Here is a 288,358-nt window from a genome sequence, read left to right as displayed (position 1 = left end):
GGATTATATATGTGCAGATTTTTTTCCTCTTTTTTAAAATTATTTTTATTGAAGCAACTAAGAAAGTAAAACCATAAAAGAAAGCAACAAGAATAAAGAAAAGTAGTGAATAGTGAAAAAGGCAAAAATAAATAGAAAAGGAAAGAAAAATGAAAAAGAAAAGTGTTCTAATCTTCTCAACAGCTTTTATAAATACATCTATGTTTTCCCCTCTCTCTAAAGATACATCATTCTAAAGGAACTTGAGAATAAACCTACTTTATAATATATAAAGGACATAAAATATATACATGTTTATATAATCATGGAAAGAAAACTGTTTCATATTTACATGGGTATTTTGGCTGCCTCCTGTTCTGCGAAGAGTGAAAATAGCAATAGCAATAGCACTTAGACTTATATACCACTTCACGGTGCTTTTACAGCCCTCGCTAAGCAGTTTACAGAATCAGCCTATTGGCCCCAACGATCTGGGTCCTCATTTTGCTGACCTCGGAAGGATGGAAGCCTGAGTCAAACCTTGAGCCAGAGAAGGTCAAACCTGTGGCAGTGGGCAGAATTAGCCTGCCACGCTGCATTCTAACCACTGCACCACCACAGGTCTATGTTAATATAAAGAACAACTGAGTGTGTGCAGTCAGTTTATTACAGCCTTAGATTAGTACAAGAAATGTGTCCAGGAATGATCTGAAGCACTTATAAATCTATCAAAGAAATTAATAAATAAAATATGAGACATTAAAATACAATGAAATGGTATAGGGCTTCCTGTCTGAGCAGGGGGTTGGACTAGAAGACCTCCAAGGTCCCTTCCATCTCTGTTTTTCTGTTACATCTATGAAACGACCTACTTGGACCTAAAGTCCAAAAGAAGCAATCCATGTGCAGGTTATACGTGAGGTTGTATCTAAAAATCTCATAAAAATGTGATGATATCTAAAATTTAATATTAAATTAATATTTAACATTTGGAGAGTTGCCACAACAATTTGCTGTTCCCCCTGCTCCCCAATGTGTGAGAACACCCAGAATTCCTAGCTACTATGATCGGGCAACTTCTGAATAACATCATCTTGGGAGAGTTAACTCAAAAGGGTTAACGATTCCGGCTTTGGTTGCTCTGAATAAACCCACTCAATTTTATTATCTCACTATTTCATGTCTTCAGAAGATGAGGCTGTGACCTGCCAGGAGGTTTTATTATTGCATATGAATTGAATGAGTTTTTGCACTTCCCCGGCATGTGTTTTTGCCAAAAATCACTTACTCTGACTAAAGCATTCTGCTGACCTAATCGTTTGTACTTGGTTGTTGCCATTTTTTCAGTTCCTGCTATTTTTAATTTATAAATCTGTTCCACGTTAATGTATCATGAGGAACAATTCAAATCCCTGGAAGCCAATATCCAAATTCTCGTCGATCCTAATGACAGGATTAGAGACATCCATCATTTTCCAATAAAAGTAATATAGAATTTTGGCCAAACACCAGCAGTCTGATGCCAGAGTTACTAACTCCAAACAACTCACTTTGCCCTCTTTAGAGTCTTTCCAAATCTATAGTAATATTCTTTTATGTAAATAGTCACATAACAGGATATTGGCACCAACAAATTAATTAATTAGTGATTAATGTTTGCTTCTCATCCTCCCAGAACCCTAGCTGTTTCAAAGGTGCAGTGCTCTAGGTAAAGGTAAAGGTTCCCCCGCACACGCGTGCTAGTCGTTTCCAACTCTAGGGGCCGGTGCTCATCTCCGTTTCAAAGCCGAAGAGCCAGCGCTTGTCCGAGGACGTCTCCGTGGTCATGTGGCTGGCATGACTAGACGCCAAAGGCGCACGGAACGCTGTTACCTTCCCACCATAGTGGTCCCTATTTTTCTACTTGCATTTTTACGTGCTTTCAAACTGCTAGGTTAGCAAAAGCTGGGACGAGTAACAGGCGCTCACTCTGTTACGCGGCACTCGGGATTCGACCCGCCAAACCGCCGACCTTCTGATCGACAAGCTCAGCGTCCTAACCCACTGAGCCACCGCGTCCCTTATCCAGTATTGGTAGCCCAGAGCTAAATTGAATTCAACAGCATTTGTAACAATGACATCAAAATGATGAGGGCCTCATGATAGGCCATGTATGGATGTATTGATATCAAAAGAATAGAAAAGAATACATGTACCGTAGCTGAACTGTGGAGTTCTTGGTGCTCCCTGCAGGCGCTTCATTACCTAACTAAATAAATGATCAATGCTAGTGGGTGTGGCTTTACTCTATGTTTATATACAATAGTTTGCCCTGCTAATTTTGGTAAGAATGTTTCCTTCTTGGTAGTTCCTTGATTAGAGTATTGTTTTCTGTTTCTCTATTGTTGGGGTTATTATTATTTCTATGTAGCTATCGATGACTGATTGTCTGAAAGCCAAGCTTCCAGGAATTCCCTAGCCTTTTTGGATTTAGCTTGGTCTGGGATGCTCACAGTGTCTCAGTTGAAATTATGGTTGAGCCTGGCCATGTGTTGTGAGATTAAGAGGTTTTCATCATGTCTTCTGACTGCTAGTTGGTGTTCATGGATGCTTTCTATTATTCTTCTGCCTGACTGTCCTACATAGTGCTTATTACAGTCCATATACTATTCTATGTTGCAAATAATTCTGTTTTTCCTTCCTGGGTTGCTGAGTCTTTTAGTTTTGGAGGTCTTCAGTAAGTTTGTGGGCTACAGTGTTGTCATGTGGTTATAATAGTCTGTTGATTGTTTCTGAAATATTGTTGATGTATGACAGTGTTATCCTTTTCATAGCTTATCTTGGTTATGATGTAGTGGTATGATAGTGGTGTTATCAAAAATGCAGTGTTTATATCAATCATTCAAACCCAATACAGCACAACCAACACTATTCCAATTAATTGCCAAACACCCAGAGAATAGATTCATTACAATAGATCTACTTTATCTTTATCCTGCAGCAAATGCCTATCAAATCAAATAATATTTCATATATTCATATCTCTAAAAATATCAACTCTACACTTTTAACAAAATTTTTAAAAGCATACATTATATTCAGCTTCAGTATGGTAGCCCCTGAAAGCCATGTGATAAAATTTCAAAGATCTGTATAATTAGCCTCTTCCTATGTACCACAGCTTTCATTATGATTTTCAAATTTAAATCAGAAAATTGTATAACTGAGGAAATTATGTACCGTAAATGAATTAAAGGAAAAACATTTGTTCCCCATTTTCTTCCAGAGGGAAGAAGACTTTCATCAACTGGTTTTCTTCAGAGTTTGAACAGCAGCAAAGAATTGAAACTGAAATCAGGAGAATTTAATTTTAAGGACATAAAGAGCTATTTTTCTGTTAGGTCACAATTTTATTATTATTGATGTAAATTGGATTAGGCTGTTCTGTTTACACGGTTTAATAGTGCTTATAAAACCTTTGAGTTGATTATTTTTTCAATGGTAAATTGTAATGTGGTCTCTATATTGGAATTAAAATATACTACACTGTAGTTACAGAATCTCCATAAATATTTTCCACCACTTCAGAACCAGCTGCATTTATTGTAAAATGTTGATTATTTGCATTGGTTTATTTGGAGCTACTTTCAATCCCTACAGCTGCACAAGCCTATGGGAAATAGTAAAAATGCTTCCTATGGCACTATAACCAAATGATTTGCTTTGTATTCTCTTACGGATCAGCTAGACCAGAGGTCCCTGATCTTTTTCGGTTGGTGGACTGGGGGGAAAGGGAGGGGGAAGCATTTTATGCATGTGTGTGCAAACGGGATGGTGCTAGCGCCCACATGATACAAACAGGGCGGCACTAGCACCTGCGTAATGTTCGCTAGTCTTGCCCTGGTTTTGCCGTGCAGTGCCTATTTTCGCCATAGTGCTAGAACGTTTGGGGGTGAGTGGGCGCACATAAGTAAATGCACTGGCCAGCCTATCCCACGGCCCAGTGGCCAGAAGGCCATGGCCCGGTAATGGGCCATGGCTCATAGGTTGGGGACCCATGAGCTAGAGTCTCCTTTCCTATTTGAATTTGACACAAGTGATGATAAGCACAAGTGGGCTTCAAATGGTTTCTTAGAAACTGGGAAGTAGAAATGGTACCCTAAGAGTTGCAGCCAATCACACCAACCTATAGATTGTCCTCTCTGATGCAAATGGATTGCATAGCAGGAGACTAATTATTATTTCAGTGCCCCTGACATTTAAACTTTTCTTCAAAATTTGTAATGGACATATATGGATTCTAGCCATCACCAACCAGTCATGCTCAAATGCATTATAAATCAGTATAATTCTCCCATACATTATCTTTAGTTTCTGAATAGAAGGTTAAATTCTTTATATGGATACTATATGCAGACTTTTACCTTAAACATTTGTCTTTATACTAGATTACTTTTTATAAAACCAGATGGATTACATGAAGATTGGCTTCCTCTCTTCTTACTTTTTGCTTATATACATACATGACATAGTAGCTCTCCTGAAGTCTTTTGTTACATCTTTTTAAAAAAACTTCAGGTAAAATTCTAGATAATTTCTCCTAAATGTATCATTTTCCATTTAGAGATCTTTTAGTCTTTGCTTTCCAAAGTCAAAGTGGAATAGATAGGAACCTTGCTTCATCTCATTCCCTTTTGGGTTGACAAACAGACACTATCCAGACCCAAAACACTCAATGGCCAATTGAGTAACATGAGTCTCCTGGTTCTGATCCAGCACTTGAACAACTGCACTAAACTGGCTCTCATGCTGATTGATTGATTGCTCCTGACAATTTTGGTTTTCATGTGGCAGGAGACCTGTTGGTGCTGAAAACTATTTTACAACTTTATTTCACAGTGAGCAATACATGTCCATTAACACCAAAGCTTACATGCTAATATAAAGAAAAATTTATTAATCTTTTATTCAATATTTATTAATGAGCCAAAGTGAACAATATTTTACTGCTCTAAGATCATGAAAATATGTACTGAATTCCTTTATATTAGGAGGGATACGTGACATAAAAGCTAGGCGTTAGATTAACTTATTGAGTATAGAAAATATGAATGTAGTAAACAAGAACAACTGCATTAATTTAATATCTGGATTCAACTATTGCTGTAAGCTATAATGTGATTAATTTGATTTTGTCTTAGCTTGGTTGATGTGGGAACCCATTCAGTTATGGCTTATTCAACAAAGATAATTAAATAAAATTCCATAAGTTATGAAACATACACTGTATCCAAAAATGAGACAAAGTCTTTAAAATTTTGGCTGATTTGTTAAAGTCAATATAAACTCTCTCCTCCTGCAGTTCTCTTCTTTCAGCTAGAAGAGATTAATCTGTAGAACAAAGATTGAAATAGCAAGGGTTAAAGATTCAATTTCTTTTGTAATTTCCAGTTAAAAAGTTAATATCACAATCAAAAAAGTTCTCAGCCTGAGGTTTCAGATGGGTGATTTTGGGTGGGTGAATATAGCACTAGTTAGAAGTAAAACTTTAAACATTTGCTATCTTTTATTTTTTTCCCTCTCAATGAGAAAAGAGAAGACGAAAAAAATGATAGTAAATGCTTAAAGTTTTACTTCTAATTAGTACTATATTCTTTGTACTTTCCAGATTTTAGGCTTCATAAACTGAGAAAGTCCTCAGTTTGAGACTGTATGGGAAAGAAAAATTGAGAGAAAAAGGATATACACTTTTAATAGAATAATAGAGTTGGAAGGGGACTTCCGGGTGGCAAGGCTCCGTCGATGGTGGTCATTTTTGACCGTCAGCCCCGTTGTTCCGTTCAAATCGCGAAAAGAGCGACAATCAGCTGTCTCGCAGTTTGGGATCCCTCCCTTTGGGAGAAGAGGAGGGGTGAGCATTCAGGTAGAGGTAGAGCTCCCCTAGATCCCCAGAATGATTAGTCTGGGGAGCGAAGGGAGAGAGCTCCCTCAGAGCCTGAATTCAGCTCCGGACTCGGGGACTCCTCTGTTTTAAGGTTTTAAAACAGAGCAGGACGCTGCAACCATCCCTGCATTCAATATTGAACTTTGGATTACTCGGACGCAGGCAGAGCTGAGCAGGAGAATTCTGAAATTGCAAGTACAAGATCTTTAACTCTGGGGAGTTTTTTTTTCTCTTCTCCAAAGCTTAATTTAAAAGAAAGGGGAGGAAGATGGTGCCGGAATGAACTTTTAAAAGCTGTAAAAGACTCTTTTAAAAACATTTGAAGCTGGTACAAAAGAGATTTACAAGATTCGGAGATTTAAAAGGAAAGCAACAAAGTTGCAATCTGGGCTTCTAAGTTGAACTGTGATTTTTTTAAGGACAGGGTGAAAAAGTGAAAGTGAGAAACGCAAGTTAATGAGTGTTAAAATGGCTTCTAAACCAGCTAGAGCTCCTGTTTCCAGAAGTGTGGGGGCATCACCAGCTCAACAACAATCTGTATTTCAGACCTTGATACCATCCCCCGCACCACCCTCATCAACATTAACATTAAAAGACTTACAAGAGGCATTAAAACTTCAATCTGAGCAAATTGCGGAGCTCATTAGTGAGAAAAATAAGGAATTAAGAAAGGATATTTTACTGGCATGCCAGGGGTTGGCAGTTTGTATTGAGCGTTTGGATGAACGTGTGGAAGAAATTAACCAAAATAATTTAATATTGGAAGCTAAAATATGTGAAGTTGAGAATAAAATGGCTAAGATTGATGATGAGGTGGTAATGATACAATATAGAGACATGGAGTTTGCTTTGAGGATAAGAGGTCTGAAAGAAAATCCACAAGAAAATTTGGAAGAGACATTCGCAAAGGCCCTGGCACCTATATTGGGATGGCGAGCTGAAGATTTTATAAGGGAAATAGATAGAATATTTCGTGTCAACTCTTGGATTGCCAGGCAAAGAAAACTACCAAGGGATGTGGTTGTTTATTTTACAAAGAGAACGCTTAGAAATTTATTTATTTTATGCGATTATTCAAGCTTTTTATAATAACAGATTTAAAGTGGTTGATCAAGAGGTCCTAATTTTGAAAGAAATTCCATCAAGAATTTTAAGAAAAAGGAAAGAGTTTGGTTTCTTGGTAGATGAATTAAAAAAACGACAGATCCAGTTCAGATGGGAGATACCAACTGGGATGGTGGTGAACTATGCAGGTACAAGATATCGTCTTAATACATTTCTGAAGGCAAGAGATTTTTATTGTAATGTACTGAAAGTAGATTCACTGCCACTCCCAGAATTCAAAAGATAAAAGGAAGAAGGAGCGCGACAGCTTCAAATGGAAGGAATACAGTATGGTGAAGAAATAACCTCGCTGATTGTAAAAGAAGCACAGCAAACTTTGGAAACTGCGCAGCCCCTGGTATTATTGGAAGAGCCAAAGGATCAAATAATGACACGGGCTGCAACCAGACGAAAGGAATGACAACAGGAACAACAGAAACAGTATTCTAAAATCATAGCTCAAGAATCTACTAATACCGAACCAGTGGGAGGAGTGAGACCAAAGAGGCAGGTGTTTATGGATCTGCCAGATATGTTCCAAAAGCTTCAAGCTGCAAAAGATGGTGACAAAGCTTAATAGAAGGGAAGAATATACTTTTAATTGGAATATATGTACCTATAAGAGCAAAGGGATTTTTGGATTAAAATTTGGTGGATTACGTAGAAGATATTTAAGAAAAAGATAAGGTTTTCTTTGCAGTTATTTTTGTTGGACATTATTACAGATTGTATTGTTATAGAAATTAAATTTATGTTGAATTTAATAGTGGCAGCAAGACTTTGGGTATCGTAATATTGGAAGAAGGAGGATCTGCCTATTATAGAAGAGTGGACTTTAAAAGTTTCGAACTTAGTAGAAATGGTAAAAATTTCAGTATATTTGAAAGGTTAATTGCAGCAAAGATACATTTCGGAATGGAGAAGATGGATTGATTACATTCTGAATAAATATGGGACTAAAAAGTTTTATTTAGCATATGAATGAGTATTAGAATTTAATAAGATGTATTATTGTTTAAGTTATGCTTAACGGGAGTTAAAGTGCGAAAGGATTTAAAGTGTATTTATAGATAGTTAGCATATTCTAGCTCAAACTTGTTAGATGCAATACGCTGTATTCAGCTCTGGGAAGTTGGGGGGGAGAGGGAGGGAAGGGTGGGTTTTACGGGGAGGCGGGGGAAATTTATGTTTAAAATCTACTGTAAAACTTTTCAATAAAAAAATATAGAGTTGGAAGGGACCCTGGAAGTCTTCTAGTCCAAACCCCTGCTCAGGCAGGAGACTCTATACAATTTCAGAGAAATGATTATCCAATCTCTCCTTTAAAAACCTCCAGTGCTGGAGCACAGACAACTGATTAATTAATTATTCTGTCATGAAACAGTCAGGAAATTCCTGCTTGGTTCTAGTTTGGTTGATTAGTTTCCATTCATTGCTTCTTGTCCTGCCTTCAGGTGGTTTGGAGAATAGCTTGATTTCCTCTTTTTGGCAGCTGCAAGACACTTTTACTTGCAGCTTATGCTCAATTTTTCAAGCTTTACAGATTCGCAAGGATCATGAGCTATAATCAAGGGAAAAATACTTCTAATAATCTGGCATACTATTTTTGAAAGGAAAATCCTGCCTGCTTCATTTTCTTTATTACGCTAAAAAGGAATCATCTAGATGAAGTCATTTTGCTTTTCTGAGAGGCGTTAAAGGGACAAAAGGCACATTATAATCAATATTCATCAGTGAGCTACTTTAAAATTTCAAATCTGTGTGATTTCCATATTGGTAATCCGCCATCTTCTAATAACATTAGAGCAGAATCTTCAGTTTTATATTATCTAATTCAGGGTTCAACTTGCTACCAAGAACTTGAGCGCTGGGACTTGGATCATGTGCATATTTATATAGTCATGCAGTCAGCCTAATAAAATTAGGAGCCATAGAGATGTGGCAGCCTCCACTAATAACAATCAGTTGGCACACATCTCCATGGAAATCAATAGCACTTGGTGGTATGAACATAAATCCCACCTTACACACTGCATATTCATTTTAGGAGAAAGCATGCACAGGGCAAGTTCTTTGTAAATTGTGCCATCTGTCTCCAAATATTGAAACAAGTAACAGGAAAGGCTGCATTAAACATCTTTGAGTGTTTGCTTGCTTACCTGCTTATTTATTGGATTTGTAGGCTGCTCCAATTGCTGATGACTACATATGCCATCAAAATATATGTATTTTTTATTTATTTAAAAATTACCATCTGTCATGCACTGCATCTCTGAGTAGAGTGTACAAGGACTAGGGGTGACATGATAGCAGTGTTCTAATATCTCAGGGGTTGCCACAAGGAAGAGAGAATCAAGCTATTCTCCAAAGGACCTGAAGGCAGGACAAGAAGCAATGGATGGAAACTAATCAAGGAGAGAAGCAATGTAGAACTAAGAAGAAATTTCCTGACAGTTGGAACAATTAATCAGTGGAGCAACTTGCCTCCAAAATTGGAAGTTTTTAAGAAGAGATTGGACAACCATTTGTTTGAAATGGAATAAGGTTGGATTAGAAGACCTCCAAGGTCCCTTCCAACTCTGATATTCTATTCTGCAAAAAGGCATAAAATCGTGTCAATCACGTGACGATCCACTTCACGATTGAATTAGCGTGAGGCAAGACAGGAGACAGCAGGCACGGTTCTCAGAGGTTTATTAGGGGAAGCACCAGCTTAAAAACATCGCCGGGATTCCCTGCTATTTATACAACTCTTGTACAAGTAACAACCAATAACAGTGTGGTGTTCTTCTGCCACGTGGCGGTGGCCAATCAGGCGCGGCTAGCTTTTGACAGCCTAGATTTACAGCTTTCGTTAGAAGATCATATAGTAACTGTGACTAGGGGGGCCTTCGCCCAGGTTCACCTGGTGCGCCAGTTGCGACCCTATCTAGACCGGGATGCCTTGCGTACAGTCACTCATGCGCTCGTGACCTCTCGGTTAGACTACTGCAACGCTCTCTACATGGGGCTGCCCTTGAGGACCACTCGGAGGCTCCAACTGGTGCAGAATGCAGCTGCGCGAGTTGTGTTGGGGGTCTCCCGATACTCCCATGTTACACCTCTGCTCCGTGAGCTGCATTGGCTTCCAGTTGCCTTCCGGGTGAGATTCAAGGTGCTGGTAATGACCTATAAAGCCCTACATGGCATGGGTCCGGAGTACCTTAGGGAGCACCTGCGGCCGGCGTCAACTTCCCTCCGCCCAGTGTGCTCCCACAGAGAGGGCCTCCGGAATGCCGACTGATGGCCCCCAGGGGGAGGGCGTTCTCTGTGGGTGCGCCTGACCTTTGGAACCGTTTACCGGTTGAGCTCCGGATGGCTCCCGACCTTCACTCCTTCCGACGTGATCTAAAAACCTATTTGTTTGAACAAGCCAGCCTGGTCTGATGGGTTTGGGGTTTTAATTATTGTTTTTAAGTAATTTATTTATTGTATTTGGGCACTATGGTTTAATCTGTTTTTAATTTTTTGTATTTTTGTATTTTTGGTATTTATTGCCCTGTTCACCGCCCTGAGTCCTTCGGGAGAAGGGCGGTATACAAATTAAATTAAATAAATAAAATAAATAAATATATGCTGCCCTATCTCCCGAAGGACTCAGGGTGGCTAACAACAATAAAAACAACAATACAAAAGTTAAGAGAAATTAAATAAACAGCCCCAAAATAAATTAACTAAACAATTAAAAATTAAAACATTTTAAAAACCCGTCGTCAGTCCAGGTCAGCCTGATGAAAAAGGAAAGTTTTGAGGTCACAGTGAAAGGACCGGAGATCCGGGGATATCCGGAGCTCAAGGGGGAGTTGGTTCCACATGGCTGGCGCTCCCACAAAGAAGGCCCTCCCCCTGGGGGTCGCCAGCCGACATTGTTCTGACCGCCTTGGCATGAAGTGCCGGTTGAGGCGGTCGACCAGCTCGGCGTAAGGCACTGTTGCAACTGGGTCCGGGCTGCAGAGCCCAACAGCCACGTCGTAGACCGCCGGCCCGCTGAGGCATAGAAGTGCAGCGGCCTTGGGACGATCTTCAAAAATTTTGTTGACAAGGAGGTATCCTTTGACCTGCCCAAGGTGCGATTCCCAGCCTTCTGGTTGTGATATATCGAATTCCCTAATGTGCCCGAGAGTGGCCATGCTATCCAGGTCCCCGGGTCTGCTTATGAGGCAAGTTGGTGGAGGGCTCTCCCTTTCCAGCTAGTGACTTCAGCGGTTGTCAGCTGGTGGGACGGCTTCCCCCCTTCAGGTCGTGACTTCAACTCTGTGACTTCAGTTCTGTTAAGCAGACCCAGATCCCACCTTCGTCGCCAGGTGAATTAGCGTGAGGCAAGACCAGGAGACAGCAGGCACGGTTCTCAGAGGTTTATTAGGGGAAGCACCATCTTAAAAACATCACCGGGATTCCCTGCTATTTATACAACTCTTGTACAAGTAACAACCAATAACAGTGTGGCGTTCTTCCGCCACGTGGCGGTGGCCAATCAGGCGCGGCTAGCTTTTGACAGCCACGAGCTGTCAACGTGCCGCGCCTATGACCAGCTGGCAACTTTTGACAGCTTGGTCACTACTGCGCATGCGCAGCCTCTGGCGACCTGACAGCTGTCATTGAGCTGCACCTGCGCGGCCGCTTTGACAGCTTTCATCGTCAGCCGGTCACCGCGCCTGCGCGTTAGCGAGCAGCAGCCCGTTTGACAGCTGTCAGCGGGCTGCCGCGTTTTCTCCTCACCAACTGTGAGAGATGGGAACTTGTTCAATACACAACAGGAACTGTTTAATACACAACAATGATTGTCACGACCTATGACTGTAATTGGCAGACTAAAGGATTACCTGTAATGGTGGACATTGTTAGTTACGGTCATGCAAGGCTCTTGAGCCAAATCCATATATCAGTACCTTTTCACATCTTTGCTGAATATGTGGATGGGCTGACATTTGGTATGGAAAGTAGGTGCATTAGTAGTTGGCCTATGTATCTCTGTTGCCTGCTCATATGTTTTGTGGGAATACAGGCTAATATTTGAATACCTCTCATACCTGCTCATCCACTTTCCTTTTAATGCAATAGGTTATGCAGCAATGGTTCTGTGACAATCATAGTAAGTGGGCAACTCCTTATTCAATGTCTCTTATCCTGATTACCTGCCATCATAGAAATATTTTATTTACCAAATGAAATTAAGGGAAAACTGACTCAGACTTAAAATCTGCTGAAGGATTTGACTGGCATTGGCACTTAATGAAAGTGGAGTGGAAAATTAATTCAGATTGGCTGGGATCCAAAGGCTGTCACACGGCTTGTAACTTGATTGAGTTACTGATTCATAATGTCAGGCTAAGGATAACATGAATCTCTAACAAAGGTTAGCAGCACAAATGTTTGGCTTACATTTTGTTTTATATTTTTGTAGGAAAAAAAACACTATATTGTCTTTTTTCTCCTACAGAAAAGTAAAACAAAAGGTTTTATAACTGTTTGAGATATGTAAAGGATACTAATCTCTGTAGAAACAGAAAAGAGAACAAGAAAACCTTGAAAATTAAACAAAAGAATGAGAAAAAAATGCTAATTAATTTTGATTTTATTTTACTTGTCAAAAATATTTCTAGCCTAGCACTCTCCCAAGTGTTTTGGGGTTGCATGTCACAGAATTCCTAGCCACTGTGACCACCAGAATTTCTAACCTGGTTGGAAATCCTGGTAATTACAGTCCCAACATATCTGCAGGAAGCCAGATTTGTCTAGGTTGTTCTATTGCTGCAATAAACATGGGTTCACACATCACATTAGACCATAGTTTGCTTAACTATGATTCATTAAATGATTCATAATAGGCCAGGTTTACACAACAAATGTTTGTGTTTTATAAATCTAATGGTTAAAGTCATACCTGAAAGCAAATAAACCATGGTTTATGTGCTAGCATGTTACATGAAACAGATCTGTGAGACACCACTGCAGTCCTTCCTGATTTTGGATCCCTTTAAACACACTGAAGTTCAAAAAAAATCTCAGAGGGCTTGATTCCCCAGGATGCTAATATCATCTTAACAATTCTTCAGGAAAATTGCAGGAAGGGAAAGATAAAACTGTACTGTGATCAAAGTTGTATGAGAGGAATTAGGAATTCCCACTATGCAGAATGAAGAGCCAGCAAATAGACCAGCTCTACAATTTCTCTTGGACATGGAGAGGATTTGAGATCACCCACAAGTGTTCCAGGCAGCTTCTCCTCATGAAGAGACTGCAAGATAGTGGTCTCTGGCAGGATTAGAGCTCTAAGAGATGAGAGAATAGCCATGTTGCTGAAATTGCAGTCTGCCCGTTCAGAAAGGACACTACATTTGCATACTTTTTTTTCTAAGTATTTTCAGAAATTGCTTGTTTAACTGCTTTTCAACTATTAGGAACTTTGGATTAACAAGTTTGATAGCACTGGGTGGGTTTCCTGCAATCCTTTATGAAAGAATTTTAAAATATTAGTTTAAGCATTTAAAAAAATATTTTGTGGCAAAAACACTTTCAATTTTAGAAAGCTACAAATGGACTAGAAGATCCAAATAAATCTGAAATAAGATTTTGGAATTAATTATAAAGAATCCTTCCCATGGAGAAATGTGTTTGTTTTAAAAAAATTTTTAAAAAAGATAATAAGACAAGATTTTAAATTAGACACTAGAGGGAACTAGAGGGAATGAAAGGCTACAATTAAAGAGAACACTTAAACACTTACCCTAACCCTAACACTCATAACTATAGAATGGAGCAAATTATTTTAACTTTGGATCTACTAAAGAATATATTTGAACAAAGGACCCATAAGTTAATTTTACTAGTTTCTCTTTTGATAGGTAAACTATTAAAAGATGTAATGGAAGAGGAAGGTGTTCTACCTGAGAAGATTGGGACTGGTATGGGAAAAGATGTTTCCCGACTTTACCATACAAAGAACATACAAAAGAAACTGGCTGATACCTTAATAATTAAAAGGGATATACAAACAACAAGCCAAGAGAGTGACCAGGATAATTTTCTCATGTTGGATTCAGCTTGTACTGGTCTATGACTGTAGTAAACTGAAACTGAATTGAATTGAATATTGGATTTACAAAATAAATTTGTTAAAAGTTTTGAAGATTGTTGTGAGGTGCAAAGAAAAAAATGAAAAAAAATCAAATTCCATAACATTATTTGTATTACAGATTAAGATTGCTAGAACTAAACAGAAGGAATATAAAGTTGATTTATTTGATCAAGGTTAAAATAGATATATTGTTATCTCTGGTAACTCTTAATGCTGACATCAAGACTGAAATGATAAGAGATGGGATATGGGAAGTAAAGACCATTTGTTGTATTTTAAGAGAAGGTGATAAATTACTAAAGTGGTTTATATTTCTTGTGATGAAGATGGGAAGTCACTATTTATATGTTTTTTTATTTTTCTGTACTGTATTCTTATTTTATATTTCATTTGTATATTTATATTTCCCCCTTTGTTTCTCTCCTGCACCTCCTACTTTCTTTTTTATTCTGTTTTTCAGTTAGATATTCGTTTTTTAATTGTTATAATTATCAAATTTAACAAAATTTAACAAAATTACTAAAAGAGAGAGGGGAGGATTAGATCTAATCCTGAGTCAGGATTAAATTTATTTCTTATTTGGATATATTAACATATTGGTTTAATGTGCAGTAATTTTCTTCTTTTAGGGCAGGCATGTTAAACTCATGACGTCATGTGATGTCACACGACGTATCGTGACTTTTTCCCCATTGCAGGCAATGGGGTGGGTGTGGTTTCGTCGTGACGCATCCAGCCTGCGGGCCAGCAGTTTGACATGTCTGTTTTAGGGGAATCTTTAAATTGCTAGAGGCAATTTACATCTTCCATCAATGCAGCAAATTGGTGGGAATTGTAATTTCCAACACATAAGGAAAAGATCAGGTTTCAGGAAGTGTTATTTAGGGTCACTTTTTGGAGACATTTGAATAGTCGTTGTTGGGTTTTGTTTTACAACATAGTTTTTATCACCACCACTTCTTCTATTACTACTACCTCTCTGTCCTCCTCATTTGTTAATAGAATCAGTCCAGTCCTACTCTGCATATTTCAGAAATCAGCCAATCAATCCTAATTACATCTGAACGTGTTGTTTAGACAGTTCAACTACCCCTGTTGATTGTGTGTCTTGCTGAGAAATGCTAATGAGAGTTAAATGCATCTGAGCTTCACTGCATGGAGGTTGTATGTCCACCTACACACGTGTATTTTTATTTGACAGAAAAAGGAGAGAAACATGACTGTGTACCCTAAAGAAATTAACTAGGTGACCAACTGTTGGCCCAAGGAATCCCCTTGATCATCTCCAAGGTCAGGAGGCCAGTTCAGACACAGAAGCCGCTTTCTGCCCAGCAAGGTGTGAAATAGTGTTCACAGCGTGGCTTTATAAATGTTGATTCAGAAGTGACTCTGACCACTGACTTCACAAATAGTTTCTTCTTTCCAGCAAGCTGGAAGCGTAAGTAAAGCCAGGCAAGGCTCATCACCATCTGAAGGGACAGATGGATGGATTGACTCAACTCTTTAAAGAAAAGGTAAGGAAAGATATTAGTTACCTGTCAGCCTACCTGAAGGATGCACATACACCTGCAGAGGCGAGCCCTATGGAATTCAGGGAGTCAAGCTCTAGCACACGTCATTTGTGAAGTGCAACCAATAACCAAGGTCAAAGGGAAGAGAGACAAAGCCAGCAGTCACAATAAACACTTAGGAGTACGCCTCCCTGAATATGGGCTTTACTTCTGAGTAAAATATTGAGGACTGCACATGTAGCTTCTTATCCCGTCTTCCAATTTAAAAAAAAAGAAAAGATGTTTTGGCCAAAGGACAGTATATACAAAGAGAACCAAAGGCAATGTCCTGGGATTGTTTGGCTTTCAAGTAAATAATTATTTCATTTTCTCTTTTTCTAAAACAAGTGAGGAGGATCTGCATACATCTTTATAGCTTGTTCTGGTGGCTGAATGGAAGAAATGGATGAACAATTAGCTAAGTGAGAATTAGTGAGATGGATTTTTACACAGTGATTTACAAGCAGCATGATTTCAGCTGTATCTACATGCTAGTAATAATACTTCATTACCTGTGGCATTATTATTATTATTATTATTATTATTATTATTATTATTATTATTATTATTATTATTATTATTATTATTATTATTATTATTTCTATTTCAAATGCAAATAATTTATTTTAAAGAAACACGCTAAGATTGCCTAATGTAATAAATGCCAGATCAAATGTAAAGATAATCGCAAAAGGAATTATAGAAACATTGTTTATTGGAAATCACAATATTTTTCAGCCAAGTAAAGCTTTTGCAAAATTATGTGTCTGGAATGCTGGAATGTGTGTCTTGCTTTGCCCTCTGCTCTGTTTGCCATATGTTCTCTGTAACCTACTTTGTGTATCACAAACAGAAGGGTATTTTTTTGTGTTAGTGCCCTTTTCTTTTTTTCTAACAGCCTTGAATTCGTGTTAAGAAATACATTAATTTCATGGAGGCTGCCTAGAGGGTCTCGCTCTAGAGAAATAATATTTGTCATAATCTGATCTCCCTTCTTTGGAGTACAACCTTCACAGGTCATTGTGCAGTAATATACTCTTCTGTGTGATCTCCACTTTCAACTAGCTGGGAAATACATAACTTCTGAGGCAGAGAGGCCAGTTTATTGTGCTCTGCTGGAATGTGGACAAATCTTTTTGCACCCATAACTTAAAATGCATTTCCAATTTCCCAATTTTGTATGAACTTTTTGTAGCTTGAATTTGCCATCCTCGCTATTAAGATCCAGATTTGGGTTATGTTATCATTGCTGGCGATCTGTCCCTACAATTATTCAATAACATTGCATTTAGGACTTGATTCCATTCATTTTTTAATTAACAAGTATCTCACCATTACACTCTCACACATTATGTGAAATTACATAAAACTGCTTCAAGGGAATTAGGATCTCCCCGTGTAACTCTTACAACCTTGTTGGCACAGTACTGGCCTGGAATACTCAATCTGTACTGTACAGGTTTTGGGGAGGCTAATCCCCCTCACGGTGATTGATTCTCTCTCTCTCTCTCTCTCTCTCTCTCTCTCTCTCTCTCTCTCTCTCTCTCTCTCTCTCTCTCTCTCTCTCTCTCTCTCTCTCTCTCTCTCTCTCTCTCCTTTTCTTCTTTCCAATAATGACTAGGAAATATTTTTGCTAAATGAGCATCTCAGAAAACACCTTTTTGCTTTCACTTTTGCTAAATTGAAAGATATGTTTATATTATAAACAGCCCAATCAAAGAATCTCTAAGACCACTCCCACCAACACTGACAGGTAAGCCACTAAAATATAGTAAACTGACAGCAAACAGCACTCCTTACTAGCACTGATGATGGTATCTAGTTTGGGTAATGAAACTTCTGCAAGAAAACAAGCTCAGAAAGCCCCAAGGACCCCTCATGCTATTGAGAAATAATAATAATAATAATAATAATAATAATAATAATAATAATAATAATAATAATAATAATAATAATAATAATAATAATAATAATAATAATAATAATAATAATAATAATAATAATAATGTTGGAAGGGACCTTGGAGGTCATCTAGTCCAACCCCCTGCTCAGGCAGGAAACCCTATACCATTTCAGGCAAATGGCTGTCCAGTCTCTTCTTAAAAACTTCCAGTGTTGGAGCATTCACCACTTCTGGAGGCAGGTTGTTCCACTGATTAATTGTTCTAACTGTCAGGAAGTTTCTCCTTAGTTCTAGGTTGCTTCTCTCCTTGACTAGTTTCCATCCGTTGCTTCTTGTCCTGCTTTCAGGTGCTTTGGAGAATAGTATGATGGACATAAGTAGCTGGTCAGTAAATATAATAATTTAATGTTTTTGCCTAGTAAATTTTTTTTAGGATAGCAAGGCTAATCATGCTTAGGGTTTTATTTGCTCTCTCATCTCTTTACGTGATAAACTAAAAGTCTTAAATTTGATCTCTCTTATGTTAATACAGTATTGTCTTTCTATATTGAACCTGACAAAACAACCTGGAGTTCAAACCAGACTGAACATTCTTGGGTTAAACTTTACTTTTAAAATGGAACCTCTTTAGGTCCCTTGACAAAGAATGAATTAATATCAAATAGTGGCCTAAATGTTTATCTTCCTTAAAAATTATGAGAGTGGCAAGGCTATTACCCTCTGTTCTATGCCACTCTTATTTGGACCATGCCTATCTTTGTGTATTCTATTTCACTGCACTTGCCTGCTAATTAACTAATGTAAAGTATTACTTGCAAGTGTTCCCAGTATTGATGGAATCAACCCAGCAGTTGCCAAGCTTCCTACCAGCTAGACCAACTCTTATGGTACCCCAGAAAACCCACTGATCAGGGGAAGTTACAAGGGCAAATAACTTTTTATTTTTTTATGTAATACAACAAATGACACCTGAGAAAAGCACGTGGTTCTTCTGGATTTTTCAAGTGATTCTGAATCAGAATAGAGCTGGAAGGGATCTTTGAGGTCTTCTAGTCCAGGGCTTTTCAACCAGTGGTACGTGTACCACATGTGGTACATTAGCACGTGGCAGGTGGTACATGGCCCTGCCCAGCCAAGTGTAGTGGGGGAGGAAATGAGCCAAAGCAGCACAGACTTGTCTTAAGAGAGTCTTCTGGAGGCGCAGAGTGGCTGGGGCAAGGCAAAGACCCCAGGATCGGCACTTCCGGCTCACCTGGGAGGAGGAGGAGGAGGGGCAGAGACAGGAGAGGCTATAAAAGGAGGCAGTTTGGGCAGGAGAGGAAGAGAGAGAAAAAGATGCCTTGGGAGAAGGCACAGTCCCAGCTGTACCTGCACTGAAGGGAAAGAAGGAAGAGGGTGGGAAGAGAGGAGAGATCAAGCAGGCTGGCCATGAGCCAATCTGCAACCTCTGTGGCAGCCATCTCTGCTGGCAGCAATAAACAGGCAAGAAACGCAGCAGGGGAGGGGTCGCCCTCCACGAGGAATGAAGAAAGGCAGCATTAGCTGGAGGTGAGGCACGGAGGGAGGGAGGGAATGAGGGAGATGACAATGAGAAAGAGGAAAGTAGGAGCAGAAGGGAGGGAGGAGGTGTTTAATGGCAGAAGCGAAGTGCCGTTTCAGCTGAACAACAAGCTTTTGTTACTTTGAAGTTCTGGGATTTATGCAATGTGGGCTTTGTGTTCTTAAGGAGTGTTTGACAATTTCTATTTGGCTGATGGCTGATGTCTCGTGTTAGATCTTGCATGTTAAACTCGCGACATCACATGACGTTGCGCTACGTATCGGGACTTTTTCCCCATTGCCGGCAGTGGGGTGGATGTGGTTTTGGCATGACGCATCTGGCCTGCGGGCCTGCAGTTTTACATGCCTGTGTTAGATTCTATTGCTCTGCTATTGTTAGCTGTAAGTTTTGCTGCAAGGGATTTTGATGTATTTTTCTCTTGAATGGATTTTGCCTGTAGCATTCCTTTACTTATGAATGTAGCCATTTGGGGAGGCTGCCTTAGCCGGCAGCTAGGACTTACTACATTTTTTTTCTTCCTTAAGTGCTGACTCCTTAACTTTCCTTTCTAGCCAGTAGCTAATTCTTAAAGGGGAATGCGCCTTTTAAAGCTAGTTCACTCAGCGGCTTGTCTTTTCTGTCTCTGGAGGCTTTTCCTTGTTTGATAAATATATGGAAGAGGGAAAATATGGGGGAAGGTTCAAATTCTTCCTTCAGAAGGATATGGGAATGAGAAAGAGGGAGGCAGGGAAGGAGGTAGGGAGGGAGGGAAGGAAGTCCCACCTTAGCACTTGGCCACCAACAGCCCTGCCATTGACTTTGCTTGTCAAAAGGTTGCAGAAGGGCATCACTGGGACACTGTGACCATCATAAATATGAATTAGTTGCTAAGCATCCAAATATAAATCACATGACCCTGGGCATGCTGCAATGGACATAAGTGTGAAGTCATTTCAGTGCAATTGCAACTTTGAACAGTTTTTTTTTTGGTCATCAGGTTTTTGACACCTTGCTAGGTGGTACTCGAATATTACCATATCCTAAAAGTGGTACAATCGGTGAAAAGGTTGAAAAGCCCTGTTCTAGTCCAACCCCCTGCCCAAGCAGGAGACTCTGTACTATTTCAGACAAGTGACTGTCCAGCCTCTTCTTAATTTTCCTCAGTTCTGACCTCTAGTTTTGTCCTTTGGAAGTGATTTCTGGCTTGATCTCCCAGTTTGATTTTTCAGTTGTAACCCTTTGGCATCCTTCCTGTCTCAGGTTTCCAATTCCTGCCTCTGTTTGGTCAATTGACAGGGGTCCTACTCTGATTCTTCAACATTCCTTGCTGCACTGCCTCAGCTTATGATGTTTTCCAATATCCATCAATATCATCACCATCAGTCAACTGCACAATGCTTGTGTACCAGCTTGAAGGAGCCAGTGCCATATTATATCCAACTTTCATTTCCTGAGTGTCCTCTTTAGTTGTCCTTGACGTATTCTCCTGCAATATTGCAAATTCACTTAATTAGCAGAATCTTCAGATGGCCAGAACAGTTAATTGGACAATAATCCAAGTACTGCAGTAACATTTGCTAATATCAATGAGCTTTTCATAGAGCAATATATTTTTTGCATCCTGACCATCTGTACTAAAATCAAATTAGGATGTTCTCTACTACTTGTATAGTAGACAATACTTACAATAGGACAGACATGATTCACCTCCCTTGATACCTTGATGAGATAACAATAAACATCAAAAGGAAGAGGGGAACTGGCAGAAAACAGAGCCCAGTATTTGTTTTATCATTTAAATATGTGTTGCTGTCATTCTGAATATATAGCTTTCCATTTTTAATTTGCAATTATTTTAAGGCAACCTTTTTTTTTTGAACATATCAATATAATTCTAAAGTAAGTGATGTGTGTAGACTTTTCCCTGTGGCTGTTTTGGACTGATGTCCAGAATCCCCACTTACTAGCTAATGTGTTGGCTGGGATTCGTAGACTTAGGGTTACCCACATATGGTAGACATCAGGCTGGGAAAGGGCAGATTTGAGAATCTTACTGTTATTATTTTTAATTTGCATGGCCACCTATCTCATCTAAGCGACTCTAGGCAGCTTACAACAGGTTAAAAACAACAATCCAATAAAAACAAGTTTAAAAATCAGTATGCAAACCATCAATGATCACTTTAAAACAAAAATAAGCATGATCAGTGGCAGAATATAATCATATTCATACAATCAAATGGATCCTCTGCAATTATGGCCATTGATGGGAGTCATGTTACTGCAGCTCACCCAGAAATGATGGTGAGATGCTGAAAAACAGCATTGGCAACTTTAAAATGTGTGGACTTCAACTCTCTGGATTCACCAGCCAGCATGTATCATAAGTGATTGTCTCTAACTTTGGGTTTTTAATCTTTGTTCAAAGTCATTGTTGTGAAATGGATGATCACATAAATTATTTAAATAAATAGATAAAATAAGCATACATATCTCCTTATACTAGCCCAATCCTGGTCAAAATACAGTAGAAGTACATATGGAAATTGAAGTCCATGTATATATAGGAGATATACATTATAACCTCACTAATATCATAAACATTCACAGAGATAGGGTTCACACATTCATGCTAAGTCATATTTATTTAACAATAAAGTATGGTTGCCTTCATAAAACATCCTTCACTCTAAGATAGATCATCACTACAAAGTAGTCACATAATACTCTAATAACCTGTAACACCTAAAGTAAAAAATACAATCCAGTCTTAAAATAATATCAACCACAGAGCTTGCTTAACATCCTGGTTTGAATGCCAGACAAAACCTGTTAGATTCAGCTTATGTGGTTTGTAGTTGCTTCACCAGATTGGGGGATCTCAATGCTGGAACCCCAGTGCTGGACCATATAATGAATTTCAGGAGGAATAGGTCACACAGTAATACTGAGGTACATACTGAGTATATACTAAGTTCTAAGTCACGAAGTTATGCAGATCTTTCAAGAGAAAAAGAGACCCCAGACTGCTGGTGAAAGCTGCAAGTCTGTAGGACCTTAAGGTTTGCTCAGAGTTCCTGCTGGGCTGACATTTTACCTGTCAGTCTAATGAGAACATCAATCGATTCCCCCTACTTCCAAAGTCATTAATTAAAATGTTAGTGACCTCTTTCCTAATAAACAAGCACCAAAGAATATCCTTCTGGCAATGAATGCTTTGAATCATGGGTCATGCTTCAGCCTCCATCACGTGAACTCATGAAAACAAAGCAACAATCTCAAATCCCTTTCTATTTTTCCACCAATAGTTTTTTTCGATTGTCTTTCAAAACATACCAACTTTTTCTGTTTCATGGAATATATTCAAAGTAAATGCATTTTATGAATTTACTTCCATTCCTTGTGCCTTCAAACACTATCGAAGGACAGTCAGAGGCTGTTCCAGACTCCATTCCTCTCCTTTATTCTTGCTGCTTTGGCACTAAGTCTGGCTTATATTAAACATAGTTGGCACAATTTCAAATCCTAAGTTGTTATCTAGCACTAAGACAGATAGATTTTTCTGATTGGGCTTGATCTTTCAGCCATGTCCTACTCTCGGCCACTCTATGGGTCAGTACTCTCCATATCCCTGTCTCACACTGCCTCCTTCAGATCATCCCGGTGTCATCATTTACAATGTCCAGCTAGTAGGCACTAGGGTGGCCCCTTCTCCTTTTTCCTTTGATCACTTCCAGCATGATTGACTAACTGATTGGACTAATAAATTCAAAAGAAAGATCTAAAGTACTTGGGCTCATTTGTCTCTTCCCAAACCCTTTTTAACTTCTATAAGAAAGAAATTAAGTGGTACACATCTATAAAATAGTACACATTTCACCTGGTACACCTTGGAATCAGCAATTATTAGTAGTAATCCCAAAGGTGCTTTTTTCAGGAGGCAACTGGACTTTCATATATTTCTTTTGAAGATGTTTCACTTCTCATCCAAGAAGCTTCTTCAGCTCTGACTAGATAGTGGGGAGTGGTTAGAGCTGAAGAAGATTCTTGGATGAGAAGTGAAACGTCTTCAAAAGAAACATAAGAAAGTCCAGTTGTCTCCTGAAAAAAGCACCTTTGGGACAACCATACCTGGATGGCTGAGAAACTCCAAAGACTATTAGTAATAATGTTTGCATTTTTCTTAATGTATCCGTAGCTAATAGAAAATGTGTCCAGAAAGATAGGTCAATATTGTCTGCTCAATCACAACTTCTTTTTTTAAAAAACAAAACAAAACAAGTTTTATTAGTTTTTCAAATTGCAACCTATATATTTAGAAAGCATCATGATACCTGGGTAGTCATCAATTGAGTAACGGAGTTTTCAATACATAGTTCGGGTTACATTATCATAGCATCCTTCTCTATTTCTCTCAACATTCAATACAACATATTTAAACTAACAAATTTCTAGGAATAGCATAGTCTACTGAAGAAGATTTTGTCAATCCAATTTTGATAAGATATATCTATATCCTGTTATTAAATTTTATCTAATGTTGGTGTTAATTATAGTATCCAAGTTTAACCTTTAACATCTCAAATAGTATTCACAACCCAAAGTTCCCTTATCTTATTACACCAAAAATTGTATCATCTAACATACACCCAATATTTAAATAGCTAGCTTCTACCTAATAAAAATGTTTATTTCATATCCTAATACATCACAAGTTACCAATTGGGGAGTCTACATTTATCAATCTACTTCTACTTATACATAACCAAAATTTTAACATAAAACATAGGATCCATAAGTCAAATTTCCACTATATCAATATATAAATTTATAATATTTAAAATAAGCTTAGTAAATACTTAAACACATTTTAATTCTATCTCATGAATATTTTCTATTTCAGATCCTAATAAGTCACTAATTGCTAACAAAATGACCTAGGATAATTCTCTAGGAATTCATATTTTAAATCTAACTCTAGGTTTCTTTTTTTGCCAGTTAGGTTTCCAGACCCAGGGCTTTAAATTGCCAAGTAGGTCTTCATTTGCTTGCCTGGGCCAGATTATCCAGTTTTATAATTAGTAATTGACTGTCCAAGCTTTCCAAAGGTTGTCTTTGTTGGTCTTCAGCTTCCTCTATACTGGCATCACTATGCTCCATGTGCAGGGTGGTTGCAGGGAAGAAGAGCAACAACTTTTTAGAACCTCTGGTATAAGAACACGGGCAATGACTAGAGCTATGGCTACAACACATGGAACTACCAGCAATTCACTTTTGACAACAGACACCCAGAGACAACTACATCCCCCAAAAACGGATGCGCGACAACTCAAAGAAATACGGCCGACCTCAACAAAAAGACCAGTGATGCGCTCCATGAGCAGAGTGCAGACACCAACAGTATAAATGCGATCTCCCCACCCCAGCGTTTCCATCCTGACGATGTTGGCAGTTAGCCAACGAAAGATTGATCTTTTAGCAATGAAAACTGTTTTAGTTTTTCTTATTTCATCCCAGTGTTCGCTTAGTTTGTTAATTTTAACGTGCCTGGGATTTAGAGAAATGAAATGAACTCAGAAATTATTCTAAAGATTTTCTGCTCTTATAAAAATGGTTGTAAAAGGAGAGGAACAGATTTTACTTGAGAAAAGAGAGACTGAGACGGATTTGAATTTGGATCTGAAAGTGGATTAAAAAATGTAACACTACAGGAATGATACGGAATGCTACCCTGGATTTTCAAATGAAGGTGGCTGATTTCTTAATAATTAAAGAGAAAGGCAAAAAATAAATCAGAAGAGCAACTTGGATAATTTACTCATCTTGGACTTAGAAAGAGATGTGTTAAACTTATGAAAGACTTTCTGAGAAGAGACAAAGAGAAAATGATAAGAAATCAATCTTTTGGGATACTATTTAAAGGGATTAGATCAAGATTCTTAAAAGTAAACCAAAGAAGTAAAGCTGATTTATTTAATTAAGATTAATATATATGTGTGTGTTGTTGTTTCTGATAGCTCTTAATTGACTTATTTTGACAAGAACCAAATTACAAGGCTATAAAGACTGGTTTTATAGTTAAGAGGTATATGGGAAGATTTTTCCCCTGTATTTTTAAGGAAAGTGATGTTATTTAAAAGTAAATGAATATAAAATTGCTTTATTTGATTAACATTAAAAAAAGAAAAATCATTTATATATATATATATATATATATATATATATATATATATATATATATATATATATATATATATATATATATATATATATATATATATATATATATATATATATATATATATATATATATATGCATATGCATATGCATATGTATATGTATATATATATATGTCTTGGTGTATTCGGGTCTTTTCCCATGTAAGATTGAGAGTGACTTGGCGACGTTTCGACGAGGTCCCACTCGTCATCTTCAGGCTGGTGGGACCTCATTGAAATGTCGCCAAAACACTCTCAATCTTACACGGGAAAAGACCTGAATACGCTAAGACCTACACACCTGTACCCGTGAAAATCTACGAAAACATATATATATGTTTTTGTAGATTTTCACGGGTACAGGTGTGTAGGTCTTGGCGTATTCGGGTCTTTTCCCGTGTAAGATATATATATATATATATATATATATATATATATATATATATATATATATATATATGTTTTCGTAGATTCTCGCGGGTGTCTGTATGTGTAGATCTAGAGTCTCGGGTTTCTTCCCGCGTTCCTTTCATCTTCAGAAAGTTGTGGCGACGTTTCGACGAAATCCCATCCGTCATCATCAGGCCGGAGTGTTCCTCCTGCTGCTTCCAGGAGCAATGCGTGGTCTGGCTGTTCCTTTCCTTCCAACTGCCGGTGGGGCTGTGTTCTGATTGGGTGGAGGCGTGGCTGCTTTCTGATTGGGTGGGGGTGTCCTCCGACTGGGTGGAGGCGTGGTTGTCTTCTGATTGAGTGGAGGCGTGGCTGTCTTCTGATTGGGTGGATGCGTGGTTGTCTTCTGATTGGTTGGAGGCGTGGCTGTCTTCTGATTGGGAGGGGTGTGTTCTGAATGGGTGGGGTTTTTTGTTGTGTTGTAATATCCTGAGTGTTGTGATTTGGTGTCCTGAGGAGTGGGCTGTGTAGTGGCCTCCAGAGCTTTGGTTTGGCTCCGAGTTCGAGGACCTGCTATGTATCTCTGGTATGGGTCAGTCAGGTTCGTGTGAGCGTTCTTCTGCTTGGGTGATGGCACTTTTGCTTGACAACCTAACAAAAGAAGAACAAGTAGCATTGCAAAACCTAAGAAAAGACAACAGCATAATCATACTACCAGCAGATAAAGGCAATGCTACAGTGGTAATGGACACATCAGACTATGAAGAGAAACTGTCCAACTTACTCAAAGAAACTACATACAAACCTATATATACAGATCCCACAACCTATCTAGAAAAGACCACCAAGAAAAAGATAAAATCAACTTCTATAAGCCAAGAAATCCAACAAACAATCATTCCTAGGGAGAAGTCATCCAGATGCCCAAAACTATATGGCCTCCCCAAAATACACAAAGATGGAATCCCACTAAGACCCATAGTAAGTTCTATAGGCTCACCACTACAAAACCTAGCTAAATACCTAGCAAAACAATTACAACCTCAAGCAGAAATGGCAGCTTCATATGTCCAAAACTCATACCACTTTATAGAATTAGTGAAAAATCTACAGATAGACCAAAAAGACTTGCTAGTCAGCTTCGATGTGGTATCACTATTCACCCAGGTGCCAGTCCAAGAAGCTCTATCAACAATAAGAAGCAAATACCAACCACCAAACCATATTATAGAACTAGCAGAACACTGCTTATCAAACACATACTTCATACACAGAGGCCAGAGATACAAACAAATAGAAGGCGCACCAATGGGATCCCCTCTATCACCAGTTATCGCCAACCTTTTCATGGAAGAATTTGAAACTAACGCTCTGGAAAAGACTACAAACAAACCAAAACTGTGGCTCAGATATGTGGATGACACCTTCGTGATCTGGCCCCACGGAAGAAAGGAGCTAGAAAACTTCCTAACACACCTGAACAGCCTACATCCCAAAATAAAATTCACCATGGAGATTGAAACAAACAACCAGTTACCTTTCCTGGATGTACTTATATACAAAAAACAAAACGGCACCCTAGGACACACAGTCTACCGAAAGAAAACACACACCAACCGTTACCTCAATGCGCAATCACATCATCACCCAGCACAAATAAATTCAGTAGCCAAAACACTAATAACAAGAACCAGACGCCTTGCAGATGAAACACATATACAAACAGAACTACACACCCTGACAGACATATTGACAGCAAACAAGTTCCAAAAAAACAAAATCACCAATATGATTCAGCAGGGGACTCCGAAACAGAAAAACATCCAAGAAGAAGAACAGAACAACGGACGAGCCATCTTGCCCTACATAAAAGGAACAACCGACAAAATCAGTAAAGTACTACGCAAACATAACATCAAAACCGCATTTAACACTGACAGAAAGATATCAACCATCCTGAGAAATCCCAAAGACAAAATAGAACTGGAAAACCAGGGCATATACCAAATCCCATGCGCCTCCTGTCCAGCAACATACATCGGACAGACTAACAGAAGAATAGAGGTACGTGTAGAAGAACATAAGAACTCAGTACAGAAGAAAGATCCCACATCTTCACTAGTACAACACATAAACACTACGGGACACAACATCAATTTTGAAGGTACAAAAACAATCGCCAAAATAGAACATCTCAATAGCAGAATAATCAGAGAAGCCATTGAAATAGAAAAACACCCAGACAGTATGAACAAGCGAGACGACACCTCCCGCTTACATGCCATTTGGAAACCAGCATTGATAGAGAAACGAATTTCAGCAAACAAGGATTTAAAAAACCAACAAACAACCCCAAATGCCACCAGCCCCAGCAAGACTCATCCACACCCAGAACAAAAACTCTCCCACACAGAAGACAGAACAAGTCAAGCAAAAGTGCCATCACCCAAGCAGAAGAACGCTCACACGAACCTGACTGACCCATACCAGAGATACATAGCAGGTCCTCGAACTCGGAGCCAAACCAAAGCTCTGGAGGCCACTACACAGCCCACTCCTCAGGACACCAAATCACAACACTCAGGATATTACAACACAACAAAAAACCCCACCCATTCAGAACACACCCCTCCCAATCAGAAGACAGCCACGCCTCCAACCAATCAGAAGACAACCACGCATCCACCCAATCAGAAGACAGCCACGCCTCCACTCAATCAGAAGACAACCACGCCTCCACCCAGTCGGAGGACACCCCCACCCAATCAGAAAGCAGCCACGCCTCCACCCAATCAGAACACAGCCCCACCGGCAGTTGGAAGGAAAGGAACAGCCAGACCACGCATTGCTCCTGGAAGCAGCAGGAGGAACACTCCGGCCTGATGATGACGGATGGGATTTCGTCGAAACGTCGCCACAACTTTCTGAAGATGAAAGGAACGCGGGAAGAAACCCGAGACTCTAGATCTACATATATATATATATATATATATATATATATATATATATATATATATATATATATATATATATATATATATATATATATATATATATATATATATATATATATATATATATATATATATATATATATATATATATATATATATATTCTCTTTTTTCTCTGTACTATTCATTTTTTATTTTTACTTTTTATATTTTTTAGTTTGTATTTTTTATCTTTGTATTTGTAAACTTCAATAAAAATATTATTAAAAAGGGTTTGCATCTGTAACTGCTTGCACGTAAGTAATGTATTATTTTACTGAGGTCTTACATATGGCACGGTACTATATTTTAAGTTTTATTTTCTTAATATATTTTTTAGCTTCCTTTCAAGATCAGGGGACTTCAAAGGCAGTTTAACACAGTGGATGATTGTTAAAAAAATCAAAATATTGTGAATCTAAAAATAAGCAATCCAAATAATAAAAATAATGCATAGTTTCTGTTTGTTTCTTTAAAAACTTTTTCTTAATTTATTTAATGTCTCCACTGTACTGAGACTGCATTAGAATTCTAATGCAGACTTCAATCTATTCATGAATCTAGCATTTTATTTCTGAAGATTCTCTTTCAAATGTAGCTAAAAAACTAGCAAATAATAAAGTGCAGGATGTTCATTTCAAATTTTATGCATAAAGTTATGTAGATGGATCAAATACTGATTCAGCCAAAGCAATTTTATATCCCCGCCTAAAAGTTCTCTACTTGCTTGTGCAATGGGATTATTTAAAAAAGTAGAAATTGGAATAATTTAAAAGATAAACTATCCTGGTAGGTTATACACAGGGCTTTTTTTCTCATAGAACACTCAGAACGGAGTTCCGGCACCTTTTTTGGATGGAACCTTGTAGGGTAGGCAAGGCGGGTTGCATGACATGTGTGAGTTCTGGCACCTTTTTCTTTTACAAAAAAGCACAGGTTATACATAATATGCTCCCCTTTCTTCTATTGTATCATATAAATTGAGCAGGAAGAAATTGCCTTGATCTTGAGTAGCCTGACAAGAAATTCATGTGACATTCTCATTCCATCTAGATAACTACTGAATCTTGATAAGATTGAATTAATTCTAACTCCTATAAGTTTAAATGAACAGTAACTGAGACGACATCTGCTCACAATAAAACCTAATAATCTTCACTGCTGGCCCTTTTATATAACTTTTGAAATCACACACATGCTTGAAGGTTCTTGAGGCGATGAGAAATGTGGCTATGCTTGCTTGCAAGGAAGCAAGGCCAGTCTTCAAAGTCAAACCAAGAAAGACTTGGACCAAACCATTTACAGTCCCTTTTCTTGCAACTTTTATTGATAAGTGAGAGAACATGGGGTAAAGCATTAAATAACCCTTTTTCCCCCTAGACAAGGGCTGCAAGATTTGGGATGCAGAATTCCACACAACCAGTAGGTGACAACAAAGAATTGGATATTTAGAAATCTACAGTATTTACTGATATGTAGTGCTCATTCAAAATGTTGCATCCCTGATCTGGTAGCCCTCACCTAGATGTACCAATATTGACCGATTGGCCTAGTAAAGAGCAAGATGACATGGATGAAGAAGGCAAAGCTACCTAAGCTGACCCAGTGAACATTCTGGTTGCAGCTATTGTTTTCCTGCTCTTATTTAAAGACTTTATAGACTTTATAGTGTTCTGACTTGCTATCTTTTAGAATAATCTCATAGAATATCTATCTATATCTATATCTATATCTATATCTATATCTATATCTATATCTATATCTATATCTATATCTATATCTATATCTATATCTATATCTATATCTATATCTATATCTATATCATCTATATCTATATCTCTATATCTATATCTATCTATCTATCTGTGTGTGTGTGTATCATATGTATATGTATATATATATATGTGTGTGTATCATGTATGTATGTATGTATGTATGTATGTATGTATGTATCTGTATCTATATCTATATCTATCTCTATCTATCTATCTATCTATCTATCTATCTATCTATCTATCTATCTATCTATCTATCTATCTATCTATCATATATTGACTAATAGTCAAGAGAGAAGTAGAAGAAAATATAGAACAGAGAAAGAAATGACAGATAAAGGTCCAATGAAATAAAAAATACACAGAGAAAAAAAGATACATGCAAAAAACCGACTTCCAACTTCTTTTACAAAAGAGATAGATAAAACTTAATTTCAACTCTTGCTCAACATTTACAATGTAACATCAATTTTTAAAAAATCTATATGTATTACTAATCCTCAAATCCATATGTCATGATTTCATTTTTTTTCCTGTTTCTTGCAGAAAGTCCAAAAGGGGCTTCCAATTGGTATTAAATTTGGCCAAGGTCTTTTCTCTAATCATAGCAATCAGTTTCACCATCCCAATCAGCTCCATTGGCCTTAACAACCAGTCTTTCATTGTAGGTATTGTTGAATCATTCCAATATTGGATGCATAGAAGTCTTGCTGCCATTATCATATACAAGAAGAAAATACCATGCAATTTTATCCATCAGCCCTAACAAAAGTGTCTCTGATCTGAATTGTACATTGAGCTTTAATTTTTTAAATTAACATATGTATTTCTGTTCAATAATGTTTAGCCTTTTACAAGTCTGCCAAAGCTAGTCAAAAGTCCCTTCTTGGTGTTTACATTGCCAACATATATTTGAAATCCCTTTAATAATCTTTCCGCTGATAAATAGCATCTACAGTATATATTGCTTTATAGACGTTCTCCCTAAGATTGTAATGTAGTGCAAATTTTCCCATACGTTTTCCCATTGCTGCATTTTATATTCTGCAAATCCTCATACTTCTGGTTGATTCATTTGTTACTTCTGTAAATCAATTCAGTTTAAGGATTCAGTGCATGTCACAAAACCTAGTATTTGTTTTCTTCTGTGTGGCAAATATTATTGGGGTTTTTAAAAATATTTTCCTGCTGTTTTGTCTCTTTGTAGTTCAATTAACTTTCATAACTTCCACTGCAATTTCCTTTCACTTGGCATCTTTAGCTTCCTTCCTTATTACTGTCTCAACAATACACAGTCTTCCTTGCTGAAAATATTTGTGTAAATATTTCCTTATTTGTGTAGCTAGAAATGTAAAGCCAAATGGCCTTACTGGTACTATTTTTAGTAGTAAAAACTTCACATTGTGTTCAACCCTGATAATTTTATCTGCATGTGTAGGAACACTTAGATTTTTCATGGCATCAATGTAAAGATGGTTTCTTCCAAGATTTCTTCTTGTTTCCTTTCCAGGTTAAACTTCTGCCATTTCCTGATCATCCAGACGAGATGGTACATTGCTTTGTTCAAGAACTGCAAAGTTTAGTTAGATGCAGCCACTTCCAGGTGCAAAATGTAATCGACAATGCCTTTGATTAAAGTAATGCTGGCTAGACCAAGAGAGAGAAGCACAAGCCATTTGTTCCCCAAGTCAGAGTTGATACTAACCTCACAGAGAGGTAAATTGCAACATCCACCGCTATTTTTTGGGGGAGCTCAATGATTCTCAGACAAGCTTCCTATGTACTGAACAGTTGTTGAAGGAAAAATCTTCCTCAGGGTGCAGTCCAAGCTGGGAATAAACAACATGGCGACTGCTTTAGAAAGAAGGTTGTAGTTTATTGAAGAGAAGAGCCAGACAGAAAGATGGCTCTGGAGAAAAAGAGAGACCACATGTAGCAGGGAATGGGTTTTTATACCTTCTGGGCTCTTGAGGTTGTTTCCTGTTCCTGTTTGAGACTTTGTATTTCCTGTGTCATATACTTTGACCTGAGTCTGAGGGTGCCTTTCTGGTATTATGATGGTGGTGGGTTAATCCTATTATGTTTTCTGTCCTTAGAATTTGGGTGGGATATGTAGATTTTAAGGGTCTTTGTCTTCCTAATTTCTTCAGCTTCTAGCTGGAAGGCTCCAGCCTTCCTGAATGGATTATTACATCTGCATTTCTCAAAGCTGGTTTTTGCTGAGTTGTCTGGCTGGGGTGTGTGTGGAGAAGTTTCTGCCTTTTAAAAGATCTCCACTATTCTTTTGGGGAAACATATTCTGCCTTTTTAATATTCCCCAAAATATTTCTTTGTCTGAATTCTTCCCACATAGCTTTTCTCAAATCTCCAATAAACCCTAAAGAGCTGATTGTGATCCAGCTCACATATCAGCATAAGGCATAGTTTTGATTGGTGTGTTTGGGATTAGTCTATTGGGTGAAGCCAACCAGTTTATAAACTTTAATTTTACCTTAGTGTAATATGTGAACCCAACCATTGTGACTTAGCATGGTGGGTGAAAGTGGACATAGATAGTGGCCTGTTTCCCAAAGCAGCTATGTATGTATGTATGTGTGCATGAGTTTCTGAGAAAAGATAGCATATAAATCTGCTATATAAATAAACTAGCATTAAGACTTGTTTCAAATTTCAAACGTAAGCTGCAAAACAGATGAAATGGTCAAGGTCTTTGAACCATGTGGCAGCTAGCATTGTAGTCAACCACTGTGATTCTGAAGGGAATGCAATTGCTTTGTCTCTTGTCTTACAACAGTATTCAAACAATATACAATAGTATGTACTGAGAGTGTATGCACCGGAAATTCCTTGTGTGTCCAATCACACTTTGCCAATAAATAATTCTATTCTATTCTATTCTATTCTATTCTATTCTATTCTATTCTATTCTATTCTGTTCTGTTCTGTTCTGTTCTGTTCTGTTCTGTTCTGTTCTGTTCTATTCTATTCTATTCTATTCTATTCTATTCTATTCTATTCTATTCTATTCTATTCTATTCTATTCTATTCTATTATTCTAGTCTAGTCTAGTCTAGTCTAGTCTAGTCCAGTCCAGTCCAGTCCAGTCCAGTCCAAAACTTTATACTGTATTTTCTCAGCACTGGGCTTTCTGACCTGCGTAAGTGAAAGAAATTCAAGGTCAGAGAATAGGGAGATATATCTAGCCATCTGTTGAAACTAGGGCTGTGTGTGATTTGAAAAGGATTCAGAAGAATTGCTTTGGAACTTGCATGAACAAAATAATTTTAAGCTGATTTCAAAAAATGGCTGGCCCAATTTTATGCGGATTAGTTATGATGGCAATGTGGATACTACTGAATAGGCTCTATTCTCCTGAGATTTTAAAATATTTTGGAACTAGTTTTCTGTCTTGAACTTAAATTCTCAAAATACTTATCTCAATATTTTTCCTTCAGAAAAAATGGGTGTTTGGGAAGTAGGACATTCTTTTCCCTGTTTGCCATTTTATCAGAGTGCCCATGAGTTATTTGGATGAAATATTGCTATAGATCTAAAAATTCTGCAATCATCTAGTTTAGTTGTAAATGGCAGAGCTATTGCAACATTCATAATATTCATTGTTTTGCTTTTATTTCATTATTTTTACCATGCTACAAAAGTATTTTTAAAAGTTGCTACATCTGTGACAAAGAAGAACAGATGGAAAATTCAAGATTAACCGAAATAACAAAACAAAAAAAGCCACTCAAAATTTTAATCTATATTTAGCTTATTTATATCCTGTGTTACACTGAGAACCAGATTTTTTTTAAAAAAACCCTACAAAATTAAAAATGTAACAGCTAAACAGAAAATTTCTAACTTTATGACAATATATTAAAAACAAACATTATTGTTCAATACAATAAACAATAATGCTTGAACTCTGCTATTGTCAAAGTATCTTAAAATCAATTCAGTCTCAGAATGACTATAGGAGTATATTCTAACTTTACAAAAAAAAAAGTTACTTGTTCCAAAACCTACCTGTGTTTCTGAGGCTGCTTACTCCAGACTGAATCTATCCTTCCAGAAAGATTAGTTGAAGAAGCATCTTCAAGGGAGCTCCATCTATGGAAACACAGCAACAGTTTCTCAGTGGTGCTTCCCTTTCTTTTATGAAATAGCTCACCTTAATATATCATAAAATCATAGAGTTGAACAGGATCTTGGAAGTCTTCTAGTCGAGGGGTCCCCAACACCTGGCTGCAGCCCCTTCAGAACCTGATTGTACAAGTGGCGGGCGCTTGTGTTTCTATGGGAAGCTCCATTTGCACGAGTGTCGACCACTCACATGGGAGGTTCCATTTGCATGAGTGGAAGGCGCTCATGATTGCATGGGAAGTTCATAAATGGAGCTGCAAGCCTGGGAGCCCCCTGCTTGTGTAGAACCATCCCCCCCACACCAATCTGCAAAGCCAGAAAGGTTGGAGAGTCCTGTTTTAGTCCAACACTCTGTCCAAGGCAGGAGTCCTTATACCCTCTTAGACAAATGGTTGTCCAATCATTTCTTGAAAACCTCCAGCAATGGAGCACATGCAAGCTATTTCATTGATTAATCATTCTTACCGTCAGGAAATTCCTCCTTATTTCCTCTCTGATTTAGCTTCCACTCATTGCTTCTTGTCCTATCCTCAGATGATATGGAGAATAAATGGATAATCTTCAACGACCACCTCTTCCTTGATGGACTTCTTTAAAGAAAAAAAAAACATACCACTGGGAGTGAGGATTCAGCATGTTAGTGACTTTTCTTGGTCAGTGCTATTATAATGCACACTGTTGAGAGTCATTATTTTTAATTTTGCTTTTTTCTGTATATACTGCTTTGAATCACTGGAAGCATGGTGGAATAAAAATGTTGAAAATAAAACAACCTGATGGGATAAAGGTGCTTTTAGTAGTTTATTCAATACCTTTAATTTATATCCATCAGATTTGTTCAATACATTAATGGAAGGAAGCTTTGTCCTATCTGTTACCTCATTCAAAAAGGACATAATTTATCCTCTCTGGGTCACATACTCTGACTTTGAAAATAACATTTTCAGCTACGTGTGGGTTGACTTACTAAGAGAACCCTCTGAGAAAAAGAATAACTGACTGCTTTTTCCACTTAACTTTATTTAGTTGACTCACTGCTGTAATCTCTTCCTTTATTGCCCCATCAAGTTAAAAAAAGGCATTAAGGTCATCAGTCCTGCTGCAGAAAAACTAAGCAGACGTAGCACACATGGCTTTTTGGACTTTTCTACCTTTTGATGTTATTACCATGATATCATTCATTGTTTCCGAGACCAGCCCCGCAAATTGTTTAAATAGTAATGTCATAATTTATATGGTTCTGTTTTATATCTCAGCTTATCAGAAGGTGAGGAAAAGGACTCTGGCCTTGGTCCAGATATGTTTCAGGCATGTATTACTGAATTCCAGGTTTGCTTTTGATTCTTAAATCTACATAATCAACTTTTTTTACTGTAGGATGTCATTCAATGATCTTTCCTTTCCTTCTCTGGTTCCTAATATGGATTTCAGTGCTGACTTCAGTCCTCACACTGAACTTCTTCAGTCCTACCTATCTGAAGAAGTTACTTATCCTAGACATGAGAAGGATACTGGGAAAGGTGTGGGGAAAAAACAGCCCAAATGATCTGGAGGAGGAAATAATATTTGATAATCTGAAAAAGTGCTACCAGACTCCTCCCTCGTTTTTTTTAAAAAAAGGTTAGTTTAAGACAAAAGCATAGGGAACACAATATAGCTTTATTAAATTATGCATGGTGTGGAAAAAAGTAGATATAAACTTTTCTCCTTCATAATTCTAGAAGCTGTGAGGGACATTAAGAGCACTTACAGGCAGGGAAAAGGCAATGATAAATTTGTTTTAAATTCCAGACTAATATAGGTCTCCCTTCTTTTACTTTGCTACATCTTCCTCCCTACTGCATTTTGATATGGGTTTCTATAAATCTTTTATAGAGAGTTAAGATTTAACTCACTTGACAAACAAAAAGGTGAAATCATAGAAATAATGAGGATAGAAGAGTCCTAATGACCTTCAGTGGTTAGGAGGTTGAGCTATTAACAATGATTAAGAACAGGGCTAGACCCAATGATTTATAGTACTTAATGAAATATAAACACTTAACAAGAGGAGGCATTTCTTTTTAAAGTGTAGTAGCCAAATGTAATAAAATGTATTTGGCATTTTATGGTATAACAGAAATGTAAAATTTCCATACCAAGCCCAAACTCACTGAATAAGACTGGAAATTTGGGACAAACAAAAAGAAATAACATTTAAAGTGGATTTTTTTATTCTGTCTTTGCAATTCAGAAAACTTAAAAATGGATGAAGTGGCTCTCAACTTTGTGGTGCCATGATTTCCTAAGATAATACGATAAATGAATATCTATATGTTCCTACCATGAATAAAACTAATAAGCTTTCTTCATAAGGATGTCCACAGGGTATGAGTCTAAAAAAGTCCAGATGGCAATCATGATTGTGCAACTGAAGTCTTGCCCCCCCCTTTTTTATGCAAGTTATATAATGCATTTAAAACAACGGGTATGGTTTCAGTCATGTGGTCATGTCCATCATCTTGACTTTTTTTGATACAGATACCCCTGAGGATTGGTATCCTTGGAGGGGGACTAGCGATGAAACTTGTGTTGCAATGCCACTCCCTACATCCTGGCTTATGGTGCTGTGGTGCAAATACAAAAAGGTGGAGTCCGTGTACAGATGTTTCAATTCAAGTTTCATTTTGTGTTCTTGTGGCCTGTTTGGCTAACCCTTAGGGCAAACCATGCTGTTTCGACGCTTGATATTACATTAAGTGTATCTAGATGCAAATAGGAAAATGAGATCTATTTTGATGACAACTTGGATGATGGGATTGTAGGCAACAGTCTTCCCAAGAAAAAGGTAGAAATAAATGTTTTGAAGTGTACTAACAATAGCAAAAAGTAATATTTTTAAGGTATTGCTGTGGGAAAGCTTATTGTATCTATACTGTATGCAGCTGGATGTTTACTTGTCTTACTTTTTTTCTCCTTTGTTCCATTTTCTGCAGTAGTGGACAAGTGTGGAATGTGGAAAGAAAGCTTTCGATAATATAATTACATATTTTTGACCCAGCATTTGTCTGACTAAAGCCATTTTCCCCCTGTTCCTTTGTGGCTGTTGGCAATTTAGTTTACTTTAAGCTGTAGGAAGATATCTCTTCCAGAGTCTCATCCTTGAACTTTTCCTAAACAAAGCAAAAGAAAACAAAGCAAAATATCAAAATGAATATACTCTAGAAATCTGATTTAATGTAACTATTTTGGTATTTTAAGCAGACCTCCTGAGACTATATGTATTCAGATACCTTCAAAGAAAGAGGAAAAATATAGGGCACTTTTGGCGATCCAACCCATCCCATCCATGCCAGGAAAGTAGGAGGATAAAGAAGTATTATATATGTTTGCCACCTTGAGTAATTTTTAAAATAATAAAGGTGGGATGAAAATCAAATAAATAAATAAATAAATAAATAAATAAATAAATAAATAAATAAATAAATAAATAAATAAATAGCTATAATATTTATATTCCCTCTCTAGTTCCAGTTATGCTGGAAGTGATGGAATTCTCTTAATATCCAGAGGCAGCACCTTAGATCTCAGTGGATATTAATATGGCATTCTAAGTTATGGAAAAAACAAAACAAATGAAATCACTTCTTTTAGCAGCTGTATCTGTGCTGCCTGATAATTACAGCATGTGGCTTTTATTGGCCTGGTTTAGGAAAAAAGAACTGTGTTCATTTTTACCGCTAATTACTGAATTTGGCTATGCTCCCAGTGTCCCAGCAGGGGGCACTATCTGCTTCTTGCTCCCTCATCATTAGCCAATGTGAGGTTAGAATTAACATTCTCCCTTGCAGTTTTGATCTTTTTCTATTTTTCCTCCTGACACAGCATAAAAACAGCTGAAATTCCACTTGGCCTCTGGCTGGAACACAAAACATTCCTGTCCCAGCTTAAAAACCTCATATGCCAAGTCCCCTTCCTGTTCGGCATACACCAAGCATTAAACACCTGCAGTTCAGAATAAAAACAGGGCAAATTACTCCTCTTGTTCTATGTGCAAAATGCTTAAGTTCCAATGATTCCAAAAGTATTCACAAGAGTCCTGTTTCTTCCTTCTCAGTTACTCACATGCTGCCTGGGCATGCATAGCAGGGAAAATTCTATTTCTTCAGGCACCTCCATAACTTTCAAATTACTAATCTCTGGAGGACAGGGCAATTTTGACAGAATTGCATTATGGGCTTCGGTGGTGACTATAGCCATCTGGCAGAGCTATCTTCTTAGCTGGCTCAGGTCTTTTGTAATATAATTGCTGTTTGTGGAACTATATTTCTCTGAACTTTTATTGAGATCTGTGTCTCTGACTTGGAGAAAGGAATTGAGAACAAGCTTGAGGAAACCCCAAATCCAGAAGGCGTGGGAAGACTGCAGCCTGTGATTAGGCCTGTGAGTATTGGTGAAGCATCACTTGTAAAGGATCCTCATTTGCAAATTGGAAACCAAAGCATCTCTAGAAGTATTGTTGCTTCGTAAAAACGTCCCTTCTGGAAAAGTTACATTAAAAAAGCCAGAACCCAAGCAGGCAATCTCAGAAGCCTCAGAGTTTATTCCTTATAGCTTCAGTTGATAAGATTTAGTGTAACATAGCTAAGAAACATATTCATTGTATGTGTGATAAAAGAAAAAGGGCAAGGCAAGACATTCCACTCATTATACCTCTCTTAAGCTAATATATCTGGGTTTCACTGGGTTAAAACAATTCTCCCATTAAAGAACAATTCTCCATAGTCACAACCCTTCTGCTAATAATACCATCTGAGTAACAAAAGACTCATTTTACCTCAGTGTCATTTGACCTTTATACGCCTTGTTGTCTGGCATATAAAAGCATACATTGCTGAAAGCTAATAGTACTGGGGGGGGGAACCCTATGGTGAAGTGATTTAAGGGTCAAATCTACCCTTAGTTAGGGGAACTTGCTGGATGACTTTAGTCCAGTCACTCTATCATCCCAAATTATTTCACAGGTTTGCTATTGTAGGGATAAAATAAGAGAGATCCTCATATACATCACTTGGAGCTTTTGAAGAAAAGGCAGAAGATAAATCTAACAAGTAATGTAATACTAAACAGTTTACAATTCTTAGTATAATGTATTGTGTACAGCAAGCACATATGGTAAAAATTGTGAGCTGAAAAGATATACGGCTAATTTTTCAAGTTGAGATCTGTAAAAATTAATTGAACCATGGTCGGCAGAAATATAGAAATGCTTGATTGTAAATGGAACCAGCTGACTTACTAAGAAAGACAGAGTGAATCCTTCATATGTCATTTAATAATTTAGCTTTCTTTTATCTGAAAGTTGCTGTCCTATCTTAATACTAAGTGATCTATGTTACCCTGCTTACTCAAAGCTGCTTGTAACAAGGAACAGGGATTTATGATAAAATGTATCCTTTTTATTGGTCAGCAAAAGACACCTGACTCAGGATTAGGTTTTGGTTTTTTTTGCTGCTTGCTTGAATGAATGTACTTGGAAAAATTAAGTCCAGTGAATCTGCAAGAATTACAACTTATATGTAGCCCAAGTAATCAAATAAAAATATAAAAGTGCAGGCATGCTTAATCAACCAATAATGGCAATCTTAACTACACCTGTGGTTTCCAAACTGTGCACCGTGGTAACCCCAGGACACTGCAGAGAACTCACAATGGCGCCATAGGTGCTGTAGGCTTGCAAACTACTAGCTTGAGTTCACAGTTTTGGCCTAGGGATGCTGTGAACAAAAATACTGAGATACTAAGGGCTCTGTGAACCAAGAATCCTCCACACTATGCTGTTCCCTGTCAAGATAGCAGAGGGGAATGAAGCACAGAGGTTCTTAAAGTTTCTATTTACAAATCTAGGCACTGTGGTGGCTTCATTGTATTGATGTGTTGTTATGTCAAAGCATGACAGGGTTCTTTTTTAAACTGAAAGTGTATTGCTTTTGCAGAGAGGGAAATTGAACAGAAAACAAGACATTGGAGGCTTTTCATGTTTTTTTATTATTATATACATATAGTAACTATAAATAGTGATATCATTTACAACACAGTGTTCACCTGGCATCAGATTTCCTCCTAAGTCTCCCACTCAGAGACCATCTGCTCTTTATGTCTTGCTTCCTCCTTTCTCTCCGTCTTGCTACTCCATTTCTAGGCTTGACAAGAAAGAGAATGAAAAGAAAGCAATCGGATGTGTGACTTGACTTTCTCCTGGACAGCTCAGCCAAACACCTACTGTTTCTCTGCTGGGGGAAAAACCTGTCCCAGAGTCTTCTGCCCAGTCCTTCAAGACACAAGTTCTCCACCACAGCTTGTCTGCTACAGCTATTCGCCTCCTTTCCCTCTGGGATCTTGAGTGAAGCCACTCTCTGAGTCAGCCGGATCTCTCTTTCCCATTCTTGGGCCTTGGGTAGAACTCTTGTCCCTTTGGGTCTTTACTTCCCTTTTTCTAAAGAAGCCCAGTTGCTTTTTCATGAGGCAACTGGACTTCCTTTTTTCTCTCTGAAGATGTTTCGCTTCTTATCCAAGAAGCTTTGTCAGCTCTGACTGGATGGTGGGGTATCCAGTCAAAGCTGAAGAAGCTTCTTGGATGAGAAGTGAAATGTCTTCTATTGTGTAGTGGGTCCGACGCAAGAGAGACGCCAGCCGGTGTGTGAGTTCAGCTCTTTATTGGAAGGGGAAGTGAACTGAGGAATGAGGGCTAGCTGGCCTCCTTATATACCTGGCCAGGTAAGCTAACAGCCAATGGGGTTGGCCCTAGGTTTCCCGCTGAAACTGTCCAGGCCAATGCCCCCTGATGGCTGTTGCTATGCAGATGCCTGCATACATAACACCCCTCCCCCCTTAGAGAAGACCCACATAACAACAACAACATGCAACTACTATAACTATGAGTATATATATAAAAAAACAGTGGTGTCCTTGTGTGAGGGTCACTTGCACACATAGTCCGACAGGTAGGCTGGTGTCCTGTGTGGATGGGTGGATCGTCTGGGTGTGCTTGGCCCCTGGGCTTGGACCGTGGGTTCCTGAGGCCTTTGTGCAGGGCTGCAAGGAGCCGGCATCAGGAAGTCCTCCTCCTCTGGTCCCTGCCCTGTGACGTCCTCAGCTGGGTTGACCCCTCCTGGAGTGTGGTCCTCCTGTTGATCGTGTGCGTTGAGTTCAGGGACGTGTGTGACGCGCTCAGGGGCGTGTGTGACGTGCTCAGGGACTCTTCCTCTGAGCTGATCGATGTGTCGCCTTATGCGTCTGTCCCCCTCCACCCCTACAATGTACGAAAGGGGTCCTGTTTTCCTGACCACTGTCCCCGGAACCCAAGGATGTCCAGCCCCATAGTTCCTTGCCCAGACCAGGTCCCCCAGGTTGAGGACCCTGTGTGTGGGTGATGATGGCAATGGTGATGGTAGTGATGCTGGTGGTGATGATGATGATGGTGATGATGGTGATGTTGCCCTACCGGTTTCGGCTGCTACCCGGTCTGGGTGTAGGCGGTCCAGCTTGGTGATGAGGCGCTGTCCCCATCGCAGTTCTGCTGGGCTCTTGCCGGTAGCCACGCATGGTGTTGTGTGTTGGGCTAGTAAAAATTTGGCCAGTCTGTGGTGCCAGTCCCCGCTGATGATGCGCCGGAGTGCGTCTTTGGTCGTCCTTACCATCCGTTCGGCCTGCCCGTTGGTAGATGGATGGAAAGGCGCGGAGGTGGCGTGCCTAATCCAATTCGCCTTCAAGAACGCCTGGAAATCAGCAGCAGTAAACTGAGGCCCATTATCAGACACAATTACGTCGGGGAGGCCGTGTGTGGCAAAGAGAGCTCTGAGCACCTGGATTGTCCTCCCCGAGGTCATGTTGGGGACAGGGACTACCTCTAACCACTTCGAGTGACTGTCCACCACTACTAAAAATAGTTGACCCTGGAATGGCCCCGCATAGTCAATGTGAATGCGGGACCATGGCGTGTGTGTGGCCTCCCACCGGTGTACTGGTGCATGTGGCACTTCTGGCCTGGATCTCTGGCACGTATAACAGGCCTTGACCCGATCCTCAACCTCCTTGTCCAACCCGGGCCACCAGAGGTAGCTCCTAGCCAGTGCCTTCATCCTGACCACCCCCGGGTGCCCTTCGTGTAAGGAGTCCAATACCCTGGCGTGTAGTGCGGGTGGAATGATGACCCTGCTACCCCAAAGGAGGCATCCTTTGTGTGTGGAGATTTCATCGCGTCTAATGAAATAGGCCTGAAACTCTGGTCCCGGGGATTTGTCCTGCCACCCTGTGCAAACCCATGAGTGCACCCTGCCCATGATGTTGTCTGTGGCTGTGTGGCTGGCAATGTCCTTGGCAAGAACTGGGCACTCGGGTAGTTCCTGCAGGGCTAGGATCTGTGTGGCTGGTGCTGGGTCTGGGTCGTGTGTGTCTAGGGGGAGCCTACTTAGACCGTCTGCGTGGCCCATCTCCTTTCCTGGCTTGTGTACCAGCTTGCAATTGTATGCTGCAAGGAAGATGGACCACCGGAGCATCCTGGGGGACAGAATCTGGGGGGTTTGCCTATCTGTGGTGAACAGGCCCAGGAGTGGTTTGTGGTCCGTGAAGACAGTGAACTCCCTGCCATATAAGTAATCGTGGAATTTCTTGATTCCTGCCACGATTGCCAGGGCTTCTTTGTCTATTTGGGCGTAGTTTCTTTCTGCTCCAGACAGTGTCCTAGAATAGTATGCTATGGGGACTTGTGCCCCGTTGGGCTCAAGGTGGCTTAGGACAGCGCCCACACCATAAGCGGATGCATCGCAGGCGATACAAATGGGCTTGGACTCGATGAAATGGGTTACTGTGGACTTGTCCGACAGCAATGCCTTCAGGGCCTTGAAGCTCTGATCATGGGTGGCCGTCCAGGCCCACGTTGCCTGTTTGTCTAGCAGCCTGTGGAGCGGTTCAGCGATGGCTGCCTTGTGTGGGAGGAATGTATGGTAGAAATTCAGCAGACCCAGGAATGCCTGAAGCTCTGCTTTGTTCTTGGGTGTGGGTGCTAGTTTGATGGCCCTCACCTTGGATTCTGTGGGGTGGATTCCCCTGGCGTCTACTCTGAACCCCAAAAATTCTGTGGAAGGAACGCCTATGCTGCATTTTTCCTTTTTGAGTTTGAGGCCAGCTGTGCGCAGCCTTGCCAGCACTTCCCTAAGCCTCCCTGCCAGTTCCTCTGCTGATGCTCCTGCGATCAGGATGTCATCAAAATAGGGGCAGAATCCTGGAATGCCCTTGAGTGTCTTTTCCATAACCTCCTGGAAAATGCCGGGAGCAACGCTGACTCCAAACTGCAGCCTGTTCACCCGGAACGCCCCCCTATGGGTTACTATGGTTTGGATGTCAGCTGTTTCCCTAGTGACCGTGAGTTGCTGGTACGCCTGTGCAAGATCGAGCCTTGCAAAAATGGCGCCGCCTTGGAGGGAAGCGAGAACGTGGCTGACCGCAGGAACCGGGTAAGCGTGCGGGTTTAGGGTGCGGTTCACCGAGCACTTATAGTCGGCGCAGATCCTTATTTCCCCATTGGATTTGAGGGGGGTCACGATGGGGGTTTCCCACTCCCCTCCATCTACAGGCTCTAAGATTCCCTGGGCCACCAACTTGTCTAGTTCGCGCTCGATTTTGTGTTTGAGCGCAAACGGGACTCGCCGCGACCGGACCCTAACGGGGGAGACGTTCGAGTTAAGCTTGAACGATATGGGGCCCCCGGTGTACTTGCCTAATGACCCGTCGAAGACGTCGGCGAACTCCCGGCAAACGGCCTCAACGGAGTCCCCCTGGATCCGATGGATCCCGGATACTGAGATTCCCAGGGCCTCAAACCAGTCCAGCCCGACCAGGCTGGCTCTGCGGCCCTCTACCACTACAACGTCCAGGTGCCCTTCGCGACCCTTAAACCCCACTGAAATGGTGGCCTCCCCCTTCACCTTGACCGGCAAATTCTGAAAATCGGTCAGGGTTAATTTAGTAGGCCGTAATTTAATCCGTTGCTTGCTCCGGCTAATTATGTGGTTAAGGGTCTCGTCTGAAATAATCGAGACCGCTGATTATTTGATTGCAAATGGATTGTTAATCTAATTTTGGGTTTGAGCAGCTGGCGGCTACCCGTGTGGTTAATGGCCAGCCGGCTCTCGACATAGCCAATTTTTGTTTTGGTGGGGGCCCCAGTACCTTCGAACGGCGGTTCCTCCGGATGCAGCTCATGGATCTCCTCTCGGGGGCGGCGGCTATGGCAGACGGCGGCTATGTGGCCTGTTTTCTTGCAGGCCCGGCACGTGGCGGACCGGAACTTGCAGAGGCTGCGCATGTGGTTCCCACCACACCCTGCGCACCTCTGGGGAACGGCAGTGTTGCTGGGAGGCCTGGGCCTGTCTGGGCGTCTGGCTCGCTGGTCGGGGGTCGACTTCCGCTGGAGGAGGTCGATGCTCAGGTCGTCCTCCTCTGTGGCCCCTTGCCGGTGGACGCTGGTTTCCTGGTTGCCGGGCTGGGTTCCCTGGCAGGCTTGGATGGCCCCGCAGGCCGCTTCGTGGGCTAGGATGGCGTCCTCGGCTTCCTGGAGAGAGACCTCCTCTCTTTCGAACAGGCGCTCCTGCAACCGCCTGTCGCGTAGGCCGCAAATCAGCCGATCCCGTAGTCGCTCCTCCAAATTTGTGAACCTGCAAGCGACGGCAGCTTCCCGTAGTGCGGCGAGGAAGTCGGCGCCGGTCTCGTCGGGGCGCTGGTCCCTTTTCTCGAATTGTGACTGTGCGGCCACCTTGGAGCGCCGGGGCCTGAAATGTGCGTTGAGCCTGGCCACGAGGTCTCGGTACGCGACGGTGTTGATGGCCTCCTGGGGGAACAGGTTTGAGGCGACTTCCAGCAGCGCTGGTCCCCCAAGGCAGAGCAGGGCGGCCGCCTTTGCACCGTCCTCCGATATCTGATTGAACCGCATGTACAGTTCAACGTGAGCCAGGTAACGGGTCCAGGTTTCGGGGCGGCGGGTCTCGAATTCGCGGGGTTGTCCAGCTCTAGCCATGGCGGCAGTTGGTCGTGGATGTGGCGCTTGGCGTTGCCGGTTCGGCTGGCGGTCCTGGGGGGAAGAAGGAAAAATGCCTTTCCCTTCAGCTCGCGGAGCGTTTCCCCAGTGACTTCAGCTCTTGGTCGGCAGCAATCCCACCTTCGTCGCCACTATTGTGTAGTGGGTCCGACGCAAGAGAGACGCCAGCCAGTGTGTGAGTTCAGCTCTTTATTGGAAGGGGAAGTGAACTGAGGAATGAGGGCTAGCTGGCCTCCTTATATACCTGGCCAGGTAAGCTAACAGCCAATGGGGTTGGCCCTAGGTTTCCCGCCGAAACTATCCAGGCCAACGCCCCCTGATGGCTGTTGCTATGCAGATGCCTGCATACATAACATCTTCAAAGAGAAAAAAGAAAGCACAATTGCTTCATGAAAAAGCACCTCTTACACAACCATGACATGAATGACTGAGAATCTCCATAGACTCCTGGACCTTTCTTCTCTCTTCCCAACCAGAAACTAACAAATGCTCTGCACGCTTACCTTTTCTTTTCAATCTTTCTTTCCAGGCCCTCTGTTCTCTCCAGCCACAGACTTTTTTCCTTCTCTCCTTTCCTTCTCCTTCTCTCTGTTTCCAAATTTTAGATTAGACTAGCAGCATATTTCTCCAACAACTGAGGAGATGCGTGCCCCACCCCCTACTCCCCAGTACCTATATACCAGGCTCCACCAATGGGACTGCTGTCTCCAAATCTCACCACACCAGCCCTGGTTAGCTATCATGGCTAGAAATGCTCTGCTTTTTCTCCTTTTACCCTTTACCCACGCATGCAAGCAGAACACCAGCTATACTACATGCAAGCAGAACACCAGCTATACTACAAAACCCACATGCCACATGCCACCACAAACAGGAGCACTCAGAATGTCTGACAATGCTGGTAATTATGAAGCAATCACTGGTTGGCTGTTGGCTTCAGGGAAAGGTGCTAATGGTGGTAACTCTGGAACTACAACCGATTCTTCAAGCATGTCAGCTGCAGATTCTTCACCTTTTACTTGTGTTACCTTCAGCAGGTCAGTTCATCATTTCTAAATGTTATTAAGATTAGTCTCTACAATACAGTATAAGAAAGAGGTCTAGTTCTTTCATTGTCTACTTATATCCCTTTCTATAGTCTCTTGTCAGTATAGCTTGTCCAGTGAAGAAGAATTGGGTTTCAGCATGAGATTGTTCAGCTTATTTCAGCTCTGTCCCAAAATGTCTTCTCACATTAGGTTTGAGAAGGTTGTGAACATAAGGTATGACCTAACATCAACACTGCTGAATTTGATATGTTGTTGCCTGCATTACTTTGAATATACAAATAGAAATGTCAAGCTTTCAGTTCAGTGTGATGTTTTTCTAATGCATTGCTCACAAAGCATTTTTGACACTGAACAAATCCTTCAGCCAGTACATTCGTAGCTGGGTGACATACTGTTGATGTTACGTGTCTGATTCTATTCTTTTGCAGGATGGAATAGCCAAAACTGTTAAGCTATAAATTCTGATCAATTGTCACCCACTAATCGTTCTGGAACACCTGTTCTCACAAACAGTTCTCACAATACATCTATGGTATATACAACTTTATTGAAATCACTGGAAACATATCTGGTCACCTGAACATCCATTCACCACAATTAAAAAGGCTGTACCCATAAATAAATCAATAGTCTATATGAATATTTGCCATTACTAGAAGCCATTTCCAAGTGTAAATGGTGCTGTTTATGTCATCTTTTGAACAACCTAAGCACCTCATTGCACAATATTAGCCTATTCCCAGCCACACAAAAAAACTCTGAGATAATCCCTTTGCCCTTAATTCTCTGAGATGCCCAACATGTAGGCTTTCCAACTTTTGAATTCTCAATATGGATGCTCTGTGATTGTTAGTACTTACATAATACACTATCATAGAATGGATAAAACTATAAATTGATATTTGCTGCAGCCTTGAGAAATTCAAGATTGTTGTCTAAACTGAGGCAGTGTTGGACCTTTCCTAATTTCTGTGTCAGCAGTGATGGGAAGACTCTCAAGCTTTGTGAAAGAAAATCCCCATCTCATGTGGATTTTTCATCCTGTATAAGAAAATAAGACCTGTCGGTAATTTGCATGATTGTGTATTATTTTGTATCAGTACCTCCCCAGACCTCCACCAGCCCCAAGGAACAAAGTCCAATGTGACATTTAAGCAAATGTATGCAGCTGAGTCAGCTTTTGTGCATTAAAAATTAACAGTTGTGGCTGATGACCAGTGATAAGAGTAAACAACCTTCCTTTGCAAAATGCTGCCTAAAATATTTTACTGTTAAAACCAAGTTCTGTGTTTCCTTGCCTGTCGTGATTTTTCTCTGCAGCTATGAGTGAATACAGGTCAAAAACTATTGCGTACACCTTGCCATCTGCCGTGATGTGTGACATAATTCCACCAATGCCATATTTTGAAGCATCACAAACCAGTTTCACTAATGTGAGTTATAATGTATTGAACATTGTATATATGCTGCCTCCATATTCTTTGCTTTTGTGAAAGTTTGTTCATACTCTTTGGTCAATCGATCAATACTTTCCCCATACTGTATATATAATAAAGTATTAAAAGCACAGAGCTTGATGGTTAGATTTGGAAGGAAATTATCGGTGATATGTTCTATAGCAGGGGTGTCAAACTGGCACCCCATGGGCTGCATGCATCAGGCACAGGCCGCTCCCACCCCGGCTCTGCAAAGGCAAAAAAAAAAACCATTGTGATACGTCACGATACATCATGTGACATGATCAAGTTTGACACCCATGTTCTATAGCTTTGAGGCATTCACCACTGCTTAAATTTCCTCTACTTACTTGTGATCTTTATTTATTTGTTTGTTTATCAGATTTATATGGCTGTCCATCTCACACAAGATGACTCTGGGCAGAGTACAATAAAACAATGAAAATATATCATAAAGCCATTTAAAACACTTAAAATAACTAAACCGAAAACCATCTAGGCCTATGATATGTAATACTAGTTTTAAGGAACTCACATTTCTCGTATTGTGCTTAAAGGCTGAAACCTGTAGCATTTTTGCAGGAGATTTTGCAAGATGTAAGGTTTTTATTGATTCCCCCCCCCCATACGTTCAATAGTGTTTATTCAACAAACGTGCTGTAAGAGTTTACATTTGCTAATACATATTTAGTTCCTAATCCTTTATGCTTTGCTCTAGCCATCGATAAAATAAGTCCCAAATTTGATAATATTCCGTTTCTTCTTTTTCTTTCAGTCTCAGTCAATCTATCCATCTCCACACATTCTAATATTTTTTAAATTATTTCTTCATCTGATGGTATTCCTTCATTTTTCCAATATTGCGCAAATATAATTCTTGCCGCTGTTGTAACATGCAAAGTCAAATATATGCTTTATTTACCAGTCTTTTCTGGCATTATACCTAATAAAAAAAGTTCAGGTTTAAAATCTACGTGTTCTCCCAACATCTTTTCTAGCCAAGCATGTATCTTTTTCCAATAACTCTTTGCTTTAGCACATCTCCACCAAACATGGTAATAAGTGCCTGACTTATGTTTGCATTTCCAACATCTATCTGACATGTTTTTAAACATTTTTGCTAGTCTTGCTGTTGGCAAGTGCCATCTATAAAACATTTTATATAAATTTTCTTTGTAGGAAGTTGAAATTGTCAGTTTATATTTATTTCCCATAAATTTTGCCATTTTTCTAATTCTATATTATATCCAAAAAAATTTGCCCATCTTATCATTGTTTCTTTAACTTGTTCGCTTTCCATTTTCAAAGTTAATAAAAAATTATAAATTTTCTTAATTAGTTTCTCATCAGAAGTTAACAATATCTTATCAAACAAATTTTGTTCCTTATAAAAACCATACAGCTTAACATCTTTATCATATCTAGTTTGCATTTGTAAATGTGCCCACCATGATAAATTGATACCCTGATTTTCCATTTCTTTAGATTTTAAATTCCCTTCAAAATTTAGAATATCTCTATATGTCCAGATTTTTTTCAAAGTCAACTAAATTTGGGTGTACAAATCCTTCCATTGTTGACAACCACCCTGGAATTTTCAGATATATTTTACATTTTATTTTTTCCCATGTTGTTAATAATGCATTTCTTATATAGTGATTTTGGAAGTATTTATGAATTTTATTTTTCCCGTACCATAAGAAAGTGTGCCACCCCAATTGTAAATCATGACCCTCCAGATATAACGACCTTTTGTTTCTAAGAATTATCCATTCTTTTACCCATGTTAATACAGATGCTTGGTAATATGAAACCCACTCTGGTAAACCAAAACCTCCATTTTCCTTGGCATCTTGTAACATTTTCATCTTAATTCTAGCATTCTTTCCTTGCCAAATAAATTTCAAAATTAATGAATTTAAATCTTCAAAGAATTTTTCTCAAGTTTTATAGGTATTGGTTGGAATAAAAATAAGATTTTTGGTAATATATTCATTTTCACTGTAGCAATTCTTCCTAATATTGACAATTGCAAGTTTTTCCATTTTTCCAAATATTTGATTCAATAGTTTTGTATAGTTATCTTCTTTTATCATTGAACATCTTGTTAAGTATATTCCCAGGTATTTGACCTTTTTAACTATTTGTAATTCTATTTTTTCTGACATTTGTTTTTTTCTTGTTTATCTGAAAGATTTTTGACTTATTACTTTAGTTTTTTCTCTGTTTATTTTCAGTCCTACTATTTCTCCATAGTGTTTTATCTTTCCCAGTAGTTTAGGAATCATGTCCAAAGGTTATTCTAAAATAAATACCAAATCACCAGCAAATGCCTGTAATTGTATGTTTCACCTTTTATTTCTAGTGCTTTAATTTCCTGTATCTTGTCTAATATTTCTATTTAAAACTTCCAAGGTCAGAATAAATAACTATGGAGATAATAGATATCCTTGCCTTTTACCTTTTCTTATCTCAAAGTTCTCTGTATAATCTCTGTTCACAATCACTTTCACTGTTTGTTTATTGTATATTGTTTTAATCATATTTATAAAGTTTTCTCCAAAGTCCATTACTTTTAGTTGCTAAATCATAAATTGCCAGGAAACATTATCAAATGTCTTTTGGGCATCTAAAAATATTAGTGCCAATTGTTTCCTTGGATGTAATTCATAATATTCCAATACATCCATTATCACTCTTAAATTATTTTTAATTTTTCTCTTTGGTAAAAAACCATTTTGATCTGAATGTATAAATTCAGTTAAGAATCTTTTCAGTCTCTTTGCTATTATTGAAGTAAAAATTTTATAATACACATTTAATAACGATATCGGTCTGTAATTTTTTATCTGTGTCAAGTCTGAATCTTCTTTTGGTATTAAGGTAATATTTGCTTCTATCCATGTGTTTGGGAGCTTAGCCTCCAACAAAAGTTCATTGCAAATGGAACTTTCTCAGTGAATATAAATGGACTGAATTCCCCATTGCTTTGGCTATATCCCGTACATTTTGTAATCTTGTATCTTCTTTTTTGTTTTCTTTGAAGAAAAACTCCATTTCTTTTTTTTGCTAGTTCTATAAATTCTCTTTCTTTTAATATAGGTTGATTCAAAGTCCATCTTAATTTTTTTGGTATTCCTCTCCATGTCACTTTTAAGGGGTTGTGATCTGTCCATGTACCTGGTTCTATCTCAATCTCCTGCATACTTGTCCTCAATTCAGATATCATCCAAATCATGTCAATTCTGGGCCAGGATTTATGACTGTTTGAATAAAATGTATATTGTAATTTTCCTGGATTGATTTCCCTCCAAACATCTTGTACTCCAATTTCTTCTATCATGTTAAAAAAAAGTCTTAGGTAATCTTTTTCTTCCACTTTTTCCTGTTTTGCTACTTTTGTAGTCTAATGTCACATCCATTATTGCATTGAAGTCTCCTAGTAAGCAAATATTTTGATACTCTATTTCTGTTATTTTTCTATGGAGATTTTGATAAAATTCTTCCTGTTTATTATTTGGTTTGTTTTTGATGTAAAAAGTTTCTTTCTCCATTTCAATTATTTATATTTAGGTCTTGTCGATCTCGTAGTCCTCTGTTCTCTGGCAATTCCTTCACTCTCTTGGTCAAGTTTCTCTTTCTGTTCTACTGTTTTTTTATTTATAAATAATCTTCTGTTGGGTCTATTTTGCTGCAATATTTTTCTCTGGAGTGTCCTTAATTCTAGAGAAGGGGTATTGCCTAACAACTTAAAAATCACTGTAAATCATGGCAGCTCTATTTTTTAATATTTAATGGAATCATAGATATAACCCTTGAGCTCCTATCAAATTCCTTCAGCTTTGCCCCGCCCCAGTGCACTGAAACTTTTACCCTTTTTCCATATAGCATATGGAATTAGATGTGCTTTGTGAAACTTGTGGCATTTTCCTGCAACATTATTTAACCTTGATGTGTGAGTATGGTAATGCCATCTTTGACGACAAGCACAGCATCATCTAAACTTTTTCAGCTTACTTGTGATTTTTTTGTTATAGGAACTGTTGTGTACAGGCTGCTGATGGATTTCCACTCAGCTAATTGCAACATGAGAATACAGGCCTATTTGTTTTAAAAACATGTAAGTTGAATATAACTTGGTGGATACTTGTATTTTATGGTTATAGTTAAGACTCTATGGGATTTTTTTTCCTCCAATATAAATTGTGAAGTGCATTTCTGATAGCTTTAGTTCAGGGGTCGGCAACCTGAAAAAGCAAAAGAGCCACTGGGAACCAGTTCCATCACACTTAAAAAAAGTGGGAGCCATGCGCGTGCATCCACGCACGCGCACGCGCATAAAACAAAATGGTTTGCGCATGCGCAAAATGTTTTGGTTTTTGCGCATGCGCGCGCATGGATACACGCACGCGGTTCCACTTTTTTTTATGTGGACGCACCTGCACGCCAGTGGCGACGGGTCTTCCTGGTGACGGGCGCTGGGTTGCGGCGCCGCCTTCAGCCCGGGCGCCGCCGGAGCCACCCCCGGGACCTCCAAACTGCCGCCCAAACACCCATTTGGAGACCTGCTGGTGCCGGTTTAGAAAGTTGAAGCCCACGAGTCATAAAAGAGCCAAGGTTGCCTACCCCTGGTCTAGTGGTTAAAGCACCAGGCTAGAAACTGGGAGACTGTGAGTTCAAGTCCAGCTGTAGTCATGAAAGCTGGGTGATCTTGGACCAGTCATTCTCTCTCAACCCACCTCTCCTCGCAGAATTTGTTGTTGCTTTGGGGAAAATAAGAGGCAGAAGGAGCATTAAATATGTTTGCCGCCTTGAGTTGCTCATAAAAATAATAAAGGTGGGATATTAAACAAACAAAGGAAATATTAAACAAGCAAATGCTTTCGTACATTACAGCAGATTTTTATTTCCTTATTGATATGTACTGTATAAAGTGTAAAGACAACATAAAAACTACCAGATACTGATACACAGTAAAGAGGACAAAGAGCAAAAGAAGGAAAACAGAAAGCATGTTTTGTTTTTGTTTTTTGATGTGCTATGTGACTGCAATCACGTAGTGATTGTATAACTGTTGTCACAAGTCTGAAGTCAAAATAAAGATGTTTTCTAATTCTGATTGCACAAGAAGCCTTGCTTCTAGAATACTAGCTTTTTAGTAATGGGCATTGACACTGAGAATCTCCAGATAGCTTCATTGTATAGAGTTGCCCTTTATATTCCTGACAAGTATTCTGAAACCTGCTGCTCTCTAGATTTATTGGGCCCTAACTCCAGGATTTCCAGGCTGTGACAGCCAAATATTTTGAAAACTCTTAATCCTTCTTTCCCCTCTGGAAGCAAAATAAAGTACAACGTACGATTGCCACACTAAAACTCAAAAATATGGCTAAATACTAGATGACAGCAGGGAATTCTATTTTTCTGAATTTCTGCTTCCATCTGATTTTGGTGGCACAATTATGGCAATTCTAAGTGTAATGTAGTGGGTCCGACACAAGGAAGAGACGCCATCTGGAGTACGTGTTCAGCTCTTTATTGGGGGGGTAGCGTACTGGGGAACAAGGGTTACCTGGCCTCCTTAAATACCTAGCCAGGTAGGCGTCCAGCCAATGGGGTTGGCCCTAGGTTTCCCGCCGAAACTGGGGTTCCCGCCAAAACCGTCCAGGCCAACGCCCCCTAGTGGCTGTTGCCATGCAGATACCTGCACTGGATACATAACACCCCTCCCCCCTTAGAGAAGAACCACATGACAACTGTAGAACCAACATTACAACTATATACATAACTATGTACAATGTGTGCTAATACATATGCAGCTGTTGGGTGGTCACTTGCACACATAGTCCGCTAAGTATGCCGGTGCCCTGTGGGACCTGGTGGACCGTCTGGGTGTGGCTTGGCCCTGGACTTGGACAGCGGGCTCGTGATGCCTTTGTTCTGGGTTGAGCAGGGTTGGCTGCAGGAGGCCATCCTCCTGTAGCTCTGGTTCCGAGTCGTTTTCAGTTGGACTGACCTCCCCTGGGGTGTGGCTGTCCTGTTGGCCGTGGGTGGTGTACTCAGGGACCCTTCCTCTGAGCTGGTCAATATGTCGCCTTATGTGTCGATCCCCCTCCACCGCCACGATGTAAGAGAGGGGCCCCATTTTTTCAACCATGGTCCCCGGAATCCATGGATGCCCTGCCCCGTAGTTGCTTGCCCAAACCAGGTCCCCCACATTGAGAACCCTGTGTGATGCTGATGAGGGCCTATCCATCTCCGCTGCCACTCGGTCGGGGTGCAAACGGTCAAGCTTGGTGATGAGGCGCCGTCCCCATCGTAGTTCTGCTGGGCTCTTTCTGGTGGCAACGCATGGTGTAGTGTGTTGGGCAAGCAGAAATTTTGCCAGTCTGTGATGCCACTCCCCGCTGATGATGCGCCGGAGTGCGTCCTTGGTCGTTCTTACCATCCGTTCAGCTTGCCCGTTAGTTGATGGGTGGAAGGGCGCGGAGGTGGCATGTCTAATCCAATTCGCCTTCAAGAACGCCTGGAAATCATTAGCGGTAAACTGAGGCCCGTTGTCTGATACAATTACGTCGGGGAGGCCGTATGTGGCAAAGAGGGCTCTGAGCACCTGGATTGTCCTTGCTGAGGTCATGTTGGGGATAGGGACTACCTCCAGCTACTTAGAGTGACTGTCCACTACCACTAAGAACAGTTGGCCCTGGAACGGCCCCTCATAGTTGATGTGAATGCAGGACCAAGGTGTGTGAGTGGCTTCCCATCTGTGCACTGGGGCGTGAGGCATTTCTGGCCTAGATCTCTGGCATGTGTAACAGGCCTTGACCCGTTCCTCAATGTCCTTGTCCAGCCCTGGCCACCAGCTTATCCAGTTCGCACTCGATCTTGTGCTTGAGCGCGAAGGGAACTCGCCGTGGCCTGACCCTAATGGGGGGAACATTTGGGTTTAGCTTGAATGAGATGGGGGGCCTGTGTACCTGCCCAGTGTCCCATCGAAGATGTATGCGAACTCTTTGCAGACGGCCTCAATGGATTCTCCCTGGATCCAGTGGATCCCGGAGACGGTGATTCCCAGGGCCTCAAACCAGTCTAGGCCTACTAGGCTGGCTCTCTGGCCTTCTACCACTACAACCTCCAGGTGCTCTTCGCGACTCTTAAACCCCACGGAAACGGTGGCCTCCCCCTTTACCTTGACCGGCGAGTTTTGGAAGTCGGTCAGGGCTAAATTTGAAGGCTGTAATTTAATCCGCTGCTTGCTCCGGCTGTTGATATAGTTAAGGGTCTCGTCCAAAATGACGGAGACCGCTGATCCGGAGTCAAGCTCCATGCTGCAAGGAATGCCTTGCAAGCGGATTGTTAGTTTAATTTTTAGTTTGAGCAGCCGGTGGCTACCCGTGTGGTGGATGGCCAGCCGGCTCTCAACATAGCCAATTCTTAATTTGGTCGGGGCCCCAGTACCTTCAAACGGCGATTCCTCTGGGTGCAGCTTGTGGATTTCTTCTCGGGGGTGGTGGCTACGGCAGACCGCAGCTATGTGGCCTGTTTTCTTGCAGGCCCGACACGTGGCCGACCGGAACTTGCAGAGGCTACGCACGTGGTTTCCACCACAGCCTGCGCACTTCTGCATGTTGTTGTTGTTGCTAGTTGGCCGGGGCTTGTCCGGGCATCCACCTCGATGGTTGGGGGTCGACTTCCACTGGAGGTCGATGCTCTGTCTGTCCTCCTCGTCCTCGGCTGAGGTGACCTGCTGGTGGATGCTGGCCGCCTGGCTGCTGGTTTTGGACTCCTGGACCGCCTGGATGACCCTGCAGGCCGCCTCATGGGCCAGGATGGCATCCTGGGCTTCCTGGAGCGAAACCTCCTCCTTTTTGAACAGGCGCTCCTGCAGCCTTGTGTCCCGTAGGCCGCAAACCAGCCTGTCTCATAGCCGCTCCTCTAAGTTTGAAAACTTACAAGCGATGGCGGCTTCTCGCAAGGCGGCGATGAATTCGGCCCCGGACTCGTCGGGACGCTGGTCCCTCTTCTCGAACTGGGATCTCGCAGCCAGTTTGGAGCTGCGGGGCCGGAAATTGGCGTTCAGCTTTGCGACGAGGTCCCGGTACGAGACAGTATCAATGGCCTCCGGGGTGAACAGGTTAGCGGCGACCTCGAGGAGTGCGGGTCCGCCTATGCAGAGCAGAGCTGCCGCTTTTGAGCCGTCTTCCGAGATTTGGTTAAATCTCATGTACAGCTTGGCGTGCGACAGGTACTGGGTCCATTTCTCCGGGTGGCGGATGTCGAACTCGTGGGGTTGCCCGGCTCGTGCCATCATCCCGTTGGTCGTTGTGGTGTGTGGTTCCGTTGCTTGCGCGGCGGCCTGAGCTGGTGTCTCGCGGTGGCCGGTTGCGGTGGCTGGCGGTCGCGTTGGGGGAAAGGAAAAGATTCCTCTTTTCCTTCAGCATGCGGTGCGTTCCCCTAGTGACTTCAGCTCTTCTGTTGGCAGAATCCCACCTTCGTCGCCACTGTAATGTAGTGGGTCCGACGCAAGGAAGAGACGCCAGCTGGAGTACGTGTTCAGCTCTTTATTGGGGGGGTAGCGTACTGGGGAACAAGGGTTACCTGGTTTCTTTAAATACCTAGCCAGGTAGGCATCCAGCCAATGGGGTTGGCCCTAGGTTTCCCGCCGAAACTGGGGTTTCCGCCAAAACCGTCCAGGCCAATGCCCCCTAGTGGCTGTTGCCATGCAGATACCTGCACTGGATACATAACATTAAGATTGCGTATAGGTGTGTATGTGTTTCCAATATACAACTTATTCAGGATTAAATGACCATGGTTTACTCAGTCCAGTTTTATTTGCAAGAACTGAGTATTCAAACCCAAGCAACATGGGTGACATAGTTTGCATTCTCAAAATTCATTTATTTATTTAAAACACTTTATATGTTATCTTTCAGGACAAAGACCTTTCTCAGCCAGCTTCCAAGAAAGAATTAAAATCATAAGACAGCTTTTGAAATTTAAATAATCTAATTGCAAAAACTAAAAACAGCAACAATGTGAACGATCAAACACATAGCACTTCTAACAGAAGCCAAACTGAAACAAATAAGATCTTGTTTGAAAGGGTGAATGGATGATCTGTCCTTGTGGACCACTAAAGATCATGATTTAGACAGGGTTAAATAGAAAAGAGAAGATCCGGTCCCTAATCTGAAGCTGCTAGAGCCACTTGTTACTTGACTTTACACAGAGAGACAGATCCTGTGCAGTTACCTTTCTGCTTAACCTGGTTTTGCTTAGGGAGCAGTGGCTCAGATTTTGGAAGGTGGCTTGTAGAAGGGCTGGGACCTCCTGACTATTCAGATGATCTGAAGCACAAAGCATATCCAAGATTTAAATTGGGGATAGCATTGACTTTTCATTGTAAGAGTGTTCTTTTTTATGTGGATTTTTGCTATATATACTATGTATATATAGTAATATATGCTGTTATCAAGTCATGGTTCCTCTTATAAAATCATAGAATCAATAGGGATTTCATAGAACATCTAGTCTAATCCTCTGCTCAGCGTGGGATTTGCTGCAATATTTCAGGCAGATAGCTATCCAAACTCTCTCTGAAGACCTCTAGTGAAGGAAACATATCATTTCATGTGAAGTCTACTTCACATGACAGTTGACAGTTCTTAATGTGAGATGGGGAGCAGGAAAGTGATGGAAATGGGAGCACCACATATTTTTTTAATCAGTCTTTTTAGTTGTAGGTCACGGCATAAAAAGAGAGACAGAATCCTTGAACTCAACCATTTGTTAGATAGAGAAAATTTTGGGTTGGACTGCATTATGATTATAAAGGATTCCTAGCATGAGATGGGCTATTATATCACAGTATATCACACAAAGCCTGAAATGGACTTGCTTGGTAAATGCCTTGCCTTCAACAGCATATTAAACTAAAGGAAAAGAGAGTGAGGGTGACAAAAGCTCATAACTGAATCAAGGCCTAGGGTCAAAATGTCAGAGATGAAGGGACAGCATGAAGCCAAAGTGGGTGGTGGGACCGACAGATAGGCAGAAACAACAACTGCAAAACCATTGTCAGTGGTGGGTTGCTAAACATCAAATGTACAAGAAACAATCAGAAAATGTGAAATCATAAGACAAGAAAACAAAGATGTTGTTATAAGCATCAGTGCAACTTAGTGGGTAATAGCCATGGTTGAAATACAGGGTTGGAAGGCTAAGTCATTAAAATAGCTTCAATAGAAACGGTATGTTTGTCTTGTGATGTATATAGAGAGGGCATTTATCTGTACAAAAATTGTGACGTAGAGTATGACTATTGAGTATATTTAGATAAGAATAAAAGGAGAGAGATACAAAAGTAATTATTGTGGGAGTTGTAGAGATTATTTGGACAGGCTGAAAATATGGATGAGGCTTTTTATTTGATACCAGTTGACCAAACTTTTAAAGAGGACTGCAACAGTATCAGTGTGAGAGAAATGAATTCTGCTGGAAATCTACCAAGCGTTAGCATCCAATAAATCACTGTTTTCTCTTATCAATAACTTTATGTGACACCAGGTAGAAGAAACAAGTGGAACTGCTGTCTTTACCAGTAAAATAGGATTGAATGAAGAAGTAAAGATGCCTGGAACTTTGGCAGAAAATAACCACGTTATATTATGATCAAAATCATAATACCAAGAAGAAGAAGAACAGAGAAAAGTCAGACTTGTATCTTTCTCAGAAAAGCAGATCTTGATGAACAGAATGATGATGTAAATTCATTGGCATGAAAATCTGAAGGAAAAGGAAGAGAGGAAATTCTGAGAAGCAATTGCAAACGATTGCTGCTAGAAGGGAAGATAGAAGGTATCTAAAGAAACCAATGTGATGATCTACAGAGTTTCCTAAAATGCTAACAATGAAAAGCGACACTCTAGGAAATGGAAAGAGAGGTGTATCCTCAAACTAAAATACAGAGTAAATGCAGGAATTGTGGGAATTGTGTCAGAAAGGCTAGAGTGCAGAATGAGCTGGGCTTTGTGAGAGATGTCCAAAATCAAGGAACACAAAACTATAGGTCTGTGTGAAGAGAAAGGTGTGAATTGATAACAGAGGATAGTGGAAGCACTATCTCAACTTGTATTTTACATTTATCTTTTCTAAGAAGGGAAGTATAACCATGAACCACTAATGAGCTATTGGTGAAAGAAAGGAAACTACAACTCAAAACAGAGAAAAAGGATAGCCGGAGAAATTGCAGACCTGTTAAACTGGCAGCTGTTCTACTATAGTCTTCAAGCAGATGATCAAACATCATGTATGTCAGCACTTGGATAGGAATGCAACAATTAACCAGAGGCAGCGCAAGTTTGCCATAAACAGTTCATATCCACAAAATCTTATCCCCCACCTTCCCTTTTTAATGAAGTTATTAGCGTCATACATCAGAGGAGTGCTGTGGACTTTGTATATTCTGTACTTACAACAAGTTCTAGCCTCAGTAAATGAAGTTAGATCAGTGCTCCAGCCCTTGCCAAAGCAGAGGTCTACAGAAATTGATGGAATACCCATACTGATATGTCAAGCAATGAAGGAAGAGTCACTAAAGTTTCTACCTAAGTTTTGCAGGCAAATCTGAAGAACAACACGGTGGTTAACAGATTGGAAGAGGTCAGTCTACATTCCAATACCAAAAAAGATGACTTACCAGAGTGAGCAAACTATCATACAATGGTAGCAAAATAATACTTAGGATCATCCAACACAGATTAGAGTCCTATATGGAAAAAAGTAATCCTGGGTGTTCAAGCTGGCTTTAGAAAAAACCAAGGAACTTGAGATATTATTGCTGGATAATTGAGAAAGCCAAATAATGTCAAGAAGAAGCTAGCATGTATTGAATTGATTATAGAAAGGCTTTTGATTGTTTTGATCATGTTGAGAGGTAGGATTTACTTAGAAACATGGGAATCCTAGGGCATATCGTTGTTCTCATGCTAAGCCTATATACAGGTCAGGTAGACATAGTTCAGACAGAACATGGTGAAACAAACTGGTTCCAGGTGAGCAAGGGAGTGAGACAAGCCTGTATACTCTCCTTTTATTTATTCAACATACATGCTAAATATATATTAAGGGAAGCAGGACTTCAGGAAGATGAGTGGACTTTTAAAACTGGAGGAAGAAACATCAATAACCTGCGTTTTGCTAATAACACTGCTAGGATAGCTGAAAATACAAATGATCTGCAAACTGTAATAATGAAAGTCAAGGAGCATAGAATGAAAAAATAGGACTGTGATTAAATATAAGGAAGATAATAGGTATAGCGGCCAGTCTTAGACATGACAATTAATATTGAATATACCAAAAAGCGGGATAGCTTCTGCCTTTTAGAATAAACTACACTAAAGGAAACCTCACTCATGAAATATGATAAAGGTTCCCCCGCACATGCGTGCTAGTCGTTTCCAACTCTAGGGGCTGGTGCTCATCTCCGTTTCAAAGCTGAAGAGCCAGCGCTTGTCCAAGGATGTCTCCGTGGTCATGTGGCCGGCATGACTAGACGCCAAAGGCGCACGGAACACTGTTACCTTCCCACCGTAGTGGTCCCTATTTTTCTACTTGCATTTTTACATGCTTTTGAACTGCTAGGTTGGCAGAAGCTGGGACGAGTAACAGGCGCTCACTCTGTTACGCAGCACTTGGGATTCGACCCGCCAAACTGCCGACCTTCTGATCGACAAGCTCAGTGTCCTAACCCACTGAGCCACCGCGTCCCTTAGAAATATGATACAGGGTAGCAATGAAGACCTTGAAAAATATATTTAGATGCTATGTCTATACTGTCATGGCAACTGAGTATGACCTATCTCGAGTCTATAACATTCAAAAACATGTACACAATGGTTTTCCATCCCATATTTATTTATTTAGTAAACTTATATACCACCCATCTCATTTAGAGGCAACCCTAGGCAGCTTACAATAATAAAAACAAGTTATATTCTACAGTAGTTAAAGCTGAATTTTGAAGAGGCTAAAGAAGGGATAAAGGAGGCTAAAGAAGAGGATAAAAAGAATGTTGACACTTTGAACTCTGGTGTTGGAGAAGACTCTTAAGAATGCTGTGGATAGCCAAGAAAACAACCCAATAGATCAGTGATGGTGAACCTTTTAGACACCAAGTGCCCCAAAACTGCACCGCCCCACTCTCTGCCTGCCTGCAGGGTCACCCACCACCTCCATGACTTGTAGCAGATCACCCAGGTGGCCCTGCAGCACCATGGCAGCAATGCCTTCCGGCCATACCCCTCAGCATCATCTGTGCACGACGGGATGCAAGGGTGGAGTCTTGTCCCTGCTGCGTGGCTGCCATGTCCTTGGCTGCACTGCTCCATGCGGGCTGTGCCCGGGGGTGACTCTCCTCTGGGGGGGCTGCTGGGGAGGAGGGGGCTGTGGGAAGAGGTGGGGCTGGGGTGACAGCACGCGTGTCCACATAGGTCCGCCACCACTGCAATAGATTATCAAATGAGTTTAGATCAGGGGTGTCAAACTACCAGTCTGCAGGCCAGATGCGTCATGCTGAAACCGCATCCACCCCAGTTTTGGCAATGGGGAAAAAGTCACGATACATCATGACACATCATGTGATGTTGTGAGTTTGACAACCCTGGCTAGATTTTTACTCAAGGCACAGATGACCCTCTTATTATGTGAAGATTTAGTTCTCTGGAAAAGGTTCAGATGCTGGAAAGGTGGAAAGAAAGAGAAGAAGAGGATTACTAGAAAAAGGTGGATAGACTCAGTTACTGTGGAAGTTGGCATACTGTTTGAAGAAAGACCTGAAGGATCGTGTTAGGGACAAAGCATTATGGAAAAAAATCTATGTGGTCACTCAAAGTCAACCATAATTTCATAACAGGTAATTGTCAATCAATATAACTTTTAGATAGATTCATACCTGACTGGATGACTAAAGTCAAGAATACTTATATTATTTAAACACAGTATCACAGGGGTCTGCCAAAGCCCTGTTCTGCTCAGTATTTTTTTCTATTAATGACTTGGATACAAAGAGATTGGGGAAGTTATCAAATTTGCAAATGTCCAAAACTCAAGAAAAGGAAGAGAAGATTTACTTTTGAAAATGCACAGGTTGTAACAGCGGGCTGAAATAAATGGAACAGAATTTAATAGAAATGTAGAATCCTGATCTGGGAGAAATGAAAGATGTAGTGGAGGGGGGAGAGGGTTGCCTTGGCAATAAATATGAGAAGGACCTAGGTGTCTGTGTTGACCCTGAATGAAACATGAGCCAGAGGTGTTTGCTAAAAAACACAGTATCTTAGCTTTATTAACAGTCCAGATAATGAGAAATAATTATTCCACTCTATTCTGACTGGGTCAGACCCCATTTAGAGTACTGTCTCCATTTCTAGGCAGTAATGTTCAAAAAGGACAGTGATGAATTGAAGCAAGTTCAAAAGACAGTGCAAGACCTGAAAGCCACATCCTATGAGGAGCAGTTAAAATGAGTATGTTTAGGAGAGAAGCTCTAATAGCAATCTTCAAATATTTGAAGGGGAATAGACTTATTCTTTGTGCTTCAAAGGGCAGAACCAGAACCAATAGATTAAAAGTATAAGGATGGTTAGACATCAAAAAGAACTTCCTGACTGTAGGAATGTCAGCTAGTACAAAAAGCTAACAAATGAAACAGTGAATTTTCACATGGGGGAGATCTTTAAAGAGAGACCAGATAAACTTTTTTTTTAGCAGTTATGGTCCTGGCCTGAGCAGAGATTGTACTACATAACCTTTGAGGCAGTTTTTAACTCTGTGGTTCTATGAGAACAAATATACTCTCCTCTATTCAGAAATCCCTTATCCACTATGCGTTAGTTTTTGAAGTATACATTGGGGAAATAAGTATAAAGGGACATAAGTATAAAGGGACAGTGGTGTCACAAGCATAGATATGTTGGAGGACAGTCCCTAGCATGAGTTTCAGTGGTAGCTAGCAATCTTATTTGACAAATTAGGGAAGCTGGGTACTGTACAGGGATTTTGTTTGGGTTTATAACTTTTCCCCCTTGTGTATTCCTTTTCGGAGATAACAACTTAATGTCAGATTTTTTCTCTCTCTCCCTAGCTAGTGTAGTGTTTCTTTTTTAATTTGTTGGCTCTGCCAAGAGCACATTACACCCGTGTTGCGATTTCTGCATGGGTTGCCAATAGATTCTAAGTTCAATTTAAAATGTGAGTTTTACTCTATACAGCATAAAGTCTTATATGGCTTCAATAGGTATTTGCAAAGCCATCTTCACCTATTTATTTATTTATTTATTTATTTATTTATTTATTTATTTATTTATTTATTTATTTATTTATTTATTTATTTATTTATTTATTTATTTATTTATTTATTTATTTTTGGGACTTATATGCTGCCCTATCTCCTGAAGGACTCAGGGTGGCTAACAACAATAAAAAAACAACAATACAAAAGTTAAAAGAAATTAAATAAACAGCCCCAATAAATAAGTTAAACTAAACAATTAAAAATAAAAAAACATTTTAAAAAACCCTGTCATCAGTCCAGGTCAGCCTGATGAAAAAGGAATGTTTTAAGGCCGCGGTGAAAAGACTGGAGATCCGGGGCCATCTGGAGCTCAAGTGGGAGTTGGTTCCACAGGGCTGGCGCTCCCACAGAGAAGGCCCTTCCCCTGGGGGTCGCCAGGCGACATTGTCCAGCCGACGGCACCCTGAGCAGGCCCTCTCTGTGTGAGCGCACTGGGCGATTGGAAGTCGTTCCCGGCAGCAGACGGTCCTGCAAATATCCCGGGCCTAGGCCATGTAGGACTTTAAATGTAAGTACCAGCACCTTAAATCTCACCCGGAAGACAACCAGTAACCAATGCAGCTCACGCGGGAGGGGTGTAATATGGGAGTATCGGGATGCTCCCATCACTACCCACGTGGCCGCATTCTGCACCAGCTGGAGCCTCCGGGTGGTCTTCAAGGGCAGCCCCATGTAGAGAGCATTGCAGTAATCTATATGGGAGGTAACGAGTGCATGAGTGACCGTACATAGGGCATCTTGGTCCAGATAGGGGCGCAACTGGCGCACCAGGCAAACCTGGGCAAATGCCCCCCTGGCCACGACTCCAATATGATCTTCAAAACTGAGTTGTGAGTCCAGGAGGACACCTAAATTGCGTGCCCTATCAACGGAAGGTAACACCTCTCCTCCCATAACCAAAGATGGAACCTCTTGGACAAGTCGAGATGCTGGTACGTAAAGCCACTCAGTCTTGGCCAGGTTGAGCTGGAGCCTGTTCTTCCCCATCCAAATCCATACCGCTTCCAGGCAACGGGACATCACATCGAGGGCATCGCTGGGTTGGTTCGGGGTGGAGATGAAAAGCTGGGTATCATCAGCATATTGATGATACCTCACCCCGAAACCATGGATGATCTCACCCATTTTAATCAACCCATTTCATCTCCCTAAGAGAAGTTTCTGGTTAAGCTCTGCTTCTGTAGTATAGGAGGAAAGGAAGCCAGGGGGATGCTCTTTCTCAGTCACTGATCCAGCCTTTTGGAAAAATATTGCCTTGGAAGAAAGGCAATAAGTTTGTTAAGATGGACTCCTTAGATGGAAGAGCTGGGATGGGATCTGGCTAACTGTCACAGTCTCTTAATTTCTATTTAACTGTTGAGCTTCATTTTTGTCTTGTATTTTTTGTGTTATTGTTCCTGTTAATATCTACTGTTTATGTTTTTAAATTGGCTATATATTTGATTGGATTGTTGTCAACATCCATCCTTTTGACTTGGTGGTATGCAAATTGGAAGAACAATGAACAAGCAAACAAACAAACAAATGAAGCTGCTTTCTATTATTCTGAGAAATAGATATAATTGAAAACTGTCCCCTTAGTTCTCCCCTATATACATGGGAACATTTTCAGCCATCACCTAAGATCTCACTCATTCCTAAGTGATAATGAGTTGCCATGACCAGTTTTTTTCTGATCTTGATAAATTGATCAAGGAACAAACACTGCCTGCCTGCTAAACAAGGCATGCTTTTCACTGAGCAGGAACAGGACAAGAGTAAAGAGTAAATTTACTAGGAAAGATCATTGAGGAGAACAACACACCTACAGTATTACCAAAGTTAATTACCTACTGTGTTGAAATGGGAGTTATTTCAAGTTAATAGATAAAAAGCTTTTTTGTACTTGTTCAGGAAAGACTGTTTAGTGCCGGAGACATAAGAAGAAGTTGTTTGTTCATACTACAAAAAAGTTCTACCCACCCCAGCTGCTGGAAAATACTTTTAATACAAAATAATCTCAATAACTTCTGGTTAAATATGCATGTGAGCTACAGAGCTCTCAACAATATACGTTTACTGTTTATACCAGAGTTAGTCTAGCATTTTTATTAGACTGAAAATGGTTGAGCTTTAATTGTAATTTGGTCAGTAATCCATGCTGGTTGGTTCACTATGTAAACCTCAAGGCATGGTATATAAAGCTTAGTATATAAAGGACTCAAAACTTGGGCTAAGCCCTAAGATAGGCACATTACACTTAAAAAGCAAAGAGCCATCACCTAATACTGCCCACCCACCATATCTGTGATACAATGCACCATCCATTTTGCATCTTTCAGCTACCTAAAATGTTTTAATTGGATTCCTTTGCAATGTCAGCCTTACTAGGTGGACCAGACAGGAAACACAACCTGATGAGCTAATTCTACTTTAATAGAAAGCTACATTAACAGAGTCTTGCAAGTCTGAATGTACAGTTCTCCCACCATCTTGTTTACACCGTTGTCCAAATATCCGGGTGTGAGTCTCTCCTCCTGAGATGTGGCCCTAGGGCTCAGTTGGGCTTGCTGCTGGTGTACCTTTCACCTAGTCGCGTAGCAGCAGCCCTGCCTGAGCTTCTCGACATCCTCTCAGGTTTGGTGATTGAGTTCCCCAAATTTATGATTTTGGGTGACTTCAATCTACCATCCCTGGGGGGATCATCTGAGTTAGCTCGGGAGTTCATGGCTTCCATGACGGCCATGGACCTGACGCAAGTAATTCAGGGCCCAACTCATGGGGGGGGTCACACATTTGATTTGGTTTTCCTATCTGGACTCTGGTTAGATGATCTGGGTGGGGGTTCCCCAATTGTTATGCCCCTGTCATGGACCGATCATCATCTCCTGCGGCTGGTCTTCTGTTTTGCCACTCCCCGCCGTGGGGTCGTTGAATCAACAAGATGGTTCCGCCCTAGGCGCTTAATGTACCCTGAGCGGTTCCAGGCAGCGCTTGGGTCCCCACCTGCCGCCCTCGCTCACAGCTCGGCCGAGGCCCTAGTGGAAGCCTGGGAAAAGGCAGCCACGGAGGCACTCGACCGAGTTGTACCCATGCGGCCCCTGACCCGGTACAGATCCCAGTGGGCTCCATGGTTCTCTGCGGAGCTCTGGGAGATGAAGAGTCGGAGACGGGGCCTAGAGAGCTGTTGGAGATCCAGCCAGTCTGAATCCGACCAATTGCGACTAAGATCCTCTATGAGGTCTTATCTCGCGGCGATGAGGATGGCAAGGTCTAATTACTTTGCTACCCTTATCGCGTCTGCAGATAATCGCCTGGCCGCCCTGTTTAGCATGACCCGCTCCCTCCTTAATCAGGAGGTGAGGGAGGAGCCCTTGCAGGGTCGTGCCGAGGAGTTTAGCCAACATCTGTCAGACAAAATCGCTCGGATCCGGACTGGTTTGGACTCCGACTGGGCAGAGTCTGACGGTGAGGACATGGGCGGTCTTGGTGATGTTATCTGGGAGGAGTTCGATCCTGTGACTCTGGAAGATGTGGACAGGATCATGGGGAAGCTGAGTTCCACCACGTGTTTATTGGACCCATGTCCCTCCTGGCTGGTCTATGCGGCTCGGGAGGGGACACGAGGCTGGCTCCAGGCAGTGATAACTGCTTCTTTGAGTGAGGGTATTTTTCCCACCGCCTTGAAGGAGGCGATGGTGAGACCCCTCCTCAAGAAGCCTGCCCTGGACCCAGCTGTTTTAAACAACTATCGTCTGGTCTCCAACCTTCACTTTCTTGCGAAGGTTGTTGAGAGCGTAGTGGTGCATCAGCTCCCTTTGTTCTTGGAGGAAGCTGATTATCTGGACCCGTACCAATTGGGCTTCAGGCCCGGGTACAGCACGGAGACGGCATTGGTCACGCTGGTGAATGATCTCTGGTGGGCTCGGGACAGGGGTTGTTCCTCTGTCCTAGTCCTGTTAGACCTCTCAGCGGCTTTTGATACCATTGACCATGGTATCTTACTGCAGCGTCTCAGGGGGCTGGGAGTGGGAGGCACTGTTTTGCAGTGGTTCTCCTCCTACCTCCTGGGACGTTCACAATTGGTGTTGGCAGGAGGGCAGAGGTCGGCCTCAAGGCCTCTCGTTTGTGGAGTTCCTCAGGGGTCGGTCCTCTCGCCTCTCCTGTTCAATATCTATATGAAGCCACTGGGTGAGATCATTCGTGGTTTTGGGGTTGGGTATCATCAGTATGCTGACGATACCCAGCTCTTCATGTCCACCCCAAACCACCCCAGTGATGCCCTCGATGTGATGTCCCGTTGCCTGGAGGCGGTTAGGGTCTGGATGGGGAGGAACAGGCTTCGGCTCAATCCCAACAAGACTGAGTGGTTGTGCATGTCGGCATCTCGGGAAATTCAGATTATTCCACCTCTAACTATGGGGGGTGAGCTATTACCCCCCGTAGATAGGGCTCGCAACTTGGGTGTCCTCCTAGATTCACAGCTTTCCTTGGAAGATCATATAGGAGCTGCGACTAGGGGGGCCTTTGCCCAGGTTCACCTGGTGCGCCAGTTGCAGCCCTATCTGGACCGGGATGCCTTGTGTACAGTCACTCATGCGCTCGTGACCTCTCGTTTAGACTACTGCAATGCTCTCTACATGGGGCTGCCCTTGAGGACCACGCGGAGGCTTCAGCTGGTGCAGAATGCAGCCGCACGAGTGTTGGGGGTCTCCCGATACTCCCATGTAGCACCTCTACTCCACGAGCTGCATTGGCTTCCGGTTGCCCTCCGGGTGAGATTCAAGGTGCTGGTGATGACCTATAAAGTCCTAAATGGCATGGATCCGGTTTACTTAGGGGAGCACCTGCTGCCGGCATCAACTTCCCTTCGTCCAGTGCACTCCCACAGAGAGGGCCTCCTCAGGGTGCCGTCGGTCAGAGAGTGTCGACTGATGACCCCCCAGGGGGAGGGCGTTCTCTGTGGGCGTGCCAGACCTTTGGAACCGTTTACCGGTTGAGCTCCGGACGGCTCCTGACCTTCGCTCCTTCCGCCGCGATCTAAAAACTTATTTATTTGAATCAGCCGGCCTGGTCTGATGGGTTTGGGAATTTTAATATTAATTTTAATTAATTTTATTGTAATTGGGCTTAATATTTAATTCTATCTTAACTTTTGTACACTGTATTTTTTATTATATTTATTGCCCTGTACACCGCCTTGAGTCCTTCGGGAGAAGGGCGGTATAGAAATTAAACTATTATTATTATTATTATTATTATTATTATTATTATTATTATTATTATTATTATTATTATTATTATTATTATTATTATTATTATTATTATTATTATTATTCCGTGAAATACTAGGGTGGGTCTTTTCTGAGCTTCTTGCCCCACTACTATACAGTTGCAGACTATGCTGTGTCTTATTACCTTGGCAAAGTCTCTTGGCTCTGTCTCCCAAGGTCTTTCCCACATACCATTTCAGGGAATCAGTGACAAAGGTTGCTCACACCTGGGCTGAGCTGCAATAAAACTCATGAACCAGGCCAAAGGATCTTCGAATTCTCAAAGATCTAGTCCCTTATCTGCTCTTCGGTTTGCCAAACTGGAGATAATCAGGCTCAGTTAAGTACTGGTTCTTTTTCTTTATGGGCAGGCTGGAAAGCCATTTTTCCACATTTTCCAAAGTTTACATGAATCTTAAAAAGGTTAGTTAAGAAACTTCTTTTTGAATATTGAAGAAGTATCTACTGCTGTAGGATGTACACTTTCAAATCTGTTTTGAATAGGAACAGCCAGAATTCAGAGGCTTTTCAATCATTTTATATATTTTTTATTGATCAGGAGCCAGTTTCAGCTACGTTTCTTTAGGTGACCTTTCAGAAGTGCAAGATTTTAAGCAGAAACTTTGAATCCTGAAAAACATTTCATAAGAAATCTAAATAAAAAAATGTGTCCATTAAAATCATTACAAAGCATAAGTAGCAACTAACTGTTCTTTTAATGTTGGCAAGAGGCAGTTTTTGAAATCAGAAGGATAGGTAGATAATACTGAAAAAAAGTCCTTCAGGCTAGCTCATGATTTCCTTGAAAGAACACAAAGAGATATTATGTTTTCTTTCCATTATTTTTAAAGCTAATTCTATTCCCACAAGAGCGCCTTTTGCCATGGGAATTGTTTGCAGATTTGTTGTAAGAGTCAGCATTTTGGGGATGAAAGCAGATTCTATAAAACAGCTAAACATTACTAATGCTGCATGTACTGACTTTCCTGAAAAACTTTTGAGCAATGTTAGATTTCCCTGAAAAGAATGCAGAAGTTAACTGGATATAACAACCCCAAATTTAGGAGAGTTCAGATAAGGAGTGTCTAGCCTGAATATTAATTTGCCACTGTGCTGCCACCACGTGGCTGTTCTTGGGAAATTATAATATGCTAATTGGGTCTGCCAGTACCTTCCCCCTTTGTGATGTATTTCCTATCCTGCTCATGATGCTGTACTAGGATCCACCCCTTCTGGGTTGGACTTCCTCCTTCTCCTCGCTCCCTTGTGTTCCATCCTCCATTGTAACATCTGAACACAAGCCATGCGGACAGTAATCCTGTTACTGTCTTTCAACCTTAAAGCTCCGTCCAGATTCACCTGACCACACCTTCTCTGCTGTAACCACCTTCTACATGCAAAATAAAGGTATTTCAGATGAACCAGGTGCTTTATGAGTTCACTGTCTGGAAAGGGCCGTTAAATGTGACTAAATTCGCTTAAACAGACCAATAAGTGTCTTAACAAGGAATTAAATTCACAATACAACTGCCTGTAACAGAACAGCCACATCTGTGTAGAAATGAATGTGTCAGAATTAATTGTGCATTTGTTCCAAACTTCACATTTTGTAAGTGCTTAGTGGAAGTAGACCCAGGCCCCATCTAATTTCTGTCTCACAAATTAGTTTTCCATAAGAACATCTCAGAGCAAATGTTACATTCTTAGCAAATATTCTTTTAGAAATTAACCCTTTTGGCCCTGATTCAGCTCGGTGAAGAGATTTCACTCCTTTTTCTTCTCCTTTCTATATTGCTTACATATTTCTGGGGTTCTCAGTGGAGATACTGTTCTAATTTTCCTCACACATTTGCTTTGTTTCCCTGCACATCCATATGACTAGGCTTTAAAGCTACTTCAGCTAATAAAAGCTATCATTCTGCAGGTTTGAAACATATCACTCAGGACTCATCCATGCATCTCCCTTTCCGTGTCTTAATGACGCCTTGCTAACCGTGCTTTCAGAACCTGTCCTCATGATGCAGCCTACATCTCATCTCCAGCCAAAGCTGAAGCCACCAAATTGCATATTCCCTTTTTGCAATTCTGATTTTTAAGAAAACAAAAACAGTACAGATTTTGAAAAACAAGAATAAAGTTCATGTTTTTCTGAAAACATTAAAGTGTGTTTTCCATCTCCTCACAACATAAGCCTTGCTGTATGCATGATTTTTGGTGATTTGGCAGTGATGGTGGTGATAATAAGTAGGCCTGGGATCTGCCAGTTCCCATTGGTCGTTTTAAGATGTAGCATATACACCCACATTTTTTTTTCACCCTTGTGACTGAAGAATTTAATTGTTTGAAGGGAACGAATACTCCCTCTGTAAATTACCACTTCTCATTTTTGTTTGATAGACGAACCTACTAAAAGCCACTGCCGTTTGGAGCATGAAGTGATGCAAAGCCCAAGCATGTGAGGGAAAAACCTGTAGATTACATGTGAAATGGGTAAGGGCTACAGTTGCTGTTCTGGGGAGTGAATCCAGCTTCTTGGCAGATAGGTTCTTAAAACATTACTCCTTTTGTGTCTAGCCATCTGATAAAACCTAGTCCCTGATCCTTCCCATGTTGGAAGAAACAATTGGTGCATGTTTTTCCCCCCGTGGGTCACTTTTCTTAATTTGTCCCATGTTAACGATCTCAAGGTAACACAACTCACTGACTTCATTGCCTAAGGGACAATAGAGATCATCTGTCAGATAAAGCAAATTATGCTGACATGCATACATGCAGCCTCAGAAGAAACTAGAGAAAAGCACATCAAAATGGCATTGGGGTATCCCCTCAGTTGTTGAGGAAAACCACCATCCCTCAAAAGCTTGTCATTAAAGGAGGTAAGGCTATGGGAAATTATTGTTAAGAGGTTAGCTTGGAGAATACACCATATATTTTGTGAATTAGCCCAATGCCAGAATAAAATGTTTCTGCAAACTAGTATACTGTGTGTATGTGAAATTTGCAAACAATATGAAACACCTCTCACTTCGGTGTTTAATGTACAGTACTTTCACACTGATTTCCAGTCAAATAAATCATGTTGACTTATCGGATTTTCCCCTTGCTTCCAGAATTTTTAAATTCTTTTTATATTTATATTCTTAAAAAATAGATCTAAAAGTGAAGGTGTAACTTACCCCTAACTTATTCTATGTGCCCCAATATGCATATTGTTACATTGCTCCTGTGACTTTGTAATTTGGTTATACCTGTGTCAGTTAATATTTGGAAAAAAGGGAAAATATATTAATTTTATATTAACTCAAATACTGTAACATTCCAATACATTATTGTTGTTTAGGTACCTAATAAATATGAATTGTGGATGAAACAAGTTGAAGATTTAGCTTTTTTAGCTTTTTAATTTCCCTCTTTTGATACCTTTCTTTTTCTCTTGGCCAGGGGTCTTCAAACGTGGCCCTTTTATGACTTGTGGACTTCAATTCCCAGGCACACTGGCTGAGGAATTCTGGGAGTTGAAGTCCACAAGTCATAAAAGGGCCACGTTTGAAGACCCCTGCTCTTGGCTGATCCTCACACACAGGTGGGATATCACTGTTTGTCTGCCCAAATGCACAATTCTGGATTTATTGTCTGGAATCTGGTTCACAAAGACATTCAAGACAATGTGCTTCCAGCAGAGCAAGAGAAAAATGAGTAGTTATAATTGTACATGGCTAAAATTAGCCTAGCATGGCTTTTGACAGGAATAAATATTCACATGATGGCAAATAACTGTCATGACCAAAATACATGAGGGAGGAGGAAGGGTCAGTATCAGTGAACAATAGAGGGCAGTGTGCATTTAGGAGTCTTGGCCCATCAGGCCTAGGCTCTCTACTCAAGATCTTACAAGAAATTCACATAATCAAATAATTATAATTTGAATTTTGGCTCCAGCAGCAAGAAAACACATGGTTTCATTCTATCTAAAGAAGCTATTTTGCATTTGATTCACTATGTTGTACAACTTATTTTATTTCTTCCACGGATCTGGTGACAAGTCATCTGGTCCAAACTCTTGATTCAGTTCAGGGGTTCTGGAATTAAAACATCAAAACAAACTTCGGTTTGAAGTTTACCATGGAGAGACCATCTCTCTTTACAGTATTGTTTCTGTTATGTACTGGGTTCGATGCTTCAATGACGAGACGAGGCGAGTGAGTTCAGCACAGATCATTGTTTATTGCTTGGGGAATCTGAACTGAGGAACAGGACTGTGAATGCAGCAATTTATACTCTGGCCTCTAGGCGGCGGCCAATAGATTTAAAACAACCTATTGCCGCCGTAGAAGCAACCAATAGCAGTGCTGGAGATGGGTTGTCTGAGGAGCTGGGAGCCATTAGCCAGCTTCCCAGCTTAAGCAACCTTCCAGCAATTAACCCACGTGGTGTTCCCTTAACAAGACAAAGCCCAATACATTACACCCCTCCCCCTAGAATGTACAAACATTATAACAACAAAAGGAAAATAATTACAGCAATACAAGTTTACAAGGGTACAACAATAGTGTGTGTCTACACATTTCCATCCTAGCTAATACAGATGATTCCTAGATAGCAGCACAATAAAGATACAGACAACATTATAGCTTCATTATTTTAGAACAAAATTTTGTAGATATGCAGAAGGTTTCCGAGTCCTTGTGGAACACCTGGGGGACCCAGGCACTTCTTGGCCTACCAGCTTGCCTGCCGGGCTGGGTAGTCCAGTGTCTCTAAGTTCAAGTGAGTCTGGTTGACTCAGAATTCTCTGGCTGGCCCTTCCAGGTTGGCCCACCCCAGAGTCAGTTTGCTCCACAGAGTTAGCACAGCGGCTGTAGTTTTCAGGTTGGCTTTCTCTGTCAGGGGACCCATGTTGCACTCCTGGGCTTTCCTCCTCTCCAGCTATCTCCCCATTGCTCTGGCTGCTTGGGCACTCAGAGCCTATGAATTGTTTTTCTTGGCTGCCGGTTTGCGGTCCATGAAAAGGACTTGTGACGAAGTCCTCGTTTTGTGGCCGTTCAAGAAAACACTTCCTAACCTGATCGATATGGCGACGGACAACTTGCCTGCCCTCTAGGCCCACTTCGTATGAGAGAGGGCCTGATGTTTTGGTGATTTTCCCTGGCACCCACAAGTTCCCATGCCCGTAGTTCCTGGCCCACACCCCATCGCCCACTTGTAGCCCCCTCAGGGGTTTTGGGCAAGAGACCTCTGCTGCCACCCGGTCTGGGTGCAACCTGTCCAGTTTCGTGATTAGGCACCTCCCCCAGCGCAGCTTTGCTGGGCTTTTCCCTGTAGCTGTGCATGGCATGGAATGTTGGCAAAGCAAAAGGTCGGCCAGTCTGTGGTGTCAGTCCCCAGTCACTATACGCCTCAATGACTCTTTTGTGGTGCGAACCATACGTTCGGCTTGACCATTAGTAGATGAGTGAAATGGGGCCAATGTCTCATGCCTAATGAGGTTTACTCTAAGGAACGCCTGAAATTCTGCTGCAGTAAATTGGGCCCCGTTATCTGACACTACGACATCCGGCAGCCCGTGCGTGGCAAAGAGTTTCCTAAGCACCTGGATGGTCCTAGCAGTAGTCATGTTTGCGATTGGTATAACTTCTAGCCATTTAGAGTGGCTGTCGAGCACTATAAGGAACAGCTGTCCCTGAAAGGGCCCAGCGAAGTCTATATGAATCCTAGACCAGGGAGTGTGAGTCTCCTCCCACCTGTGAACTGGAGCATGCGGCACTTCAGGCCTTGATTGCTAGCATATATAACACCCATGCACCTGGGCCTCAATGGCTTTATCTAATCCTGGCCACAATAAATAGTGTCTAGCCAAAGCTTTCATGCAAACAATACCCAGATGGCCTTCATGCAGTGATTGCAAAACCCTGTCTCTTAGTGAGGTAGGGACTATGACCCTGTTCCCCCAAAGAATACAACCCTTGTGAGCTGATAGCTTATGTCTCCTTGTAAAATAGCTCTGAAACTCAGGACCTGGGCTTTTTATCCAACCACCCAGGGTGTACCCAAGATAGAACTCTACTTACTGTCTTGTCTGCTGCTGTTTCTGCAGCAATGTCCCCCACGTGGAGGGGAAACTCCAGCAAGTCCTGAATGGACAAAACGGGAGCTGCTGGGGCCGGAACTGATTCAATTTGAGGCAGTGGAAGCCTGCTCAGGCCATCTACATGGCCCATATCCTTGCCGGGTTTGTGAATTAGCTTAAAAGTATAAGCAGATAAAAAATGGACCATCTAAGCATTCTAGGGGATAAAATGTGGGGTGTCTGTCTGTCTGTAGTGAATAACCCCAATAGCAGTTTATGGTCTGTGAAGACCATGAAGTCCCTGCCGTATAAGTAATTGTGGAATTTTTTAACTCCAGCAACTATGGCCAGTGCCTCTTTGTCAATTTGAGCGTAATTATGCTCAGTGGAGGACAGTGTCCTTGAATAAAAAGCAATTGGAACTTGAGTTCCATCTTTCTCTAAGTGACTTAAGACTGCACCCACCCCGTATGGGTGACTTTGACTCTTTGAAATGAGTGATAGTGGAACTGATGGACAGAAGCGCCTTCAATTCCTGGAAACTCTTTTCATGAACACTAGTCCACTTCCATGTAGCATTTTTATCCAAGAGCCAGTGTAGCGGCTCTGCCATTGCAGCTTGTTAGGAAGGAATGCGTGGTAAAAATTTAGGAGGCCTAGGAATGCCTGTAGCTCTCCTTTTGTTTTAGGGCTGGGTGCCATCTGAATGGCACCCAGCCCCTTACTTTAGACTCAGCAGGGTGGATGCCGTCAGCATCAATGTGGAACCCTAAGAACTCAGTTGAGGGAACTCCAATACTGCACTTATTCTTTTTAAGCTTGAGGCCTGCTTCGCACAGCCTTTGCAGGATGGCTCTGAGCCTCCTTTCTAGTACCTCAGTGGAATCACTGGCGATGAGCACATCATCAAAATAGGAGCAAACCCCCAGAATGCCCTTGAGAGTACATTCCATGATGCCCTGAAAAATGCCCAGGGCTACACTGACCCCAAATTGCAGGCGCTTTACTTTAAATGCCCCCCTGTGGGTTACAATTGTCTGTGCTGTGACTGTGGCCTCATCAACAGGAAGCTGCTGGTAGGCCTGAGCCAAATCTAATTTTGCAAAAATGGTGCCACCCTGCAAGGATGCCAGGATGTGGCTTACTACTGGTACTGGGTATGCATGCTGTTTGAGCGCACAGTTAATTGTGCATTTATAATCTGCACAGATTCTGACCTCCCTGTTGGCTTTTAGTGGCGTTACGATTGGGATCTCCCACTCACACCCATCTACTGGCTGCAGAACGCCCTGTTCAACAAGTTTATCTAATTCAGCATCTATCTTGTGTTTAAGGGTAAATGGAACCCTACGAGGTTTAATGCTGACTGGCACTACATTTGGATCTAGTTTAAATGCTATTGGCGGGCCCATGTATGTCCCCAGAGCTGAATCAAACACATCTGCGAATTCCTTGCATACTGTCACTTGTGTCCGGTTGATCCCGGTTACTTGGATGCCTAGTGCATCAAACCAATCAAGCCCAATCAGGCTCGTTCGCTGACCCCCTACTACGACAACATCCAGGTACTCGGAAAACCCCTTACATTTAACAGCTAGTGTGGCCTCACCCTTGACTGCGACTCTGGCATTCTGAAAATCAGTTAGTACAATATCAGAAGGCCTCAGCTTAGCCCATTTCTTACTGCGACTGCAAACGAAACTAAATGTTTCAAGGGAAATAATAGAAACGGCGGAGCCTGTGTCCAGCTCCATCTTGCAGGGGACCCCTTGCAGCTCCACCTGAAGTCTGTATTTTGGCTTAATCAGGTGGCAAGCCCCAGTATGGCAAATGCTCCTGTGGCTGGAGCAAAATCCCACGCTATACTTTCCCGTGGCCCCGGTACCTCTCCTGGTCGGATCTTCTAATTGGCGATTCGATGGCCACTCCCTCTGGCGACCTTTGCAGACAGAAGCTATGTGGCCCGTCTTCCCGCAGGCCTGGCACGTGGCTGTCCGGAAGCTACAGTCCAAGTGTTGGTGGCGGCTGCCACAACCTGGACATCTAAGGAAGGGATCTGCCTTGTAAGTGGGCCCATGTTGCTTGTCGCTGCGACGCTGTTGGTCATTGTGTCTGTGCAGCTTGTCGACTTCTGTGTCGTCTTTGAGGTCTTCTGTGTGCTTGATGTCCTTGTGGTGGATGGCTTCTTCTCGTTGAGTAATTTTGGCAGGCCGCATGGCTTGTACGGTCCCACTGGCGGCTTCGTCCGCCATGACTTCCTTCAGTGCATCTGGGAACAACAGAGTCTCTTTGGCGAAAAGCTTTTGCTATAGCTCTCGGTTGCAGAGACTGCAGACAAGCCGGTCTCGTAGCCTCTCCTCGATGTTGGAGAACTGGCACAGGTGTGCAGCCTTCCTCAAGGCCACGATGAACTCGGACGCGGTTTCACCTGGTTGCTGGACTCTCTGCTTGAATGCATAGCACCAAGCGATTACCGACAGCTTGGGCTGAAAGTGGTCTCCAAGCTTCTTCTTCAAGTCCATGAATGATACGGACTCCAAAGGCGTTGGTGTGAACAGGTTCTCTGCTATGTCGAACGTTGCTGGGCCGCACACACAGAGGACCGTGGCAGCCTTCAGTCCATCCTTGCTGACCTGGTTCACTCAAAGATAGTTCTCGACCCTGGACAGGTATGAGGACCACTCTTCTGGCTGCTTTATGTTGAATTCTTCCAGCTTTCTGACCTTGGCCATCTTGCTGGTCTTTGCAGCTGGTGCTCGGTGTCTTCTTGTCCTGCTCCTCTGTTGCCCAGGGACTGGTCCTCTAGGCACGTGGTCACTAGCGTGGCTTTGCTAGCCAACCGTAGGGGGGGGAATTGCTTTTCCCGCCAGGCATGCTCGGCCCTTCCTCTAGTGACTCTTCAGCTCAGTTGGAGGAGCAGGACCCACCTTTGTCGCCAGTGTTATGTACTGGGTTTGATGCTTCAATGACAAGACGAGGCGAGTGAATTCAGCACAGATCATTGTTTATTGCTTGCAGAATCTGAACTGAGGAACAGGGCTGTGAATGCAGCAATTTATAACCTGGCCTCTAGGTGGCAGCCAATAGGTTTAAAGCAACCTATTGCTGCCCTAGAGGCAACCAATAGCGGCACTGGAGATGGGTTGTCTGAGGAGCTGGGAGCCGTTAGCCAGCTTCCCAGCTTAAGCAACCTTCCAGTAATTAACCCATGTGGTGTTCCCATGACAAAGCCCAATACATTACAGTTTCCATTATTTAATTGCTCCTGTGTTTAAGCAGCATCTCCTAATCTTCAACTCAAACTACCTTGCTGTATCTTCAGACCATTTGATCCAGCGCAGAGCAATAGAGCAGCAGAGAACAATCATTTCTACTTTTCTGTCTGGTAACCCTTCATGTATCTTCTGTCTTCTCTTCCCCTTTTTACTATTTCACCAATGGGAGGAAAATGTAAAAAAGCCAGACAGTCACTGGGAGCAGTAAGTGGGGGAGAGGAAGCAGGGAGGCCACAAGTGGGATGAAAAGAGTTGCAGAGAACAAAGAAATAGATGAGAGAAGTCTACCTGTACTTGGGATTCCTCCAATTTGGATCACTAGATATTTCAGCTGATTTATGACCATTTTGAATTTCAGGTTGTCATACAGTATATGGTTGCAAAAATTCAGCTGACTAGCTGAGTTGGAGATTTCATTCTCTCTATGCTGTCATCTGTTAATTTGCTGGTGTGAATTTGCAGCTCAGATACTGCAACTCTTAGAAATTAGTTTTGTCAAATGTTGGGGAATTGGAGAACACTAAGTCTCCTTATGTTTATTGCTATTTTTAAATTTTAAGCCAATGCACTTTCCTACTAAAGTAGTCAGATTTGGTAGGAGGGCTAATCAATGGATTTTGAATTAATCAGAACAGGAATATTTTCACGTAAAACCTCAATGTAATTTAAAAAATTCTGTTATATCAGATGTATCTTCACTGAAGATCCTGAGCTCAAATCCATGCTAACATTAATAGTAAGTTAAGGACAATGTCACCTGAATAATATCAGTATGCTTCAGCATCTTTGTTCAAGTTAGTGAAAGACACAGGTATAAGTTCAATTGTAGAGAAAAAGCCAAAATTGATCATTCTCACTGGCAATGTTTCATAAAAAGACATATGTTGATCTTCCAATAAATGGGTTCTAGATCAGTTTCTCTTTGCCTATAAGAACATAAGGAAATGATTTAAAGCTTTGTACAATCAAAAATTATTGACCCAATACTGCTGGATCAGGTGAATATAACAGGAGTAGACAATATTTTTTGAAACATAATTTGTTTTATCTTTGCATTCATCCTGTACCTTATGTCTGGTGCCACTCATATTGCCTCAGTGTTTATGAATTTTTATATTCCTGTGAAAAGAATTTCTTAAAAGCCTACAGTGGTGTCTTTTTTGTGTCCTAGTGTCCAAGGATTAAAAAAAACAAGAATAGAAAATATACCCTATAGTACAAGTGGACTTCAACATATCTGGCTGGGGAATTCTGGGAGTTGAAGTCCATGTGTTTTAAAGTTGCCAAGGTTCAGAAACACTGACATTATGTATTCATATCAGTCCCCCATTCCTGGATGTTTCAGGCTGATCAATGGGCAGTCCTGATTATAAATTTGATCCATGGTTTGAGGTCAGAACACTATACAACACCTAATAAACTGGTCTGACATGTTAGACCTTGACACTCAAGCAAAAGTTCTTGGATGAATACAAATAAGTGGAAGATCTATAGGGAAAAAAAATCCAAGTACCTCAAAGTATTTTTATTTACACTTATTTAAGAGTGATCCTTATTGAGAAATAACCTCACTTTAAAAATAGTGATCTTACTTAAAAATGATCTATACATACAAGAATACTTGGATGGAATGGTCTTCTCCAATTACAATATAGATATGGAGAGCCTGAAACTTTTTCGTTGCCCCAAAGGAAGATCAGTTTCTTCCCCTGATTAAAATGCTGTTATATATACTCTAATCAGATAACAAGATTTTAAAATTATTGAACAGCTCTTATCTATTAACTGAATTTAATTTGGAGGACAATTGTATCATTATAGAGATTGCAGTGTGAATATCAGTTGGTCCTAAAAGATATTTATCTAGCATCCCTATGAATTGCATGATGCATACCAAACTTAATTTTATTAAGTAGTTCTAGGTCTGCAATTTGCAATGCAAAACATTATACAAACTGTAACCTGAATGAGCTGAATGAAAGAGAAACAGTCTATTGAGCCTACAAAATTATTGGTTCCCCTAACATGCACTGATTGGCAAGATCAGTGATGCAGCACCAGCCCCCATACACTACAGTATGTAAGAAATCAGAGCCAAGCTCCTAGAGGTGAAATGTATTGTCAAGCTCAAATGCACATTATTCTTCTGTTCCCAACTCTTTTGTTCTTAAAATGGTGTAAGCTTTTCCTTCATACAGAGCAGTTGGTTAGATACAAATGCCCTCCGTCCCACACAAGCACTTATACACACAAAATGGAGCTGCTCACCTGCAGTTCATTGCACCAGGATACTACCAATGCAGCTGGCCAGGAAAGATGCACAAGATAGCAATTCCCATAACTAACATACCTCTGTACTCCAGGAGTGCACAATGAGTTGGTTATCCAGCCACTAATTTTAGTTCTCCCAGGGGATCTATGGCAATTCTTCACAGTCAACTTGCCATGGCCAACTCACCACAGCCAACTCACCACGGCCAACCCATCACAGCCAACTTGCCATGGCCAACTCACCATAGCCAACTTGCCATGGCCACCTCACCACAGCCAATTTGCCATGGGACAATTCGCTGTGGGACAAGAGTTACACTAATATTAAAGAAATGGTGGAATAGAATCATTAAAGAAAGGGTGCAAAAGGAGGGACAGCATGAAATGTGAATGACAAAAATTAAAATATTTTTTATTTATTTTAAATAATTCAATTGAATTGTTAAATTGTCCTGTGGTGAGTTGTCCTGCAGCAAGTTCACCGTGGTGAGTATCCGTGGCAAATGTGCCACAGCGGTTGAAGCAAGTTGTGCCATTCTGTCTCCTAGGTGTCACAAATGAGGCTGACAGTTTTTTATTGGAGACATAACAAGATAAGCAACTATTTTATTTTATTTTTTATTTTATTATTTTATTTTATTTTATTTTATTATTTTATTTTATTTTATTTTATTATTTTATTTATTTTATTTTATTTATTTATTTATTTTATTTTATTTTATTTTATTATTTTATTATTATTTTATTTTATTTTATTTTATTTTATTTTATTTTATTATTTTATTTTATTATTTTATTATTTTATTTTATTTTATTTTATTTTATTTTATTTTATTATTTTATTTTATTTTATTTTATTTTATTTTATTTTATTATTTTATTTTATTTATTTTATTTTATTATTTTATTTTATTTTTATTTTATTTTATTTTATTTTATTTTATTTTATTTTATTTTATTTTATTTTATTTTATTTTATTTTATTTTATTTTATTATTTTATTTTGCTTGCCAAAAACTTTTTTAAAAATCTGCAGTGGTATGATCAAAGACAGTGCCACTACCAATGGATTAAACCATCCTTACCCATTTCCATCCAAATGGATAAAATCCCATTTTCACTGCCCGTGTTGAGCTCCATGTCTTGATCAGATGTTGAGGGAAGTTAAACCTCCCTCAGGATCTGATCAAGACAAAGATGATCAGATAGGATCTTCAGATAGGAGGATCACATAACATAGGTGTACTTAAGCTGACTGGGAAGGAATTGGTTTAGCCCCAGACAGATTCAATGGGTTGGCTAGGTTAATTAATTGAAGTCTGAAGTATGCATAACACATTAATCTACTATTCATGACTCATATTAGCATGCCATTGACATGCAGGATTTGTAACTGAAACAAGAGGCCAGGTGGCATTTACATTTATAAGAGAATGCAATATGTGAAGCTCAGGATTGAACTGTGGAATTATTGGTGCTCTCTGACCTTGGTTGTTTGCTTGCAGACATTTCATTATCTAACTAGGTAACATCATCAGTTGCTTTATATTACAAAAGGGCCAAGAGAAAATTGCCTCTTGACTGAGAAGCCGGTCAAGTGCCTGGTTTTACCGTCCCTGTTCTGCAATTTTCAGCAGCAGTTAGCCCTTTCCTTCTTTGACTTGGATTTAGTTCTACCCAAAGAACAGTAATCCAGATAGAGTCTCTCCTGCAAGTCAAGCTTAACTGTAATGACTTTCTGCAGTTTTCTTGGGCCATTGGTTCATAGAACTCAATACTGAGCACAACAGCATTTTTCAATCTGCTGTCCTTCAACTCTACTGAACTAGAAGCCATGTTATCCTCAATCATCTGCTTATAGTTCGTAGCAGCAACTTCCCAGGTTTTAAGTCAGGGAGACTTCCTAACCTACCTGCAGATATTAGTTTTTGAATCTTGGACCCTTTTGTAAACAAAATAGATGTTTTAGCAGGCAGGTCTTTTTTGATTTGCTAGAGCAAGGAGGATTATCGCTTTGACCAGATTAGAACAAAGATGTGAGTAATTTAGAGGCCACCGATGATACAAGTTATTATGGTTATAATACATTGTGCGTTTTCTAGAATTGTGCTGTCTAATACAATCTTAGAGTATAACAGATATATTACCCACCAATTTCTTCCAAAGGAACTCTTCCCCAAATACTTGCATTTTCTTTTTCCTCTTCCACCTGGGAACTTTGGTAAGACTATGGTTAAATTTCCTTCTATACAGCCAATTCCATCTGAGTCAAGGGGGTCTACATTGTAAAAGGATTATTGGTGTTTCCAGAGGCTAAATCCCAATGCAGATACACCTATAAGTACTGACCTATAAGCACTGAAAAATAAAGATATGAAATAGCCTTTTCTGGAAGGAGACATAAATTTAAACCTTCCTTGGTTTTCCAAAGGTAACAATCAAATGTACAGTATGTAACATATGAAATTGTCGAAACCCTCCATATGTTTTTGTTTTACAGCAATAGCACCAAATGCAACGTATGTATTCAGATACATCACTTTATATCAGGCAAACTTTAAGTTGTAAAAATGTGCATTGGCAGAAAATGTAGGTATTAAAACCTTCATCTGTACAGGTATTGCAAAAACAGCTAATTTCCTTTAGGATATTTATACCGTTATGGGGGAATGAAATAAGTTGAATATATTTCAGTTTGCACCTTACTATAATCAACTTGAGACATTTATCTAGGCAGTTAACAAATGGAAGGGGATGCAAAATTATCAAAATGAGCCAATCCAGGCGAATTCTACTCCTTACATTATGTATATTTAAATGGGGTGGGACAGGGGTGGGGGTGGAACAGTAATTTTCAATACTCTTCTTCTTCACTTGCTGAAGGAAACGAACGTGTAGTAGGGGAATGAAACCATGAGGGCTTTAGGACCCACGAGAGTCTGCCAAAGCAGGAGGTGGAATTCTATAAGCCAGCAAGAGTCCAAGTGTTAACATCAGAGCTCTTGTAGAACCTTAAAGAGAAGGGCTGATGCAGAGGCGAAGCAGAGAGCGAAATCATGGGTTTCTCCCTACATCTGATTTTCTATTTTCAGCTGGTGCTCTCTGTCACTATGCTAGGTAAGACAATTGGCTGTGCAGAGACACATTTCTCTTTCCTGGTGCCGAGTTTCTGCCTGGTGACTTTATTTCATCTTTCCTTTTGAAATTTGAAAAAAAGAAGAAGAAAAGGAAAAGAAAAAGAAAAAAAAGGAAAGAGAGGGTATTGAGGCAGTAGAGATACTGACCGAGAGGTTGGCTGGTAAATATTGCAATGAGATGTAAAATGTTTCAGAAGGGGGGGGGGAAGATACGCTGAGCCTTGCTTGGGTTATCAAGAGAGAAAGCAACTCTTAACTTGTACCTGGCAATTCTGGATGTGGTGGTGGTGGGGGGAAGGATCGTCATTGCATAGGTAAACCTTGAGGGTGTGTGCATGTGTGGGTTTTTAGCAATTTCTGAGGGGGAATAAGAGATTGCAGGGAAGAATTCACTGAAATAATCTGATCTGAATGATTGCTGGGGGATAGAGAAAGTTGGCGGGGGTTCTTCTGGCATGACGGTCTGAATAGAATAACAACAACAAAAAAGAGAGCAAAACTTTGGTAAAATGACTTGGGTGCAGGAAAGGTTGTTGTGATATCAGCAGAAGGATAGTGGCATCTGGTGGATGAGGAGAAAAGCTTTGTTAAGGATGGGGAGGGAAAGAGGGTGACAGCCACCCAGGGGAAGGTATACAAGAGGCAGTATCAAATAGAAACTCTCCTCAGCTTTGTTTACTATTGTCGGCTTTATTCTGATTCTCACCAAGAGAATTTAAATATGATGGGTTGGATAACTACAGAGAGAGCAAAGGGTTGGAAGAGTGGAAATAAAATAAAACATTGCAATTTGAAAGATGACTGTGGGGTGTAAAAAAATGCATTTTTTAATTATTATACTTTTCTCCAGTTTTTAGGTAAGGAGCCTCCCAGAACAGTTTATAACTTTAAAAACCATCCAACCTAAACCCTTAATATTGTATGTGCAGGCTTTAAAACATAAGAATTGTTACAATATTGTGCGTTGTACAATAGTCATCAGCCACACTACAGCAACCAAAGTTGATTATTCAAATACTGGAGCTTCAGCAGTTTGCATTGTAAGATTGTAAATGCCTTTGGGTAGAGACTTGCTGATCAATTTTTTTTCTCATTTGAGCTGTTTTTTATTGCTATTTTATTTGTTGCTGAAGCTGTTTTTATAAAATGAGGAGAGAACAGTGTAAATATTTAAAGGAACAATTTATTTTGTGGGCATTCTCATGATTTATTTCTGTTGAGCAAAATTGTTATGTGTATGTGACACTATAATATTAACATTTTTATTGTGAGAAAAAAAAGATAAAAAGAGATTGCTCCCCCAAATGCTTTTAACTGGAGAATAAGAGTCATTAACTTTGCTTCCCAACAAACATACATAGGACTCAACTGCACATTATTTGTTAATTTGGCATCTGAGAATCCTGATCTCTGTAATAATTAAAACTCAGCTGATCTCCTGAACTGTACAATTTTAAGCAAACTGTCATTTCAATAGAAGAGAATATATGTAGCGCAAGGTTGAACTGTGGAGTTCTTGGTGCTCTCTGAGCTTGTTTCTTTGTTGGTTGTAAACTTTCTCCCCCTTTCTCTTAATGCCATTTCATTCTTTCAGTGATCACAGAAGTTTACCTGTGAAATCTCTGCCTTTCTAAACTGTATGTGGCTGCCTAGTTAATGTAAATACATCCAACACTGGTCAGAAATGCTGAATGTTCAATTTCTTTGCAATTTTCCCAGGCTTCATTCTGTCTTTTTAAAACATTAATATGTTAAATGTGGAAAACAGGAAGGAGCACCCAGTAAAGGAAATAATTATCTTTTTAAAAGTAATTTTAGACTTGGCAGGAATGAAAACTGCTACATAGAAATTACAGACTGTACTCTTGGGTGCAAACTTTCATTTAGAAAACCAAGTATTAAAGCCAGTTTCAAGTTCATATGATGAAAAAAATTAGGCTTGGATCGTCTTCTGAAACAAAATCAGAAGGAAATGAAGGAATAATTAGAATATGAAAAAAATCAGAGGAAGACTTTAGTACTGTTTTTCTCTCCCTATTTGAAAAATCCATCAAACAAAATTTGAAAACTTGCATATGCACACTAATTCATTATCTTCAGCACTTTTATAGTACAAAATGGAAGACTTCTGGGAAAGCAATAGCAATAACACTTATATACCATTCCACAGTGCTTTACAGCCCTCTCTTAACAGTTTACAGAGTCAGCATATTGCCCCCAATAATCTGGGTCCTCATTTTACTGACTCTGGAAGGATGGAAGGCTGAGTCAACCTTGAGCTGGTGAGAACTGAACTGCCAAACTGTAGGCAGTAGCTTGCAGAAGTAGCTTGCAATACTCTATTCTAACAACTGCGCCACCACAGCTCAAGAATGGCAGCTTGAAGATAGCTCCATGTAAAATGGAGCAATTGTGGCTAAGAATATGGAACTGGCTCCTTCAACCCTCTCTGGACAAATAGAGGATGTGAGATTCCCAGTGTTGTGCTCCAAACAATTACTTTGGAGACTGCAATTGCCTTGCAGTCTCCAAACAAGGAGACTGCAAGGCAGCAGTCTTTAGAGGATGGGAGAACTGTAAGATGAGGGAAATTGCCATACTTGCTCCAGCTACAATCAGAGTCTTCCACAAGACAACTAAGTTCACCCATTAATTGCTTTAAAGAAAATGACAAGGATGGAAACACTGGGTGCTTCCTTCAATTCTTAATGTAAGAAAATGAAATTGACAAATATAAATCACCGGGATCTGACAGATTGCATCCCAGAGTTCTGAAAGAGCTGGCAGATGTTATCTCAGAACCATTGCACCACATCTTTCATAAATCCTGGAGCACCAGGGAAGTACCTGAGGATTGGAAAAGGGCTGATGTGGTTCCCATCTTCAAGAAAGGGAAAAAAACAGACCCAGGAAACTACAGACCAATCAGTTTAACATAAATACCTGGGAAGATCCTAGAAAAGATCATCAAAAAACAGATCTGCAAACAACTAGAAGCAAACAAAGTCATGATCAAACAAAAACAGATCATGCCAAACCAATCTTATTTCATTGATAAAGTGACTAAACTAGTAAACCAGCAAAATGCTATGGACATAGTATACTTAGATTTCAGTAAGGCAGCTGATAAAGTAGACCACAACCTAGTCCTTGGTAAACTAGAAAAAGGTGGAATAGACAACATCACCACCAGATGGATCTGTAGCTGGCTGACAAACCATACACATCGAGTAGTCCTCAATGGCACTACATCCACACGGAGAGAAGTAAGCAGTGGGGTACCACAAGGTTCCGTCTTAGGCCCAGTACTCTTCAATATCTTCATAAATTACTGAGATGAGGGAATTGAAGGGGAACTCATCAAATTTGCAGATGACACCAACTGACAGGAGTAGCCCACACCCCAGAAGACAAACTCAGGATCCAAAAAGATCTAGACAAACTTGAACAATGGACCCTATCCAACAAAATGAGTTTCAGTGTGGAGAAAAGCAAAGTTTTACATTTAGGTAGGAAAAATCAAAGGTACAAGTACAGATTGGGCGAGACCTGGCTTAAAAACAGTAACTGTGAGAGGGACCTTGGAGTCCTAGTGGGTGATCACTTGACCATGAGCCAGCAGTGTGCAGCAGCAGCCAAAAAAGCTAATACAATCCTGGGTTGTATAAACAGAGGCATAGGATGAAAATCATGCAAAGTATTAGTGCAGCTTTATAAAACCCTAGTAAGACCACACCTGGAATACTGCAGCCAATTTTGGTCACCATTTCACAAAAAGATGTTGAGAGTTTGGAAAAAATTCAGAGAAGAGCAGCTAAGATGATCAAAGGCCTGGAGATTAAAGCATATGAAGAACGGCTGTGGGATTTGGGTTTGGCTAGTCTAAAGAAAAGAAGAAATAGGGGAGACATGATAGCAGTATTTCAGGATCTGAGGGGCTGCTAAGAGGGTCACTTTGTTCACCAAAGCATCAGAGGGAAGGGCGAGAAACAATGGTTGGAAACTGATCAAAGAGAGAAACAACCTGGAATTAAGGAGACACTTCCTGACAGTGAGGACAATCAACCAGTAGAACAGCTTGCCTCCAGAAATTATAGGTGCTCCATCACTGGAGAATTTTAAGAAGAGACTAGAGAATCACCTGTATGAGATGGTATATAGGTTCTCCTGCTTGAGCAGGGGGCTGGACTAGAAGACCTTCAAGGTCCTTTCCAGCTCTATTCTACTCTAAATTCTAAATGGCATCTTTAGGAGTTTATAATAAACAAGAAAAAGCAAGACAAGGGTTTGGCCGTAGAACATTTTAAATGGGCTCAGAGCTCAGAAAGTGTTGGACTATTTTATTTTGACTATGAAGACTTTGAAAATAATTTTAAAGTATAAATGGATTTTCATGGGAAATAAATTATTTAAATATTGAAGACATAACAAAGATGAACAACTTCTAATGATTTTCAGAGGCATTCTTGAGAAATGAATCAATATTGTCAGCTGTGTTGCATTTTCTTAGGAACAGCCTGTTCTCAGAAAAACAAGATATGTATGCAACAAAGGTCTATCTGACAACAATGTGAACAAGAATTTGTCATTAGATTAAAAAATAATCTGATGGGGCTTTAAAAATTAAGGGGAAAAAATGACAATCTTAGAGAGCAATTAGAATAATTTCTTCTTGTGTATTGGAATTGCTTACAGTTAACATGGCATTTAAGACTTTTTATGTATGTATGTATGTATTTTATGTATGTATATTAATTGGACAACATTTAAACTCTCCTTAAGGCAGGGGTTCCCAACCAGGGATGCTTGTATCCCCTGGGGGTGTGAGATGATATTCTAGAGGGTGCAAAAACTTGCATTTTCAAAATTAGAGTGTATATGCATAATTCGTTGCCTTATTTTGAACTTTTGTAAGGAGTGCGAGAATATATCAGAAGAGTTCTAGGGGTGCGAGATATAGAATTTGCCCCTCTTTGTTATGTTAAATTTCATCCTTTATTCATACTAAGATCTTAGGACCATTTTTGCATTTTAAATGTAGATTTGCTTACAGATAAGAGTTGAGATATGGGATGATGACTTGTTTGTTAGTATTTTTTTAGGACTCTGGACTTTTTGCTGTCATCTAGATGGGGGAAGACATTATGTATTAGGTTTGCTTATAATTAAGTGTTGAGTTGTGGAGGTGAAGAGTTTTATATCTGCCAAGTAAAAAGTGTGAGATGATGTGTCAGTCCTCCCAGGTAAACCAGACAGAAGATAGAACTAGACGAGCTAAATCCATATCTGTAGATTTTTAATCTACACATGTTTCCCACTATTACCATCTGATTAATTGGGGAGGGTCTTTCCTAAGCTGCTTTCTCTGACTGTTAAGCCATTGGGAGTTTCCTCCTTGCTTGACTGATTATTTCCTAGGCAGCATTTCTTTTACATAGTGAAATTGTTTATATTTGTGATGAGGGTGGGAAGTCATTTTTTTAGGTGTTTTTCTGGGGTTTTTTTCTTGCACTTTTTTATTTTTTCTTTTTTAGTTTGAATTTTCCTTTACTATTGTTAATTAAAAGTTTGAATAATATTGGGTTTTTTTAAAAAAAAATGTGGAAAGGAGAGAATGTTTGTAACTATTATACTTCTTTTAAAATGTTGAATCTCCCTATCATGTTACAAATGCCAGAACAAACCCTCTCTTCTTTCCTTCCTTCCATCCATCCATTTATGAATGCCAGCAGGGTATTCATGCTAGAGGTTAAAAATATATCAGAAAAAAAATGTCTTAATACATAAACCTGTAGATAACATCCAGTGCAGTAAATCAAATGTGTCTGAGCATTCACATGGTGATTTAACCCAGAGAACATGTGAAAGGGTGCGTGTGGAATTTTGAGGAACAAAACAGGTAGTAAAGTCAATGAAACAAAAATTAAACAGGGTTTCCCACAAAGAACATGGACAGAAAAAGGGCAAAGACAGGGTTAAAAAACCTAAATTCCTGTAAATATTTAAGCACCATAAGAAGGTATGTAGCTGCATTAATTTACCTTAATTACAGAATTCAACTTTCTTTCATACATGCAGCAGGTGGCAGCAGCATTTGGCTGGTGTTGTATGAACATAGAAAGTTTATAAACAGGGTTGTGTCTGGCTAGGACTTGAATGTCGCCAAGAATTCCAGGCCATAGGCTAGACTGGGCAATTGAAAAAAACATTACAGAAAATGGCATAGAGAAAACCACTTCTATTGCCAAGAAACATCAAATGTTTTTTTTATATACTTTTATACTGATGCTATTATGCTTGGGCAGAAATCAGCCTGAATCTGGTGGCTGCTTTGTCCTTCCTGTTGTTATAAACTTATATTAAATGACTAATGGAATCTAGAGCATGGGTCCATGGACCAGCACCGGGCTGCCACATGCCAGACACCAGGCCACACAAACAAGTGAAGCCCCATCCTCAGGATGCAGGCAGCACACGGAACCATGCACCCTCCAATCTGCGGAAAAACCTTCCTTTATGAACTCGTCCCTGGCGCCTAAAAGGTTGAGGGCTGCTGATTCAGAGCTTTGGCGGGGAAAAGGAAATCAAATCTGCCTGCATAAAACAAAATATCACAAAAGAAAAAGAAGGGAATGATGTCAAATTAAATTTAAAAAAACACCACAGGAAGTCCTTATAAATAGCATATGACACGTAACGTAAGGACCCTGTGATCCAGCTCCAAAGCACAAAAGAAAGTATAAAAATAGAATCCTAGAAAAAATCCAAGATGAATACTGTTGCTGTTTAGAAATGTGATTCCTCTGTTTTTCATTGGTAGCTTTGCCTTTGTAACATAAGCAGTTATCCCTTAACATTCACAAAATAATATTTTACAAAGGTGGCTGTTGTATCAGTGTATCTCAACCTTGGCCACTGGAAGATGTGTGGACTTCAGCTCCCAGACTTCCACAGCCAGCTGTGGAATTCTGGGAGTTGAAGTCCACACATCTTCCAGTGGCCAAGGCTGAGAAATACTGGTATAGGCCATTCTTCAGACCTTAAATGCTTACCAGGGTGAACCCATTACCAGGTATTTCCCATGCCAGAGGAACCAACCTGTATTACCCCATAGTATAGACATTTGAGAGCTGGGGGAAGGATTATTATACTGTAGATCAATCAGATCTACAGCTAATGCTAATACTGGGAAAGCCTAATGCTTTCCTAATGCTGGAAAAGGTTGAGGGCAAGAGAAGAAGGGGACGACAGAGAATGAGGTGGCTGGATGGAGTCACTAAAGCAATAGGTGTGAGCTTAAATGGACGCCAGAAGATGGTAGAGGACAGGAAAGTCTGGTGGAATATTGACCATGGGATCGCGGTGGGTTGGACATGACTTTGCAACTAACAATAACAACAAGATCAATCAGAATGTCTGTGGATTTATGTTTAAAAGAAGAGATATCTAATTCAGTTACTTGCATTTATCTACTTACTAAATATAGTGAAAATGTGGGTTTTAAAAAATGATTAACACACACACCTTTAGTCTTAACATAACTGTGAAAGTGTAAAACTTTCTGTGCTTCTATATTTATCAAATTACCACAAGTTATAGTTGCCATTGAAAAGTAAATACAGTATATTAATGGTTGTCATAAGCACTGGTTTCTATTTATTACTGCACTGAATACAGAACAGGAGCAGCTCCATAAATTACACGGCTCTGTATATGTGTATATAGCAGAACCATTTTATGTGGATGGGTGAAAAAAATAGGCATCATTATTACAGAGTATATCTTTCTAAATAAGATAATTTACAGACAAGAAAAATGCATGAGAGTCCAGATTCTGATTATTATTATTTTGAAACCAAAGTTGAGAAGATTAGATAGGATTTCCAGCAGTGAAAGAGCAACTTCAAAACCTTGCATAGTTCTTTCTCCTGAGATGAAACATGCAGAGGAAAAACAAATAATCAGAACAAACAAGTCTGTGCATATTTTCAAGATTTGTTTAGATTGCAGAATATAGCTTTTGTTACTCAGGAATTTGGGTTACATTGGCACAGAATTTTATTTACACAGCATATGTAAGTTTATGGTGCACTCATTATATATATATAATTGAAATCCTCTCTAACCATGATATCAGGATAAAGATTTTGTATATCATATGGATATATGCATGTCATTCTTGCAGATACCAAAAATGTATTATACAGGTTTTTTATATATGTTTTTGTTTAAACTGAGATTATGTTCAGTGTGTGTTTGTGTGTGGGAAGTCAGAAATGAGGCCTCCAGGAATGATCCATGCCAGGCAGTCTTTGTCTAAACAAAAGTTGCATGAACCAGGTACGTGCTGGCAAGTTCCATGACTTGATGGCTATGACCAGGGCTTTTTTTCTCATAGAACGCTCAGAACGGAGTTCCGGCACCTTTTTTGGATGGAACCTTGTAGGATAGGCAAGCCGGGTTGTATGAGATGTGTGAGTTCCGGCACCTTTTTCTTTTACAAAAAAAGCACTGGCTATGACTATGTGTGCCTAGTTTTCCCATAATGTTTGTCTCCTTGAAAACTAAAATGACTCTCTGCTCTGATGTGGATAATAGCCTAGCTAAGCATTAGAAAACTGAAGTGCTTGCCATGTGAGTGCACTGATTAAGCTTGACATTGCTCAAATGACAAATGACTCCCGCAAGCAGTCACATCTTCAGGCTGAACATCTGCAGGACTGTCTTCATATATGCATGAAGGTTTTGTGTGAATGAGCTCTCGAATATCTATGAAAAGGAATGAATAGTATAGGAAGAAAAAATCATGGCTTGGTAGACTTTTAGGTAATTTTCCATTGGCCACATTTCAAGATACTTTCTCTAGGTTGCAGTTGTGACATAGCCACAATTTCTGTATGAAATATCTGTTAAATAGGAAAAGAGTCCAATTTATTTTTGTTTCCATTAATTATATTTTATCTTAATGTACATATCCTATATGCACAACTGGAGCTCCCAAATCTTAAAAGTCTACCTTCCAACTGAATCTGTCTTTCCTACAGAGAGGATATAATTTGTTTTCCCTGTGTTTAGTCCACTTCAGATATCTTTGTAATGATAAAGATCATTTTGGACAGCACCTACAAATGACATCTTTCCCATAGTTAAATTCTCTGCATCAGCCTATTCAAACCTCATGTCCTCCAGAAATTGTCACTGGTTAGCTGGGAGTCCAAACTCATTTGGAAAGCAACACGAAATGTAGGAAAATTGTTCTACTAAAAGAACCAAAGGGAACAAAGAGAACAAAGTTAATGGAAAAGGGATGCTAGCATCACATTGTATTAACAGCTTCATTTATGGTTGAACTAAGTTTTGAGAAGCATTTTCTTACTCTAGAAAAACAAATCAAAACAGGATGGGGATGGGGGCTTCATGCTATCTCTTAAAGTAATTATTTAGGGGGAAAATCAATTCATTTGAAAACGAAAAGCAAAGAAAATAATACGGAGTAAAGTTTCTTGCATAGGCAATTGATTCTGCTATGTACTTAATTCTTAGGATATTAAATGCAAAACAGTCAGATTTTTTTTTCCAGAAAGGGAGATATAAAGACTGTTAAAAATGGAATAGATTCAAACATGCAAAAGAAAAAAAAGTAATAATTAGCATGAGCATTGGTATCAAGAGCCAAGAGGCTGTAAATTCAAACTGCATTTGCTGATGGTTGATTCCTCTTACATTCATTCTGTACTTTGGGGAGAGACGGGAAAAGAGAAGAGAGAGTTCTAAAACTAAAAAAGAAATATATGCCCTCAAAGTTTTGCATTTGCTTGATTTGTTTCCTTGTGGCTGTTCTACTCTCCCATGTAATCCCGGAACCTCAAGAACCGTACATTCATTTTCTGCCCAGGGCGCTGGAAAGAAGAAAAATGTGATTTTGCAGTTATGACTGCAAGAGCAGTGTATGGTATTGAATATTGCATTTTGTATTGAACAGTTCCTGCTTTCCAGATGGCATTGTGAGAAAATTGGGGGAATGAACAAAATTTGATGTAGGCTTTCCCATACATGAAGGATCTTTGTATTTCACAGTATTTTATGGCGACTATATTACTATGCATCTTGTAAAAGTACCTTTATGATATGAGAGGCTGTATCTCTAGCTAGCACCTGCCGCTCCCGTTAATTGCTCCTGAAACATTATCACTTCTCTCCTAAGCATGTTTGAGTAAGGTCAGGGTCAGCTTGCAGTGCCAATATGAGGTAAGGGAGTAAGCTTTCCTAGGGATAAGACAGTTATTTTACATCTATTAACAAGGCCACCTCCCCTTTGCAGTTTTAAGAGAACTCCTAGATGGCACTGAACCTAAGAAGCAAATTTTCATTGGTCCAATTTTTCATGAACCAATTTTCATTGCTACAATTTTAGTGAAAAAAATAATCATTAAGAGAAAGATAAGGCAAAGCCGTGTTGCGTGTAGTTTTGTGGAACTACCTTTGCTTCTGCTTGTAGATCCACCTGTTTTCATGTAGCACCTCAATCGTTCTGAGATCAAAGAGAGGTTTCATTGACAAATCCTGGTTGGGTAAAGGTCTCTTCAAAGCCAAAGGCCCAATGTTTCTAATTTATTTTATTTATTTATTTATTTATTCGATTTATATACCGCCCTTCTCCCGTAGGACTCAGAGATAATGTTGCCTCAAAATAAAGCTGTTTCTGACTTTTATCTGGAAGAAATGACATTAAACTTACAAGTGAAAAATATGGAAGGTTGAAATATGGGGGTGAAATTGCTGATATTTCATAGACACAAATCTCCACTTGCCCAAAGGCTTCTGGTCAATGCCAGCTGACTCCCTTCCAAGACTTTCCTTGTACTTACTCAAGTTAACATAGGTCAAAATGCTCTTAATTTACATTTTCTGTACTTCTGCTACATTATGGCCTTTTAACCAGTTTCTCTCTTTAATTATCATATCAAAGTGCTATCCAATACTCCTGAAGCTGGCATAATATACTATATGCAGGATATGTGATACTATCCCCATTGCAAGTATTTGTTCTGTCACAGCCAAGCCAATGAAGAGTGCTAGTTTAACTAACTTTCATGCAGGATAAGTTAAGGAAAGTGATCGGCGGATTCCATAGTTCTGCCCCCATTCCTCAGTATCATCTGTCATCCCCCAGTTATTGCCCTTAACATGGCTAGAGCTGGATTGGTCAACTATAGATGGATGCTTAAAATTGTGGGTTTAGCAACCTTTCAAATTGTTCAGCTTACAAGTGGCAAATTGAAACATGAGAAAACTATTGATATGCTCCTGTAACTCAGGTGGTCTAGTGTCAATATTTTGGAATACAGGTCTAGTGCCCTGCTTTGACTCATGCACCAATTAAGTTTATGCCTAGAACAAGAGGCACATCTATTTATTCCTTCTGACTTCTTATTTGGTCTACTATAACTCATACTAAACCAAATAGCCCCTGAAGGTTATTCAGAAGCATTAGCTTGTACAACATGCAATTGCCTGTGTCCTAAAGAGAACACCCCAATATTGTTATATCACGTCAAAATTATTGGAACTGCAGTGGATGACAATAAGTTCTGGGTACAATTTCATTTTTTTTCTTTCCTACCATTTCCCCACAATTGCAGGATCCATTTTTTTTCAACCTTGCAGGATCCACTTTTTTTCAACCTACCAAGGGGACGCGGTGGCTCAGTGGGTTAGGACGCTGAGCTTGTCGATCAGAAGGTCGGCAGTTTGGCGGGTCGAATCCCGAGTGTCGCGTAACAGAGTGAGCACCTGTTACTCGTCCCAGCTTCTGCCAACCTAGCAGTTCGAAAGCACATAAAAATGCAAGTAGAAAAATAGGGACCACTACGGTGGGAAGGGAACAGCGTTCTGTGTGCCTTTGGCATCTAGTCATGCTGGCCACATGACCACAGAGACGTCCTCGGACAAGCGCTGGCTCTTCGGCTTTGAAATGGAGATGAGCACCGGCCCCTAGAGTCGGAAACGACTAGCACGCATGTGCGGGGGAACCTTACCAAGTGTTGATTGTGACAGTTGTGACAGGAATGGACTGACTACCTTGTTGCCCAAGCCTGGGCTGAGAGACAGTGACTGGCCTGAGGTCAGCCAGCCAGCTTTCATGCCTAAGGCAGGGCTAAAACTCACAGTTTCCTGGTTTCTAGCCTAGCTTAACCACTAGATCAAACTGGTTCTCTCTGTGTACGGTTGAATATGATTGTAATAACTGATAAAGTTGCATATGACTCATAGCTTGAGTATCTGTGACATGATTTGCTCCAAGTAGAATTTGACCACCCAAAGAATACTGGTAGAGAGACAATGTACGATGGGAGGTGGTTTGAAGAGAACCTTCCCTATATAGCTTCCCTAGTATGGAATTAGATCTACTCCTAGAATCAGAATAGCCTCCTCACAGTTAATGTTCAGAAAGCTTACTACGCCTTTACTATTTAAATGGGCACTTGAGGAATGAGGAGGGAATAAGTATGTATTTAGATTAGGTATGGATGTTGCTTATTGAATGTATTGTTATTTATGGTAATGGGATTTGTTTATGATCAGTATATGTATTTTTCTTTGTTTGAAGTGTTATTGTTATATTGCTTTTGCTCACTGCTTAGATTCACTTCAGTGACATGGCAGAAAAGTATTTAAAATAATAGTAAACCATGAGGATCACAATCATGTTGAAACCAGATCTAGAGGCAAGTAAGGAAGACTCTTTCCTCTGTTGTTTTGACATTTTTTTTCTTAAAGTAATTGATTCATTAATGAAATTTTATTTTTAGCAGAGTTTTATCATATGTTGCCTGAGAGTTGCTCTTATGGGGTAGCTAACAGACTTTAGAAGTAAATAACATGAGCCACTTTCAGAGCTTTCAAATAATGACATTACATTATTGCTGAAAGCGTAACATAACAAATATACTCAAGAGAATTGTCCAAGTGCCTTTGATTTGTTTGATTCAGATAACTATGCTTCCCTGATTTTGATAAACTAATTCAAAAAAGAGCAGTGCTGAACATCTACAGATCAAGAAAATGATTCCAGGTCAAAACCTCTGAGGGACAAATAAGGAAACATACCGTAAGAAAGAAATGAACTGTGAAAAGGGTGGGTGGGCAGGGAAGGTCATCACATTGCCTGAGGGACCCCTATTGACAGGCGGCATCTATGTCTGCTCTGTGTCTGCGTCTTTTGTATTCACACATTCATTTCTTCTGTCAAAGTCTCATGTTATTTTCTATAAAGAAATCTGCACTTGTTTTTTGTGCACATTTTCCCCCTAACATAAACATTTTTATGCTCTGTTTTTGAGCTAAGAAATTATTTGAGATAGTATAAAGTTCCATTATTTTCTTCACTTGACCTAAGCCTCTCAGGATGTTTTTAGGCAGTTTTTTTTTGACCTGTCAGAATTTTATGTAGACATTTTTAAGGGCAAGGTTTCTGCTTGTTTTCAGACAACACTAACACTCTTTCATCCACACCCTCCAAAAAAACAATTGTGCCTCAGCATTCTGATCAGCTTTTTGGCATATTTTTCTTTTTTTTCTCCCATGTTGATAAATAAATGTCGGGGATAGGTTGTGGTAGTTTTTCCCCTTAACTCAACCATTGATTTAAATACATAACTATGACTTATTACAACATGTGATTCCAACTAATAGAAATAAACATAAAATATATATAGTGGGACTGTAACAAGCAGCTCTTTTGCTTAAAGGCATAGTGGGAATTTGGAGGAAAAATGATTGCCACAGAGATGGTCATCCTCCAAAACAGGCCATGAAATATAGAGGATCAGAAGAAAAAACATTTGATTTTTTACCCATTAAAATAATTTCCTTCCTCTCTGAAGGACACTGATCCATCACCACTGTGAGTGAAAAAAACTTTGTTGTCAACTCTGGAAGTATATTGTACTGGAAGCTACTGTATTCAGTTTCATATTTGGTTTAATATAATTGAAGGTTTTAAAAACAAACTTTGTATATAGGTGATCAAAATGTGTTGTGTTTCCCCCAAAATAAGACCCAGTTTTATTTTATTTTTTGCCTCCAAAAGAGGCACCAGGTCTTATTTTTGGGGAGTGTCTTTTCCACGGTCTCACCTCATGGCAGCGGCATCAACAGCCCTGCCCAGCCAGCCCACTTCTTTTGCAGCTGAAGGAAATGCTTCTGCAGCTGAGAATGGAGCTGCGGCCTGCATTTCGCCATCAGAGGCCTTCTGATGGCAAAAGGTAGGCCAGACCCTCCATTCTCAGCTGTAGAGGCATTTCACCATCAGAGGCCTTCCAGAAAGGCCTCTGCAGCCAAGAACCAAGCTATGGATTTTGTAGCTTGGTTCTCGGTTGTAGAGGCCTTTCTGGAAGGCCTCTGATGGCGAAATGTAAGCTGGACCCTCCATTCTCAGCTGCAGAGACATTTCCTTTGGCTGCAGAAGACGTGGGTCATTGAGGCGAGGCAAGTATCGATTCATGGGAGGCCTGGCTGTAACAGTAAATGGGTGGAGGGCCCGTGGGGCAGCTCCACCCTCCCACCCCTGCCCTAGCTTGATTTTTAGGTGTACACCTCGCCCCAAAATTAGAGCTTATTTTTTGGGTAGGGCTTATATTAGGCCCACTCCCCAAAAAACAAGATGTTGTGGAGAGGTTTAATAGATTTGTGTGCTATGGTGATGTCAAGCGGTTGTAATAGTCTGTTGTTTCTGAGATGTAGTTGATGTATGGTCCCTTCCAACTTTATTATTATTAACAATAATCTCCAGTGTGTGTGAGAGAGACAGGGGGGAGGAAAGATGGTTGTATTGCATGAGTTATTAATATGCATCTTGATCATAGCCCCCTCATGGTACTATGAGTAACAGTCTTGTTGTCAGAATGTTAAATGGCTTGCTAAACAAGTTTAGGAATAAAATCTCTGGCAATGTTCACGATAACCATGCCATATTAAAAGGTTAATATTGGTGTGATGGTTTGCCAATCACACATGGTTTCTGCAACAGAAGATTCTGAAGGTGACTTCTTGCTGATCTCAAGGAAACCAAACAATTTCTTTCTTCAACTGTCTGAATTTCTTGAGATCAGCCAGCAACTTCCAAGATCCCTTCCAAATCATCATCATCATTATCATCATCGTCGTCGTCATCATCATCATCACTGTCGTCATCATCGTCGTAATCGTTATTGTTGTAGTGTTATTTTTTCATAGCTTGTGTTGGTTGTTTTGTAGTGGGCTGAGTAGTCAGGCAGCTTTTGGTAAACTTTTGTTGAAGATATTGTATAGGTGGTCTGTTTCTTTTTCTGATGTTCTGGGTTGCTGCAATGTATTTGTACTTAGTGGAATAATGTTCTTACACAGCTCCTCTTCTAGGAGGTTGGGTTGTTACTTTGCTCATGGAGCAGTTAGTTGGTGTGGGTTGTTTTTCGAGAGATTTGGTGTTATGTGTTGAATGTTATACTATGTTAAAGTTATAATACTATGTTAAGTTGTAAGGATTGTGAGGTAAAACCACTGACAGAACACATGCGGCAGCTTTTGACAGCTGACAGCTGTCAAAAGCTGCCGAGAGCGAATACGCACACGCGGCAGCTTGACAGCTCTCAGCTGTCAAAGCGGCTGCCAGTATTACACAGGCGTGGCAACACGTTGACAGCTCCAAGCTGTCAAACCGGGCGTTGCTGATTGGACCAAGCTTCCGCAGCGGGAAAAATGCGCTATGCGGATTGGACAAGGGTCCGCCAGCTAGTGTATAAAAGAGCGACACCGCCACTCTGTCTTTTGTCCTGTTCCTCACTAAATAAAGGTTGTTACTGCAAGCCAGCTGTCTCTTGGGTCATAATTGCTGAAGCCACTTCACTTGGGTTTCTAATTTTGCTGTCATTTTCTCTGCTCATTAAGAAATCTAGGAGGGTAGTGTGTTGTTTTATCTTCCTTTGCTTGTGAATTTTATTCATTTGAAGATGTTGATCATTTCATTTGCCTTCTATTGTTTTTATGTGTTTTCTCTTTTTTATACTCTAGTTATTCCTTTTTTATTATGATGAAGTTTATAATAAAGATCACATGGTCAATAAAAGCTCAATAAAAACTTCTTAGGTCAACAAAGGTCAATAAAAATGATGATGTCTAACAGTTGATTCATTAAGATAAGTTGCATTATTTGATGATCTGATGACACAGGTGTTGTCATTTTTCTATTATTGTGCTGATACTTATTACAGACATATTGGACTTCATCATTTTTTCATCATCACAGTTTATATCAAACTCCTATAGCTACATTAAATTTAGCATTTTGTGAAACTAGAAATTTGTGTATAATGGGGATTATGCAATATTCCAAATTTAAATAAGTTTCTATGTTTGGCAATTTCTTTTTGGGGGAGAAGACTGAAAAACATTTACAGATATGTGCAATTCCTGACTGATTTATAGCACAACATAAGCATTCAGCTTGTATTCATTTATTTTCCTTTTTGCTACTTTCTCTTGAATAAAAATAATGTGCCAATTAAAAATCTTTTACATTAGTTGAGCTAAAATCCAGGTATTAGGTAAATAGTAAACAACTCAAAAAATATAAGGAGATCATTAAAGTGACAATTTATTGGAAATACTTGAGAAAATTTGAAAATAAAACACAAGAACAGTCTCCCCACAATGAAAAATGAGGAGTACTTTCCCCAAAGTTTCCCCAAGATGCTTTGAACTACTTGTCCCTTGTTATGTTATAGTCTGCTTTGATTAAGTAGAATCATATTTCAGAAGAGTGGATGATAACTTCAGATAGAAACTGACCCTACTCCAGTGAAAATAGATACCAACATTTTTATGGCCAATATCAGCCAGAAGTGAGCTTCAACAGCAAATGGTGGCCTGAACCCATCCAAGCATCCTGTTCAAATTCTTGAGGAGCACAATAGAAAGTTGATTAAATAAAAGAAGTGAAGCAGACTCAGGGCCTTCATTCAACTCACTTCTCTAATGTAGTGTTCTGTACCAGCCTGCTACCGGCCCTGCAGATAAGGCAGGGACAACCCCTTTTACAAGAAGGCAAGAGGCTGGAATTAAGCCTGCCAAATGTATTAACATAAAAACATAAACAGAGCAAAGAGAGCAAACACGAACCATGAAACAGGAACTATTCAAACGGTTGCCTTCAGCAAACCAGCCCTCCCACGCATTCCCCTTTTATACAGTTCAGGGCGTGGCTTCTCTCTGCCTCCTTCGGAGGTGCCCCATTGCCTTCCTCTGTTTACTCCTGATTGACTGCCTCCTGCGTCGGGCGTCCTTGAACAGGGCCAGCTGTGGGTCATCTTCATCCACGCTGTCAGGCTCACACAGCTGGGTCTGCGTCATGACCAGGTGGGAGGGGCCTGGCTGAGGGCTCTCATCAGCAAGCTCTCCAACCCCCTCAGCAACCTCTCCAACACCCCCCTCCTCCTCCTCTGAATCATCCGACCCAAATGCCGAACCCACAGGCTGACCCTGAATCACAACATGTAGCATCTATTTGCCAGTGGATATGAAAAATCCCATAGATTCCTACTAAAGACTGGAGAGGCCCAGCACCACTCCAAAAATCTCCCTCAGTCAAATTTCTGCAGGCCCTGTGGCTAAACCATAGCTTAGCACACAACAGAATTGGATTTAGCATGTTGTGAAAATGTAGCCAACTGTATTTTATCCAGTAAGTGAAGTATAAAGAAACTGCTCTGCAAGATGTTTTAAGAGCAACTATATTTGTCAATACCAGTTGCTGCCAAACCATCATCCTATTGAACAGTTCCTACAGGCAAATATTAGCCACTGTGCAGGATTATCTAGGTATCTAGCCAGAACCAATAACAACCAATACGTAAGAGACAGAAGCAGCAGGTAATTAAATGTTCTCTTCTGTTTGTGTAGGAATGACTCCTTCATATGGAACACTGGAAATACTAATCAAATAATAGCAATTATTTTGTTTTTTAGTATCTGAAAGCCAAGCAGGCCACCACTGTTGGGAAAGGCTGTTTCTTGTAATTGGCTGTTAGGATCATTGTATTTAATCAATTCAGCTATGGCTGGAAAGAGAGATGGAGTTTTTCCAAGAGCCTTTGTCTCTCTTAGACACTCCTTTCTGTGTTCTTAGTCTTTGATTCTGGCTTGTAAATTTCATGCTGAGATCAAGAGGATTTGATCTGAGGTTCATCCTCTGCCTGCAGCCAGAGTGGCATGAAGCATTAGTAGTGTTTAAAAAAAATGCAACAGAGGGGCTTATGTATACATAACTATTTTCAAATAAAGCAGGTTAGCACTGGTACAATCTAGCATTTTACTACATTTTAAAAGTAAATTACTGTCCAGTTCATAAAGGAAGCCTACAAAGAGCAAGGAACTTTGAGTCAGCCAATGGAAGATAATTAACACTGAGTAAGAAAAATGGAAAAAGAGAAAGAAACTTTAGCTGGGTTGAATGCCCAATTCAGAATTATATTAATAAAAAGATGCAATCTTTAAACTAGTGTTTAAATTCAGAGTTCACCATTTCAGGTGAACCGCAGAGACTCAAATCCTTTCTAAGAATTATCTCTTTTTGCCTATTTTTTTTAAATTGTAGCAAAAAACTTGGGGAAAAACCTGGAACTTTGATGTTATACTGTATATGTTGATGGCAGCAAGATTTCCTTATGCACAAAAATGGAAGGACACTTCAATCCCCACGACGGATGAATGGTTACAAAAGCTGATGGAGTTAGCAGACACAGCTAAATTGACTGCTTTGATTAAAAACAAAAACAAACCACAAGTACTTTTGTTTCTACTTGGAAACCACCTCTGGATTTTGTGCTTGAGGTGGAAAAAAAATGAAACTTTAATTTTGGGTTTTATTGATTAGATAGATCTGTTGTTACAGAAATGGCTAGTTTATACTATTATGTAAAAGTAAAAAGCTGAGGTTCGATGCTATTTCTTATTTTACTGCACCAAAGGTAGTCGGATGTCAATGCCTTTTCTTTCTTTTTCTCTTCTTCTCTACACTTTTTTCTTCCTTTTTTCCTGCCCTATTTTTTCTTATTATTTGCTTCTGTATTTTTGTATTTCATATTATAAACTAATAGAAAAAGATAAAAAAAATAAAAAATGTATTAGAATAAATGATCCTTGCATCATTTGTACAATTGCAAATAATGTGAGAAAGGGAATCATCACAGGTCACTAATTAGAATCTTGTTTATGCTGCTTTCATACAGTGTTTTTTAAAAAATCTTTTCTATTTTTTCTTCAGATAATCTTGTCAACTCTCATTCTTTACACCAGTTGGGAAATGTCTTTATGTATACCTTTTTCCCATTTATAACACAGGAGCTATTATATGCTGTTGTATTACCTTCTTTTCCTACAAGGAGGAAACTAATCAATGTGTATCTTTGCTGTAAAAAAAATGCTTTCCTGTTGGTCAGAGGCTGCTCAATTGAAGAGAATAGTTGGCAAGTCAAACAGCTGCACCTTCTAATTTATACTTGGACGATTCATATGGCTTCTTTTGGGATTTATCTCACTTTGGGTTCTAGGCCTTTTGTTTCTGTGCAGGTCAGTTCATGCCACTTATACCTAGTTACAATGCAAACATGCTTTGGGCAACCTCTTGTCTTCATCTAACGTCAAACCCATGAGTGAAAGATATTGTTCTTAGTTCTGCCAGTGTTAAGAAGGTATTTCCCCCCTTCTCCCAATATCGCCTTAAGGCAGTGTTTTCAACCTACATTGTAGTTTTTGCCGTCATTACACTTATGTTGTAGATGACTCCTGTTTTTTCTTCTGAGGCTGCTGGATCTTTTGGTTTGCTTAGGATGTTTTGGAGAACTTTAGTTGGCTTGTGTGTTACGCTGATTCCATGTGGTTCCAACCTTGAACACCAATTAGCAGTCTGAAGACATGACGAAAACTCTGTAATTTCACAACAGATAGACAGACCTAACCATAGTTTCAACTGGGAAACTGTGACCAAGCTAGAGCAAGCCAAGTCCAAAAACACTAGGTAATTTTAAGAAGCCTGGCACTCTGACAAATTAGCCATCAATAGACACATAAACAATATCTACATACTGTGCCAAGGAGACAATCAACAAGCCAAAAAGGGAACAAAAAGACCAAAACACCTCCCCACCAGCAATCAACAACCAGATTAACATCAGACCAAAAATAAAGACGTAAACAATACCCCAATCAAGCTAATAGTAAACAGACCAACCAAAGGACTTCCAAGACCACTCTTATAAACACTGACAAGGCAAGCCACTAGAATATAAACTGAGAGCAAACCCCACTCCTTATTAGCACTGATGATGTTACCAAGTTTGGTTAATGAAATATCTGCAACAAAGCAACCCCAGAGAGGGCCAAGGACCCCTCATTTCAATCTGGAGCAACAATATTCTCCTTTATTGCTTTGTCACCTGTTACCAGGGTGAAAAGACTGGTAGTCCATGCAGGATAGGGATTGACAATAGGGACAGTATATTTTATGCCTGTACAGCTGTCCTCCCAGCTCAAGGAAAAGTGAAGAGCACTACAACTCAACAATGGGAAAAGGTCCTGATGTCTAGCTGCAAAAGCCTAGAGCAGAATTAGAGCCAGGAAGGGGCAGCACAGTGCTCAGAAGCAAAAAATATATATGGACCCTTCCCAATGCACCTGTCAAGCTCCCTGCTTATGTGACCTTAAGTTATATTTTTTTTCTAATTAAAACATATACAGATGATGGCATGCTGCTAAATAAAGCACTACTTCCTATTATCATTTTTATTTGCAAAAAATGCGTTTAAGCCCCATGTGTAATCCTGGGAAAAACTGTTGGAAGGCTGCGTGAAAAGCTATGTGTGGAAGTGTACCCACCTTCTAGAAAACTATGCTAGTGAGGTTATAGTGGTAGAGTATGTAATGTATTGGGCCTTGTTTTACTGAGTATACCACGTGGGTTTGAATGCACAAAGGTTGTTTAAGCAGGGAGCTGGCTAACAGCTCCCAGCTTCTCAGATAACCCGTCTCCAGTGCTGCCATTGGCTGCCTCTAGGGCGGCAATAGGTTGCTTCAAACCTATTGGCCGCCACCTAGAGGCTAGGGTATAAATAGCTGCATTCGCAGCCCTGTTTCCCAGTTCAGTTCCTGCAAGCAAATAAAGAATGTTCCTGACTGAACTCACTAGTCTCGTCTCTTCATTCAAGCAACGAACCCAGTACACAACAGAGTATATTTCAGGAATCTAATGAACTGGCAGGGAACCACTTCAATGGTTTGCTTCTTGAAAATGGATGTTTTGTAATTGACCACATTCAGATAGCAGTTGTATTGCACTAGCACCATTGCAGTATATGTCCTCCCTTAATTATTAGAGCACTGAAAGGGATCAGGGTGTGTTCCAACTTCTTCCACTCCAAAACAGAATCTAACATAAGTCATATTTAAATAAGTACTGTGGCTGCTTACTCTTTTAAGCTTTAGCTCCAGGATGAGCAGTTTTAAAGTATTTTTCTGTTTATTCATTTATTTAATTGAGCCTTATGGCTGTTCAACACACATATTGCTTCTCTAGGAACAAATAAATCAACAAGGTTAAAAACACAATTCTGAACAATTTTCTAGACAGAGCAGGAGAGGGATAATGATATAGCATGATTATGTAGGATCTCACACAAAAATGCTAAGATCTCACAACAAAATGGTTTTTTTGCTATATTTTAGCCCTTTATTTTTAAACTATTTCAATTGGGGGAGGGCGGCATGTACCCTCTTTGGGTGTGCAGATGCCCTAACTCTCAAGGCTCCTTTCAACAAGTCCTTTTCTGGGATGCATATGAGCTGAGCAAAACGCTGAGCTCTTCTGATCTAATGATGGTAGAAGCTGGCAATGTGACCTTGTTAGAACTGTCTTCACTACTCTTGATTCTCTATCCTGAATTTGGGCTCTAGCACAAAGATACAACCTTCAAACCTGTAAGATCAGAAACAATACTGTGTTGATCAGGGTCACCATAATTCTCTGCAGGGGTATCATTTGCTTGGAATAGCACCTTGGAAGTTATGCTCATCTTGGAAGTAATAGCCTAGCGATATTATTGCTTCCAAAGTACCCCAGCTCTGATCAACGCAAGCTGTATTTGAGTGAAGCTTGTAATATATAAGCCTTTTCTGGAGTATAGTAAAATAAATTCTGTAACAGTCTGATCCTATGAGTTAGACCCAATTCTTGTATGAATTCTTGGAAAGCCTGACCTTTCACTTGAACTTGCTGACTTATATTGAGCTTGACTACACTATTATCTACTTTAAAGATTCTCTGCTGGAGTTTAATACTGAACAGTTTAACTATCCTTTTTGCTCAACTACTATGAATCCTAGCATTTATAGTTACCACATTGCATTCTCCTGTCATAGATAAATAAGTAGGTATTTTGTATTTGTATGTACATATGTGAACAGGCGGGAAACCAGGGAATTGTGAGTTCTATTCCCATCCTAGACATAAAAGCTAGCTGAGTGGCCTTGGGTCAGTCACTCTTTCTCAGCCCAACCCACCTCACAGGCTTGCTGTTGTGAGAAAAATAGGACTACCTTGTTTATAAAAAATATGGATAGTATTTTTATAAAGGATATAAATAAAATAAATAAAAATAAACATGATACATTCATTTTCATGTTGACTCTATTAAAGTAAATCCACCTGAATCTACACTAGCCTTTTAAAATGAGATTTAGAAAAGATCTGTTAAATCCTCTTAAATAAATGATGGTTGTGATAAAAAAAATTTTTAAAAGGTGAAGTATGTCACAACAGAAATATTGGCTGATACTCATTTGTTCTTGAAATTCTGCACCAGGCCACCATTTTTATTTAAGAAAATGTACATTGCTCAGGTGACACAAGGGGTTAAATGACCATCAAATAAAGTATCCATGGGAACATTCTGACTGGGAACCCCAATAGTGAGAGTTATCTTGATCAAAGTTTAAAACCATAATAATTGGGATAGATTTTGAAAAAAGAACTTTTTCAAAACTAGATCTCAGAAATATTTATTATTGCATGTAACAGCAAAAATGAATATATATAAACAGAGGGAATGCATATTAATCCATATGAAGGCCCCAACTAGAAATCTGCAAAGGAATGTGACAATAACCAACTGAGACAATAAATAGAGATTGCTCTCTCATATGGCAAGAGGATTGATTTTTAATAATGCTTACCTGGGTCAGAAATAAATACTCAGCATTTAATACTTCAGGAGAACTAAATGTTTTAAGAGACAAGAAACAGCAACAGTTCTGTGTCTCTTATAATGTCTGGTTCTATCCTTATCCACTATATACTACAGCATGTTGACCTACTGCTATTGTTCCTTGAAACAGAATCATTCCTTGTTTTTCATTAATTGGGAGCGAGTGACTCAGAAGAATGTTTAGCTTTATTTCAAAAGTGGCTTTTTTTTCTTTTTCCAAATGGTTTGCTTTGCATGCTAGTGCTATCATTGAGGAAATGAGGTTCCAAGTGAAGAGCTTTGAATGCCAGAGCCATTCATCAGTTATGCAGGGAGAAAATAGAAATTATCCCCTTCCTTTTTCTGCTCTTCAATAATTTGATTACTAGAATAGTTTTTTTGAGACTGATGAACTAGGCTTTCTTTCTAACACTACTTGTAACATTTCCCACAGATGATAGGTCTAATGGCTTAATGAGGTTAAAAGATCAGGATGTCCTAGGGTCAATTCCTAAGCTGCTGCTAATCAGCTACAAGGGTCAAAAGAGGGGGCTCTGCTTGACCTTTTTTGAACCCAGAAGTGCAGTGAGGATTTTGAAAGAACCGTTGGTAAGTCTCGCTTGGTCTCAACTTGCACACTGAAGAGATGAGCATATGTGACATTGTTCTACTGTTTAATTGCACCAACAAGGTAGAAGAAAAGAAAGACACCCCCCCACACACACACTTGGTAGCGACATGTTAAGAACAGGCAGGTAATAGTTATTTTTCAGTGTTGCTAGAATATAAGCCTCCAGGTTACTCTGGAAAGTAATTTTCACTCTGAAAATTTAAGAATAAAAGTTTGATGGGATATGTTTTTGGACTTTTAAGAAACTGAAGCTATTTCAAAATTAAGCTTGGTACACATTCAACCTGAAGACATTTCTAAATTATTCATAGGAATTTCATTTCAAGCATGGCTAGTATGTTTTTTCAGATAGGGTCAAGGGAATCATTGTGAAGTGCCACTTGACCCCTTCCATTTCTAGGATCCAATTAATTTTTAGCATCTCTTCTTTCTAGTTTGATGTAAGTAATCACCCTTTGCAAAATAAGACTGTTTCTGGACATGCTTTCTGTCCAGCTTGTCCCCATTCCAAACTTAGCAAGCACCTATGCTGGCAGACAAGAGGGAAAATACTTATTGCAGTGATGCTAATTCCACCCCTTATGTACTTTTGTTTACATCATAATAGCAAAACACATGTTTCATCATTTGCTTGTCACCATGGTTAGGAACAAATGCCAAAAAGCAAGTTGCCAGTTCCTGGACTATCTTTTTAAAGTAATGACTTAGTTCGTGGAGCAGTAAGGCCAGCATCTCCAAAATAGGTCATATCTGCCTAAAAAGGAAGAGGAAACAAATCCTGAAGTCTGGTATATAATAGCTGTATTAACTTGCTATATATGAGTCTTGTTATGGTTCCACAAAATGTTCCCTCTGGCAGAGGAGGCTTTTGTCCAGGGAATTTCATACTACAGTGAGGAAATAAAGTACTCATTCCTCATGCATTTTAACCATCTCCTGGTCACCTATATCAGCAAATTTAAGGCAGATGTATACAAACCTCTGTCAGCTCAAGAACCATATCTTGTGTGACATGTCAAAGATCATATGTCAGGTGCAAAGCAACCAGAACAGCTCCATAAAGTAGTCTAATAGGTTACTTTATTGTTGATCACCTGTTTATAAGAATCTCGCCGGATTGTCTGTCTTCCCTCGGTAAAAAAGGGTTTGACTTGAGATATTTCTTCCCCCTAATGGACTCTAAGCAGACATGTCTTTTAATCCTCCCTGTCAGGGCCTCCTTTCCTTCAGCTGGTGTTTCACTACACCATACTTGCATAGCGGATGGAGCCAGGACAGTGTTAGGAGAAATTACAATGGGTAGGGCAAAAAATCCTTGAGTGGTTGCAAAGTTTAAGATGTCAAATTTTCTTCTTAAGCTCCCCCAATTCCCTAAAATCTATCAAAGGACCTCAGCCATGGAGAGCTTTGTTACCACAAAAGGATGCTGATAAAGCTGGCTATGGGCCCTGGGTCACATTTCCTCTATTCCTGATTTTAAGGAGAGATAAAAGACTTGTAACTTTTAGCAAGTATAATAAATGTATGGTTTGAGGATTTCCACAAGACCATAGGAAGGGTAGTGGCTGAGTTAAGAAAGTGCTGATAGCTCCCCTGTGCATGGTCTGAATTATGTGTCACTTCTCCAATGACAGGTTAAATCATACTGCAAGGTTAAATTATTCATTCTTCCAAAATAAGAGAACTCTGAACAGATATAGGTGCACAGAAGGATAGATTTGTTGATCCCTTTGCTTTTTAATTCCCTCTGTGTTGTAAAAAAAAGCAAACTAAATACCAAAACTGTTGATTAAATTTGTTTAGGAAGAAAAAGAGAATGAAAGTAATTTTGGATAAATTTAGATACCATCTTGGAAGAAAAAAATATCTGACAGGGAAATGTATTTTTGGTCAAAAATACTGTTGCCTCAAGGAAGATGGTGAAAACAAGAGTCCCTTCATGCTGAAGAAGGAAATGGCCCACTGGTTTGTTAGTCATGTGATGGTTGTCATGAGCAGGATTTACAGTAAGAAAAGTCTAAGCTGTTTGTATAGCAGGATTAAAGAGTCCGCAGGAGAGGCATTTTTTAAAAAAGTGAAAAACAAACAGCAGCGATGCCTAAGGCTTTCAGACAAATTCTCCTTTCCCCCTTTCTCTCTATTGATAGACAGACATTGCAGATTTCAATCATCCCCTGGCTGATTAGACAACAGTAGCAGATGTGCAATCCAACATATGTCATCATCATTATCATCATCATTGATGTTAGCTGAGCAGGATTTATAATGAATCTATGTGACATGTCACGGTTTCACCTTGACTGTAGATTTTCCCCACCCTTTTTTCCATCATGGCACTAAGGTAGATGTTTGCGTAGTAGGCTCATTTTGTTGAGAATTTTGAGGATGGTGTGTGGAGATGTTTGGTGGTCCTGCCAGTTTGGTGGATAGCCAGCAACTTTGGTACCAGTTAGCCAGCAAGGGGAGTGGAATGGAAAAAAAAGGCAGCAGCAGCAGCAGCAACAACAACAAAGCGGTGGGGAAGTCAGGACAGAGGCAGTGAACCAAGCATCTAGAAGCATTCACTCGAGTCCTATCAATTTTTTTTTCTTGGATGGTGGCCAAGTGGATAACATTGGGCAGTGGTTTTTCCATTGCAGAAGCTCCCTAATGAGGATGTTAGCAGTGTTGCAGATCAGCTATCCTTGCTTTAACTGACTAGCAGAATAGACTCGGGAGGAATTAGCTCCTTCCCGCCAAAGGATCAGTCATGATATCTTTCTGGACCAGCTTCATGGACTTGGAGTGGGAAATACCATTTTGCAATGATTCTCCTTTCTCTGCCGCTGGTTCCAGTCAATTTTGGTGATTGAGGAGAGGTCAAACCCTAGGGTTCAACTCTCTTTCATCTCTTTAACAATTACATGAAACTGTTGATCATCCAACAGCATGGGGTACGATATCATCAGTACACAGATGATAACAGAATAACCTTATTACAAATTATATTTTATGATTCTGTTGCTGTTATTGTACACCATCTCCAGTTTTCAGAAATAAGTGATATGTAAATAAAGCACCACCAATCATTCAGACCACAAAGGGTGTTATGTATGCAGGCACCTGCATAGCAACAGCCACCAGGGGGCGTTGGCCTGAACGGTTTTGGCGGGAAACCCAGTTTCGGCGGGAAACCTAGGGCCAACCCCATTGGCTGTCCGCTTACCTGGCTAGGTATTTAAGGAGGCCAGGTAACCCTCATTCCTCAGTACGCTACCCCCTTCCAATAAAGAGCTGAACACATACTCTGGCTGGCGTCTCTTCCTTGCGTCGGACCCACTACACAACAGTGGCGACGAAGGTGGGATTGCTGCCGACAAGGAGCTGAAGTCACTGGGGAACGCTCCGCGAGCTGAAGGGAAAAGGCATTTTTCCTTCCTTCTTCCCCCCACGACCGCCAGCCGACCGGACCACGCCGGTCATCACATCCGCGACTCGAGACCCGAACCAGCACCGCGATGGCAAGAGCCGGACAACCCCGCGAATTCGACACCCGCCACCCCGAGACATGGGCCCGTTACCTGGCTCACGCCGAACTGTACATGCGGTTCAATCAGATCTTGGAGGACGGCGCGAAGGCGGCAGCCCTGCTCTGCATCGGGGGACCAGCACTCCTGGAGATCGCTGCGAACCTGTTCGCCCCAGAGGCCATCAACACCTTCGCGTACTGGGACCTCGTGGCCAAGCTCAATGCCAACTTCCGGCCCCGGCACTCCAAAGTGGCCGCGAGGTCGCAGTTCGAAAAAAGGGACCAGCGCCCCGACGAGTCCGGTGCCGAATTCCTCGCCGCTCTACGAGAAGCCACCGTCGCCTGCAAGTTTTCGAACTTGGAGGAGCGGCTGCGGGACCGGCTGATTTGCGGCTTACGAGACAGGCGGCTGCAAGAGCGCCTGATCGAGAGAGAGGAGGTTTCGCTCCAGGAAGCCGAGGACGCCATCCTGGCCCACAAAGCGGCCTGCAGGGCCATCCAAGCAGTCCAGGAGACCCGGACCGGCAGCCAGGTGGCCAGCATCCACCGGCAGGTCGCCACAGCCGAGGACGACCAGAGCATCGACCTCCTCCAGCGGAAGTCGACCCCTGACCAGCGAGGCAGATGCCCAGACAACCCCAGGCTCCCTAGCAATGCCACCAACCCTCAGAAGTGCGCAGGGTGTGGTGGAAACCACGTGCGCAGCCTCTGTAAGTTCCAGGCGGCCATGTGTCGGGCCTGCAAGAAAACAGGCCACATAGCCGCGGTCTGTCGTAGCCGCTGCCCCCGAGAGGAGATCCACGAGCTGCAACCAGAGGAATCGCCGTTCGAAGGTACTGGGGCCCCAACCAAAACGTGAATTGCCTATGTTGAGAGCCGGCTGGCCATTAACCACACGGGTAGCCACCGGCTGCTCAAACCCAAAATTAGACTAACAATCCGCTTGCAAGGCGTTCCTTGCAGCATGGAGCTTGACTCCGGATCAGCGGTCTCGATCATTTCAGACGAGACCCTTAAATATATTAATAGCCGGAGCAAGCAGCGGATTAAATTACGGCCTACAAATTTAACCCTGACCGATTTTCAGAATTCGCCGGTCAAGGTAAAAGGGGAGGCTACCGTCTTGGTGGGGTTTAAGAGTCGCGAATAGCACCTGGAGGTTGTAGTGGTAGAGGGCCGGAGAGCCAGCCTGGTCGGTCTAGACTGGTTTGAGGCCCTGGGAATCACACTCTCTGGGATCCACCAGATCCAGGGAGACTCCGTCGAGGCCGTCTGCAAGGAGTTCGCAGACGTCTTTGACGGGACGCTGGGCAGGTACACAGGGCCCCCAATATCGTTCAAGCTTAACTCGAACATTCCCCTGTTAGGGTCCGGCCGCGGCGAGTCCCTTTCGCGCTCAAACATAAAATCGAGCACGAACTGGATAAGCTGGTGGCCCAGGGAATATTAGAGCCCGTAGATGGGGGGGAGTGGGAAACCCCAATCATCACCCCCCTTAAATCCAATGGGGAAATAAGGATTTGCGCCGACTACAAGTGCTCGGTGAACCGCGCCCTAAACCTGCATGCTTACCCGGTCCCCACGGTCAGCCACGTTCTCACTTCCCTCCAAGGCGGCGCCATCTTTGCAAGGCTCGATCTTGTGCAGGCGTGCCAGCAACTCACGGTTACCAGGGCAACAGCTGACATTCAGACTATAGTAACACACAGGGGAGCATTCCGGGTGAACAGGCTGCAGTTTGGGGTCAGCGTTGCTCCTGGCATTTTCTAGGAAGTTATGGAGAAGACACTCAGGGGCATCCCAGGAGTTTGCCCCTATTTTGATGACATCCTGATTGCAGGAGCATCAGCAGAAGAGCTGGCAGGCTTAGGGTGGTACTGTCCAGGCTGCGCACAGCTGGCCTCAAACTCAAGAGGGAGAAATGCAGCATAGAATTCTTGGGATTCCGGGTAGATGCCAGGGGAATCCACCCCACAGAGTCCAAGGTGAGGGCAATCAAACTAGCACCCACACCCAAGAACAAGGCAGAGCTACAGGCATTCCTGGGCCTGCTGAACTTCTATCACACATTCCTTCCACACAAGGCAGCCATTGCAGAGCCACTTCACAGGCTACTGGACAAGCAGGCAGCATGGGTCTTCACCTCCGTCCATGACCAAAGTTTCAGAGCCTTAAAGGCACTACTGTCAGATAAATCCACAGTAACCCATTTCATTGAAACAAAGCCCATATGCATCGCGTGCGATGCATCCCCTTATGGCGTGGGCGCAGTACTAAGTCACCTTGAGCCCAATGGGGCGCAAATTCCCATAGTCTACTATTCCAGGACGCTGTCTGGAGCAGAAAGAAACTATGCCCAAATCAACAGGAAGCCCTGGCAATCGTGGCAGGAATCAAAAAATTCCACGATTACCTGTATGGCAGGGAGTTCACTGTCTACACGGACCACAAACCATTCCTGGGCCTGTTCACAATGGACAGGCAGACACCCCAAATTCTGTCCCCCAGAATGCTCCGGTGGTCCATCTTCCTTGCAGCCTACAATTGCAAGCTGGTGCACAAGCCAGGGAAGGAGATGGGCCACGCAGACGGTCTAAGTAGGCTACCCATAGACACCCCTGATCCAGACCCGGCACCAGCAACACAGATCCTAGCCCTGCAGGAGCTACCAGAATGCCCGCTCCATGCCAAGGACATTGCCAGCAACACTGCCACCGACAACATCATGAGCAGGGTACACGCATGGGTTTGCACAGAGTGGCAGGACAAGTCCCCAGGGCCTGAGTTCCAGGCCTATTTCACCAGGCGCAACGAGTTCTGCACACACAGGGGTTGCCTCCTCTGGGGAAGCAGGGTCATCATTCCCACCGCAGTCCGGGGCAAAGTATTGGACTCCTTACATGAGGGACACCCGGGGGTGGTTAGGATGAAGGCACTGGCCAGAAGCTACCTCTGGTGGCCAGGGCTGGACAAGGACATTGAGGAACGGGTCAGGGCCTGTTACACGTGCCAGAGATCCAGGCCAGAAATGCCACACGCACCAGTACACAGGTGGGAGGCCACACACACACCCTGGTCCCACATCCACATTGACTATGCAGGGCCATTTCAGGGCCAACTGTTCTTAGTAGTAGTGGACAGCCACTCCAAGTGGCTGGAGGTAGTCCCTGTTCCCGACATGACCTCGGGTAGGAAAATCCAGGTGCTCAGAGCTCTCTTTGCCACACACGGCCTCCCCGACATAATTGTGTCTGATAACGGGCCTCAGTTTACTGCTACTGATTTCCAGGCGTTCTTGAAGGCGAATTGGATTAGGCACGCCACCTCCGCGCCCTTCCATCCATCGACCAACAGGCAAGCTGAACGGATGGTAAGGACGACCAAAGACACACTCCGGTGCATCATTAGTGGGGACTGGCATCACAGGCTGGCGAAATTCCTACTCGCCCAACACACTACACCATGTGTTGCTACCGGAAAGAGCCCAGCAGAACTTCGATAGGGACGGCCTCTCATCACCAAGCTGGACCGTTTACACCCGGACCGAGTAGCAGCTGAGACGGATAGGCCACCATCATTGTCATCATCATCACCATCATCACCATCATCATCATCATCATCATCACCATCATCACCATCATCACCAGCACACAGAGTTCTCAACGTGGGGGACCTGGTCTGGGCAAGGAACTACGGGGCAGGGCATCCATGGGCTCCGGGGACAGTGGTTGAGAAAACTGGACCCCTCTCTTACATTGTGGGGGTGGAGGGGGACAGACACATAAGGCGACACATCGACCAGCTCAGAGGAAGGGTCCCTGAGTGCACCACACACGCCCAACTGGAAAGCCACACCCCAGGAGAGGTCAGCCCAACCGGAAACAACACAGAACAAGAACCAGAGGAGGAGGGCCTCCTGAACCCAGCTCGGCTCAACCCAGCACAGAGGCCTCAAGAACCGGCTGTCCAAGCCCAGGGCCAAGCCATGCCCAGATGATCCACCCGGCCCCACAGGACACCTGCCTACTTGGCGGACTATGTGTGCAAGTGACCACCACACAGTTGCCTTGCATTTGACACACAGTGTATATAGTTACGTAGCTAGTTGCAAATTGTTTATCATTGTTATGTGGTTCTTCTCTAAGGGGGGAGGGGTGTTATGTATGCAGGCACCTGCATAGCAAAAGCCACCAGGGGGTGTTGGCCTGAACGGTTTTGGCGGGAAACCCAGTTTCGGCGGGAAACCTAGGGCCAACCCCATTGGTTGTCCGCTTACCTGGCTAGGTATTTAAGGAGGCCAGGTAACCCTCATTCCTCAGTATGCTACTCCCTTCCAATAAAGAGCTGAACACGTACTCCAGCTGGCGTCTCTTCCTTGCGTCGGACCCACTACAGAACAAAGGGTGTTGAAAGGAGAAGGCAAACCCTACTTTCTTCTGGGAAAATCAAAAAAGTCAAGGTAGTGCTTTGGCAATGTGATCAAAGGCCCACCTATTTGTACAAATGATGCTGTGTGCACAAATGTTCAAGAGGGATGGGAGTTGAGTTGTGTTGCTGCAATTACTAGTTATTTTTTTCTGAACTCCTTCCATAAACGTCACTACATGAGGATGAGCCCAAACAGAGTTGTGAGATGACTCATTGCTTGACCTCTACTCAGTTTTCAGAATGTGGGTAGCAGTAGGTACAGAAATCACAGTTAATTCAAGAGTTAGATTCCACTTGTGAACAGAAATTTTGTAAAAGGAGCAGCTGAACCTTGGATGGCACTCAAAAGCTTCTGAGTCCTGAGTGCTAGAAATAGTATCTTCCTATTTCCCCCAGTTACTGTGTAATGCTGGAAGCCTGGTTTTTCTTTTCTTTTTTTTCACTTTGCCTGCTACTAGATATTTGGTTTGAATTCTCTGAATTAATCATGAATTGACATTGCTGTAAGTGATTAACCTGCTGCATATCAGGTTTTGTTTACTGGCTTACTTTACAGCCAATTCTTAATCAGGTCATTTAAAAACAAAAAAAAACCCTACAGTCTAAAATGCAAGCAAGAAAGAGAAAGGCCATTTCCTCTGGCTAGGGAGATTGTGAAATATTTGTGGAGACAATTGATGATGTAACTTTGGCCATGTCTGCTATTGGCTTGATTTTAGATCTCTGTTTTTCTTTTTGTTAGCTTTCATTTTGAATTATCTGCAGCAACCGATGCTGCACTTGGATTGCAAGAAAGTGGGAACTACAAGACAGTTGGCTTCCACTGATTCTTCCTTTCTGTTGTCTGTCTTCCTACTCTGACTATTTGGAAATTCTGCATTTAGAGATAGACTTTTGAGGTATATCAATGGCTGTGGTGAATATGAGAGAATAAAGATAGATTGCTTTGCCTTGAGTAGCTTACTTACTATAGTACAAAATCGCCAATCTCCGGGTGGAATAGGATGTATGTCCTAGACTGGGGTAGGCAACCTTGGCTCTTTTATGACTCGTGGACTTCAACTCCTAGAATTCCTGAGCCAGCATGGTTGCCTACCCCTGTCCTAGGGAGGTGGGTGTACAGGTCCAAGGTCCTAAAGTAACATGATTATCCTAGTGTCCTGAAAAATGATGACCTGAAGACAATCAAATTTCTGTGGCAACTTTAATGCAAACAAGACTTTATGGTATATCCATTTCTTTCTCACAAGATCTTATCTTGTCCTAACCCAATCTTTGATCTAAATTATTATAGCTAGTTTTTACTGTTTTTATTACTATAGTTAGTTTACAGCCTCTGGTAATTTTCACAGCTGAGTAGCAAAGTGGCTGCATTTGCTGATGATACCTAACAATTCAAGAGGGTAAAATAAAAAAATGAATTGTGCAAAAGGATATTTCTGGACTGAGTCAAAGGGTTTCAAAGTGCAGATGAAGTTCAGAGTAAGTAAAATGCAAAATCATGCATACTGGCACCAACATCTGTTTTTCATATATCAATGAATGGGATTTGAGCCTGTAGTGGCTGGCTGGGAAAGAAATTGTAGAGTCATGGTGAAAATGTTAAAGCATTGGATTTTCACTGGTCAGTCCTAGATACTAGTCTACCATCAGCCATAGAAATTCACTGTGATGGGCCAACAGACTCTGAGCCCAAACTATAATATATCACAGAACCAACTGTTATAGGGAAAATCAGAGAAGAGAGTGTTATAAATGCTTTAATGTGTTCCAGAACAAAAGGTGGATCTTAAATCTAACAAATAAGCCCATGGGCAAAAATTAAACCACTTCAACAAAAAAAGCTTCTTTCAACATATAAGAAACAAGAAAAAAGTTAAGGAAATGATTGGTCCATTAGTGGGGAAAAATGGCAAGAAGGTGACAAGCAACAGGGAGAAAGCAGAACTATTTAACTCGTTTTTTGCATCTGTCTTTACACAAAGGGAAAAAACAGTCCAACCTACCAAAACCAGTGCCATAAAAAACAGAATAGAAACGCAAGTTAAGATAGGCAAGAAAATGGTAAGTGAGCACCTGTCCAGCCTAGATGAATTCAAATCACCAGGACCAGATGGATTATTTTATTATTTTTATTTATTTTTATTACATTTATATCCCGCCCTTCTCCGAAGACTCAGGGCGGCTTACAAGCTTAGCAGTAGCCTTCATTCTATGTATATGCCTGCTTGTTAGGGCTTTCACACACACACCAAGCGGCATTATTACAAAGTCAGCTTAATTGCCCCCAACAATCTGGGTCCTCATTTTACCTACCTCGGAAGGATGGAAGGCTGAGTCAACCTTGATTACACCCCAAGGTTCTCAAGGAACTGGCAGACGTGATCTCAGAACCACTGAGCTATATTTTTCAAAGATCCTGGAGCACTGGGGAACTACCAGAGGACTGGAAGAGAGCTGAAGTAGTTCCCATATTCAAAAAAGGGGAAAAAATAGATCCAGGAAACTACAGACCTATCAGCCTGACCTCAATACCTGGGAAGATTCTGGAAAAGATAATCAAACAACAAATCAGCGAACACCTTGATGCGAACAAAGTTATCACTAAAAGCCAACATGGGTTTGTCAAAAACAGATCGTGCCAGACAAACCTTATTGCATTCTTTGACCAAGTGACAAAACTAGTGGACCAGAGGAATGCTGTAAATTTAATTTACTTGGATTTCAGTAAGGCATTTGATAAAGTAGATCACAACCTACTACTTGATAAGATAGAAAAATGTGGGTTAGATAGCATCACCACCAGATGGATTTGTAGCTGGCTGACTGGCCGTACTCAGCGTGTGGTCCTCAATGGAACTGCATCTACGTGGAAGGAAGTGTGTAGTGGGGTGCCCCAGGGCTCTGTTCTGGGCCCAGTGCTCTTCAACATCTTCATCAACAATTTGGATGAGGGGATAGATGGGGAACTCATCAAATTTGCAGATGACACCAAGCTGGCAAGAATAGCCAATACTCCAGAAGATAGGCTTAAGATACAGGAGGATCTGGACAGACTCGAACACTGGGCACTATCTAACAAAATGAAATTCAATTGTGAAAAAAGTAAGGTTCTGCATTTAGGCAGGAAAAATCAAATGCACAGGTATAGTATAGGTGGTACCTTGCTCGATAGTAGTAACTGTGAGAGGGATCTCAGAGTCCTAGTGGACAATCACTTCAATATGAGCCAGCAGTGTGCTGCAGCTGCCAAAAAAGCCAACACAGTGTTAGGCTGCATTAACAGAGGGATAGAATCAAGATCAAGTGAAGTACTAATACCACTTTACAATGCCTTGGTAAGGCCACACCTGGAATACTGCATCCAGTTTTGGTCACCACGATGTAAAAAAGATGTCGAGACTCTAGAAAGAGTACAGAGAAGAGCAACAAAGATGATTGGGGAACTGGAGGCTAAAACATATAGGGAACGGTTGCTGGAATTGGGTATGTGTAGTTTAATGAAGAGAAGGGTGAGGGGTGACATGATAGCAGTGTTCCAATATCTCAGGGGCTGCCACAAAGAAGAGGGAGCCAAGCTATTCTCCAAAGCACCTGAAAGCAGGACAAGAAGCAACGGATGGAAACTAGTCAAGGAGAGAAGCAACCTAGAACTAAGGAGAAACTTCCTGACAGTTAGAACAACTAACCAGTAGAACAACCTGCCTCCAGAAGTGGTGAATGCTCCAACACTGGAAGTTTTTAAGAAGAGACTGGACAGCCATTTGTCTGAAATGGTATAGGGTTTCCTGCCTTAGCAGGGGGTTGGACTACATGACCTCCAAGGTCCCTTCCAACTTATTATTATTATTATTATTATTATTATTATTATTATTATTATTATTATTATTATTATTATTATTATTATTATTATTATTATTATTATTATTTATTTATTTATTTATTTATTTTCATTTGTTATTGCTTTGTGCCTAGCACCAATTCAATATGCTGGTTGCCCCTGTAAAATTTTACACAAGGAAAGTGTAATATGTGCATTAATTGCTAGAATGTTGCTTAAGCAGGGAAGCTGGCTAACGGCTCCCAGCTCCTCAGACAACCCGTCTCCAGCACCACCTCTAGGGTGGCAATAGGTTGCTTTAAACCTATTGGCCACTGCCTAGAGGCCAGGGTATAAATTGCTGCATTTGCAGCCCTGTTTCTCAGTTATCCTGCAAGCAATAAATAATGATCTTTACTGAACTCACTCGCCTCGTCTTGTCATTGAAGCGTGAACCCAGTATCCAATAGAAAGTATATTTGCCACAGATTCAGGCCATCCATATAAGCTATGGGAGGTGAGTGGCTGGAGGATCAACAATATATCTTCTCATTGACTGCATCTGCTCTTTGGACCAACCTGCCTACTCTGATAAAGAAGCCCCAACCTTCTAGCCTTCCAAAAAGCCTTGTTATTACCGTAGTTTCCGGCGTATAATACGACTTTTTAACCCATGAAAATCTTCTCAAAAGTCAGGGGTCGTCTTATACGCCGGGTGCTGAAACTTTAGGGACAGGGCTGGCTGGAAAACCTGGAGCGGATCTTCCATTTAGTCTGCGCAGGGAAAGCGGGACCAATTGGAGTAGAAGCTGCAGTCTGTGATTTTTTACAGGCTGGGGTCTGGGCGTCTTTCCTTCTAAAGTTGAAGAGCAGCTGTAGGCAGGTGGGGAATGCAAGAGCAACTTGAAAGGCAGGTGGGGAATGCCGTAGCCAGAGCAGCTGCTTAGCTCTAAGGACACATTTGACTCAGGAACTGGGCGGGCTGGCTGGAAAACCTGGAGCGGATCTCCCATTTGGTCTTTTTTTAAAATCCCATTTATATCCCGCCCTTCTCCGAAGACTCAGGGCGGCTTACAATTTAAAACACAAATCAATGTGCTTAGCCTTCATTCTATGTATATGCCTGCTTATTAGAGCTTTCACACACACACCCACAAGCAGCATTATTACAAAGTCAGCTTATTGCTCCCAACAATCTGAGTCCTCATTTTACCTACCTCGGAAGGACGGAAGGCTGACTCAACCTTGAGCCTGGTGGGATGAGAACCTGCACTAATTGCAGGCAGCTGGTGTTACTTAAGGCTCTGCGCAGGGAAAGCTTTAGAGTGAATTAGGAAAAGTGAAAAAGTGAATTAGGAAAATAGGAAACGGTTGCTGGAATTGGGTATGTGTAGTTTAACGAAGAGAAGGGTGAGGGGTGACATGATAGTGATCCAATATCTCAGGGGCTGCCACAAAGAAGAGGGAGCCAAGCTATTCTCCAAAGCACCTGAAAGCAGGACAAGAAGCAATGGATGGAAACTAGTCAAGGAGAGAAGCAACCTAGAACTAAGGAGAAACTTCCTGACAGTTAGAACAATTAACCAGTGGAACAACCTGCTTCCAGAAGTGGTGAATGCTCCAACACTGGAAGTTTTAAAGAAGAGACTGGACAGCCATTTGTCTGAAATGGTATAGGGTTTCCTGCCTTAGCAGGGGGTTGGACTAGATGACCTCCAAGGTCCCTTCCAATTTATTATTATTATTATTATTATTATTATTATTATTATTATTATTATTATTATTATTATTATTATTATTATTATTATTATTATTATTATTATTATTAAGTTTAATCCACTTGCACTGTTTTATGTTTACATGTTTGATGACAAACAGCCTTATGTTTATAAGTGACAGTTTTCCTACTAAGTACCTGCATGTCATAAGCATTTGAATTAAAATTACCATATTAAAATCAAATCTGATGTTTTTTAATTTTTATTTGGTGTGCGTTGGAAGAGGGGTAGTCTTATACAGCGAGTATAGCCCAAACCCTATAATTTAACAGGAAATGTAGGGGGTCGTCTTATACGCCCAGTCGTCTTATACGCCGGAAAATACGGTATATGGGTGTTGAAAGAGCTGCCTTGGATTAATTAGATTAGGTCAACTGCAGTATTGTTTGTATTGGCTTGTTTTATTTTTTTCATTTTAACTCATCTCAAGTCCTCAGGAAGTGGGTCAGCTGTAAATAATTCTATGTAAAGATGTATGTGTGTTTGTGTATGTATGGAGAGAGAGAGAGAGAGAGAGCAATTAAAGAATTTTAAAAAGAAATGATATGTTTTCTTGTAAATAAGCCATTCTTGTATTATTATTTTCAAGTTGCTCACCATAACTCCAGGAACTTTCATCAGACAATATTATTACTCTAGAATGTTCACTGAAGATTTGCTCTTTTATTTATTTATTTATTTATTTTGGCTTTCATACTGTTGTCCTCTGTTGCAGATGTTGTTACCTCAACTAAATCAGATGAGAAAGACTCATCTTTCCCCTATGTACCTCCAGAAAGGAACTGGATTCTTTCTTCTGGTTATTCTTCCCATCCAGGTACTTTACTCTTTCTTCTTTAAAATATTTCCATAAAACTGAGCAGTTTGCTTTTCTTTTGCCCTACATGCAGTTCATTTATTTCCAATGAAGAGCTCAGCTGGTATTGGTCTTTTGTTGCAGTTTATGTTTAAACAGCTTTGGTGAACTCTTCAGATTCTTGCCCTCTCTTGTTCTTATCTAGGGAATCTAAGGAATTCAATAATTTTCAAGTACCTCTCATCTACCTTAAGAATTCTAAGAAGACATACAAGTACTATTGCTATAGACCTTGAAGGCTTAGGGAATAGTTGAATGAAAAATGAGTGAACTGAATAAATAATTTAAGCCAGTGCTGACTTTCAGTGTACTTATGTCTGGTAGGGATATAGATTTTTATGTAAGGTTAAATGAGCATACATTAAATCTAGCCAGAGGATGATAAGAGATATAATCTGTGTTACAGTTACATAGTTGGTGCATTCATTCTTATTTAAATCAAGCCTTCAGAAAAAAAATGGTATTTATTTCATTCATGAATAAATTGCAGGAATGTGGAAAAAATGTGTCAAGCTCAAAACAGACATTTTAAAGCATTCTGAGCTTGAAACAAAACACGTGTATTTTAAGACTTTGTTCAAGATTGAAACAAAACTTAGTCGTTTTGAGCAGTCATAGAATATTATTTTGAAATAGTCCATTCAGACTATCAAATCATTCTGATCGCTAAATGGATTATTTAAAATGCTCCCAAGGTTAAAACAAAATGTTAGTGTTGAAAGGGTTTTGTTAGAACAAAGTTAGAACAAAATACTGAGCCATTCTAAGTGTTGTTGCAATGGAACATAGCCAACTTCATGTTTCAAGGAAATATTTTTAGCAGGCCTGTTTTGTTCCTACCTTTTTCTATCACGTACAGCCCTATTAAACTTGTTGGATAAGGTCAGTCTTGTCTGACATTCTCTTTCCAGTTGTAGCAAGGCAAATGCTTCTGAAAACCCACAAACATGACTACAAATAGCAATGGCAATAGAATTTAGATTATATACTACCCCATAGTGCTTTGCAGCACTCCCTGGGCAGTTTACAACAAAGAAACATTATTTGCATATTGCCCCCATTTTACCAACCTCAGAAGGATGGAAGGCTGAATCAACCTTGAGCTCCAATCAGGCTTGAACTCCAGACTGTATTAGAGCAACTGTTGTTGTAATTTTCATCCACCACTAGATGTCAGCACCAGTTCATTTTTCATTTTTCAAAATAAACAGTTGTCTTCTATTTTCATAATTTAAATTGAAAATCTTAAAAGATTTCACCCATTTCAAACCTATCCAAATGTAAGTCTTGTATTCATTTCATTTCAGACTATTTCTATCCCCCATAAAATGTTTAATTCGCCACTTCCATCTGTAGGAGGGCAGAGTAAAGGTCCCCCTCCTCACTTCTGGAGGTTTTTTCCCCTTCTTGGGGTTTCCCCCCCCCCAGAAAATTAGTTAATAAATAGAATAGAGAAAATTGATGTTCTTACTCAGATCTAAACATGTTGTTTACAATCAGTTTAAAACAGTACTTTTGGGCTTCAGTTGCTTGTAGCTTGGGATAGGCCAGTGATGGCGAACCTTTTATAGACCGAGTGCCCAAACTGCAACCCAAAACCCACTTATGTATCATCGGGTGCTGGGTGACTGTGTTCTATTGCTTGTGCTTCCATAATGTTGAATTCCAATATTGCATGATCACTTCCCCCCAAGGAATTCGGTTGCTGGAATTAGGTATGTCTAGTTTAATAAAGAGAAGGACGAGGGGGGACATGATAGCAGTGTTCCAATATCTCAGGGGCTGCCACAGAGAAGAGGGAGTCAAGCTATTCTCCAAAGCACCTGAAGGCAAGACAAGAAGAAACAGATGAAAACTAGTCAAGGAGAGAAGCAACGTAGAACTAAAGAGAAACCTTCTGACAGTTAGAACAACTAACCAGTAGAACAACCTGCCTCCAGAAGTTATGAATGCTCCAACACTGGAACTTTTTAAGAAGAGACTGGACAGCCGTTTTTCTGAAATGGTATAGGTTTTCTTGCCTGAGCAGGGGGTTGAAGACCTGCAAGGTCCCTTCCAACTTTATTATTATTATTATTATTATTATTATTATTATTATTATTATTATTATTAGTAGTAGTAGTAGTAGTAGTAGTAGTAGTAGTAGTAGTAGTAATAGTAGTAGCCAATCAGCACGACAAACAGTTTAACTTTTTCAAGCTTGCAAAATTTCATATCCCACATTCTTAACTTTGACCCTAAAGAGGAATACTGCATCTGGAGAATGCTGAAAGAAATGGAGTGCTGTTATAACGGCCCCATGTGACATATCTGTCTTTTTCTTTGAGTCAGCGACCAACAACTGAAATGCATTCAGAAAATGCATATCCTCTGTGGCTAGCTTAAGCATGCTGTGATATTCATCCAATCAGCAAAGTCAGGACTTTTTCAATAACAACAGTGCAATAGTTAATTTTACATGATTTCTGTACTATTATTAAAATATAGTGGTGAATAATCTGGGACAAAGGATATCCTCTATCTTATGCTTGCTTATTGCCAGTACAACTTGTGTTGTGTCTGATAAAGAAAAATGTAACTCATTTGTTAAAATTAGTATCATTTATTATAATAATATCTTGGTTGGTTGATTGCTTGATTGCCCTAATGATTTTATTATTTTTTATAATAGAAACTCCATGTAATTTTGGATGGAACTGTTCCTGGATTATGTCTGCTAATAGCTTTGGACAACCTGACTGGCTACTATCTTCAGTTGTTGCTCTGACTTCTCAAGAAGATCAACACATTATGGACATAATCTCATCCAACAGAGATCTGGAAGGTTATAAATTTGTGCTCCACCTTTATATTTGTGGTTAATTATCTGTATGGCTAGAGAACTTCCTTTCCCACTTGGATTTACTTCTGTATGGCATCCAACACTGCTTAAGGAAAGACTAATTGCTCTCTCCTCCTCTCCACACACATTAGCCTTTAATTGACATAATAGAATGAATATCTAAAATATTTTTCAAATGAATATTCCTTGTGCATGCAGCCCACCTGTTAAATGTTGCTTATTTATAAGCAGTGCTTTTTTTGTAAAACAAAAAGGTGCCAGAACTCACACATATCATACAACCCACCTTGCCTACCCTACAAGGTTCCATCCAAAAAAGGTGCCGGAACTCCATTCTGAGCGTTCTATGAGAAAAAAGCCCTGTTTATAAGAATCATCCAAATGAATAGAGACAAATACTATATACAGTATGTTGTAGGGAGCTTTAGTTGTGAAAATTGGCTCTTTTTCTTTCTTTACTGGAATTCAACACATTTTCTCTTACAGAAAATAAAAAAATAGAAAATGCTGAAATCAGTTCATATGTTAACAGCAGTGGCACGCTACATGTTCTCTTCCATTAACTGGAATCAGTTAAGTCAAGTTCCCATAACAATTAGATTACTTTCCTTTCTCTTGCAACGAATTATGCTCCATGTTTTCATGGATGATGGCCTGGCTGTCTTTATCCCCAGTGTAAGTCACAACATACATACCAGCTGCCCACATTTCAAATTCTCTCTCACAGTTGATAATGGTAGACAGTGGAGCGCTCAACAAGAAAGGTCCTTTGCAATGGCCCTCTTTGGAAAGAGAATGCAAAAACACTGCAGTCTGCACAGTTTTCCCTAGACCCACTTCATCAGCCAGGATGGTATCTGTGCCTTGAGCCCAAGAGAAACGCAGCCAGTTCAGGCCTTCCAGGTGATAAGGATGAAGGGTTCCTCCAGTTACATCTAAGTAATCTGGTTGTCTATCATATTTTACTGTGGGTGTTTCTGGTGGTCTCTCTAATTTTTGTAATTTCACTTTCTTTATTTCCCCCCCCCCCCTGGTCTTCCTTCTTCACCTCTCATCAATTCCCTGTGGTTCCAATATGCCTGTTTGTAGATATCATAATCCAATATCTCTGCCTCTTCATTTTCCCCAAGAAGCTTGGTCATATGGTAGATCTCTCCATTTAATAAGATAATGAACATTCCCCTTCTTATCCACACTATGATTGAGAATTCGATGGATGATCATCCATTCTGGTTTAATCCCATATCAATAAAACTGTTCTTCCATCTCTGCAAACTTGGGATCCTTGTTCTTCCGTTTGCGACTCTTCTCTTCTTCTCTCCCAAAGTCTCCTGAAGATGGCTCATCCATATAATTTTTACATTGATAATTGTGGAACATTACTTGGCAATGCGGGTCATGAGTAGTTTATTATCAACTCTCCTGCCACTTGACAAAGAAGTGTCTCAGGTCTTTCCTCCAGAGGCTTAGGAGAAGGTGCATTTGGGTCTACCTCAGCAGGTCGTGGCACTGGAGTTGGTAATGGAGACTGTCCCCATTTCCATGTCAAGATTTTCTGCACTTTGCCTTTCAGAGGTGGGCAAGTACAGCATGGACAAAGCCATTCTCCGTTGAGGATTTCTGGCAAAGAGGGATTCAAACAGTCTATGTGATAAGATGAAGGGCAGGCATCACAGCAGAGAAGTTCTCCACCATCTTTACAGACACGACAGAACTTCATGTGATCATCTTCTTCCTCTGTATCGCCTCCATAGTTTCCTCATCCTTAGAGTTATCTTCTTTGGCCTCCCACTGGAGACCTTCTTTTTCACAATGGGGGCAGCTCCACTTACCCTCTGGTGGTTTCTCCATATCTGGATCCAGACAAACCATGTGATAAGCACATAGCATGATCTCTCCCCCCTGCTGGCACACCTCACAGTAGTCCTGATGATCTGTCTCGTAGACATCCACTGTTGCAATTGAAACATCTTCTCCTTTCTTTTTTCCTCTTTCCTGCTTTTAATTTTTTACAGCTGCAGCTGCTGTGACAGAGCCATCTGACACACAATAGCTATTGTTTACAACTGCCCTATGTGGATATCTCTTGCACTATATGGCTCGTCTGCGTTACTCTAGTGCTGACCTGTATGCCCTCAGGGGGGCTTCTCCCTCCTGGGTATGACCTGCCGCCTTTTTCTGTAATTCCCTTAATGACGGGCCCAATTTTTGGGACCCCAAGAGGTGGTTGGGCATGGATAGGGGCCTCTGGTGGAAATGCATTAAGAGGCCCCTAGTATGTTTTTTAGCCGGTTGTTTTAAAGGGTTAGGGGGGGGGAATGGTAGGGTCAGGAGGGAATTAGGATGTGTTTCCTCAACCGATTGTCAGTCTGGGCTTGAGATGGTTCCCAGCGAGATGGGGTTGGGGTTGGGGTCTTCTGGTTCTCCTGGCATTGGAGTGGGGTTTCAAATCCCCACGACGATTGGGAATGGCAGCAGGCGGTTACACGGAGGGCCATATCGACATCTGGGATCACGCCCCTGCTGTCTTCAAGCGGTGGCGTGCTCCGACCCTCCAGTTGGTACCCATTTATCCGGGGGTGAGGGGGATCAGGTCCCTGAGCTCAGGCTGGTGTACTTTAATGCCAGATCTGTGGTGAACAAGGCTCCCCTCGTTCACAATTTGATTGAGGAGGAACGCGCGGACCTGGCATGTATTACAGAAACCTGGTTGGGCTTGGAGGGAGGTGTCCCTCTGACTGAGCTTTGCCCTCCAGGTTTCTGTGTGCTGCATCAGCCGAGGGCTCAGGGCAGGGGCGGTGGGGTGGCGGTAGTTATAGGGGAGACCTTATGTCCGCAGGAGTCCACTGTTGTACAGATAGGCGGGAGTGAGTCCCTCCTCCTGAGGTGTGGCCCTGGGGCTCAGTTGGGCTTGTTGCTAACATACCTGGCACCCAGCTGTGTGGCAACGGCCCTGCCCGAGCTTCTCGATGCCCTCTCAGGGTTGTCGGTTGAGTTTCCCAGACTTATAGTTCTGGGCGACTTTAACCTGCCTTCTCTGGGAGGGTCATCTGAGTTAGCCCGGGAGTTCTTGGCCTCCATGACGGCCATGGACCTGACCCAAATAATTCAGGGTCCGACTCATGGGGGGACACACACTCTCGACCTAGTTTTCTTATCTGGGCAGTGGCTTGATGATCTGGGAGGGGGCTCGGCAACTATTGTCCCCCTGTCATGGTCCGATCATCACCTCCTGAAGTTGGTCTTCCGTTATGCCACCTCCCCCACTGCTGGGCTGCCGAACCGACCAGGTGGTTCCACCCCAGGCACCTAATGGATCCGGAATGGTTCCAGATGGCGCTTGGGTCTATACCTACCCCCCTCACTCACAGCCCAGCCGACGCCTTGGTGGATGCCTGGGAAAGGGCTGCCACCGAGGCGCTCGACCATGTTGTACCCTTGCGACCCCTGACCCGGCGCAGATCCCGGTGGGCTCCATGGTTTTCTGTGAAGCTCCGGGAGATGAAGCGTAGGAGAAGGGGTCTAGAGAGCTGTTGGAGGTCCAGCCGATCCGAATCTGACCGATTGCAGTTAAGAATCTTTATAAGGTCTTATCTTGTGGCGATGAGGACGGCGAAGGCTAATTACTTCGCTGCCCTCATCGCATCCGCAGATAATCGCCTGGCCGACCTGTTTAGGGTGACTCACTCCCGTCTTAACCATGAGGTGAGGGAGGATCCCTTACAGGGATGGGCCAAGGAGTTTAGTCATCATTTGATGGACAAAATCTCTCAGATCCGGGCCGGTTTGGACTCTGACTGGGCAGAGTCTGACGTGGAGGAATCGGACGGTCTTGAGCATGTTATTTGGACGGAGTTCGATCCTGTTTCTCCTGATGATGTGGACAGGATGATGGGGAGGCTGAGCTCCACCACCTGCTTGTTGGACCCGTGCCCCTCCTGGCTGGTTTATGCGGCCCGGGAGGAGACAAGAGGCTGGTTCCAGGCAGAAATAACTGCTTCCTTGAAGGAGGGTATCTTCCCCGCCGCCTTGAAGGAGGCAGTGGTGAGAACCCTCCTCAAGAAGCCTGCCCTGGACCTGGCTGTTTTAAATAACTATCGTCCGGTCTCCAACCTTCACTTTTTTGCGAAGGTTGTTGAGAGTGTGGTGGCGCATCAGCTTCCCCTGTTCCTGGAGGAAACTGATTATCTGGACCCGTACCAATCGGGTTTCAGGCCCGGGCACAGCACAGAGACGGCATTGGTTGTGCTGGTGAATGATCTCTGGCGGGCTCGGGACAGGGGTTGTTCCTCTGTCCTACTCCTATTAGATCTCTCAGCGGCTTTTGATACCATCGACCATGGTATCCTACTGCGGCGTCTCAGGGGGTAGGGAGTGGGAGGCACCGTTCTATGGTGGTTCTCCTCCTATCTCCTGGGCCGCTCGCAGTCGGTGTTGACGGGAGGGCAGAGATCCGCCCCAAGGCCTCTCGTTTGTGGAGTCCCTCGGGTCAGTTCTCTCTCCCCTCCTGTTCAACATCTACATGAAGCCACTGGGCGAGATCATTCGTGGTTTCGGGGTGGGGTATCATCAGTATGCTGATGATACCCAACTTTTTTTCTTCACCCCGAACCAACCCAGTGATGCTCTCGCCGTGATGTCCCGTTGCCTGGAGGCGGTCCGGGTCAGGATGGGGAGAAACAGGCTTTGTCTCAATCCTGCCAAGACTGAGTGGCTGTGCATACTGGCATCTCGGGTTAATCAGACTATTCCATCTTTAACAATGGGGGGGTGAGGTGTTACCCCCGTTGATAGGGCTCGCAACTTGGGCGTCCTCCTGGATTCACGGCTCAATTTTGAAGACCACATAGGAGCCGTGACCAGGGGGCCTTTTGCCCAGGTTCGCCTGGTGCACCAGTTGCGACCCTACCTGGACCAAGATGCCCTACGCACAGTCACTCATGCACTCGTGACCTCCCGTTTGGACTACTGCAACGCTCTCTACATGGGGCTGCCCTTGAGGACCACTCGGAGGCTTCAGCTGGTGCAGAATGCGGCCGCGCAAGTTGTGATGGGGGCTTCCCGACACTCCTATGTAACACCTCTACTCCGCAAGCTTCATTGGCTTCCGGTTGCCCACCGGGTGAGATTCAAGGTGCTGGTGATGACCTATAAATCCCTAAATGGCTTGGGTCTGGGATATCTGAGGGAACATCTGCTGCCGGCATCAAGTTCCCTTCGTCAAGTGCGCTCCCACAGGGAGGGCCTTCTCAGGGTGCCGCTGGTAAAAGATTGCCGGCGGATAACACCCAGGGGGAGGGCCTTCTCTGTGGGTGCGCCTGCCCTTTGGAACCAGCTGCCCGCGGAGCTTAGGACTGCCCCCGACCTTCGTTCATTTCGCCGGGACCTGAAGACCTGGCTCTTTGAGCTTTCCGGCCCAGGCTGAGAGTTTTAATTGGGGTTTTTTATATTTTTTTCAGGGATTAAATTTAATCTTTTAAATCGTTTTTAATTTTTGTATCAATGTTTTAAGTACCCTGTAAACCGCCCTGAGTCCTTCGGGAAAGGGCGGTATATAAATTCAATAAAATAAATAAATAAAATAAATATTTTCATCATCAAAGTCTGATTCAACATCCAAGTCATCCTCCTCGCTAAATGATTTTTTACGCTTGGAGCCAAATTCTCCGAGTTTGATTTTTAAAGGTGCCGCCTTCTTGGTTTTGGGTTTTTTGATGTCAGGGACACAAGGACTAGCCTTGGGTTTTTTCCACCAATTAGGGCCTAACCCTAACCCTTCTTTGGTCTTGGCCTTTCCAAGTGGCACTTCAACAGGGGGCTGAAGAAGAACAGCATCCACATTAGTTACCATGCTCTCCACCACAGCTACAGCAGGGGCAGCAGCCACTACTACTGATGCTCCAGAACTCCCTTTAAATTTATTATTTGTGCTGAATTCTCTCCATTTGGCCCCCAGAACCATCATCATTCTTTGCAGTAATAAGCGGCCTGACAAACTGGCTGAAAGCTTTGTAATTTGTTAGGGTGCGATAATCTTCTTCTTTGAAAACGTGATCAATATCTTCCATGCCCCAGTCTTCTAAAAGCTGGGCAGAGGACTTGGGCTCCTTGGAATCGCCCATCTTCATCCTCTTCCTCTTCCTTCTCCATACGCTTGGTTTTGTTCTTCTTCTCCTTCTTAGGCCCAGGTTTTTTCTTTTTCTTTTTGCCAGGAGTATAGTCACTTCCTTCACTATCTGAGCATAACAGCACCTCCTCTTCTTCCTCTACAAATTCATTTCCTTCACCGGAGCTATCTCCAAGCTCTTTTTTTTCTTATGCTTACCGAGCTTGGGTATCGTTTCTTTCAGCTTCTTGGGCTTCTTCTTTGTCTTGATTTTTGGCAACTCTGCCTCAGATAACAGTTCTTCTTCTAGTTCTTCTTCAGGCTCTTGATGTTAATAATAATAATAATTTTACTTATATACCGCCCTTCTCCCGAAGGACTCAGGGCGGTGAACAGGGCAAACATATAAAAATACAAAAATACAAAAGTTAAAAAAGAATTAAACACAATGCCCAAGCTAAAACAATAAATAGGTATATTAAAAAACAACAGTAAAAATCCCAACCCATCCCCCATCAGGCCAGGCCGGCTTGTTCGAATAAATGAGTCTTCAGATCGCGTCGGAAGGAGCGAAGGTCGGGCGCCATCCGGAGCTCGACCGGCAACCGATTCCATAAATCCGGAGCGCCCACAGTATTGATGAATACTGTTGTTCAACAGGATCTCCATCTCCTCCTCATCACTGCCAGCAGAGCAGGACAATGCCTGATGCCTTGTCCTCTGATTAAGAGAGCTTCTGGGATTCAAGCAGCTTGTGCTATCTTGGCACTTTCATATTAATAATGGCAATAATGTGCCGACTCCTGGCGCCCCAGCTCCTTATTTCTCGACACCGCCGAAGGGCCATACATATTGAAGTATGTGAAATATTAACTTAGTATATCATCCATTATTTCTGCTTGCTCCTAACCCTTCACAGGAATGCCACAGCTCAGTGGCAGAGCATAAGCATTAAATATTATTGGGCACCAGCTAGGACTAGAAGTACTGCTGTTTGAAAGTCTAGGGAGCAGTTGTCAATCAAACTAGACTACTCTTCCTTGACCTGATAACCAGTAGAACCACCACCCTCCTCCATTTGATATCCACCAGGCCCCATCATTGCAGGTCAATTACTCCTGGTTAGGAAATGATAGGTTATACAGTATTACTATTGAACTTGATGAACGATCTAATTTCAGTATTTATAGTTGGCCAGTTTTGCATTCTGTGAAATGCAAAAAACATCTATGATTTGTGGTTTTGATGATTAGAAAAAAACCCTGTATAATAGAAAAAGTAAGCTTTTTTGTAACCAAAAATTAAGATATAATTTTGTAACTGTACTTATATTTGCTGCAAAGGATATCAGAAGCATCTTTCTGGTTTTTTATTCTTTCTTTCTGCACTGATTGTTTCTTGCTTGATTCTGTGCTAGTTTGTATTAGTTTTTTTCATGCTTTGTAAAACTTTTAATAAAAATTATATATATATAAAAAGAAAAGAAACAGATTAATGATCTCAGGATAAAGCAGTCTCCTTTGTTTCCCTGCAGAGGATTGGGAACTGAAAAAAGACACTCTTATGGCGTGTGTTTTCATGCAGCTAGAGGCTATGTGAAGAGTAGCTTCCTAAAGAACACTTATTTATCCATTTACTGTGCAGAAAATCAAAGGAGAGAAGGAAGATTAATGTTGCTGTGTTGCTGAAATGAGATTGGGAATAATTTTACTCTATATTCTCTGAAATTCAGTGTGGGATATGTCTTGAATTGATACTTCCTACTCATGCCTTCACAGTTGGATGTGTAATGTATTCAACATGAGGCTGCCCTTGAAGACTATTCAGAAGTTATAGCTGGTCCCAAAGGCAGCACTGCAGGCAATGCTGGGTATATTTTGATATACCCATGTGAAACTATTTCTTTATGAGCTACATTGGGCTTCCAAATCCAATTCAGGGTGCTGATGATCACCTATAAAATTCTTCCTGGCATAAAACCAGCTTATCTGAGGAGCCATTTATTTGCCATGGTTCTCATTCATCAGAGTTTGTGCATTTTCTGTCCTTTCAGTGAATCAATGCTACCTATTTAAACCCAGAAACTGTGCCTTTTCTATTGTGGTAAAAGATCCACATATCTCCCACCTAAATAAATGATGTTTCACAAATCTTTTAAAATGTAGCTCTTCTTCCAGGCCTTTTGCAGAGACATTGTAGAATCTCTTATGGATATATTTTTTTGGAATAAGAAATGTGAACTGTCATCTTTTTTTCTTATTGTTTTCCATCTGGTTTTTTTTTAAGTGTAAGGTGACCAGAGCAATTCTGGAGAGAAAAAGCCCCTAAATTCATTCATTCATTCATTCAGTCAGTCAGTCAATCAGTCAATCAGTCAATCAGTCAATCAGTCAATCAGTCAATCAGTCAATCAGTCAATCAATCAAAGTCCTTTGCAGATATACTTTTTGGGCCGGGGGAGATAGTAGTGTATGTATATATAACTTTTGCCCTGGTTTCATTTGTTACCATGAAGTCAATCTACGTGAAATGATTTCGCTCAACTCTCTTCTGTAAAAGGGGCAGTCAGTTGTTTGTGGGGACAACCATTTCTTTCTGATCCCACTGTGTCAGTATTTTGTCAAGGCCAGAAAAACCTCCTTCAGGCAATCACAAAATCCCTCTTTGTTTCAGGAAACAGATAATCATTAACCAACTAGATAAAATTTTGTTCCTGCAAGAATTACTCCCATTTTCATATAACTTTCTATTTCATTTACATATGTTGTCCAAAGGACTTACATAGAAATGAGACTTAATAAATATATCTCCTGATTTTTTGCTTCATTTCAGTCACAGAGCAGAATGCTTGAACAACTTGTTTTCTCAATTTAGGGAAGTTCACAACAATGAACAACAAGCTAGCAATCCTAGGGTCACAAACATGGAGATAAGTCTCATAGATAAGAGCTATTTTTGAATGAGTATGGATAAAATCACGATTGTATCTTTGAGAACATTTTCCACAGACCATGTAGGTCTTTATAGAAAGGTCAATATATGATATAATTCTATTTTCCTCATTTATTTCCAGCTTTTTTATTCTTCTCTTGAATAATTTAATTCATATTTTTACTGAAGCTATTTTCTCAATCTGTCATTATTTGTCTATACATTTTTCATTTCCCTTATTGTCTTTCTTTGCTCTTAATGCATTTTCTCCCCAACCTTTCCCTGTAGGGGATATTCTTCTCCTGAACACAAGCAGGATCTTGGATAGATGCACATTCAGCCTCCACAGTCCAATCCTGCCATGGAGCTCCAGCTCATGTTTGTTGGAACTGGCAGTATATTCACAGGGCCTCAGTCTTGCAGGACTCTCTGCTGAAGTGCACTATATGGACACAAACCAAAGTAAAGTGGTTCGTCTGCAAGAAGGACATGAGGAGGATGCCTGGTGAGTTTTGTTTCTGATCAAACGCTTGGAATTTTTCCCAAGGGAAGTTAAGCACTAATCAGGATATGTGCACTCTGAGACACAAATAATTTGAAGAAAACTGATGAGATGCAGCAGGCTGATTATCTTGAAAGCCCTTTATTCTACCATCTAATGTTAAGAACTAGGGTATTGAGAGGATTAGGTTTTTTTTTTAAAAAAAAATCTGAATGGAGGGTCCCGGCTGCACCAAAATTAGGAAATCTTCCCAAATCGAAGACAAACACTTGAGTTTGCAACTCCAAACCTTGCTCTTTTGCTAAGCATCCAAATCCTTTGCTAAGGAATTTAGTGAAAGATTTGGATTTCTCTTGCGTTTTCCCTAGCATTTTTGCTAGGGAATTTCTAGAAGCCTGGCACTCTGCCAAATTAGTCATCAATAGCTACATAGATATAAACAATATCTACATGAGACATGTCAAACACAAGGCCCGGGGGCCGGATCCGGCCCGTGAAGTGGTTTCATGTGGCCCGCAAAGCCATCCTGGAAACAGTGAGGGAACAGCCCCCACTGCCTTGGCCCTGGCCCAGAGACCCTCCTTCTGCCAGAGACCCTCAGATCTGTCCCATTCCTGCCCAGGCCCCCATAGGCACCCTTGATGCCAACGATGTAGAGCTGGCCATGCCCACCCAGTAGGCCATATGCACTCTAGCCACACCCACCCAGTAGGCCACGCCCACCCTGGCCATACCCACCCAGCCCCCTGAGGGTCAATCGCAATGCTGATGCGGCCCTCAATGAAATTGAGTTTGACACCCCTGATCTACATAGTATGCAAAAGAGACAATCAACTAGCCCAAAAGGGAACAAAAATACCCAAACACCTCCCCACCAGCAATCAGCGCCCATATGAACATAAATGAACTCCGAGATTAACATCAGCCCAACAATCAAATAAGCAATACCCCACTCAGGGAACTGCCAAACAAGCCAACAGTAAACAACCAAACCAAAGAACCTCTAAGATCACCCCCAGCAATACTGACAAGGCAAGCCACTAGAATATAAACTGAGAGTCAACCCTACTCCTGACTACCACTCCTGGCTAGCAAACACTACTCTTGACTGGTTTGAGTAATGAAACATCTACAAGAAAACCACCAAGATGAGAAAGCAGCGAGGACCCCTCATTTCAACCCTGAGCTACAAATACTCTCTTTTATTTTTTTCTCTCTCTGAAACGTTGTTAGTATTGACATAACGTCTAGCTGCTTCAGTTTTTCTTTGACGTATGCTGTAAGTTGTGTGACTATATGTCACAAAAGCCAGACATCTTGAGAAGCAACTAAATAATTTGATTCTGGTGTAATTTATTGTTTTGCGTTCTTGAGACAGTTCTAGTAATTATTCTCTTCAATTCATGTGTAGGAAACTTGTTTCATTATAAGAAAAACTCGCTAATCCTGGGATGGATTACCTTTTTTTTCCCCTTTTCTTTTTTACTGAGGGTTTTCCCACTGAGGTAAACTGTTAAAGACACCTTTAGAGAAGAAATGGCAAACTGAGGATGACTGTGCTAGGCAGAGCCAATAATTGTGGTGGAATGAAGAATTGTCAAGTAGAGCAGCTCTCAGGAAAGGAGAGAACTTGAGAGCATCCACAAGTGTTCCAGACAGCTTGGGCTAAAGGGGTTTATTTGGGGGGGGGAGAGTATAAGAGCAAAGTTGTGATTAGAACTTTGATTTTGGAAAGTTAAGGGTCCAAATGGATCTGAAATAATTTTTTTGAATTAATTATAAGAATCTTTCCCATAGGAAGCCATGATAGGATGAGACTTTGAGGGTTAGTCTCTAAAGAGAATTAGGAGCCAAAGATTATAATTAAAAGGGAAGACCACTTAAATTTGACTTACTAACACAGAATGAAGCAAAATGTTAACACTGAACATTATTCGGTTATATTTTTGAATACAGTGGACCCAGATGTTAAATGTATGAGTGGCTGCTTTATAGGGAGACTGTTTAAAAGATATTATGGGAGAGGAATGAGTTTTACTGGACAAGATTGAGACTGATCTGAAAGTAGATTTAATAATTACCAACTGCAAGAGTAATATAGAAACATGATACATTGACACATAAAAGACTCCAGCTGACATTTTAATAAGCGAAAGGGATATTTATTTTATTTATCTTTCACATTTCTGAACTGCCCATCTCCCTCAATATTCTATACAAATAACCCACCAAGAGACTGACCTAGAGAAAAGAATGAAACAATCAGTATCTTCAAAAGAATAAAATTGACTTGAGAAGAAGAAAACAACAACAGACTAACATCCCTGGATATCCTCATCAGCAGAGGAAATGGCAGCAAAGTAGAAACACATCTATTGTAAAAACCACCCACATTAACCAAGTTCTTCACTACTAAAGCCACTTAACCAAAACCACGGAGCAAACCCCACTCACTTCCAGCACTGAAGATGTTGCCCAGTTAGATAATGAAACATCTACAAGAAAACAACTAAGCTCAGAGAGCACCAAGGGCTCCACGGTTCAACCTTGAGCTACAAATGTTCTCCTCTATTGTAATACCCACTAATCTTTTTGAAGTTAGGAACATGATCAAAGGGGTGAGTGGAAGTCAGCCTTTTTCCACTATCTTGCATTCTCATGATGCATCACAAAATGTGCTGATTTTTTCCCTTTAAAAATGAAATAGATGCAGGTTTATCTAAACAGGCTTCTCTTCAGAGCCCCACAAGAAATATGCTGTTTCAAGAGCCTTCATGTCTTCCTCAGGAAGAGGCTTTCTCAGCAGAAAACTCTCAGACACAACTCAGATAAGATTCTTTATTGTAGGCAAGAACGGAACAAACAGATTATCATCCACCTGCCCTGTAAAGAAGTGCTTTTTATAAGTCTTGCTTTAGTGTTTAAACTCCAGTCTTTTTCCTCCCAAGTGACTGGTTATGGGATACTTGGCATTTGACTTGGTGGCCATGTGGAGCTCAGACATAATGGGTAGATTATGGTTTTCTCTAACTTGGAAACCACGGGTTACCATACCTAATCAGTACAAACCCTCCCTCCTTTCCTTCTTTACTTCCTTCCTTCTTTCCTTCCTTCCTTCCTTCCATCATTGCCAGAGATGTGTTGACCTCCGCTTTATGTTTGTACCTATATATGAGCATGGAGCATTGTTAGCTAATTTAACAAGTTGCATCCTTTTGACATAAAATCAACATTAAAAGTATTGCCACGCTGAGTTTATCTGAATTACTGCTGCAACAATCCATCTTTCACTGTGTACACCCAAGGCTTCATTCTGAATTCCATTAAATAAATTAAATTGGCTCAAAAAGCTCCTTTCCTGGCTCAAGCAAAAAAATGTGCTTGCTGATACCTCTGGAAAGGAACTGTTTCTTTCATAACTTGCACTTTGAGATTGCCAGAATCTACTATAAAAGTGAATGGCTCCAGATTTCACTGATACCTCCCACAAGAATCTTACTAAAATTCAAAGGAAACTTACAATTTAATCTTGAAAGTTCTAGTAATTTTTTAAAGGAATTGTGGCTGCTTCTAGAGCTTACTAGATATAGCCTTGTTTTAAAATAGTTTTTTAAAATGGATTATTACTCCATTGTGCTTTTGATGTTATTTATAATATGTGGTGTTTTTTATTATTTTGCTTGTATTGCTCTTAAATGTAGGCACACATTTTAAGAAATTGTGATTATATATCATGTGTACAGTACTGGTCTGAAAACTAGATACTCTACTATAATGCACACAATAATCTTGAATACTCAGTTAGTGGCTTTTGTTTGCTGTGACACTCTGCAGTGCTAGTGACACAACGATGATTCAGAGTTGGAGAACTGAATAACATGCAGGAAATATAAGTACTGTTGTTTAAGAACTAAAAGATCTAATATAATTATGTAAGTTGTGTAAAGGGCAAAAACTGAACATCAAAAATATACCATGAGTTACCATATATTGGTATTGTTATTTCTGGCAGATATGTTATATGAAGTTGTTGCAATTAGTGAATACTGAACAATTGCCCCTAGGGGAAGCACACATAAAGGTTCATGCAAGCCTCAGGTCATATTTTCATCAACAGATCAATACATAATCTAGTTTTATGTGTGTTTCTGTTTAAAAACACCTTTTGGCCTTGACTTGCCACATGAAATTCAAGGGAGTGATTGGTGGAACTTATTTTTTTTTAGAAGGCATCAACAAAAATGACATATCAACATCAGGCAGTTCTACTTCACGACTTTAGCTTTCACAATTTGTTGAGGCAATTTTCCCTCCTGAACTGGCTTGTTGTAAGGGGTGAATGCTGTGGAGATTAGGAAGATTTCTCCCATTTGTATATTTTATGTAGCAAAAGTCCACCAAAGAATGACTATTCTGTAATGTGGTGGGTCCGACGCAAGGAAGAGACGCCAGCCGGAGTACGTGTTCAGCTCTTTATTGGGGGGGTAGCGTACTGGAGAATGAGGGTTACCTGGCCTCCTTAAATACCTAGCCAGGTAGGCGGCCAGCCAATGGGGTTGGCCCTAGGTTTCCCGCCAAAACTAGGTTTCTCGCCAAAACCGTTCAGGCCAATGCCCCCTGGTGGCTGTTGCTATGCAGGTGCCTGCATACATAACACCCCTCCCCCCTTAGAGAAGAACCACATAACAACTATAGAACAATATTATAACTAACTACATAACTATATACACTGTGTGTTAATACAACACAACTATGGGGTGGTCACTTGCACACATAGTGCGCTAGGTATGCCGGTGCTCTGTGGGGTCTGGTGGACCGTCTGGGTTTGGCTTGGCCCTGGACTTGGGCAGCGGGCTCGTGATGCCCTTGTGCTGGCTTGAGCAGCGTCGGTTGTAGGAGGCCATCCTCCTCTAGTTCTGGTTCTGGGTCATTTTTGGTTAGACTGACCTCCCCTGGGGTGTGGACTCATCGGTCGTTGTGGCATGTGGTTGCATTGCTTGCGTGGCGGCCAGAGCCGGTGTCTTGCGGTGGCCAGTTGCGGTGGCTGGCGATCGCGTTGGGGAGGAAGGGAAAGATTCCTCTTTCCTTCAGCGTGCAGTGCGTTCCCCTAGTGACTTCAGCTCTTCTGTTGGCAGAATCCCACCTTCGTTGCCACTGTAATGTGGTGGGTCTGACGCAAGGAAGAGATGCCATCCGCAGTACGTGTTCAGCTCTTTATTGGGGGGGGTAGCGTACTGGAGAATGAGGGTTACCTGGCCTCCTTAAATACCTAGCCAGGTAGGCGGCCAGCCAATGGGGTTGGCCCTAGGTTTCCCGCCGAAACTAGGTTTCCCGCCAAAACCGTTCAGGCCAACGCCCCCTGGTGGCTGTTGCTATGCAGGTGCCTGCATATATAACATATTCTTTCAACATTAATGTCTATAAACAGAGAAAATCCCGCACTCTCCGGCACTGATGATGTTACCTAGCTGGATAATTAAATATCTGTAAGCAAACAGGGAGCCTCAAAGACTCCATTTTAAAAGTTTCTTTTGTAAATCCAATATAGAAAAGTTTTCCAGGTCACTCTTGATTTCTTATTTGTATATCCCTTTTCATTATGAAAACATCATTTCATTTCTCTAGTGTAGCATTTTTTTCCACATCAGTTTTTTAATCTGTCGTTTTCAAACCCACTTTCAAATCACTCTCACTCTTGTCTGGTAAAATTTGTTCCTCTTCTGTAATATCTTTTAAACAAAATCCATCTACAGAGGCAGATATTCTTAAAATTAACTTCTGGCTCCATTGTTCAAAAATATCCTTCAATATGTTCAGTGTTAAGATATTTTGCTCCATTCTGTATTAGAAAGTCACATGTAAGTGTTCTTCTTTAATAGTAATTTTCAGTTCCTTCTGATTCCCTCTTGTGTCCAAATGTCTGTGGAGATTCTCCATCATCCAGGTCACAGTTGTCTCAAAGGTGCTTTTTCAAAAGGCAACTGAACTTGTTTTTTCCTCGAAGAAGACGACAACATTTTGCTTCTTATCCAAGAAGCTTCTTCAGTTATGACTGGATGGTGGGGGGATGGAAGGATATGTTCTGAAAGGATGGTGAGAGAGGGAGGGAAGCAGGCCTTTTTTTCTTTAAAAAAAAGGTGCCAGAACTCTCTTCAATAAAAAAAGGAGTGTACATAGAACAATATCGGACCTCTGAAAAGTATAAGCATGCATATGTACTCAGTACTTGGTTTGGGCCCCTTTTGCAGCAATTACTGCCTCAATGTGGCGTGGCATGGAAGCTATCAGCCTGTGGCACTGCTGAGGTGTTATGGAAGACCAGGATGCCTCAATAGCAGCCTTCAACTCTTCTGCATTGTTCGGTCTCATGTCTCTCATCTTTCTCTTGGCAATGCCCCATAGATTCTCTATGGGGTTCAGGTCAGGCAAGTTTGCTGGCCAATCAAGCACAGTAATCCCACAGTCATTGAACCAGGGTTTGGTGCTTTTGGCAGTGTGGGCAGGTGCCAAGTCCTGCTGGAAAATGAAGTCAGCATCCCCATAAAGCTCGTCTGCGGAAGGAAGCATGAAGTGCTCCAAAATCTCCTGGTAGACGGCTGCGTTGACCCTGGAGTTAATGAAGCACAGTGGACCAACACCAGCAGATGACATGGCTCCCCAAATCAACACAGATTGTGGAAACTTCACACTGGACTTCAAGCATCTTGCAGTGTGTGCCTCTCCATTCTTCCTCCAGACTCTGGGTCCTTGGTTTCCAAATGAGATGCAAAAGTTGCTCTCATCAGAAAAGAGGACTTTGGACCACTGAGCAACAGACCAGGTCTGTTTTTCTTTAGCCCAGGTAAGACGCTTCTGACGTTGTTTGTTGTTCAGGAGCGGCTTGACAAGAGGAATACGACATTTGAAGCCCATGTCCAGGATCCGTCTGTGTGTGGTGGCTCTTGATGCACTGACTCCAGCCTCAGTCCACTCCTTGTGAAAGTCCCCAACACTTTTGAATGGCCTTTTCCTGACAATCCTCTCCAGGCTGCGGTCATCCCTGCTGCTTGTGCACCTTTTTCTTCCACACTTTTCCCTTCCACATAACTTTCTATTAATGTGCTTTGATACAGCACTTGGGGAACATCCAACTTCTTTTGCAATTACCTTTTGAGGCTTTCCCTCCTTATGGAGGGTGTCAATGATGGTTTTCTGCACAACTGTCAGGTCAGCAGTCTTCCCCATGATTGTGATTCCTACTGAACCAGACTGAGAGACCATTTAAAGGCTCAGGAACCCTTTGCAGGTGTTATGGCTTAATTAGCTGATTAGAGTGGGACACTTTGAGCCTAGAATATTGCACCTTTTCACAATATTCTAATTTTCTGAGATTGTGGATTTGGGGTTTTCATGAGCTGTACGCCATAATCATCACAATTATGACAAATCACGGCTTGAACTATCTTGCTTTGCATGTAATGAGTCTATCTCATATATTAGTTTCCCCTTTTAAGTTGCATTACTGAAATAAATGAACTTTTGCACGATATTCTAATATTTCGAGTTTCACCTGTATATATAGGAGATGAAAAAGCAGGGAGCACCTGCTCTGCCACGTTAGTTGATGGTTGGTTTTCTTACTGGTTTTATTTATTCTATTTAGCATATGGTGATGTTATATTAGCCAGGAGACTACAGTGTGAGTACAAAGTAGTTGTTTGGTGATGATGATTGCTAGTCTATTCAGTTTGTTTCTTACTGGTAAGGAATAGGGATGCTGGTAAGAGAAAGGCTGACAGGGAAGCTACCATTCACTGCCATAAAACTACTCTGTATTAGAAGGTGATAACTGGCCTCATTCAGTGACATCAGAATGTGGCTATAATTCACTAGTCAAGAAACATCCTGGAATTCCTAGCTCAACTATCTATGCCAATCAGGAATTCTGAAAGTTATATTCAAATATTTGAAGGGCACCCAATGAGAAAAATTTCTTTGGATGATTCGGGAGCTGTCTTGTTTCTTTTTGTTACTTGCCATTTTCTCACTCATCACATATCTTTTTTTATTGAAAAGTTTTACAGTACATTTTTTTAAAAAACAAAACCCCTCCCAACCCCCTCCCCTCTCCCCCAACCTCCCCAACTCTACCCTCCCCTCCCCCTCCCCCCTCCCCGACTTCCCAGAGCTAAATACAGGGTATAAAAATACAAACAAACATAATCTACAATATGCAAACAACAATAAAATATTAAATTCTATCGCACTTTAACTCTTAATAAAATAACTACAAGCAATTTATATATCACATAAATCCAATACTTATTCAAATGCTAGGTGAAACTTTTTAGTCCCATATTTATTCTGGATGTAATCAATCCATCTTCGCCACTCCACAATATATCTCTGTTGCGACTGGTCTTTCAAATACGCTGAAATCTTTGCCATTTCCGCCAAATTGGAAACTTTTAAAGTCCATTCTTCTATAGTTGGCAGTTCCTCCTTCTTTCAATATTGCGCTACTAAAAGTCTCACTGCCGTAATTAAATGCAACATCAACTTATATCTTCATTATTGTTCTTCATTGTTCACACTGCAGATTTCAAGGGAAAGAATGTGATGTTGAACTGTATTCCAAGATTGTGAAATTAGTCTCCTCATGAAGAGCTTTGGTTTGACTGAGCCTGGAGCATGACGAAACAATTTTAATACATCCCAATAAACTTATTCTTCTGATTTTAAGGAATGGATCTAGGATAGGAATATATGCTATCTATCTTTGAAAAGAGTGCATTCTAAAAATTAGAAAATGAGGCAGTCTGTTTCAATATGATCTATGTTCAATGACAAGCTTGAAAATTTAATTACATAACCATTCATAGTTTATATGGATTCATTCTTTTTTCCCTATATATTTCCTTCCTCCCACTCTTCCTTGCATCCTTCCTCCCACTCTTCCTTCCTTCTCGTTCCTTTCCTTTCCATACATCCATTTGTCAGTCACATTTAGTTATTTTAATCAGCATAACATATCTAGCTTTTTCTTCATTGTACCACTATTCATCTATTTTTTCTCTGTTGCTCCTGTAGTTCCCTGTTTTCACTACTAAAAATAAGTCAAAACAAATTAAAAACAAATGAATAAAAACCAGTTTTAATTAATGCTTACTTCATTTGGTAGGGTCTCACAATATGTGCTATTATAACTAAAGCAAAATACTTAAAGTCGTGATTCTCAGGCATTGGGTGACAATACAGTTTAGTGGCAGAGCAGTTTATAAGCAGTATAAGAGATCCTCTCAGGTTCAGATTATAGCAAAATATTATTATTAACATCTAACAACTTTACTACATAATTGACCAAAGCTGCACAGTTCTAAAAATATAACTTGAGATAAGATATATGAAATCCTTTGGATACATTTGTGCTCTTTATAGATAAACACATTTATTAACCATGTCAACTGCTTTGATTTTCAGGGTGAAATGGAAAATTCTAATAGGCCCAATTGGACAAATGGAAAGGCCTTTTGAGATCACTTTGCTGTATTCAAGTTGTGAGGAAAAGAATTCTGGTTTTTTGGCACTGGGCTCATTGCAACTTCAAAATTGCCTTCATGGTATGTAAGAATTCACATTTGAAAAAATTGTGATCGTTGGATAAGATAAACTGACTTGTTTCTGGCCTAAGATTCAGCAATAGGCTGTGAAGTAAATAATTTTAAAATCTATTATTTTAAATTTAAATTTTACTATTTTATATCTTAACCAGAGTAAGCAAACTGTGGCCTTCAAGCCACACATGGCCCCTTAACCCCTATTTTGAGGTCTCCAGAAGCTCTCCCAGGATTATGTAGCCCAAACTGCTGAAAATTCCCATCAGTTTCCAATAGAAAATTAAACAAAGTGTGCTAAGCCTTAGGTTTGGAAACAAGGAAGGAAGGATTTCCCCCTAAATCTGAAAAATGGGCCCATTCTCTTTACTACTTACAGCTTCAGATGACCTTGGTCTGACTTTTACACATATCCAGTGCAACTCAAGTTCAATCCATTGCACAATTGGATCAGATCCAGAGGATGATAAAAACATTAAAAAATGTTTATCAGACTTCCTCCAGACTGATACTCATCCTAGAAAGCTCATAGACACAGATTCCAGGCTGTAAAAGTGGTACATTTTAAAAATCAAGTCAGAGAAGACTGACTTAGATGTTGATATTCTTGTTTGTTTTCCTTTCAGATAAAGGTTTTTCCAACTTTGATAAGGGATCTCCTATCTCCTGCCCACATGAGGGCTGTGTCAGCAACCTAGAGGTTTGCAGTTTCAATTCTGATTGTCCAACCAAAGAAGAAGATGGATCCCTCTGTGGTAAATGTGAACCTGCCTGCCTCATTCTTTCAAGGAGTTCTTACTTATCAACTATCGTTGGAATGAAAATATTAAGCCCAACCTTTTGTTCTTTATTAATCCTGCAAAAACTTCAGCAAGGAACAAAAAAATATTGATTGGTTCTGAAAGCAGGACAAAAAGCAATGAATGAAAATAATCAAGGAGAGAACCAACCTAAAACTAAGGAGAAATTTCCTGACAATTAGAACAATTAATCAGTGGAACTACTTGCCTCTGGAAGTTGTGGGCGCTCCAACACTAGAGGTTTTTAAAAAGCGATCGGACAATAATTTGTCTGAAATGGTATACGGTTTCCTGCTTGAGCAGGGGTTGGACTAGAATACCTCCAAGGTCCTTATTCTGTTATTTCCTGTTATTTTCACAAATGACTTTTATTTCTAGTGCTAGCATTATTTCCTAGATCAGAAAATACCTTACTATTTGGGTCTTGACGTTTTGATGGATGCTTATTCCTAGGCAGCTGATTTTTTTCAGTTTATATGTTTAGTATTAAGAATAGTAAGAAGAAAAAAATATTTAATGATTTTAGTAGAAATGTAAATTTTATGTACCTATGAGTTTTTGTACACAGTTAACCATACTTCACAATATACTATATTGATCTTTTTTGTTTGTTTCTTATAAAAATCACTCTTACTGGTTTTTTCCAGGTAGCCTAACAGAGGGGGCACATTGTTCTTTTGAGGAAGGTGCCTGTGGCTGGACAATGGATGGAAATATAAATTCTTCCTGGACTATTAGTGATTTTTCAAGGATGCATGAAAACTGGATTGGAGGATCTGCCTTACAAGCCACTGGAGGTATATTCCTTATTCTTCATCTTTCATTTTAGCTGGAAGGGCATCTCCATTTGGGATCCTTTTATTTATTGAAACGTTGAGCAACTTTAGAATAGAATAGAATAGAATAGAATAGAATAGAATAGAATAGAATAGAATAGAATAGAATAGAATAGAATAGAATGGAATGGAATGGAATGGAATGGAATGGAATGGAATGGAATGGAATGGAATGGAATGGAATAGAGGTGTTTTAGTCCAACCCCCTGCTTGGGCAGGAGAACCTATACCATCTCAGACAAGTGATTGTCTAGTCCAGACATGTCAAACACAAGGCCCAGGGGCCGGATCCAGCCCACGAAGTGGTTTCATGTGGCCCGTGAAGCCATCCTGGAAACAGTGAGGGAACAGCCCCCACTGCCTTGGCCCTGGCCAATGAAATTGAGTTTGACACCCCTGGTCTAGTCTCTTCTTAAAAATCTCCAGTGATAGGGCACCCACAATTTCTGGAGGCAAGCTGTTCCACTGGTTAATTGTCCTCACTGTCAGGAAGTTTCTTCTTAATTCCAGATTGCTTCTCTCTTTGATCAGTTTCCAACCATTGTTTCCTGTCCTGCCCTCCGGTGCTTTGGTGAATAATGTGACCCCTCTTCTTTGTGGCTGTCCCTCAAATGCAAGTCCCACAGTCATTCTTCATATGTTTTAGTTTCCAAGCCTTTGATCATCTTAATTGCTCTTATTGTATGCTTCTGAGCTACATCTTTTGTAGAGGGATGTTCATAGTGCTGCCTTGAGAGAGTGTCCATCTGTGAAGGAAAACATACAGTCTCATTATGCATGAAATCAGAAAACAGCCTGAGGGGAAACATAAAGCTTTGTATTTTTCAAGAGAATACTATAAGACAATCTATAAAATCTGTTTTGAAACTGAAATTTTCTACATTCTATAAGCAACTGATATTAAAATTGGATTTTAGCCATGGACTAGCAGGTGAATAGTATGTAGCTTAGGTAACCTGTCTATGGAATCAGAGTAACTCACAACAAGGAAAGAGTATAGCATTTAGGTTTTTTGTTTAGAGCAAAATCAGGCAAGGGGAAACTGAAATATATAAAATCATGTGTGATATGGAAAATATGAAGCTTCCGGTGAGGAATTATGGTGGGCAGATGTCTCCAAAGGAGCAAAGGGACACTGTAGCCAAGAATACTGCTAGAGGGTGGATGCCAAACTGTGTAATCTCTCTGGATCAAAGAAGGATGGTAAGATAACCCTTTTGCACAAAATATTTGCCTTAAAAACTTTTGGTGAAGAATATATTTCAGCAGACATTAAAAAAGAGGAATGAAGTTATTTTATATGGTAGATTTGTGAGGTAGAAGTTAATTTATTTGGGGTCAAAACTATAATGTTGGGGATTTATGCCTCTAATGAGGACAAAGTAATGTTCTACAAACAACTTATGGAGAGATTGATGGATTTCTCTAATGAAACTTGGTTTTTGAAGAGAGATTGGAATGGAAATGGACAGAACTTTGAGAAAAATATTAAATATTAAAATTATGTAGGATAATCTACCACTTTTTTCTGATTTGATGATTAATTTTGGGTTGATTGATATATGGAGATGGAAAATGGTAGTTAAAGAGAATATTTTACTTTTCAGAAAAACTCAACTCTTTTTCAAAAGTAGGCATAATTTGTATTTGAAAAGTCTTGGCTAATAAAATATCTAAAATGGAAATTTTACTTTTTCATACCAGAATCCTGTGATTTTGGTTATAAAACAAAAACCAAATTTTTTAAGATGGAGATTAAATGAAGTATTGTTACAGAAAGGAATTTGTTGAGGATTTTAAAAATAAATTAGAAGAATTCTTTGAAATTAATTTAAACTAAGGCATTGATGTGAAAATGGTTTGGGATGCAAGTAAAGCCCTTATTAGAGGTTCTCTAATTCAAGATAATTCTGAAATTAAGAAGAAGAAAGAGAAAAGACAATATATTCTGGTGGAGATAAAAAGAAAAGAATTAAAGAACTTCCTAGGGAATATAAGTATCTCTCAATAAATCAAGATCTTAAAACAACAATTAACAATGACAAAAATGGAAATAAAATTGTAAAATCTGTAAAAAAATATTTTTTTTTGAATTTGCAAAGAAACCAGAGAAATGGTTGGCATATAAATTGCGAAAAGAAAGGGGAAAGAAAATGATATTGAAATTACTAGAGGCTGATTCTATATGAACAGATAATATTACTACTCAAGGAACATTGTATCAGTATTAATTTTATATAAAGAACATGATATTCCATTGGAGAAAATGGAGGAATACCTTAGAAAACAAAATTTACGGAGAATCACAGAAGAACAAACACAAATTATGAATGGACCTGTAACAACAAGGAAGCTTTGAAAGTTATACAAGAGATTAAATTAGGAATGTTTCCTGGAACAGATGGACTATTAGGTACTATGAGGATGGTTATTTTTTTTAGAATTTTTACAAACCACAATGAATTCTACTTTACAGGGAGGAAAATGCCAGAGACTTGGAAAGAGGCCAGTATAGCATTGATACTCAAAGAGGGACAAGATTTGACTTTAACAATACTAATGCCATTGAACAAAGACTATAAATTGCTTACAACAATTTGAACTGAAAGATTGAAAATAATTTTGCAAGAATTTATTCATGAAGATCAATGTAGATTTTTACCTAAAAGATAATTGAAGGGCAATTTTAGAAATGTGTAGGACATTAGGGAAACATTTGAAAAAACATAATGAAAAACAAGCCACATGCGTCTTTCTAGATGCAGAGAAGGCTTTTAACAATTTGAACTGAATGTTTCTGTTCGATGGTTTAGAAAATATGAACTTTGGGGAGAACTTTATAAACTGGGTAAAATCAATTTATTTTTTATTATTAGATTTATATACCGCCCTTTCCCGAAGGACTCAGAGCGGTTTACAGGGTATTTAAAAACCAAACCAATACAAAATACAAATGTTAAAAAAACAATTAAAAAAGATTAAATTATCCCTAAAAATAAAAACCCCAGTTAAAAATTCTCAGCCTGGGCCGGAGAGCTCAAAGAGCCAGGTCTTCAGGTCCCGGCGGAATGAACGAAGGTCAGGGGCAGTCCTAAGCTTACACTCTACAGACAGCACAAATAATTGTTCATGGAGAGCTAACAAAACCATGTGAGATATAAAAAAAAGAAGATAAAGTTGCCCATTTCCCCCTCTTTTGTTTATTTTAGGTATTGAAATATTGAACACAGACATAAGATGAGAAGAGAGGATTGTGAGTGTAAAGAGTTTAAAAAGAGATTCATAAGAGCTTTTGCAGATAATTTGATGTTGCTTTTGGAAGATCCTTAAAAGGAAAATGAATTATTAATAACTAAATTAAATGAATTTAGTGCATTAACAGGTCTCAAAATTAATAAACAAAAGAGAAATACATTAACAAAAAGTATGACAATACAAGAGTAAACAGAACTGATAAAGAAAATAGATTTTAAAACTGAAAATGTTAAAATATCTGTTGATAAATATGGCCTGTATGTTATTTCAAAATTATTATATTAAGTTATGGAATGAATTCAAAACAGAAATGTTAAAATGTGATAAAGTGGAACTCTTACTGTTGGGGAGAATATCTGTGATAAAGATGACTGTTTTACTTAGAAGGTTATTTTTGTTCTAGACAGTACCGGGTTTTTTTTGACAGCCAGTGTACCATTTAAATAGTGGCAGAAGGATATTTCTAAATTTTTATGGCCGGTGGGGTGGGGGGAAACCACAAATTAAATAGGAGAGGAGGATTGGGTTTACTTGACATAAAATTATACTTTGCTGTTTGTTATTTAGTTTGGATGAAAGAGAGTTGATGGGAGTTGCTGAAATATAAAAAGTTACTTGAGTTAGAAGAACGCAAACTGAGATTTGGGTGACATGGATGTTTGTCATATGTCAAAGCTAAGCTTCATGTAGATTTTACATTAGATGTGCCATTCTGAGAATATGGAATAAATACAAATTTATGTTGTCAATTTATTCAAAGGGAATATAAAATAAAATCAAGGAAAGATTTGGTAACAGAAGGATATACAGTATTTGGCAATGGTTATGTACAATTATCAGATTTTATGGTTTTGAACAATTAAACACTGAATTTGAAACAGAACTTTGTACAATGATGAATATGTTATTGTTAAAAATGTATAAACTTTTGTTGAAATTTGAGACAGAAGAAGAACAAGTAAAAAAATGTAAGATAAAATGGACTAAAAATTTTGCTCACAGTATACAAATGGAATAATGGGAAAATATGTGACTGAAAGAAAATTTAGAATAAGGTCTAGTGCTAAAGACAATGTTTATAAAACAATGTATCATTGATATATGTCAGCAGAGAAATTGTCTAGAATGTATGAAGGTGTTTCAAATTTATATTGGATATATGAACGATATGAAGGGATATTTTTAGTGGACATGCAATAAAATTTGCATAGAAATATGTTCACTAATTCAAAAGATTTTAAAGATTAATGTACAATTAAAACCAGAAGCTTTTATTCTGGGACTAATGGATAGACAGCTGGGGAAAAAAAGTCATGGAATCTTGTTTTTATATATGACAGTTTCAGTAAGATTGTTATGTGCTCAAAAGTGGAAAGCTATGGCATTAGCCATGATGGAGAAATGGTTGAAAGAATTATGGATCTTGCAGAGATGATCAAAGTCACTTCTGTACTTAGAGAAAAGACGTCTACATTTATGGCTGACTGAAAATGAAGCAAAAAAATTAACTGTGGTTTTGATGTTTAAGAAAAAAATAGAAAAAAGAAAAACAGAGCTTTTTGTAACCATAATTAAGAGATCATTTTGTAATCATACTTGTATTTGCTTCAAAGAAATTCAGTTTCTTCCTTATCATTTCTTTTTTTTTTTCTTTTGCATTTTGTCCTGCTATTCTCTCTCTTTTTTGTTCTCTTTATTTTATGTTAGTTTTTAGGATATCATAAAATATTCTAGTTTCCTGAATATCATAATATAATATTCTTGGTGAAGCGTCAGTATGTTTGTTCTAATGTACATTCTACTATAGCTCTGTCCCCAAAATACCACTGAAATCTAATTCCAAATTTTTTCCCCAGGTCATTTTCTCTATCTACCTGTAAATACTGAACACACAGACGGTCATGCCCGAACTTACAGCACTGACCTTCCAGCCATTCTTTCCAATGGATCTTATAAGGTACTTTAACCTCTTCTTTAGGCAATTAAATTTCACTTTGCAGATTTTTGTGTGTGTGACATGCAGGGGTTTTGTTTTGTTTTGTTTTGGTCTTTTTTTCACATTATATTCTTTTTGGTCAAAAGTATCAAAATGATTCTTCACAAAAGATCTGTACTAAGAGTTTTATTTGTAATAATCATCACTGTGCATGCCAGAGAAACAGGGTATACAATCACCTCCAATCCAGTTTGAAGCCAGATCCAAGCTGATTTTAAAAAACAAGTATATGATTCTATTTGACAGTTGGATACAGTTTTCTGATTTTAAGAAAAATCAAATTGATTGTGAAACTTGAGATTTCTCACAACTTAAAGAGCAGGATTGCCTTGACAATACAGGAGAATATGGCAGGAAGTGTTCCCTTGTTGTTCCTATGCCACCCCAACCATCAGTGCACAAGCACTGTAGTATGGACAAACTGTGGAGCGCCCTGAACTGTGTTCTGGATGATCTTCAAAGGCAGCCCCTGTGTTGTAGAAAGAAGAGACTCACGCCAGCTCTTCAGGAAAGGAAAGGTTTATTTCGCAGGTTCAGAAGGCTTAAACAAAGCAAAAGGTCTGAACCCCAAAGGGCTCATGAACAGACATATTTATACACCTCTAATTCCTAGTTATACATTGTTATACATTGTGCCTTATATGGTTACATCCTGCACATTCTTATCAGACAACAGTTTACAGAAGAAAATTACATGAAGTACGTGTAGTTTCACAGACAGGATATGGCATCCCAATCATCATCTGCCTTAAGGACAAGACTATGTTTGCTTAAACAAGGACTTTAATACATTCCTCTTTAAGACAGTCGCCGGGGAATACGTGCAGTTACGCTATCAGGATTATGGCTACCTTGATCAGCGTCTGCCCTAAGGACACGAATACGTTTGTTTACACAATTACTTTAGTACACTTCCTCTTTACCTGTAGACTGTGTTACAGTAATCTAACTAGGAAATAACCAAGGCTCCGGTCTAAGAAGGGATGCAGTTGGTGCACAAAATGAATCTGTGCAAAGCCCCCAAACCCCCAGCCACCTGCTTCTTAAACAGGAGCTCCAAGTCCAGGAAAATCCCCAAAACATGCACCAGGTCTGTCCAGGGGAGTGCTGGAAAGAGCCATTGGGGAGCAACCTACTAAGAAGAGATGCTGGAATCCAACCATCATCTTGCAGGGCTGAACATCCAAAGGCATCCTCACATCAGATCTGATGCCTTTCTGGCATTTGCCTACTGATGACCGCTTCCCTTTCCAAACAGGCACTTTACTCTGCTTAAGGGAAAGTGCCCCGCCACAAGTTGGCAGCCTGGCTTTCCCACTGCTGCCAGCTAAGCAGGTGATTCAGCTTCCCTGCATTAAAATATGTTTTACATCCTTGCCTCTGCTGATTCATTGCTTCCAGTGGATGAAAACCCATTTGCAGATGTTTGCCTCCACTTTCCTTCCTTTTATTTGCTTTTAAAATTAAATTAAAGCAAAACAGAAAACACATTACTCCTAAGATAGGAAAAGAGGTGGTGTGAGACAGCTAAACATGTTTTCTCAAATGCCTGTTGCCTAGCCCGCCCCCCCCCCCAAAATCTGCCCTGTGCCCTACATTACTCCATCTAGCCCAAGGCAAGAGCAGCTGGGGGCTGACCATGGAAAAGTTTTGGAAGAAACTAACCCAAAGCACAAAATAACAGCCTAATCACAGCCCTCAGAACCAGTTGGAACATCCAAAAATGATGGCACTTGAAATAACAATATTTTGTTCTGTAAATCAGGATCCAAGATTTTGGGCAGATAAAACAAAACTCTAATTAGAACAACCTCTTTGAAGTTGAAAAGTTTCAAAGTAAAACAGTTTGCACACCTCTTTTCCCAAACTCTTTTTCTGTGGCCAACAATCTTATCATGAATTATATGAAATAAAGAAATCATCACAGGTATTAGAATCAAACTTCTTTTCAAACAAGCTTTGGGCTACCTTGGTATTATAATCAAAACTGGAAAGGTGTTAATGCAACTGAAATACAGAAGTGGGATGATTGAGTAACAGCAGATTCAACTCTGGTATGAAAAAGACTTCCCCCCCCCACGAACATTTTATCTCAGAGTGAGCTGACAAAATAGAGTCTCCTTTCATTTGAATTACCAAAGTCTAATTAAGAAGTGTAGGAATAGCAGGATATTAGATCAGCTTTAAATTTGTGCATAATGCCCTGGTTTGTTCTAAAGCTAGTTACCATAGTTTCTCAGCTTGGATGAAATGGATAACTATGATAAGTGATGTCTTGATTTCTTTGCTCCTGCTCTGAAGAAAGAAAAAAAACAAAGGGAGCACAAGTACAGACAAAAGACTTATTCATAGATTATCTTATTAAGCCATTGCCTATTTCTGCCTTATGAAAGTGATACAAGGACTCAGAAGTAGGATCTTTCTCTCATTCCAGTAATTTAACCAAGCTCTCTCCTTAAACCAGCCCAGTTATCCAATTCTCTCACTTTGTTTACTTCATCCTTCTCTTGAACGGAAAGGCTTACCAAAAGTTGGATAAATAATTATTGTTTGTAACATATTGCCCTCCCGAATGTTTTGGTTATTGGAATACTTAAAAATGGAAAGAATAAAGAAATGTAGCATAAATACTGTGTTTCCCCCAAAATAAGATCCACCCAGAAAATAAGCCCTACCATGAGTTTTTAGCATGTGCCTAATATAAGCCCTACCCCAAAAATAAGCCCTAGGTAAGAGTCTGCCCACTCTGTCCCACCGTCTGGTTGCTCCCAGCCACAACGGTACAGTAAAGCGCACGTCGCACCAGTGCCACTGTCACAGGTTGAGGCAAGGCAGGTGGAGGGGTGGAGCTGCCCCACCCACTTACCTCAGTGGCCCCGCAGCCAGACCACCTCCTCGCCTCAGGGAAGTGGCACTGGCAGTAGCAGCAGCCCCATCCACCAGGAGCCCTCCCACTTGCCTGGTTGCTCTCAGTTGCAACAGGGCCACTGCTACAAGGTGAGTGAGGCAGGTGGGAGGGGTCGAGGTGCCCCATGTGCCCTATACCCACTTACCTCAGGGGCCCCACTCAGTGACCTCTCCCTGCCAGTTCAATGACCCAGCTGCCTGGCCACCTCTTCCTTTCACTCCCCTCATGATCCAGACTGCCATACTACAGAGCAGGGCTTTTCAACCAGTGGCACGGGTACCACCTGTGGTACATTGGCACCTGGCAGGTGGTACACAACCATCCTAGAAAAGTAGTAGCAGGGGAGGGGAATGAGCTGAACCGGTGGCAGCACCGCACAAGCCTGAGAGAGAGACGGCTGGACCTGCAGGGCTGTCAGGGCTCAGCGGAAGCGCCAGGATCAGCACCAGGCTCCAGCTGGAGCTCAATGCCGATCCTGGTGCTTCTGAGCCCAGAAGAAGCACCGATCAGCTGGAATGTTGCAGCATCTCTAGGGTCTTGTGATTTACATTCAGATGTTGGCAACTGATTCATATTTATGACGGTCACAGTGTCCCAGGGTCATGTGAAGTGACCAAAACCTGCTGCAACCACCCAGCAGACAGGGGGAATAAAAACCATACACCCCCCACCCCACCCCCACTGCCAATCCTCAACAGAAATGCTCACAACAATGAAAACCTTGGACAGGAGGAAGAGTGCCACAGGGGGGGCAGGCAGGTGTCTTGCTCGGCTGTGGCTTGGGGGGCACTTTTTCCAGTGCCATTGTAACTTCAAACAGTCACTAAGCAAACTGTTGTAAGTCGAGGACTACCTATACTTCATCACTTTTTTCCTTTTTGGGGGGGGTCATCAAGTTTTTGACACCTTGCGAGGCGACTGGTGGTACTAGGATGTTGCCATATCCTAAAAGTGGTACAATAGGTGACAAGGTTTAAAAGCCCTGCTACAGAGGATGGGTGGGGAAAGCTCAGTCACCTTACCCAGTCCCATTCCACCATTTCAGAGCCAGGGGGAGTGATGGCAAAAGGCCTCGGCTGTTGCTGTGCAACAGCTGCATCTGCCACTAGAGGGGCTTTTTTCAGTCCCTGATGGCCCTGCCTTGCCCCACCCCTTATATCACCTGCCACTTCCTCCTCCACCACCTGCCACTTGGGTCCTGTGGCGCTGTATCACTCTGCCTGCTCCCTGTTCGTCACCTGTATTGTATGGTTTCAGTGGAGGTAGCTTTGGAGGCCGGTGGTAGGCTCTTTGCATTGTCCCTGGGCTGGCAGTTTGGGCCACCGGCCCCCTTCATGGCTCTGCCACAGCCATGGGAGAGTTGGCGGCTGGAGTCATGGCAGCGAGGTCTTTGGAGCATCCCTGCCGCCAGCCCTGGTATAACTCTCCTGTGGCTGTATGGGCAGAGCCATGAAGGGGACCGGTGGAAGGGGTCCCCCAAAAAAATATAAGACCCGGGCTTATTTTTGGGGAAACACGATAGTCTGCATTAAGATTGGCCATCTGGAAAATTCAAAAAGGGAAAGAAAATGGCAATCCACTTATGCACCGATGTAAGGATCTGACAATTTTGTGTGTTACAGGGATTTTTTTAATATTAGATTCGGCAGCAATTCATATCCTGATAGTTCAGCTAGTTTCCACATTTCCCCTGTCCAGAGAAGAGAAAGTGAATACAGGTAGTCCTCGGCTTATGACCACAATTGAAGCTAAAATTTCTGTTTAACAAGGCAGTTGTTAAGTGAGTTGTGCCCCATTTTGTGTCCTTTTTGGCCATGGTTGTTAAGCAAATCATTACAGTTGTTAAGTGAATCATGCGATCATTCAGTGAATCGAACTTCCCCCATTGACTGTTACTTGTCTGAAGCTCTGGTTGCAGATGACCATCCCAGAACCTCGGAATGCTGCAAGCATCACAAAACCATCCCGGTTGTCAAGCACCCAAAGTTTGATCACTTGGGTGGGGAGTTTCCAATGGTGATCACAAGTTTGAATGGTGATTAAATAAATGGTTGTAAATTGAGGAGTATCTATACACGAAGATTGAAAGGCAGACATTTTTTTCTCTTTTCCATCCGTGTAGAATTATAACAATTGTTGCATTGATCACCTATAATGTTTCATGCATCTCATCTGATGGAGTGGATTTTAATCCATGGAAGTTAAAACCATAATAAAATGGGTTAACTTTTGTTCAGCTTCTGCCCCAAGGTACCCAACAGTGACATGGGTGGCATATAAATTTAATTAATTTATTATATTGTAATAAATTCTACGGTTACACTTTTTCATGAAGTTCTCTGATACCTGACGGTGACAATGTTGCCTTCACTCTGGATCAAAAATTAAATGTATTGACCTGGCTAATAAATAGCACTTTTTTTTCAAGGGCTTTTGATTTTTGCCCACATTAGAGGAAACAAAGTGTAAACTAAGATCACACAGCTTCCTCTACACATATCAACTTATTCATTGCTTCCTCCCTACAAGTGCAACAATGGATATCTTTTCTGGCTAGCTTTATCTTTTGTAAGACCAGAAAATTTTGTTCCAGTTTATATGTGATAAAAATCATAAAGGCAGAGAAGCATCTGGCTAATGAATATACAAATGCTCGAGTCGATATTTCTTTTTATATTTCTCATCTTCATGTGATTCATTCCCAGGAACTTGTGTGATACTATTTTTATGAAGCTCATAATAGGACCTCTCCTATGATATAAAACTTTTATATCTATGAACCAAAGTTATAGTCCTCTAATATGGTACTTACAAAGGACCTAATATACAGTTTTTCTCTGTCTCACCGCTTTACCTTCACTTTAGGTCCAATTCTCAGCATATGTTTTTGGCAGCTATAATGGCACCATTTCATTCATTGTACAAGAAGATGAAGGAGCAGCCAATGGCAGTGCGGCACTACTGATATGGGAAAAGTCAGGGAGCTGGAGAGATCATTGGTTCCTCATAACTTTGGAAATGCCACTCCTTCAGAACAGGTAATTATAACACCAGGAATATTCACCATTACCTATCATTACCTATTTGCTATTTGGTTGGTATGTATATTTATGGTGTGATAAGAAGGTGGATATTGTGTTTCAGGTATATACTTTGTGATATGCAAGTTTGGGAAAAATTATAGATGAAAGTTAACTTGTAATATCTGTATGGGCAATAATGAAACATGTAATAGAAAATATAAGAATGATGTGACTATATAAAAAAAATTTAAGTTTGGAAAGTAATGTATGGTACTTCAAGCTGTATAATATATTAGGAGAAGGAAAGATTGTATAAACTTGGTTTTAGTATGGAAATTTAAAGCCCAGCTGGAAAGAAGAATAGTTTTTAATAATTGATATAAAATTGTTTTGTCTGTGATTGTTCTTATTGGGTATTATTGATATTATTGTGGTGGATATCAAATGGATGTTGAATTTAACTATGGCAGTAAGATTTCTAGTAAAAAGGTAGAATTACTGATTACAGAAGAATGGACTGTAAAGTTTTTAACTTCGAGGATATGGTAAAGATCTTAGTGCACCTGAAAGACTATTTGCAACAGAGAGATACTACGGAGCAAATATGGGACTAAAAAGTATTATTTTGCATTTGAATAATTATTGATATGATATATATACGTTTGGAGTTTATCTATATGAGTTAAAGTGTGATAGTTTAAATAGTTTAGGATTGTTTGCATAAGTTAGATTATGATTGTTTGTATTTTTATACCCTCTACTCAGCTCTGGGAAGTCGGGGGGGGGGAGGGGAAAGGGAGGGAGGGGTTGGGGAGGGTTGGGGAGTGGGAAGAGGGTGGGAGGGGAGAGGGTTGGGAGGGGTTTTGTTTTGCTAAAGATAAAATGTATTGTAAAACTTTTCAATAAAAAAAAAGAATGTTACCATGTAAAACTTGACATAATACGGGATGGAGATGGAAATTGAATAAGAATATATATATATATGTGGTTTAATCAGTGGTGGCATTCAGATATGTGAACAACTGGTTCTTTGTGTGGATGCCACTTCTGGAAGTCCGTTCCGGGCCTGTGCAACAAAAAAATTAGCTACCGGTTCTGCCGAACTGGTGCGAACTGGCTGAATCCCACCACTGCGTTTAATACATGTTCTTAGGACATTATCACAAGGATACAGCTCCAAATTTGAAAGACTTCTGAGTCCTACAACGTGAACAATTTATTTCTCACTTAGTTGTGCTGAGGTTTTAAACTGTTACTAAGTTGTGATTTGTGGAGTTAATAAATGGGGCAGGTGCTAAATTTCCCCACAGAAAGGAATTCTTGCCTCACATCTTCTCCCAGCTGCTGAATTCAAGCCCTAGGAGAAATGCTAACTTAATACATACAATACAGTGCACACACCAATAGCCCAGACAAAGCAAGCAAAGGTGAAAATTAGTTCTTTTTAGCACTGGAAGAACCTGTCTGCAAGGTATCAGGCTGCTGGGGAAAAAGAGTTACTTTCTGTCTGGTTTTTTGCCTGCAGTGGCGATGAGGCATCTTTTACCGCAAAACTTCAGCACGGTGATTTTTGTTCATTAATATTTCAAGTTAGCAGAAGTGAAGACGAACATAGATTGTCTTTAACTGCTTCTGAAAGTTTGGTGAATGGAGAATGTAGTAATGTGGAAATCTTAGATTTAGCAAGGATTGAAGAGATGGAGAGAGAGAGAGAACTAAAAATGAAATGCAACGGCTTTAGGATGGAGTTTCAAGCATAAGGAACAACAAAGAAGAAAAGAGGAGTTGCAGATAAACCTGACAGAGAGAAGTTTACATTCAGGGATCTAGCATTTTTCATCTCTCTGATCCCACAGTCTGGCAGCATGACAAGATCCCCTTTCTGAAGAGAATACTAGCTGTTATTGAGAAGAAGTGGGGTGGAGGAAGGACCAGCAGTTTTTTTACTTGTTTACATGAATGCCAGGCTAGGAACTGGGAGATGTGACTGAGAAGAAAACCAAAGTGAAAGATGTAGCTGCCAACCAATTGTTAAGGATTGATTATTGAGTAAGACTAACCTTCTTTCAAGTTGAACTTGGCTCTTGGAGATTTTAATAGACAGATCTATGTAGCTTTCTAGGTAGCAGCATGGAAGGGCCTTGTCATTGCCTTCATTAAATATGCTACAAGACTTATAAAACTCCTCCTCAAATGGAAAATAACCTTTTAAAGTTACTGGAATTCTTCTCTATTCCAGTCCAAACTCTGGACATTTGAAGAAGTCCTGAATTCTGCTAATGATGAATACAATGTACAAATATACACACACCAAACACTTTGGGTATATTTTCTATGATGGTTGAAATCAACTGTTCTTCATGCTTATTCAGTTTCTTTTAAAAAGAGTTTGTATTACTATTATTGTAACTAACTGGAGATCATGGGTTGCGTGTGTGAGAAAGAATGCCGTGACATTATGTAGCCAACAAAATGCAACTCTACAGTGGCAGGTACAACCCTATTATAATAATTAGTGTCCTATTCTAAAATTGATATAAGTAGTGAAGGAAAATATTGCCATAGCAACAAGACCTACTCTGTGTTTTTACTGCTTATACTGATTGGATATATAATGTTGTTGCTAGAAGCAAAATATTGTCATTGTTCACTTGTTCAGTGAGGAAGAAAAGAGTAATATATCTTCTGCAAAGAATGTTATCTCCCACTGTTCATGTAGCACTATATTTATCTCCTTTTTGGAGCCCATAATATAAAGCTACATAACTTATTCATGTTCAAAAGCCTCACTTGGTCTTCCAGATAAGAAAAATGGTGAACTAGAAGATGTCTCCAAAAGACATGTGACAAAAAGCTCAGACCAGTGGAACCCCTTCAGATAAGGAGAAGATGAGAGGTTACCCACTTGTGGTCTGGACAGTTACTCCACACAAGGTAGCCACAGTATAGGAGTTGTCTTGTAGGTCTGGGCACTGGGAAATGAGGGAACAATCATGCTTTCAACCATGGCAGAGCCTTTAAGGACAGTGGGTTTGACCACCTCATTTTCTAATAATCCTTGAATTTACAATTGTTGTTGTTGTTAGCTGCGAAGTCGTGTCCGACCCATCGCGACCCTATGGACAACGTTCCTCCAGTAATTTACAATTACTTTGCAGCTAAAAGAGATCTTCCAAACAAGTTTGAAAAGCTATCTGATAAGTAAAATTCCATCTCCAAATAAAAGAAAAGCTAACTAGCAGTTTAAAGAATGTAAAATATATAAAACAAGTGGCCAAAAGCTAAATAAGAATTTAATTTAAGAAAGTTTTAAACACATTAAAGGACTGGATAAACTTGGAATATTGGGACATTTGTTAAGATGTTTAAAAAATTGTGTAAAGAAGCCAGCATTTCCATTGGAACACAAATTGTTTAACCTATCAGGAAAGAGATTATTGACTGAAAATAAAAAACACAACGCCCCCCCCCCCCAGACTTCATACCTGTAAATATACAGATGATGCAGCAAAATTTCAGGCAAGAAAAATGACAAGCAAAGATATGACACTGGAGACATTTCAAAGCATTCTTGAAGAATTGGGAGATAAACTTATAACTAATTTGACAGCAATAATTTCTGCACCTGTAAATGTATTTTTTGAAGAAAATAATAAATGAACAATGTGATAGATAACCAACTGCCAACAGAGGACCATCTAATGTACAAGCAGGATTTTGTAAAGGAAGAGGAACACATGATCATATTGCCAATCTATACTGGATAATGGATAAAGCAAAAGAATATCAAAAAGACGTCTACATGTACTTCATTGACTACACAAAGCCTTCAACTACATTTACCATAACAAACTCTGGAACTGCTTGAAAGAATTGGGACTATCACCACACCACATCCAACTCATCCAGTCATTGTACTCTGATCAGGCGGCCACTATTAAGAACAGAATATGGAGATACAAAATGGTTCAGAATTGGAAAAGGCACTTGACAAGGCTGCATCCTGTAACCTACACTATTCAACATGCACACAGAAATAGTTATGAGAAATACACAGATGGAGGAATCTACCACTGGGGTTAAAATTGGTGGTAGAAATATCAACAAGCTTCTATATGCAGATGATACAACATTGCTCGCTGAAAGCAAGGAGGATCTGACGTGTCTAATCCTGAGAGTCAAAGATGAAAGCGAAAAATTTGGACTGCACTTTAACATCAAGAAAACAAAGATAATGTCAACTCCAGGGAACACACAGGCCAGAGCATAGAGAAACAATGAGACCATTGAAACAATAAGGGAATTCATCTTCTCAGGCTCTAAAATCAACCAAAGTCGTGGCTGCAGCCCTGAGATCAGAAGACATATAACACTTGGAAGAACTGCAATGTCTGACATGAATAACATCTGGAAGAGTAAAGACATCAGCCTCACAACCAAATGCAGATTAGTTAATGCAATAATTTTTCCAACTGCTACTTATGGCTATGAAACCTGAACTCTGAAAAAGGCAGCTAGGAGAAGAGTAGATGCCTTTGAATTGTGATGCTGGAGGCAAATATTACACATCCCATGGACTGCAAAAATAATGAACAAAGAAGTCCTAGACCGAACCTCAACAAAAAATATCACTTGAAGCCAACAGAGGCTGAGTCATGTGATAAGAGCTGATTTACTCAAAAAGTCAATCATGCGAGGAGTGATCAGCAGAAAAAGGAGAAGGGGCTGTCCTAGCACCTACTGGCAGGACACTATGAAGGATGACACTGAGATGACCATGGCAGATATGAAGGAGGCAGTACGAGACAGAGGGGCTTGGAAATTGCTGATCCATTGAGTGGCTGAGGGTCAGACACAACTGAATGGCTGACGATGATGACAACGGCAGATTAATTAATGGGAAAATATTGGAAAATAAAAAAATGAAGAATTATAAGATAGAGATGACAGAGTGGAAATGCAAATGATAAAAGATGCAAAAGGGCTTGAGCAAGATTTATTTTGGATTTACAAAAGAGATTTTCTAAAACCTTAAAGAAATATTTGAGATGCGAGAAATAAAGTGTGAATGGGGATTCAGTCCTCCAATCGCAACTTTATGAATTAAAGATTAAGATTGTTAGTAGTTCCTCCCACCCACCCACCCCAAAAAAGGAATGTAATGTTGATTTATATGACCAGCAATAAAATAAGAAACACTTTTGTAGAATTCTAGAAACCTTTTATGAACTTTTTGCTGACATTGGACAGAAATGAGGATGATTTTTGGATGTGTGAATGGATAAGGGAGACCCTGTTATGAGAAGTGAACCACATAGGTTATTAATTTGTCTGTACAAATTAAGCTTCCCAAGGAAGATCGGGAGTTGCTTCTTGAAATATTCTTTTTTTTCTTTTTTCTTTCTCTTTTTTTCTTTTCTTTCTTGCACTTTGTATTGCTTTTCTTTCTCTTTTCTTCTTCTCTTCTATCACTTTGTATTATCTTTTAAAAAAAAGAAAAGGAAAAAAAGAAGGCCTACTTGGCCTTTGAGAGGTATACTGGGAATTGTGCTCCAAAATGTTGTGGAGGGGTCCAGGATTAAAAAGAAAATATTAAGGTAATCTGATTTAAATCTATTTAGGATATAATGTTCACTTTCTAGCCATTTATATGCTACATTTCTCATTTCTGCTTCTATTAAACATTACAATTTGAAAACAATAATCTCACTGAAGCTGCATGCAATTACAGTATTGGAGTTTGAGGTGTGCACTTTAGCTCCACCACATTGTAGCAGCAGGGCTGAGCCCATAATATAGAAGAGTAGAGATTTCAAAATTGTTCTCATAGAAGGTTACTCAAAAACAAAAAGGGACTGAATAGAATATATAAAAAATAAATACATTTTTACAGATCACAAGACAGACTTAAACTGCTATCATTGGCTTTGTAAAATGGTTGATGCTCCAATTTAGATTTAAGAGTTTCAAAAAGATGAATTTTCAAAGCCAATTATTGTCTTCATGCACAGATAAAACATTGAGTTAGTTAGCAGCACTCAAGCAAAGCAAATTAAAGTATTTTAACTCCGTGCTAAATTGCAAACTTTTCTCTTCCCATACAGAATAAAACTCTGAAAACAGATGCTTCTTCTGTTCTAATAGTCATCTAGAAATTCCCTCTTTCTGAGTCTCATCTCTTGTCTTTCTGCTTTAGTGTAGACTTTTTTGTTTCCCCAAGATGCATACTGCAATCATCCTATCTAGGAAGAGAGGGTTTGGGGAATTTGACCCCTTATGTGACATAGTCCAGATCACCTCCGAGTCCATGTTAATTAAAACCCAGAAGTCACGTAATTGTTATTTAACTTGGACAGCTGGGATAACAGGCTTGGGGCCCATCTTTCATAGCACAAATAAATGAAAAGGAAGGCTGCTTTCTATATGGAAAACTTGGCTTTATAGCCACAGCAGCTAAATACCTCTCCCGATTGGGCACAATCCTGTTTAATATTTAAGGGAATACTAGCCGGGAATCCTAAAACAGGCAATCCACACAGATTACCATCAGCTTTCATAATAATTGTTTTTATTTATTTATTTTATCTGTAAAATTTATTGGCTGCCCATCTTACCACAGGACAACTCTGGGTGGCTTACAATCTTAAAATACATTTTAAGGTTTTAGTCCTTAAAATGCCACACAACTCTTAATTGGTTTTGTTGTGTCACAGGCAATTTTGGCAGGTTTATTTTGAAAACTTGATATATTTGTTTTCATGGAACTATGAAATGCACTAAAGTAAGGAGCACCCTTATTTTTTTTCCAAATATTATTGTTGGTTTACAGCTTCCATTTTAGTTATCATCCTTATGCATTTTTTGAAATTGTTCGTTTTCATATTTATTCATTGACTTCTATTCTGTAGGTTAATTTTTTAAATATCTCTTCTTGTGCTCTCTCAATATGTTTTGTTAAAAAAGCTTTCATCTGGAGCTCCTCGCTAATTGGGGTTGGAATTCACAAGCTGATATTGCTGTGGACAACATTACCTTTGGACTGGATTGCTTCTCTAATGGTGAGTTATTTCTAATTAAGGAAGTACTATGTACTGAGGGTATAAAAGTAAGCAATTATTACTTCTGCATAGAACTTTTTCCCCATAAGCCTTTTCTAAATCTAAGATATATGAAACATCTTTTAAGATAATTGCCACAATAAAGCAAATACACCAGAGATGATAAAAAGTACTCTCTTAGAAGTTGCATTTCCAATATACATTTGAAATTCCTATATACATAGAAAAAACCTCTTTCAAATTATTATTCAATGTAAATTTTAATCCATTAGTCCACCTGTTTTTCCTGGCTCAAAAACAGTAACTGTGAGAGGGGCCTTCGAGTCCTAGTGGATGATCACTTGACTATGAGCCAGCAGTGTGCAGCAGCAGCCAAAAAAGCTAATACAATTCTGGGTTGTATAAACAGAGGCATAGAATCAAGATCACACAAAGCATTAGTACCGCTTTACAAAATCCTAGTAAGACCACACCTGGAATACTGCAACCAATTTTGGTCACCATACTACAAAAAAGATGTTGAGACTTTGGAAAAAGTTCAGAGAAGAGCAACTAAAATGATCAAAGTCCTGGAGACCAAAACATATGAAGAACGGCTGCAGGACTTGGGTTTGGCTAGTCTAAAGAAAAGAATAAACAGGGGCAACATGATAGCAGTATTCCAGTATTTGAGGGGCTGCCACAAAGAAGAGGGCATCAAACTATTCTCCAAAGCTCCAGAGGGCAGGGCAAGAAACAATGGATGGAAATTGACCAAAGAGAGAAGCAACCTGAAATTATGGAAAAACTTCCTAACAGTGAGGACAATTAATCAGTGGAAGAGCTTGCCTTTAGAAATCATGGGTGCTCCATCACTGGAGATTTTTAAGGAGAGAGTAGACAGTCACTTGTCTGCAATGGTATAGATTCTCCTGCTTGAGCAGGCAGCTGAAAACCTTCAAGGTCCCTTCCAGCTCTCTTCTCTTCTCTTCTCTTCTCTTCTCTTCTCTTCTCTTCTCTTCTCTTCTCTTCTCTTCTCTTCTCTTCTCTTCTCTTCTCTTCTCTTCTCTTCCCTTCCCTTCCCTTCCCTTCCCTTCCCTTCTCTTCTCTTCTCTTCTCTTCTCTTCTCTTCTCTTCTCTTCTCTTCTCTTCTCTTCTCTTCTCTTCTCTTCTCTTCTCTTCTCTTCCCTTCCCCTCTCCTCTCCTCTCCTCTCCTCTCCTCTCCTCTCCTATTCCTCAATCATTATATTATCACCAAAATTCTTTGCCCATTAGATCATATAATATTTAATATATTCATTTTCCAAATTCAGTTTATAAATCCTAGCAATAACATGTTCATCAATGGCACACAGTGCATTTTTAAACTCTGTTTTTGTATACTCAAAAACATGGTTCTTCTTATCTAGGTTAAATCTTTCTTTTAATTCTAAACAGAGAACCAATATCAAATGTGAGAGGTCATTGTTGGTCTCTGAGCTTGGTTGTTTGCTTGCAGATGTTTCATTACCCAAACCAGGTAACACCATCTGTGAACATTGGTGATGTTACATAATTTGGGTAATGAAACATCTGCAATAAAACAACCAAGTTCAGAGAGCAACAAGGACCCTTCATTTCAACCCTGAGCTACAAATATTTTCCTTTCTTAATGTCAGATATGCCCTTCCAACTCTAGTCCTCCTTTCAACTTTCAATTGGGTTTTCCTTGAGCAGGACATAATATCTCACTATACCCAATTAGCATTTGATTAGAAAAGGCTGTTGTACAACTAAGACAGCATGTTTATTTAAAAAATACTAGAATATGTCAATAAGATGATATTTTAAAAAACATTCAGGTTCATTGATGCTCCCTGAATTTCTATGAGCTGTATTGTTTTCCTTCAGAGAAGAAGGCCATTTGTTCATCTCTTCTAATTTAATTATATTTTGGAGAAACCCAGCAGCTTTCAGTAATAAAATTACTTCCTTCTTTGCCAAGGGAGACTTTGGAGATTCCTGACAGTTCCAATTAATTAATCAGGCAAAGAGACTTAAGTCTGAAGATTTGCAGGAGAGAAGTGGGAGGAAGAGGAAGCAGAGCCGGAAGAAAGCTTAATTTTCTTTTTTCTAAGATGGAAATATTCATTTCCTCATGCGTTCCAGCTATTCAATCCATCTCCTTTCATTACAGAAAATGTTTTGTGGTCTGTATGAATCAAAAGGAGGGGCTGAGGAGTTGAATGATGTTTCACTGCTACAGCTTGTGAAAATGCAGTTTTGATTAGCTGGCCCTCTTCTTCCTTGATATTGAATGCTTTTTCTACTGCTTAGTGTAGTTTCCTGATCAACATTCTGGGCCTAGAATCTGTTGATTAGAAAATGCACTAGTTGCTGCTTGCCACTTCAGCTTATAATACTTCTATATTACTAACTCTTTGTTTTATAAGCTTTGCTGCTGAAAATCTCCTCTGTAGGAGTTGTGCATGAGAGGTAAGTAGCTACTACAGTTAGGCCTAATTTCTTCTGCTATTCTGTTAACATCAGGTCAGCCATGATGTGCCCTAGACAGCCACTGCACAGGTTACCACCAATGTTTTTTTCTCTGAGACTAGCCATCCGTATGACCTGAAACAAGTTTGGAGAGAAGCATCCTTATCTCTTTCAAGCAGTATCCGTATTTTGACACAGATAGTTCTCAGCTTGATGGTGGAATTTTACCTTGCTTGAATCTATAGGTTGTATGAAGGGGAAATGTGATTTAGCCCACCTTCAGAAACTTTGAAATTTAATCAGGTAAGGTCACAAGCAGAGCTGGAGACCATCCTTTGATCTAATCCGTAAGATGCTATGTTAATACAGTGGAACGCAGCAGTACTTAACATTTAGATTTCATTCATTTGGGTTTAATATAATTGTTGAATAGTAACAGTAAATTAAAAGTAAAAAATTATTTATTTATTTATTTATTATATTTTTATACCGCCCTTCTCCCGAAGGACTCAGGGTGGTGTACAGGGCAATAAATATAAAAAACAGAATATAAAAGTTAAAAAACAATTAAATATAATGCCCAAATTTAAAATTTAAAACAATAATTAAGAACATATTTAAAACCCCAACCCTAACCCATCAGACCAGGTCACATTGCTCAAATAAATACGTTTTTAGATCGCGCTGGAAGGAGCGAAGGTCGGGGGCCATCTGGAGCTCAACCGGCAAGCGGTTCCACAGGTCTGGTGCGCCCACAGAGAATGCCCTCCCCCTGGGGGCCACCAATCGGCATTCTTTGATCGGAGGCACCCTGAGGAGGCCCTCTCTGTGGGAGCGCACTGGACGGAGGGAAGTTGACGCCGGCCACAGGTGTTGCCGTAGGTAATCCGGACCCATGCCATGTAGGGCTTTGTAAGTCATTACCAACACCTTGAATTTCACCCGGAGGGCAACCGGCAGCCAATGCAGCTCGCGGAGCAACGGTGTAACATGGGAGTATCGGGAAACTCCCAGTACAACTCGTGCGGCTGCATTCTGCACCAGTTGAAGCCTCCAAGTGGACTTCAAGGGCAGCCCCATGTAGAGAGCATTACAGTAGTCTAGACGAGAGGTCACGAGCCCATGAGTGACTGTACGCAAGGCATCCCGGTCCAGAGAGGGTCGCAACTGGTGCACCAGGCGAACCTGGGCAAAGGCCCCCCTAGTCACAGCTCCAATATGCTCTTCTAAAGAGAGCTGTGAATCTAGAAGGACCCCCAAGTTGCGCGCCCTATCTACGGGGGGTAATAGCTCACCCCCCCATGGCCAGAGATGGAATAATCGGAATTTCCCGGGATGCCAGCATGAACAGCCACTCAGTCTTGTCAGGGTTGAGCCGAAGCCTGTTCCTCCCCATCCAGACCCGAACCGCCTCCAGGCAGCGGGACATCACGTCGAGGGCATCACTGGGGTGGTTTGGGGTCGAAATAAAAAGCTGGGTATCATCAGCATACTGATGATACCCAACTCCAAAACCACGAATGATCTCGCCCAGCGGCTTCATGTAGATGTTGAACAGGAGAGGCGAGAGGACCGATCCCTGAGGGACTCCACAAATGAGAGGCCTCAAGGTCGACCTCTGTCCCCCTGCCAACACCGACTACGAACGTCCCAGAAGGTAGGAGGAGAACCACTGGAGAACTGTGCCTCCCACTCCCAACCCCCTGAGACGTCGCAGCAAGATACCATGGTCGATGGTATCAAAAGCTGCTGAGAGGTCTAAAAGGACAAGGACAGAGGAGCAACCCCTGTCCCGAGTCCACCAGAGATCATTCACCAGCACAACCAATGCCGTCTCCGTGCTGTACCCGGGCCTGAAACCCGATTGGTACGGGTCTAGATAATCAGCTTCATCCAAGAACAAAGGGAGCTGTTGCGCCACCACGCTCTCAACAACCTTCACCAGAAAGCGAAGGTTGGAGACCGGATGAAAGTTGTTTAATATTGCTGGGTCCAAGGCAGGCTTCTTGAGGAGGGGTCTCACCACCGCCTCCTTCAAGGCGGCGGGAAAGCTACCCTCACTCAAAGAGGCAGTAATCACTGCCTGGAGCCAGCCTCGTGTCCCATCCCGAGCCGCATAAGTCAGCCAGGAGGGACACGGGTCCAACAAACACGTGGTGGAGCTCAGCTTCCCCATGATCTTGTCCACTTCTTCAGGAGTCACAGGATCGAACTCCTCCCAGATAACATCGACAAGGCTGCCCGTATCCTCTTCATCAGACTCTGCCCAGTCGGAGTCCAGGCTGGTCCGGATCCGAGCGATTTTGTCCGACAGAAATTGACTAAACTCCTCGGCTCGACCCTGCAAGGGTTCCTCCCTCACCTCCCGATTAAGGAGAGAGCGAGTTACTCTAAACAGGGCGGCCGGGCGATTATCTTCGGATGCGATGAGGGTGGCAAAGTGGTTAGACCTTGCCACCCTCATCACCGCGAGATAAGTTCTGAATGATGAAGAGTAGGTGGGAACTTGGGTATATAGAGGTTAGGGAGGTAAAATGTGAAAAGAAATGTGGGAATAGAATAGAATAGAATAGAATAGAATAGAATAGAATAGAATAGAATAGAATAGAATAGAATAGAATAGAATAGAATAGAATAGAATAGAATAGAATAGAATAGAATAGAATAGAATTCTTTATTGACCAAGTGTGGTTGGACACACAAGGAATTTGTCTCCAGTGCATTATCAAATTAGCTTTATCAAATTCCCTGTTGCTGTTCAAACTAAAAATAAATAAATAAATGAAAAAAGCTATGCCTTGCTGTGTGTGTGTGTGGAATAATTACTCTGTAGAAGCCAGACATATTCAAATTGGCCTTCAAATTCAAAACAGTCTAGGATCTTAAAAATTGCAGACAGAACTGTCATCCTTTGATACAAATTAGATGTGATGGAAGACATTAACATCATACATTGATATTCTGACCAGCTCAAAGTTGACTCAGCCTTCTTGAACACTATGGAGCGTTATATATGTGCTATTGCTATTGCTATAAACTTAATATAGAATCCCAGAAATATGAGAATTCACATGACTAAACAATTATCAATGAGTCTAGGAATATGCTTATCTTCTTTATGACAGAGATAGTGAGAGAGCCCTTAAAATTTGAATTTTGTTCAGAAAAAGAGGAAAAGTTCTTTATACATGCAGCCTGAGGACAGTTCATTGAGACTAAAGACTAAATCAAGCATACAAACCATGGCAATAGTCGAAAAAGTGATTTACATCCTACAACAGTGACTAGGTTGATTGTGTATCTCTGGGTGTCAGCAGATGAGCTGGAAATATTTCATGTTTTTTAGTGTCTAAAAAAATTAGCTGAAGGCCAAGGAGTCCAATAACTCTTTTGTGCTCAGTTATAAGTACCACTATTTGGTTTTCCTTTAATCTCCATAGTTTATTTTACATTAATTTCAGTTTTGTTACAGCCGTGACAAAAGTATTTTCCAGCACAAGTCAGTTCCATTGTCATCCGCTGTGTGTTCACAAACTGAACAACACTGCATGAGACATCCTGCCTCTGCAGTCTTACTCCGCTAGTCCGACTATAGGGGATGATGCTCATCTCCATTTCAAAGCCATTGAGCCAGTGCAGTCTGAAGATGTTTCTGCGGTCATATGGCCACCATGATGTCATGGAGCGCTGTTACCTTCCCACCAAAGTGATACCTATTTATCTACTTGCATTTGCAGGTTGGCAGGAGCTGGGGTGAGGACATGGTGCTCAGGCCTCAAGCCTGAACTACTGGCTTGAGGCCTGTAGCCCAGCATCTTAACCACTGAGCCTTCATGCCACCTTTTAATCTAGAAGTGAGGATGGGAAAAAAAATCATCTGCTGACAATTGTTTCCAGTATCCTTGTTCCAGGATGATACCTGGGCCTCACTGGAGAATTTGTTTATAACTTTCTCTGGTAAGGTGAAGGGAGGGGAAAGTTAATTATCTCTGACAGAGTTCAGCATCTGTCAAGAACAAAAATGCTTTTATATAGTACAAAATTTCAGATAATTAACATGAGATTATGTTGCAGGGGCTAAAGGGTTGTGCTATGTTATCTGTCATTATAATCCTGCAATCGATTATACCCAATAAACTGGGAGAAACAAGTGTTGTAAGTATATTGTATCAGGGGTTTTCGTCCCGAGTTACCACCATAAGTAGAATTTAGCTGACAGTAGATGATACCCCATCTATCTCTGTAGCTAATTCTTTTTCCCCACCCCAAACACACAGAGAAAAATACTTTTTTAAAAAACTTATGTTTTTAACCAATGATCAAGGCTGAAAAGTGGGACGTTATCATTAACAGTAAAACTGCACTCAACAATCTCTTTGTGCATTTTGTTTTCATTATTGTTATCATGCGTTCAAGTTGGTAATTGCCCAAAACATGCGTGCAACTTAAGGCTTGCACTTCTGAATTTAAGGTTACCAAATCAGCTTCTTTTAGTACTGCATCCTACGTCAGATTGGCCACCATCTATGCTACTTGATCTATTAAGGCTTCTGTATTAATGTTTTCCGGGGAAAACATAATGTGGTAGTTTTCAGTGCTTTCTGCTACATTGCTGAATGAATTCATTTTATTCCCATCACCATAGATGCCATTACAACTGTTCCAGACTCTGTTACTACTGGTCGTTGCTACTGGTAGAATACTTGCTTTCTATGTGGCAGATGGTTATTTACTGGCAAAATTAGGTCACCAAATGACAACATTGTCCTTGGGTATAGGAAGCATTTTTTTTTCAGCTCAGTAACAATTCTTGCTATTATATACGAACCATCTCAATATTTTAGAGAGAATAAAATCACCATTTTGCCAAGCCAAATGCAGAAAATTGCTGTGGGCTTGCAGAAAGTTTAGGAAGAGAGAAAAAAAACCAGCATTGCAATCTAAAAGGGGCCCGTAAACCCAGGAGGCAATGCAAAATGGTCTGTGTTCCATATTCATCAATTTACTTTCAGAATTTGGACAGCTGTAGAGATGGATGGAAAGAGATGACAAATGACTTTTCTATGTCATTTTAGCAGGTTTCTTAGTTCCGCTCGTGCAAGAGAATTACCATTTTTTTTAATGTTCATTTCTGAAGTTTTGCAAATAGGATTTCTTTATTTTAGGCAAAAAAATAAATAAATCTGTATCTGATTTTTCCCCCCCAAATCCAAACCTTCTTTTTTTTCTTTTGTCTTTTCATTTCACTCATTCGCAAATTCTGGCAGGAAGAAAACAAAGCCACCCTGATGGAGAACAGCACTACTCAACGACAATTGATAGACTGGATGAGCGTCTTTTTAATCCTTTGGAAGAACCCCTTCTTTTAGGTAACTGTTTACTGTGTATCCATTTGTAGCATTCATTTATAACTATTTTTTTGGTAATATATTTTATTGATTTTTTAAAAAACATAAATCACAATAATTGGTGAACAGTGTGTTGTCTGGGTTACATTTGTAAAACAATCATTAACAATTGATTTCTATAATCTATAATCCACATAATGGTTTTAGTTGATTTCCTTTTTTCCCAAAATATCCTCTTTTGCAAACATTGAGTTAATACAATTCTTATTGTTTTGATAGATAACAATTAAATATATATTTTTTTTCCAAATATTCTTAAAAATAATAATCACATCAATATAATATTTCTTTTCTATCCAGTCATTCTGGTTGCCTTATCATAGATCCTGTTACAGTCCTTATTTTAATTTGTTTCTCCCACCAAATTCTAGGTATTCTTACTGGTTAGGATTTTCTCAAAAATTTAACTCTATTTTTCCATATGAACCATCTCACACTTTTACATTTCTTAAGGAATAGATAAAACAATGAAAAGGAAGAAAGAAAGGAGAGCAAGAGTAAAGAAACATAAAAAATAACATACTACTTAAAATACATATCCCTCCTAAGCTAATAAATGTTTATTTCCTAAATTTCTTATTCTTTTTAACCATAATTAAAAATATGTTTAATCTTTAAACATTCCATTTAATACATCTAGTCATCTAGTCCTTTAACTCTTATTCAAAACAATTTTTTATCCAGTATAATTTTCTTAAATTCAATCACATTTAAGTATCTAAAACATTTATCTAAGTCATTTCAACCTTTTTATATTACCCATATCAAGAAAGAGAACAAAAAAAAGGGAAAAAAGCATACTATATTATTTAGGGAATTCATCCCTCTTAGAATGACATATATATTCCAAAACTTTTCTATTTCTTTAACCATATTCAAACAAATGTTTCTTTTTTAAGTATTCTCTCTGGTAAGTCCCATCATCTGTTTTCAAGGTTTCTAGTTTAGTCTTTTTCCTTTGCCCAGTATCTTCCTTAATCAATGTATTTTGCTGAATTAAAAAGTTTTTCCGTATGTTTGTAAATGTTGCTGTAGATTTTAAAAGTTAATCAAGTGAAGTGTCTTTGTACCGGGCTTCTGCCTTTCTATGTTTGTTGAAAATCTTTTTATTTTTCTTTCTCTCCACTTCTCTTATCATTTCCTTTCTCTCCAATGTTCCTAACATCTCTACAGCCCATTTTATCCAATCTGTTTTCTTGTCCTCAGATTTATTTTGTAGACTTAAGGGATAAGTTTTTTCCCCAATTCTTGTGAATTTTTTCCCCACTAGGATTAAATCATGTTTCCTTAAGTTCCATCTTTAAGTCTCTATTCTCAATTCTATATCCATTTATCTGTTTTATCTGCTCCTTCTCTGTTGTTGTTTTCTGGGATTTTTTTGTAGAGTTAACTTAGAAATAGATTGATTTATATTTTCAAAGTTATTTTGGATTTCTCTGTGGTTTAAAGTCATTATTATCTGAATTAGTTGCAGTATACTGTATGTCTCCTCCTGTGAAGTATTTATGTTTTCTTGATATGTTCTTTCTACATGTCTCTGATCCATGATGGCCAAGAATTTGAGTTTTTCTCTTTCTTTCTTTTCTCTGAAAATAGTTTTAGAGTCCCAATTAAATAAATATTTGTAATCCTAATAGTTCAAAAAAGATTTTTTTCTGAAATTTGTAATTCTCTCTTTGTCTACAGCCCAGGTTATTGTCTTTTTTTTGTCACAGCTGTTCTATGTTGTTAAAACTTTGAAGATCACAAACACAGATGAGCTTTTCTCAGGTTTTGCCAAGTCTTATATTAAAGTCATAGCTGTCATAGTCTTCATCCACCACTAGGTGTCAGCAACTATTTGTTTTTCAATTTCCAAAATAAACAATTATCTTTGAAATGAGTCTTAACCATTCAATAATTTTAGATTTATCCAGATTTAACTTTTAAATTTCAGGTTTTATATTTATTTCACTTCCATATATTTTTGAACCTCCATAAAAAGATTAATTCGCCGCTTCCGTTAGTATAAGGGTGGGGCGGAAATCCCCCTCCTTCTCTTTTGGAAGTATTTTGCTTCTTGGGGATCTTTTCCAAGAAATTAAATGTAGAATACAAAAGAGAAGATCGAATTCCTCACCCAGTTTCAAGCACGCTATTCACAGTTGTGCTGGTTAGTGCTTTTGGACTTCAGTTGCTAGTAGCTTGGACTGGTTGATGCAATACAGCCAGCCTTTCTCCTGTCGGGTTAGAAGGCTTTCCCCAAGTCAAACGGAATGGCTGCCGCTGTTCCAGAATCGCTGGAGCACCCTTCTTTCTGTTGCCTCTCTGGGGCAACTTAGACCCATTTAGGGTCCCCAGGCAGGGCAAAATTAGCCATGGGGGTGTGGAGAATCCCCAAGCTTGCAACTGGTCGCTACTACGTAAAACCGGAAGACCTCATTTATAACTAATTTATCGCTAAGATTTCTTCTCATAGCAAACTTATTATTCTCATAATGCTAAATCCTGCATAATGACTGACATAATACTAAATCTAGGCATCGGAAATAAAGCAGCTTTTTAACAACATTGCAGTTATAGAAAGTTACAGGAATTATTTTGATCCTTCTGGACAGAAAGAATAGGATAATTCTTAAAATTAATATTTTCTCATTTTCAGCCGTATTTCCTGATTTCCTTGGCATAAATAGTCTTGTGGATAATATGTGGGTAGAATTGTAAAGAATATGCCTACTGTAATGCTCATTCACCCTTAGAATTTATGACTTTTTGTCCTGGGGCAATAACGTTATGATGTTTTTATATATAAATGTGAATAGCACACAATTTTCAGGATCTGACTGTGGTCCCTGAATTGGGACCATAATACAAGGCAAAAAAGTTAAGCATTCATTGCCTCCTGCTTGAGTTTCAGTCTGGATCAGAACTCCAATAACTCTCTGTTGTTTTCTTTTCCAAAATTATTGATTTATATGAACTGAACTATGTCATGTTTGAATCAATGTTTATTGCTTACATTTTTATATACTGTACATGACTTAATTTTGTTAAAAAGAAGTGATGTGAACTTAAATCCAGCTTACAGATGTATCCTACCAATGAGGAGGCTACTGAAATACATATCCTTCTCAAAGTAGCTCCAGTTCAAGGGTTTGGGTTTTTGGTTTAAAAAAAAGGCAATGTATGCAATATTTTATTTATTTGTTTATTTATTCTGGTGAAATTGATGGAATTTTATTAGGATTCCACCACTTTCCAATTTTTTTTACTTGATCTGCTAAACAAAGCTGCTACCACAAATTCATTTTTGCTGATATTTTTTCTAATTTGGTTTAAGTTGGAATCAAACTATGAAGACCTGAAGATCCAAAGCATGCATTTGCTCTAATTTTTTTTTGTTTTTTAACCCATCTGCATATCAGCAAATTCAGAATCTTACACGATATTCAGGCTTGTTCAATCCAATGCCCTCTTAAGGTAGCCATTCTGGCTAAAATTTCATTGGAAAAGGAGTCCAAAATAAAAGAGAGCTTTAATGGAGCAAAAAAATGAAGCAATTCTGATCCAAAGTGCCCCACAGTGTTCAGTGCTGCTTCATTGCCAGAAGTGACAGAGCCATTAAATCCATTGAAATGTTATATCTTGTGATCTGACAGCTGGTGAAAACTTTTGGGCAGGAGAAAGTAGATTTGCACATGTGGTTTACTGGAAAGGCATTTTTACAGTGAAAGCTACAGTAATGCATGAAGATGTCCACAATTGTGTCCCTGAGATAGTACTAAAAATGCAAAATTATTAATAAAACATTCCCCAGAGGGGAAAGGAATTAGTAGGAAATGTGGCTGTTGCTATATTGTCTGGGAATGATTTTTTTTTACTATAAAAGTTTTTTCCCCAGTATTTGTATACATATTACACACATGTTTTCAACAGTTTTAACATTGTACGCCACCCAGAACTACCCTGTTATAAGATGGGACAATAAATTTAACAAACAAACTAGTGAGAAACCAAAAAGTGGAGCTGGCCAGGCAATGATGCTTTTTCTTTTTATTATGAACAAGTTGTGTGAATGTGGTCTGGGAAAGAAAGTGAAGTTGACATGCTAGTCACAGCTCTGAATGTTTTTTTCTAATAATAGGGGAAACACCTGTCAATCTCTGGTGGTTTACAACCTGTGGGGCTAGTGGGTTTCGAGGACCAACTCAAGCACAGTGTGATAGTGCTTATCACAACACCAATGTGTCAGTGACTGTGGAAAAAGAGGGACATCTACGAGGGGTACAAATCTGGAAAGTGCCAGCATCAAACCGATATACGTGAGTATCAGTGTGATAAGGTGAGGAAATAAGAATGCATAAGAGCCATGGTGGTGCAGTGGTTAGAAGGCAGCACTGCAGGCTACTTCTGCTGACTCCTGGCTGCCAGCAGTTCAGCAGTTCGAATCTCACCAGCTCAGGGTTGACTCAGCCTTCCATCCTTCTGAGGTCGGTAAAATGAGGACCCAGATTGTTGGGGGCAATATGCTGACTCTGTAAACTGCTTAGACAAGGCTGTAAAGCACTGAGAAGCAGTATATAAGTCTAAGTGCTATTGCTATTGCTAGTCAGGTAGTCCTCGACTTACAACAGTTCGTTTAGTGACCATTCAAAGTTACAGCGACACTGAAAAAGTGACTTAAGATTGCTTTTCATAGTTGTGACCTTTGCAGCATCCCCATGGTCAGATGATCAAAATTCAGATGCTTGGCAACTGGTTCATTTTTATGACGGTTGCAGTTTGCCAAGGTCATGTGATCACCTTTTGCGATCTTCTGACAAGCAAAGTCAATGGGGAAGCCAGATTCATTTAACAACCGGGCTACTAACTTAACAACTGCAGAGTTTCACTTAACAACTGAGGCGAGAAAAGTCACAAAATGCGACAAAGCTCACTTAACAAATGTCTCAAGAACAGAAACTTTGTGTTCAATTATGGTCGTAAGTCGAGGACTACTGACTGTTTATGTAGTAACTTTTAAGCCAAGAAATCTAATGGCACCTCCCATGAGTCCCGATCAATGTGAGCAGCGGTCCAAAATGTGCTGAGAGGTATAGTCCAGATATATCTGGAATAAAGGCAAGATGGGCAGCAAACAAATTTAATGAATTATAATAATTCCCACCCTCACCCTCTTTATTTCAGTACAATAGCCATGCAATGCTTTCATTAAGGTAGGGCAGTACTGTTATTCCTACATTAAAGATTTTATATTTTCTAACTGTGATTTTTTTAAAAATGCATAAAATCTTTAATGCGAGGATGAGAGATTTTAAAGGTAGTTATATAATGAAGAATGTGGAAGGAAACAGAAGAAGAAGAAGCCAACTAGCGGGGGGGGGGGCATTAGACCGGTGAAGAATGAAGTGTTGGGAACCTGAAACCGCAGGTTAGGAAAAGATCCTCATGGAGAAAATCCTTGCAGTTGCTAAGGGTCAATAACCTTAATGGCGTATAATCCATCAATCACATTAAAGATGGGCTGGATATTTGTTTGCTTGCTTGCTTGTTTGTTTATTATTTTGTTAAATTTATTTGCTGCCTATTACCTTGGAGCTACTCTAGGCAACTTAATTAAGATTATAAAAGGTAGAAAAATGAAAAGGCGTGCAAAATAATAGAACAATAAAGTAAACAGTGACAAAGAAGCACAATGAGAATATGTCAATTTGATTTTAAAAAAAGATAAATGGATGGATGGAGAGCAGAGAACAAGGAGGGGAAGGTCCAGTGGTGGGATTCAAATATGTGAACAACCGGTTCTCTGTGTGGATGCCACTTCTGGAAGTCCATTCTGGGCCTGGGCAACAAAAAATTAGCTACTGGTTCTGCCGAACTGGTGCGAACTGGCTGAATCCCACCACCGGGAAGGTCTAGCTGTCACCTCCAGTGTGGAACTCCCCCATCTGGTCCCAAGGCCAACTGGCAGGGCCGCGTCTTCAGGTTCCTGTGGAAGGGTGGGGGCAGATCTTACCTCAGAGGATAATATTGTTCGAAAGGGTGGATGCTGCAGCAGAGAAGGCTCTTCTTCTGGATCCCGCTTGTTGGAGTTCTTTGACCAATGGGATCCTAAGTAGGCCCTCTCTGCTGGCACAAGTAAAACGGGCTTGTCCTAGCGGGACAAGACAGTTGAGCTGGACATCACCTGAGTGCTGTTTGAAGACAGGATTGTGGCTGTGAAGAGTTCGTGGTTGCAGTCACCTTGGAGCCTCATTTTGAGCTGTAGAGTTTCTTCCTAGTTGCTGTTACTTTTCTCCAGGATTTCAGCCTACGGAGCCGCTGGAGGGAAAGGAGCCAAGAACCACAACAAACGGTCTCATGGGATTTTTATCTCTGCTAACTTCCAACTGGAAAAAGACGAGCTTCTCTACCTGCTGGTGGGACAACAAGGGGAAGATGCCTGCCTAAGGGTGAGGCGTGCACACTTTCTACTTCAAGCACTTGGTGCACTTTGGGATTGTGACAAAAGGTTGATTGGGATATTTCAGGAGTCAATCTTCTCAATAATGATAGCTCCAAAATAAGAAATAGGGCACAAAGAATTGCAAAGAGTGGGGAGGCGGGTTTGGCTAGCTTGAAGTTTTGTTTTTGTTGAGTTTTCAAACAAGGTCTTCTTTGGTGAACCTTTGAACAGTAAATACCTGTTTTGAAACCTAATATTGAATGTATTTTAAACCATTGTAACTGATGCATTTGGGAGGGGGGAAAATCCTAGTATATAAACAAAAGAGAGAAAATGTTAAAAGTGGCATTTTCACCTAATGCAGGGGTGTCAAACTGCCAGCCTGTGGGCCGGATGCATCATGCGGAAGCCGCGTCCACTCCAGCTCCAGCAAGGGGAAAAAAGTTGTGATATGTCGCGACACGTCACGTGATGTGGCGAGTTTGACACCCCTGGCCTAATGTGAAGAATAAGTGAGCCTAATCTGTGTTCAGGATTTTCAAAAAGGTGCATATTCTCTGCAATAGTAAATAAGCGCAATCTATAATTCATTGATCACAAACATTGAAACAGATTAATATCATTTTGGAACAGGATCCCTAACCCACAGGCTGTGGCCCGCTACTGGGCAATGAGCTGTTTGGAACTGGGCCATGGCAGTGGCGGGAAAGCACATACATGCATCCCCTCTTGCATAAGCTGTTATGTACTGGGTTAAATGAGAACAGTTTCAATAGTTGCGCAGCCGATACCACCAGGTGGCACTGTACCGAAACTGCTGTGACAGGGATCAGCTTTCGGCGGGAAATCTGAGGTTTGAAATGATTGGTTGAATGCGTACCTGGCCAGGTATATAAGGGGCACAGGTAACCCTGATTTCTCAGTACAGTTTATACCACCAATAAAGAGCTGCATGCTGTACTCCTCTGCCTGGCGTCTTTCCCTGCGTTCCAGAACCCACTACACAATATAAGCAGTGAGCACATGTGCGTGTGCAGCATTTGCATGAGCCACAGGTACATATGCCCGCTGCTCATGCAAATGGGGCTGCGCACGTGCACTTGCCACTCACGCAGAACCATCCCCTCTTCTACCCCAGAAGGGTTGGGGAACTCTGTTTTAGAAGAATTCAGACTATAATTAACATGTTGGATTAGTTCTAATGAAACCTGAGTTCAGATCCATATACAGTCACTGAAGTTCATTGGTTGATTTGGATAAGGCGGCATGCTCAGTCTTCCAGCTACATTCACGAGTAATTCCTGGCACTTTAACCCCAGTCTGGGTTTTCTCTCACTTTATCCTCATTATCTGCAGATGTCTACCATAGTTTTCCATTCTGAAGGGAGCATCTGCAGTTAATCATTGCTCAGCATGGCACTGTGATACAATTAAAAAATGAGTTCCAGAACTATTGCACTGAGCTCCTGGAATAAGGACAAAAACTAAACTTATCAACCAAATAAATCAAAGATTCAAGGAGAAATATTTTCAGTTATCTGTGTATTTAAGTAGAAATGTTCTTCAGGTTTTAATTCTTGTTCTCCCTTCTGCTCATTTCAGATTAACTATCACACTAAGCAGATTTGCCTGGGGGAATCCTCAGAAATTGAAGAAGAATACAAAAAAGCGAAGGGACTGACTGAATGGGCTGGAGGAGGGGGTGGGGGCGGAGGAGCCACCTATGTGTTTCGAGTAAGTGTTCATGTTCTTTTGCAAGCAGTTACTAAGGGCCGCTAGCAATTATTTAGCACTAGCTAGCTATAGTTAGCAATATTTAAGGGCCAGTTGAAGCAGCTTCCCATCTGGAGAATATTTAAACATAGTGGTACAAACATGATGGAACTCTGGGCAATGGAGAGAGTCATTGCAACAGAGGGGGGAGTGGGGGGTTGATATCAAAATGTTCATTGCTGAAATGCTTAACAGCTGATAAATGATGTGGCCCCAGATTTGAAACCTCTACCGTGCAGTACTAAAACAGCCCAAGACAATTTGAATTATGAATTACCCCTAAGTTAACATTGCTTTCATTTCTGCCCTTTTCTTTTTTGTCCTTCTCTATATTGATGGGTTTGAATCGTTACCACTGCTGTTGAAAAGAATAGAGGCAATGGATAGCATACCAGTTTCACTGACATGGTTTCCTTCAAAGATTTCTGGGAACTGTGGTTTGCTGAAAATGCTGAGGAATGTTCACGATCGCACTTGAGTGTCTTTAATGCTGTTAGAATTCCTCAGACAGGAAAAAAAAATTAAGCCATTTCAGTCAGTTCGGACAACTTTTAGTCCCACAACACCCTCGCTTTTCCTGGCCTTTCCTAAACTATGGTCTAGAAAGCTTGAAATTATGTGACCCGGCCCTCCTGATTTTGGAGTCCTGGTGTAAGAGGGTTCAAGAGTTGCTGGCAAAACTGCTTCCCTCTCTGGCCAAAGAATGTCAGCTACTGCAGTCAGAGTTTTTATTTCTGTTTGGTGCTTGACTTTGAACCTTCGACGTTTCCTTAATGTTTCCTTGTGTTTGTGTGTGTGTATGTGCGTGTGTGATTTCTTGAGCAGCAGAAGGATGGAGCTTTTGAACCTTTGCTTGTTGCGGCAGGGGGTGGAGGCAAGGCTTATCTAAAGGCGCAGGAGAGCTCCCTGGACGATGCGTTCTTGGAACAGTATGTGAACAGTTCGGCAATACCTGGGGTCAGTGGGAGAACTGGAGCAGCAGGTGAGGATCTGCTCTTGATAAGGGGCCAGCAGCTGAGCAAACAACATCTGCTGAAATTATGTAAAGAGAAGATACTTCACAGGAAATGAATTAGCATGGCACTTATATACTGTATGCTAATTTTACATTTGGGGGTGCAGACATAGACCAGTTAGAACAGATGTGTCAAACTCGCGATGTCATGTGATGTCGCGCAACGTATCAGGACAGTTTTGCCATTGCCGGCAATGGGGTGGGCGCAGCTTCGGCATGAGGCATCCAGCCCGTGGGCTGGCAGTTTGACACCCCTGAGTTAGAACTTATTTTCACCTTGGGGGCCTTTCTTGAAAAACTACAGATAGTCCTCAATTTACAACTAAAATTTAGCCTAAAATTTATGTTGCTAAGTGAGACATTTGTTAAATGAATTTTGCCCCATTTTACAATCTTTCTTGCCACAGTTGTTAAGCGAATCTGGCTTTCCCATTGACTTTGCTTGTCAGAAGGTCGCAAAAGGCGATCACATGATCCCAGGACACTGGAAACATCATAAATATGAGTCCGTTGCCAAGCATCCGAATTCTGATCACGTGACCATGGGGATGCTGCAACGGTTGTGTGAAAAACGGTCATAAGTCACTTTTTTCAGTGTCGTAACTTTGAACGGTCACTAAATGAGCTGTTGTAAGACTACCTGTATTTTGAAAAGAATACAAAGATACCAGACTGAATTTTAAGCCTTTGAAGTACACTCTATTAAGAGTAACATTTCTTGTGGTTTACAATATGTGCAACTGTGCATGCCAAATCAATATTTTTAACAACCTGAAAGTTTTTGCAAGCATAGATATGCTTAATAGTCTTTAAGATACCTGTGAGTTCTTTTTAATGTCATGGTCCTTTCCATATTACTCTGAAATTGCCTCTAGGCATTATTTCCAGCTCTTTTTTTCCAGATACGGTAGGTTGCCAACTTTTGGGTTTGTGTGTGCCCAAGAAGGCTTCCTGTTTGCCATTCTTTGTGAAAATCCTGGTACCTTAGCTTTTTTTTTTTTAGCTAAAACTTTGTCCTGCTTTTTCTATGGGAATCCAAGGTGGCATCCAAGGATATCTACCCATTATTTTTGCCCCACAGCAAGACCCCATGAAGTAGGTTGGAAAAAATATCTATGTGGATTCTCGGTCATGGTTGTCCAGTGGTGGGATTCAAATATGTGAACAACCGGTTCTTTGTGTGGATGCCGCTTCCAGAGGTCTATTCTGGGCCTGGGCAACAAAAAATTAGCTTCCGGTTCTGCCGAAGTGGTGCGAACCGGCCGAATCCCACCACTGTGGTTGTACCAAAGGTGCTTCTTCAAAAGGCAAGTGGACCTGCTTCGTTTTGTCTTTGAAGACATTTTGCTTCTCATCCAAGAAGCTTCTTACTGAATGGTGGAGAATGGAAGGATTTGTATTCCCTGCAGGAATATAAATATAATATCCTTCCATTCTGTACCATTCAGTCAGGACTGAAGAAGCTTCTTGGATGAGAAGCAAAACGTCTTCAAAGACAAAACGAAGCAAAAAAAACAAAGAAAGTCCACTTGCCTTTTGAAAAAGCACCTTTAGGTTGGAACATGAGAAAATGACTGGCACCGTTACCCGTGAATAGGAGAGGATTTTCCAGATGAAATCCAATGCATTGATTGTTCTCTGTCTGTAAAATCCTTTTTCAGAGCATTAATATACTAACCCAAGTTTTCTGTTCTTCACCATTGTCCTGGAAAGTTTTCTCCTCAATGGGCAATTAAACTTAGAAAAACAAGCTTCCTTCAGCACCAAAGAAAGCATTTCTTTAGCTTTGTGTGAGAAAGAAAATATTCAGGGGCCATCAGAGCACACAGGGAACTAGAGATGAACTCTTCACTCTCCGTCTGAAAATTCCTCGCATTAGATTGCAAGGAAACTTAGAAAAATAACTTCTTAAAGTTATGTTTATTTCCCTGTGCTTTATTACCCTTGTTAATGTGAAGTTTAGCTTTGCTACGTTGGGATTTTCTGAGGCTTGTAAGCACTGGGGAAAGATGATTGAACTTGACCAGTATAACAGCAGTTGTCCAAAACGGGAATTAAGCTTTAAAAAAAGGTCTTGGAATTTTGGAAGTAGATTCAAGGAATAAGGCCATTTGAATGCTTGGCAACCTTGGTGATAGTTGGTGTTTGGCACTGGAAATTGGAGGGACAACTAGCCCCACTATATCTATACTATACAATCCAATTGCTTGTGAAATGACACCAGACAGATACCCATACACATCTACAGATATAAAATTTAAAAACCTTTTAGTGCCCTTAGTGGTCATTCAGATATTGCCTATTACCTCAGCCTAAATGAGGTAGCCCTAAGGAGCAATATTTATTTATTTTTATTTATTTTATTGAATTTATATACCGCCCTTTCCCGAAGGACTCAGGGCAGTTTACAGGGTACTTAAAACACTGATACAAAAATTAAAAATGATTAAAAAGATTAAATTTAATCCCTGAAAAAAATATAAAAAACCCCAATTAAAACTCTCAGCCTGGGCCGGAAAGCTCAAAGAGCCAGGTCTTCAGGTCCTGGCGAAATGAACGAAGGTCGGGGGCAGTCCTAAGCTCCGTGGGCAGCTGGTTACAAAGGGCAGGCGCACCCACAGAGAAGGCCCTCCCCCTGGGTGTTATCCGCCGGCAATCTTTTACTGCCGGCACCCTGAGAAGGCCCTCCCTGTGGGAGCGCACTGGACGAAGGGAACTTGATGCCGGCAGCAGGTGTTCCCTCAGATATCATTTCATTTCATTTCATTTCATTTATTGGATTTCTATACCGCCCTTCTCCCTAGGGACTCAGGGCGGTTCACAGGGCATATATAAATAGGTATACAAAAATTAAAAGAGAATTAAACCATGCCCAATTAAAATACAGCAATAGTAAAATAATAAAACCAATTAGAGAACCCATATTCCCCTTCAGGCCAGACCAGCTAACTCGAACAAGTGGGTCTTCAACCCGCGACGGAAGGATCGGAGGTCCGATGCCATCCGGAGCTCCACCGGCAGTTGGTTCCATAGTGCCGGGGCACCCACAGAGAAGGCCCTCCCCCTGGGGGCCACCAGTCGACATTCCCTGACTGGAGGCACCCTGAGGAGGCCCTCTCTGTGGGCACGCACAGGGCGGAGGGGAGTTGACGCCGGCAGCAGGTGGTCCTCGAGGTATCTCGGACCCATGCCATGTAAGGACTTAAAGATCATAACCAAGACCTTGAACCTCACCCGGAAGACAACTGGTAACCAATGCAGCTCGCGGAGCAAAGGTGTAACATGGGAGTACCGGGAAACTCCCAAGACAACTCTCGCGGCCGCATTCTGTACCAGTTGGAGCCTCCGAGTGGTCTTCAAGGGAAGCCCCATGTAGAGAGCATTACAGTAGTCTAGGCGAGAGGTCACGAGCGCATGAGTGACCGTACACAGGGCATCCCGGTCCAGATAGGGCCGCAACTGGCGCACCAGGTGAACCTGGGCAAAAGCCCCCCTAGTCACGGCTACTATATGGTCTTCCAGGGTAAGTCGTGAATCTAGGAGGACTCCCAAGTTGCGAGCCCTATCCACGGGGGGTAAGAGCTCACCCCCCATAGAAAGCGATGGAACATTTTGAATGTCCCGGGATGCCGGAATGTACAGCCACTCAGTCTTGTCAGGGTTGAGTTGAAGTCTGTTCCTCCCCATCCAGACCCATACCGCCTCCAGGCAATGGGACATCACAGCGAGGGCATCACTGGGGTGGTTTGGGGTCGAAATGAAAAGTTGGGTATCATCAGCATATTGATGATACCCAACTCCAAAACCACGAATGATCTCACCCAGCGGTTTCATGTAGATGTTGAACAGGAGAGGCGAGAGAACCGACCCCTGAGGAACTCCACAAACGAGAGACCTAGGGGCCGATCTCTGCCCCCCTGCCAACACCGACTGCGAGCGTCTCAGGAGATAGGAGGAGAACCACTGAAGAACTGTGCCTCCCACTCCCAATCCCCTGAGACGCCGCAGCAAGATACCATGGTCGATGGTATCAAAAGCCGCCGAGAGGTCTAATAGGACTAGGACAGAGGAATATCCCCTATCCCGAGCCCTCCAGAGATCATTCACCAGAGCGACCAATGCCGTCTCCGTGCTGTACCCGGGCCTGAAACCCGATTGGTAGGGGTCCAAATAATCCGCTTCATCCAGGACCAGAGGGAGCTGATGCGCCACCACACTCTCAACAACCTTCGCAAGAAAGCGAAGGTTGGAGACTGGACGAAAGTTGTTCAATACAGCTGGGTCCAAGGCAGGCCTCTTGAGGAGAGGTCTCACCACCGCCTCCTTCAAGACGGTGGGGAAATAACCCTCACTCAAAGAAGCAGATATGACCGCCTGGAGCCAGCCTCGTGTCCTCTCCCTAGCTGCATAAACCAGCCAGGAAGGGCACGGGTCCAATAAACATGTGGTGGAGCTCAGCCTCCCCATAATCCTGTCCACTTCATATCCCGGACCCAAGCCATTTAGGGCTTTATAGGTCATCACCAGCACCTTGAATCTCACCCGGAGCCATGCCTAAAATGTTCAGAGGTAATCCATAGAAGTTTTAGGCATGGAAATAAATAACACAAAACCATTTCTATAATGTAACATTATATATAAAATGTGTGTGTGTATATATGTGTGTGTGTGTGTGTGATATACATATACATATACACATGTATACACACACATATAAAACCATTTCTATAATGTGACATTATATATATATATATAAAATATGGGTATATGTGTATACATATACATATACACATGTATACACACACACACACACACACACACACACACACACACACACACATAATGTTATCAAGTGGAAGCAACCTGATCCACATATGAAAGGTTAAAGTTGACTATTTTATTATATTCTACCTATAATACAAGACTCTCTCCAGACTGTCTGACTTCTCTTGGGACAGATAAAGTCCCATGCAACTTAGGAGAGGTTAAGCCTTAGGTCTCCTGCAGCTGCACAAGGACTCAAGGCTAATTCCTCACTTGATCCCTCCTTCTTGCCTGGCTGGTAGTTGTCCAACAAATGGAACCCCATAATTTATGGCACAGGAATTATATAATAGCAAAATATTGGAAATAGGTTATAGATGTTTACATTAATGCTTATTAATTTGTTTTTAAAATATATGTGTATTTGTATCTATTTGTGAGTTCTGACTGATTTGCAATTTCTATCTGTGAATGTCATTCTCTTTCTCTTCACACTGTACAGGGGGAGGTGGTGGTTGGGAAGGTATCACCCAGTTTCCCTGGGCTGGAAAATCACTTCTGGAGGGTGGAGAAGGTGGTGAGGCCTGCCAACAAGCATTAGAGAAACTCCAGTGGACCACGTCTGGTGGTTTTGGTGGTGGTGGAGGTGCTTGTACATCCGGTGGTGGAGGAGGAGGCTATAAAGGTATAAAGCTTAGTTTTATGTTATCAACCTGCATAGCATTATTGCGTTCTCATCGTTGCTACTATCACAGTAAACAGTGCATATCTGCATTCAGAGTCAATGTATTTTCTGTTTCTGATAAATAGTTAAAAGGATATTCCCAGTAGTGTTTTGTCATCTGAGAAAATCAAACCCATAGAAATTTGAGGGTGTTGCAAAGAATTTAAATATATATAAGCCACATTTATCCAGGATCTCAAATAATGCATCTAGGATAAAGATACAACTTTTCTACTAAAGGCTATTCTGAAACATAGAATAAAAACCATTTCCAGCTAATTTCAGCAGCTGGGGGAAGCAGCACCTCAGTACAAAGATTCTCCTTTAATTCTTTCAATTTGGATCACTTGGCAACTAGATAACCTATGGATCCCTGTATCTTGTTAAATATGTCTCTTTGGTTTGTTTTTGTTTTTTGTAGGTGGACATGCTTCTGAAACGGATGACATTACAGCTGATGGACAGCATGGTGTTTCCTTTGTGAATCCGATTGGGGAGATCTTCTTGAGCCCTCTAGCAGGTCAGATAGATGACAAGATATCATTTATCTTGTCCCTCAGAGAGGGCTTTTTTTCTCATAGAACGCTCAGAACGGAGTTCCGGCACCTTTTTTGGATGGAACCTTGTAGGGTAGGCAAGGCGGGTTGTATGACATGTGTGAGTTCCGGCACCTTTTTCTTTTACCCAAAAAAGCACTGCCCTCAGGTATATTGATCTATTCACATGTTCCTTCTGTATCCACTCTTTGAACAAAAGGAAGGTTAGGGGGGTTAAGGGAAGCCTGGAGATTCAAGACCACATAAGAATGATGCCATTTATCTGTGAACTCTGCTATCTCAATATAATGGAAACATTTTTGATGGCATTATCCAAACAGATTAAAAATGCTTTCAGTTCTTCTGACACATTAACATGCCACAGCATGTTTGAAGTTCCAATTCAGTCACCTCAGAAGCTGTTTATGCAGCTTTGTGCCAATGTGGCAGGTCTGAGGTAGCAAGTGCTGGCATGCATGAATATTCCAGAATTGGAATTCTTTTCCATAGTAAATATATTTTCCAAAGGTTGGGAAAATACACATTTTGATTTACTAAAAATAAGGTAGTATTCCATGCTTAATGACTGAAAGCTTTGTGTGTGGCACATTTTTTTTTAATTAGAATCCACTTTAGAATGCTTTTCAGTTAATGAAACTTACTGCTATAATTAATATGTTTATATTTAAGAGGCCACAAGCTTTTTTTTCCCCTGTTGGAATCATGGAAAGCAGTATGGCATGTTAGCTAAGAAATTCCGGCAGCTGAAATCCATACATCTTTACGATGCTGAGGTTGAGCAACATTATACTAAAGCATCTGTGACAGATGACCATCCATCCCATTCTTGACGATCTTTAAAGAAAGAGAACGCACCCCACCATGTGGCAGCCTGTTCTATGATTGATAGCTCGTATAGTCAGTAATCGAAGCAAATGTGTTTGCCTACCATATTTGGCTCTGTCTTGAAAAGATATTCTTCTGTTAGCCTAATGTATCCTAATTTACAGTCTAAATGTTGGAGATGTGGTAGTTTAGAAGCTACCTATTTTCACATGTGGTGGACTTGTAGAAATATAAAAGCTTTTTGGATCAAAATTTGGTGGAACATTCAAATGATTTTTAAGAGAAAGATAAAGTTTTCTCCGCACTTGTTTTTATTGGGTATTGTTGTAGATTGTGATGTTAAAGAAACTAACTTGATGTTGAACATGATAACAGCAGCACGGTTACTGGTGGGACAATATTGGAAGAAGGATAGTTTGCCCACTATAGAAGAATGGGTGTTTAAAGTTTCGAATCTTGCAGAAATGTCTAGGATTTCTGCTTATTTGAAAGATCATTCACAGGAGAGATATATTTCAGTTTGCAGGAGATGGATAAATTATATTCAGAACAAATATGGGACTAAAAAGTTCCATTTAGTTTATGAGTAGATTTTAGTGGGATATTGTTATTGGTACGTTGTTTGTAGTTATGTTAAAGGGGAGTTAAAGCACATTATGAACTTGGTTAATTGTATATTGTGCATAATTTTTATTTAGAATATGATTATTGTAACTATAATCCTGTATTTAGCTCTGGGAAGTGGGGGGGAAGTGGGTGGGTTTGGGGTGGGAGGGATTTGGGGATATATTGTAAAATTTTGTTTTTGTAAAACTCTTTAATAAAAAAAAAGAAAGAGAACGTACCCCACCATGTGGCAGCCTGTTCTATGATTGATAGCTCGTATAGTCAGTAATCGAAGCAAATGTGTTTGCCTACCATATTTGGCTCTGTCTTGAAAAGATATTCTTCTGTTAGCCTTCAAGATATGTGGCTATAATTTATCAGATGGTGGGCAAAAGTCTGATATTTATGATTGGAAAAAATATACAGAATAGAAGATCTGCTGAGGAAATGTCCCTTCTTCCTTAGCAGATTGCACCTGTACCTCTTTTTTAGAAATGTGCTTTTTAAAGAAACATTTGAACTTCCTTCTTTTCTTCTTTAGTTATGGAAAGTCATGGTGAAATAGTCATTGAAGTCTATGTGAATTGCAGCCATTGTCAATCAGGTATCTGCAAACAACAACCTGGCAGTCACCTACCTGTCTGTATTTGTGCAGCTGGGGCCATCTTGGCTAATGACAATGTTTCCTGCACAGGTAAAATACAGAAAAGGGATTCCAAATAAAATGTTCCATTTCTTGCTTTCCCACCAAGCTTCACCAGGATTAGATCAAAGAAACAATTAGCTGGTTTAACAGCCATCTTTTTTGCCTCTAAAATTGTTCATTTTGTTTTATTTATGTTTTGTTGTATGTGTTTATTATTAATTAATTTGATTTAAATGGAAAGTTATTTCAACAAGTGACTGCACATTTTGAGCTGAGAGAGAGTGTGATTCTGTATTGTTGCTGGTCTAATTGTTATAAGCTACTGTGGCTTTAAAGAGGTAGCATCTAAATTTTAAAAATAACAAGTATTAATAGCAAATAAACCTTTACTATATTTCTTTAAAAATGTGTGGTAAAACTATGTAGTTTAAAGATTCCTTGGCAACCCTGTTAAACTAAATTCCCTAGGATTTGAGGGCGAACATTGAGGTTAACTATATGGCCTGTTCATAATATTTGCATTATGTGCTTTTCTCCAGTCCAGGGGTAGGCAACCTTGGCTCTTTTATGACTCATGGACTTCAACTCCCAGAATTCCTGAGCCAGCTAAGTCCATGAGTCATAAAAGAGCCAAGGTTGCCTACCCCTGCTCCAGTCCATGAAGCAGCATTAAAGTATGCTGCTATATTTTTCACTGGTCTATTGCTAAGCATGTTTGTCTTTGCAACCAGGACAGCTATTGGTGCTCTCCTCAAAGCTTTAATCTGGAACATTTAAGAAAAGAAATTATTGAACTCCTGTGGTATCACCTGCCAGCAGGAAAAAGGCTACCGGTCACTGCTTTTAATAGAAGAGTCAAATTTTGATACTTGGTTAGACCAACAACTCCTAGAAACTCACCTCCTTTAAGGGGCAGGATTCACCACCTGCCCTGCTGTAATGCTGCCTGCTCTCTCCCACCACCTTCCCATCCCCTTTCTTGCCAGCTCTGCCAGTTGAAAGGGACCTTGGAGATCTTCTAGTCCAACTCTCTGCTCAAGCGGGAGACCCTATGCCATTTCAGACAAATGGCTATCCAGTCTCTTCTAAAAAACCTCCAGTGTTGAAACACCCACAATTTCTGAAGGCAAGCCATTCCACTGGTTAATTGTTCTAACTGTCAGGAAGTTTCTCCTTAGTTCTAGTTCGCTTCTCTCCTTGATTAGTTTCCATCTGTTGCTTCTTGTCCTGCCTTCTGGTGCTTTGGAGAATAGCTTGACTTCCTCTTCTTTGTGGCAGCCCCTGAGATATTGGAACACTGCTACCATGTCACCCCTTAGTCCTTCTTTTCCCTAAACTAGACAAACCCAATTGTCTTAATTTATTATAAAATAATATAGCATCATAATTATTTATTATAATTAATTTATAAATTTATTTATACTATTGTTAGTTCATCTACAGCCCATCCTTTCCCTCTTCATTATATCTAGTAATTTGGGTACACATTTTTGCCCTCAATCTTTCTTCTTTCTGTTTGCTATCACAAGGAATTGGCCACATTCTGTTTATGAACTTCTTAGATGTTAGGGTGGAAAGGAGTTGCTGGACTAGACTCTTGCTTGGGCTTTTTAAGAAACCCTGTTTAAAGTCCTAAACTGAAATCTAAATGCTTACATATCATGTTTTGTCTAGTTATCCGGGAACCCATTCCAGAAGAGCACTTTCCTCTCCCATTCCTCTTGGCAGTGATTGCTGTGATTGTGGTGCTTGTTCTCACTTGTGGTAGCCTATCAATTGGTAAGTTGCATCTGCTGAATTCATTTGTTCACATCTCTGGCCCCTTGGGAAAGAAGGTTGGAAACTGCTGACAGTCTATAAAACCGTGCTTTGGATCCTGATTAATGCTTAATAATGTTTTGTTTTGGAGGATGTGACCTTGGGGGGGAGGGGGGGACGGACAATTTTGTAGATTTTTTCTTCCTGTGAAAACTGCTGTGGCTTCCTGAAAAGAACCATCAGAACCAGAATGGAGATAGTGGGACAGAATGCAAAAAAGAATCAGAATGTAAAAACTCTATCCCCTTGCACCAACAGGGGGTCCCCACTGGATCTCAGTTGTTTTCATGCTTGAAAGCAAGTTTGAATCCACCTATTGCAATTGTGGGAGAATAACGTGAACACTTTAAGGGAGCATAATCACCTTGTTTTCACATGGGGCTGCAGTCTCATTGAACTACTTGATGAAAATAGTAACCATGGACAAAGGATTCCTAAAAACACTAAACTGATTGAACCAAGATACACATAGATTTATATATTAAACATTTTAATTCATTAAAATTAATTGATTTTATTTACTTTGTAATTTCTACATTTTCATTATAAGAGATGATACTAATGGGATTTCCTGTTTTATATGCCAAAATAGTTGGCTTTTTATCCTGTGCACTTTGATTTGGATCCAGGAGGTGTTGTTCACTGCATCATGCAGTGGGTGGTAAAGAATTGCCTTGCTTTTTATTTTAATATTATAAAAAAATGTCCAGTGAATCAAGGTGATATATTACTGCTCCATTTGGGATGAATGTCATTCAAAACCATGTGGGGAAACACGGTTTGATTTGCCAGCTAATCCAAAGCAAAGAGACTCAACATTTCCGTGGATATAGAAGTCAGTAAGACAACAGCTGTGATATATAATATTTGTGTCTGTGTCTCTTTCTCTCTCTTTGTATGTTTCACACTGATGAGTTTTTTTAATCTTACAGACTTTTTTTGATGAGTAAGGGAAATAATTCAGTCCATCTGTAGTTAACATCTCATCTTTGGCTTTCAAGCCTAGGCAAAAGTTTTAGAAGAGCTTTCTGATTAAATAAGCAAACATGCTTTTCTTCTAAAAGGAGCTACTTAATGCTTAAATCCATTTGCAGCCATGTATGCATTCCTGTGTGGTATATTTAATCCACCATCTGCAGCATAGTCCCCTTTCAAGCCACCCCTGAGAGTTGTGTTGGCTAAGGCTAAATGTTGAGTACAATGTTTTTTTTATTTTCCTGAATTTTTTGCTTCTCCCTGAGAGAAAAAGGCTTGTATTTTGAAGCTTGCCATTGTACCATATTACACCAATTTCTTAAGCAATCATGAATCCACAGCTTGCTTGTATTAGAACTCATTAAAGAGTGTAATATTTCAGGAACTGGGGTTATTCCTCTCACCAATATGACTGTATCTGCTCTTAACCAGGGCGCATTCTAAAAGTGTTTGCCTGATCAGTTAAAAAAGCTAACTTGTAATTCTGCAAAAATATAGTAACAAAATTTAAAACTATTAGCAAAGAGAAATAAGTCTAAACAGGGCTTTTTTTTCTCATAGAACGCTCAGAACGGAGTTCCGGCACCTTTTTTGGATAGAACCTTGTAGGGTAGGCAAGGGGGGGTTGTATGACATGTGTGAGTTCCGGCACCTTTTTCTTTTACAAAAAAAGCACTGAGTCTAAAAATTTTGAGACAGACTTTCTGGAATGTTATGTCTGTTGTTCGCGTGGCTTAATTTCTCTTTTCTTCTCAGATTCTCCTTCATGTTTCTTTTCAGTTTATCATCGAAAGAAAAAGAGGCTAGAAGGAACCAGAGCCCATCTGCAGAATCCAGATTATAACCTAAGCAAAATCCGTACTTCTACTATCATGACAGATTATAACCCCAACTACAGCTTTGCAGGGAAGATGGCCACCCTCAGTGAACTTAAAGAGATCCCACGAAAGAATATTTCTCTACTTCAGTAAGACTCAGCTGCCCTGTGTACTTGCTAATTTAGAAGGGGGAATTATAGCCTGAGTCACCAGGACTGGGAAATTGCACTAATTCTGGCTCTACCAGTTTTGAATCTCAGTATCTTAACAGGAAGGCATAGAATTCTGCAAAACTTAGTTATTTATTATGGATAAAAAATAGTCTATAATTGGTCTCTAGTTTGCCTAAACTAAGACTTTATATATCCAATTATCAACAGTGGCTAGGATTTAGGCAACATATATATTTAATTCATTATCATTATTGTTAATACTAAAATTTTATTAGAATTTTAAATTCAGAAAAAAATAATAATGAGAACTAATATTTAGAATGAAGAAAAAGGAAAAGAAAGGAGCAAAGATAAAAGTGTAGAAATCAAAGAAAATGGGAAAAAGGATTATAAAGTGACCCAGATTTTTTTTTACAGCAGTTATAAGTATAGATATAAATTAACTTCTTATTCTATGGTTACAGCAGCGTTTATATTTTCTCTATAATCTATTGTTTTTATTCTAATCCTCAAAACCATATATCTTTACTTCATTTTTTTCAGTTTACCACACAATGACAAAAGGATTTTTCAATCATTATTAAACTTAGACAATGTCTTATATTGAATTAAAGCAGTCAACTTGGCCATTTCAGCAAGTTCAATCATTCTCTATTCATTCTTCCACTAAGTATAGTATTTATTTATTTATTTATTTTTATTTTAATTCCATTTATATCCCGCCCTTCTCCGAAGACTCAGGGCAGCCTACAAGCTTAGCAGTAGCCTTCATTCTATGTATATGCCTGCTTATTAGGGCTTTCACACACACCCCAAGCGGCATTATTACAAAGTCAGCTTAATTGCCCCCAACAATCTGGGTCCTCATTTTACCTACCTCGGAAGGATGGAAGGCTGAGTCAACCTTGAGCCTGGTGGGATGCGAACCTGCACTAATTGCAGGCAGCTGGTGTTACTTAAGGAGGCATTAGCCCACTGCTCCACCAAGTATGTATATGTCATCTAGCTGTACAATTTATTTTTATTTGAATACATTTTTTTCTGAATTTGGGCAACAGTAAATATGAATTTAAAGTACTACATCCAGCCCTGAAAGGATTGCCAAGTAAGTCCAAGGCACAATTTGGAGATGGTAGACTAAGCTTTGTTGAATACCTTCTGGTTGACAAAAAGGCTAATTCTGGATCAGCAAAATCCACTGCAGGTACCAGGTGTGACACCTTCAAATGTTCACAAATGAAACACTGTTTCTTATTATCACTATTCCACTATCCATCCCCATGGATATTCTTCATAACCTCAGTCTCATCCCAAAGACCTGATTAATTGATTGACTGATCATTTTTGACTCCTAGCAACCAAATAGATAGATTTTCTCTGACAATTAATTCCTAACTTGTTCTTTCAAATCTCCCAACAGTGCAATAATCAGCACTGGAACTGAGTCCATCCCACCCTGCTTCTGGCTGTTCTCTTCTTCTTTAAGCCCAAGCATGGTTTTAAGAAAATATTAAATATTAGATGCAAGAGCCTTGGTGGAGCAGTGGGCTAATGCCTCCTTAAGTAACACCAGCTGCCTGCAATTAGTGCAGGTTCAAGTCCCACCAGGCTCAAGGTTGACTCAGCCTTCCATCCTTCCGAGGTAGGTAAAATGAGGACCCAGATTGTTGGGGGCAATAAGCTGACTTTGTAATAATGCCGCTTGGGGGGGGGGGCGAAAGCCCTAATAAGCAGGCATATACATAGAATGAAGGCTATTGCTAAGCACATTTGATTTGTGCTTAGATTGTAAGCCGCCCTGAGTCTTCGGAGAAGGGCGGGATATAAATGGGATTAAAATAAAAAAAATAAAAATAAAATTTCTCTTGTTGAGAACATTCATGCTAGCCAGACTGATGCTTAAGCAAACAAAAAAGTGTAATGGATTTGTAATGGGGGTTGGGATTTGAATTAGTCTCAACTCCTGTTGATCATGTGCTCAAGTCCATATAGTTTTCTTGGTAGCATTTTCAGAAGAACTCCTTGTCCTTTTCTCGATCCTGAGAAATGGGATCTGGCCAGAAGTCATTCATGGCTGTGGTAGAAATAGAACTCATAGCCTTATGCTGAGTAGCCTTTAGGCACTTCAACTAACTACCTCTTAACGCATCACCATTGCCCAGGGGATGCTTGAGGAGGCTCCTTTCATGTCCCTGATATTTTTCCACTGAAATGATACCTATTTATCCATTTGCATGCTTTCAAACTGCTAGGTAGGCAGGAACTGGGACAAATAGATGGGAGCTCATTCCGTCACACAGTTGAAATCTCGAGAGTAAGCTGCATAACAGAATGAATTCCCATCTATTTGTTCCAACTGCTCCCCACCTAGCAGTTTGAAAGCATGCAAATGCAAGTAGATAAATAGGTACCACTTTGGTAAGAAAACACCGGGGACGTGAATGGAGAAGAAAGAACCTTGGTAGGTCCTTCTGACATGAAGGTAGTAGTAGTAACACTCACTAAAATTGTACATTTTATTATTCTGCTATAATGGTACAGACATGGGTAAGAATAGTTTGGCTATTTTTGTCTCTTCTTTGTGATGTGTTCCTGAACCTGCTGTAACAAGAATGCTGTTGTGGTCTGTCAAATGAAGAGATGGTTGCATTTATAAAATGCTCAACTCTTTACAGGTGCTAATATTTCTAAACTTGGCTAAGAGTAAGAAGGGCCATTTTATAAGAATTTCCCTTCCCTTGTGGAAAGCATGTTGAACATAGCATTTGGACACATATTTATAATTGTAGTGCAGGAAAGAGAGCCTGAATTTGCTCTAAATCCAAGCAATTGTTTTGTGGGAAAATGCTAATGAAAAGCTACCGCTATATGAATGCATATTTCATCAACAATGCTTAATTTGTATATTAACAACCTAATATAATGGACACTTCCAATGGTTCCTGGATCTTTCAACATTTTGTAATCAGAAGTGTTTACTTGGTGTAGATATAGGAAGGGTACAAAGTAACTGAATGTGGTTTTTTTTGTTTTTTCCCTCCCTTTAGGGAACTTGGACATGGGGCATTTGGTGAAGTTTACAAAGGAACAGTGGTAGGAATTGCAGGAGATCCCAGTCCTCTACAGGTGGCTATCAAGGTTAGTGTCTTCAGCTAATATTAGCTGAGTCTGACTCTTGATAACTTTACGGACACATCCATGTTGTTTGGTACCTATTGCCGCCTTCTGGGATTTTTCAAAACTTTTTAATGTGGTCTTTAGTCATCAGATTTCATGGAGGATGTCTTATCCAGGAACTAACAATATCTGATTCTGCTTAGTTTTATTTCAAGATCAGTCAAGATTAGCTAGACAGTATATCAGACAGTACCTATCATCACAACTAATGAATTTTACATTCTTTTTGTTTTGTTTATTTCTGAAATGTTATCTGATGTTTCCATTATAACAAGCATCTGAGCAGCTTATAAGTAACCATAGCTTGGTGTACCAAAAAAACAAAACACATTTTCCTAAACAGTTAAAAGAATTGAGGCAATTGAAGCTGATGAGTATGTTTGATCAAAGATATAGATAGGCAGAGATGCTTAGCCTGACATCAAAAAGATATAAAAAGTAAGACCAATGAATTGTTTATAAAGAGGACATTTCCAAATCAGAAGGGCATCACCAAAAAGATTCTCTATTCTCACTCAACTCTATTTTTCCCCTTTAATTACTCAATCTCCTGTACCTGTACTGCTGTGCTCTGAATTGGAAGGTAAATGGGGGCAGATAATGAGCATCTCTCTGTGTTATATTGTCTGTCTCAGAGGCTTTGATTGATATCAATGGTATAATCATGTTTTCAGGATTTTTTTAAAATGGTTTATTCAAACCATTGGGTTTCAATTTTATTCGTTTTCAGAGTGAGAAGCAGTATAAAAATGAAACACAACCAAAGTGTTGTTTTAATAAACAAGAGTTCTGCCTTTCCATTTTCCTGCTGCTAGAAATCTTCCTTTGCAATTGATACGTTTTTTTCTCTTTTCATTTCGACAGACATTGCCAGAAATCTCTTCAGAGCAGGATGAGATGGATTTCCTAATGGAAGCACTGATAATCAGGTGCATTTTAGAACTTTCTTCTTAGACAGGATTGTAGTTAACAGGGTGAACAAGACATAACTAAAAATCTGTCTCAAGAGATTTTATTTGCATTTGATTTTAGCAGCACCAATTTTAAAAAGACAGTAATAAGGTATGCATTATACAAGCCGCATATCCCTAATTCTGTTCCAGAAACTGCCAATTGGTAGTAGAGCTTTTAAGAGTGTTTCTATAGAAATTCTAATTTCACAGTGCCCTGAAAGAAGCTAGTGAGCAAAAGCTTGCAGGCTACTGAAATCTAGTTTTTATGTATTGACAGTGCAATTCAGACTTACACTCATTCAAAGTATGTACATACTGAGGACTTCCGGTCAGGACAAGACTAATTACACATCTCCAAAGGAGTACAGGTGGCATTGCAGCAAAATTGGTGACTGGATATGGTTTTTCTGGTCAGCCAAACCTCTCTGGGTAACGTGGTAAAAAGCTTCTTTAAAGAAGATGTGATAGGAGAGCAATTTGAGCCTAGGACGATAGAGGAAACCAAAAAGAAATAAAGATTACAATTAAAGAGGAAGAATATTTAATTTGTCTTACACAGAATGGAGCAAGACACTTTAATATTGGATGTATTGGAGGATATTTTTGAATACTGGACCCAGAAATTAATTTTAAGAATATCTGCCTCTATAGATAAACTATGTAAAGGATGTTATGGAAGAAGAACAAGTTTTACTGGACAAGATTGAGACCAATCTGAAAGTGGATTCAAAAATTACACACTGTAAGAATAATATGGGAAAAGATACTATGCTGTATTTGCAAATGAAACCAGCTAATGTCTTAATAATTGCAAGGGATATACAAAAGCAAACCAAAAGAGTGATTTGGATGACTCTCCTGTACTGGATTTACAGAAGAGACTTTTCAAAGTTCTGAAGGATTTGTGAGAAGGCACAAAGAAAAAATGAAAAGTAAACAAAGTCTAGGTAGGACATGATTTGAAGGGATTAAAAATCAAGACTGTTAAAAGGAAGGAATATAAAGTGGACTTATTTGATCAAGGTTAAAACTGATATCTTGTTATTTCTGATAACTTTCATGGATTTTTGCTGATTGAGACTGAATGATGAGTTTTGAAGGATCTGTTCATAGATAAGAGATGAGATATGGAATGAAGAGATTATCTGCTGTATTTTAAAAGAAGGTGATAAGTTCTTAAAATTGTTTATACTTTGGTGATGGGGAACTCTTTATATGCTGTGTTTCTTTTCTTTTTCTTTGTTATATTTTCACTGTTATACTTTTACCGTTTTCTGTTCTATTTTTATTTCTCTCTCTGCACTTTCCATTTTTTCATTTCATTTTATTTTTTGTAGTTTGTAATAGTTTTTATTGTACTACTGCAATCTTCAGTACAAGTATTATTAAAAAATCAAAATATGTACATACCATCTCTTATTTCCAGTATATGACTTTTAGATACTGGGCAAAAGTCATCTAGGACTGAGGGGTCCAGAGATATTATCAATATGACCACTACTAATATATTTCTTTCAAAAAGTCTAATGAAGTTCCATTGGGAACTTCAGCTAGCATTAGTAGAGGCCTAGTTAAATAACTAGCTGGCCATCTTCTTCCTTTCCTTTTAAATTCAAAGTCCATTACTTTCATGTGCAGTGACACGGAGAAGGATCACCTAGTTGATTTCAGGGCTTCATTGAGGCAATTCTTTTAGCAGCCTATAAATAGGTGTCTACATCAAAGTTGCAACATAAACATGAATGTTCACACAAGACAGTGCCAGAACATGAGTGACTCCCAGGTAGGTGTCACATTGCAGAGAACTATGCTCAATATACTCATGTGCAGTGACACAGAGAAGGATCACCTAGTTGATTTCAGGGCTTCATTTAGGCAATTCTTTTAGCAGCCTGTAAATAGGTGTCTACATCAGAGTTGCAACATAAACATAAATGTTCACACAAGACAGTGCCAGAACATGAGTGACTCCCAGGTAGGTGTCACATTGCAGAGAACTATGCTCAATACAGTATACTCATGTAAAAGGATTGGACTTGTCAGTACTGAACACCTTCCTCATCCCTACATGTTATTAGTTACATATTTTAATAGATGTCGCTTGCTTTTCAATCACTGTGTGTTCAGGTCTCCCTTTAATTGGGCTCAGGATTCAGTAAGTGCCCATATAGTTTTGTTGCCAATATTAAATATTTTGTCACTGCTTTCTTCTAAGATTTTTAGATTTTTAACTTCCCAATTCCTGGTTGTCTCATATCCAAATATTATCTATATGTGACTTTGCTTACCTTTTCAAAGTCAGATACATATTCTCCACCTAGGGAGTGTTATTTCTGTGGCTCTTATGGTGTGAAGGAAGAGTCAGAAAATGGGGTATAACCACTACTATTTGCAGATCTCCTGACTGGGAATTGTTGGATCTATAGACCAACATATCTTCAGGTTCTGGCTATAGTACGTATTTCCAATTAAAATTGTATAATAGCTTTAAAAAAGAGAGGTGCTTCAGCATCCCAGGAGAACCCAAAGACTGAGTTGACTCTTCATGACAGGCAGTTTCAACAGTGTATTACACACACACACACACACACACACACAAACACATTTTTTAATAGAAATGAGACACACCTTAGGAAAATTTTCAGCAGGTTTCTGCACATCAGAAAAGTACCTTGATTTATAGCTAGGAGTTGATCAGCTGTAATTGCTATCTGCCTCTCCCTAAATGCTTGGCATGAAAAACATTCCTAGCGCCATTTGTAAGAGATTGCTTCCCTCTTCAGCTCCAGCAAGTGGCTGAGGCCCAATCAGACATGACTGCATCCCTCCCAAACTCAAGGACTTCTGAGTACGCGCCCATGCATGTTTGCATTTTTTAAACATCTGTCCACTGGATACTTTCAAATATGTTCTTATGGTTGGCTCTTTCCACCAGTCAAGAAAATGCGATATTACCCAGTGAAGTGACAATGGAATATTTCTTTAATTATTCCATGCTGAGAAAATGTAGTGTATGTTATTAAAAAAAAATATTACTTTTTAAAGTTCCCGAGTTTGAAGTACAAATCCCTAAGCCTAGAATATACAGGTTGCATTTATTGAACACAGCCCATGCCAGCTGCAAGGAGGGGAAGCTTCAGAAATCACAGCCAAAACAGGATTGGACAATGAAATTCCTCCTTATATTTTTTCCTTTGTTTTTCTCAGGAGTCTTTTCCCAAAATGTTTCTGACTGTGTCTTTGTCAGCCTGTGTTTTCTTTTCCCCTCTTCACCATCACTCCAAATAACCCTGGTGTATTTCTAGAAGGAATATCTAAGAGCACTTCTAGACAGCTGGTTTCATGTGCCATCCTGCAGTCCACAAAGTACCCCAGAATAAACTTGATCTGTCCCCATAACCCTTCTTAACACTGCTTCATGAATGAAGGTCTGAGGGTTGATATCTTAACAGTTTACTGCACCAAAAGGTGAGCTGCGTGATTATGTTAGCAAGAAAAACTTTCCTGAAAGCCTCCTCAGTGTGGGCTGGACCTAATGAGGAGGGAAGTTCTGCCAGATGGCTAGAGTGGTGGGTTTAGTAGGCTGCTAGAACCTGATCTATAGGATGGCTGGGGGATTTCTGCTTTTGCCTTACTGATAAGACCCTACCCATCCCTGCAGCGCCTGCCCGATCCACGAGAGTGAGATGATGGAGATTGACACAGCAAGCTGACTGTCGGGAAGTAAAAGTATGACTTCAGTCATGCTCTGTCCTCTCAGATCCCCCATGTAACAAGCTTACACACTGCTCTGGGGGCGGCAGAAGGATACTCTCCCATCAACAAGCATTTTTCCTCTGTGCAACCTGCCAAAGTTTTGCACAGAGGATATAGGAAGGAAGAGTAAACATTACTTCAAAGGGTCATAAGACCAGGCATCCAGTTTGTCAGCTCCTACCCACTGTGGATGACTGCAGGGGATGGAGTGTGTCTTATAGGAGCTGAGCAGATCCCACTTGGTATTGCATTGTCAGGTCAATTGCAGCTGAATCACTATACAGTACATCCTGCAGATCGGAAGGCTCCATTTTCAGAAAAAAACACATTAGCTAAGGATTGGAGATGAGAAAAAGCTGCATGATATGGAGGTGTCCTTCAAGAACTTCAAACTGAAATTGGAGAGATTGTGGACAAGCCCTAAGAGGAAATTCAGCCAACTCTAAGACCTCTGCAACCATTTGCTAAACTATAGTCTCCTGAAATCCTTTTTGGCTAAGTCCTTCAGTTAAAGACACAATTATTTTTGACCCTGGAAAGGGTCGAAAGTCACCCTGTAGAGGCGGCAAGCAAGGAGGGGACTCTCGTTGATCTCAGGGGGGTAGCAGCCCTCCCGTTTGATTTGAGGAAGCTCTCCAAACCAGTGGGGGAAAGACTGGCTGCATTCGTGTAGCCAGTCCGAAGTTGCTGACAATGGAAGTCAACAAGCACTACCAAGCAACTTTACAGCAACGTAGATGAAACTGGGTGAGACCTGATCCTTTCTTTATGATTTTAAGACCTCTTCCTGAAATTCTGCCCAAAGCACTCCCCCCAATGAAAGAGGGAAAGGAAATTTCCACCCCATTCCCTCAGAAAAGAAAAGCGGCGAATTAATTACTTGGGGAAAATGGTGAAACCTATAAGACTTATTTGGAATTAATATATACATACAGGTTGAAAATTTGTGGGCTAAAAGTGTTTTTAAGACCTTTTTAAAAAAAAGACTTGAAAAGTTTACAATATAAGTTTTGGATCTAAAAACTGGAAAGAAGCGTTGATGACATCTACTGGTGAATTATGGCACTACAACTTATTTATGCTTAAAAGAAACCTGGCTTGAAGTCGAGAACTATATAAAACTTTGTCTGGCCTTCGAAGCTTTTACTATTGAGAATTGCAGCTGAGAAAAAAGGAACAGGCTTGGGGACTGCTTATCTGTGTGGCAGAGTTGATAACAAATATTCTAAATTTGGCCTGTCTGAATTTTGAACATAAATACTGACTTTCAGAACTATATTGTAGATTTATTTTCTTGTAGAAGAAACATATGGAACACTTTGGATTATAAATCTTGATTGTTAAACAACCTTCAATGGTTCTTTTTTTCCCCTCTGGATAGAAAGGATATATTTCTTACTGGACAGAAAAATTTGAATTTACTTATATCTGCTTAGGGGAGATTCAGGAATGGATGGTTGGATAAATCTATAAAGGCTACTTACAAAAAAAATGGATGTTTCATACTCAGCTTTAAATAGTAAAACACTGTCTAACATCTGTTCCCAGTAGCCTTAACTTGCCATATCACCAAGAAATTACTGATGAAATATGGAAAGAAATTCTCTCCATGTTGAAATTAATACAAAAAACAATTATTTTAGCTTGTGAGCAGGTTAAAAATAATGCAAAGGCAATAAAAGAACAATTTTCTAATTTAAATCTACAAACTCAAAAAACAACTACAGACAAGGAACAAGCAACCCAGAAAATAGAAGGAGAACTAGAGAGTGCTCACAAACATTTAGAATCTAAAGGAAGAAACTAATGACCAGAGTCAGATAAATGAAAACTCAGAAGACACAATGATAATATTGGAAACGAAAAAGACATTTTATAAACCAACATCAGAACATACTGGATGACAAGGAAGGAGAGCTAATGGAATGGAAGATAAAGTCGTTAAGACAACTGTGGGGAACTGGAGAAGGAGGGAGATGGTTTAATGAATATCAACAGGCTAGCTCTTCCAAAAACACTTTAACCCTTGTTTCAAATAATATACAGAATAAGAACTATTTGATGATCCAAAAGCACTGACTTGAAAAGTTAATTGGCAAAGAAAGAAAGCTAGAGTAATATTGAAGGAAACAGAAGATTTAACCTATTAGAGAGGATGCTATATTATTAATTAGAGGTTTGAATATGGTTAAGAATAGATTGTTAGAAATAGAAGTATTATTATAACTAGATAGTTAGGATTTGTAATCAGAATATTATATCTTGGTATGAAAAGGGAAATAAGAATATGTTAAGAACTTTGAATAAGGGATGCTTTTGGTTGCCCAAATATAACTTGTTTTGAAATTATAAATGATTGGATATTTTGAACATGGATGGGAAATTAAAATTGAAAAAAGGGAAAATAGGATATGAATTAAATAAGTGGAAATTGAGTACAAATGCAATTAAGATATCCTTTGGCTAGAAAAGATATTTTAAACTGTTATTATTGATATTATTAGAAAATTTTAACAAATGTTGATATGCAATTGTATGTTTACTAACAATAAGAATTGTATTTGCTTAGTGTGTAAAAATGGTTATTACCAGAAGAAGAGAGGATGTGCTGGCGGGTGTAATATTGGACTTAGTTGGAAGAAGCTTATATGTACCACAGAATCACTAATGGACTCAGTCATCATGTTGTCTATTGAGCACTTGTTTGTGAAAATAGAAAATTAATAAAACATTTATTAAAAAAATTCAAATATTAGTAAATAACCAATAAAACAGTTCAGCTATGTCACAATTCTAATTATTGATAAATATATGAGATTTTTATATATTCATGGACATCCTTTCAGTTGGGTAACTATTGCCTCTTTGTAGGAGAGAACTTCAAAAAATAATTTAATCCTTTTGGAACAAGAAGCAGGGAGAATTGTTTTGATTAATTATAAATTATACTTTAATTATTTAAAGAATTGAATTATAAGTATTTATGTTTCAAGCCTCAGTTGAGGGATGTATGTTTTTACTTTTTACAACATAGGAAAAGTATTTAAGGCTCTCCACACCCAGAATTCATAAGAATCCTGGTCTGAAGGCCAAAACAAACAAAACATTAAATACATTGATTGTCCAAACAGCAATAATGAGTTGGTTGCCCAGAACCGTCTGTTTATGTGTGCCATTTAATGTCATGAAATGACTGTTTTGCCATGGATAAGTTAAATATACTGTAGCCAATGTGGTTTCATCTGCAAATTTATTTACACAGAAGGAAAAGGCTTTAAAATTTATTTTAAACTTTGGTTGAATTTCAAAGAGTGTTAAGTCCTGTTCTTTCCTCAGTGGTATTATTTCTCTACAAGAGGTTTACTAGCAATTTAACACTGTGGATTGTAATGAGAGACCAAATCATATCAACAGTTCATGCCTTATGTACTGACATCAGCATTTCTTCACTGGGAAACCTAATTATACATATGTACAGATGGCATCCATCTTGGAATCATTATTTTTAAGAATGTGATGATACAAACATTTTCCATCTAAGTATGGAAAGCATATCTGCTTTTTCCTGTTATCAACTGCAATCCTGGGGATACGGGAAGCTGGGGTGGGCTAACAAGGTATCAGCATCATGGCAATTGGGAGAAGCTTAAATCTAGTCCTTTTGGCAGAGATTGTTCCATTTCAATTTCAACAGCATTATTTTTGGAGTCTCATTTATTTATCATATTCATAGCAACAGTTTCTTTGATACATCTAAGTGATTTACATGGTAATCATCCCTCATTTTATCCCCATAGTAACCTTGAGAGGGAAAGTGAACTGAGAGAAAATGGGATTGGCCCAAAGTCAACCAATGAGTTCCATGGTTGAAGAGGGTTTAATCCGAGTCTCCCTGGTCCAAATAACATAACTGCTGTGCCATTCTGCAATGAGGAATGAGATTGCTTTTTAGCTAAGTTATACTCTCAAGCACATAGATAAGATCAGTCACATATTTTTGCACCTAATAATTACCATATGTTCTCCCGTTTGCCATTTTAAAGACAGGGAAGGTACTATGGAGAGAGAAGTTTCCATAATAGTTTAGAACAGGTTCAGGCTATATTTTTGCACCAAGCAGTTGTCTACATTTTCCTTGTCACTGAACGGCATAGAGGACATGCCAAGGATGTAGAATGGCCCAGCTGCAACCTGAGTCTGCTTTTTGGAAAACTAGGATTTTATTTTAGTAAAATAAGTGTCCAAAGTTTATCACAGCTTTAGTGCTCCCATTTGACTGGTTATGTTTCTGGAAACAGTCAAGACTTCTATTGCCATAATTTGTTGCCAGATTTTAAGAATGGAGTGTTGGTGAACTCCATGGATTACAAGAAAAAAGCTGGAAAATTTAACATATGCAAGAATCAATGTTCTACTCAAAATTAACCCTCTTATATAATTAATCATTGTCTATAAGCCTTCTGGGTCTAAAATCATTCACTGTATAGAGTTACAATTAATCAGAATTTAATGAGATATTAAATTAGTTGCTATCAAAGACCAATATTATTTTTTCCCCTCCTCTGCTTTGCTGCTGTGTGGTGGCTAATCTGAAGTAAGTTCAGTCACCAGAATATAGTGCAATGCATTGGGGTGAGCCTGCAAACGTTGCCTCGTTTTATCCTTTTGGAGCTGATGACTGGAGGAGATATGAAGAGCTTCCTACGGCAGAATCGGCCTCGGGAGGTGAGTCAGTTCTTCCTTTTCCCAACCTTCTCCTGCTCTGGCATCCAATGAGCTGTCGAAACAGGAATTATTTTCACACTATTGCACAGCTTGAATAAAGGAGCTGCCATATATGCAGGTTTAGTGATCATTTGCAGTTATGATGGTGATGAAAAAGTAACTTTATGACCAATCTTTACATTTTCACACTTCGTAGGTCTGTAAAGCAAAAGAAAGCTGATGTAAGATGATAAGCATAGTCATTGTTTCTGTTATCTCTTCGGTTCTTTCGGCATTAAGCGAGACGAGGTGTTGAAACAGCAAACAAGTTTATTAACTCAGAACAGAAGCAAGCTAATAGCTGCTGCTCAGCTATTTATACAGTTGGCCTCTAGGCAGAACCAATAGGTTTAAAGTAGCAGTTTCCCACCCAAAACCTCATTATCAGCCTGGAGACAGCAAGTCTGGCTCAGTACAGCAACCGTTACATAACACAGACAAAAGTTGGTCAGACATTAAATAAGTGATCAGACATTAAGCAAATGATTTTACACAGAAAAATGGCCAATACATTACAGTTTCACTTAGTGACAGTTTCATTTAACAATGAAGTTGCCAGTCCCAGTTGTGGTCATTTAACAAGTACTGCCTGTACTCATGGATAAGTCAAGAATTTTAGTTACCAGAATACATCCCAATAAAGGAGAATATTTGTAACTCAGGGTTGAAATGAGGGGTCCCTGGTGCTTTCTGAGCTTGGTTGTTTTCTTGCAGATGTTTCATTACCCAAATGAGGCAACATCCTCAGTACTAGACCACTGCACTGACTAGCACTGATGATGTTACCTAGTTTGGATAATGAAATGTCTGCAAGAAAATCACCAAGCTCAGAGAGCACCAGGAATCCCTCAGAATTCACCCCCAACATTGAGTTCATTTTAGCCACAGATGGGATTATCTGCAAGTATGTAAGGTATTTATGCATGTATTATAAAGACCTGGTTGAGTCTGGAAGTGTGGGTTGCCCTTTCTAACCAGGTTTCAAGTGTGGTCAGGCAAACTGAGATTTCAGAGCAGGGATTAAAAATGTACTTCAGTTTTACATTTGTCTTTTTATTTATTTATTTGTAAAGTTTATTAGCCACCTATCTTGCTGCACAGTGATTCTTTAGTGCTTGCATCCTTCACTCTCTTAGGTATAAAGATTGATATACTGTTCTGTTATTTTAAAAAAAATAAAAGATTTTATATAGATAATAAGAACTACATTCAAAGAAAGAAGAAAGAAAAACATTGGTAAAGTAAATGTGAGGAAAAGAATAGAATAGAAAAGGTAGAAAAAAGAAAAAGAATATAAAAACCAGGAAACATGAAGTATATATATATGTGTGTGTGTGTGGCTTCCTATCCTCCTTGGCAGTTATACACAAAACTCTAATCAAACCATTTTGTCCAACATTTCCTCATATTTTCCTTCTCTCTATAACCTATTTTTTTCTAATCATCAAGAAGATTGCCATGTTGTTCTAAAATTATCTCTTGCCATGGGTTGGCATGCTGCACAATCCTAGCTGACTTTCTACATGTATAACAAACTTTGTGGGATTGGCATTAGACCCTCTGAGCCAGAAAAGAGAAACTTCAAAAGTCACATTTCCCTCTTACTTGAAACACACACCCCAGGATATTGGTGTATAATAAGCATGTAGTGCTTCAGAAAAAATAACAGAAGAGATGTTTATTTTATTTTTTTCTGGAAAGCGCCATCTTTCTTGACGTGAGCTGGCAGGGCCGAAGGCATAGTGAGAAGAGAGTAAGAGAGACAGCTTTCCCCCTTTTAATTTGGTTCCGTTCCCTCTCTTTTTATTCATTCCTTCAAATGGGAGAGAAACAAACTATGCTTCCATCTGAAAGGGACATCAATTCTGAGCTGAAATAGATCGCTGTACCTGACATTTGTAAGCAAGGTCAATGTTTCCCTAACTCTCTTCAATTTCTGAAGCAGGAGAGGTTGACACTTCAAAAAGGTCCTGGGCACAATTATTTATTTATTTATTTATTTATTTAATTCAATTTAGATACCGCCTTTTTCCCGAAGGACTCAGGGCAGTTTACAGGGCAAAATTAAAACAATACAATATAAAAATTAAAATAAAGTTAAATCAATAGCCCCAAAATTTAAAATTAGAATTTAAAAACCTTAAAACCCCTCAGTCCAGGCCAGCTAACTCAAAAAGCCAGGTTTTTAGGTCCCAGCGAAACGAACGAAGGTCAGGGGCAATCCGGAGTTCTGTTGGCAGTTGATTCCATAGGGTAGGCGCACCCACAGAGAACGCCCTCCCCCTGGGGATCGCCTGTCGGCAATCCTTGACCAGTGGGACCCTGAGGAGGCCCTCCCTGTGGGAGCACACAGGACGATGGGAAGTTGATGCTGGCAGCAGGTGCTCTCTGAGATAATCTGGACCCATGCCATTTAGGGCTTTATAGGTCATCACCAGCACCTTGAATCTCACACGGGCAACTGGAAGCCAATGCAGCTCGCGGAAAAGAGGTGTTACACGGGAGTATCGGGAGACTCCCATCACAACTCACGCGGCTGCATTCTGCACCAGCTGAAGCCTCCGTGTGGTCCTCAAGGGCAGCCCCATGTAGAGAGCATTGCAGTAGTCTATCCGGGAGGTCACGAGTGCATGAGTGACTGTGCGTAGGGCATCTCGGTCCAGATAGGGCTGCAACTGGCGCACCAGGTGAACCTGGGCAAAAGCCCCCCTGGCCACGGCTCCTATATGATCTTCCAAACTGAGCCGTGAGTCCTGGAGGACACCCAAGTTGTGGGCCCTATCAACGGGGGATAACACCTCACCCCCCATAGTTAGCGATGGAAAAGACTGGTTAATCTGAGATGCCGGTATGCACAGCCACTCAGTCTTGGCGGGATTGAGTCGAAGCCTGTTTCTCCCCATCCAAACCCGGACTGCCTCCAGGCAACGGGACATCACGTCGAGGGCATCACTTGGTTGGTTTGGGGTGGAAAGAAAAAGCTGGGTATCATCAGCATACTGATGATACCCCACCCCGAAACCACGAATGAGCTCACCCAGCGGCTTCATATAGATGTTGAACAAGAGGGGAGAGAGGACCGACTCCTGAGGAACTCCACAAACGAGAGGCCTCGGGGCAGACCTCTGCCCTCCCGTCAACACCGACTGCAAGCGGCCCAGGAGGTAGGAGGAGAACCACTGTAAAACAGTGCCTCCCACTCCCAACCCCCTGAGATGCTGCAGTAGGATACCATGGTTGATGGTATCAAAAGCCGCTGAGAGGTCTAATAGGACTAGGACAGAGGAACAACCCCTGTCCCGAGCCCAGCAGAGATCATTCACCAGCGCGACCAATGCCGTCTCCGTGCTGTACCCAGGCCTAAAGCCCGATTGGTACGGGTCAAGATAATCAGTTTCCTCCAGGAACAGAGGAAGCTGATGCGCCACCACGCTCTCAACAACCTTCGCAAGAAAGTGAAGGTTGGAGACCGGACGATAGTTGTTCAAAATAGCCGGGTCCAGGGCAGGCTTCTTGAGGAGGGGCCTCACCACCGCCTCCTTCAAGGCGGCAGGGAAGGTACCCTCCCTCAAAGAAGCAGTTATTACTGCCTGGAACCAGCCTCATGTCTCCTCCCGAGCTGCATACACAAGCCAGGAGGGGCACGGGTCCAATAAACACGTGGTGGAACTCAGTCTCCTCATGATCCTGTCCACCTCATCCGGGGTCACAGGATCGAATTAAACAATGTAAATAGTTCTTTATCTCACTTCCACTCTTGATTGGCAAGTGGTCCTCATTTAGTGACCACAACTGGGACTGGCAACTCAGTCATTAAACAAAGGTGGTAGCTAAATTGAAACTGCAATTGTGCTTAAGTTCTTACTTCAACTTACTTTTGCTTTAAATTTATGAATTCAAGGATTGGTTGTGAAATTAACTGGCTCAATGATCATTGTAACTGTGAATGGTTACTAAATGAGGCAGTTGCTAAACAAGGACCTTCTGAATTTAATTTTCTTTGCCTTCCTCTTTCTCTCTCATAATGGCATGCCGTACAGAATCAGCCATCTGCTTTAACGATGCTGGACTTGCTCAATATTGCCAGGGACATTGCTTGCGGTTGCAAATATCTTGAGGAGAACCACTTCATTCACCGGTAAGTAAAGTTCTTTCACATAATGATTGAGACGTGCTTTTTCCTTTGTTGGGTTCCCATGGATATCTTTCTTGAAAACAAATCAGTGGTCCTGCATAAGGTTACATTGCCCAAGTTGTGTCACTTGAAAAAAAAATCTTTTGCTTCCAATTTCTTATGACAGAACTATGGAAACTTGTGATTAGAGCAGACATGTCAAACACAAGGCCCGGGGGCCAGATCCGGCCCACGAAGTGGTTTCATGTGGCCCGCAAAGCCATCCTGGAAACAGTGAGGGAACGGCCCCCACTCCCTTGGCCCTGGCCCAGAGACCCTCCTTCTGCCAGAGACCCTCAGATCTGTCCCACTCCTGACCAGGCCCCCATAGGCACCCTTGATGCGAACAATGTAGAGTTGGCCACACCCACACAGTAGGCCATATGCACTTTAGCCACTCCCACCCAGGCCACACCCACCCGGCCCCCTGAGGGCAACCGCAATGCTGATGCGGCCCTCAATGAAATTGAATTTGACACCCCTGGATTAGAGCATTTGCTGATCGTGCTGCTATTGTGCTGTTTCACTCAGGAATTCCTTCATTAGTAATCGCCCAGTGCCTTCCTACACTTCATCTGTCTTTTCCCTTTTTCTTTTACACAAGCATCCAGAAGGACAGTAAGACGGAATAGCTGTTTACTGTGTACTAATATTGGGATGAGTACTTTTGGAGACATCCAAAGTGTTTCTGGCAGATCTGCTTCAAAACAGATAAAAACTTTGTTCCATGGAACAAGTTATGACTTGAAGAATCATGAATTTCTAAAAATCTCAAGCAGAATTCTCATTGAAACTAACAGCAGCTACCTGTGGTGGCCTTGCTCAGTGCTCTTTTAAGTAACTTATGTAATCACAGTGTGATCTATATGTCTTTATTTACTGTCAAAGAGCAATATTTAAAAATATAATAATACAACATATCTAATATAAAATAATGATGTAACGTAAATTATACAAAATAATAAACTAAAACTTATGTCAAAAAGCCAAATACAGTCTTTATACTTTCATTTTTTGTATGAAATATATAAAATTAGAATATTGTGCACAAGTTCATTTATTTCAGTAATGCAACTTAAAAGGGGAAACTAATATATGAGATAGACTCATTACATGCAAAGCAAGATAGTTCAAGCCGTGATTTGTCATAATTGTGATGATTATGGCGTACAGCTCATGAAAACCCCAAATCCACAATCTCAGAAAATTAGAATATTACATGCAATCAATAAAACAAGGAGTGTACATAGAACAATATCGGACCTCTGAAAAGTATAAGCATGCATATGTACTCAGTACTTGGTTTGGGCCCCTTTCGCAGCAATTACTGCCTCAATGCAGCGTGGCATGGAAGCTATCAGCCTATGGCACTGCTGAGGTGTTATGGAAGACCAGGATGCTTCAATAGCGGCCTTCAGCTCTTCTGCATTGTTCGGTCTCATGTCTCTCATCTTTCTCTTGGCAATGCCCCATAGATTCTCTATGGGGTTCAGGTCAGGCGAGTTTGCTGGCCAATCAAGCACAGTAATCCCACGGTCATTGAACCAGGTTTTGGTGCTTTTGGCAGTGTGGGCAGGTGCCAAGTCCTACTGGAAAATGAAGTCAGCATCCCCATAAAGCTCGTCTGCGAAAGGAAGCATGAAGTGCTCCAAAATCTCCTGGTAGACGGCTGCGTTGACCCTGGACCTAATGAAGCACAGTGGACCAACACCAGCAAATGACATGGCTCCCCAAATCAACACAGACTGTGGAAACTTCACACTGGACTTCAAGCATCTTACAGTGTGTGCCTCTCCATTCTTCCTCCAGACTCTGGGTCCTCGGTTTCCAAATGAGATGCAAAAGTTGCTCTCATCAGAAAAGAGGACTTTGGACCACTGAGCAACAGACCAGGTCTGTTTTTCTTTAGCCCAGGTAAGACGCTTCTGACGTTGTTTGTTGTTCAGGAGCGGCTTGACAAGAGGAATACGACATTTGAAGCCCATGTCCAGGATCCGTCTGTGTGTGGTGGCTCTTGATGCACTGACTCCAGCCTCAGTCCACTCCTTGTGAAAGTCCCCAACACTTTTGAATGGCCTTTTCCTGACAATCCTCTCCAGGCTGCGGTCATCCCTGCTGCTTGTGCACCTTTTTCTTCCACACTTTTCCCTTCCACATAACTTTCTATTAATGTGCTTTGATACAGCACTTGGGGAACATCCAACTTCTTTTGCAATTACCTTTTGAGGCTTTCCCTCCTTATGGAGGGTGTCAATGATGGTTTTCTGCACAACTGTCAGGTCAGCAGTCTTCCCCATGATTGTGATTCCTACTGAACCAGACTGAGAGACCATTTAAAGGCTCAGGAACCCTTTGCAGGTGTTATGGCTTAATTAGCTGATTAGAGTGGGACACTTTGAGCCTAGAATATTGCATCTTTTCACAATATTCTAATTTTCTGAGATTGTGGATTTGGGGTTTTCATGAGCTGTACGCCATAATCATCACAATTGTGACAAATCACGGCTTGAACTATCTTGCTTTGCATGTAATGAGTCTATCTCACATATTAGTTTCCCCTTTTAAGTTGCATTACTGAAATAAATGAACTTTTGCACGATATTCTAATTTTTCGAATTTCACCTGTAAAATTTCACCTGTATATATATATGCTATCTTATCTGCTATATATCTGCTAGATGCTACCTTCAATCTTCCAGATTTCCACTAGATGGCAGTGTTGACCAAGTTGGCATCTCTCCCTTCCACAAAGCTAAGCAGAATTGGATTTAGTACAAGGCAAACCGCTTTCATATTACTGCTGAGAAAATTTAGCAGTGATATGGAAGGGAAGTGTTTTAATGTGACATCTGAAGGAAATTACTAGCTATCCGCAATGTACAAAGTGTGAGCCACATCCCAGTAATGCAGCTATAAAGAGGTTGTCTATAAATATGATAAAGGTAGTAATACTGAATTGACTACACTCCTGTATTTGGAGATGACAGATTTTTGCAATGTGGGGCCTTATAGAAAATTTTTCCCTCCCAAAACTTACAACTAGCAAGGCATGTTTAGAAATATTGTTAGACTATACTTGGTGTCCTTCTTCAGTGTTCTGTATGTTGGATGGGGCTGACATGTGTTGGAATTTCATGGTATCTGGAGGAATACATGTTACCCATCTCTGCTTTAAATTATAAAATCTGTATTGGCCATGTTTTGACTGATTTATCACAGGATGGCAAAGAAGGTCCAAGCTTTTCTCTCCATTACCTGAGGCATCTGTCATAAGCAGGGGGTCAGACTTGTAATGAAATGAAGCAATTTCATATTAATCCTGTTTTCCTTCCTTCCAATTTCCTTTGCAATATAGCTTTAGAAAATGAGCATTTGTCAAGCTTTTTTAAAAAACAAAAATGCTCACAGTATTTGCTATTAATACTGACAGTTTTGAGATTATAATTATTGGGATTAGGTGAGTAGATCACCCATGGGGGGGTGAATAAAGATTCTGAATTATTCAGCAGTTTTTAAAAATGTTCTTAAAGCAGTGACTAAAGTATATCTGAGCAACTGCAAAATTTGTTTAATGAGGGGTATATATATCTCTTGAAAGCTAAAAGTGAGTCTTCAAAACTGAGTTCCACAGTCGACTGAAAATCTTCAGAAACATTTTGCATACAGTATTTCTGGCATCTAGTAATTTCCTTCAGATGTCACATTAAAAGTACTTCTCTTGGATCCAGCTGAACACCATGTACCAATAAAGGAGAATATTTGTAGCTCAGGATTGAAATGAAGGATCCTTGCTACTCTCTGAGCTTGGTTGTTTCTGGAAGACATTTAATTACCAAACTCAACAGCATGTCGTTTTCTCAGCAACAACATGGAAATGATTTTCCTTGTACTAAGTCCAATCCTGCTTAACTTTTTGGCATCAGGAAGAATGGATGTATTGCTGAGACTAGTCACATTGCAAACTATATTTCTATGGTGGATTTTGCACCCTATGAAACAGGCTTTTCAGGGGAAACAGTATTTGACTGTTTGAATGTAATAAGGCGTTAGGAGAACAATAGAGCCAGTCATTCTTGTAAAAAGTGAGCAATTATCTAATTCTGAAGTCTTTTAAAATCACTAACTTCCACCTTGTACACTTGTGACTTTTTTTTAAGGGATATAGCTGCAAGGAATTGCCTTTTGACTTGTTCTGGTCCTGGGCGAGTAGCCAAAATCGGTGACTTTGGAATGGCCCGAGATATCTACAGGTAAGGAGAAGGGAAGAGAGATCACTAAAAGTTGACCTCAGTGTGAAGAAAACATATCCATGTCTAAAAATATTGAATTGAGAGAGCAATCCACAGCACTTTTACTTGATTATGCAGCAGTGGAGACATTATCTATGGAACAATCCATGGAATAAGAAGGAAGGTAGAATGATGGGTGATTTATTTATTGATGCTACTGAATGTTTAATTTTAGGAATAGATGTTCGGACTTACATGTGTGAAATGCAGACTTGCAGAGAACATGCAGGGAAGAAAGAGTGGATCTTTTTGTTCCCTTACAAAGCCCCTTCTTTTTCTTACTTGGCCAGGGCAAGCTATTATCGCAAAGGTGGGCGAGCCATGCTTCCGGTCAAGTGGATGCCTCCAGAAGCTTTCTTGGAGGGCATCTTCACTTCCAAGACAGACACCTGGTAAATAACTTTGTTTTAAACTTGGCCTGTGTAATTGGCTTCATAACTGCTGAGAAGTCCATTTAAAGCATTCAGGAGACTTATTCCCAAGTAACTGCAGATAGGACTAGATAGGCTAAATCAAGGAGATCAACCCTGACTGCTCTTTAGGCGGCCAGATCCTGAAGCAAAAACTCAAATACTTTGGCCACTTAATGAGAAGGAAGGACTCACTGGAGAAGAGCCTAATGCTGGGAAAGGTTGAGGGCAAGAGAAGAAGGGGACGACAGAGAATGAGGTGGCTGGATGGAGTCACTGAAGCAGTAGGCGTGAGCCTAAATGGACTCCAGAAGATGGTAGAGGACAGGAAGGCCTGGAGGAATGTTGTCCATGGGGTCGGGATAGGTCAGACACGACTTGGCAACTAACAACAACAACAGGCTAAATCACTTTTTCAAGATGAACAGAAGTGGTTGGGACTGTTGTGGTGGAAACAGTATTTTGCTAGCTCTCTGTCCATAAATAATGGGAGGGTGGTTGGGAATCAATGGAAGAGACTGGGATAAAGAGCTTTGAGGGTGATAACCCAAAGGATATATACTCTGAATTCATTCACGTTAGGTCCTTTGGAGTGCTGCTTTGGGAGATTTTCTCCTTGGGCTATATGCCTTATCCATGCAAAACCAACCAGGAAGTATTAGAGTTTGTTACCAGTGGAGGAAGAATGGACCCTCCCAAGAATTGTCCTGGACCTGTGTGAGTATGATGGCTTTATTCAATAAAAAGGGGGACATTCAGAAAACAGTTCAAGATTGTTTTTAATATGGCTGGCCATTCTTTAAAGTTTAGGATTATCAAAACCATACCGATTTAGATAAATGATGTGCTTACTTCCTACCCACATTGGAGACTATGCAGACCACACAGAGAGAGAGAGAGAGAGAGAGAGAGAGAGAGAGAGACAGAGAGACAGAGAGACAGAGACAGAGAGGGACAAATAAATCAGCTTTATATTTTCTTTAAAAGCATTAAGGAAATGAGCAAGGAGAGAGTAAAAAAAAGGAAGATGGTGCCTGATCTCCTATTATAGCTGGTTGAAAAACTTCTGGCCCTACTTTTTGTCATAAAATTATGAACATGGTCCCTATCTGAATATTTGCTTCTGGCACGAGTGCTTGTGAATCATCTCAGAGGGAGATCTCCTGAAGGCATGACCAGCATTATTTCACTGGACCCTTATTTAAAGTCCCTGCTGATGCTGAAACCTCATCTTTTCTAATAAAGGGGAAACCTTCCTCTCTTCATTTGTTTGAGGGAAATTATTCTTTTTTTTTAATTTTTTCTCCAAGCTATCGGATCATGACACAATGCTGGCAGCACAGTCCTGAATACCGTCCAAATTTCTCTACAATCCTGGAAAGGATCAAGTACTGCACACAAGTAAGTGGTCTTCTTATGCAAAATAGCTGACTTATTCCTGCTTTACTCTTTATGCACTGCTTCATTTTTCAAGACCCTCACTCTTTCGTGAACATACGACCTTGATCATTGGCCAATCTAGTTTGTGACTGTCTTCTGAATTCTACAGTATTTGTCTTCTTCCTCACTCCCACCCTACCCATCCACAATCCCAGGCAGGAAAAAACCAAAGGCACAAGTACAGATTAGGTGAAACCTGACTCAAAAACACTAACTGTGAGAGGGACCTTGGAGTCCTAGTGGATGATCTCTTAAATATGAGCCAGCAGTGTGTGGCAGAGCCAAAAAAGCTAATACAATCCTTAGTTGTATAAACAATGGCATAGAATCAAAATCACGTGAATATTAGTAGCGCTTTATAAAGCCTTAGTAAGGCCACACCTGGAATACTGCATCCAGTTTTGGTCACCACATTACAAAAAAGATGTTAAGACTTTGGAAAAAGTACAAAGAGCAACTAAGATGATTAAAGGCCTGGAGACTAAAACATATCAAGAAGGGTTGAAAGATTTGGGTTTGACTAGTCTAGAGAAAAGAAGGGCTGGGGGGACATGACAGAAGTATTCCAGTATTTGAGAGGTTGCCACAAAGAGGAGGGGGTCGACTTGTTTTCCAAAGCACCAGACGGCAGGACAGGAAACAATGGATGGAAACTAATCAAGGAGAGAAGCAACCTGGAATTAAGGAGAAACTTCCTAAAAGTGAGAACAATCAACCAATAGAACAGCTTGCCTTCAGAAGTTGTGGGTGCTTCATCACTGGAGGTTTTTAAAGAGAGTCTGGACAGTCACTTTTCTGAAATGGTATAAGCTCTCATGCTTGAGGAGGGGGTTGGACTAGAAGACCTGCAAGGTCCCTCCCAGTTCTAGTCTGATTCAGGTTTTCTGAAGAATTAGAGAAATTTTTATGTTCAGAGGCATAATTGATTGTAATCAGAAATTAATAGGATACTTTCTTCACTTCTGGGAAACGTTAAGAGAAGAAAGTTGAGCACACATGCACATCATGCTTACTGCCTCAGTTAATCACCATCTCTCTTCCAGAGCATATGTGGGGAGATTCTTAGTCATCCAGATTATGGTTGTCCCAAAGATGCTTTTTCTTGTTTTTTTCCTTGAAGATGTTTCGCTTCTCATCCAAGAAGCAATTCATCATTCACCATATTCAGTTCACCATTCATTCAGAACTGAAGAAGCTTCTTGGATGAGAAATGAAATATCTTCAAGGGGAAAAAAAAACAAGAAAGCCCACTTGCCTTTTGAAAAAAGCAATCTTGGGACTTCCGGAGATTCAAGGTGCTAGTAATGGTGTTTAAAGCCCTCCATGGCATGGGGCCGGAGTACCTCAGGGAACATCTGCTGCCGGCATCAAGCTCCCTGCGCCCTGTGCGTTCCCACAGAGAGGGCCTCCTCAGGGTGCCACCGGTCAGAGAATGCCGACTGGTGGCCCCCAGGGGGAGATCCTTCTCTGTGGGCGCCCCGGAGCTATGGAACCAGTTACCGGTTGAGCTCCGGACGGCGCCCGATCTGCGCTCCTTTCGCCGCGATCTGAAAACATACTTGTTCGAGCAAGCCGGCCTGGCCTGAGGGGGAATTGGTGGGGTTTTTTATTATTTTTATTGGGGCTTTTTACTATGTACCAATTGTATTTTAATCGGGCATGCATTTAATTATCTTTTAGTTTTTGTAAATTTCTGTGTTTTATTCTTGCCCTGTACACCGCCCTGAGTCCTCAGGGAGAAGGGCGGTATAGAAATATTATTAAATTAAAATTAAAATTAAATTTCTAAGTTAAGAAAGAACATGCACCTATGGATTTTGTTTAGTTTGTGCAATGTTCTGCAAACCATAATGACAGCTGTCATAGGCCGCATTTACGCGGCCGCACTGACAGCTGTCAAATCTGACACATGCGCAGACGCTCCCGCAAGCACACGCGGCCGTTTGACAGCTGTCAAACGCCGCGCATGCGCACACAGCCGTGAACTGTCAAAACCGCGGCTATCCCACAGCGGCAGCCGCGAGCTGTCAAATACTGACGCATGCGCATTCACCACTCATCTGTCAAACTCGCGGCAACCCCCGGCGGCCGCCGCGAGCTGTCAAAGTTGGCGCATGCGCAGTCGCGGCGACAAGCTGTCAAACACCGGCCGCCCGCCAAAACCAGCTGACAGGATTCCCTGCCTAGTTACCTGCTAAGCGCTGTCGCTGGGGAAATTTCTGCCCTAACAGCTGACTGATTGGCCCCCTGTTTTGGAGGGAAAATGCGCCCAGCTGATTTGCTGTCCCGATAGACAGCTACCTATATAAGCATGCTGTTTTACCGTTCCCGTCGTCCGGGCTGACTAAATAAACCTGTTAACGAAGACGCGTCTCCCTTGTCCTTCCTGCCGCTAAACCACCTGGCGACGAAGGTGGGATCCCGGTACTAGCCACGGGCCAGGAGTGTTGCTGTCCGGTCAACCGCTGAAGTCACTTGCTAAGTCACTGACCGGACAAGCCAACCTACCAGGCGCCCAAGTACCGCGGACCCGGAATGGCAGCCCTAGGACACATAAGGGAGTTCGACGTCCGGCACCCCGAAGGATGGGAGTCGCATTTGGGCCAGGTTGAGGGGTACCTCCTTGTAAATAAGATCACGGAGGACCGCCACAAGGCCGCCGCGCTCCTATGCCTGAGCGGGCCAGCGGTGTACGATATCGCCGTTGGCCTCTGCAGCCCGGACCCGGTCACCACCATTCCGTTTGCCGAGCTCACGGACCGCCTCAGCAAACACTTCGTGCCAAGGCGGTCCGAACTATATTGGCGGCTCTCGTTCGCCCGACGGAAGCAGCAGCCGGGTGAAACCACCACCGCTTTCATCGCGACCGTCAGGCACGCCGCCCGCAAATGCCATTTCCCCGACCTGGAGGACCGGATCCGCGATCAAGTTATCGCCGGTCTCCAGAACCCGCGCCTGCAGAGGAAACTTGTGGCGAAGCCCACAATGGACCTCGCAGAGCTCACGCTGGAGATAATGGCATACGAAGATAGCCACCGCGACGAAATCGAGCCGTTTGGCGAAAACCCGGGCAACTCTGTCCATCAGGCCAGGGAGCTCGGCCAGGGGCCGCCGGAGCCCGAATCCGGGGTCGATGCGATCCTCTCCCGCTTCAACCGGATGACCGCCGGCCGGGAAAGGAGCCGCAACCAAGACCGACAATCGGGCCCCAACACGAAGAAGCCGCAGACCAACGCCAGAGCAAAGTGTGCCAGTTGCGGCGGAAGCCATGCCCGAGCCACCTGCAGGTTTAGGAACGCAAAGTGCCACGGCTGTGGCAAGACCGGCCACATCCGATCAGCATGTCGCAGCCTAAACCGGGAGACCCTCCACGACCTTGACGAGATCCCCGCAGGTAGGACAGTCCCTCCCCGCCCTCAACCAAAGGTCATAGGGTCCGTTTGCTCCTTAACTAAAACCCCCGCTAACAACATCCCCAGAGCCAAAGTTAGGACGTGGGTCAAAATACAGGGAATCCCCTGTGAAATGGAGGTCGACTCAGGATCCTCCGTTTCAATCCTGTCAGGAGACACCCTCCAAAAGATAGCCACCAAAACAAACCACCACATTCCTATCCAACCCTCCAGGGTCTTGCTGGCAGATTTTCAAGGGGCGCAAATAGACTTAAGGGGACAAGCCGTCCTGAAAGTCGATTTTAAAAAATTCTCAGGCCACTTAACAGCCCAAATAACTAAGCAACCAAGAACTAGTTTAATAGGACTAGATTGGTTTGAGGCATTAGGCATTCGCCTCGAGGGAACAAACCGCATCCAAACCGACTCTTTAGATACTATCTGCAAAAAATTTGCGGATGTGTTTGACGGCTCACTGGGCAAATACAATGGCCCCCCCATCGACCTCAAGTTCAAACCAGAGGTCGGACCAGTTAGAATAAAAGCCAGGAAAGTTCCCTTCGCCCTAAAACCAAAAATAGACAAAGAACTAGACCGCTTGCTCAAACTAGGAGTCCTAGAACCCACTGACAGCGGAACTTGGGAAACCCCCATAGTGACACCTGTCAAACCCAATGGTGACGTCAGAATCTGCGCAGACTATAAAGCGACCCTCAACCGCGCACTCAACCCGCATGCGTACCCAGTTCCGTCAGTAAGAGATGTTCTATCGGAAATAGGGTCCGGCTCCATTTTCGCCAAACTAGACTTGGCACATGCCTTCCTGCAACTCCCTGTAACCAGGGAAACCGCAGAAGCCCAAACCATAGTGACGCACAGAGGGGCGTTCAGGGTGAACCGCCTCCAATTTGGCATCTCCGTGGCACCTGGAATATTCCAGGAAGTCATGGAGCGCACCCTCAAAGGCATCCCCGGAGTCTGCCCGTATTTTGACGACGTCCTCATCGCGGGCGATTCCACCCAGTCCCTAGCAACCAGGCTGCACGAAGTCCTCTCGAGATTCCGCGCAGCTGGTTTAAAATTAAAACGTGAGAAGTGTTCAATCGGAGTGCCCTCCGCAGAATTCCTGGGGTACAAAATAGACGGCAAGGGCATTCACCCCACCAACGCAAAAATACAGGCAATACAAGCCGCACCCCCCCCAAAAAATAGAACGGAGCTCCAGGCATTCCTAGGGCTCCTAAATTTCTACCATTCATTTCTACCCGCAAAAGCCACAATAGCAGAACCCCTTCATAGGCTCCTGGACAAAGGGGCCCCCTGGAAGTGGACTCCACTTCACAATGACAGCTTTAAACAGCTAAAACAATTACTTTCCAGCGATACAACCATATCGCACTACAACGAAACCAAACCCCTATGCATCGCCTGCGATGCTTCCCCTTATGGCATCGGGGCAGTCCTCAGCCACTCCCTTAACGATGGCACGCAAGCCCCGATCGCTTACTACTCAAGGACACTTTCAAAAACCGAGCGCAATTACGCGCAAATAGATAAAGAAGCCCTGGCTATTGTGGCTGGAATTAAAAAATTCCATGATTACCTCTATGGCAGACCCTTTAAAATCTATACAGACCACAAACCTCTCCTGGGCATATTCACATGGGACCGCCAAACCCCGCAAATTTTATCCCCGCGAATGCTTCGCTGGACGACATTCCTCTCTGCCTACTCCTATCAGTTGATCTACAAGCCTGGGAAGGAAATGTCCCACGCAGACGGCCTTAGCAGGCTCCCACTTCCCCAAATAGACCCTGATCCAGCCCCAGCCGGCCAAGTCCTGGCCATACAAGAACTCACTGAATGCCCAGTAACAGCTAGAGACATCGCACTTGCCACAACCAGGGACCCCACCCTCAGCAGGGTACTCTCATGGGTCACATCAGGTTGGCAATCAACCTGCCCCTCACCCTCCATCCAACCTTATTTTGCAAAAAGACAAGAGCTTTCAACACATTTAGGCTGCATCCTTTGGGGCTGCAGGGTAATAATCCCCTCATGCCACAGAGCAAAAGTTCTCCAAACACTACATGAGGGCCACCCTGGCATCTCAAAAATGAAGGCTCTGGCACGCAGCTACATCTGGTGGCCATCCTTAGACAGGGACATCGAGCAGCATGTAGCCGGCTGCTATCTCTGCCAGCAAACCAGACCCTCCCCTCCACACGCCCCGGTCCACAAATGGGAAACCACTTCCAATCCTTGGTCCCGCATCCACCTCGATTACGCAGGACCGTTCCAGGGACAAACATTTTTAATTATTGTAGATAGTTACTCTAAATGGCTGGAGGTTCTCCCGGTTTCAAGCACCACATCAGAGGCCACTATTCAAGCCTTAAGGGGAGTTTTTGCCACCCACGGTCTACCAGATGTCATAATCACTGACAACGGACCTCAATTTACCTCCCGTGATTTCCAGATCTTCACGAGGAGGAACTGTATTAGACACGCAACATCGGCTCCGTTCCACCCGTCCAGCAATGGCCTCGCAGAGGTCATGGTAAAGACCACCAAAGACTCTCTGCGCAGAATGATCGTCGGGAACTGGCACCGTCGACTCGCCCGCTTCCTCCTCGCTCACCACTCCACTCCCGTGTCAACCACCGGTAAATCCCCAGCGGAACTAAGATGGGGTCGCCGACTGGTCACTCGACTTGACAGACTGCACCCAGACAGACCAGCGGCCGAAAAAACCAACAACTTGCCACACAAAACATTCTCTAAGGGACAAAATGTCTGGGCCCGAAATTATGGGGGAAGGGATAAATGGACCCAGGGGGTGGTTCTCGATCAAACCGGGCCCCTGTCATACACCATCAATGCTGGCTCGGGACTCACACTACGGAGACATGCAGATCAACTCCGACCCAGGTCACCCCCCAACACCTCCACGCCAGAAACAGCGGCGGAAGATCCTGCACCCCCCAGCACCGTTCACCCAGAGAATGTCCCCGATCCAGCCGACCTTCCTCCCGAGGAAGCCCCCGCAACAATGGAGAAACCGTCACCTCGCAGATCCACACGACAAAAAAGGCCGCCAGCATACTTACTGGACTTCGAATGGGCCGGGAATGCGCCAACAAGTTCTAACACTGTTAAAAGTTAAAAATAATTACCTTGTTCAGTTCAAGGGGGGGGGAAAGGGGTGCAATGTTCTGCAAACCATAATGACAGCTGTCATAGGCCGCATTTACGCGGCCGCACTGACAGCTGTCAAATCTGACACATGCGCAGACGCTCCCGCAAGCACACGCGGCCGTTTGACAGCTGTCAAACGCCGCGCATGCGCACACAGCCGCGAACTGTCAAAACCGCGGCTATCCCACAGCGGCAGCCGCGAGCTGTCAAATACTGACGCATGCGCATTCACCACTCATCTGTCAAACTCGCGGCAACCCCCGGCGGCCGCCGCGAGCTGTCAAAGTTGGCGCATGCGCAGTCGCGGCGACAAGCTGTCAAACACCGGCCGCCCGCCAAAACCAGCTGACAGGATTCCCTGCCTAGTTACCTGCTAAGCGCTGTCGCTGGGGAAATTTCTGCCCTAACAGCTGACTGATTGGCCCCCTGTTTTGGAGGGAAAATGCGCCCAGCTGATTTGCTGTCCCGATAGACAGCTACCTATATAAGCATGCTGTTTTACCGTTCCCGTCGTCCGGGCTGACTAAATAAACCTGTTAACGAAGACGCGTCTCCCTTGTCCTTCCTGCCGCTAAACCAGTTTGGTCTTGTACAACTCTGAGAGAGAGTGTCAGCTAAGTACTTTAACGAAGAGTAGTACAAGAAATCCAACATCTTGGTTTGTCTTTTAGGACCCCGATGTGATCCATACTGAATTACCCATTGAATGCAGCCCCACACCTGAGGATGAAGGAAGCACTGTGCTACATCCAAATAGCAACACAGGGATAGTTCCTTTGCTTGGGAATCAGTGCCCTCAGATAAACCACCAAGCATTTGAAGAACATGATTCTGGGAACAAATATGGACAATGTCCCCAAGAGTTATTAGTGGAGAACCTTAGTAACTGGAGAGCAAGAGGACCAAGCTTATCACATTTCAACTGTTCCAGCAGTGGGGCTCGGGCTCAGCCAGTCTTAACCCAGAATCTGGATTCCACAAGTCAACCAGCACATAAGTTGAAGAACAAAACCAAAAACCTTTGGAACCCAACATACGGATCCTGGGTCATGGAGAATAATTGCCAATCCAGTCCCAGCTCTAAACTCAACACAATGCAAGAGCGAGAAGATTCAGGATTTGATGGGAATTATAGTCCCTCCCCTAGTTCTCGGGCATCACCTTCGTCTCCAAGTCAGAACCATTCCCCTCACATTGATATGGGCGGGATTGAACTGGTGAAGCTGCAGAATTTCCCTTGTGGCAATGTGAATTATGCTTATGATGACCTCTGCTATGAAATAGGTCACCCTTCACCTTTGGCTGCAGAGCCAGCCACAGTCATGAGGAGCGGAAGCCTACACAGGGATAGCAAGCTTGTTTTCAAGACGGAGAAAACCTCAAGGGAGAGAGATTCTGGCCTCTCCTTGTCTGATGATCTGAATGTTACTCCTATATAACAGGATGCTGAAGAATCATACCTTCAACTATGGATACAGGTGGAAGAGCAATTAAAATATCCTCCATCCCTATTCTTAAATTAGGTGGATTAATATCCTTCTTTCCTATGAATGCCCAATGAAGCAGTTCAAAATGTAACATTGGTTCCAATCTATTAAATTTGTGGTTACAGAAAGAAACGATGTCCTTGTTACAATGGTTCAGGATTTAGCTGGAAATGGTCATACCCAATCACCTCTAATAAAAATGATCTGTATCATAAAATAGAATATATAAGAAATGGCAAAACCAATAATTACTGGTTTAGACCAGTGGTCTGTAAATTATTGTACTTTCCAACTGATTTATCGTAACACTGTATGGGAAATTAAATATATTTAGTTTACTTAAGGCACCAAGGCCCAAAATGAATGGTAACAAAAAAAGCTAGCATTAGGGAAGTACAGAAATTGTCTGTTTTCTGCAGAAAAAGCACAGAAAACAAACAAAAGGAGTGTGAAGGGGCAAACAGAGCTGATGCCTTCCTTTTCATTACTGAAAATGGTTTTGCTTCAGAAAGCCCAACTTAGGTCTCAGAAATATTCCTCATTAGTTATAGCACAGTGGACTATATGCTTTTAATGGACCACACAAGACACCTCTAATGTACAAGCAGTCTGTGTTCAATAGTAGCAGCTCATGCTTCAGTACAGATCCTTTTTTGTAGGAATACACGTATAATAATGTAAACTCTTTGAAGGTGAACCATAGCCAAGTTAGATGCTTCAAACAGCATCAACAAAAAAGCATTTTAATTTTCAGGACAATTTTGCCTTATTAAGTAACCTTTGTCTCAAATTTTATCCTCTAATAGCTGTTGGTGCTATTAAAGAATAAAATTCCAGATCAAATGCCAGCAACATTCTTGAAAATTAAGGAGTTATGATTTAAGCTTATTATTAGCAAGTTCAAGTACAGGGTTGGGGAACAGAAAAGGACATTTAGAAGCAGCATGAATTTATTAAGCAATGTAACTCTTTAAATCATAAATCTTTATAGGAAAACCCCTTTCATGGATACATTTCTATTTTACACAAGGTAACTTATAACCTAAGTATCTTTCACTGCAGGGAATTAATACACAGTTTAGAGCTGTCAATGGATTCAGAAGACTCTGTCCAGTATGTTCTTCTACCTGATGTATAAACTGAATAGATGTTCAAGAAACTTGTTCAAGGCTACATACTTTACTCTTTTTTAGAATCAGCCTTTCTGTATCTGTTACCTTAGGGTTCTCCAGGTGAAAGATAAAGTCTTCAGAAGATGTTCAGTATTGTTCTATTGTTATCAGTTCTTGAGCTTAGCTAAGCTTTTCTCTTGGACTTGGTTTAGTGACCATGGTCTAGAAGATAATAGATTTCCTGATGTTTCAGCGGCAACTCTGGCTGGGAATTTCAGAGGGTACACAGACCACCTTGTCTCTGAAGATGCCAGCCACAAGTCCAAGTGAAACATCAGGAAATTGTCTAGATCACACTTACTAAACCTTGAAACCCAACACTGCTCAAGAGATACTGGCTGTGAAAGCTTACACCAGCATATTCTTGTCTTAAGAGTTTGGTGTAATGGGCAATTAATAGGTATATGTTATGTTTGCATGTCATTTTAATCACAATATCTGCCTTTTTGGCAGTAATGGACTTCTTTCCACAAACTCCCAAAGATTTTTAACCCCCAAAACATGGGAATCATGAAGTAAGACCTAAGTAATTCATTGGTTTGGCGCAGCAAGGGCAGAAACTGTTCTAGAAGACCACTGTTAGAACTTTATTTAGCAAAATTAAATATTAAGAAACATTTCCCAAAGATATTTAATACCACTGTTTTAGAAAAATAAAGTCCTTACTGTTAGTGTACAGTGCTTTTACTTTGTATCTCTATAATCTATAGTTATACAACTTCTCACCGGATCCCAAGATCCTAGTTGCACTTCTTACTTTCTCACTACTTGTTATGGCTTGCAGTGCTATCTTAATAGTTTACTTTGATCCAGGCATAATTTGATCTATCATCCTGTTCCGGCATTCCTTTTCTGCGGTAGTCTAGAAAAGAATTACTTATTACTTCATCCTTTTCGTTTTTGTACTGAGGATCTGTGATTATCTTTAAGCATGGGAATGCTATTTGCCATCTTACCCTTTATGGTCATGCTTCTATGCAACTTTAAATCATATTAAGGTATACATCTACATGTAAGAGATATAAGGTAAAGGTAAAGGTTCCCCCGCACATGCGTGCTAGTCGTTTCCGACTCTAGGGTCCGGTGCTCATCTCCGTTTCATAGCCGAAGAGCCAGCGTTTGTCCGAGGACGTCTCCGTGGTCATGTGGCCGGCATGACTAGACGCCAAAGGCGCACGGAACGCTGTTACCTTCCCACCGGAGTGGTCCCTATTTTTCTACTTGCATTTTTACGTGCTTTCGAACTGCTAGGTGGGCAGAAGCTGGGACGAGTAACAGGCGCTCACTCTGTTACGCGGCACTCGGGATTCGACCCGCCAAACTGCCGACCTTCTGATCGACAAGCTCAGCGTCCTAACCCACTGAGCCACCGCGTCCCTGTAAGAGATATAAAGGCAGCCTAATAAGAACTCTTTAGTCTTTATTATTCAGAACTATTTCTCATGAATGCCAAAGGATAAAATACTCCCCCAAAATTGTAATTTCTCAACAGATGTAGAGTCAATTCCAGATTCAGGTCTGTTGAGGCATCTCTGTAATTGCAAGATCCAATCTGGGTTGGTCACCGGGACAAGAGGTTTAGTCTTCCGAGCTTTTGGACTTGTGTTGGAGTCCCTATCCTCAGGGAACTTCTCTCTCGTCAGAATGTGTCACACATTATGGTGAAAGAGAAGTTCCTTGAGGATGGGGGCTCCACACAAGTCCAAAAGTGCAGAAGACTAAAATCTCTGGTCCCACTGATCAACCCATATTGGATCCTGCAACATCCTGGGACACGTATATTTGCCTTCGCTATAATTACTATAACGGTAGCAGTATGTGTAGGATCAGAGGATTATAAATGGAAAAAGAGATTGACTCCTCATAAAATTCCATGCTAAGGCAAGATTATTGTGCAATAAAAGCCTTATCTGGAATACCCTCTAGTTATGTTTAGAACAGAACAGCTATGTTACTTATGACATTAAGCTTAATTTAAATGAGATTCCTCTGAGATAAACCAAATTGCTGTTTGGAAACAGCAGGATCAATCCCCCTACAATGCATGGAACAGTACTATATGCTTTCATTGCTTTTTACTGATACAATAAAAGTAATTGTAAAAAGATAAATCCTTTCAGTTGCATCACTAGGACACACAGGTATTTCAGAGTGTATCTTGGCATTATGTTACAACTGAAGAATGGGATTGCTGAGTCACAAATGTTTATTATTTCATTGTTTTAAGAAAGAAAATGCCACTCCCTTATTCACTCCACATAACATTTCCCATCACTTCAAAAAGAAAAAAATATTATTGAAACCATCTTATTAGCTGTGCCTATTTGCAGTCAGGATATGTTAATGAGAACTCAGTTCATCAGTCCCCATAGCAGCTTACATTGACATTTTTAGAAAATATGGGTGATGCTGTCATCCCCAAAAGTAAACCAGGAAGTCAACTCCACAGGCATATTAAAACTGCTTTTATTGGCTATAAAAACAGAAACTTGCAAGACAATTGTTTTGTACCTCCTCCTCCTTCTAGTTCAGCGAATTAGGAAGCCACATGCCTGACTCGCTTCTTGAATGTCATCCCAACGTGGACTTGAAAAAACACGTCAATCCCTTTTGCCTAGACCATTTTCTAAGCTTTTTTCCTCTCGTGACATCTTCCCAGTTTTAAAAATTATGGAGAACACCTGAAGAGATTTTGTTTGTATGGGTGATATTTAAAAATTAGAGTTGACACATTCACTATTGCTACTGCTTCTCACAATTGTTTGAGGGGACTTTAATATTTCATTATTTTTCCACATAAGATGGCATATAAACTTGACCTTGTGGGACCCTTGAGGTCTTGGGGACCTCCAGCATTGGCCTAGGCCAGGCAATGTATCTTGCATATGTCCTCCAGATTGGCCTGGTGCTTCAGGATATCATTTTTAACTATGCCAGAAGGGTGGGAGGGAATTTTTTCCACTGCAGACTGTTGGGAAGATACGCCGATATGTCAGATTTGCTCTTATCATCCCACCTCATTCCAAGAAAGGGAAAGCTCAATCTCCGCCCAAAAGCAGAGCATGTGCAGTTTCCAACACTCTTCTTAGCACCCCCACATTCTTATAGGGGAAAGGTTAGATCAACTAATATGCTGGTCACAATGCATATTTTTTTCCTTCTAAGGATAAGGAGTGTTGTTTTCAAGAAAAAAAGAGGAAACAAAACAAGAGAATCTCTCTTGTGCTTCTGATAAGAGTTTTAGAATTTCAGGATCACTGTAACACTTCCTTCTTACAGTTCCTCTTCCCACCACTTATATCAGTGGCAATATATTATTTCATTTAAAACAAATCTTGTACAATAGTATATCCACTAATAATTAATACAATTCTTCCTTCTCTACTATGGGTCTGAGGAAAATATTGTGAATCCCATAGATCCTTTGTTTTTTGAATACTACTACTGTGCATGCATTTATCTTTTTTGACATTCATCTGTCCCCAGTAAAGAAAGAGACAAGATATCAAGTAATAAGAGGACATGTAATATAAAAGTTTAATGAACATATTTTTAATTATATTTATTTGTTATAGCACATCTTGACTACCAAGTTCTTAAACCCATACAATTAGGACACCCAAATTCTTCGCAGTGTAGTGTTTTGCACATTGTTTATAAATGAAAAATATTTTTATGCTAGTAGTAATAAAACTAGACTTGTAGTTAAAGTCAACCTGGCTATCCGAGAACATAATTTCTCATCATTAATGACTCAAAGAATTCAGCAGGAGAGGATCCAGTTTGAATATACCTTTTTCCATTTAAAATCCACAATTCTAAATTCTCAATGGATTGTAGTAGAAAATTATTTCCCATTCTCTATACTGCATTTTTCTTTTCAACTCTTAAGTAAATGCATTACAACATATTGAGTCTCTCACACACCTGTGTGAAAAGCATGTCTCAGTTACTTTTTAAAAATATAGAGAAATATTTCTTGGAAGGTGTAAGGAGAGAGAAATGTTTGTGGCACTGAATTTGAAGTATTTTTCAGTGTGTCATTTTCCTCATTGAAACTTATGGCAACCATTTCTTTTAAAAGGGGATGGGAAACCAAAACATATTTCATAAAATTTCCTTGATTAGGATCTTTTTAAGAACTATTTGTTTCTCTTAGATAGTCCTAAAGACCACATTTTAATAAAACAGGCAAAAGGCACAAAAATAATTATGATCAAATATGGTAAGCCAATCCTACCACAGAGAGCTTGGAAAGATCGGGATACAAAGAGGCGAAATTGGAAAAAACAAAGTCTATCCTTTGTGTATTTTTATGTCTATAACCTGAGCAATAACTAGTCAGAAATTACAGATTGTCTATCAGATCTAAGAAGGAGAGGCAACCTAGCATGAGGATGAAAATAAAATAGCAGAAGGCAACAGAAACTCAGGAAGCCTTTGAACAGACAACAGGTAAGAGACTACCAGATGCAAAATTTATATAATATCTTAGGAAGAGGATATTCTCTATATATAACTATAGAGAAATACACAAGTATTTCTAAACTTCCAAGACCAAAACCAGAGGTTAACTAAAACATTTTCTGGGGGGAAAGGTGGATCTATGGAGACTTCTTCTGCTTGCCTTTATAGTGTTATCTACCATGACACTCAAGATGAAATTTGACAAGACTCTATTTTAAACTCTTCCCTTGAAACCTCTACTAGGAATTGGTAATATAGTGACCACAGATGTTTTCAATCTTGCCTGGAATTAACCAAGAATGTTAAAATGCATAATCTTAAAACACCTGGAGTGCACCAAGATACCATCTGCATACCCCTCTAACAATCCATCATTTGGAAAACCCTAAAGAAATTGAAAACAAAATTATTCCCAAGCCACTTTTGCCATCTAGTTCCATGAATTCCAACCTCATTATAGTGTTACAGCATAGCTGAATCCGGACATGCCCTTGACGTACAATCTGTCTGGGATGCATTTCAAACAACAAAATTCCCAAGTCCGGACTGCCATTTTTTCCCAGAGGCAGCTAAAAGGCAGATTTTATTCATTTATTTCAAGCACACCCAAAGCCTTGAATCATAATAGCATAGGGCAAAAATGTTAAGTCACATAATCACTCCACAATTGGAGAGCAGCTGCCTGCCATGCTCCTGCCTCATGGGCTCATGATGGAACAGGTTCAGGTGCTTTGGAGAAAGGGCAGGCTTGGAATGCTTTGAAAATGGAATGGAAGGTCACAAACAAAGTTTATTATAAAACTTTCTGGTGTTCTGACCTCTTTCTCAACATGTATAAGCAGCAGCAATATATAAATGAGTTGTTTTCATTTTTAAAAAAAACCCTCAAAAGAACCTTTGGGCTGAAATACATTTTGTATATAATTTTGTTCCAAATCATAATTTCCAATCCCGTGTCTAATTATCATACAAAATGCTACACCCATCTAATCCTGTATTGACTTTGTAAGATCTATTTGTTAAAAAATAAACTACATATATAAAAATATATTTAGTAACCATTTTTAAAAAATCTGGCAATTACAAGTTTAATTTAAAATTAGTTATTTCAGAAGATTTTCACATTACACTCAGGGGTTGCTATGAAAGTTTAAAACTGTGAACACCAATTTTGAATTCTTCAACAAAATAGTGGTGGTATTGTCTGGACAGCTTCAATTTATTTGTCAAGAACTTATCTATAAATAAGTGAGGATTTATTTTATTTATCTGCTTTTTAGTGTACATCAGAGCCTTCTACTTTTTTTGTGGGGGAGGGTTTCAGCATGAAATAGCAAAATGTTTATATCATCTCATCCATTCTGCAATTAGACCAAAAGAGACATGGAGATGAAAGAACTGGAGTGACTGAAACTAATTTGTGAATCTGCTGAAACTGACAAGCAAATGGCAGGTCATTTTTTTTTAAATTAATGCTCATCAGACTGTCTACATAGGAAGAGTGGAGAAAACACAAGTGCTCTTAGCATTTAATGTGCAGTCTCCAGAATCTCTCAAAGTGTGTGAGGCTGAATTTTTAGCTCATTTTTTAAATTTAATGTTTCCCCTTAATATGCTCTCCTGCACCAACCAAAACATCAGGAAAGTATAATTTTTTCCCCCTAAAGTCGTCGGACTTTAAGGGGAGAAGCAGATGCCATTTCACTCCAAAACCGGAAAAGTGGGTCACATTTTCAACCTTGCCCACTTCACTAAGGATGAGAAAGCTTTCCTCTTACTGTTCTATGGAGAAAAAGGTAATTAAATACTATGTCAAATGAAAATTAGCCTAAAATATATGAAAAGCTGAAAAGTATTTTGGCAGCTCTAGCCCTTAAGATGACCCTAACATGCTATGGAATTGCAGAGATGGTCATAGAAATGGAGCCACAGAGGTATGTATGATGGTCACCCAACGGATACATAAGGACTATTTTTTATTCCTCTGTTATTGACAGAAGATACCTTCAGGTTTGCTATAGGACCTAAGAGAATGCCAAGCAAGCACACCCAAAGCCTTGAATCATAATAGCATAGGGCAAAAATGTTAAGTCACATAATCACTGATCAGTGTGACTTTAAGCCTTCCACAAATCACAAGAATCAGGAATTAATATTGCAAAGTTTCTCTTTTGTTACATTCACTTCCTTATCCAAACAATTAAATGTACCAGATTTAACTGATCTATTGAGTGGATTTTTAACACAAAGCCTAGGCATCAAAAACCTGAAACGCACACACTCCCAAACATCCTGCTTGATCGTTTTTCCCTTATATCTCGCACAAGCCTGCTAGTAGACCCACACAGAAATGCAAAGTGAGGAAGCCACTTTGTGATTAAACTGTTTTATCACTGGGTAACAAGGCTGAAGGTTTAGTCCTTGGATGTGAAAAAAGTCTGTGTCAACTAGATAAAGTAATAATTGTTTCATTTCATAAACTGAGGCATTAAAGTAGGATCCCACAAGCATTCAAATACATAGTGATTGATTAGGTGTCACTTCTGTATTCACACACACCAAAGTCACTGAATTTATCCTGAAGCTAAATATCTCAAAATACACGGCTCTTCTTTGACTCTACCATCTCTTGGATTACAGGAATCTTAAATTTAGGAGCCTTAAAATCAGTCTCTGGTTATCTTTAAACATGTTAGCAATTAGAGACATTTAATGCAATTAGATGGGAACCAAAATCTTTAGATGAGAACCAAAGTTTTAGCTTTTACAATTGTTAAGCATCTCTACCATAGAAAATCAATCACACAGAGACAGATACTCACTCAAGCCTACATCTGAAACAGAAAAAATATACCAATTCATGTCCTTTGCATGAATTGATCTGATGTCAATTATACCCAGAGTTCTTTATATATGGCAATTTAAAAATCAATCTATACATATATGTGAGCAAGTTAAACAGGTTAATTTGGTATGCAATATTTAGAAGGGGCAGCTGTATTGACAAAGTGCATAATATTTTTGGAGGGTCAGGAAGGGGAAAAAAACTAATTCAAAGGAAATCTGGCCTAGCAAAGAAAGAGAAAGTTAGACACTGTGTGGATAGGATCAAGAATAAACGCTTGCATTGTCTGTGAGATGCCATTTGGTTTCTGAAGCTTCAGCAGCATTCTGTGCATATTTTCATTTTTTTTCTGTACAAGAATAGAAACTAAAGTATTTGTGTTTTTTTTAAAAAAAGGAAAACTATGAATCTATATATTCTGCACCAAGTTCCAAGATGTGTTGCACATTTGTGAACACGGAAATATTTACACTGTAAACACTGGAGAAAGGAGGGAAACCTGCTTGTTAGTTTTGAAGATTTCTTCTTTGAAGAGGAGCTCTGATATATATATATATATATTTTACTCTAAGCCCAAGGTCAATAAACAACAATACTGAATTAGTTGGTTCATATGTAAGCAAATGTTCTGGTCATCATCTAAATGTTCACCATCATCCTATTTCTTGCATAAATCTTATGTTTGCTTGGTGCATTCAAAATTAGCTTCTGAACTGTTTAGGTTTCATGGTTTGTTAGGAATTACATCTTTTTTTGCTGGAGTATTCCATGTTCTGGACCCCCCCAGAGTCCTGGAAGAATTTTAAAAGTCTTCGGAGGGAGCAATTCTAGAAAAGTTAGCAACTTCAAGTTAGTATTTCTCATCTCTCCAACATACTTTCTAAGATATCAATTAAATTGTCCAGTCCAAATAAATATCCATCTTCCCGGTTCCCTTCTTGCCAAGGAATCCTGTGGTCCAAGGTTTGGCCATCTGGAAGAAAGGTAGTCTTTCCAAAATCAATGAGCCACACATTGGCATGTTCACTTTCGTCGTGCACAAACAATAGTGAACTTCCAATTACCTACAGAAAATAGAGAGAGACAGAGATGAAGACCAAAAGCTGATTTATTATATTTCCTGAAACCTGTTACACATAATATTGGCTGATGGTGATTCCATTCTTCATATAGTTAGAACCAGCACACTACCACTTTATAAAGAAATGTGTGCATTACAATCTCCTTTGACTAATAAAACCCACAAATGTTCTACATCAGACATTTCAAACTCGTGACGTCACGTGACATCGCACAACGTATCAGGAGTTTTGCCATTGCCGGCAATAGGGTGGGCGCGGCTTCCGGATGACGCGTCCGGCCCATGGGACGGCAGTTTTGACACCCCTGTTCTACATGGTCTGTCCAACAAAGACTTGTCTCGAGAGAAAACTGGATTTTGTGGGATTGATTTATCCAATTTATCCAACTTCTTAGCAACTTACAAATTAAAAAACACCCACCCTGTAGAAAAAGAAATCATAGCCCACCAGAGAAACAATACAACTAACTATGAAACCAAATTTAAATAATGGGGACTCCACAACCAATAATGTTGAAAGCAATGGGTTGAAGGCAAGAGAGATCTTTCAATGTTTTGTTTTTGATATTAGATACAAGGAAGCTTATTCGGGCATACATTTCAATTTTTGAAGCCCCAGCCATTAAGAGATTCTTGAATTGGCCCAGAAATTTGGATTCCTTGCATATGTATCAGACATCTTTTTTAACAAGCAACAAGGCTTGGCTATTCATTGTTTCAGCATGCCATTCCCAGGTTTTTTTTTCCTAAACTGCATCATAATTTGGTTTCAGGCTGATTCACAGAAAGAGAGGTCTTGTATTGGAAAAAGGCACAGGAACTAGATGGCCTTCATGTTACATTTTAGCACATTTGTATTTAAAATTTCTTGCAATTATTGAATAGAAGCAGATTATATATATATATATACATATATACATATATACATATATACATATATATATATATATGTGTGTGTGTGTGTGTGTGCATGCATGTTTAATTAAATATACCACTACTTACTAGAGCAATCAGAGCAACTCACCTCGTGTTGTTTAAAGAAGACTGAAGACTCAAGGATGCCACGAATTTCATACAGACGCTTTAAATATTTTTTCTGTCCAAAATAGAACAGAAGCAGTGAATCATTTAAAACTATTTCTGCCACATAGGCAAAAGGAAGATTAACACAATAGTGTGGGGGGAGGGGGGAGAGAATCAGAAATTATATTGTCGTTGAGCCATCTGAGATATAGTCTACCAACAATCTTGCAGAAACCTAATTCCTGACTGCTGAGTTGAAGTATTTGCTACCCATCCTAGAGTTGACAGAAAACTATAACAGAATGTCCACCCTGCCAATCCCTATATTCTATTTCTATCATCTCTTTTCCCACCTGCCAGCTTCAGTTAGCAAGGGGCCATACTGAGTGTAATCAATATACTGCTGAACCTGCTCTCCATCTTTGGCAGCATCTCTCTTATTGCCGGCATCTGGGACATACCAGACCACTACATTCCACCCTGATACAACACTGATTTAAAAATCTATGGAGATTCTCAGTCATCCAGGTCATGGTTGACCCAAAAGTGCTCTTTCTTTCTTTCTTTCTTTCTTTCTTTCTTTCTTTCTTTCTTTCTTTCTTTCTTTCTTTCTTTCTTTCTTTCTTTCTTTCTTTCTTTTTCTTTTTTTTCTTTCTTTCTTTCTCTTTCTTTCTTCTTTCTTTCTCTTTCCTTTTTCTTTTCTTTCTCTTTCCTCTTTCTTTTCTTTCTCTCTCTCTCTCTCTAAATCTCTATTTCTTTCTTTTTTTCTTTGAAGATGTTTTGCTTCTCATCCAAGAAGCTTCTTCAGCTCTGACTGGATGGTGGGGAATGCAAGGATTTATACTCCTTGCAGACAGCTGGACATTTGCATTCTTTTAGAGAGTCATTGATGCCACCTGGAGGTTCATCTGTGTCATCAGGGTCACCTGAGTAGTGCAAATGGGTGTGGTGCCTTCTTGGAACTGCTGAAAGGACCGTGTTGTAGACTGAAGATGGAAGAAGTCGTATCTCTCCCCCTCTGTTGAGAGAAGGCCGTTCAATTTTGACATAGATGGCCTCTTTGACCCCCTCTTTCAAACCAGCGGTCCTCTCTGTACAAAATGTGGACTTTGCTGTCTTCGATAGAGTGGTCTTTGTCTTTCAAATGCAGATGGGCTGCTGAATCTTGTCCTGATGGGTTTGTTCTGCTATGTTGCGCCATTCATTTATGAAGTGGTTGTTTCGCTTCCCCAATGTACAGATCAGCACATGGCTCACTGCACTGTACTGCATATGCCATGTTGCTCAGTTTCAGTCTGGGTGTTTTGTCCTTGGGGTGGACAAGCTTCTGCCTTAGTGTATTCTTGGATTTGAAGTGTGCACGTATGTTGTGTTGGCTGAAGATCCTTCTGAGCTTTTCCGATATTCCTGCAACGTATGGAATGACTACATTGCTTCATTTATTCTTTTCTTCTTTGTCTGTTATGGAGGAGTTCCTTAGGGGTCTTTTTTGGCATTTGATGAATGCCTACTTGGGATAGCCACAAATTCTGAGGGCTTCCTTGATGTGTTTTAGTTTTTTTTTTATTTTCTTTTCCATCTTTGCTAGTAGACAGACCTTCAGCTCGGTGGTGTAGGGTTCTTATAACTCCCATTTTGTGCTCCAATGGGTGGTAAGAATCAAAATGTAAATACTGATATCTGGGGGGGGGCGGTTTCTGTAAATTTCATATATAAATCCTTCCATTCCCCACCATCCAGTCAGAGCTGAAGAAGCTTCTTGGATGAGAAGCAAAATGTCTTCCAAGGAAGAAAGAAAGAAAGAAAAAAGAAAGCCCAGTTGCCTCATGAAAAAGCACATTTGGGACTCTGATTTGAAAGAAAAATCCAAAGAGACTTTTTTAAACAAATTCTTAAGATCTCTTTTGATGGTAATAATGGCATCCCGGCTCATCCACAAAAATCATCCACAAAAACCCCACACCTGTTTGGGCAATTCCTCTTCGTCAGCAAGCCCTCATCAAGAATTAAAACTGTCATCCCAAACTTCCATGCTTAGCTTACCAATATAGTTGTGTTTCCCTTAATGAATTCCACAAAAACCTGGAAAACTTGTTCTCGTGTCTTTGTTGTCTTGAAGCTGGTATTACAAGTCCCATCAGCCTTCTGTAAATATTAAAAAAAGTGGGGGGGAGTCATTCTGCAGGCGGTGGAAAGAAGAAACCAGGGAAGAGACTAAAGAAAGGAGGAAGTCTCAAAGAAGGTACTCAAAACCCTGGAGCCAGGAGATTCCCAGGTAGAGAACTCTTCTTTTGACGCAACTCCAAGGAGCTCCAATGGTATGGCGTAACTAGTTGTGTGTATTATCCACTAAAATCTACATCTTACACCATAACTGATTAGTAATCCTCCCAACTAAAAAGCGAATCAGTTGGGTCAAGAGATTAAAGCACCAGGCTAGAAACCTGAAGACCATGAGTTCTAATCCTATCTTAGGTCCAGGGTCGACAGGATGACCTTGGCTAGTCTCTCTTAGCTCTAGGAAGAATGAGGCAATGGCAATCCCCTTCTGAAATCTTGCCTAGAAAACTTTCAAGGACTCATCCAGGCAATTGCCAGGAGTCAACATTGACTTGAAGGTGCACACAGATATATAGACATGCACAGAGTCCTTTCTAGCCTGGCATCCTCCCAATGCATATACCAGGAGTAGGCAACCTCAGCAATTTTATGACTCGTGAACTTCAAGTCCCAGAATTCCTGAGCTCTGGCATATACTGACAGATGTAGCTGCAATTCAGCTCCCCCAGAAGATGGGGTTAAATTGTTAAAGATGGGGTTAAATTGTTAAATTCTACTCCAAATGCAGACATCAAGTTCAAATTCACACTTATCATGAGACTCCCTGAAGACCCTGGCTCACTCACACACTCAGATTAATCTCTCTTGCAAAAGTGGGGACAGGGAATGGTGGGGTTAAGGACCTAAGAAGAAAGACAAGAGAGGAAAGTGGTGAGACAAACTTTTTTGTGATGCAAGGTATGTTTTGGAACAATATTTTATTTCATTTTATTTTATTTATGTCGACCATCTTGCTATCCAACGTGATGCTGATACCGAGTCAGTAATTACTCTGAGTCATAGGTTAAAAGTTAATTCATTGGAATAATTGGTGGAATTCCTTTAGCGTGAACTTTTTCAAGTCCCATTTATTTCAATCGGTTTGCCCTTAAGTGTAACTCTGCATCCGGATCATTAGAAAGGGACTGGAATGACTGTTAGCATTTATAGAAAGAATACTGCAGCTGAAGATCGTGTTTCTTACCCTAAAATATGCAAGATATTTTTTAAATCATGCATCTGTATATATTTTAGCTTTTTCTGTAGGTGAATGCCCAGTGAAATGTGACATTCTGTATATTCATACTGATGCAATTATCTCTGAGTGAAATCTATGGTAGATGGCAGGCATGCATCTACTACCCTCCCCTTTAATAGCTTCTCCTCCTTCAAAATAAAACACTTCTGCTCCAAATGCATGTGCCTGACAAGACACAAGAACATTATGCAACGGCAGGGCACATCGTGGGCAGAGAAATCTAGCAGAACTCTGATGAACTCCATGAGTACACTGAAAGAATTCTCTCTGCCTATTGCCAGATGGCGCATTAGCTATTACGTACCAGCATATAACTCACTGTAAGGAGAAAATCTGACAGTATCCTCCAAATGTTTTTGCTCTACATCAAAACCTGAGATGCCGGGAAGATGCACAAAGAGAATCTTCCAGAAGCCTAAACCTATTCAACAGCGTGAAAGCCAAGATGCTAAGGGCCAGAGTGATACAGCAGTCAAGGGGCTCCAGGTTGGCCCCAGAGAGACTCAAGTATTCTCCAGCACGAGCATATGTGTATCTACATATGGTGTGTGATATGGAAATTTATTAATATCAAAGCTGACATTTTCAATTCAAGCTTCTAACACAGATTACTATTTGCCAGGCCAGAAAGAGTTGTATCCTTGCCTTTTGCTTCCCTTTCAATGGTGATGTTTGTTTTGCTGCTGTTGCTTTTATTGGTAAGCCTAGTTCATCTGATGCTCTCTAAACTGTACAGAATAACATTTTCATCAGCCTTGGTTGATAGCCAAGATAGCCAATGGTAAGTAGCTGTAAAAATTGTAGTCCAAACCAGCTAAGTATGTTGGTTTGCTACCCTGCCATTATAGGTGTGTGTCTATCCTTCTGTGAGAGAGAGAGAGACAGGGTTTTATATATTTCAAGATACTTGCCTTGATATCAGCTAGAGACGCTTTCCAGTCAAGTACAAATCTACAAGTTTCCATTTCCTGCTGGCTTCTCATCCAATAACCAAATGGGCTCAGTCCTACATAGCTTCTGAGACCAGACACTGTCACCCAGGTGTGGCCATGAAGGACACGTTACTATGGAAGCTTCTGAAAAGCATACCAGAACAAATGCTTCAAACAGGAAAGGCTAGGGAAGATTTCTTACCTTTATCCCTTCGATCCTGAAACCCTGGCTAGCACTGGAGCTGATGGTCTCCCTCCACTGCATGTACCGGGGTTTGGTTACTGCATGCTGAGTGTTCTCTTCAGCAGTGGGTGCCAAAGGGTCCACGTCTATCATCTTCTTATACATATCTTTACGGAGCTTCGGTTTTTCTCGCGCTTTAGTCAATTCTTCCTCCAAGTATGTCCTACAAAAACAATGGGACGTTGAGCATCTCTCTAACTCCGGCAACAGAAGCTATTCCTTATTCCATGCTTTCTAGCTCATATAATGCACCCTTCCAGTTACAGGCAAAAAGAATTAGCAACCCAAGCAGAGTTCTCTTTTCAGGTTTATTTAGATTTAAGATCAGGCCAGCTACAGTGTGGGAAGGAGAAAAAGGGCACAGCCAACAGGATTTTAGTTTTTCTTCAAATCCAGGAAAAAATCAAAAGCATCAGAATGATTTAAGATTTTATGACGGGGGGGGGGGGTCCTTGGTGTTCTCCGAGCTTGGTTGTTTTCTTGCAGATGTTTCATTACCCAAACTAAGTAACATCATTACTGGTTTGGGTTTTTCCTCCCTTTCTTTTTACAGTATAAGAGTTCTATATTGATTTGGTTTTAATTGTTTTAACTTATTTTCTAGATTGTAAATTGCTCTGAGATGTTTATAGAAAAAAAAATTATAGATGTACAGTATATGTTAAGTAATCCTAATAAGAATGCATTGGCCTCTTAGTATAGCTAACTAATCTCATTCAAAATGGAAGAGCATCTGCGATATCTTACGACAGACTCAGACAGACCACAAAAACACACTGAAAAGAATACTGATTACACAGAATTTTTTCCAAATATGAAACTATCCAGCTCTAGTGGTATAAAATCAGAAGAAAAAGAAGAAAAAAATCAGTTTATTTAACTGAGAAATGTATAGAGGGTATATTCTAAAACTCTTTTGATTAAAGTTATTTTTTAAATCTATTTTTAAAAAAAGATTTCTTCACTATTAACTTTTAGTCCTGAACTTGTTTGAAGAGTACTGATGGGGGTGGGAGAGAAACAATTTGATGAGGAATATTTAAATGTATTTCAAAGAATTGTATTTCCAAAGTTTTCAAACAACTTTTTGTTGAATAGGAGCATAATATTTTGGACAGAGTAGCTGTCAAAAAAAGCTGTTATTTAGTATATGGTAGGAAGAAACAAGGCAACAATACATTTTCATCAGGACAATGTAAATATTTCTTTTAGATTCAAAACTTGCTATTATAAAATCTGAGTAACTTTTTATGGTAGGGAGGACAATTTTACAATGCAAAATAGACATACACTTAGAGATTTAATTTAATGTAATACTGCTTCAAGTATATTCTAAAACCACATTCTGTGCATAGTGTTACTTATTCCAAAAGAAGTAGTATGATATGTTTGTATGTTGAAGAAAAAAATATCTAGAAACACAAAAGGGCACGTTGTGACAATTCAGTTCTGTTTGTATCACCACACACATACAATCAATTCATGTTCCTTTACCCAGTGCATAGTTCATAATTTGATTGTGAGACCTGACATCAAGCTCAGAGATAATTCAGCTGCAACTTGACCAAAATGAAACCATATCAATTCTTCTATTATTCTTGCTATGGATGTGTCCAAGCTGATTAAAACTTGCTAGAAAATGCCATTCACTTCCATGAATGAGTCCTATATGCAGTTCAGTTTCCAGAAATGATATGGGGTTTGAAAAGTGATATTCTTTATAAAGAAAACATTGGCCATTTATGGAAAGACATAAACTTGCTTCAGGACTGCTTTTGGCAATAAAACTACAACATTTAAAAATTGAAGCTATATTAATAACCCTAAAAGGAACAAGCAAGCAGCATATAGGGGAGCTTAAATTACAGATGCTGTTTCTTAAAATAGTTGTTTTCCAAAAATGTCCAGAACTGAGAATATAGTAGAAGGGGATCTGCTATGAAGTTCTGTTGTTGACTTTCCATGAACACCCTAAGGATATCTAGCTTCCAAATTATCCAAATTATCAAACAAATTATCCACAATGAGATGGGAAGCTGTTGTTTAAGATCTCCCACCTGACTCCCATTTTACAATCCATCACACAAGGCCCTTCAAAATTAGCTAGAAGATCATCCAACTGTAAATAGGACTCGCCATCTCTCTCCACCACACCATGGAAGAAAGGGACACAAGAACGTAGTGAATCTTTCATCAGCAGTTCAAAGCACTTCTCCTCATTCTCACAGTGGCGTTTCAGAATCGTCCCACCATCGGCTGCTTTGAAACTTCCTGCAGAAACAGAACCATGATGTCATGGACTTTTCAAAGGCCTCTCCTCATAGTTCAATTGCAGTATCCCCACTATCACCAAAGAATAACCCAAGATAAAGAAAACCAGCCAATAAACAGCCTGTCAGGCTGGGGAAGATGAGGGAACCAATCGCAGACACCACCAGTCAAGGAAGAGTGCGGGGCAATGGGAGGTGAACCAGATCCCTACAATGTCATCTTTGAACAAGCCATCAACTTCCAGAGGGACATGTTCAATCGACTCTGGGCCTGAGAAGCCCAAGAATAGCCAGCAGCACCACAGCAACTGCTGCTCCAGCTCCTACACTACCAGCTTTACTGCAGCAACTGGGAGCGACTCCAGCAGTCCCAGTAGCACAGCCACCACCATCAGCTTGGGCTGCCCTTCCATGGAGGAGAGAACGCAGACCACCGGCCCTTGGGGTGAAATTCAATGGCAACCCAAAATAGCTGCTGTTTTTCCTGACTCAGGTGTGGACTTACATGCAGGAGTAAGAGGCTGACCTGCCAACCAACCCGGCTAAAGTGAGGATTGTCACCACAGCATTAAAGGGTAAGGCAGCAGAATGGATGGTGGCCCTGTACGACGATGATATGGCAGAGCTGTGCAAGTCTGACAGATTCATGACAGTCCTGAGGAAACCCTTCGAAGACCCCCTTGCTGACCAAAAAGCCAGGCTGAGAATCAAGACTATAAGGCAGGACAGATGATCCATTGCCTATATTCAAGAGTTCCAGAGCCTGACCTCTAACCTAGTTGACTGGCCACAAGAAATGGCTTAATGTCAGGCCTATCCCAGCTTGAGTGTATAGGAAAGAAAAACCCTTGACTCCATTTGCAGAGAAAAGGTATACTTGTACTAAACCCAAGTGCTTACAGCATAAGCAAAGCCAGATATGAATATTCCCACATAAATTTGGTGCTTTTCCCTTCCCCCAAGTCCTCTTCCTTGGTCATCTGGTCAGTGTCCAACAGTATTCAAATTAGGTGTTTTGGTAACAGTTCTAACGCTAGTGTCCATGGATCTCCCAACCATTGTCTCCGATTGGCACCTCTGGTTCCTGTCACCCCCCTCCCTATGTTCCCCTTTCTTCCTCCCCCTCATTCATTTACGGCAGGATATCATCAATGCGAAGCAAAGTTGAAGCAGTGTATGGCAGATCTGATACAGCTCTTTCATAAAAATTCTATGAAAAACATCCACCTGAAACATTTAAATATATTTAAGCCTAGATACACATGGCTGTACAAAAGCTTCACAGAACCAATCATGTAATGACTCAGGAGGCAGATCTGGTGATTAAAAATACCCTGGCATGATCTGAACTGACCATTACTGAAATAGTGGTAACGGTATTGCAGACAAGAATTCAACACAGGAACAAGCTTACCGTATGTTAATAGAATATAGGCTGAAAGCTGATCTTTGGAATGCAGCATACATTTTGAATCAATTCAAAATTATTTGTCGAGGAAAGGTAGCCATTATGTTAGTATGTGTGCCAAATTCCCCAACTCCTACCCCAAAAGGTAGAAAGAACAACTCCGTAATCTCTACAAATGTTAAATTCGAAGCATGAATCATGTCTGGATAATTGAAAGATGGATGAGAATAAAATATGTTTTAAAATTACATACCAATTAAATCATGGTGAATTTTGAGAGAGTTTTTACAAATGCTTTTGTATTTAAAAAAGCAAGAAAATATGATGTTAGGAAATCTGAGGTTTTATGGTTCTTGTGAGATTTCAGTCATGCTGGAACCACCTCCATAGTCCCAAATAGCCCATAATTGAACTGCATGATTTACTGACCTATCTAATCCTTTAATAAAGTCCATCTTTATTTATGTCATTATTTAAAAGTGCATGGTTGTTAACTCTCAAAATCCAGTACGGATTTTTTAAAATAGGAATAATGTAAACACTCTCTTATCTTGCTTTGAATATTTAGAAATAAATGATCAGCTCAGATCACAAGTATTGTTTCTGATCAGGGGGTTCTGCAGGCAGATTCAACGTTTTCAACTTTATTCATAATTTTTAAGTACATTCTACTATGGTAGACCAATTAAAGAAAGAAGGTTCTCACCAGTGTGACCAGCCAACTGCACCCAAGAATACCGTTTTTTGAAGGGACTGATAACTGGCAAATTGACAATTGTCTTTATTGTCTGCCATGCCTTTTTCTGAAACACAAAAAATAAAAGTTAAAAAATTGCATACAAACATCTAAATATTTTATGAAGGGGTGTAGCATTTAGTTATTGTTACAAACCTTCTTCAATTTCCAAAATAGGCCCACCATTAGATAAATCAGATCCCCATTTAGATATACTGATAATCCAGAGAGGGAGGGAGGGAGGGAAGGAAGGAGGGAGGGAGGGAGGGAAAGAGAGAGAGAGAGAGAGAGAGAGAGAGAGAGAGAGAGAGAGATATTGTCCAGGTAAATGCTTTTCTCTCTCTTCATCCTAGGACCCATGTGCTGAAACCCATTTCCATGCCGAGATTGCTGTTCATGGCTATATGCCAAAAAATTACAATGTACCATTCAATTCCTTACTCTAGAACAGGGGTAGGTAACCTTGGCTCTTTTATCACTCGTGGACTTCAACTCCCAGAATTCCTGAGCCAGCTGGCTCAGGAATTCTGGGAGTTGAAGTCCACGAGTGATAAAAGAGCCAAGGTTGCCTATCCCTGCTCTAGAAGATTAGGGTAATATATTTTGGATGATCATTGAGTGGAAAAAGGCACATTTTACTGTCATTAATTAGATTCAGTAATTGCTTATTTTATTTAAAAATATTTTGAGACAGAACAACGTAAGAAAAATGGCATGAGGCTGATGGACAAGCTTCGACTATTGAGGGTTTTAAAAAAACATATTATTATTAGGAATGGGGAAGAAATCATATCACTTAGCCATCCTTATACTGCTTAATTTTCACAACTCCTAGCATCTTTGTTTTTCTCAAACAGAAATTCAACTTATTTGTTTTAAATAAAATCATGCATTTTTGTGCCCTGAATTTTCATACTTTACAGTATAAGCCTACGCATACCCACTAAAAGCCTTTATGATAATAAGAAACAAAAGGGTTAAGACTAATTACCACTCATTCTTTTCTCTTTTTTCACTTTTGTACAACCTCAGAGAGGAGCTGATAATTCCAAGGTTCACTGTGTTACAGCTAAATATATGCAGAATTTGTTATGTTGCCACATTTGGATCAAGTCTTATTTTAGCAGATCAGATTCATATGAGAAATCAAACGGAAGACATGATTGTGGTTGTCCTACTTATAGCTGACGTTCCCAAAGTGGTGCTATTGTGACGTAAAGAACTAAAAATTCCATCATACCCTCCATGCTGCCTAGCGATAATGCAAATTGTAGAAATATACTAGAAAGTACCAAATTGAGAAAAGCGCAATATACCATTCATTGGACATAGAGTCCAGCTACACAAGATTTATCTGCTTAAAATGTCGCTGCAGCTCAGCCTTTATAAGCTGGAGTGAAAATGACAAGAACTATTCTTGTTGTGCAATCTCAGGATTGATCAGGCAAGATACAACATGCAAACTGTGAACCATTCCAATTTCTTTTCTTTATTCTGAGGATATCAAGAGTAGGAAAACAGTTTCTCCGGCAGAGGAACTTTTCAATTCAGATATCTAAGCAAACCCAATTCAACTAATGCATAAAAATAGGGCTATAGTTTCCCTCACCTTCTGTGTCTGCCTTTGGAAGAAGCAAATTATTTTATGACTTAACTGCTCTATAATCATTCCAGAGAATAATTACCTTTCTGCCAGCATCATTGCTGTTTTTGTTAAAGAAGCTGTGTGCCTGGTCTAGAACGCAGCTTGCTACTAAATTCCCAAAAGAGGAAAAACTCAGCTGACAACCTTTTTACACCTAACAACACAGGAATTATCTTTCTTATGTCTTTTTTTCCTTTCTGCATATTTCACAGAGTAGACCTGTGAAATTCCATGCCGTGGCATCTTCCTTGTAGAGTGACCCCCATGTCAATTCCTTTTTGGACCTCTTTAGCAACCTAAGACTGCCTAATTTCATATGTGATTAGTAGCCTCCTCATCTTCCTTTTTCTTCTTTTCCTTTATACAATTTTAACTCTCCTCCAATTTCTTCTTGTCAGCTTCTTAGTCCATTTCAACTCCTCCCCCTCCCTCTCCCTCTTTCATGTGACTGTGTTTAACTCTTTCATTCTGTCACAATTCTTCTAGCTGGCCAGCCTTAAGAGGGTCAGATCCTGACTACACAATTAGGTTATGAGATAACCTGATGACTCAATTAGTCCACCTTCTGGGTATGCATAATACAGTGAACTATAATCAAATAGGCTGGATGTACATATCATGCAAAACTACAAATCAAAACAAAAATCCTATGCAAGCTTAATTCTCATCACTGTGAAAATTCAGCTGCTAATTCAACTGATTTTGTTTAGCATACTCTGTACACAAATTAATACCTTAAAGAAATATAGTAGTATGATTAGATTGGATTATCCGGTTTCCCAGATTTATATGCAATTTATTGTCATGTTCTTACAGTTTCCTGTATTCACCATTTGCTTTTGCAGATTTATTCAAATGTTACACTTTTTTTAAAGAATCAGAGAAAGGACTTCAAAGCACCATTCATTTTAAAAATACTGCTATTAACTATGTATACACACAGTACTAGAAACCATAGAACAGACATGTCAAACAAAAGGCCCGGGGGCCGGATCCGGCCCGTGAAGTGGTTTCATGTGGCCCGCAAAGCCATCCTGGAAACAGTGAGGGAACGGCCCCCGCTGCCTTGGCCCTGGCCCAGAGACCCTCCTTCTGCCAGAGACCCTCAGATCTGTCCCACTCCTGCCCAGGCCCCCATAGGCACCCTTGATGCGAACGATGTAGAGCTGGCCATGCCCACCCAGCAGGCCATACGCACTCTAGCCACGCCCACCCAGCAGGCCACGCCCACTGTGGCCACACCCACCCGGCCCCTTGAGGGCAACCGCAATGCTGATGCGGCCCTCAATGAAATTGAGTTTGACACCTCTGCCATAGAACTAAAAAGTAAGATTCAGCTCCATTTAATTCAGTTTTACTGCTGTTTCTCCTAACAATGCTACCACTTTTAGGGATCCCAGACTTGCTAAACACAGGCAATTCCCAGCGGCCTACATGTAATTAGAAAAACACATTATCTTTTTATGTGTCTATGTACTTATTTACTTACAGGGATTGTATGTATGATTATAGCAGGCAATGAGAACCTAAGATATATAATGTGGACAGTGGGCTGTGCCTCTGTTGCATAAAACTGGGTGCTGGCACCAAAGAGGTGGCATGTTAAATATTGACAGCTAAGTTAAAACAGGGCATTTCATTATTTTTTATTCATTGAAATATTTATTGGGAGGAGAAAAAAATTGTACCTTAAGATCAAAACCACCACATTTTACATGCTATATTCAGTTGTTTCAAAAGTTGGAATACTTATTGTGTGAGTACTTCTTAAAAGGTATCTCTTTGCCAGCATCCTTCAGGTAAGGACTTCACCTTCGGTAAATTTACATTCATGTCCATAGGAAGAAGACCTCAAGGATGCCATTGTTCATGCTCTTCAACCAGAAAGGACAGTGCAGGATTCTTCTTTGAATGGAAAGCATGCAAGTACATTGTCCCATACAACTGTATGCAGAAATGTCAAGAAGAAAATAATAAAATTTAAGCAACATGGGTGAGGATAGCCTATTAGGTTGTAAGGAGCTTTCCTCCTTTCTGAATAACTGTAGTGGACTGTGATTCTACTACACATCCCTCTGAAGAAAAGTCCACTTCCAGTATCATATTTGGCAATCAGGTAATCAATATTTATTTAGATGCCTTATGTTCTGATATCTCACTTTTGTTCTAACAAATTCCACAACATACTAGTACAGGGGTGTCAAACTCAATTTCATTGAGGGCCGCATCAGCATTGTGGTTGCCCTCAGGGGGGCAGGTGGGTGTGGCCAGGGTGGGTGTGGCCTACTGGGTGGGCATGGCTAGAGTGCATATGGCCTACTGGGTGAGCATGGCCAGCTCTACATCATTGGCATCAAGGGTGCCTATGGGGGCCTGGGCAGGAGTGGAACAGATCTGAGGGTCTCTGGCAGAAGGAGGGTCTCTGGGCCAGGGCCAAGGCAGCGGGGGCCGTTCCCTCACTGTTTCCAGGATGGCTTCGTGGGCCACATGAAACCACTTCATGGGCCGGATCCCCCTTGTGTTTGACATGTCTGTACTAGTATATAGCGATAGAGATACTCAAAGGTCTACTTTTAAACCAATCTATTAGAAGCAAGTCTTTTGTTAATTCTCCAGTACAATTTCTAGCTGAAAATCAGCATGTTGGCCTGTGCAGGTCTACCTAACCAGGCACTCAATACTGACTAGTAGTCGTGATTTGAATAGCTGAAGAGGCAATTTACACTGGAGATGGCCGGGTTAGAAATCAAGAGACTATGAGCTCTAGTCTCACTTCAGCCATGAAAGCTGGCTGGGTGACCGTGATCCAGTCACTCTTTCTCAGCCCAAAATGTCAGGCTCTCATGACAAGCCAGTCAGTCAAAACCAATGGATCAACACTCAGGTCATCTGAAAAAAGCAGACCCTGCATTTGTGGGAAACTACTAGGAAGGAGAAAAAAGGTACTGGGATGAAAAACATTTCTTAAGTCCCTTCAATATTATCTTATCCAGGAAGCATTTGCTCCAAGGCAAATAGTCTCTCCTTCCCAATTTAACTATGACTCACCTGTTATCAGTGAAATTTTTCTTGGTAGGATGAGATAAGAGCAGGAACAATCCCAGAACAAGCAAGCCTTAACATGATACAACAATCACATTCACATACATTCTGGTGAATTGTGTGAGAAGAAGATTTGAATCTAAAAGCACCTATTAAATCACCCCACTTTTTCTCTTCCGCATACTTAACTACACTCTCTACAGAGGGTAACAAGCTCCTCCTACCTTGCTAGCAAAGCACAGATCCACTACAAATACCATGAAAAAGTTGGAAAAAGTGAGTCAGCCACTTTTTACTTGATTAGCCATCAAGAACTAAGGAAAGAACCAACCAAGAGCTAAGTAGGAATTTCCTGACAATTAGAACAATTACGGTAATCAGTGGGAAAAGAAAAAAGTTGCCTCCAACACTGGAGGTTTTTAAGAAACCATTTGTCTGAAATGGTATAGGATTTCCTGCTGAGCAGGGGGTTGGAGTAGATAGAAGATCTCCAAGATCCCTTCCAATTCTGTTATTCTGTTAAATGGAAAAGATTAATAAGATTTCCCTTGATTTGAAATTAACCGCTGCTGATTACATAGACATATCCAAGTTGGTTTTTTTAGCAATAAATGCATAAGTGGTTAATCATTATCTTCTTTTTTTTAAAAAAAATTCTAATATAATATATAGCTCAGGGATTTCTTGTTAGCTCCCCATCCAAGTACTAACCAGGGCCAACACAACTTTACTTTTTCAACATTGGTTAAGGCTGGTAAGGTACTGTGACTGAACAGAAAAAAGAGAGACATAAATTGAAAAAGCTCCAAGAATAGAGAATGCATATTTATTCTAGAGAACTGCAATCATTACCGTTCTTGAATTGATTCAATCCAGACAAGACAAAATGGCAGTTCTGGATTATTTAAAACTTTTATGGAGAAGTCTAAAATATCAAGTTAATATTTAATAAGTCCACCTGAATCTAGAATCATCACAAATGACATCAGTATCAAGAAACACATTTTATTAATTTGGGGTTTTCAAATTATGGGACATAAACCTTGGGGTTTGTGAGCAAATTTGAGAAGATCAGAAATGTTTGGTTGCCTGCATACCTATAGTAGGAATTTGCTCCAATTCTACCTCGACTGGCACATGTCTGGGCAAAGTAGAAGCACATTTTGGCAGGTTTTCAGCTCCTGGCATGCATGGTGTGCAGGCCCAGGGATGAATTATTGTCCACAGAGTAAGGGAAAATCCATAAAACAGCCTGTGGAAATTTAAATATAATTATTTGGTTTCTTGACCTTTAGCAGTCCCCTTTCACATTCTTATCTGATTTCATTCCACAGTTCCTCTAGTTCAGGGGTAGGCAACCTCGGCTCTTTTATGACTCATGGACTTCAACTCCCAGAATTCCTGAGTCAGCTGACTCAGGAATTCTGGGAGTTGAAGTCCATGAGTCATAAAAGAGCCAAGGTTGCCTACCCCTGCTCTAGTTCTTTATCAATGAGATTCATAACTTCAGAATGGTTACTGAGGTTCTTTCCGAAACTGGTGAGTATATGGACACATTCATATTGTGGAAACTGGTTAGTTTTGATCTTCCACGTGGAAGACCTGGAACCTGCAGATAAGCAGTTCATGATCTGTTCCGCAATCAGTTCCAAAGTCGCAGATGTCACTTTGGGTTCTTTGAATACTGCACAAGCAAACACAAAATAATTGATCAACTTCAACTAAATTTTCTATTTCCAACTTCAGTCTTCCAGTCTCCAACCACAAACAATGCACTGTGCTTAAATGTTCTCTTGATTTCAAATTTAACTTGACATGAAACTCATGAGGACCCAGATTGTTGGGGGCAATTAAGCTGACTTTGTAATAATGCCACTTGGGGCCCCCCGAAAGCCCTAATAAGCAGGCATATACATAGAATGAAGGCTACTGCTAAGCTTGTAAGCCGCCCTGAGTCTTCGGAGAAGGGCGGGATATAAATGGAATTAAAAATAAAAAAAATAAAAAAATGAACCTCCTCTTCTTCTGTATCAGTGGTTGGAGCATAAACTTGGATAAACATCATGTTAAAAGATTGTCCATGAAATCTAACTGGTATTATTTGGTTACTGACTGTATTACATTCTAGCATTATCTTTGATACATCCTTCCCAAGAGAGCCATGCCTTTCCTTTTTTTGTTTTTTAAAACTTGAGTATTAAACAGTGTGGTCTTCTGACTGAAAATGTCCAATTCCTGTCTGTTTCACTTTGCTGAGTCTAAGATGTCAATCTGTAGTGGTTTTACTTCATCTTTCACTGTGTTGAGCTTTTCCATGTTCATTCACTGTATATTACATGTTCCTATTGCAATTCTGTTGTTTCATCTTTGGATTTTCCTTTCTCTGTTGCAACTAGCAGTCCAAAAGGGTTTAATCTAGACATGTCATAAAACGTCATTACTATTTCAAAAGAACCTCAGTTTTTCCTTAGCAGCATGTTGAATGCCACTTCCAATATTCTTTGCTCAAGCATTCCTGGAACTCTACCACCCAGTCACCATAGCAGGACATAGCAGTCATAGCTCTATGAAATAATTGGCTTTGCTCATGGAATAGGTAGATAGATGGGCTTATTATTTGTCATTAATGGGAAGACTGCAGGACTGCAAAATAAGAGAAGCTCTGGTTTATAATACCAATTGAGTTCCCCTTCTATCCCCTCATCTAAATCATTTATGAAGATATTGAAAAGCACTGGATCTAAGAAGAACCTTGGGGTACCTCACTGCTTACTTCTCTCGATGTAGTTCCACTGTAGTTCTACATGTTGGTTAGCCAGTTACAAATCGATCTGATGCTATGTATCCCACATTTTCTAACTTACAAAAAGTTAGGTTGTGGTCCTTTGTCAAATGCCTTACTGAAATCCAAGTATACTATGTCCACAGTGTTTTGCTGGTCCACTTATTTAGTCACTTTGCCAAATGTGTTGACATCAAGCTTGAACCATAGGCCAATACAATAAATGGACATCTCAAAGGATGCCCCTGCCTGTTATCTTTCCACACCTCAGCTCCCATAGAAAACAGTGGTGTAATATCTTTTCTGCAACAGACCAAAAATTGAATTTATTTATGGAACTAATATACTGCCCTCTTTTAGTAATGCATAAAAATAATTAATTAGTGAACTAAGTTCACAAATGCACACTGTTCATTCAGTCCTGAAATGAAGCAATTATACATTATGGATTTGGAACTCAGTTAGCAAATTATACCATATAATACTATGCCACACAAATTGAGTAGCCTATGGTTCACTTTCAAAGTTACAATTGCCATTTTTAATTGTAAGGTTTATAGCATTACTCTGCTCAGATTTGGGATTTAATTTGCTGCAAGCTTAACTGAATCCCCAAGATATGCATAGTATTATACTTCTCAAGCTCAATGCAGGATAAGCAGCTACCAACTCTAAACCTGAACGTGCAAGTTTAGGGAAACATTGCAACATGTGTCCTTAAACAAGTGAAATTACTTGTGCAAGTTACAACTTGTTACTGACAAAAGAGAGCCAAGGATGATCAACTGTAATATCTGAAAGCAGCCCAAAGTTACCAGGACAGGTTACATAAATTGATGCTGGCCTATTTCTATTCAGCCATTACAGGCCAGTAAGCCTCAAACAAAGTTTACCACAGTGGTTTTCAATCCTTTTCACATCCTCGGCACACTGGCAAGGTGCTAACTTACATGGTCAACCATCTTATAGACCGGACTTTGGGTTACAAAAGGTCCTGTGACATCACAAGTTACTGCACTTCATGAGGGGAAATGGAGACATCACAGAAGTGGGGTTCTGGCAATGCAAATATGCAGCATTTTCATCATTTATTTGTGGCTCACTGATGCAGTTACATCTGCTTTATTATCTGCAAGGCCAATAAGAAAAAAGATGCCCTGACAAAGCCCTGATCTTTTTCTTTTTAAATAAATAATTTTAAAAATATGCCTAACACACGTATGGCAAAGATCAATTATATATTACTGGAATAATGGCAAAAGAGTTTATCACTAATTTGTTTAGGAAATGCAAACAACAATGGAAACTTGTGAATGTCCTCTATCTATAAGATGAGTGTTGAAACTGCATTAGCTCCCAACAGTCTTTTTCTCGTTGCAACTACTGTAACCGTGGTACCAACCTGCCCCGAAAATATTCAGTGCCCCTACAACATTGCCTTCATCTCATCCCCAGACCAGAGTAAGATAGGCTTAAATCGTCTTTAGCTGCCCTGGGGTTAATAGAATACTTTCTCTTATATTAGCAGTACTAATGACAACGACAAGGAATGTAAACCCGTGACTCTGTAGTGGCCAGCCCAAATGAGATCTATTGGTTGTTTCATGCTGATGTGACCATGTATCTTTTTCCCTTTCATCCCGACCAACTTTGTCTGTCCTCCTTATGCAGATAGACACAGCAGAGTCATACTAGCAGCCTTCTAGATTGTCCAGCCAAGTCTTCTGTAAGAATTATAGGGTTCTTTAGCACAAGGCTCATACAGTTAAACAGTGAGATATAAAATAGTATAATGGTCTGAAATAGCCTAACAGGCTGAAATTATGAGATTAATCCTCTGCTCCACAACACAGCACAGTGGAATCTGGAACACAGCATTTATTGCCTATGGAAAGAAAGGAAAGGGGCGAAATATCCTGAATTAAACTTGCTACTTGTGACTCAGCTCACTTTGTAACTCTGATATGCTTTTCTGTCTGCATTCTAATTTTATTCCTTCTGGGTTATGTCACAATGGGATATAGGGGAAGGGGCAGAGGAAGTAGCCAAGGAAGTATGGATAGTGTCCTAGAGTCAGACCTGTCTCATTTCCGCTGCAGTGTTGTGATTGGTAAAAGATCCCAGCACTTTCTCACCAGCTAATGACACGCTGAAAAGGGACAGCAACAAAACTGGAGCTCTCAACCAATCCCTCTGCTTAAATATGTACCGTTCCCCTCACAATGAAGACAGCAACATTTGGCAATGACACAAAAACAAACGCAATAGAGGAAATGGGGAAATGCTTATAGTGACTATGTATATTTTTACAAAGCTAGTTATTTTTCATGCTACCGTGCCCTGAAATGCGTTGCAAGGCGTTTCACAAAGGGGAAATATGGGATGGTGAGGTCTACATCTTGCCCTCTTTCCTTTTTATCAACAAATATCTCATCTCTCTGGCAGTTAAACTCAGCCTGTCCTCTGACATAAACAGGAAATGAGAACCCCGCAGAGGATACACCTGCTGAGCTTTCAGAAAACAGCAGCGATAACCTTTAGCCATGTCTTGAGTTTAGAAACCAGAATCACCCCGAAATGGTTATTCTCTAAGCATATGACCCGTCAACATATTCATCTCAGTGGGTAAACGTTGAAATTTTATTACTCTATAAATGTCAACTAACTAGGGATGCTACTCTGTGCATACCAAGCTGTATCTATTTTGACCTCTCCACCCTGAATCTCTTTGTAAACAGAACTATCTGAAAACAGAGCTCTCCTGGGGATTGCCTGCTAGAAGAGCAATGGCAGGGGATCAGAGCATGTAAGAAGGTAAACTGGTTAAGGAAACATTAAAACAGAGGACATGCCAAGCTTCTTCCACAAACACTATTCAATGCTGGGCTTACCTTTGCTAAGAAGAAAATCACATATGAGGTCTCAGCTCTATGATACTTATCAACGAAAGGAGAAGGAGGAGGAGGTAGCTGCAAAGAAGGGCAGATACTGAAACACCCAAGATAATAATAGTCCATAGTTAACCATTCATCTATATTCCAAATATAATTTCTCTCAAATGCTTTTAATTTATGCTACTGTGTAAAATTCAGTTTCAGCTACTTCCTTTCTTTGTTTAATTTGGAAATTTTAATTGCAGATGTCCTGCAGTATGTCTAATATAGAGGAAGAAGAGGAAGGCTTGAACAATAAACATTAAAAACAAGGCATAACTCATTGATCTTTAGAGAGAAACTATATTAACATGCCTCTGGACTTCCATAGGATAAGAATTGCAGGAAACTGCTGGTTTACCTATTTACCTATTAGGTTTCATTTGGTCTACACACATATTGGGATAAAACATGCACATTATGACATTATATGTTACGTACATAATATAAAAGACACAATATCAGCAGAAATTCTGATCTTTGTACTGATGTTATGGTAGAATAGGAATAAACTGAAGGCTTTCATAGAGAGGTATTTAAAATTGATTACACTAAAGAGCTATAACTTGTTAGTAAAGGATGTTGGCAAACTACTTACCTCATCATACAAGCCCTGCAAAGCTACTCTCTTTATGTAGCAGAAAATTAATACTGGATGGAAAAATAAAAAAAATATTTTGTGCACTGAATCCAGTTCTTAACAAATTATATCTTTTTGTCTATTCCTTAACTTCCACAAAATGATTCCATTCTATTAACTTCCATATGTGTAGAGTATAACTTCTATCATTTCTAACCTGTGGGCCCTAGGTTGGTGTAAACTGGCCCTTGTTTCCTATTACATTTGAATGGTTTTTCTACAGACTAACAACTGATTAGGTATCATCAATATAAGTGTCATACAGACTTCTTCCCCAAAGGACTTTTCTTGCAGATCTTCAGAAAACCCTAACCCAGAAAATCAACTCTGATTACACGTATTGCCTTATGGATGTACAATGGAATAAGGTAAAGGTAAAGGTTCCCCCGCACATGCGTGCTAGTTGTTTCCTACTCTAGGGGCCGGTGCTGATCTCTGTTTCAAAGCCGAAGAGCCAGCGCTTGTCCGGGGACGTCTCCGTGGTCATGTGGCCGGCATGACTAGACACCAAAGGCGCACAGAACGCTGTTACCTTCCCACTGTAGTGGTCCCTATTTTTCTACTTGCATTTTTACGTGCTTTCGAACTGCTAGGTTGGCAGAAGCTGGGACGAGTACGGTAACAGGCGCTCACACTGTTACGTGGCAGTCGGGATTCGACCAGCCAAACTGCCAATCTTCTGATCAACAAGTTCAGTGTCCTAACCCACTGAGCTACCGCGTCCCTACAATGGAATATATCAAAGCAAATGCTGAATTAGCTACACAGATAAGGGTTGCAATTTAAGCTGCAACTAACCAAACATCTAATTAATCACATAACCAAACAGCTACAGAAAAAGAATACTGAAACATAACAAAAAATAAAAGAGAATGATAACAAACATTACTAAGAAAAAATAGTGTAAAGGAATGAAGATCCAAGGAAAAAGCACTGTTTTTCAAGCAGTAAATTACCCTTGACCACATATTGGTGAATCTTTCCTCACAGATCAAGGCAGAGGCTAAGCACAGCTTGTCAATCCACGGTTTTAAACTAACTATGGCTGAGTTTTCCTATCAAAGTAAAACTATTCTTTTAGCGATTGTGCAATCATAGGAAATTCAGATTTTTCATATACCGTATTCCAAATCTTTGGTGGTTCAGCATCACGTTTTCATCTTTAAACCTTTAACCTTCCAAATTAACATAAACATTAAACCAAAACAGGACAAGTATATTTTGTACACAATGAAAATAACACTATAATTGACAGGAATAGATACTGGGGGGGGGATATGTGAAAGGCCTTTACCAGTGTAGGAAGATAATTATGTAGGAAGATAATTATGAGCTAATTATTGATAAAAGTTTCTTAAAATACAAACATAGAGATCAAATACACGTGTAGAAATACAAACAAAAAAGTAGAAGGAAGAAGTACTTTTTTCCCTGAGTGGAAACACGTCAGTGATCTTCAGCAAATCAAATAGGTTACTTCAGCTCAGCCCTCCCATGGCTTTCATAACTTTAAAGAACCGATAATACTATCATAGAGGATTACATGTTCTGAATCACTAATTATCAGAAAAAGCTTAGACTGAAAGGCAGAATTAAATCTTGAAATGTCAGAACAAGGACCAGAATGAACAGGCAGCAACAGGAGACATATTCTACCTGCCTGTTGTGTAGCCGGTTCTTTGCAGACAATAAGCGAGACGGAAGGTTGCAAACAGGAACATGCTTTATTGAGGCAAACAGGAACAGAACTGAAACAGAGGCTGCTGCGCAGCTACTTATACGGTTGGCCACTAGGTGGCAGCCAATATATTTAATAATAATAATAATAATAATAATAATAATAATAATAATAATAATAATAATAATAATAATAATAATAATAATAATAATAATAATAATATTATTTATATAGGAACCCATTCCTGCCCCAAATCATCCAATGATCTTCATGGAGAAGTCTGGCTTAGTCAATGACCGTTACACAGACACACCATTGAGCAACCTTAAGCAGCATTCAAACAGACACGTGAAACAGTTCAAGTAAAAATCCCAATACATTACACTACCTTTCTAATATTTTTTTTGGAAAGCCAAACTCTCTCACCTTTCACCTTAAATCCCCTTCATATTAGTAACACTCCCTGAAAGATTATAAATTTAATAGCATTATACTGTCAATATAGTAAGTGATAGATGGGAATGTTTACAAATAGGAGCCCAGCTCTGTAAGAATGTAAGTCAGCAGTATATGTTATCTAATAGGGAGTGGTGTTTACCTACAGGAAAAACCACATCCTTCAGCAATTACTTTGCTTAATACCTCAGCACTTTCACGCTGTCATCATACAGATCTCCCTAAGCACTATATCAAAGGGAGATTTACTCATACCAAAATGCTGGTAAGAGCTGAAGCTTCTAGCGATTCCTAGCAGCAAAGTTTGAAAAAGCAGAATATCACAATGGAAGACTTAAAGTGAGCATTATAAAATTGGAAATATGGGCTTTGTTTCCTTTAAGCAGAAAAGCAATTCCTGCCTGTTTCTGAATTGTCCACACAAATATTCAGCCCATTTTTTTTATAGATCCTTGCTGGAATACCCCACAAGGGTGAAGCTATTTATCCTCAAAAAGATAATTTTTATTACTACTAAATATTATTTATTAATAATATTTTATTCTAACTATTTATTATTGGATCTACTTATCCTCCATAGAGCTGAGGTATTTTTGCTAATATTCACTTAATCCATAAAGTACATAAAGGCATTTTTAAATCTATAAAATGTGTGTTCTAATCAGATATGGGAATAGTAAAGAGGTTTTAAGATGACTTGGACAGAATCAACATACGTGATAGTTTACACAGAATATGCATACGAAAGACAGGGCTGTGACCAGTGTCTACAATCTGATTTTTTTGAAATTCACCAGGAAAGTCATTTCCCCCTATTTTCAGGACTATTCAAGTGATTATCCTACTTAGTTGTATCCATGCTGTGTTTCAGAGATATGACTGTGTTACTAAATTGCAGGATGGCAAACCTTTTAGAGACCGAGTGCCCAAACTGCAACCCAAAACCCACTTATGTATCATTGGGTGCTGGGTAGGCGTGGCCCAATGGGTGGGCGTGGCTGCGGTGGTAATGGCAGACTGGGTGGGACTAAAAAGTTCAATCAATCAATTCCAACTTTGCAAGATCTTTTTTTTCCCCGCGAGTTGAAATTGATTGATTGATTGATTGATTGATTGAACCTTTTTTTGCACATGGCGGCGGAGGCCTAAAGCGAAAAAGTTTTATAAAACCCAGCTGAAGGCCTAGGACTGGGCCGGCGGTGTGTGTGCCCACAGAGAGGGCTCTGCGTGCCACCTGTAGCACCCGTGCCATAAGTTCGCCACCATGGCTATATTGTATCTTTGCTTTTACCTATAAGCACCTATTCCGTTATATTGCTTCTCTACTCCAACAGTTAGATCTTGCTTTCTTTTTTCTTTTGGCTAGGCACTCAAGGGATTCCCTGTTCTTTTAATTCCCACAGCAGTAATTCTTTGAGGAAGATTGAGGTACACTGTTACCTAAAATCACTGTTTACGTAACGAGTTCCCGAGTCTCCCCAGATCTAGTCTGATACAAGTCAGAGACATACAAATTTAATAACTAAGCTACATAGCAAACCACACTGGCTGAATTTTAGCACCTTGATCCAGTGAGTTCTTGGTCCTTAAGGAGATACTAAGAATGCTAAATTATGTAAAGAGTGTCTATTGTTTTATTAAGAATTATATAGAATTACAGAGTATCTACTAAGTATATGCATAGAGCATACTACATACTAATACACGTATAATGAGTTAGCATTATAACCAAATCTTATCAATAGAAACTAAGCACTTGCAAACATGCAGTCGCTAGGTGACTATTAGGACTCCCTGCTAACACATAAAGCCACACTGTGTGAACTTTGTGAACCTTTGAAAGACAGCTTTTAGAAACCACCATTAACCTCTGAGTGATTCTTGACAGTGCCACCAAAGACCTTGATAATAAAGGAAACGTGATTGAAGCAATGTATCACTCAAATATTACACGTAAAGTATGATTTCAGATACAGGATTCCCAATGTTATTAGAAGCCCCCTCTCACTAAGGATTCGGCCGTGGCTAAGTGTGCATGCATGATGTCTTTATCCCGTACAATTAAAAATACATGTCTCTGTCCAGTGATAATTCATTTTATAAATTAATGTTTTTGTTTCTTAAAATTGTAGTCCACACATTTTTCAAGCATTGAGCAGAGATTCAGTCTTACAACAGTGATATAAAGTTTGGCTGAAATAGGTTAGGCCATTTACACATCACAACTGTTTTGTTCCATTTATGCATGACTGTATGTACTTGAATTCCACCTTTATTATTTTTACAAATAACTCAATGCGATGAACATACCTAATGTTCCTTCCTTCCTCCTATTTTCCCCATAACAACAATCCTGTGAGGTGGATTAGACAGAGAAAGAGTGACTTACCCAAAGCCACCCAGCTGGCTTTCATGATTTACTGAATACATTTGGGTTTATACAACATGTTAACCCACAATCAAACCATGTTGAAGAAAAAATTGAGATAAAACTATTACAGTGGATGCCAAAAAAGAGAGTCCCTAAAGTTTAGGGCCTAAACAAACAAAACACCATTCAAAAAGAGAGACTAAATGAAAAAAAAATATTTCAGCCTAACCTTAGGACCAACAGCACAGATTCACCCTTCTACTCCATTATAGAATCCTTTCTTCATAGCTTTGCTCAGCTGTAATATCTTCTCAGCACATATACACAAAAAGGAAATGGTACTATTTTTCCACTGAAAATATTACATTATTTTCTATGATTACTTTCTTCCCCACATACATTATAGTGGCAAAACATCTGCAGATAACATTGACAGGAAATAATCTTGTTCTTCCTCTGGCTCAGTTGACAGAGAGAGTAGTGTAATGGGTGCCAAAAAACATTTAGAGCAGTGTTTCTCAACATTGACAACTTTAAGATGCGTGGACTTCAACTCCCAGAATTCCCCAGCCAGGCATGGTTGAGAAACACCAGTTTAGAGAATTCACAGAATGCTAAGCTTTTGCAGGACAGGAAAGATTTGTTCCATTTTGAAGCACTGGTTTGTACGTCAGTTACAATGGAGCAAGTCAGAACTTGCATACATCTACAGCACAAAGTTGCTAATCACTCAAAATGCTTTCTTAGATCCATGGAATTTATAATAATACGCTCCTGATGCACTTCGCTGAAAAGTTTTGACTACATTACAGCACATCACTGGAAAGTTTTGACTACAAGCAAAATAATGAAGACTAAACACAAGCAGCACAAGCCCTAACCTGATAGTCAAAAGCATTTCTAGTCCAACAAGCCAGAAAACTCACACTGCTGTGTTGAGAAGCACACTGAACTAGAAGATCTCCATTCCTTCCATTTGTTATTTTATTATTCTGGGTAGGAGAAGAAATGGCAGAACCTGGGGGTAGAGTTAAAAGCAGGATCAGCCTAGAATCTTTATGTAGCCACAACCGAACTAAGTCCAACTCTCCTAAGTGCCATTGATCCAACCAAGTGCTGACCCTTAGTTGAGAAGATTCCTGTGCATAGACTTTTAGAAATAAATCAGCTGAACTGAACTTAACACATGTGGAACTGGTTTTTTGACCTGTTATTCTATTGGTTAAAAACAGAAATTATTTATTTTATTTTTATTTATTTATTTTAATTCCATTTAAATCCCGCCCTTCTCCGAAGACTCAGGGCGGCTTACAAACTTAGCTGTAGCCTTCATTCTATGTATATGCCTGCTTATTAGGGCTTTCACACAACCCCCAAGCGGCATTATTACAAAGTCAGCTTAATTGCCCCCAACAATCTGGGTCCTCATTTTACCTACCTCGGAAGGATGGAAGGCTGAGTCAACCTTGAGCCTGGTGGGATGCGAACCTGCACTAATTGCAGGCAGCTGGTGTTACTTAAGGAGGCATTAGCCCACTGCTCCACCAAGGCTGTACACCACCTTGTAGGGCAAAGAGGAGCAATTGTAGCCCCAAAGGAGCTAATCACCCACCTTAGAAAAAGGGATCCCAGTAACATCACCAAGGTACTACCCAACTACAGTCCAGCAATCTACTATTTGGAATGAAGACTTGCAACAGAAATCAAGGACAATAAAAAAGTTTCTTTTATTATTTATTATTAATAATAATAATAATAAAAAGTCAAGAAAACTGTCCACTAAAGAGAGAAGATGGCAAGGAAGTAACAGGAAGTAGGAAGAAAGCAAAACTGCTTAACTAATTCTTTGCATCAGTCTTCACACAAAAAGAAATTATAGCCCAACATACCAAAAAAACTACTGCAAAAGACAAACTAGAAACAAAAATTAAAATAAGCAAGCAAATGGTAAGAGAACACCTATCTGACCTTGACAAATATAAATCACCGGGACCTGACAGATTACATCCCAGAGTTCTGAAGGAGCTGGCAGATGTTATCTCAGAACCACTGAACTACATCTTTCAAAGATCCTGGAGCATTGGGGAACTGCCAGAGGACTGAAAAAGAGCCGATGGAGTTCTCATCTTCAAGAAAGGGAAAAAAACCAGACCCAGGAAACTACAGATCAATCAGTCTAACCTCCAATACCTGGGAAGATCTTGGAAAAGATAATCAAAAAACAGATATGCGAACAACTAAAAGCAAACAAAGTTATTATAATCAGTAGCCAGCATGGGTTTGTCAAAAACAGATCATGCCAAACCAATTTTATTTCATTCTTTGATAAAGTGACCAAATTAGTAGACCAGCGAAACGCTGTGCACATAAAATATTTAGACTTCAGTAAGGCACTTGACAAAGTAGACCACAACCTGCTGCTTAGTAAGCTAGAAAAAAGTGGGATGGACAACAACACCATCAGATGGATCTGTAGCTAGCTGACAGCAAGTAGTCCTCAATGGTACTACATCTACATGAAGAGAAGTAAGCAGTGGGTACCACAAGGCTCCATCTTAGGCCCAGTGCTCTTCAAAATCTTCATTAATGACTTAGATGAGGGAATAGAAGGGGAATTCATCAAATTTGCAGAAGACACCAAACTGGCAAGAATACCCAACACCCCAGAAGACAAGCTCAGACCACACCTGGAATGCTGCAGCCAATTTTGGTCACCATACTACAAAAAAAATGTTGAGACCTTGGAAAAAGTTCAGAGAAGAGCAACTAAAATGATCAAAGTCCTGGAGACCAAAACATATGAAGAACGGCTGCAGGACTTGGGTTTGGCTACTCTAAAGAAAAGAAGAAATAGGGGTGACATGATAGTAGTATTCCAGTATTTGAGGGGCTGCCACAAAGAAGAGGGGGTCAAACTATTCTCCAAAGCACCAGAGGGCAAGATAAGAAACAATGGTTGGAAACTGATCAAAGAGAGAAGCAACCTGGAATTAAGGAGAAACTTCCTGACAGTGAAGACAATTAACCAGTGGAACAGCTTGCCTTCAGAAATCGTGGGACTCCATCACTGGAGTTTTTTAATAAGAGACTGGGCAGTCACTTGTCTGAAATGGTATAGGTTCTCCTGCTTGAGCAGGTGGCTGGACTAGAAGACCTCCAAGGTCCCTTCCAGCTCCATTCCATTCCATTCATTCTATTCCATTCCATTCCATTCCATTGGAAGAAAGGGAATTGAACCCTGTGAGTCATGTGGTCTGATATAAGCAGGCCTTCATTGTAAAGCAATCCGTGCAGTATTTACCAAGTCATACTTTATAAATCAATCATGACGTTTCTTCCTAACATATATTTATGTTGGAAATCAAGCTAAAGAAAAACGGAAAAACAAATACATTTTGTTTAGCTTGGAAACAATTGCCACAGGCCATCGCCAACTCTTACAAATAAGTTTGTTTTCCTGGAGTATTTAAATCCCTCCTTAATGCCAAAATAGCCAAGCTGTTCCAGGATGTCAGGCAATCAGAAAATGTATATCCAGAGGTTTCCAACATGAGCATAACCATGGCACAAACAGGTTATCTGGATTATCTGGACCTTTTTCAATAAGGGTCCAGATATGGGACGCAACCAGTATTGTTTGTGATTTTTGATGATTTGTAGTGGGAGCGAGCAGAGGTAGTGTGTCCATTCTCACTCTACTTGATCTCTCAGCAGCTTTTGATACCATCAACCGTGGTATCTTTCAGGAACAGTTCCAGGAGTGGGGGTGAGGGGCACTGTGTTGTTCTGGTTCACTTCCTTCTCCCAAAACCGTTCTCAGATGGTGTTGGTCAAGGTTGAGGGAACTGACAACCAGCTTCCCCAAGGATCAGTGCTTTCTCTGCTTCTATTCAATATCTACATGTAACCCCTGGGAGAAATCATCCGTCACCATGGATATCACCAGTATGCTGATGATACTCAGCTGTACTCTTCTGCCCATGGTGAATTAAGTGATGCTGCATCTGCCTTCTCTTGGTGGCTGGAGGTTGTAGAGGTCTGGATGGGGAGCAACAGACTAAAACATGGCTCTGGGTTAGAGACTCTTTGGCCCTTGGAGAATTACCATCTTTGGTCATGGATGGGGTTACATTGCCTCAGACTGACCTGGTGCATAATCTGGGAGTTCTCCTGTATTTGCAACTCCTAGTCAAGGAACAGACAGCAGTCAGGCCAGGAAGGCCTTTGCACAACTACAAGTTGTAACCTAGTTATGCCCATTTATGGACCAATGTACCCACCTCACACTCATCGATGCCCTGGTCACCACCCGTTGGGAGAATTGTAATACTGTTTACACGAGGTGCCCCTGAACAGCATCCCAAAGCTTCAGCTGGTTCGGAATGCAGCAGTCCAAACATTTTTGCATAAGCTTAGACTTGCACATGCATCATCTCTTCTGTGGAAGCTACACTAGCTGCCAATCTATTTCCAGGTACAAGGTGTTCCATATCACCTTTAAAGACCTTCATGGTTTGGGCCAAGCTATCTGAAGGATCACTTCACCTCTATTACATCCCCCCAGCCCACCAGAACAGGAAGGCAAGATATGTTGTAAGTTCCAGCAATTATGGATGTAGGTTTAGTGGGATCCTAAAAAGGTCCCTTCTCTGGTCCCTTCTCTATGGAATATATACCCCACTCTGTTGCTTTTCTAAAAGGCCCAAAAATGTGGTTTTGTCAGTTGGCCTGGAATAATGAAAAGAGATGGAGCCAATCAAGTGTTAACATGATTGTGCTGTTACTATCGTGGAGGGTGGAGGTTTGGGGGGATTTTTATGTGGTGGATTTTTAAATGTAAGCCTCTTAGAATCATCTGTGTTGCCAGTTGTTGTCAGGTCTTCCATCCCATCACCCGCTTGGAAACCTGGACCAACACTAACAGCAATTGACAAATGGGAGCAGGTACAAGGGCTAAACCAGCTTTCTTTTTCTGCCGTAGGACAAAACCCCATCCCTGCTTGCCAGTTACTGTTTCTTTTTTGAATGGTGATTTTGAACTGGGGTTTACTTCTATTTCAGAAGACCACTAAACCCATGTTTAAGAATAGGGGGGGGGAAAGACAGCTGATAGGTCTTGGGAGGGTATATGGCAAAGCATCCCTCTCCTACTTCAGCATGCAGTGCCACGAGAGCCTTTTAGCTTGCTAATGAGTGCTGGGGAGCCAGCTTCTTCCTTTTTCTAGCAGCCCTCTCAGCCTGGGGATCAGCTGCCAGCGCTGGGAGGATGGCAGGATAAAAAAAAGGGGTGACGGTTACTTGGCTAGCAGCATTGGAGACCTGATGGGACAAAGAGTTGGGTCCTTCTTGGTTGTCTAGATTAACAATGGGAAGGAGGCAGTGGTGGGATTCAGCCGGTTCACACCAGTAGCTAATTTTTTGTTGGCCAGGCCCAGAATGGACTTCCGGAAGTGGCATCCACACAGAGAACTAGTTGTTCACATATTTGAATCCCACCACTGTAAGGAAGGTTGTATAATAAAGCAGGGCAGCCTCTCCTGTTTTGTCTTTACAACAGTAGAAAGTCCAGCGTTAATCTGCCAGATTGAGGAGGGCTACACAAAACATAGGAGAGCCTCTTGTGCTTGGCAAATGCATACTCTCCTCAACCACAGACAATCAGCTGTTTTGGTCCCAGCTGAAGGGTTAAACCCACAAGCCCAGTCATCAGTATAATCTCACCTCCTACCCATCCTTTTCTAGGGCAATTAATAGGTGGATATTTTTCAAATGGCTGATAACATCTGTGGGAGGAGACAGAGTCAAAGCCAAGAGATGCCACTTAATTTGCCACTCTGTAGCAAACAACAACAGCAAGCAGTGGCAGCTCATATTTGTGTAAATTTTTTGGCTTGCTAACAAAGAATAAAGGGAGACCGATATGATCATTTCAAACTTATTTGTTCCCATCAGTCAGCCATACCCTTCTGAGATTCGAACCTGGGCCAACTGCGTCTTAAGCAGTTGTTTTAACCCCTAGGCCACAGTCTCTCTCTCTCTCTTTGTTAGCTGAGAAGCAAGGGAGATATGTGTTAAATGTTTGTTAAGCATTCAGAATACACTTGCTTGGTCCCAGATATGGGACAAATCTTATTTCCTGTTTCAGCTTAGCCCAAGGCCATCTACAGGCAGGTTCGAATCTCGGAAGGGTATGGCTGACTGATGAGAACAAATAAGTTTGAAATGATCATATCGGTCTCCCTTTATTCTTTGTTAGCAAGCCAAAAAAAATTTACACACACACACACGCATATGTATGTATGTATATGTATACGTATATCTTTTAACAGCAACCAGTTCCCTGACTAATTATGCAGAAAACACCTCCTTATCTTTACAGAAACTGTTAGCGATGAATAAGGACATCTACTGTATTTACCCAAAAGGGATGGGTGACATTATCAGAACAGATAACGCTCACTTTCTCAATCTAGGATTGAATCCATTCTTCAACAAGGTTGAAACCACTCACCCACTCAGGTTTCTCCTGTACAACTCTGGGGGTGGTGCTCATCTCCATTTCTTAGCCAAGGGAGCCAGCATTATCTGAAGATACTTCCATGGTCATGTGGCCAGCATGACTATATGCCAAAGGTACATGGAGTGCTACTACCTTCCCACAAAAGTGGTATGCATTTATCTAGTCTCGTTTTCATGCTTTTGAACTGCTATGTGGGCAGGAGCTGGGGTAAGTAATGGGAGCTCACCCATCTAACTTACTATATGCAAATAATATACTAGTATACGTATATGTATATGTGCACATATGCAGGTGTATAAATATATACAAAAGCACAAGACACATATCACACAAAAGGCAGGACTGGGACCAAATACAGAATGTATATTAACTGAGTAACTCTATTAAAATCAGTTGCCAATTGGACTCATTCTAATTCCTTTGTTTCTTATTGCATATATTCATTCAGTGCTTTAGAAAATGAAGAAATGCAGCAAGGAAGCTACGCATTAAGACTACAGTTGACTTCTGGCACACTAATAGTGTAGGGGAGCTAGCCTTGAGATTCCTCCAAACAATTCACAGTACTGTATTGGCCATATTAATTACAGATGCAACATAATTCACCCATAGCAGTTGCTTTGTGTAAAGCAGAAAACTGGGTGATTTCCTGGCTTCTCCCAATAGGACCAGCGTTCCTCTGAATAGAATCAGAGCATTGTAATAGCGAGAAGTGTTGCCTTCCAAAATTAGCAAGTGACTTTGAAAGACAGTCAAGATTGTGCTAGATCATGAAGCAATGGCTCGTTATGAATAGAAAATGAAGCAAAACTATTCACCCCATTCAACACTCAGGGAGGGGATGGCAAACCAAGGATTCTGGTAAGCAAAACAGCTAATTTACATGCTGAGAAGTTGTTTCCTCAAACAAATACTCTCCTTTTGAAACAATCATTAGAAGTGCACAAATATAAAAGGGGAAGATTTCAAATCAGGTTTTATCAGTAGCCCAGTGTTACAGATCCACTATATAGCTTGCTCTATTTAACATGCACAAAACTGTTGCAGATTTGTTCCCAGAAAAATAGAATCTGTTTTCTTTCATGGGTATGGAAAATGGAAAGAGACTGGTTTTAGTAGTTATGAATGTTTAAGAGCAGAACTCTATAATGTTTTCTGCAATACAAGTAAGTTATTTCTTAATTAATATAGAGCGGGGAAGATAATGTGGCCCCACTGAGACCACTTGATGTACTAAATGTATCCTATTGAAACTTGTGATTAAATAAAACAGTTCATCTTAACAAATTCAAATAGCTATCTGGATTCAAAAGCATCTTTGGAAAGATAGTGAACATGCATACAGTAGGTCTGACCTATGGGGGGAGGGGGGAAGGAAACAGAAATGAAGCTTCAATTGTTTCCTGTTTTATCCAAATATGCCAGTAGGTTTGCCCTTGCATAAACCATAAATCAATATTTCAAATCAAGTTTCTAATTTGATAGTTTGTACAAACCATAGTTTCCAATATTCACATGAAAGGGGGAATAGTTACTATAAAAACCAGAAGCAGAGGTTTTTATTTAGGACGTGTTCTAGGATAAGACATCCTGGTTGCTAGATCTAATTGCCGCCAAGTATTAAATCCCAAGATCATTCTGATAAACAATTTTACAATTTTTTTTCCAAAAGTACTTACTGTTTTGCAGTAATTCTAAGATTACAGTTTACATAATATTCCTTCCGCACTCATTCACCCACTGGTCACAGTAAAGTCAGAATGTAAAATGAAAAAAAGATATAAAATCCAAGGAATGCTATTATAAAAGCAAAGAATGGGCTCCATGAGAAACCTGTGCATATGTACTCTGCAGAAAACCCTCTTGAATTCAGTGACACCCATTCCCAGGTCATTGTGGATAATCACAAACGTACTTGCTCTGAATAACAGAGCTCACTCCAAAAGTACTGTTCTTTTCAGTTTGCTGTAGAAGAGGCCCAACTGGTGTATGAGCATGTATGTATTTGTGTGTTTGTGTGCACATATATACATACATACACAATACAAATATATACCTACACATTTATACACTTACAAATATGCGTGTATGTTTGTGTGTGTATGTATATATGCGTGTGTGTGTATGTATGTATTATATATATGTGTGTATATATGTGTTTGTATATATGTATGTATATATGTATGTATGTATATACGTATGTATGTATGTATATATACATATATATATATATGTATATATGTGTGTATATATGTGTGTGTATATACACACACACACACACACAGTGTGTGTGTGTGTACATGTATGTATGTATGGCTGACAAAAAGGGGAGGAGAGCCGGTGGCCTGGAGATTAATACAGCTGCCTAGCATGCAGGCTGCCTAGGTTCGAATCTCACAAAGGGTATGGCTAGCTGATGAGAGCTAAGAAGAAATAGTTATTCTAGTTTCCCATTTAACTCTTTAACTCTTTGACAGCAAAAAAGAAATTCGAATTTATAATGTATTGCAATAGGGACTTGAGCCTTGCTTAACGCTCCTAGGTTGGAGCTGCAAGGCAAAAGTGATCATAATAATAGAACTGCAATATAGCAGTTCAAAACCAAAGGTGCATCCACCAGACGGGTCTGACCGGAAAAAACTTACACATGTATGTATATGTATATGTATGTATATATATATATATATATATATATATATATATATATATATATATATATATATATATATATATATATATATATATATATATATATATATATATATATATATATATATATATATATATATATATATATATATATATATATATATACATATTATACACACACATACATACATCTCCAAAATGGAAAAAGGTTAGTGAGCCTTAAACACAAGGGCTTTTTACACAGTTCTTTTTAAGCTTTGCTCATTCTGTGCCTTTTCCAGGAACACTGCCAAATACCATAGAAGGATTCCAGACTGTATCAACTATGCACAGTATTATTCAGAAAGCTGCTTATTTTGCACCATCTCTGCTTGGCACCACAAGGCATTTGTTTTAACTACTGGTTTGTTGTTTTTTTGCCTGGTTCCAGCTCGTTTTTTTCTGTATTTTACAAGACTGTATTTTTATCACACTGGCTTTGTATCTGTTTTTCTTGTTTTTAGTTTTTTTTTGCCAGGATGATTTTACTATTGGACTTTTTGATTTGCATTATTCGATTTGTGTAGTGCATATTCAGATATTTTTATAGACAACTTATGAATACAAATTTTTTTTTTTAAAAAAACCAATGTTCTAGGTTACATTTCTGTTAGGGTTTGTTTTCTTAAGTTATGCAATAATCCTTGCATTTCACTCTGAATTCAAGATTCCCAGAGAACATAATGAGCCCATCAACCCACAACTGTGATCTCAAAGGTGCTTTTTAAAAAGGCAATTGGACTTTGTTTTTCCTTGAAGATTTTTACTTCTCATCCAAGAAGCTTCTTCAGTTCTGACTGAATGGTGAAGAATGGAAGGATCTGTATCTCTTGCAGTCATCTGGTCATTAGCACTCTTTCTGAGAGTCATTGAGGCCACCTGGAGGGTTCTCTGTCCAGAAGGTGAACTATGCTGTCTTCTAAAGAGTGGCCTTTGGATTGCTCAATCTTGTCCGGATGGGTTTGTTCTCCTATGTTGTGCCGTGCATTTGTGAAGTAGTTGCTTTGTTTCTCCAATATACAAATCTGCACATGTCTCACTGCATTGTACTGCAAATATCACATTGCTTGGTTTGTTTCTGGGTATTTCATCCTTAGGGTGGAGAAACATGCCTTAGGGTTTTTTGTTTTTTTTTAGTTTGAAGTGTATATGTATATTGTGTTGGACAGAGAGGATGACTGGTTTGAAAGATGGGTCAAAGAGACCATCTACATTAAAATTGAACACCCTTCTCTCAATAGAGGGGGAGGGGATATGACACCACCTATCTCCTGTTTAAAATACAGTCCTTTCAGCGGTTCCAAAAAGATTCCACACCTATTTGCACTATTCAGATGACCCTGAGAGCACAGATAAACCTCCAAGTGGCCTCAATGACTCTCAAAAAGAGTGCTAATGACCAGATGGCTGCTTCCATCCTCCACCAATCAGTCAGAACTGAAGAAGCTTCTTGTATGAGAAGTGAAACGTCTTCAAGGAAAAACAAAGTCCAGTTGCCTTTTTAAAAAGCATCTTCGGGACAACCAACACCTGGATGACAGAGAATCTCCACAGACCACATCTGTGCAATATTTCTGAATGTCTATGGAGATTCTCAGTCGTCCAGGTCATAGTGCTTTTTAAAGAGGCAAGTGGACTTTGTTTTTCTTTGAAGACGTTTCGCTTCATATTCCAAGAAGCTTCAAAGAAGCTTCAAAGAAAAACAAGAAAGTCCAGTTGCCTCCTGAAAAAGCACCTATTTCTGAACATTTCAGTTTCAGACAGGGAAGGTATGAGCTCCCATGAAAAAAATATCAAAGTGTAAGTTTTAGAAAACTTCTTAGGCAAGAGTAATAATAGAAACTTTTTTGCTTCTAGAAGAATAAAACTCATTTATGTTTCTAGAAGAACAAAACCCATGTTCTTTCTATCCTCTTTGGAAAAGTTCTCACTGCAAGTCTGACGTTGGCTACACTCCCATTCTTTCAATTTCACTAACAAATAATGTCTAACACGTTTCAAATCCAAACTGCAATCGTCTTACTTCACTCTCACTATCTACAATTACAAAACATTTAATGTGAACTGGAGCTCAGAGGGACCCCCTTCACCATTTATTAGATAGACCATGTTACTCAAAAGCTACACCCAGAAAATTTCAACCAGTCAGCACCTCTTCTCTCTATTTAGAGATGACTGAAGTATACTCCCACCCTTACCCTGAGAAATAACTAGGTAAATCTTTGTCAACTAGTTTCCAGGATGATATTCAGCATTTCCTGGAAACAGGATGATATTCAGCATTTCCTGGAAACAGGATCCAAATTGTTAAATGTCACAGAGCATTTGGGTGATAACTACTCAGAACCTGGCAGTTTCATTGTGGCAAAGATCTCTGACCTCAGAGCTATAATACTTAGCCTAATAAGATCCACTATAAATTGCTGGCTAAAGAGCTCTGAAATAAGTGATAAATACACAATTCAAACACACAACAAATAAAAAAATGCCAATCTATCCAAAAATTCTTCTCATAAGGCAACTGTGAGACTGAGTAAAACAGGAAAGGCTGTTGTGCACTTTGCCCAGCTATATAATTAAATCACAATTTATGCTACATATCTTGGATATGAATTCCTGCCTTTTTCAATAATGAGCTGTGAAATTCATATTCTAATCAGTAGACAAATCTGAACCTAAATCTGGCATCCAAGCATACACTTTAAAAAAATAATCTGTGAATGCTGGTCTCTGCACCCTGGCTCAAATCCAGCTCCAGGAAAACAATTTTGAAAAACATCACAGGGTTCCTTAATTAAACTCAGCATCATCATTTCACAATACATTATAAATGCTGTTCTTGTATGCTTTATTTTATTAAACAGCTTGCCTCTAAAGGAGTATCGAATAAGCCAGTGTAACAATGTTAGTCATCTTCTGAATTATTTAGCTAGAAGGAGGTTCTTTAATAGGAAAGTGGTTCACCCTGCTTCCTATTTTGTACAGTTTACCTCTAATCAAAATAATAATCCAGTATTTTCTAAACTAACCAGGTTGCATATTTTAAAAAGTTAAATTGAGCAATTTGGTTATTCATAAGATGTTTTCAAATTACTTCAATATATTTTGGGTGAGTTAATAGCATGAGTATTTTTCCTTTCCACTTTTTTGAAAGACAGTAGTCATGACCTATATTTACTCCTTTTCAACTTACTTCACTGTGGAAAATTCTAGGGTAATCATTTACATCATATTCTAGATCTAGATGCAATAGAAGGTTACTATAGTATTCTTTACACAGTATATTCCAGAGCTGTTCACAAGCCAATTAATAAGAAAATGCAACATTAAAAATCCATAAATTTTTAATAGTTAAAGCCATTCAGCCGCACAGCACACAGATCAATAGCAGCGTTAATATATATTTTTACTTATTCTAACAACACACTCTTCAATCAGATCCCAATCTCATTATTATTATTATCCCATACTTTCTTGTCAAGCTTTTACAAAAATGGCTTGCAAAACAGAGTAAAACACTGAATATTAAAGTATCACTAAATCTGCATTAGATTAAAATTGATAAGCTAGTCACGATAATAAAAATCAATGAAATATTTGACAAAAAGAGGAACCAAAAGATAGGAACAAAGATTGCACCTGAAGGCTAGAACCAGAAGTAACAGATGGAAACTTAACCAACAGAGATCCAACCTAGGATTAAGGACAAGCTTCCTGTCATTTAGAATAATTAGTCAGCAGAACGACCTGCCTCCGGAAGCTGTGGGTGCTCCATCACTGGAAGGTTTTAAGAAGAGATTGGACAGCCATTTGTCCAGAATGGTAAGGTCTCCTGCTTGAGCAGGGGGTTGGACTAGAAGACCTCTAAGGTCCCTTCCAACTCTGTTATTTTGTATTCTGTGTTCTATTACTGCAGGGAAGTGGGAATCGCAAAGGTTTGGGTTTATTTGTGGGCTTATTACTAATACGCCATATTATGTGTTAGTTAATCTCATGCTTAAATTCCAAATCAATACAGGTTTTACTTGCCTGCACAATTTAATTCAGGAAAAACATACTTTAAACTAAAATCCAGTTAACGCTTATCCATAGGTAAAACTCTGTGGCTTTTACAACTAGATATGTGTAGTTATGAGTAAAAATGCTTTATGTTAAAGGGGAGTTAAAGCACATTATGAATTTGGTTAATTGTATATTATGCATAATTTTTATTTAGAATATGATTATTGTAACTATAATCCTGTATTTAGCTCTGGGAAGTGGGGGGGGAAGTGGGCGGGTTTGGGGTGGGAGGGATTTGGGGATATATTGTAAAATTTTGTTTTTGTAAAACTATTTAATAATAAAAAAATGCTCTTAGACCTGTTTTCATTCAACAAAATAACATACAGTATCCCAAACATAGAACTCTTCTTTCCAAAGGACTGTTTATCTCCCAGATTGGTAACATAGTAGGAACCCAGCAAGGTTTCCTGATCTGGCCTCTCATGTCAATGCCAAGCTCAAAGAAAACAAATTTCCAAAAGGCCTAAGAGATGATATAGATGAGGGATGAAGAATGTCTTAGTTTACCACAATCTAGCACCTTTTTTTTCGACTGCAGATATGTGAACTGAGACAAAAGCTGTTGAAATAAGGGAGGCAACAGGAATGTTAATCATGCTATTGAAAAGGATTCACTCAGCTTTTTGGCTTTTAAAAACGGAGTGGGATGTGATAGGACAGCTTGCTTACAGCAGATGGTAGACCTGGCAACCTTGGCTGATTCCAAAAAAAATAGCTAAATAGTTTTAGATCTGGGTAAGATTTGTAAAGACTAACAGAAACACCCAAGATTGCAGATTAGAAAGAGCTGTCGAAAAGCATGCTGAGAAATCTACAAGGACCAGGAACTAAGTTTGTCTTAAGGAATCCTTCACAGTAGTTTTTTTTAATGGAAGATCACAAGAAGGGCACAGATGTAAGAGCATTATCCCGCTCATATTCAGAGCATGCTGATTTCAACACAGGTTGAGAAATGCAGCCTTCACATTTACAGCCACTGACACAAACGTACTTTGCCTTTTTATACTATACTACTCTGTTACCAGGATCTGGGATTTTTTTTTAATGGCTTTGTTTGTATGGAGTATGACATTAGAGCTCTGCCACCTAAGTGTTGCCCCAATACAAAATTAAAGTAATAATGTCCTGAAATTAAACACAATCAGATTATCTTTAAATGCTATAATGTTACTAGCGTGAAATCAGACAATTGTTTTCTTAGAAACGCTGGGCCTCTGAATAATTAGTGTTCTAAATTAAATCTACAAACTAAACAGGACTATAATTCTTGTATCAGTTCATGCGAGTAATGGACTCATCTCATAGCTGTCTTAGTCTTTCTAAGCTTTCTTGGAGCAGTTTGAAAGAAAACTTCTTTTCTTTTTCCCAAGAATTTTCTGAGAAAGCTCATTAAAAACAACTCCTAAAGGCACACCCTATATTTACTTCTGCCAACTTATCTATTGGGTTCCACCCTTACTCCAACTTATCTTATGGGAAGGGAGACAGAAATATCCTGAATTGCTCAGTAACAACTTGCTAAAGCCTGATCAGATGTTTCCACTAATGGTGGGGTAGAACTGTTAAATTCTGTAGCTCATTTTTAAGCTGTGGTAAACTGAAAATGATAGCTCCTATATTACTTTGTGCAAAAGTTTTTATAAAATAAAAATAACATTTCTTAGCCTCACACTGCAAGGGGAGGGTTAGATGAGAGCTAGTCAAATCCAGAATGAATCACATGTGATTCTCCCTCTGGGGAAGGGAAACTGTCAAGTTCAGCACTACAAATTCCTGAATTACATGCCTAAATACCATCTTTGATGTTTTTCTATTGTTTTCAGCCCTGATTTCAATTTTCCCTTCTTCATTTACAGCACAGAAAAAGTGCATTTCTCTTCACACCCAATTGGGTTTTGGTGGAATTGAGAAGTGATTCATTCTTTCAGATTTAAACAGGTACCACTTCATTTCAGGGAAATTAAGTGTTTAAAGCTCTTAAGTGCTGTTTCCTCCATTAGACAATGAAGTCATGGCATATCCGCATCTAATTGTCATCATAAAATAATCAGGAATAGTATTTTGCATTTATACAGATCTCTTGATCAAGCAAGCTTTGAGGACAAACACTAATTCAGAACAGCTTCACCAAAATAATTTCAAATGGGAAATTGTTAAGAACAGTTTCAGATGTTATAAATAAATAAGCATTTTTCCCCAGAGTATAGCATGGAGGGCATATATACATGCAGGGCAAAAGCAAGTGTGTCGCTGAGATCAGGAAACTATGCAAGTGAACTCTGTTGGCATTAACAGAACCTAGTCTTGTTCTCCTCCTGTTTCTTCATCTCACTCTCAGCATCTTGCAGTCTTGCAGACCAAACAAACAAGAGATAAACAAGACCGCACTACAGTCAGGTAGAAGAAATGCATACCATGGAGACTGTAAATATCAGGTCGTGTGACTACTACTAATTGACCCAAGACATCTATCTAAGACAACATGTCCCTGCATTTTCTATTAACACAGTGATCACCAGTTATCATATATTTTGTTAGATACACGTGTACATGTGGTGTGTGGAGATGCACAGGAGAAATGTAAGTGAACTACTTTTCTGCCATAGATGGTTGAGGCCTGATCGTTATTCTCCTTAGTTTTGTGTCCTAAAGTAATACCTCCTGTTGATCAATATTTGTGGTTTTTTGCTGTTGTTGTTACTTGCTATAATACAAAGCGAAACACACTGTACAGAATTGCACAATCACACGAGTACAGCTTTTGAAGAGGAAAGGTGGATGGGAGATGGGAAGAAACAAACAGGATTATGAAAGTATTATTCTTCTCCTAAAGGCAATTTTTATAGCTACTCATACAAAATGTTTTTCTCAATAAAAATTAAAGGAAAACATTTTATTCAATGACACTATATCTCCCAACAGCAGACACCAAGAGAAATGAACAGAAGAACCATATGTTCAAAAAAAAACAATTCAAAAGATCTCTCAATACAATAGTTATGTTTTCATAGCCCATATTCATATACAGATAATCCTCGACTTAGAACAGTTTGCTTAGTGACCATTCAACGTTAAAATGGCACTGAAAAAAGTGACTTATGACCATTGCAACATCTCAATGGTCATGTGATTTACATATGAATGCTTGACAATTGACTCACATTTATGATGGTTGCAGTGTCCCAGGGTCATTTGATCACCTTTTGCAATCTTCTGACAAATAAAAAAAAGTCAATGGGGAAGCAAAATTCACTTAACAGTGATGTTACTAATTTAACAACTGAAGTGATTCACTTAACAAATGTGGCAAGAAAAGTGGTAAATTGGGGCAAACCTCACTTAACAAATTTCTCACTTAGCAATATAAATTTTGGGCTCAATTACTCTGTTACTCAAACATATAATTTAATTTAATTTAATTTATTAATATTTCTATACCGCCCTTCTCCCGCAGGACTCAGGGCGGTGTACAGGGCAAGAATAAAACACAGAGTTACAAAAATTAAAAAATAATTAAATACATGCCCATAAAAACAGTTGGTACATTAATAAAAACCCCAATAAAATGATAGTAAAAACCCCACCAATCCCCCCTCAGGCCAGGCCGGCTTGTTCGAACAGGTATGTTTTCAGATCGCGGCGAAAGGAGCGAAGATCGGGCGCCGTCCGGAGCTCAACCGGTAACTGGTTCCATAGCTCCGGGGCGCCCACAAAGAAAGATCTCCCCCTGGGGGCCACCAATCTACATTCTCTGACCGGTGGCACCCTGAGGAGACCCTCTCTGTGGGAACGCACAGGGCGGAGGGAAGTTGACGCCGGCAGCAGGTGTTCCCTAAGGTACTCCGGACCCCTGCCATGTAGGGCTTTAAACACCATTACTAGTACCTTGAATCTCACCCGGAAGACAACTGGCAACCAATGCAGCTCACGGAGCAGAGGTGTGACATGGGAGTATCGGGAAACTCCCAACACAACTCTCGCGGCTGCATTCTGTGCCAGTTGGAGCTTCCGGGTGGTCCTCAAGGGCAGCCCCATGTAGAGAGCGTTGCAGTAGTCTAGTCGAGAGGTCACGAGCGCGTGAGTGACCGTGCATAGATCATCCCGGCTTAGATAGGGCCGCAACTGGCGCACCTGGGCGAAAGCCCCCCTAGTCACAGCTCCTATTTGGTCTTCCAGAGTGAGCCGTGAATCTAGGAGGACTCCCAAGTTGCGAGCCCTATCTACGGGGGGTAATAATTCGCCCCCCATAGCGAGAGGTGGAATGTCCAAATAAACCTGGGATGAAGGTATGCAAAGCCACTCGGTCTTGTCGGGGTTGAGTTGAAGTCTGTTCCTCCCCATCCAGACCCGAACCGCCTCCAGGCAACGGGACATCACGGTGAGGGCATCACTGGGGTGGTTTGGGGTCGAAAAGAAAAGCTGGGTATCATCAGCATACTGATGATACCCAACTCCAAAACCACGAATGATCTCACCCAGCGGTTTCATATAGATGTTGAACAGGAGAGGCGAGAGGACCGACCCCTGAGGAACTCCACAAATGAGAGACCTCGCGGTCAACCTCTGCCCTCCTGCCAACACCGACTGCGAGCGTCCCTGGAGATAGGAGGAGAACCACTGTAAAACCGTGCCTCCCACTCCCAATCCCCTGAGACGCCGCAGCAAGATACCATGGTCGATGGTATCGAAAGCCGCTGAGAGGTCTAATAGGACCAGAACAGAGGAATGCCCCCTGTCCCGAGCCCTCCAGACATCATTCACCAGTGCGACCAATGCCGTCTCCGTGCTGTACCCGGGCCTGAAACCCGATTGGTACGGGTCTAGATAATCCGCTTCATCCAGGACCAGAGGGAGCTGATGTGCCACCACACTCTCAACAACCTTCGCAAGAAAGCGAAGGTTGGAGACAGGACGAAAGTTGTTCAATACAGCTGGGTCCAAGGCAGGCTTCTTGAGGAGAGGCCTCACCACCGCCTCTTTCAAGACGGCGGGGAAGCTGCCCTCACTCAAAGAAGCCGATATAACTGCCTGGAACCAGCTGCGTGTCCTCTCCCGGGCTGCATAGACCAGCCAGGAAGGGCACGGGTCCAATAAACATGTGGTGGTGCTCAGCCTCCCCATGATCCTGTCCACTTCCTCCGGAGTCACAGAATCAAACTCCTCCCAGGTGATATCGACAAGACCGCCCGTGTCCTGCTCGACAGACTCTGCCCATACTCTAACAGAGGCTTCCTATAGGTAAATATGCAAATATTGGGCAGAAATAGCACATCTCAGAAACTAAGCACAATATCCTTTCTCAAACATAAACATGCCATAATGCAAATGAACCCAATTTATTTAAAAAGAAATAGATCAATCCACTCAACATGATAACACACATACACCCCAAGCCATGTGTTCAACTAAAATTCCTTGAATTTTTCCAACAACTATAGCTAATTCTGGGAGTTTTCACCACTGGAAGATCAGAGGTTTGGGAAGGTTGCAATAGATACACTATGCCACAGGTCTGCAACCCGCGGCTCTGGAGCCGCATGCGGCTCTTTCTGCCATCTCCTGCGGCTCTCAGTCCTCTGCCATGTGCAGTCCAAAAAAAAAAAGTGGGACTAAAAAATTTCTACCAATCAATTCAAATATGCAGGGTAGGTGCATAGTTCGCCTTGGCTCCACTCTTCAGTCAAACCCTGTTCTGTGCATGCGCGCATGTATGTGCATGCGCACACATTTTTTGCGGCTCCCAGTTTTTCCTTTTGTGAGGGAACCGGTTCCGAGTGGCTCTTTCACTGTTTCAGGTTGCTGACCCCTGCACTATGCCGTATAAACAGGTTTCACTATATTATGTTCACCAAAGACATAGAATACTGTGCAAAACTAGACTGGTGCCTCCCAGTTAATCCTGTCTGGCTGCCGCTTCCAAGAGGAATCTTTATTCTTTGAACTATTTCCATCAAAAGGGTTTTTTTCACACTAACTTTGAAAGCCACATAATACGCTTAATAAGACTGGCAAATAAAACATAAACTGAGTTCATTCAGGTTAGTTGAAATTACAGGAGTAAAATCCAACACATCTTGAGGCCACAAGGCTGAGGAATGCTGATAGTTAAAACTTTGGCAGCATGTCCAACAATCTGATTTGTTTTTGATTACCCTAAAAACAAATCACAAGTAGAAGGTCACCAAAGACTTGTAGTGTTTATCATGTTTCATATATATGAAAAGATCCCTCACACACACACACACACACACACACACACACACTTATTATTTTCAAACTGATTACTTTTAAATGAAGCAACCTTGGACTTTCTTTATCAACTTTCACTATTTATCCTTGTCTTTTTTTAAAAAAATGAAACGTTGAGCATTCTTTGAAGCAAAACACTGCTGCAGCCATATTCGAGTGTTTATGGGATTGAAGGCATTGTTGTAAACAAAGTTTACACTACAGAGGAACACTGCATTTGTTTTAAATGGAAAGAATGTAAAATAATAATAAAAGGGGAGATGACACATTAATTATTCTGGTTTCTAATCCTTTTTGTTTTGTATGGAATGAGCTTTTTTGTGAGAGAAAAAAACAGTATGAAAGAACCAAAAAAATAAAGAACTAGAAACGATGCTGACAGAATTCCAATGGAGAAAATATAGAGCAAAAATGGCTGTCAGGTGGCAAGTTGTAATAAGAAAGAACCATCTGGAAAAAAAAGATACTAACCCCTCTCCCCAAATATATTCTGAAATCACAACATGAGAAATGTGCATTGTACATTATACAATAGAGAATAATAAGAGTTCACAGATATTTCTGTCAATCCAGTGTGAAAAGTCAGATCTTTATCCACTACTTAAAAATCCATTAGAAAACTTTCCCTGAAATTTCAGTTTAAAATATACATATTTTCTGCATGCTTAGTTTATGTAATCTGCTTCTGTTTCTCAACTGAAATGACTGGTAGTTTTAGTTCACAGTTTTGATGTGTGGGTGCTATAATTTCAGGCAATATAAGAAAGATGGAAACAGATAAAATGAAAAAAAAATATCTGAAAAGTACTGGAAAAGTCTTTTTCATCTTGGCAACAAAACCATAATACAAATCAGCTTAAGGATTTCTCTAGTTAATAGTAGCCAGGGTTGGCACACATAATTTTAGTGGGGTTTTTCCACGCTTAAGGAACATCAATACCAAAGAACATATCACAATTTTGCAGTGGTTTTGACTCCTGCGACTACAGTACTACTTCAGGACTGATCTCCTTAAGCAAAAAGAATCCCAACTAATAGTATGTAAGAATCTTTTTTAAGACTAATAAAGATCAGCTTAAGTGAAGTCTCCCTCTTTTCCTATGTTTGAAAAAGTGAGATTTATCACAAATCTTATTGTTTATCTAGTGGATTTTTAAAGTTGTTTTAAAACTTTAAAACAGATGACAGATTCTGAGACCCAATGCTAAACTTTCTCTGAAGTGAAATTTGCTAAGTGTTAAATCAGAACTAGTCTTCAACTAATCTGGGCAGTAAGCTAGCTATTTAAGGTTATACAAAACATGCTGTAACTAGACCAAATAGTTTGACTTTCTTTCTTTGGATTAATGAAGAAATGCCATTGAAGGTCTTTTAACTAAAAAGCAGAGACATCACCCTGTCAACAAAAGTGGTATAGTCAAGGCTATGGTCTTCCCAGTTGCAATGTATGGCAGTGAAAGTTGGACCATAAAAAAGGCTGAGCGCCAAAGAATTGAGGCCTTTGAACTATGGTGCTGGAGAAGACTCCTGTGAGTCCCTTGGACCGCAAAGCGATCAAACCGGTCAGTCCTAGAGGAGATCAACCCTGACTGCTCTTTAGAAGGCCAGATCCTGAAGCTAAAACTCAAATCCTTTGGCCACCTAATGAGAAGGAAGGACTCACTGGAGAAGAGCCTAATGCTGGGAAAGATTGAGGGCAATAGAAGAAGGGGACGACAGAGAATGAGGTGGCTGGATGGAGTCACTGAAGCAGTAGGCGTGAGCTTAAATGGACTCCAGAAGATGGTAGAGGACAGGAAGGCCTGGAGGAACGTTGTCCATAGGGTCGCGATGGGTCAGACACGACTTCGCAGCTAACAACAAAATTGAGGAATAGTCTCAGGGGGCGGGCATAAACAATAGGGAACTGTCATTTAATCCACACTTATGTAAGGAAAGTAAAACTATCAAACACAATAGAAGAGAATATAGGTAGATCAAGTCTGAACTGTGGAGTTCTTGATAATGTCTGAGCCTGGTTGGTAACATCATGTAACATCACCGCTGCTAGTGAGTATGGGGTTTGATCCCTGTTTATATACCATAGCTTGACCTGCCAGTATTGATATGGTATCTATTTCTCCTTGGTAGTTCCTTGATTTGGGTGTTGTTTTCTGCTTGTTTGTCTGGAGTTAATTCCTGCTTAGCTGGGTGTAAGCTGCTGGAAGGGATGTGTTCTGATCTTTTTGTTGTCTCTTTTGAATTGTGTGCAAATATGATTTATGTGTCAGTTAATGGCTGATTTGCTGAATATCAGGTTTCCAGGAATTCTCTAGTGTTTTTTGGATTTGACTTGGTCTGAGATGCTCACAGTTTCCCAACGGAGCACCTGTGAGCATCCTAGACCAATCCTAGACAAAGCAACAACCAGAGAGCACCAAGGACTCCACTATCCAACTTTATTCTCACTTTACATGGGCCCACCTGCCAATCACAGCAACTTTATTATTGATTTCTATACTATTCAGTTTAATTCATGAGTAAATTTGTTCAACATTTTAGAGTTAGGGTAAGGGTTGGTGTATCAGAGTTTAATCAATTAATTGTTTAGACTAGATAATTCATAAAAATGGCACATATTCATTATAGACTGAGACTGTATTTTCTCACCAACACAGAGATGGAAAGGAACGCTGAATGCTGATCGACTCTGGAATTAGTAAATTATTTCAAATAGGATTTATTTCAAGAATAAATCTCACCTGAATTAATTATTGTTTTTAATAATGAATGCTGGTTGCACATGGGTCAAACTAAGTTGATTAACATACAAGAGTTATTAAAGATTTAGATTACAGTTCACAGTTCTAGAGAGATTTAAATCTTTCTCCCTCTGCCATATCTGCAACAAAAGTGGCTCTCCCTTTCCCCAAATATGCTATCTGCAAAAGTTGCAAGGACATGGAAGTCCCGAATGCATTACAATATGTGTTGGGGTTTCCTATTGCAAAAAAGACATTTTTAGGGAGAAAAATTAAGAAATCCTATGTACCGATCTCCCAAGTTACATCTCTTTTGGACCTTAGATTCACCAGATGAACAGACTCTGCTGGCTCGTATGAAAGCTCCCTTTTGCCTTCTGCTGAATTTTTTTTTTAAGCATTCAATTCAGATTAGGTTCGTGGGGGGAGGGCAAGCTAATTCTAATTTAGAATTAGAAAACCAGAGTTTATTTCCACTTTTCAGCAAAATTGGCCCACCCACAGCAAACCGTGAGTTTGCTTAACAACCATGGTGGTTCACTTAACAACTGCCACAAGATAAGGTTGTAAACTTGGGTCAGCCACGTAATGCCCCCCCCCCTTTACAACTGTCATGACTTACAATCATAATGGGCAGGCTTCACTACCATTGTAAGTCAAGGACTAGCTATAAAAGGTGGCCCAGACTTATTCTAACTCAACCTGAGAGTATGACAACAGCTTGTGGGCTTCTATTAGTATATGTCAGGTCATCTCTCCTTAGCAGAATGATGACAATCTCCCTCTCACTATGGCAGGTAAGAGAATTTGCTAATGAAAACAGATTTCAACCATTATAATAAACACATTAAATGGCTTCCATAAAAACTATGACTAACAGCTTGCTCTTCTTTTAAAAATTGACTTTGTGTATAAGAGCACCTGCTTAGCTGCAGGAACAGATTTGTTAAGAACGTATTATTGCCAAAATGGGTAAAGCACATGGGCTAATCTTTCCAGCACTTTCCAAACAGGTCACACTCACAGTATGAAGCTTTTGTGCACTAGAATACCAGCTGATCAATCAATTGTTAAGTGTATTTTAATCTAATAGTAATACTATATCAGATTCCAAATGCAACTCAAAAGGCTGTAAAAATTCAAATAATGACAGAGTTACAAAATGGCTGGCAGCTATTATAAAAGATTTATAAACTCCTATTTTTACAGTATATCTAGAAACATAACTCAGCTTCTAACCCCTAAATCAGTGTTTCTTAAGTGTGGCAATTTAAAGCTGCACGGACTTCAACTCCTAGACAGGAAGATGCTAGCTGGGGAATTCTGTGAGTTGAACTCCATACAGTTTAAAGTTGCCAAGCTTGAGAAGCACCACCCTAGATATACAAAGTAAATTTTCAGAGACAGCATTCCATTACATAACAGCAACACCGAAACTCATACACTGGATTTGCACTCCTAAGATGTCTACTAACTTCAGACTGGAAATTACCAATGTATGAAAACTGTTGTATTAACGTACTGTGTATTATTATAGGTTTTGCCAATCATTTGGATAATACTCTCTTTCGGACCATATAATAAGTTGAATACAATGCTTTTAGTCATGCCTGAGAATAGATGTGAGGTGGGTTCTGTACAGAAACATAAACAATTACCTGAGGCAAGAATGCTCTGAATTGACTCTATGAACCCATGTTTGGATATATTAAAAGTAAGTCTGCCTGCCTATTTTCCAAGCTTTGGTAAACCAATGTCCTTTCTCAACAATCCTGTTGATATTTATCTTAAACATTTCCATGGAGGAATATAGCTATGTGAAACTGATTGGCTTCCATCTATAAATGTGAGTTGTGTAAGCATCATCTGAAGTGCTCCCTTCTCCCCTTGTAACTCCTCTTTCCTGATTCACAGCAGACTACCATTTATTGTTTCCCCTTCAAATCCAGTTAGAAAGCGTGAGTTAAGGAATAACTTTTTTAATTAACCATTTCAATCAATTCCTACTACACCTTTAATAAGAATACAAGCCCACCTTAAAGAAATGTTACAAGGATTGCGACAGTCAGGATTTGTTTCTGAGTTTGTCAAAACAGGAAGCTGAAGTTAATTAGCTCAGGAAGGATTCAGGTATTGTATGCCAAAAGGGGAATGGAAAGGGTCTATACGAAAAGGAAGACAATGTGAACTGGACAGCCATGGCTAAATGCTGGCAGCAGTCCCTGAGACTGTGACATTTGGGGAAAGCATGCACTGAAAGCGCTGCCAAACTCAGCCAGGATTATCCCATTCACATGCTACGTCTCTCAAACATGGCACATGAGGATCAGAACTGGTTATATGGAAGATATAACATAAACTAAAATGTCTTTAGACTTTCACCAGCCTAGAGGTTTAGATTCAATTCCAAAACAGAGCTTTGGAGTACATGTGGGCACAACTGAAGCTTTAAAAAGTTGAGAAAAAGGATAGATGCATTAAAAAGCTTCAAACAGATGGCTGCGTTAACATATATTCCAAAGCTGCTTTTTTGAAACTGAACCTGAAGCTCTGGACAGTTTTAATTTCTACACAGAAATTAAAATTAAATTAAATTAAAATTAAATTTCTTACTATTTCTCCCACCCACACCCACACCCAAAAATAATGCTGCTAAAAGACATGTTTTCTTAATAGCATTATAGCCTTCCTCTTGTTTTTGTCTTAAAAACTGAAAGAATACTTTAAAAATACTAAACACTCTCAGGTTCATAAATTTTATGCCAAATAATTCAAATTTTTAGGAAACAGTTACAGCCGTTCCTGGCTCAACTTTGCAAAAAGATTCTGTGATCAGTTCTTAAAGTTGTTGTGCAAACAATGACAACTCTTGAAGAGTCACTGTGTTAATCACCTGTTTCCATTATTAAAATAATTCTTTGTTTTTTATTTATTATCTTACACAAGGGGAATGGACACATTTTTAAATACCTAGCTGATAAAAAGTTTGAACTGAACTGGCATTAAACCAAACCTTCTGGCTTTGAGGTTTTGGAGCTATTGTCTCTGATGCTCATGAAGTAGCTGATCGAAAGGCTGGCAAAATCAAGCATATCTCCTGCAAATGGATCAGGGTTGTATTCTTGAACAGGCAAATAAATTCCTGCCTAAAGTCTGTGATTATAAAGTGTTGTATAACAGGCCATTTTCCTTTCAGATTTTCCAGTTACAAAGAGCTCTTCTCAAAAACCATGATTTTTAGAATAACATTTTTATGCTGAAGAACGTATATTATTTTTCTTCATGTTAATTTTAAAGCAATATTTATGTGTAATGTAAAATACTGTGTGTGTATAGGTATATTAAGTGAGGCATCAAAACCTCTAAAGTTTTCCAATGATCTAGAATAGGGTTTCCCAAACTCCCATGGGGTGATGCAGACAGAATCCAGAGGTGTGAAGAATCTTTTGGTTGTACATTTTTGCAATAAATCTACACTAGTTTCAAGTGAATAGTATCTTGTAGAAGAGGCTCAATTTTTGTTAGTTTTTTTGTTTATTAAAAATAAATTTTCATTGTTTGAACTATAAAGGAGTATTGTTTATATTGTTCATTTGTGTTTGTTTTGATGTTTGGGTTTTTAGAGGAGGTTTGTACATTAAGATAACACTAAAGAGAGTGAGAAAAAAAATTGCGAAACCTCTTAATAGCATCAAGTAGAAAAAAAGTTACAGGTAAAACTACTGGGCTGTCCATGATTATCTCTATAATTTCTTATTTATGCATTCAGTTTCTAAGACCACAACTTCTAGAAGATATAACAGATAAGACTCTGTGATTAGGATTTGATTAGGATTTATTAAATTTACCGTTAGACATACTTCACATATATTTTCAGTTTTTAAAATTCCTAGCATTTACAAAACATCCAGCTTATTTTTCTTGCTACAACTGAAGATAGAAACTAGAATGAGCCATTAGTCCAATAAAGTTGTGTTTTAGGGGCGTTCGTGTGTTGGGACACGCATTGTGTTTCCAACTCAGAAATTTTGGACATAATAATAATAATAATAATAATAATAATAATAATAATAATAATAATAATAATAATAATAATAATAATAATAATAATAATAATAAAGTTGGAAGGGACCTTGGAGGTCATCTAGTCCAACCCCCTGCTCAGGCAGGAAACCCTATACCATTTCAGACAAATGGCTGTCCAGTCTCTTCTTAAAAACCTCCAGTGTTGGAGCATTCACCACCTCTGGAGGCAGGTTGTTCCACTGGTTAATTCCACTAACTGTCAGGAAGTTTCTCCTTAGTTCTAGGTTGCTTCTCTCCTTGACTAGTTTCCATCCGTTGCTTCTTGTCCTGCTTTCAGGTGCTTTGGAGAATAGCTTGGCTCCCTCTTCTTTGTGGCAGCCCCTGAGATATTGGAACACTGCTATCATGTCACCCCTCACCCTTCTCTTCGTTAAACTACACATAACCAATTCCAGCAACCGTTCCCTATATGTTTTAGCCTCCAGCCCCCTAATCATCTTTGTTGCTCTTCTCTGTACCCTTTCTAGAGTCTCGACATCTTTTTTTACATCGTGGTGACCAAAACTGGATGCAGTATTCCAGGTGTGGCCTTACCAAAGCATTTGGGATTAAATAAAATCTGGATGGGCAAGTAGAGCAAGTGTGGTGTCCACTGCCCCCATTCTTCCCTCAGGAACTTCCAGGTCTGCATAAGCAGCATCCATCTTCCAGCACCTTCCCTCCCTCAATCCACTGTCACCAACATCCCAATGTGATAGAATTATATATCGCATCAGTCTATCTTCTACCCTTCTCCCAGTAACTTCTCTGTGCTCTGTAGTGTTCTTGGCTTTTTGTTGCTCCTCTTTCAAATCTTCTCCCTGAAACAAAACAGCTACGATTGTTCTAGGCACAGACCAAAAAAAGCACCCAAAACATCAAGTTTTGGCTTGCCCGTAGACTCCTTGAACCTAAGCATTTTAAATATAGGTAAAGGTAAAGGTTCCCCCGCACATGCGTGCTAGTCGTTTCCGACTCTAGGGGCTGGTGCTCATCTCCGTTTCAAAGCCGAAGAGCCAGCGCTTGTCCGAGGACGTCTCCGTGGTCATGTGGCCGGCATGACTAGACGCCAAAGGCGCACGGAACGCTGTTACCTTCCCACCGTAGTGGTCCCTATTTTTCTACTTGCATTTTTTACATGCTTTCGAACTGCTAGGTTGGCAGAAGCTGGGACGAGTAACAGGCACTCACTCTGTTACGCGGCACTTGGGATTTGACCCGCCAAACTGCCGACCTTCTGATCAACAAGCTCAGCGTCCTAACCCACTGAGCCACCGCGTCCCTATTTTAAATATGGGACCCTTCAAAACCAAAATCCCTACTCTTTCTTAGCATTCTCGCTTCTGAGATATACCTGCAATTTATACTAGTAGGATAAACCTCTGTGCTCCATCAAATGCTTCAGGCAGAAAGGAGGCAGAGAACATTTGCTAAAGGTTGACTTATACACACAAAAGAAGAAGAAAGCCACACAGATTGACCATGCAAACTGTTTCTAAGAGGGAAAAGCTTACTGCAAATACACAGTATTGTCAATCAAATTGTACATCCACTCCACAAGTGCTGTGTCCACCAGGGTCCCCTGTGAAACCATCTGCTTTGCATACTCTGACATTTAAGGAAAGTGGTTTCCCTAAGCAGTTGACATATAAAGAGTGAAACATCTGACAACTACAGGTGTGGTATTCCCCCCTGAGTCAACACACATGCCACACAGAGAGGAAACCTTGCATTCAAATTTATCACACTTCTAGGTAATCTTTCTCCTACTTAGTTAGAATCTACGTGGCATTTCTTTCGAAACGGCTATTCCTGGATTTCACCTGCAATCATAGGCGCAGCTTCTCCGAAAGGAAGCCCCCCCCCACCTCCGCCCTCAAACTGCCCGGGGAAAAGGCCTTCCTTTGGGAAAAGGGAATCGCGCCCCCAGTTTGCAATGCCCAGGAAAGAAAAATGCCCGGCCAGCCCTCGATTTAACCAGGTTAGTATTTCACCATTCCGAATCAACTCGACTAACACTCTTCGAAGGGATTTGCAAAAAAGCCGTTGAGGGCAAGCGAGGCAAAACCCGTCGGCGTCCCCTCTTAAGGCAGAAAGAAGCAGCCCCGCTCCGGCCACGGTCTCCCGGCTCTTCCCTGGCCGTCGGGTACCTGGTGCGTCTCCTCGCCGTGCTCCAAGTGAACGATCCCCTGACTCCTGCCTTCCGTGTCGCTCAGCAAGTCATCCTCGGAGTCCTCGAAGACCGACGACGAGCCCGTCGAGGAGAGCGACGAGGTCGAGAGCCGCCTGGAGGACTGCAGCAGGTGCAGCGAACTGTCCGTCGTCAGCCAAGCCCCGTTCGGCTCCGTCGAAGGCAGCAGGGCAGGGCTTCGCTGCGCCTCTCCGCCGTCCTCCTCCGACGTGACGGTCAGCTGCGGGATAACCGCCTGCAGCACCCCGTTGCGGGGCCGGCAGCTCTTCCCGGCAGGCTCCGGCAGCTGCCGGCTGGCCATAGCGCAGCGAGCCTCGAAGAGCGAGCACAGCTCGCCCACGCTCAGCTGCCTCCTCCGGCCCACCTCCGGGCTGCTCCCGCCGCTACTGTCGTGGGCTTCTCTGGACTCCATGGGGAAAGGGAAGGCGCTAGCGCTGCCGCCGCCGCTGTGGGCGCCGCGTAGGGTGCAGCGGGCCGGGCCGCCCAAGCGAAGAGTCCGGAGCAGCGGAGCGCTCGGGCGACTGCTCTTCCTGGCACCTCCGCGCCGGTAAGCAGGCGTCTGAAGAGGGCTCGGGCTGTCGCTGCATGGCCGGCCCGCGCCCCGTCAGGCCGATCCCGCCGTCCTCTGACTCATCATCCCTGGGAAAGCGCCCGAGTTGCTTAACCGCCCCTCAACCATGACCCATATGGGTAGATGGCGCGGCTGCCCCACGCTGCTGCTCTCGGGCGGCATACGCAACCGGGAGAAAGGAGGAGTCTGGAATGTGCGTAAAGGGCCCGCCCCGCACGCTCGCTCCCTCCCTCCCTCCCACACGGAGCCTTTGCTCTGTTTGTTTTGAGGTAGCTTCGCCTCTCCTCCCTTCGCCTCTCTCACACTTTCTCCCTTCGCCTCTCTCACCCTCTTTGGTTTGTTTTTCAACGAGAGCTGGGAATTTCTCGCCAAATTCGGCCGATGAAGAAGAAGAAGGCGGGGGGCTGGGTGGGAAAGGAGAAGATCCACCCCAGCAAACCGCAGACC

The 288,358-nt window shown here is 40.5% G+C and overlaps 2 protein-coding genes across 2 annotated transcripts; one reads left to right on the top strand and one right to left on the bottom strand.

Annotated features, from left to right (window-relative positions):
- Window positions 1-83,493: 83,493 nt before the first annotated feature.
- Window positions 83,494-223,690, top strand: LTK (leukocyte receptor tyrosine kinase; the record flags this gene model as incomplete). The annotated part of the gene is made up of 29 exons (XM_081341750.1): window positions 83,494-83,554; window positions 121,728-121,829; window positions 124,540-124,692; window positions 134,036-134,252; window positions 143,709-143,848; window positions 144,469-144,597; window positions 145,290-145,439; window positions 150,590-150,690; window positions 156,503-156,675; window positions 163,624-163,718; window positions 171,440-171,541; window positions 175,704-175,881; window positions 177,861-178,011; window positions 179,607-179,738; window positions 180,603-180,759; window positions 186,059-186,241; window positions 186,702-186,800; window positions 188,810-188,962; window positions 190,589-190,693; window positions 192,488-192,674; window positions 195,746-195,836; window positions 196,740-196,804; window positions 205,180-205,309; window positions 209,389-209,486; window positions 213,680-213,772; window positions 214,102-214,203; window positions 214,804-214,938; window positions 215,532-215,622; window positions 222,923-223,690. 29 exons carry the CDS (start codon window positions 83,494-83,496, stop codon window positions 223,688-223,690), a joined length of 4,341 nt encoding a protein of 1,446 aa, XP_081197876.1.
- A 4,750-nt stretch (window positions 223,691-228,440) lies between these two features.
- Window positions 228,441-288,057, bottom strand: ITPKA (inositol-trisphosphate 3-kinase A). The gene is made up of 7 exons (XM_081341759.1): window positions 287,300-288,057; window positions 243,245-243,341; window positions 240,918-241,131; window positions 238,819-239,023; window positions 236,370-236,471; window positions 234,328-234,399; window positions 228,441-233,286 (listed from the first exon to the last, which is right to left on the bottom strand). The coding sequence occupies exons 1-7, from the start codon at window positions 287,750-287,752 to the stop codon at window positions 233,083-233,085; spliced, it is 1,347 nt and encodes a 448-aa protein (XP_081197885.1). The 5' UTR covers window positions 287,753-288,057; the 3' UTR covers window positions 228,441-233,082.
- Window positions 288,058-288,358: the final 301 nt, after the last annotated feature.

This window comes from Vipera berus (assembly GCF_964194415.1).
Source record: "Vipera berus genome assembly, chromosome: 1".
Lineage (NCBI taxonomy): Eukaryota > Metazoa > Chordata > Lepidosauria > Squamata > Viperidae > Vipera > Vipera berus.
The sequence above is the reverse complement of the archived record's forward strand: the minus strand, read 5'-3'. Positions and strand labels throughout refer to the sequence as shown.

Coding starts and splice junctions, on each gene's coding strand:
- ITPKA (XM_081341759.1), bottom strand. CDS start 287,752: ATGGAGTCCAGAGAAGCCCACGACAGTAGCGGCGGGAGCAGCCCGGAG. Junction 236,472..238,818: donor TCAGGATCGAAGGGATAAAG/GTAAGAAATCTT, acceptor TAATATTTACAG/AAGGCTGATGGGACTTGTAA. Junction 234,400..236,369: donor AGGGAAACACAACTATATTG/GTAAGCTAAGCA, acceptor TATTTTGGACAG/AAAAAATATTTAAAGCGTCT.